The 287082-nt window shown below is 48.8% G+C and overlaps 4 protein-coding genes and 2 long non-coding RNA genes across 21 annotated transcripts; 1 reads left to right on the forward strand and 5 right to left on the reverse strand.

Annotated features, from left to right (window-relative positions):
• Positions 1-14507: 14507 nt before the first annotated feature.
• LOC131817418 (uncharacterized) lies at positions 14508-24862 on the reverse strand. The gene is made up of 3 exons (XR_009348506.1): positions 24554-24862; positions 16458-16566; positions 14508-15100 (listed from the first exon to the last, which is right to left on the reverse strand). It is a non-coding gene; the product is annotated as an uncharacterized LOC131817418 (long non-coding RNA).
• Positions 24863-28966: 4104 nt separating this feature from the next.
• On the reverse strand, positions 28967-98729 carry CYLD (CYLD lysine 63 deubiquitinase). 8 transcript variants are annotated; one of them, XM_059150698.1, is made up of 18 exons: positions 98628-98729; positions 97928-98008; positions 91614-92265; positions 90094-90396; positions 87513-87618; positions 60539-60637; positions 58871-58987; positions 51670-52049; positions 50241-50406; positions 48413-48554; positions 47046-47168; positions 44840-44931; positions 43878-43944; positions 38368-38500; positions 37358-37466; positions 36153-36271; positions 35649-35865; positions 28967-34287 (listed from the first exon to the last, which is right to left on the reverse strand). In XM_059150698.1, the coding sequence occupies exons 3-18, from the start codon at positions 92115-92117 to the stop codon at positions 34103-34105; spliced, it is 2862 nt and encodes a 953-aa protein (XP_059006681.1). In that variant the 5' UTR covers positions 92118-92265; positions 97928-98008; positions 98628-98729; the 3' UTR covers positions 28967-34102. The 8 variants fall into 8 exon arrangements, with proteins under 8 accessions (XP_059006681.1, XP_059006683.1, XP_059006680.1 ...); XM_059150700.1 differs by having other exon boundaries at positions 91614-92238; positions 98536-98682; XM_059150697.1 differs by having other exon boundaries at positions 98536-98682.
• A 7106-nt stretch (positions 98730-105835) lies between these two features.
• Positions 105836-142088, reverse strand: NOD2 (nucleotide binding oligomerization domain containing 2). Of its 5 annotated transcripts, none has more exons than XM_059152553.1 (12): positions 142003-142088; positions 136262-136728; positions 129262-129367; positions 124525-126340; positions 120574-120657; positions 120261-120344; positions 117917-118000; positions 115853-115936; positions 115044-115127; positions 113218-113301; positions 109537-109620; positions 105836-108077 (listed from the first exon to the last, which is right to left on the reverse strand). In XM_059152553.1, exons 2-12 carry the CDS (start codon positions 136718-136720, stop codon positions 108005-108007), a joined length of 3042 nt encoding a protein of 1013 aa, XP_059008536.1. In that variant the 5' UTR covers positions 136721-136728; positions 142003-142088; the 3' UTR covers positions 105836-108004. The 5 variants fall into 5 exon arrangements, 4 of the variants coding, with proteins under 4 accessions (XP_059008536.1, XP_059008537.1, XP_059008539.1 ...); XR_009348752.1 differs by having other exon boundaries at positions 108022-108077; positions 113173-113301; XM_059152554.1 differs by lacking the exon at positions 136262-136728 and having other exon boundaries at positions 142003-142081.
• Positions 142089-149579: 7491 nt separating this feature from the next.
• SNX20 (sorting nexin 20) lies at positions 149580-158891 on the forward strand. 5 transcript variants are annotated; one of them, XM_059152768.1, is made up of 5 exons: positions 149586-149712; positions 150545-151090; positions 153070-153208; positions 154626-154854; positions 156831-158891. In XM_059152768.1, exons 3-5 carry the CDS (start codon positions 153111-153113, stop codon positions 157497-157499), a joined length of 996 nt encoding a protein of 331 aa, XP_059008751.1. In that variant the 5' UTR covers positions 149586-149712; positions 150545-151090; positions 153070-153110; the 3' UTR covers positions 157500-158891. The 5 variants fall into 5 exon arrangements, with proteins under 5 accessions (XP_059008750.1, XP_059008751.1, XP_059008749.1 ...); XM_059152766.1 differs by having other exon boundaries at positions 154703-154854; XM_059152767.1 differs by lacking the exon at positions 150545-151090 and having other exon boundaries at positions 149580-149712.
• A 6505-nt stretch (positions 158892-165396) lies between these two features.
• LOC131818497 (uncharacterized) lies at positions 165397-167020 on the reverse strand. The gene is made up of 3 exons (XR_009348846.1): positions 166496-167020; positions 166028-166323; positions 165397-165780 (listed from the first exon to the last, which is right to left on the reverse strand). It is a non-coding gene; the product is annotated as an uncharacterized LOC131818497 (long non-coding RNA).
• A 20086-nt stretch (positions 167021-187106) lies between these two features.
• Positions 187107-270440, reverse strand: NKD1 (NKD inhibitor of WNT signaling pathway 1). Its single transcript, XM_059151164.1, has 10 exons — positions 270207-270440; positions 270043-270075; positions 269193-269326; positions 215385-215451; positions 201895-202001; positions 198800-198895; positions 193326-193473; positions 192782-192866; positions 191267-191394; positions 187107-190527 (listed from the first exon to the last, which is right to left on the reverse strand). Exons 1-10 carry the CDS (start codon positions 270229-270231, stop codon positions 189938-189940), a joined length of 1413 nt encoding a protein of 470 aa, XP_059007147.1. The 5' UTR covers positions 270232-270440; the 3' UTR covers positions 187107-189937.
• Between the last annotated feature and the right edge of the window lie 16642 nt (positions 270441-287082).

Below are 287082 nucleotides of genomic sequence, written 5' to 3' on the forward strand. Positions count from 1 at the left end.
ATGCTAACAATTAAAATAGTTGACATACAAATTCAGAATTCCAGTTTCTCTTTAAAAATCCCAATGTCTGTGCCTGCTAGGCTGGCTCTCACCCACAGCAGCGTTTGGTGACAGGTGAGCGGTGGTGGCTTCCATAGTCCCCATCCAGCCCACTTGCTCCTCTCTCTTGCCACCATGCCCCGGTGAGGATCTGAGCACGAAATCTTTGACCTCCTGCTGGTTCCCCTCAGCAAGCTGATGGGAAGACTGAAGCCCAGGGAGGGATAGATACTGCCATTCCTGGGCCCCAACAGCCAGTGCCCCCCATCCCCTGGTCCAGAACCCTTTCCAGCCTCCCCGATTGAACTCTCTGGGTCCATGAGACCAGAGAGAGGCTGAAGGCTCCGCTCCAATGTTTCCAAGCTCTAGGAGATGGATTCCTCTTCCTTACCCAGTATAATGGGATTTCTAAAGACGGATGGGGACACTAGCATAGCATGGGCCTGGGATTGTCACAGGAGTGTGTGGCTTGCCTGAAGCTTAATGTTTTAGTCTCTCTTCCACGTTCTTTTACATTTAACATATTACCAATATTAAGGTAAACTAGATGTATTAGACAATTGCACAAGGGAGCTCAGCTGCGGCCATAAAGCCAATGAAGTTATGACAGCAGGGCCAGGGAGGAATCAGAGCTGAGTAAAACCTGTCCGGGCTGCTGACAAATGATGATAAAGTGATCGCTCGTGCCAGCGCTCGATGGAAATTGACAAGGTGAACCTCCCCACCTAATGAACAGATGCAACCCTTGCTCCCAACGAAATGCACGGCAAGTTTAATCTCAATAAGCACCAAGATAAATTTGCTCCCGCATTCCGAAAGGGCACAGACATGTGGGCAGGAGTTGTGTCTTTCACTGAAGGGACCCCAGTGTGAGGTGGCAGGGGTGGTAGCAAAAGGTACTGGGGACTTCCCCGTATATGGTATCCCCGGTGCACCTGTCCAAAAAAATACCTCCATTGTCCACCCATCCAGTGCTTCGCACAGAAAGTAAGGTTTAGATGGCACCGACGTCACGGGGACCCGAGCTGCTCTGGGAGCAATTGTCTCCATGACTCCTATTAAATGTACGCAGCTCTGGGTTCTTCTAAAGTAACGTCAGTTGGAGAACAATGCCAGCCTACCAGACAAGACACATTATAAGAACAAGGCGGGTGGCGTGGGGGTGGGGGAAGACACCCCCCCCACCAAGCCTCGGAATACAATGCACCAGCTGCACATTAATAAATATGTAATGTTTGATTAGAAATATGTATAGTATTTTTCCCTCCCCAAATGCCGGCTCGCCCTCAGGCGGAAGACGGGATCTGGCCCACACTGACGGGTTTCTTTCTTGCTTGCTTTGAAAATACAAACTCGAATGTTTTCCTGTCCCAGCTGTTTCCCATTGTTGCTGTTTATCAGCTTGAAGGATGAACAGTGGAATAAAAAAACACGCTTGCATTTCAAATGTGCCAGTCAGTCAGTCCATTGTTCAAAGAAGAAAGCTTAATTGCCTGTGCTGGCAAACTTCTTTTTGGTGAATGTCCAGGTTTTAAGAAAAGCTATTCAGCTGTGCAATTTGTTTAATACATGCAGAGAAAAGCATATAAAATCACACGTTTTCTGAAAAAAAAAAATTAAATAAGGGGGGGGGAAGGAATTTTGGAAAAGAACGAGTCACACATTAAAGTTCTCCAACTTGTCTGAGCTGGTACAGGTTTCTTCTCCCTTCAGTGCCGAAGCCTTGGCTTCCGTGGGACACTTCCGGGAGTCCTGCCTTGTGGTCCAGCTCAGTGTGGATGATTCGCACCAGCTCGGGGCCAGTGAGAGAAGATGCGGCTTGTGCCCTCCAAAAGCCTGGTTCCCTCACCGGTTCGAACAGCTCCTGCTTCTCTGGCAGTGAGGTACACAGGTAAGTAGCCAGAGCCTGCCTAGTGAGCACCCCGGGGCACACCTTGGCTCCCCGCACAGTCCCCCACCCAGCTGGGGACAGGTGGGATCTGTGGTTGTCCCATCAGCCTGTGCAGAGAACCCTCCTGCCTCGACCAGAAATGCGTGATAACCTTGCATCTATCCTACCTCCTTGAGAACTACCAAAGGAACAAACGGGGACATAGTTCACGTTCTACCATGAACACACCTACACCTGTGCCTGCCCTGGATCTAGGCTACCTTGGAACCCAGCCCCTCCTGCTCCTCCGGAAGGGACCGCGCTGCCATCACTTAACACCTCTTCCCTGCATCTTTGACTTGCCCTACCCCTCCCCACAAAAACAAATCCGACTTAAGAAAAATGGACACCCAGAACACCTCTCCCTGTCCTTCCTTCCCCCTGGAAGGAAAAGCCATATTTAGAAGAGACAGAGGGAGTCTATGACCATGCTGGAGAAGTTGTCCACGATTCCTGCAGGATGGGGAGCAGCCGGGAGGGGGTTGGCAGGAGCGGAGGAAATCACAGAGAAAACCACCCAAGCAAGAGCTACTGAGAAAGGAAGCAGAGACCCAAAGTCCCCTCGTGCTCAGAGCGGCTGCGGAGGGACTGGTTACAATAACCGTGTTCAGCATCGGGCATCACGGGCACCAAGGGAGCCCAGCTGCCCCCCGCACGCCAGACAGGAGGCTGCAACCGCATTCGAGCCCGGATCAGAAGCCGAGGACTGCTTGCTCGCCGAAGAAAGCGAACTCAGGTCTGCAGTCAGTTTTGCCTTCTGACTTGTCAAGAGGAGGTACAGCCTCTTTGCTCAGGAGTTGGAAACATTTCTTTCCATTCAAGCCTCGAGAATCCCGCCGTGATGTAAGTACAATCCCAGAAACCCTCCAGGCTCATTCACAGTGAAAACCAAAAACTAGAAATATCTATCTATCTATCTATATTATATATACTATATATATGTACATATATACATACATATACATATATATATTCTATATATATGTATAGAATATATATAGAATACCTGGGAATAAACCTACCAAGAAAAGCTCAGGATCTATGAGAAGAAAACTATAAAAATTTACAGTGGGACATAAAAGAAGACCTGAATGAATGGGAAGGCACAACCATAGACCTGGATGGAAACACTCCATATTGTAAAGATGTCAAATCTCCTCAAATTAAACTATAAATCCACCACCACCCCAATCACTGTCCCTGCGGGATTTTTTATGGAACCAGACAAGACAATGCCAAATGTCACCTGAAAGAGAAAAAAATGCAAGAGAAGAGCCAAGAATAACATGTGAAAAGAAAAACAATTGTTTGGGCATCTGTTCTACCGAATACTAAAACAGACCACAAAGTATTTAAAATCATGTGAGGTGGATAGGATTAGGAAGAGAAAGTCCAGAAAGAGACACGGACGGGTATGTAGGGAAAATCAGGGAAATGATGGAGTTTTCCATACATGAGATTGTGACATCAGGCCCTCCATTTGGGGAAAAAAAAAAAAAAGTCAATCCCTACCTCACATCAGGTGTAGAAATAACTCCTACCTGATCAAGAAGCTAGATATAAAAGACAAATCTAGAAAGCATTGGAAGCTACCGAGTGTTGTACTTGATATGACGTTGAATGAAGTGATTCTGAAATCGTGTAACATGAGAACAATAGTATCTTCAGGTGACACGTGAAATTTGAAATTCCCTCCCCGCAGAGTAAAACAACTCCTTAGGAATCATGTCATTTCCAAGCTAGCAGACCACGTGAACTGAGACGGCATTTCTGTTCACTGCAGCACGGCGATGGCTCTCCAGCCGGCCGGAAAGAAGGACCCGCCGTCCTTCGTCATGACCCGGTGTCCCATGCAGCCGCCCCCCTCATCTCAGATTCTGACAATCAGCTTGGCCGCTAACGTGCATTATTATTACCTGACTGTGCAGTTCAAAATATATTTTAATCTCTTAACAACATTATGCCAGCATGTATTAAAGGGTGGTGGTCAAGCTAGAATTTGTGTGAAAACACACACACACACACACACACACACGTAAACATCAGTAACTCCAGGGAACAGAGGGAGTAAAGTGATTTTGAAAAAGAGCGAACCACCTCCATGGTGTGCAACAGAAGCCCATGTGTTAACCGAGAAGGTTCTCTCTTCCGGCAAAGGCTGTCAAGGCAGCGAATCAAGCAGGATAAGAGAGACAAAAGAACAGGGCATGACCTTCACCTCAGGAGAGCCCAGTCCTGCCTGAGCCACAGCAAAGGGAGAGAGCGCCGAAGCGGAAATCACGCTGCAGCTGTCTACCTTGAGGCCAGGGTCTGCGGGACCCCCTGATCAGCCAGTCACGGGCTGCGGGCAGCCCTCACTGTGCACTGGGGTTTAGCTTCCAGGGTCAAGTGCCCCCTCCCATCTGCTGAGGGCAGTGCACCGGTGCAGGGGCAGCTGGGGGTCATGACCAGCCAACTCTGCACAGCAGAGATCCAGGAAGGAGCGCTGGGAGGGGACAGCAGCACCATAGAGACCCCACAAAACTCCAAGCGAGCAGAATTCGAGACTAATTATTCTACGAGGTGGTGCGTCTTATAGTCTTGGAATGCACAGCTCCATGGTGAGGGCGAATTTTTGTCAGCAGTGTATTTTCTAGAACATTCCCTCTTCCGCCTCTCTGGGACCTGAGCTAATACGGTTGGTACCAGGAATGGTCCCAGGAAACAGAATCAGGGGATGGGATTCCGAAATCACTAGCTGTCTGGAAACCACAGCCGGTCAGTGCGGGGAGCGGAGGAATGTCTGTCGCATGCAGTAGGAAGCATCGAGGACGCTAAGGCAGCCACTTGTGGTCCACCTGTGGCCTGGGCTACAGGTGGAAGGGGGGCACTGCCTGGTGACAGAGCTCTGATGTTTGAGCTGACCACCAGGAAGATAGCTGCAGAGGAATCTAAACCCTTGGCATGGACGAGGTTTCTACACCCAAGAGGGGCTCCTGATAAGGAAGGTGTAGGACTCTGAACTTGGAGTCAACGGAGTCCATGCATTTGGGAACTCCGATTTCTCTGGGTCTGCAGATGCAGCTCCCTCACCCTTGCAAGGAGATGATCCAAAAAGCCTCAGCTGGGGTTCTGGGACAGTATGGGCCCTTCCTCAGATCTGCTGCCACCGCTCCTCCTGGCCACCGGGCAAAGTTCCGATCTCCATAGGAGTCACCTGTGCTAAGCCCGCTAAGGGACGGGAGGGTTTATAAGCCATGGGAGTCACAGGACCTGGTGCGCACATCCCAGCTGGATAGGACAGTCTGTCCAGGGATGGATCCTGAGGGTGCTGAAGGGGCACAGAATGAGATGCTGCCTAAGGCCACATTGGTTGACACGGAATTCAACTCCCGGAAATGGATCTAATAATACACATCTGGGGGGGTGCTCCTGGCAGCTTGGAAAAAAAGCTCACATTCAATGAAGTAGAGATGCCAGAGCTCCAGCTGCAGATGGTGGAGGAAAGGTTCAACCCAGCAGTAGCCGGACCAGGGTTCCTGTGCCATATGGGGTACATTTACTACAGCAGATCGACCCAGCCTCAGGTGTGTGGTTTGCAACTTCTGATCTGGCAAAGGTGTCCTTGCCCATGCCGTTTTAGGTTCCTGAGGCTGCCGTGATGCCTGACCACAAACTGGATGGCTCACAACAACAGAAACGTATTCTCTCAGTTCTGGAGACCAGAAGTCCAAAATCAAGGTGCCAGCATGACCACCTGCCTCTGAAGACTCTAGGGGAGAAGGTTTCCCTGTCACTTCAGCTTCTGGTGGCTGCTGGCAATCCTGGGCTTGTGGACACCTCCCTCCAGCCTCTGCCTCCCTTTTCACATGCCTTCTTCCCTGTGTGTCAGCTTTCCCTTCTTTTCTAAGGACACCGATCTTTGCCGTTAAGACCCATCCTCATCCAAATGATCTTACCTTGAAATCTTTAACTTAATGACATCTGCAAAGACCCTTATTCCAAAGAAGGCCACACTTACATGTTCCAAATGGATTATCTTTGGAGATGGGGAGACCCCATCATTCAACCCACTAAACATGCTGAATACAAATAAGGAGGCCAAGCTGTTTGCATTTACATCCAATGGAAAACAGCATTCATCTACAACAGTCCTGGAATGTAGTAATACTGATTCATAGCATAATATGATCTGAAGTGACCTGGGCCATATGGACACTTTACAAAACCTTAGTTCCTTGTCTTAATGGCATCATGTTAATCCAACCAGATGAGCAAGAAGAGGTAAGTCTTCTGGATGCCTTGGTAAGATCCATATTTTCCAAAGGATGGGCAGTAAATGATTCAGAGGTATGTACCAGAAAAGCCTTTAAGGATCCAGTTATCTGGGGCAGTGGAACACCCCCTCCAACACAAAGCACAAAGGATTGTCCTGTGTATCTCCTACCACTAGGAAAGAAGCTCAATGTTTGCTAGACCCATTTAGATGATGGAGGAAGAGTGCTCCTGCCCATTCATTGAGTTATGTGGAAGGCTGCTGGTCTTCAATGAGACCAAAGGAAGAAAGGCTTCACTGCCAAGTCCAGGCTGTGCTGTGAGCCCTGCCTTGGGAGCCATATGACTTGGTAGACCACATGGTGCTAACATTAGGAAAGGAGCAGGGTCTAAAGTTAATGACCTTAGCTCTATCTTAGAGAACTAGAAGGAGAGAAAGTTAATCCAAAGCAGAAGAAAGGAAATAATAAAGATTAAGGCAGACATCCATACAATAAAATAGAGAAAAACAATAGGAAAAAATCAAGACAACAAAATATGATTCTTTGAAAAGATCCATAAAACCATAAAAACCATCAAACTGGGCAGGATGATTAAGAAAAAAGGGAAAAGCTACAAATGGACAGGATGAGGAATGAAAGCAGGGATATAACTACAGCTACTATGGAAATTAAAATGATAAATTAATATTAGGAGTGACTTGATGCCAATAAATTTGATAACTTAGATGAAATGGGCAAATGCCTTTTTAAAAAAAAACTACTGAAACTTATTTGAATAGAAACAGAAAATTTTCCATAAAGAAATTTGATTCATAGTTTAAAATCCTCCCATAAACAAACTCCAGGCCTAGACGGCTTCACTAGTGAAGTCTACTGAACATTTAAGGAAGAAATAATACTGCTCCAGTATTAAAAAGATAATACTTTCCAACTAATTTTATGAGGCCTAATATCAAAACCAGACAAAAGAAAAGAAAACTAGAGATCAATGTCCCTCATGAACATAGATTCAAAAATACTTTTTAAAAACAAGCAAGTAAAATTTAGCAATATGTAGACTAAGTGGACTTTATCCCAATGAAAAAAATGGATTAGCACTCAAAAATGTAGAAATTTCCCACATCAACAGACTGAGAAAAGAAAAATAAAATGATCATATCAATAGATCTAACAATGGAGATCCACACCACTTCTCTTCAACATTGTACTAGGGAGCCTGGCCAGTGCAATGAGGAAAACAAAAGAAATAAAAGGCATCTTTTCATATTCAATATGATCACCTATATTTAAAAAAAAAATTCTACCATCACTTTTTTTTTCATGCCATAAAACCAATGAAAAAAATATTGGAACTGTTATGTGAGTTTAGCACAGTCACAGGATAAAAGATCAATATACAAAAAAATCATTTATATCTCTGTGTACTAGAAATGGAAATTAAAAATTTTAAATACCATTTATAATAGCTTCAAAAAATATGAAATAGTGATAGATCAATCTAGCTATTTTGTGTGCTAAAAACCATAAAACATTGTTGAGAGGGAAAAAAATTAGGGATAAAATAAATGCAGGGGCATACCACGTTCATGGATCAGAAGACTCAATATTATTAAAATGTCTGTTCTTCTCCTAATATTTCTAGACATCCCATTCAATCCCAATCAAAATTCCAGCAGGTTTTTTTGTGGAAATCTTGAAGCAGATTCTACATTTACATGGAAAATAATCACATGGAAAATAAAGATCCTAGAATAGCCAAAACAATTTTGAAAAAAAAAATTTTTGATCTTTGGAGGAATCATACTAATTTCAGACTTACTATAAGTCTATTTACTATAACCAAGATGGTATCATACTTACATAATGATAGATCAGTGGAACAGAATTAAGAGTCCAGAAATAGACCCATACATAATGACCCATTTATTTTTGCCAGAGGGAATGGGGAAATTATAGTATTTTTAATAAATGGTGCTTTCAAAATAATAATAATAATAATAAACCCTCGACCATTATATTGTCGCACCTACAAAAAGTGACTTGAAATGGATCGGAAACTTAGATGAAGGGCTAAAAATATGAAACTTCTAGAAGAAAACATAGGAGAAATGTTGGGGATCTGGGTTTAGACAAATCACTGTTAGAAAACAAAAAACTCAAATCAGGAAAAGAAATCATCAAAGTTCTTCAAAATTAAAATGTAAACATTCTGCTTTTCAAAAGATAGTGTCAAAAAAATAAAAAGACAAGCTAGAGGTTGAGAGCAAATATATGCAAAAACACATATCTGATTAAAGCATGGGAGGAAAAACTGGTTCTTTGGAAACTAAATTTTTTTTTCATTTTTTAAAAAGATTTTATTTATTATTTAAGAGAGAGAGAGTGCAGGAGCCAGGGGAGGAGCAGACAAGTAGACTCTGCGCCGAGCCGGGAGCCCGACGTAGGACTCGGTCCCAGGACTCTGGCATTGTGACCTGGGCTGAAAGCAGACGCTTCACCAACCGAGCCACCCAGGCTCCCTAAAAATGTCACAGTGGTGTATGACCTTCTAAATAGCGATAATGCATAAACAAATATACAATATATTCACGGTAGTAAATTTCATGACGGAGTCAGGAAAAAAAAATGTCTAAGAAGGTTCCTGATAGGTAAAGAGGGGGTTGACATTAAAATGCACTGAGAAACACCGGATAAAATGTTTGAGTCTAGAATACATAGAGAACTCTCTTCCAACTCAATACTAAGACCAAAAAAAAAAAAAAAAAAAAAAAATCCAAGAAAAAAATGGGCAAAAATGAGAACAGATACTACATCAAGAAAGAGATATGGATGGCAAGTAAGCTCATGAAAAGATATTCAACGTTATTACTCATTAAAGAAACACAAATTAACACCACAGTAAGATACTACTAAGCACTACTAGAGTGGCTAAATGAAGACTGGTAATCCATACGGTGGTAAGAATATGAAGCAATCAGTACGTTCTTGGAAAACCTCTTGCAGGGCTTTGAAAAAGTCGTAATATGTACTCTGACCTTGTGATCCAGCCCCTCCACGCCAGGCAGAAATGAAAACAAGTCCACACATGTTTGGGGCAGAATCATTTATATTGGCCAAAACCAGAAACACCCCCCACAACTCTTTAACCAAGGAATGGCTGTGATGGAATCCTGCTCAGAATAAAAAAGAATGAATCGCTGATCTTTGCAATAATATGAAAGAATCTCCAGAGCATTACGGTAGGTACTCAATTTGTAGGATTTTATTTATATGATTTTCAAGAAAAGACAAAAGTGTAGGAACACTAATGAAATCAGAGGTTGCCAGGAGCTGGGATGGGGAGGAAATTGACGAGGAAAGTTTTTGGCTGTAGTAAATGTTCCATATCCGGGCGGCGGCTGATACACGAGTGGAACGCGTGGAACTGTTCACTTCTTGAAATGGTTTCTACCACATGTTCTACCTCAACAAACCTGACAAAAGATTAAGGAGCTCCAAGTACATGCTAAGTCCTGAGCTGACGCTGTTACCGTGAAGCTCACAGTTGCTTAGCAATTTACTCTGCATGGTTGCCAGACCGGGAGTGGACTCAGCATATGCGGAAAGTATGGGATTGCAGAAACCAGCTCCGTGCTGCAGTCCTGGGCACCTCTATTCGCCAGCCAGTCTGGTTAACCAAGGCTCTCCCTCTGCATCTCTGCACCGTGGAACCCGTGACTGTTGGCCAAGGCTGAGATGTTGCTCTTTCTGCCTTCACCTCCACGCGTGGTCCCCAGGCCCCCGGGCTGGCAGGACCAGCATGTCTGTGGAAGGCAGGACAGAAATGCAGAGTCCCCTACCCCAGCTCATGCGCTTTGAGTCAGATCTGCATTTTCACCAGATCCCCGATGACTCCTTTGCACGTGGAAGTTTGAAAAGGTCCCAGTGGGTCACAATCTCACTTCTGCCCCCCAGTTTGGGTTGTGTGATGACTGACAATCACTTGTGTATGCTCTCAAACCCATTACGCCAGTGTTCCCGTAATAGGACCTAAATAATATTCAACTCATGAAATACGAGTGGGGAAAAAATTCGAACAGAAATCAATTGCACCTAATGAAAACTCTATAGCAGCAATTTGGTTGAAACATTGTCAAGGGAATGGGTGCAGGCAAGGCACCTATGAAACATGAAGAGAGAAATCTCATAGAAATCTAGGTTTGTGTACTCAAGAGGGAGCTACAAGCAACTCCATTCTCACTGTGCCCCTAAAACCAAAGTCGGATGTCACCAACCATCCATTATGGATGCGATTTATGAAAGGAAGACAGGACCTGGGGAGAAAATAACTCTTCCCAGGATTCAGTAGTGGGATTTTAGGGTCTGTGACTGACCCAGAGCATTTGCCATCCAACCTTCTCTGGGCCCCACACCCCACCCAACAAGAATGGCAGCCTCTCCTTGGGGGACCCCAGGCTTTAGAGCTCCAGCCCCCTTTTCTCTTCCCAACGACCACTCCACCACTTCCCGCCAACTCCCCATACTGCCTCTCCCCCCACAGTTTCCCACCAAAAGCGTGTTTTCTTGGGTTTCCTCCCAGAGGCGCTCAGACGGAGGCCACACCAGGGTCTGACATGCTGGGAACACAAAGGACAATGCACCCCCCCTTCAGAGATGTCTGCTAGGAACCTCTTATTCTACCTCACATTCTGCCTCACTGAAAGCCACAGAAATGTGTTCCCTTGCTGTTCTGGAGGCTAGGGTCCTCAGGGAGGTATCAGCTGGGTCACGCTCCTTCGGGGCCTGAAGGAGAAGGCTTTCCTGCATCTCCCAGCGTCCTCGGGGAGCCAGCGCTCCTTAGCTTCTGGAAGCCTTCCTCTCATCCTGGCCTCTGCCTCCACGTGGGCTTCTCCCTGTGTGACTCTGCATGTCTTCCTCTTTTCTGTCCCCTTTCAGGACATTCCTCACGGGATTAAGGCCCCTCTCAAATCCAAGATGGTCTCATCTCAAAAGCCCTACCTTGACTACACCCACAAAGACCCTTTTTCCAAATAAGGTCACATTCTGAGGTTCAGGGTGGAAAAACTCTTTGGGGAGCCACTACTGAGCTCCTTACGCCGGGGCTCTACTTTGGACGAGTGAGTGTGGAGTGATCTGTCCTGTTCTCCATCCTTCCTCTGCAGAGCCATTCAGGAAGGCTCCCCATCTGAGACTGAAACCTCAAGCCCAAGCCATTAGCAGGACGAGGCTAATATCCCCAACTTTTTCAGAGTAGGGAGGAAGTGGGTCTTAATAAATACCCCCGTAGGGTCTGCAATCCCAGAGAGAAGGGAATGCCTCCCTTCCACCCTGGGCCAGGCCATCCCCGCCTCAGACCACCTCAGGAACAGGCCGCAGGCTTCCTTCAAAGGCAAAACAGGTTGACTTGTCATTTTCCATCCGACGGAGGTTCTCAGCCACCGCACAGGCAAACAGAACAATGTTGAGACACAGCAAACAAGGTAAATGAAGGGAGGACTAGGGACACAAGCCCAGAGGTGACAAAGGAATGAGGGCTGCGGACCCTACCTGCAGGGCCCTACCTACCTCCCCGTCAGCCCCTCTCCCGTACTTGGAGGGAAACCATGGAGGGTCTCTGATTCGTGAGCAAAGTTAGCACAAATCCATCCCCAGGTCTCTTCCTTCTAACTAGAGCCTTTCCTACAGGGAAAATTCCAGAACCGGTGCCGCTAGGGCACAGGGATGATCAGGGAAAGCTTCCCAGAGGGAGAAAGCAGACACCTGCCTGGGGCCTTGAGGGCGTCCAAGCACAGGACACAGAACTGACCAAGCAGAAAGAAGGCCAAGGGTCGGACTTGAGGAACAGAGCAGAAGCAGCCATCGGAAGAACCGTGTCTAGGTTTGTGAGACCACAGCCAGGCTCAATAAGAAGTTCTCTGACCAACAGAGCGGGGAAGGGGGGACGGTGACAAACAACTTATCCCCGGCCTATGCTGTCAACCGAACGCCGTGGCACTGAGGAGAGAGCCAGGTAACGGGAACTCGTCTCGCCAAATGAAGCTGAGTCTTCAAGCCACCTGTTGGGAGTGGACTTGTGCCTTCCAAAATACAGTCTGTGACAGTCCTCACCCCCGGTACCTTAGAATGTGGCCTTATTTGGAGACGGCAAGCTTACAGAAGGCCTGCCTAAGGCTAGACCTTGCCCCACGTGCCAGGGATAGGTACAGTCTTAGCCTCTCTGAGCCTTTGTTTTCCCATCTGTAAAATGGAACTAAGAACCCACCAACAGGGCATTGGGAGAATCAGTTATGTGTCTGTGACATGCCTTGAATGGGCCTCGCATAATGTCAGTGCCCAGGAAAGGTCACATCCCGGTACCCTTCTCTTCCTTCTGCTTAAAATAAGACCAGCCTTGACCTTCCCTGGAGATGGGATCTGTGGACCCCGGGGGCCCCTGTCTTTATGCCACGGGTGGCACACTCAGTTATCGCTGGTGTCCAGGCCTCAGACATAGTGGCCATGTGGGGACGTGGAGAACTGCAGCGCAAAGCACTTGTCCCTGGAGCCCTCTGCTGTCAGCTCCAAGCCCTGGTCGCCCTTCTAGAAAACAGGCACCAACAGGCCTACTCTTCCAGTTTTCCAAGAAAAAGCTGGATATCCCGATTTTACATGACAGCTTCCACTTTTTTCTTTTAAACGGTGGCAGCCTTCCCCAGTTGTTTGCAGACAACTGCAGACTGCGAGTTCGCAACCTCCACGACGCGGACAGCAGGATGCTGTTCACAGTGCCTCCCCCGCCTGCGAGAACCAAGCCGTCCTGCCCCGCATTGTCCTGGGCCCACCATGCACAGGGAGCGCCCTCAGGTCTCAGGTGTCCGCTAGCTCTCACACCTGCCACCGCTCCGCGCCCTCCCTCCTACGGAATGAAATGTCAGACTCGAACTTTTTCTGCTTCTGGAGTCTGCTGCTCCAAGTGCCCTTCCTTCGCTGGAGACACAGATCGATACGGGGCTAGCAGGCGCCTGACACACGCAAGAGCCGCAGACAATAAATGGGATTCCCGCTCCCTGCGGCCCCCCAGTGCCTTGCTGGCCACCCACCTGCCCAGAGCCCTGCTCCCAGCCACCACAGCCACCTCCTCTCGAAGCGACACACGGCTCCGTCTGATGACAGAGGCGTGGTGGCATGGGAGACGCGGAGCCCATAACGGAAAGCTCTCTCCCCTCCAGGACTCCTTGGCTTCTGGCCAGGCCCTCAAGACAGCCTGGAGAGAGCTTATTACATGATAAAAGCACACAGAAAGTGTCTCTCTTATCATATACCGATCCTTATTTTTTAAAAAGGAAGAGGAAGGACAAAAACCATACAGTTTGGAAGCAACCTCAAAGCTGAAACGAACGCTAGACAACCAAACCACAGAACGCAACCCAGCTGCGTGCAGAGGCTAAGGTTATGGGGTTCAGGGAAGAGAGCACATACGGGACCAAGGGCAGACTGTGTCCCGTTTGTGCCCCGAAAAGGCAGGTGGATATTTATTTGCCTGTGTCTCTTCACGAAAAGATTTCTGGAAGGAAATAAGAAACTGGTAAAAATGTCTAACCCTGGGGAAGGGAACTGGGAACTGAGGAGCACCAGTGGCCGGGAGACCCACTCTCCACTTTCATACTATTGGACATCTTTTTTTTTTTTTTTAAAGATTTTATTTATTTATTTGACAGACAGAGATCACAAGTAGGCAGAGAGACAGGCAGAGAGAGAGAGAGAGGGAAGCAGGCTCCCTGCTGAGCAGAGAGCCCGATGCGGGACTCGATCCCAGGACCCTGAGATCATGACCTGAGCCGAAGGCAGCGGCTTAACCCACTGAGCCACCCAGGCGCCCCTATTGGACATCTTTTTAAACTATATGGTTATATCAGTAATTTCTTATTTTTTAAGGTTTTTTTTTTTTTTTTTTTTTTTTTTTTGAGAGAGAGAGCACAGAAGCAGGGGGAGGGACAGAGGGAAAGGGAGAAGCAGACTCCCCACTGAGCAGGGAGCCAGACGTGGGGCTCTATCCCAGGACCTTGGGGTCATGACCTGAGCCGAAGGCAGACACTTAACGAAGCCACCCTGGGGCCCTATATCAGTCATTTCTTAATGAACTTTTCTTGTTTGGGATATTTTTAGATTTACAAAAGATTGGCCAAGACCATCCAGTTCCCATATACCCTTCGTCCCATCTCCATCCATGTTAGAGAAACTAGGGTATATTTGTCTCATCAAAACATTAACCCTGGCACAATCCTCTTAACTCAAAAGGAGACTTTTTTTTTTAAGATTTTATTTATTTATTTGACAGACAGAGATCACAAATATGCAGAGAAGCAGGCAGAGAGAGGAGGAAGCAGGCTCCCTGCCGAGCAGAGAGCTCGATGCGGGGCTCCATCCCAGGACCCTGGGATCATGACCTGAGCTGAAGGCAGAGGCTTTAACCCACTGAGCCACCCAGGCGCCCCTCAAAAGGAGACTTTATCCGGTGGTCACCAGGTGTCACAGAAATGTCCTCTTTCTGCTTCAGGTCCCCACCCAGGATCCCCCAGTGTGCTGAATCAGCACATCTCCAAGTGTATGACAGTTTCTCAGACTTTCCCTGGTTTTCATGACTTGACCACTTTTGAGGAGGAGCGGTCAGGTGTCTGTGTTTCTAATGTCTTCTTGTGATCAGACGAGGCTATAGGTTTGAGGGAAGAACAACAGAGAGGTGACATGCCTTCCCATCACCATGTCAGGTACAGGAGGGTCCCGGGGCTTCACACGCGTGATGTCACCTGGTCACGTGATCAGCGGGGTCTACCAGCTTTCCCCCGGGAATGTGCTGTTCTTTCCCATCTACGCTCTGTTCTTCAGAAGCCAATCCCTAATACGAATCAAAACCTCAATGAGATACCACCTCACTCCAGTCAGAATGGCTAAAATTAACCAGTCAGGAAACAACAGATGCTGGCGAGGATGCGGAGAAAGGGGAACCCTCCCACACTGTTGGTGGGAATGCAAGCTGGTGCAGCCACTCTGGAAAACAGCATGGAGGTTCCTCAACAAGTTGAAAATAGAGCTACCTTACAACCCAGCAATTGCACTACCGGGTATTTACCCCAAAGATACAAATGTAGTATCTACAAATCTAGATCCGATGTAGATCCAAAGGGGAACATGCACCCGACTGTTTATAGCAGCAATGTCCACAATAGCCAGACTATGGGAAGAGCCTAGATGTCCATTAACAGATGAATGGGTAAAGAAGATGTGGTATATATACAATGGAATACTATGCAGCCATCAAAAGAAATGAAATCTTGCCATCGGCAATGATGTGGATGGAACCAGAGGGTATTATGCTGAATGAAATAAGTCAATCAGAGAAAGACAATTATCATATCATCTCCCTGATATGAGGAATTTGAGAAGCAAGACAGAGGATCATATAGGAAGGGAGGGAAAAATGAAACAAGATGAAACCAGAGAGGGAGACAAACCATAAAAGACTCTTAATCTCAGGAAACAAACTGAGGGTTGACGGAGGGCAGGGGGTGGAAGGGGTGGGGTGGCTGGGCGATGGACACTGGGGAGGGCATGTGCTATGGTGAGTGCTGCGAATTGTGGAAGACTGATGAAACAAATAATACATTATATGTTAATAATGAAAAAAAAAAGGAGCAGCAGCCAATCCCTGAGGCCAGTCCTGACTCGAAGAAAGGGAGGCCCACCTCCCAGCTCCGTGTTACTCGTCATTTTCCGGAAGCAGGAATTTATAAATCATTTATGTGTATCAGTGTGGACTCCTGGGTATTGACTTTATCCTTTGGGTTATAATCCAGCCCAGCAGCTAGTTATTTTGTTGCCCAAAGTACTCCAGCTCGGGGTATATTTGCTTTTTAGAAATGGTTCTTAATGAGAAAAACCTACAGCCATTTAAGGAAGCTCTGACTGAAGACGGGGTTGTTGGAGCTCATCAGAAATCATCTTCCTGACCAGAGGACAAACAGGGCTGACGTGCGTGGGCCCCGGAACAAGACCACGGTTTAAATCCCAGCTCTGCCCCTTTATGAGTTTTGCAGCTTCAAGCAGGGTATTAACCTGTCGGTGCCTCAGTGGAAACATCCCCAAAGTGGGATGATTAAGCTAAAAACACTTGTTAATTTTTGTGAGAATTAATTATGACAATATCTGGAAAGCATTTACAAAACACTGCTGAGCCCCAGGAGAGCACGCGGTACCCGTCAGCTGTGGTTGTCACGGACACACGTGGCTTGCTGGGGGCCTTGCTCACTCGTCTCCCCCAGTAGTCTGGTCATCAGCACGAGTGGGCAGAGGGTTGGCCACACCCTAGAGGAAAGGAGAACCCGACAGCGTTAGAAAGATCGGAGGCAGGAGGCTGACTTCTGGCACAGCCCACCCTTGGCCCTGTGGTAGGCAGCAAGCTGTGTAGCCCTTCTTGGCCCAAGTTTTCTCGTTTGGGAGGAGGGACTCGTGAAGTTGATGCTTTGCCTTTCTCGGTGATGGGGACCTAAGAGCTTTGGGAATTGCCAGGTTCAGGGGATACGACAAAGTCCCATCCAGCTGATTTCTCCCCAGGCAGGGAGCCTGGGCCCCCTTGTGTGTTCAAGGGTCTCTGGTCAGGCTTTAGTAGGCTCCAAAGTGCCCAGCCTGCCTGCCTCCTCCACTCCACCCCAGGGTCCCAAGCAGAAGCAGAATGAAGCGGGAGATCCCCACCCTTGCAACCAGTCAGCTGGGCCTGTACGCGGTGTTGGCCCGGCCCGGGTGGCAGAAGCAGGGCTGAGCTCCAGGCCCCTCCTCTGAGCTGTGAGTGGCCAGGAGCCCATTTTACAGCCTGAGAAACTGAAGCCAGAGTGAACCACCGAAGTCAACCGTTGAATAAGTTTCTGATTGGGGACCCACACGACCTCTAGATGTCCCCCCGGAAATTCTAGCCTGCCCACCGCCCCACCACAGGTACCACCCCTCTGGGCTGGGCAAGTAAGCAGGCGGCCACTGGAGTGAGCCATCTCTTTCCTTTCCTCCACCTCTGCTCTTCCCACCTCAATCCTGTCCCCACGGGAGTGAGCCTAGAGCATCCCCCCTATCCCCTGGGGAACTCCAAACCTTCCCTCAAGTCTCCCCACACCACCTCCTGCAGGAAGCCCTCCTGATTGGACAGAGGCCCCAGAAAGGGCTCTGGCGATCTCTCGGACCTGAGATGGAGTTCTGACCGAGACAACATGGGTGACTCAGCTGCTTTGCACAATGTGGGTATCCGTGCCCACCTAGCAAAACCTAGCAGCCAACATGTAAAGCGCTTGGCCTGGGTAAATGTTCAGGGAGTGCCTGATGGCACCCTTGTCCTCAGCCAGGACACACAGAGCAACAGGCCAGCGTCCTGGGTCGCCCATTCCTTCATGCATTCAGCACATGTTCACGGAGCACCTGTTCGCCATCCACATATGGGAGCGCGCGCTGGGAAAGGCCACCTGGTGGCTCCTGCAGGGCTTGCCATGGCCATCAGATATTCACCTAGTCTGACAGCGGGGGTGGGGGCCCATGCTGCCCTGAGAGCCCATACTCGGGGGACCTGATGGAGTCTTTGGGATCAGGTGAGGCTTTTCTGTGTGATGATGCTTATGTGAATCCTGAGGGAGGAGGGGGGGTGAGAGGTGTGGTCCAGGCCAAGGGCAGCCTCCCAGCTCCTGGAGGAAGACCAGAGTATCCAGAGAGAGGCAGGTGAAGGGGATGGAGCGGCCTCTGGGGCCAGGCGACCTGCTGGGAAAAAGGGCCAGTGAGGCCGCCTTGGATCCCTGCTCTGAGGTTGGGGGACAGGGAGGCCATCAGGAGGGGATCAGCCGCTTGTGTCCAGAACATTCTACACCCTCCACCCCAGCTGCCAGAGGGGAGTCCCCATGCTCCCTATTCATTACCTGACATAACTAATTGCCTGGTGACATTTCCCATATTATAGACAAATGTGAATTATGGGCCCAGCTGTTCCCCTTCTCGTCACCGGGAATCGGTTGATAAATATGTTTATTCGAGGTCAGCCTGGCCTCATCCATTAGAAATATTGTTTTTCTAAACATTACATTGATTTAATTTAACTCTAATCAATTTAAAATGGTTCTGACAATTAACAAAAGCTTCAAATATGACCTTAAAGTAATAGGATTCATTAGCTATGTTTAGGATTAAACTTACCCTAATAGGGCAATTTTTCTTCCGAGGGTATTTGGTAACTGACTAGTGGTCAGTCAAAATGAAATCAATTATTATAAATTATACAGTTAAAGTTGATTATGTATCCCCTGCTAATTTGTATAAATAAGGGTCTCTGACAATGGGAGTAATTTATTAATAACTATCTCTACCCCAGCCCGGTATCACCCTTCATGTAACAGCTGCCAGCGCATCTGTAACCCATGAAGTATGATTTTCCAGGGCCGTTCCCGCTGTATGCTAATTAGACCCGTAATTAATTGGAACAGTTATAGTTAGGACACAATGCTGGCGCCCTTTGCCCCATTATTCACGACGGTCAACTCCTTCAAAAGGCAATCTGATCAAAATTTCATATGCCAGCTCCGGCTCCCAGAGAGGAAGGTGATGCCTCGACGGGGACGCTGCGATGTGACAGCCGGCATGCTGGAGGGGGGAGGGGAGGGGCGAGGAGAGGCAGTCGGAATTCAAGCCCCCAGCCTCGGGGGTTCTGCAGCCTGCTGCTGGCCAGCCAGTGCCCCGGGGCAGAAGGAACATGCATTCAGAGGGGCTGGGACCCAGGGGCTGGGACCCAGGGTCCGGGCCAGCGCTCACAAACGGTGGGCAGGGGTCGGGGGAGACATATAGTGTTTAAAAACAAACCCAAACACTCCATTTCTTGCCACCTTTTTACAAACTGGGAGAGCTGGCTGCTTTTGGAAATTCCTGATGTTGAAAAAATCAGACTACCCTGGACTGCTTCTCTGCCTCTCCCGTTGCCTGCACAGCACCAACCCGCTTCCCTTCCTTCTTGTTATCTGCCTGGTGTCCGAGGAGCCCTGGCCCAGGACCCCCTCCCCCTTGTATAGGTGGTGAACATTCTTCCCTACTCCGCATCAGCCCTCAGAGGCCTGTGGACACCAGGGCATTCTGACACCCAAAACAGCAGGAGCACAGAAGAATCCTCGGCTGGGAGATGCTCAGAAAGAAGGACCTTTCTGTGGATCATTCAGGCTCTCAGGGAACAGAGACCAGCCCCCCCCCCCCACTTAGGGGTGTCCTGTGAGGGGTGCAGAGGGGATGGGGACAACGTAGCTTTCACTGGTGGCCCCATTACCAGAGCTGATGGAGAAGCATAAAGCACTGGGGCCGTTCTAGGAGTCTGGGGCTGTCTGGGGGGTGTCTGGGGGGTGTGATCTACCTAGGGGATATGAGCAGGCCGCAGGGCCTTTCTCTGCGCTCAGGAAAGTGAGAACAGCATCTCTGCAGGAGAAGTCTGGAATCCTTCCCGCCTGTGTTAACCTGAGGCAGGAAGCAGGCAGGTGGGTACGGGGGGCGGGGGGGAGCTGGTCTGCAGCTGGAAGGCCTTGTTGCTGAGGGCACGAGAGTGGGTGACAGACGATGTGATCAAACCAGGAGCTAGAGACAGACGGCCTGGCTGCAGAGGGAGCAGCTGAGGCCCCTTGCCAGGCTGGGGAATCCTGACAGCCCCAGAATCCCGGGGAAGGTCAGCACTAGGGCCATCCCAGCCCCTCCACTTAGGGAAGCCCAGCTTGCATCCAGGACCAGATCTGCCCAGCCCAAAGCCTTCAGGCTCTTCTGGGTTCCAATCCAGCTCTATCTCTAACTCACTGCATGAACTAGGTGCCCCGGGAGCACTGGGAGGCCCCATGGTGTAGACCATAGGCTCCCCAACTTTAAAAAACAAAGGGCTGGACCCAATCTCAACCTCTCCAAAGAGCCAGGCCCTGAGGCTAATGGTATTGAAGACGAGGCCAGCTTGCCAGTTTGAACTTCTAGAGAGTTTTCTCCTTCTGCGCTGGGCCTAGGTTTAGAAAAAAGGGGGAAACACACACACACACACACACACACACACACACACTGAGCTGGAGGTAACTGAACAAAGTAACTAAAATTTAACCCAAAGAGAAAGTTTGTCAAAACTCATCTGTTTCCTTAAAATACTGTATATAAACAACAGCTCCGCAAAATTGGTGGTCGGGGTATACTGAGGCACGTAAAAAAAAAAAAAAAAAAATTTTTTTTTTTGAAGGGTCTATTGGAGGGCCCAGCCATTCGGATCAGGCAGCGCCAGAATGAAGGTGGTCAGGGGTGCTCCAGTCCAGGAGGGAGGTTTCTGCAGAGACAGTGCAGAGGCAAAGCGAGGGGACCCACTAGGATTGGCCAGGGCTTTGCTTGGACAGTTGCCTGGTTTGGGGGAGCCTCGCTGGTTGTTTGTGATTGGCGGGGTTTTGGGTCTCGTGTCCTCTAAGCCCAGCACACGGTCTCCGGCTTGGGCTTTGGCTGGCTCAGTGAGGCTGCCAGGGCTTGGAGCCGTCCCCTGGTCTGATGGCCTCCTTGTTCCATCACCGTAACGTAGACTGTGAAAAATAAGGAAAGGGTGGAGGGGCGCACACTGGAAAGCCAACTTGAGAAACAGTGTGGCACAATCTGTTAGTTCAACACGCACCTGTCTCCAGTGACCCCACATCTACTACGAGGCATTCACAGCTGGGCTGGCCCGAGCAGCCTCAAAGAACATGCTCGGGAAGGTTCCTGGCCACAGAGGCATAATGGCCCCAGCCTGGAAACAGCCCGAATGTCCATCCTCAGGAGAGCTGGTAAACCAATTATGGTGTATTTCTCTAACAGGGCCCTCCGCAGCCGAGAAGTAGAGCAGGTGGAAATCACAGACATACATGAAGTGTCCCGGAGCCGCGTCTCCCTTTGCATGATGTCCAAAACCTGGTAAAATGCCAGGGCGACTGAAGTCAAAATAGTGGTTGCCACCAGGGTCAGGGGAGGAACTGAGGGGAGCTGGAAGGGTCTCTGAAATTGATATAAAGGAAGCAGATCATGGGGCCCACGCAGACGAGTGCCCAGAGGGCGTGTGTGTAGGGGGGGGGGGCAGCAGAGTGTTCCCCAGGCCTGGCACACGTCTGGGGACCCGGGCTTCTGCTCTCAGCTGCCACACAGAGCCCTGCCTGCAGCAGGTGGCCTGGGGATCCCCAAATACCACCCCAGGCCAGCCCTGCCATGCAGGGGCGCCGGTCCCAGAGGATGGTTCCAAGCAGCAGGACACACCCACAGAGCATCCAATCGGGCCCTCACCTGGCAGGCACGGCTCCCATCAGAGGGACAGCTGGCTGGAGTAGAGACCGGCAGGCATGAAGCAGGAGCAGGTGGGAGCTGATGGACTGGTCTTGGGACTACCCCCCCCACCCGCCCCCGCCCAACACTACCCCCATTTTAGAGCCAATGCCAGGCCTCCGGAGCCAGGCAGCCCTGAGTTCAGGTCCCATTGGCTCTGCCTGGTCCTCATCTGGGAACTGGGAGGAGGCTCTGGCAAGCATGAGAGTACACATAGGAATGCAGGGTCCGAGGCTCGCCAAGCAGGGACACCAAGGCACAGGGCACAGACACGCCTCACTCAGGGCAGAACCCAGCCTTTTCCCCATCAGGACCCGGGGCCACACAGTCCAGTGCGGCTCCTCCTGCTCCCCAGCCCCCACCCCAATGCCCCGCCATGCCTTCATCCCCACCCCTGGCCCCAAGGCCACCCACAGGAATGCAGTTGACCCCAAACTTCCTTCCTGCTCCCCTGCTCAGGGCATCCAAGACACACCGTCCTGCCCACCACTGTCCTTCACGCTGCCTCTCCCGCCTCGCCACCTCGGTCAGGAGGGCCCCCGTCCCAAGCCCTGAGCACACGAGACTGGGAAGGGGCAGCATCACTGGAAATGGGGGCCTCCTTCTGCCCTCGCCATTCTCCTCCACAAGGCAGGCAGCAGCCTCTGTGCTCTGGGTTCCCGTGGAGAGCCCCGGGAGAGGCTGGCTCAGGCTCCCAGAGCCCATGCAGCACCCCCCCCTGGAGCATTCCAGCAGAGCCGGTTGGCCTCAGTTTCTCCGCCTATAAAATGAAGCTCTCTCTGTGTTCCGGCCACTAGGAAGGGGAGGGGGGAGGCAGTGAGGGTGTTTTCCAGGTGGCCAGAGAGAGAGGATGGAATACCCAGGAGAGAGGGGAGCAGAGGAAGCCCGAGGGCCATCGCCCTGAGTCTGCGTCACACCAAAATGCACAGAGCGCGGTGAGTTCTCTTTGCTCACCACTGTACATCAGACAGTCACTCAGTTGCCTCAGTCTCCCCAGGCGGATCCTGGAGGGTTACACTGCTCCACCCAGGCCCCCTCACTCAGCCTCGCAGGTCTGGGACAAACAGCTTCTGTTTGGGTCCAGCCATGGGCAGTACCCCCAGTGTGCCCTCCTGCCACACCTCTAACGTGGTGAGGTCTTGGCGGCTTCACCCTCGGGTGCCAGCTGCCATCCACTCCCTCCCTGGGGTCGGAAAAGCCCTCTGGTCTTCCCATTCCCCGTGCACTCCCAGTGGTCTTCCTCCCAGGGCTGCCAGGAGCGGGGCGGGGCGGGGAGTCATCTGCTTGCAAAACAGGTGGCAGTGCACTGGGGTCTTCCTCACGCTAAATGACCTCCCAAATGCCTACCCCGAAGTCCCAAACATCCTTACAGTATCTGACTCACAGTTCCCAAACTTTCCCTGAGCCAATACGTCCGTCTGATGAATGGCCCCTGTCCAGCCACCCTCCCTACACGCCCTGTCACTCAGTCAGCCATGGGTCTCCACGGGGGTCCTTCTGACACGGGGGAAGCTTGAAAACATAAGTGGGGTCCCTCCTCGCAAACTTTTCAGGACATTCACAGAAATCTTTCTATAAGGCAAGTCAGATGTGTTAGGCAAGTTTTTATGGCCTAGTGTTTTTTTTTGCAACTAATACATCGTAGACCTTTGCTTATGTCATTAAAAAAAGATGGTGTTCCAGAAGAATCATGGATGGCCACAGAGTACCACATACATAATTCAGCCACATCATGAATTCATCAAGGTCCTGCACCTCTTAAGTTTGTCAATCACAAGCCATGTTGCCCAGACTCTTAGAGCTAATCTCAGCCGCTCCTGTGAGCCTCACATCCTTAGAAAAAATGTCCTAGCACTAGAATTGCTCTCTAGGGCGCCTGGGTGGCTCAGTTGGTTGAGCGACTGCCTTGGGCTCAGGTCATGGTCCTGGACTTCCAGGATCGAGTCCCGACGCGGAGTCTGCTTCTCCCTCTGACCTTCTCTCTCACTCATTCTCTCTCAAATAAATAAATAAAATCTTAAAAAAAAAAAAAAAAGAATTGCTCTCTATAGGGCATATGAAACGTTAACACTTTAAAATAAAATAAGCTTGCTTGTCTCGAACGCCTGTGTCATTCACGATCTGTGTATAACTGTTTAGGATTGGGGGCTGAGGAAGAACGAAACAAGAGATTAGTCAGGAGTCCGAGGAGGCGTCCGTACGGAAGCCAGAGCCAAACACCACTGTGAGTGCAACACGGAGGGGGTGCTTATAAAGCAGGAGAACCCCCAAATGTCGGAGCTACAAAGGACAGTAGAGACTAGAGCCCAATCCCCCCATAGTACTGGAAAAACTGAGGTTCAGAGAGAAGTCACCCAGAAAGATGGTGACCACCAGTTCCAGAATCTTTCCAACACAGCCTCGTGTTAAACCTGCACACAGGTGTGTGGCCAGGCCTCACCCACCTGCAGAGCAGGAATGAGAGAGGATGGGGGGCATGGGGGAGGGGGCATGGCTGGCAGGGGCAGCAGTGTTAGGAGGGGCACCTGTGATGTGCCAGGCACCGGCCCAGGGGCTTTGGGTGTTAACAATGCACCACACAGAACGAGTGAAGGTGGGAGCCATGGCTTTGCTTAGAGATGTGTGTTCTCACAAGCACACAAAGCAGGTCACTAAAGCCTAAATCCAAGTGCAAATTCTTTCCAGATTTTGCTGAAAGAAAACAGTCTTTTCTACAAAGGTAAAAAAGACTTTTCTTATAGGACAAGGGAAGGCGGGGGCGGGGGTGGTGGTGGTACTCATAATGCAGATCCCAGAGCTCTGCTCTGAGAGTATGATTCTGCACAATTTAGGGGCGGGGGGGGGGTGGACTCTGAGCTTGACTTCTTAAGGCCTTGGTTGACCTGGATGCAAGGCGGTCCACAGACCACCCTTCTGGAAACACTGTTGAGAGTGTGACCGGTTTTCACACAGAGACCCTAACAACTATAGGCGTACTAACCTCAGTATAGTAGTCACTAGGCTCACAGTCCTTCCCCGGGCCTCCTTCCTCATAGAAGAGTGTTTCTAGTGGAGAGAGAAATGTGTGACAATTAAGGAGCCTGACATAAGGATTCGTTGGTTTTTCTTTTTTTTTTTTGAGCATATTAATTTTATTATTTTTTTTAATTTTTTATTTTTTATAAACATATATTTTTATCCCCAGGGGTACAGGTCTGTGAATCACCAGGTTTACACACTTCACAGCACTCACCCAAGCACATACCCTCCCCAATGTCCATAATCCCACCCCGTTCTCCCAAAACCCCTCCCCCCAGCAACCCTCAGTTTGTTTTGTGAGATTAAGAGTCACTTATGGTTTGTCTCCCTCCCAATCCCATCCTGAAACAAGATGGCATAAGGATCCTTTTATCTGCCTATGTTCTTCCCATAAAACCATGGGTTTGTAAATTCATTCTTCTGCAGGTCCCTGAGAGATCTCACAACCGACCTTACGGCCTTCGTCCAGTAGATGGCACTAGCTCATCTGAAATAAGCAGAAATCCACCTGAAAGCTCAAGGTAGACTCAGAGACAGAGGACAGACTGAGAGAGGGGGAGAGGACAGGCCCAAGCAGAAATGCCCCCAATGAGCCAGCTATCCCCAAATGACACAGACGAAGCCTAAACCCTCCTGGATGTAATTAGTAACCTGGTATGTAACCCCTGACTCATTGCCACATTTGCTATCAACGATCACCTGCTGCTTCCCAAACCTGGGACCTGGCTGCTGGCAGAGTGGGGAGTGAAGACCCGGGACATTGCCATAACCCACTATGACCACAAGATGGCAGTGCTGCGCCAAGAGGCTTGCATAAGAAAATCTAAATCTGGAAAAGCAATCTGAAGACTTGAGAATATGACCTGAAAACCAGATCGTGGAGGGAGAAGGGAGGTGGAAAGAGACGTGTTGATTAGACTGGCAGCTTGTCTCTCAAGTTCATGATTATACTACCATGACTGCTTTCGGCGGCTTGTCGGCGACCATTTACTGAGGGGTTGCTGAGTACGAGGCTAGGCTGTGCTAAGCGCTGCATAGGCATGGGTTCATCTCAAGTCCATAAACACTTAGGAGGGAAATCATAAGATCACGCTACATCTCAGAGGAAGCATTATGTGGGAAACCAGAGGCAGGGACCTCTTGTATGATCTCTAAAGACGTAGGGATGGTGATCTAATTCAGGCCACATCAACACAGTGAATGGGCTGGCTTCCACGCATTCAAGGCTAAAATTTCCTTCTTTCACTCTGGAAATGTTTGAGCACCTACTGTGTGCAGCGCTGTTTTCAAGGTGCTAAGAAAAGGGAACTGAGGGACCTAGAAAAAGTCCCTGCTTCTGGTGCAGAGAGACCACAATAAACCATTAGGTCCAGTGCCCTAATGGCCACAGTAAACCAGAGGTGCCGTGGAGAGAATGCACAGTGTTGGGGCCACACAGTGAGCACATTCGCACCTTCGATGACCACTGGTAACCCAGAGCTGGCTCACAGAAGCTGATTGCTACATTTTCAGAAATTTTGAGAGCCAGTTCTTAAACATATCTATACTCCAAGTTTAATTACATAAGCTAATAAGTTATATTTAAAAGTTATCATTAAATTTCATAAAATAAGTTCCATTTAAAACTCACCACTTCCGAATTATCTTACATGTTATAATTATCTATGCTAGGGGTGAGCAAACTTTTTCTGTAAAGGACAGGACGGTAAATATTTTAGGCTGAGCAGGGCACACAGTTTCCGTGGTAACCACTGGGAAAAAGCAGCCGTAGATGTGTAATTGGAATGGACAGGGCTCTGTTCCAATAAAACATTTCCAGAAGTAGGCGGTGAGCAGGGTTTGGTCTAAGGGCTGTGGCTGCTGCCCCTGATCTGTGCTCAGGTACTTAGCTCTCTATCCGGTCAGTGGAAACGCTAGATACGTTATGTGCAATCCTACTTGCATCTCTTTCCAAATCCACCTGCAGACCTGGGAGCTCGCCACCGGCCACAGTGAGAGGATTTGCACCGCAAAATCAGCAAAGGCTACAGATCAGGGCTTTTTCTCTCCCTGGAGAGCTGGTTGTTAAACATTTACCAATACACCACCGGCTGACGTGGGCTGTGAAGAAGGCCTCTGGGAGGACTCGACCTCGGAGCAGAAACCCTGGACCGCACTTCAGCTTTCCCTCTGCAGTTGGTCCACCTGCAGTAGGTCGCAGGGGCGACCTGTAGGTCCCTGCGAGGCCCCTGCGACCTACAGGGCACGGTTTGGAAATACAGCTAAACAAAATAGTCTGAAGTTTGCAGAGATGGCCAGAAAGAGGAAAACACACTTGTTTAGAATACGTGGAATGTAGATGGCATGATGGTAACCCCAGCTTGCCCCACTCCAAGAAGCAGCTTTGTCTCCCTTTAGCTATTCAGAACGGGCGGCAAGGAAGCCACGGATCATGGTCTAGGACCTGACCTCATTTACCGCACAGGCTGGTGAGACCATGCCTGCCACTGATTGGCACCCACAAGCTTAGACCTCCACGGTCCCATTCAGCACCTCACAAAGTGGTGAGGAGAGGAGAGGGGCTCAAGAAGGCCACCCAGGCCAAGTTGGTGACCACAAGCTACTTTGGAAAAAGCAGTATTTAAAACAGACACAGGGTCATCAGGGAACGGTTTGATGCATGAAGTTCAAGAGTCCGCACAGCAGGTAATATTTGCGTCTGGGATGAAGGTCCCTGCTGGCTGGGTTCCTCTCTGTTCGTGCTGCCCAGATCAGTCTTCACTCACCTAACTCCTAGCTTACCCGTCAGGGACTACTTGGCCCTCCAGTGACAAGTCCTCCAAAGCTGGCAACGTGCCCAGACGTGACTGTCTGCAGTGCAGCATACCAGCTGACCCCCCAAACCCAAGACTTTTCCTGAGAACTCCTCTACTTCTTACCTAATCAGCCAGGGGGGAGGGGTTGGTTCTTGTTTATGACATCTAAGTTTCCATACCATCTGGAATATTCCCTGAATGGAGAGAAGAGCATCATCATCATGCCTCTGGAGGGTACCTCTGTTCAAGCCCTCTTCAGAAGGAGGGAAATTCATCCTGCTTCCAAGGGCTTTCTTCTGCCTCCAAAAAACTGTATGTCCAACATACAGTTCCAAGGCTCTTTCTCTAGAGTCAAGGCCAAGAGCCCCAGAAGGGATTTTCTACGTCCCCTTGGGAGCTTGGCCAAGTTCACAATCCTCTTTTTTCGGAGCTGAGAGTTCTACCAGGGAATGACGAGTAGATTCTATCTCTCAAAAAACCCCAGCCCTCCCGACAAGTGGCTCCCAATTTTGCTGCAAGAGGGACAGATGTAAAGAGCTTTGAAAAATACCCAGTGTCTGACGGGCCCTGCCTGCAGATCCCAATAACTTGGGCAGGGACCAGCATTCTAGGTCTGAAGTCACCATGCTCGAGTTCGGCGTACAGGTGGGATTGAGAGCTGTAGGCTCTCATGGGGGACGACCTGCCTCCCCAGAAAAGTCAGAAGAGCACCCAGCCTGGCCCCAGGAAGGGAGGCTTAGAATAGGCTAGTGCTTTCTCTGCCATGCCACTCAGCTCTCCTCTGACTGCGACTCATTTTCACTGGGTGGTCCCTCCCCACAGGTGGGCACACGAGCCTACACCCTCACCACCACACTAACCTACCCAGACCCCCTAAGAATGGCACCTAGGACACAGCACACAAACCCTGGAGTCTGACCGAAGGATGCTAAAATGGCACTGTTTCTGGATCACTGTGTGTTTGTCCTGCTAGGGGCTTTTGAAACAAGAAGGTTCTTGAATGTACTATTATTATCAGTATCACTTAGACCATTCTGGCTTCCCTACCTTGGCAGCAAAGGACCTGAATGAACTCGAAGGAATTCTTGAGGAAGCCTTGTTCTAGAAGACGAGAGTGTCAGCCCGTGTCACAACCTGTGATCACTTCTCTGGGTCAGAGAGGACAGCAGAGTGTTGAATGGTCTCCTTGGCAGCCGTGGGGGACTGGGATGCACTATTCTATTCGACAGCTTTGTGCCCATGCTTAGAGACGACGAGGCTCACGAGGGCAACTGCTAGTTGGAGTGCTTTAGAGACTGGTGGAACTCAGCCCTCATCAGGGCCAGAGCTCAGAAATGCCGAGTTACTTCAAGAGGCTACTGGGAACCGTGATGCCAGGAGGCAACCCACTGGCACATGGCCCAGAGCAGGAAAAGTCTGTGAGGTTTTCTAGAACGGCCATAATGAGGGCAGAGGCTGCACTTCCAGGTACAGCTTCTCCCCCCAAAGGGGGCATCCGCCTGGCACCAGCAACAACATAAGAGGCTGTACACAATCCCGGCTTCCCGTAACCCACTTCCCCAAAGAAATCGAGGAAAAGGAACCATAAAAATTTAATTTTAATGATACAGAAATAATATATAGTACATTTCTTTCCACAGCAGCACTTCATTCATCTCTAAAAAATTTAACAAAATTAAGGCTAAATCAGAGCAATCTGATAGTAAAGGGATATTTTATGGGGTGTTATTTTTTAAAGAATATCTTCATAAATACAGCATGTTCCTTAGACAAAAAAAAAAAAAAAAAAAATGCTGAACAAGACACCAGATATGCAAAATGCAGTACAAAATGTGCTCCTTTACACCAAATTCATGAATAACCACAACTTCCCTGGGAAGTTTCAAATGGGATAAAAAAAAAAAAAAAAAAAAAAAAGTGAATGTTTGTGACAGAACATTGGACTCTCTGGAGTTAAAATTCGACAGTACTATAGGCCATTTCACAAAACAAAACCAAGAACGATGGAGTCTCCAACATTCTCTCTCCAGAAAAAAGCACAAAACAGGAGCGGACAGTGTTTAGGACTGCTAGAGAGAGGGGAGGTGTGTGGTCCCTGGGAGGAGCACCCCCGTCACTGGCCTCTGCCCTCCCCAGCCCTCCCCCACCGGCGTCTGTGAGCCAATGAGAGGCTCTGACAGGTGAGCAAATGAACATGGTCCAGCCTGAGGGTCAGGAAATCAAGCCGGGCTCTCAAGTGACCACCCGCAACGCCGGTGTTGACCAGCATCGGGGAGAAGGAATGGCTCCTTCCCCTGCATTTCCTTCCCCTGCCTTCGGCCACGTTTGCTGGCCGCTGCTCAGCAGTGCTCCCTGACTCAAGAGAGACCCTGCCGCTGGCCCAGGATGTACAGTAAGATGAAGCATCCTTTCTTCTCTTTTCTCTCCAGTGAGACTTTTGGAAGGAGCACAGACAAGTGCAAGGGAAATCCCCTGCAGGGAGCCTCGCCCTAGACAAGCCTAGTCTCTGACAAGTGACAAGGACCCCAGGAGGCACACAGAGACCAGGCCTTGCCTTCTCGTGGTGCCCCATGCACCACATTGGCTTGGAACAGGTGACCTTCCATTGTCCTGCAGCCTCCACCCTCCCGTGGGCACGCTGGTTTCCATTTGAATACGCTCTCCTCCTCCACGCCCCCAGCATGCCTTGGGGGACTCAAGTATTATTTTCATTGACGGGGAACCGTGGGTGTGCTGTTAGCATCACTAACTCCCAGGGAAGGAGATCTTATTTTTAATTTGAAACATTATACTCCACCTACTTTAACACGGACATTTTGCTTCATGATAAGAGGACTTTTACCCCAGAGAAAAAAATCTTCTCATATAACTTTCAAATTTTCATCAAGTTGCAGATAGTACGAAATAATGTTTTAATTTTGCACAGGAGTTTTGTTTTTCCATTTCTTTGGTACCCACAGAGAGCCTCAGTTTCCCCTAAAGAAATAAAATGGAAGACAAACATCCACGTAAATAATATCAAATATCCCCTTAAGATGTGTGTGTGTTCCAAAGACTGCTAAACCTTCTAGGAAACAGTAGGTTGAGGTATATATATATACTCAAATGTATCTCTTATATAAATTCATACGTAAACACAGATAAACAATGTGATAAACATCTAATTACCCACATTTATGTAAAATAATGAATACAACATTACACAACCACACAGCCACATAAAAGCTATTTTTGAGATCTTTTAGCTCAGTAGTTTTCAAATCTGGCTGGTCATCGGGCTCACCTGGTGGAGCCTTTACTCACAACCCCCCTAGACACCACTCCTGAAGAGTCCGATCCAGCGGGTAGGGCCTGGGACCCAGAAGTTTGTAATTTTTTCCATAAAATGTGATAGTCCAACCTCCTTGTTATACAGAGGACACGAAGATCCAAAGTAAGGAAGCAGTCGTCTAAGGCTAACAGAGCAAGAGCCAGAGAAAGGGGTGGCCCCGGATCACTTCTTTTTCTGTTACTGAGTCCCAGACATGGCATCCTTACACTGAAGCAACCAGGAGTAGGAACCTTGTAGTCAGAAGTAGGTGCTAAGCTGTTCGAAGGCAGGGATGCTGTCTCCTATCCCTTCTGGCACAGTTCTCAGTAATAAATGTCCACTAAATACTCACTGGCGGGCAGCTGCTTCGCTAAGGCCTAATGCTGCATTCTCGGCTCACCTCTCTGTCTCCGACTGGCCGAGCAGGTGCAGCTTAATCTAGCTGGCTCGGGGGAGTAAAGCCTGAACTTAAGAAGACACCAAGTTCAAACAACAGGACTCAGCATGATGATACAAGTTGCATAAATTAATTACTATGTCTTTCTCTTGTTACTGAATTATGGGTTAGGTGAAAAAATAAATGAATCCAAGGGACAGAAAGAAGCCATTCATCTATGATGCTTTGGCAAATACGAATTACAAAAATCCTCAACTATTCTAAGGAGGTCATCCTTAGCAATTCTAACAACTATATGTCACTGACTTCGGTTACTGTTTCTCTTGGCTTTCCATGTGTTTTCTCAGTCTTACAAAACATTCTTTCAGGGATGGAGTCAAACTGTAACTCCTTTATAAAGCTGCTTCTGAGGGACAAACACACTTAGCCTCTACCTCACGCCAGCGTTCCTCTCCCTCCCCCCTCCCTCCATCTCCCTCTCTTCCCCCTTAAGCCTGCACGTGCATGCGTGCCCACACGCACGCACGCGCGCGCGCACACACACACACACATACACATACACTTATAAGTGTGAATTTAGTTGGGAGGTGGGCGAACAGGACTTGTTACATTTTCTATTTGTAGCTATGAAGCATAAACCATGTTATAAATAATTCTACTCTATTGCCATCTAGATTTTAGATAGGATTTGGAAAAAGGGATAACCAAAACATTTTAGAAGCCAACAGGAAAATATTAAAGGAAATTTAAGGCTAAAAATTAAATAAATCACCAGGTACATGAGCGACCAGTGCCATACAGGTGCCAGTCCTGAGGGTGCCCACTTGCCACATGGGCTCTGCTGAGACAGGGACGAACGAGGAGGGGACCACCCAGAAGGACCATCCAGGGCCAGGGGAAGAGCCTCACCCCTGCACAGAGAACACCACGCCTGGCCCCAGCTTCCCCTTACTGAGTGCTCCCTCCCCCAGGTAACAGTGAAAGGACAGAAGATTCCACTTGAAGGAGATCTTAGAAATCATTAATGGATGCGGCCCCTCCCCCAGGAAAGAGCCACCACATCCTGGGGGAAACCCCGTGCGCACATCCAGATGAGTCTTCTTCAAGCCTTCTGCCACAAGAGGCTGGGCAGGACAGACCTTCTTGAACGTTTCAAAGAAAAGGAACTTTCTCTTTTTTAACTGTTAAATCCATTCTTACCTAGACAGAGATTCCTGGTCATTCCTCCAGATAATTTTTTTTAAATCACATTGATAAGCTCATTCATCCATTTATTCACTCAACACCACCTTACTGAGGGGTGATCCGTCTTACAGAAGGTCAGAGCCGGAAGAGACCTCAGATATCGTGCTCCCCAGGCCCCTCCCTTGTTTCCCAAGGAGGACAGGAGAGGCGCCGGCCACATTGGCCTGGGTTCCGCACCCCCGACTCCTGACCCAGTACCCCCCTCCCAGCCCCACTCCAGCATTCAGCAAAACCTCCTGCAAAATTTATGTGCTTTTTCATTTCAAAAATGAAAAAATTACAAGATGAAAGAAAGGGTTTTTGTACCTTACTACAATTTATAAAGCTAATAAATATTAGCAAAATGGAATGACAGGACCAAAGGTAAACGTGACTTAAAAGAAACTAACTGTGGGGTTTGTAAAGACTCTTTCTACTTTCATTTGACACTAAATGATTTAGGAAGTCATATGCTATATACACATGACAACTCTTCTGTCTTTCTGCGTGGTTAGGAAGTCTTTCCAGAAGGACAACAATACCACAAAAGGACACTCAGAGAAAACACAGACCACAGCACGTTCCATGGCACGGACGTTTACAATCTGCAGTTCTAGTCTACAACATCCACTTGTGCTCTAGACACATGCCGTGGACATGAGCTAAGAACACATCCATGTTCTACGTATTTCACCAGGAGGACAACGAAGCTGCGGCCAACATTTCAGTAACTTATCGGACCCATAACTGCCATGACCTCCCGCAAAAATCAAGCCGGATTCAGAGAGCAGACTGGCCGACCTCGCTTACATTCTAGACAGTCCTCCTCTCAACAGGAGAGGTTTAGAAAGCCAATACATCTCTTCAGGGAGATTTTCATGAGTTTTCCGGATTCAAATTTATTTTCTGATGAGCAATATATTTGTGTAGAAATCTATTTATCACCCCGACCCTTTCATTAAATTCATTGTGCCCTGTTCCATAAAATAGTTAGAGAGCCTTAACAACAACAACCAAACAACAACGACAACAACAACAACCAAACTTCTCAGCTGACCGTTACTGGTGTGAATGAAGAGCTTCAATTGCTGTATATTCAAATCCCCCAGGAAAATTACATCAAAAATAGACGTTTTATGACAAAAATCACTGAGATGCCTCAAAACCAGAACAAATAGAAAACACCACCATTAAAGGGATGGAAGTACTCTTCTGGCCACTATTTGGCAGAGACACAGGAGCTCAATGGGGTATGTGCATGCGGGACTCAGCACTATATAAGAGAGAATTAACAAATCAAACTCGGCACAATTATCTTAACTGGTATGAAAGCAGACTCTTAATAAAGCCAACATATTTCTTCCTCAAGGCAACCAATAGCTAAAAGGGAAAATGATTTCATATTCTTGGTCCATAAAGAAGACACATTTATTTACATCCTCAATGGACTAAAAGAGGTTTTAAACTGTCACAATTAAAATTTTATGCTTCCAAAAATATTGTAGGATCGATGCACTTAACTTAAAGCTTCAGGTGTTAATAACTTCATTTAGACTTCTTAAAAAACCAACACAAACATACTTTCTAGAGTGCAAAATGCTTCTTATTAAATACTTCGGTAACACAAAAGCAATGGGTTTTTTTAAACACAGGACTCCTTTTTGACAAGATCACCACCACAAAGACATCCATTGCCGGCAATGGACGCGGAACAAAACCGCCAGCTTGGGGCAAATGAGAGCGGACCACCGCGCCTCTGGCCGCCGCCCCTGCCCAGCTGCCCCATTACTTGTACAGACTCATGGTCGGGCTCTGGTACATGCACATGTACGCATCACAGAGAAGTCTTCGTGCGCAGCCTTGGATCCTTCTGGAGTCCAGGGAGTGCAGGTCCTCGGGAGACATTTTCAGGTACTCCCCCACTTCTGGGCACGGGGTGACTTGAGGAATGTTGAAGCCGTTCTGGCCGCCTGAGGAAAAGAGGAAGAACCCTATTTAGGGCAGGCGAGTTCTAAGCCCCTTGGCCGCCCTGACCTACCAAAGTGATTTTACAACTCTAAATTTAGCGGAGGCTGCCTTCCAAGATCTGAAGGACCGTGTTTTACTTCTGATTCCTAGAAGTTCAAGGGTCCTTTTAAGTCTTAGTGTTCTCACTTCTTGGTTTCTGAAAGGATCCTGGGGCCAATGGAATAAAATTAATAAAAGGAAGCATATCCTGAGTGAAGTCCAAAACCTACTTTATCGGCTTCTCTGCATTTAGTGAGGGAATAGCGTTCCATATAGGTAATCACACAACAACCAACTCCTCACGGCCCGTGTCCCTTCCCAGACAGAAGGACCCGGCCGCTCCACCATGAGATCATCAGGTTTAGGGCACATGTAGCGAAATGAATGATATGTCACGTCCCTAAATTTTAAATACGTATTTGTGCCAGGCTCGCAAGGCTTTGTTTCTCACACATCATCAGACTGAAGGAGGATGCTGGGGTGGTTTTAGGGGCTCCCAGAAAGGCTCTCCCAGACTGGCCTCTCAAAGGCTTTTCCAAATGTCTGACCCCTGGATGCTTTCCAGCTATGTGAGAGCCCCTGTTCCTGCACACGCGCTTATTAGGTGCTTGTTAAATTATGCCGAAGCATGCTCGAACACGGCCGAGAAGATGCAGCACACTCCCCATTTCGGGAAGAAACATTACATGCGTAACAGGCTTATTTTTCCAAAGAAGAAATTAATTTCTATTCTTTGCTTCATCGTTTAGAAGACAACACAGCAGCTATGGTGGGTATGGACAAGGAGAGGAGCCCGAGAGTAAAAGGAGACGAAGCTGAAAGGAAAACCTCTCAGCACTAAAATAAGTAGTTTAGGATTCTTACTTTAATAAAAACCACGTGTGTCAAAATATCACAATGCGATTATTCTTCAATTCAGTGACAGGGCCACATATGCATTTCAAGATAGAAAGACTCCCGCACCAGCATACTCCTGAGAGGCTTTCCACAGACACTATTCTATCACTCAGAAGAGACTATGCTCTATGAGCTCTATCCCACTACAAACTAAAACGGTGCCACACGTAGAAGAGAAGTTCTTACAGTACCATCCTGGGGGCACCTGGGTGGCTCAGTCGGTTAAGCATCTGCCTGCAGCTCAGGTCATGGTCGCAGGTCCTTGGATTGAGCCCTGGGTCAGGTTCCCTGCTCAGCGGGCAGTCTGCATTCCCCTGTCCCCCTGCCGCTCCCCTCACTGGTGCTCTCCCTTTCTCTCTCTTCTTTTATCTCCCAAATAAGTAAGTAAAATCTTAAAAAGGAAATAAATAAAAATAAAATAAAATACCATCCCGATCAGCCATGCTGTCAAAGAAGAGCCAGGCCGAGTCGTCCTTCCCGTACTTCACAAAGGCGACATAGTGGCTCGTCTCTATGCAGAGAACGGCAAACAATTCCATCTTCTGGCAGGGGATGCAGCCGTGCCTCCAGTCCCAGTCAGGTAAATCTTTGGGAAGTGACACCGGGTTATATTTGTGGTTTAGTCTCTTGGGGTGAAGGTGGACCTGAGATGGACCATGAAGAGAATGTCACTGGTGAGCCAGACTCAGTGTCTCCAGCAGATGGGCTCCACCTCCTCTAACTGAAATCAACCCTATAAACGGCAACCAAGTACTTCTCAACAGCCCCCCGGGGAATCAGAAGACACATGAGCCACACCTCTTGATTATGAAGCCACACCTGGTTTTGAATTAATCATGGTTTTGAAAACTCTCCAAAACCTGAAATGTTTCCAACTACCAGTAACTTCCTGTTTAAGGAGAGAACTTCCATTCAGGGACGTCAAACTTACTTGAGTGTTGCAGGTTTTACAGAACTGCTTGATGTTTCCGGCGGAGATGTCAGGGTCGTCGTAACACTCTCTACACTCATACATGGCGAGCCCCCCGCATATCCGGCACTGCCTGGGGGCTGAAATGGCAGGGGTGGGAGAGAGGTTACGGGGCCTCTAAACATGCATTCTTCCATTAAAAAAATTAAAAGGAAAAGGTAAGTTTCATTGAGGACTTAGACTCAACAAGTCCACCGCTGTCTGTCCCCATAAATGTTATGCTGTATTTCCATGGACTCAGGATATCTTTAAAAGACATCTTCTATGATCAAGTGACAGTTGGTTTTTTGTTTTGTTTTGTTTTGTTTTGTGTTTTAAGACTTATTTGAGAGAGAGAGAGAGTGTGCAACTGAGAGGGAGCAAGGACAGAGGCAGGGAGAAGGAGAAGCAGGCTTCCCACTGAGCAGGGAGCCTGATTCGAGGTGTAGGGCTCAGTCCCAGGACCCTGGGATCATGACCTGCACTGAAGGCAGCCACTTAACCAAATGAGCCACCCAGGTACTCAATTGTTTAAAAACAGTGATAAGTGACAGTTTTTTAAAAACACTGTATTCTAGAATGTTTTCACACAATTATGAACTGTGTGAAAACATCTGATAAAAATTCAAAGAATCAAAAAAACATAAAGAAGAAAACTGTAAGCATCTACAATTTCAGTTAGCAAGAGATAACCACTGTCACAACATTGTGAATTTTCTCCAGTAATTTTATATCTGCAGATTTATGTAACCCTGTGTGTGTGTGTGTGCATGTGCGTTGGGGGGGGGTGGTCCTCTTATAGAAAGCACCGACCTCCCTTTTCACTTAATATTATGTCATAACTACCTCCATGCTGTCTGGTCTTCACAAACATGAAGTTTAACAGCAGTGCTTTCATTGCATAGATACACCATAATTCATTTAACTACTCTTCTCTCAAATAACTTGTTCCTAATTTCTTCATCATGTGACAATAATTACATTTGCATATAGAATATTGACTTGCATCTCTGATTACTTTCTTGGAACACCTAGAACTGGAAGTACTAGCTTAGTGTTTCTAGGCTCTTCAGATACTGAATTGCCTCTAAGAAGAACCACATCCTGTTAGACTCTGACTCAATAATTAATGAGACTGGCCTATTTGCGAAAAATAAACAAAACAAACTGAAAAATCTTATACTTACTGTCCTCAAGTAAATCTGTTATATTTAACTCCAGAGAAGGGAAAATTTTTTTAAACAGTTTAAAATCTTTTCCAAATCGAGGCATCTGAATAATCAGACATGATGGTGCCTAAAAACAAAATAAACGTATTTTTAGAATCGAAGTGCTGAAAAAAAATTTCCCTATGAAACCAAAGCAGTCCTGGTCATCATGCCAAGTAGTGGTTCTGCCGTAATATGGATGGCCTGTACATGGGATCCAAACATGAATGAGATGGCCAGAGCACCACTGAGCCACAAGTTCTCAAGTGGTCCAGGATCCGTTACATGGACACCCAGAGGTTGGGCAGGTCAGCAACCCTGGGGCTCTAACAATATGATGACATTCTAGAGTAATACTCCACTGTGGGTTTATATTTAAAATAAACATTTTAGAAAAATTGTTTTGGCAAGTATAATAAAGAAACTGTGGTCACCCAAGGACACAATTCCTTCTATTTCAACAAATAACTGTAGCCGTTAAAAGCTTTACCAGACATTCTTTCAGAAATAAATTCAATGAAAATAAACCATAAGCATGTACCACTAAGATCATGAAGACACAGAAAACACTAAAAGAAAAATAATTTCTATCACTTGTTCACTAACAAACCAATATAAGTGAATTTATTTGGTCTCTTGTTGAAGGAAAAATATTTTTGAGGTTTGGCTAATATGCTTAGGTGAAACATTAAACTGGGTAAAATGACATTTAAAAAAAAAACACAATTCTTCTTTTCCCTCAAAAACTACTTAAAAGTTTTCAAGTTACAAATTAACTTTATATTTTCTTTGGCACCAAAAATCCAGAAAGTCCAATCTTAATTCTAAGGCATTTTCTACAAGAACACAACTGAAACACTGAACTTTTTCTTTTTAATTTGTGTTTTGTTAACAGCTACTGTGTTCTCAGTAGGGTAAAATTAACAGTTATTAAATCTAGTAGTAGTTTCAAGATTACTAAGCACTGTCCCACAAAATATATCACTAACCTCTGCAAATTTCAGGTTACTGTTGATAAAAGACCATTCTAATAACTGCTGAATTGTAGGAACTCCAACTTTCTCATTTTTTTCCATAAAAATCTGATAGAAGTAACAATCTTGTACTTTTTGACCTGCTGATCTAAAAACATGCAGAAAGAAACATATGATTTCTCTACAAAATGCTTCAGTCAGAACATGAAGCTGTCCCAGCAGTATTTGAGGACAGAAAATCCTATGACATTGATGGTGTCCCCAGGTCATTGCGAACAACAGGTGAAAGACAATAATGCAGATTAATTAATTACATGTAAATTGCATAAAACCATAAAAATGAGTTCTTATCTTAGTTTTCATATCCAAAAGTCCCCTTAGTGGTCAGCAGAAAAATAAAGGAATAACATTTGTAGTGAGAAGCACTGTCCGAACAATAACCAGAAGCTAAAATTGTTTGGTTCAACTTAACTGTCCAAATTTAAAAAGTATTTTTAATCAACAACCCATTAAACTATTGATGAACTGTTCAAAATCTAAAAAGCATTTAGTGCTTGAAACAGGAAAATAAATTCTTATGTCTCTGAATGGGACAGACCCAGTGTTTCACTTCTAAAATGAAGGCCCTGAGTTCTATTAAAGAATGGTCATTGCTTCCCAGCAACTTAAAGCAGAGCTAGGTGTAGAAACCCGGTTTCATATCAACCACTGACTATTCTTTCCATGAAAGCACGCTGTCTCTTTAGACCGTCATTCATTTATTCAACAAATACCAAGTAAGCTCCTACTACACGCCCGTCACAGTGTTAGCAATTTACTCACACTGACCTTTTAAATATTTTATAACAGGGGCACGTGGGGTGGCTTGGTCTGTTGGGAGTTCAACTCTTGATTTCGACTCCAGGTCATAGTCTCAGGGTTGAGGGATCAAGCCCCACGTCAGGATCAGCACTCAGTGTGGAGTCTGCTTGAGCTCCCTCTCCCTGGCCCTTCCCCTGCTCACACATGTGCTCTCTCTCCTCTTTAAATATAAAGAACTTAGCAAACTCAACACCCAAAGAACAAATAATCCAATCAAGAAATGGGCAGAGGACATGAATAGACATTTCTGCAAAGAAGACATCCAGGTGGCGAACAGACACATGAAAAAGTGCTCCATATCACTCGGCATCAGGGAAATACAAATCAAAACCACAATGCGATATCACCTCACACCAGTCAGAATGGCTAAAATCAACAAGTCAGGAAATGACAGATGCTGGCGAGGATGCGGAGAAAGGGGAACCCTCCTACACTGTTGGTGGGAATGCAAGCTGGTGCAGCCACTCTGGAAAACAGCATGGAGGTTCCTCAAAATGTTGAAAATAGAACTGCCCTATGACCCAGCAATTGCACTATTGGGTATTTACCCTAAAGATACAAATGTAGTGATCCAAAGGGGCACGTGCACCCGAATGTTTATAGCAGCAATGTCCACAATAGCCAAACTATGGAAAGAATAAATGAAATCTTAAATTAACTAACTAATTACTTTACTACAGATTGTCATTAATCTTTAAAAAATTAACTCTAACAAAAGGACTGATAATCTTTACTATTTACCTTTTCAGCAGAGTTTCTGGGTATACAATCAACCTATTTACAGCTAGATTTCAAGATTTTTATAGAAATTTATTAACATAGTGTTCATAATGGAACAGCTGTTCAGAGACCAACCTTCAGAAGCCCTCAGCTTTCCAAAGCAACTTATCTCCTGAAATAAACAAAACTTACTTGTTAACAAAGCCAGGAGATTCACAAAAACCCACAACAAATAAAAACAAATGATAATCAAAAAACCTGAAGATTATGCTAGATCAATATTTTACTTGGTTGTTGATGACTGTAAAAGACCAGCATTTTTCTGTGAAAGCCAGAAGCATTAAAAAAAAAAAAAATGCAATAGGTAAAAGGGAAAAAAAATAGGACAGGAAACTAAGAAAGCATAAAGTGGTAGAGGTCAGAAGCTGCAACAATTTGAAATAATAATGGTGGGGGGAAGAGGAATCGTGGCTGACGGGAACCCGGGAGGCAGACATCAAGAGAGGGAGCCAGAAATGAGGAGATGACCAACAGCTTTGTGATACTGAGGCAGACAGATTAGGAGCCTGGTTGGGATGTGGGGGAGAAAAAAAAACAAGCACGCAAATCTCATTACCACCGTTTTTAGAAGGCTAAAACGCTGGAGTAATTAGCAAGCCATACGCAAGAATTACAACAAAGCTGTAATGGTACAAAACTGTACCAAAGCTGGATGGTACAAAACTGTACAATTTGGATTGCCGTTTTCCACTAGGAAAATCTAAAAGCAAAAGGGTACAAATGCTGCATTGACCCTAAAAGAAAATATATTATCTATGGAGGAGATAAAACCATTCATGGAACTGTATGATAATTGGTCTGTCCACTTTCCTAACACAGACCTTCATGGGTAGCCGCTAAAATTCTTTACCGATTCTGCACCATCTAGCACGGTGGGATAGAACATGCAGGCCATGTTCTACAATGAGAGGCATTCAGTAACACTGCCTGTACCTTTGCTTCTTGTTGCCGATTTTATTTCCTTCTTTTGCTTGGAATTTTTCTTTCTTTGCCTCCGTGCACTATCCACTTACCAGTGGCTAAGACTTCAGTTTCACCTTCTCTTTAACACCCCACAGGAACCATCATTGCCAGTACTACTGTTATTGGTTTTTGAATATGGAGGCTTAATTAACCTACATTTCTGACCTTAAATCTTCTTTGTTTCTAGAGACTACTCCTTTGTTCTAAATGCAGCTTTGTCTTTCTAAAGTACTGTCTGTAGTAAGTGTCTGAGTTAGGTGATTTAGTCCTGGTTCTTCCTGCTCAGGATTCCTGTGCACCTTTCTTCTTAGAACTTAAGTCTGCCAAAAACTCTGGAAATTTTTCAGCTATCATCTATCAAAATATTGCTTCTTCCCCATTCTCTCTAATGTCTCCTAGAACTGCATTTAGAATCTGTCTTCCACATCTCTTACCCTCTCTTGTTTTCCATCTTCTTTCCCTTGGGGCTACATTCCAAGTACTTTCCTCAGATCTACCTTCCAAACGAGCAATTCTCTCTTCAGCTGTACATACTGCATCCAGTGACACACCCCCTCCCAGCCAGAAAGCATTTATACAGACATAGACACTTTTAAACTCTATTGCTGGGAATTCTATTTTCGTTTATTTGATTTTGTTTGTTATCAAATCCGCATTTATCCTCCCAGGTGGCTACATCCTTCGTCTCGTCAGTCCTATAAGACTTCTGCGCAGTCTCTCAGACTGTTCCACTATTTCAGAGTTCACCGTACTCCTCTCCCTAGTTGTTACATCAGCAGACTCTCCCTCAGAAAGAAAGCTCGTGCAGGTAAAGAATGACACTTGGGAAAGAAAAGCTAATGTCCAAAGTATCTTTTTATATCTTCTTATAATCTTTAAAGGAGTGCCTCCCCTTACAAAGAGGCCACTGAAAGGGGAGGAGAGCGGTGACTCCTCCAAGGGGTGGCAGAACTTCCCATAACCCTCTCCAAACCCGTCAAGACCTTCAAGCACCGAGACGCACTCCTACATGTATCCAGCCCTCCTCACCCCCTGAGATTCACAGCTGTTTTCATCCTTGTTATTACTGAGAGTCTATGACATTCTCAAAGGGTGTTGGGCTACAGGGGGCGAAATAAAGACAATTGTTTTCATCATCTGAAATTTAACTCTTCCAGAGGAAAACAAAAATGACTTTTTTCTCCCAAACAGCCTGTGACATTTCCCACATCATATATTAAACACAGCTTTCTTTCCTCATTTGTGTCTAAAAGCTGACTTATACTGAGATTCTATTTTTGAGCTCCCTATTCAGGTCTATTGGTCTACTTTTATATAGTATCACACTGTTTAATGTCTATTGCTTTGCCTTATAGCTTATAATAGAATTCTTTTTTTAAAAAAAACTTTCAAACTTCAGTGTTTTCACCCATTTCATCCTGTAAAGAACCCTAAAATCACTTCACTGAGTTCAAAAATAAAAAAGTTAAGATTCTGTTTAGGTACAAATGACTCTGTAAAAAATTAACGCCTCAAAGTAATTTACTATTCCTACCTGGAACACAATCTTTCTCACTAATTAATCAAATCACCTTTGAGCTCTGGGCAAGTCTTTTAAAAAACCCATCTCAATAAAATTGATTTCTTGGCATTTTAAACTTCCATGAAGTATGAAAGCATCTCTTTTTCATATTTGCTAGAAGGTATACAGAAATGCTATTGATTTCTCCATGATTATTGTCTACACAGTCAAATTACAAATTCTTATGTTAATTCCAGTAGTTTCTGAACAATTCTCTAGGATTTTCTAAATGTACATATATCTATTCTCTATCCAAAGATGGTAATAGCTACGTATTCTTGATGTTTATGCATTACGTCTTCTTTCATTAATTAAAACTTCCAAACAATACCAAACTGTAACTGTGGCACTATCCTCCTTTCCCCCCTCCTATCCACTGGCATCAAACAATATCACCTACAACACAAAGACGTGTAAGAGTATTTGTCTGTGACCAGCTCTTAGGACGTAAAGAGTAAATCAGCAAGATTTTCAACAGAGGAACCCAAGCTGAAGTATAAAACGGTCCAGCATTTAGACTGCGAACGTTAAACCATCTGGAAAATTCATCCATTTAGACTATCTCGCTAACAACTTCAGTACATTAGATTAGAGACTTTCATTCAAAATGGAGGAGGAAAAAAAGGCTAAGTCACAAAACTGGGAACAAGAGAGCTAATATGAGGCTAAGCTAATTCTCTAAGGGACAGATCATCAAAAACAGCATTCTCATGGTAGTTGACTGGGCTAGAATAAGATTCTCTCTCTCTCCCTCTTTTTTTTTTTTTTTTTTTTAAGATTAATCTATCCACTTTAGAGAGAGAGAGAGAGAGTAAGCTGAGCAGGGGAGGTGTGGGGGTGCAGATGGCGATAATCTCAGGCAGACTCACCACTTCCCCACTGAGTGCAGAGCCAGACACCCGGGCTCCATCCCAGAACCCTGAGATCATCCCCTGAGCTGAAATCAAGAATTGGACGTTCAACAGACTGAGCCACACATGCACTCCTAGAATAAGATTCTCTTAGAATCTTAATTTCCTTTAGAATCTTTCATTAATTAAATTATAAAAATATTTAGGTACAGTTTTGTAAGAAAATGATTTGTAATAATATTGATTACCAGGGTTAAAATTAAAAGCACAAATTTACACTGGATTTACTCTTCCAGTTAAGTATGATACTATGGGGAGGACAATAATTAAATTAATTAATTACATAATTAAATAGTTAAATTAATTTGCATCGTAGGAACCTAGCATATTAAGATTCCTAAACAAATACAATATTACATAATCACTAAAGAAATCATTTCTATAGAATGATGGCAGAGAAAATGAAGATCGCCTATTTTCCAATGCTTCTGTAACAATTTAAAAGTTACCTTATTTTTAGCAATGGCTCTACCCTTAAAATATGATGAAACAGGATATTCAAGAATTCTTCAGGATCTAGGAGAAAATAAAAAAATAAGTCACAGACAAAATGTTTAAATCATTCCATTTTTATTTTTAACACTTATATTCTGATTCTAAATTCACTTTCATAATTGATACTTTTTCAATTAAAAGCATATCTCAAGTTTCCCTCCCTAATGAAAACTATAAAGGATATTTAATAGTTATGACAAAGTAGGACAGTCCAATTTTGTTATTAAAAACTTTACTGTGTATGAAAAGGTATAATAATTTGTGTATAATGAAATAATTCTAATTTCTTCTGGCGGTTAAGTAGAATAAAACTGGAAATATAATCTTGTTTCTTCCTGTTATTTGAATGAGTACCAAGTCTCTACACATCATAGCTGGTTACAATAGGCAGCTAACATGTTCACAGTCAGGAGCTGAATCTCTGAGAAAATCCATTAGTGAAGAATAGATTAAAACATGGTCTCTGACCATAAACCTAATTTTAGTTTGCTGTGTTAATGCCCTTTATAACAAGGAAAGCTAACTGGAAAAATGGGGATGAACCCTACACAACCCAAGTGAATACCACTGCTGGAAGGAAAGACAAAAACTATTTTTGAATTCAATGTACTACAACTAGACAGCTTCTCAAAGGGGGTCATTTTCCCATACATCGCTCACTTTTAGAAGAGATAAAGCATTTACAAAAAGGGGGCAAAACTATCCATTACACAGAAACTAATATTACACTGCATGTTAACTAACTGGAATTTAAGTAAAAACTTTAAAAAAGAACTTAAAAAATTGTACATCACACAGAAAGGAATTTTTAGTTTAAAATAAAATCCCCAAAACAACATAGATACACACTTCCGCCAATAATTTAGTATATGCTTTCAAGTTACTTTTATTGCACATCCTATAAATTAAGAGCCACCTTTTTCTTCAGAGGTAAATCCTGATGCAGCCTCAACTTTTTCAAGTATTTTCCTCAGTTTCATAATCTTTGTTGCACACACATATCCGTATCTAAGTTAGTAAAAAACAATTAATTAATACTGGCATATATATTAAATTAGTATAACCCATTTTGATAACCACACAGTTCTTATATAATTTCAATATGTCATAGATAAACTCTTAGGCTAGACAATTATTCTCAAAATCACAGTTAAAGGCTGCTTCTTGAGGTTTGTAAATTAAAAATCTAGCACCAGAATAACCCCAGACATTACCACGCCTGACTAGCAGCTATCATACACTAATGTAAGAAAAAGCATTTTTAAATTACGATGACTGATCTTCTGTTTCTATTTGCTTAAAGAAATTAAAGCATTTACTTAAAAAAAAACAAACTTTGAGAGACAGTCCTTTTAATACCAGACACTGAAAAAGCTGCCAAAGGGAATGGTAAAGGGCCTTGATAAGAAACCAAAAATTGAAAATGTGCAGTCAAGGAGGTCACCATGTGCATGACAGTCTCCCATCTTTATCTGAATACAGGACACGTTCGGTACACTCCACGGGGATCCGACAAAATTCTAATGCTAAAAAAGCCTTTGGAAGAAAGCTGAGAGGCCAGCACAAGTTTAACAAGAGCAAGCCAAAGCTAGCTGATCGAATATCCATTTTGTATATTGACAATTCATTCACTCGCTAACTCTCTGTAACCAACGTAACCTGAGCATCCACCACTTCACACAGTAATCTAACCTGTGAGCCACTGGGAATACAAAAATGAATAAGGTGAGAAAACAGGGTCTCTGCCTTTGAGGAGCTTGAAAAGAGAAAGCAGAGTCTTCAGTACCAAGTGAAACCAGTCAGCTATACTAGAGAGAGGAATGCTGCAGACACAGGGAATCTTGATCACAACAAGGCACCTGCCAAGGTCCTTGCTATGGACAGGGTGACAGAGTCTGGTTAAGCATGATTCTTAACTGGCTGGACGACAGCATCCAAATAATGTCTGGACTTAAGATGTTTGGGAAGGAAAGAAGGAAATGGTGTAGAGTTTTGGATTTGATCTGTCCTGGGAGACGAAATGGACAGTAAACTTAAAAATTTGCCTCATAAAATAACTGTTGCCGAAATCAAGACTCATAATCATCTTAAAGGGTGAAATCAAGAGCCATTTTCACCATTGCAGAATGTAAAGAGAAGATATAAGGAGGGAGATTTATTCGATAATAATTTACTTTCTTAGCCATGTTATACAACACACCACTCTGGATGCCCTTTATTATTCAATCTTCTGCATTCTTGTCTCAAACTCTTGGATCAAACTACTTTTAAATTTTAATTGTTAAATAAGAAAAGGGTCCCAAGATTTAAATTAATATGGACTTTAACTTAGATAGTTTGTTCCCTACATTACCAAGTGAACAGATTTCCTTTATAGTCTAGGGCCCTAACACTTCATAGTTTAAATTTTATAATGTGACATTATCACACGTCACTACTACCATTTACGAAGTGTCTTTACTAGATGTCTCATCACTTGGGCTTGTACCATCACAAATTGTTTCCTGTGACTAAAGAAAGACATATTTATAATTCATAAACTAAGAAATAACCAAACACAATTTTACAGGATGTGCAGGGAGGCCTAAATATATTCCTGTAACTAAGAAATGTGTTAGTAAAATACATCGCATCTTTTGCTAATACAAGAATACTAAATACCAGCTACTCTGCAAATTAAAATTTTTCTTTGCTCCTTTTTTTTTTTCCCAGATAAAATTAAGAAGCCAGACTAGGCCAGCTGGACCAGAGAGCACAATCACTGTTAAGGTAACTGCTAGAATCAGCTATAACAGAAGAGTACCCCGTACTTTGTATCAGCTTTTCTAAACCTACTACAATTACTAAAATGACTATTCTCTACCAAAATGGTTTTACCACTTTATGGCACACACTATGTGCTACCCTTAACCAGATATAAGACATTAAATAAGTAAAGGCAGTAAATGTTAAAAAGTAAAGGCAGCAAAGGGTCAATCATTATACTTCATCAAGAGAACAAATCTGTACCCATTTTAACAATTCTTGTTAAAAATGCAAGCGGGTATAAATTAATTACTACACCAAAAAACAGCAAATGGGACACCATCTAAAGGCAAAATAACTATAGATCTTCTACTTACATTCTCAGAGGATTAACAATTTCTGTCCTCAGTAGCTCCTGAGTTTCACTATAATATTCTACATCATTCTTTTCTTTAGGTCGAAGTAATACAGTGTCCAGAACAGAACTAAAAGCAAACAAGCTGTAAAATAAAAGGAATATTTTTCCTCATGCCATACACGTATTACAGATACTAAACAGAATACTAAAAAGATACTAAATAGATACTAAAACCATATTTTCTGGGAAACAGAGACTAAAAAGAATGTGGAGAGAAAGCACGCAAAGTCTGGAGAGCAAGGAACGCACAAATTAGTGCTTTCCATTAATACAGGTACCAGAGACACCATTAAGGTTCCCATCATTTAATCATCAGGGTCTAGAGATCCTTCTAAGTTAAAAATACCAATATTAAGAAAACAAACTATAGATTGACAGTGTTAAAGGGCAAAAACATGCCTCAAGCATATTAAGAGAACTTTTTTGTAAAAGGTTTTGAAAAGGGTCCTACGCATCTGAGTCCAAGATAACAGAGGAGGAAGTTTGAAACTACTTCCCAAGGCATACACACACGCAATATATAACTCACTCCAGATATTATACTCCTCTCCCCACACAGCCCTCTGCAGAGATAGAAGTTTCTTTTAAATGCCAAAATCACTTGTGCCAAAAATCACTTGAGTGACTAACAGCAGTGACTTGCTGAGATCAAAGAAAAAGGAAATTTGGCTAATACAAATTTTTCCTCAGGAAATCTAAAAAGTCTTGTATCAATTCTGTTGGGCTTGTTTTTGTCCACACACCTCAGAGATGTAAAGTATTCTGCCAAAAAGAATGGCCAACCACATTAATTCTTCTCCCCACTTTTAAAATGTTAACACTCCATTGACTTTCTAACTCTTACAACGCAGCTGTATGGAGCTGCTCAGTTACACTCAACTTAACTGGCCGCATACTTGGTTCGATCTCAGTGTAAAACTTTCTGCCACATTAAGTCGTTCAACTTTAGAATAAACTACATATATGAGGGCAACTGTGCTTCTACTGAAAATAGTTCTTAAAAATAAATTCTCTTAATCCTCTTCAGTCACATGATTTCCCAGACACCGCCGGGATATCTGTCCCCTGCCCCCCGACCTCCTCACTCAGGGCATTACTTTCATAGTAGTTTTTTGGATACGAGCACAAGAGCATGTTCCATAGTTTCTAAAGGGTATTAAGAAGTGTCAACCTCCCTTTCTTTCCTGTTCCCTAGCCACCTGGTTTCCTTACTCAAAGGCACTGTAGCAGTTTCTTTCTTTCACGCACAAGCAACAAGCACGCAGCTTACACACGCATCTCTGCACCCATGGAATGATACCCCTATTGCATTCATTTGAAACTTACCAGAATAAGGTTGAGTCTAAGTAACAAGAATTGTAATGACCCTGGATACCCTTCTTCTTTCCAATCATTATCTCTAAACCTTCTTTTTCCATTTTGGGTGGGGTATTTTCTTCCACTACTTCACTCAAGTAGCCTCCAAATGCTGCAAACATAAAAATGAAAATGGAAAGTACCCTTTTAACTCTTCCAATAGGTACTCCCATATAGCTCTTCATTGTAAAATACATTTTTGTATTCAGAGGCAAAATTTGTTTCATGACTTAAAACTAAGTAAAAGGTAGGTTTGGGTTCATTGTTCTTCAGCTTGGCTTGCAAAAATGCTATTGTCCACTTCAACCTCACTTCCTCCAGCATTTAAAAAACACTTTAAAATATTAAAGTGGAAGGAAGGCTGCTTCCACAAGGAAGAAAGGCTGCTAAGATGTGTTCTGGATCAGCCTTTCTCAGAGGCTTCACAACTATTATCCAAAACTGGAGAGGGACAGCATCACCTGTATAAAAAATATCCGCCAAGTAAAATATTTTGTTCCCCAAATATTTTATAATTTGTCTGAGATATTACATCCTCAAGTCAAAAAAGATAACAAAAAAATTTCACAGTACTGGGGCACCCGGGTAGTTCAGTGGGTTAATGCCTCTGCCTTTGGCTCAGGTCATGGTCTCAGGGTCCTGGGATCGAGCCCCACGTCGGGCTCTCTGCTCAGCAGGGAGCCTGCTTCCCCCCCCCCCTCTCTCTGCCTACCTCTCTGCCTACTTGTGATTGCTTTCTGTCAAATAAATAAATAAAATCTTTAAAAAATATATTTAAAAAATTTCACAGTACTACTTCAAATGTAATGAAAAATGTTTTTCATAAACATGACTTTATGATAGTCTCTTAACTGTCAAGATGCTTCACAACTGGGGCACATGAGTGGCTCAGTGGGTTAAAGCCTCTGCCTTCAGTTCGGGTCATGATCCCAGGGTCCTGGGATCAAGCCCCATATCAGGCTTTCTGCTCAGCAGGGAGCCTGCTTCCCCCTCTCTCTCTGCCTCTCTGCCTACTTGTGATCTCTCTCTCTCTCTCTGACAAAAACAAGAAAAAGCAAAAACAAAACAAACAAACAAAAAAAGATGCTTCACTACTATTATCCAAAACTGGAGAGGGACAGCATCACCTGTCCCTCTGTCATCTGTTAAGAATGATGAGGGGATCTGTCCTCTATCAATCAATCTAAAACTACTTCATATAATAATGCTGACTCCTTGGTAAGCGATACTTATTGGTCTACTTAATACTTCAAGAGAGGTCACATTTCAATTTCTACCTCTGTGTATTTAAAAATTAAATGCTGGCAACCAGGGTGCCTGGGTGGCTCAGTCAGTTGAGCACCTGCCTTCGGCTCAGATCATGATCCCAGGCTCCTGGGATTAAGTCCGGCATTAGGGTCCCTGCTCAGCTGGAAGCCTGCTTCTCCCTCTCCCTCTGCCTGCCGCTGCCCCTGCTTGTGCTCTCTCCCTCTCTCTGTCAAATAAATACATAAATAATAAAATGTTTTAAAAACATTTTTTAAAATGCTGGCGACAAACAGGAAGAAGAAAATAAAGTCCCACTATTTTTCACCTTCCAAATCTCATTTTATTCCTGATACTTTCTTTTCAAAATTCCCCTCTTGGGACAACTGTAACCTTCTTATACACCAAGTAGCAATTTTTACTGATTTACATGCCTGATGAACACAGGCAAGAAATATATTTAAACGCTGTCACTACTCCCTACGGCCAAATGGCCTGAGATCAGTAGCAGGGTCACCCCAGACTGGTAGGTAAAGGAAAGGCACTGGAATACCTAGAGAGTTACAGCGCTCGATCTGATTGGAGACTGGCTGCAGAGACGCAAACCTAGAGTCGGGCCTGCAGCTCTTTAATTTAACAAACAGCGCTTTCTTCAGGGCACAGGTGAAGTACCGAGTGCCCCTGAAGGTTCCATCCGTACAGCCCGCACATTCATCTTCCTGAAAAAGAAATGTTTCAGTAGGTGTTATTCTGCACCTTACAACAGAGCACACAAGGAAGAAAGGCTGCTAAGATGTGTTTCTGACTCAGCCTTTCTCAGAATCCCCCCATCACGCCTGTCCTTAGAACTCCATCAGGAAAAAGGGATCGACTAACCAGTGCTTCGGCCCACAGCTCATCATTTTAGAAACTAATTCCTTAATCCAGTGTGAAGTCCTCAATGTATTTCCTTCCAAATTGTGTGCTTAAACCTCCCCTCGTTAACTGACTAACCATTTCCACAAGTACTGAAACTAACGAGCAGAGGTGATTTATTTTAACAACTTTCCCCTCCCCAAAAGTGGCATTCACTAGCATGCAAACAAATTTTTTAAGAAATATATTTTATAAATCAAAGTTAAATATATTTTATAAAACAAATTTTTTAAGAAATATATTTTATAGGGACGCCTGGGTGGCTCAGTTGGTTAAGCAGCTGCCTTCAGCTCAGGTCATGATCCCAGCGTCCTGGGATCGAGTCCCACATCGGGCTCCTTGCTCAGCAGGGAGCCTGCTTCTCCCTCAGCCTCTGCCTGCCATTCTGTCTGCCTGTGCTCGCTCTCTCTCCCTCTCTCTCTGAAGAATAAATAAAAATTAAAAAAAAAAAAAAAAAAAAAACCTTTAAAGAAATATATTTTATAAATCAAAGTTAAATATATTTTATAAATCATGAGTTCCCAGAAGTCATGGCCAAGGGTGGACTCTCCTGGACAGGTGCATTGTTTAACTCTCCCATCATGGACTGAACTGACATGACAGTGAGAGTGGACTGTGGCCCTTCCAGATCATGAAAGGCCAAACGCTTTCCTAATCTCCAAAGGGAAGATCTTTCCCTCTATAAAGATCTCAAAAAAATCTCTAAAAATGGCAATTAATCTTAAAACCAATGATATATAAGAACTGACTGGGGGAGGGAGACTGAGGAAGAAAAGGAAAGCTGATAGCAGACTTGCTTTCCTTACTGTATTCTGTTTAATGTAATGAGCCTAAACACATTAGTCTAAAAATCTGTTTTCATTACTTGAACGTAGATCAACTAACATCAGTAACAAGTGGGTCGGGTGCTTCATGGGTGGCAAAGAAGTCGGGCGACACGGTAATAAAATTTTTCTCTCGTGACGTCTTTTTGGACAAAACATTTTGACAAAAAAGCATAATAGGGAGAAAACTACACAAAACGCCAGACAGAGAAGAACTGCAATTTTTAAGTCAAATGAAATTACCAGTTCCAGTCCAGCTAGCACTTCGTTGAGTCCTGGTGGCTGACCAATCCAACGGATTACCCCATAGAAAGGAGGATTCTCTTTAACTTCAGCCAGAGAGCCCACTTCCAGACCATGGGAGTTCCCAGAAGTCATGGCCAAGGGTGGACTCTCCTGGACAGGTGCATTGTTTAACTCTCCCATCACGGACTGAACTGACAGTGAGAGTGGACTGTGGCCAATACTTCCATTGGTATTGGGCATCTTTGTCAGACTGAATGGTAAAGAGTGAAATCTGTTCTCAGTGGATAATGAGTTCATAGAAGGAGGCTGCAGTGGTGGTGAAGCATGTCCAAAGTCTGGAGATACCTCTGTAAGCGATTTTGCAGGGTCCTCAGCAACTATAAAAAATTATTGTTATTTAGAGAAATGCATTGAAGGATATTAAATATGCCCATATCTCTGAAAATTAATACACACGTCCATTTTGACTCTAAAAGGATTCTTGTAAGCATTACACACTTTATCTCTCCAAACAGTGTTCTAGATTTTCCTCCCACCTCCAGATTTTTCTCCCTCAGTAAATGGCACCCAATTGCTCAAACCAAAAAAATCCATTATTGACTGGCATTAAATAGGTTTTACTCTTCATCCATAATATAATTAAGTTAGAAAACAGTACCAAAAAATAACAAAAAATGAGAAAGATACTTCTAAATAATTAAAGAACCAAAACCAGAAATGATTATGTAAATTTTTAAAATAAAGAAAGAAGCAACAAATGCTTGTGGAACACAGCTAAATTAGTACTTACAAAGGAAATTTATAGACTTCATAGTTTATTTTAGAAAAAAAAAGGATATTAATGAACTCAGAATTTAGGAAGTTAGAGGAACAGATTAACCTCCAAAAAAACAGTCAAGAGGAAAGAATAAACACAAAACAGAAATTAATGAAAGAGAAGACAAACATACAGTAAAAAGAATCAAAACCAGATAAATTTACAAAAGCAGGAAATAATTTAAGAGAAAACAAACATACAAAAAGAGAACCAAAGCTAAAAGCTATTTCCTTAAGATAACTAATACAGATACTAATTGGCCACTACAGATCAGAGGTGGACCTCAGGGAATGAATTTATCAATAAGCCATACTGAGATCATCAGTTATCAGAACTTTAAAAAAAAAATTAAATTGGACCTGTACTACCTGATATACACAAAAATACTTCTGGGTAGTTTAAAGACAAATGCGAAAGGCAAGACTCTAAGCTTCTGGAAGACCATTTAGAAAAACGTTCTTTATGATTTAGGGCAGAGAAAAATTTCTTGAACATAAATATACAAGCCATAAAGGAAGAGACTGACAAATATGACATTCAAATTGAGCTTATTCATTAAAAGGCAACATAACAAGAGTGAGAATATGAGCTGAACAAGGAGAAAACGCTTATAATACATATTTCTGACACGGGATTAAAATTGGACAAAAGATTATCAATCAATACAAAAAAAAAAAAAAACCCTAAGAAAAAATGGACAAAGGGCTTGAAAGGCAAATCAGAAGAAGATACCCAATTAACAACACATCAGTGAAAAGATTCTTGGTCTGAACAGTAAGTAGATAAGAAAAAAAAAGTCAAAAGCAATGTGAGATATCATTTCAAAAGTTCAAGGTCTTAGAACATTAACTATTGATCAGGATGAAGAGCAAATGATACATTCACACAATGCTGATGGGAGCGTAAACTGGTACAACTACCCTGGGAACAGTGTGGCACGATCTAGTAAAGGAAAGACATGTCCCAGTGAATCCATTTCTAGGTATACAGTCTTGACACGTGTAAGAATGTTAACAGCAGAGCTGTTAACAATAGTGGAGCTGTCAATAATAGCAAGAAAATAAAGACAATTCAAATGTCCATCGGTGGTTGACTACAGACGTATACTGTGCTATATTTAGACATTTCACAGCAATGAATGAAATGGAATGAAACGCTACACAGTGATGAAAACAAATAAACTATAATCATACAACACTCCTGCGGTGACTCTTTGGAATGTAATATTGAGGGGAAACTACAGCATACGTAGTCTGATTCCTTTATCGGAAGCTCAGAAACATGCACAACTAACAGTGTGCTGTTTAGATATACAAACTTATAAGGCTATCATGAAAACCAAGAGAATGATGAACACGAAATTAGACATGACAGAAGCTCAGAGGAGAGTAGGAAGGGAAGGTTCTAGGAAAAGCACCAAGGGAATTTCAAAGGTGATAAGAATGGTTTTTTTCTTTAAGTAGGAGCAACTACATGGGTGTTCACTGTACTTCGTACTTTAGTATTCTATATGCCTTACCCATTTAAGATTCTTCAGTAATGATATTCAACACAGGGATGTTTTTTAAGTTTTATTTATTTATTTGAGAGAGAGAGGGCGAACAAGCAGGGTGAGCAGGAGGCAGAAGGAGATGGACATGCAGGCTCCCCCACGGAACAGGGAGCCCAACATGGGGCTCGGTCCTAGAACCCCAGGATCAGGACCTGAGCCAAAGGCTCACTTAATTGACTGAGCCCCCCAGGTGCCCCTTAACATAGGAATTTTAAAAGTTATTCTTTTCTTTCTCAAACCCTCAAGCCCCAAACCCAAATCCATAAAGCATTTGGTTCTATCTCTAAAATATATTTCAAATTCATCCTCTTCTCTTCCCCCTATTGTCTCCCTAATTTAAGCCACCATCATCTTTCACCCTGTAACCAGTGTCTTCCCCGGTCTGACCCTCTTCTTGTCCCTCTCCAAACTATTCACCATACAACTCTAAGAGAGACCTTTTAAGATCTAAAGATCTTCCATGATCTTCTGGCATTCCTCTATTTAAAAGCTTCCAATGGCTTTCCAGTGTTCTTAAAATAAATACTAAATTTCTCACAGAGATCTCTAACTGGATGATCTAGCTCCTACCTACTTGTCCAAATCCCTTTTATACCCCTGTTTTCCTTGCTTATCATGCTGTAGCCACCCCGGCCTCAAGGGCTGTTTCTCACCTCCGGCCTTTCCTATCTCCTATGCCTGGAACATTCTTCCCAAGCTCTTTCTCTGGCAGGTTGATTCACATCATCCAGATCTCAACCCAAATATCCTTTCCTCAAAGAGACCTCCCCACAGCACTCTGTGGGAGCTGGCTTCCCACCAGATGTGCTGTCCCACCGTGTTCACTTCCTTCACTGCACATACCACCACCAATTCTTACCTTGTCTGTCCACATATTTACTATCTGCCATACCAACCAGACCATAAGCTCCATAAGAAGAGCAATTCTGTTAGTCTTTTTCATGTTTTTTTATGAGGCTTCATGGCTGAACCCACAGCACTTGGTACAGCCACTAACACAAGAAAATACTCAACGTTCAAGAAAAAAGTGAATAGGGGCGCCGGGTAGCTCAGTGGGTTAAAGCCTCTGCCTTCAGCTCAGGTCATGATCCCAGGGTCCTGGGATCGAGCCCCCGCATCAAGTTCTCTGCTTAGCGGGGAGCCTGCTTCCTCCTCTCTCTCTGCCTGCTTCTCTGCCTACTTGTGATCTCTCTCTCTCTGTCAAATAAATAAATAAAATCTTCTTTTTAAAAAAATGAACACATGAATCAAATGCCGTAGGGGTAAAAAAAAGCTTTTTAGATATATAAGTGAAATTAATTATAGACAAGAAATGTTCTTTTATACTGAAATTACTTCTATTTTCTAATTTAAGGATGAAGGCCTACTCCACATAGATTTCCTGACTTTATATATCCTGTTTGGGATCCACGTTCTTATATACACTTAGTATACAACATTAGACTATAGTCAAGAAGTTAAAAATATTCTATCACACTACAGAAACTGAGTAAGAATAAAATCATAGCATAAACTTAAAGAATTAATGTCACCCAGGTTATGACAAGCCCACGGTCTTAACCAGTTTCCTTTCCTTAGAAAGAAAGCAACTCATAGGAAAAACATTCCCAAAGCTACCAGGAATGACAGAGGGAGAGAGCAGGGCTGCACCCTAACCACCATGGATAGTCCCCGTGAGTCCCCGTGGTCGTGCAGAGGCCAGCAGGACTGTGACTCACCACAGCCCCCTGCCCAGGCCCTTGCCGTCTCAGCACTCCCAAGATCTTTGAAAGAATGGCCAACTTCTAACATATGGACCAAAACGTAAAAAAAGTGGTCCATCGGGAGACAGAACCTTCCTGGAGAGGCACCACTGAAGGAAGCTTCCTGTTCTATGGCTAAGAAGGATTCTTGGGGATGAGGCCCTGTGCCTGCCTATCTCTGCAACAACCTACCCCAAGTAGAAACGAAGGCACAGAGAAGGTGAAATCAGAGAGCTCACTCAAATCATTTGCTATGAGTATCTAAGTGAATATGTTAAGTATCTAAGCCCAAGTGAGTATCATAGCCCAAGTGAGGTAGCAGCAGACTTGGACTGTTTCATTTGTTTACGTATAATATAGATGATCCATATCATAGCTAAAAAGCCATTACAGAGTTCTTATTTTCATTTAATTTGCAAACAATTACTAAATGTACTCTATGCCAAGCCCTGTGAGAGGCACTTGGAATTCCAGTCTGGCAGAAGAGACAGGCGGCAAACAATTATGATGGCACCTCACCTAACCCAGGAGAGACAGGAAAGGCTTCCAGGAGAAAATAATACCCAAGCTGAGATTGAACAGATGGATAGAAGTAAGCCTGAGCACGGAGTGGGAGGAAAAGGAAGAAGGATTTCCAGGCAAGAGGAACAACAGGCGCCAAGAAAAGAGAAAAGGATGGCACGTTCCAAAATGGCCCCCCTCCAAGCATGGCGAGAGCAGGAATGCAGGACACATGAGAGAGACAAGGAAGAAGCCGTGCCGTAAGAGAGTCCAACAGGCCAAAGGAAGGAATCTAGATTGCTATCATCAAGGACTAGGAGAAAATTAATAGATGTACAATAAAGGAGAGACATGAGAAGATATATCTTCAGAAAAACCAACCAGAAAGTAATGTGAAGAAAGCACAGTGTAGTCATCAGAAGCGGCAGTTCTGGTGTTAAGCAGACTTGGGTTGGAATCCTGGCACCACTCATACTAGCTGTGTGGCCTTGGGCAAGGCATTTAACCACTGCAACAAAAGAGAAAGTAAAAATACCTATCTCATGAAGTTGGTATGAGGGCAAAGTAGTGCGTATAAAGCGTGTAACATAGCGCCTGGTGCAGTACACCATCAAGAAACGTCAGCCACCGTGAGGATGGCAGCGATGATAAGGATGATGGTGAGGGCGGTTATTAGTGCTGAGAATGAATTCAGAAGGACCAAGGCTGAGGCAGATGAACCAGTCAGAAGGCTGTTATGTTAACTGGACAGCAACAAAGGATCTGGACTAAGGCAGTGGGTGCAGAAATGAGGAAGACGGGAAAGACTCTAGTGATACTGAAAAGAGGAACTCCAGACGACTCAGTGACAACTGGATGTGACTAATGAGAGAGAGAGAAGTCCAGGATGAAGCCCAAATTCCATTTCAAGCAACTGGACTCATGTCTCTTATCTCCACACATCTCCACAAAAGCATAGCCAACTGAGGTTATCGATGGCTTCCGGTGGCTAAATTCAGTGGCTAAATACTTGCCCTCCCAGGAGCATTCAACACTGCTCTCCACGAGCTCCTCAGCTTCTTGACTCAAAAACCTCCTGGTTTCCCTCACCTCCCTCCTGTCGCTTTTTCTCAGTCTCCTCTGTCTCTGCCACTGAGGTCCTTAGGGCTCAGTCTTATCCTGCGCCCTCCACCGCACCCCCTGGCCCACTCTCAACTCAGTTGATATGATTCACAGGACTTTAATCACCAAATACGCGGGGGCGACTTGCAAATTTACTTCTCTAGCTCTTAACTCTCTTCTATGCTCCAGACCTGTATATCCAGCTATCTCCTGGACACAAATCACCTCTGGGAAGTTGAAAAGGCCCCTGGAGCTCAATGTATTCAAAAATCAAATTCATCACCTTCCTCTACAATCACGGCGTATATAAGCCAGAAAACCCGGACTATCACTGACACCTCTTTCTTCCTCAGTTTCCACTTTCAGTCTATCTGTGAGCCTTATCAATTCACTTCCTAAATGTCTCCTATGCCATCCACTTGCCCCCCTCCATCCCTTTCCCCAAAAAGGCTCACCCCAGCTGCTATAATCTATTTCTGGGCCCTGCAACCACCTTCTATGGTGCCCTCATATCTGCATGGTCCCTGCTTCAATCCACTGTCCACCGTGCAGTCAGAATGATTTTCAAAAGGCAAACTTGGTCATGTCACCCCTTGCTGAAAATCCTTCAGCAGCTTCCCATTTCCTTTAACTAGGGCACACCAGGCTCCACATGGCCTGGCCCTGTACGCCTTTCTCATAAAATGTTATGCCTCTCTCTTTGTTCTAGCTACTCGGGCTCTTTTTAGTACTTGGCAAACACCAGCTCCATTTTTCCATGAGGCCTTAAGTATGCCGCCTAAAAGGGCCTCTGTCCCTTTCCCTGTGTTATCTCGCATGCCTCTGGTAAATTTAAGCTCACGCTGCTTCCTCAGAGAAACAGCTCTAATCCCCTGTAAGTAAAACCCATCTTTATATGTTCTCACGGCACCATGTGCCTTCCCTGAACGCACCATGACTGCAATTTCAGGTCTGTTTCTGTTACGGTCTGAGCAATGTCCGTTTTGGTGACTTGATCATAAAGTCAGAATGGGCAAGGACCCTGTCTGTTCGCTCAACATTGTAACCTCTGGGCCTAGAAGAGTTCCTGGCACATAGTAAGCACTCAGTGAGTATTTACTGAAGGGATGAACAAAAGAAAATAACAAACCAGAAGAAAATGATGCCCCTGAACCAAAGAAAGGTAAAAAAAGGGAGAGTTTGAAAGGGGCAAACAAAGACCCAGACCTGGAAAACTTTAAATGATTCAACTGCTTCTAGACATCTTACCCTAAAGATCAGCGAAGGGAAGAAAACAAGGTACTAACACATTTTTCTGAATGTTGTATTAATCTAACAGCAGTGCAGTTCAAACTGTATACAGTATTTTAGTTCAGTCACAGTACTGAAGAATGGCCTACTCATTCTGTTTCCAAAAACGAGATATACCGGTGAAAAACCCTTTTTGTTTCCCTGATGAGCTAAAAGGAGAGGATCTTAATGAAAGACACTAAAATTATGGATTACCTTCATCAATGTACCATGTGTTTTTTGATTTGGATTGTGGTTGTGAGTCAACAGAAGATCCATTTAAAGTATAAAAGAATTCAGATCTGTTTCTATTTCCAGGGTCTGAGGTAGATCCTATGGATCAAGAAAAGTTCCTTTTAAAAATAAAGTCAATATGGTGTGAAAGCTTTTCCCTAAGAGAAATTAACATGCATTCAGTGTTAACAATTGCTTAAGAAAGCAACAGATGTATACAAACACAATGTATTTTATTAGCAATTTCAACCATTTTGTCAATGTCAAAAAAACTCTTCCATCCAAGAATCAATATAGGAGGGAAACAGGAGGGAGTTAAAAGAAGAGCCTACTTTTTTTTTTTTTTTTAAAGACAAACTGCTTTAAAAAATTATTTTCGTCTTCTCTGACTTATTTCCAAGTGTCAGTATCACCATTCCCCAATTTCATGTGATCAATCTCTTGGATCCCAAATTTAACCTATTATTTTAAAACTGTTCCTTTCAGAAGATTATCTTCAAATCTTGTATACACAAATCAGCATACCAATTAAGTTTTAAAATTTTAAACAGTTTGGAATCTTTGTCATCAAATTCCTTGCTTCATTTCTTCATGCCTTTGAAATGTTCAAGCAGTATTATTTTTTCCATATTAAATTAATTAAAGTAAGAAAGAGTTAGTGTGGCCCTATCACAGACATTTCAAGACCCTATCCTGCCTTAGTACTAAGAGGACACACTGTAGGTTAGAGCAGGGGGTTTCTAGAACCCATACAAAATCTGATTTTTTTTTTCCAATTTAAAGCAGATAACGCTATATTTTATGCTTATAGCTAAGATCAGCTACAAAACAAGTAATGCACATGTCTGCAGAAAATCTGTAGGCTATTTATATTTAAGTGAGAATAACAAGTGTGAGCTATCTTATCTAGATCCATAAGTTAACACAAAAAATAACTATTACTTGTGTATCCTATTTAATCCTAAGTCTCCCAGGGTCCAAAGTCATATAAAATATGTCTTAAAATACAATTTCCTTTAAAATGAGCTGAAGTAGTTTTGTCCACCAGATAACTGAGGAAAAAATATTCTGCTCCTAATCCACATCTAAGTTAACAAACATTCTTACAGCTTTTTAAATGAGCTGTTTAGCTTGTGTAACCACCGTCCTTTAAAACTATGAAATATGTGGAAGCTAAAGAAAAAAGAGCTAAGAACTCCACATGCATTGTGAGGGAGTTTTTGGAAGAGAGACAAAAATGTTTGCTTAGCAGTTTGGAATTTATCTTGTGCCACATTTTGTTAGCAAAATCCACATAATTACTCTCTATATACTTTCCCCTCTATAACATTATTCAAATAAGGTGTTTTTGTACAGTTGCAACTCTAAACTTTACATACAAATGTTGCAGGTAGGGGGGTTCCAAAAAACAGCGATATAAACCAACAAAAGACACAGGTCCTCTTGGAAAGCTTTCCATCAACTTAAAAAAGGTTGGGAACTCTTGGCTTAACCAAGAGCATCTATAAAAAATTTTTAGTGAAATACTAAAAACATTTGGAAGAAGAGAACCTACATGTGCTTCGAATAAAACCTTTCAACCTTCGTTCAGTGCCATGGCAAATCAGACACCATGTTAATATCTATGAACTGTAGTCTCCTGACCCGTACCTGTGGCCTTTGGTTTATTATGACTGGATGAAACTTTGTCCCCAACACCTCTTGACATAAAGGCAAGTTTGGGAGGCCTCCTTTCCTGTGTCACGCTATCTGAAACAGTAAACATATGTTTTAAGGATAAAAGCAAATTCTGACAGAAGAGAAACAAACAAACAATGACAACAGCAACCAAAAAAGTCTCTTTCCTACAAGACAGCAACATTTTCACAATAGTTTTACAAATGTTTAAAGGTCGACACAAGTACTGAGAGTTACTGGGAAAAAAAAAATCAATGCTGTATTTCAGAATGTAATTACCATAAGAAAATAAAACCCAAATAGAATTCAGCTAAGTGTTGTAACTTTTTGAAAATTTAGTCACTTTTTATCAGTATTATCTGATGTGTTGAAACACTACAGAGAAAACTCCATTGTCTTTTGTAAGAGTCCCCCAATAGGTATCCCAATGACACCCAGTGTGTTATGAAGTGTTCTACACTCAAATATTTCTAGAAGATGCTGAGATCAACAAAGGTAAACAAATTTCCTTAATGCATAACACCAAATCCTTTAACATGCCAATGTGAACTGTGAATGTCTCAAAGAGGAATACAGTAATCATTTTATAATACTTTTTGTCCCATTCTCTTTAGCATGTCAGATTAATGTATTTCATAGAACACAATTTGGAAAAAATCTGGTCAGAAATATGGAGCAGTTTGAAAAATCATGTATGTTAAGAAACACTGATAAGTATACTAACATGTACACATATAAACAGGACAAAGGCAGAGAACTATACACAGATTAATGGTGAAGAAAACCAGAGAAAAATACCAATATTTTTGAAGAAAACACTTCACAACTTCTTTTTGGAATATAGGTGTAATAAATTAGGCAAAGTTGTTTTTTTACAGACCACTCTATACCTTAAAGGCCAACAACTTTCATAAGATATTCACAAATACTGATCAAGCAAATGTAGAAAGCCAATCTGGAAAGTTTTTCTCCTGGAAATTTCAACAACATATCTGTAAAGTCCAACATGACACTTAGGAATCATACCTGATAAAGCTGTGTCAGCAAAAACGATAACACCCACAGTGGATTTTTGAGAAAAGAAAGAAAAAAATGGGAAAATTTTTACACTTTAAACATAAGAAAAAGCCACTTTTTTAGAAAAAGAAAATAATACTGAATTAATTATATATAAATCATGCTTGGTAAGGTTTATAAATCATGATTGGAGGGGGGAAAGATTTCAGTGTCAAACTAGATCTTACATGGGTCAGAATACGATCAAATGAAAAATTATTTTAATTCAAAAATTATACTAAGTAGCCATGACTTCAACCAAGTGATATAGTAAAAGCTGTTTACTGATACTCTGATGATGCCATTCGAGTGTCTCCAAGTACACAGGAGAGCTACTGTGAAAGGTAAAATCCCTCAGTCACTGGCAAAAGTTCCCAAATGACAGCACATACATGGACTAAAGAAAGCGAATTCCCACTGTGAATTGTAACTAGCAACATGTACGTCCATGTTCCAAAGATAAGCACATGCACAGGAGACCCTACAGACATGACGCAGTGAATGATGATGGCCACAAAGCCAGCAAATGGTCTTAACTGAGGCAGCCCAGTGGAACCAGAGGGCCACATGGACGAGCCATTGGTGGCTGTTCTGCTGGGGGTATAGGGGACACAGCACTGGAGTTGTAAACAATGGTTATCTTCTGCCAAAGACTTTGCCTGAGAGAATGTCAAATACTGATTTTGAGGAACAGATCTATTCAGGTGAAGGGTCACATGTCACATCTAATTTTCCCTCCAGCAATGACATGCCAAATACTGTTTCTCTGTCATTACTATGTTCATGATCCAAAACCAAAGCCTTCTACCTTAAATGAATTTTAGGAGATTACCATCTCAGGAAAGTATTTAATGCTGCCAAAGCGAGCACGGTATGAGAAAGTAACAAGGAATTGATCCAGCAGGCAATTCTGTGAAATTAAAACAATTCTGCTTAAGAGATTTTAAAGGAGATAGTGTGGTCTGTCCACCAAATGGCATGTACAAAAGTGTGCACAGCAGCCTCAGAATAACCAAAAGCTGAAATAATCCCTTCTAAGCAAATCTGTTCCTACAGCAGAGTACTACAGAGTAATAAAAACTGAATAAACTACTGATGTGTACAACAGAGAGACTGGGTTGAGTGAAAGAAACCAGACAAAGAATATCCATTATATATACACACAGCAGGATGACATTCAAAATGATGAACGTGGTATGTGTCCCTACAATAGCCAAAGTAATTTGGATCAAATACCATGAACAGATGAATGGACAAAGATCTGTTACACACACACACATACACACACACACACACACACACGGGAATATTACTCAGCCATAAAAAAAAAAGAATGAAATCCCCATGTGCAATGAAATGAACAGATCTAGACGGTATTACGCTAAGTTAAGTTAGAAAGGGAAAGAAGAATACTATATGATTTCATTTATGTGTAGAATCTAAAAAAGCCAAATAAAACGAACAAGAAACAGTCTTAGATACAGAGAACAAACTGGCAGTAGCCAGGGGCAAGGGGAAGTGGGCAGACTAAATAGGTAAAGGGAATTAAGAGGTACAAACTTCCAGTTATTTAAAAAAAAAATCACAGAGATGTAATATACAGCATAGAGAACAGCACATATACTAAAATAATACTGTAATAAATTTGTAGGGTGACAGATGGTAACTAGACCTATCATGGCAATCATTTTTTTTATAATGTATAAAAACACTGAATCATTATCTTGTACAACTCAAACTAATGTAATATTCTATATCAGTTATATTTCAATAAAAAGTTATAAAGTAGGAGCTCGTCCATCACTCCTGTTAATTTAATCAGAAAAACAAAAATCTCTTGGAGAATCTTGAGTTGAAAATCATGACAATAAACTAGTGAACAATAACAATCAAATCACAAGAAATGTCTGTGAATTCGAATGACCCATTAAATAGAGAAAAATGACTTAATCAGCCACGAGAGCATAATTCAGACCCAAATGAGAGTTTAGTATCCACAGAGAAAGCTACTAGAGAAAATATAAGTTTACTTGGGTAAAATGAGGTATTATAAAACCCGATACCAACGGACTATACTTAACAACTACACAAAGATATCTATGAGGCATGATTGCTGATCAAAATAAATGCCTTTCTTATATTTTAGATTATTTTATATGAAAATTTTTTGGGAAAAAAGCTAGAAGGTCCCATCAGATGACAATGGGGTTACATACTCAGATCTAGTCCTTCAAATTAACCTTCTGGGCTCTGTCTCTTATGAGCAGGAGTCCTGTCTATACAGAAAACATGCAAGGTGATTCAGACTGACAATCAATCTCTGTGGAAGGCCATCTAGCATTCTCTATCAGAATGTAAATACACATAGCCTTTGACCTCACAGCTCTACTTCCAGGAAGTTACCTTTTTAAAAAATATCTTGTGAATATTTGATATGAATATGAGCAAAATACATCCGACTTAAGTAGTCAGATGAGTACAGATGGCATGGTGTTGAGAGAGAGAAACAATACATGCAAAGACAGAATTAGTATCCAAAATGATCTGAAAATGTTGGAAGACTGGATAGCTCTGATGACATAAAATTTCACAGAGACAAAGGCAAAGTCCAGCTGAGACCCTCCAAATCAACTGTACAAGCACAGCTCAGAAGCAGACGTATGCAAGAACAAAACTGGGGATTTAAGTCAAGAATAAGTACAGTATCTATTAATTTACTGAGAATAAATGCAAACATTTATCCATAATGCAAGCACGGCATTACCATGGTCTCTGGGAATACAATTCAGACTGTGACAGGGGGCTGTCCCCCAAATTTTTGGGTCAATTATTTTTTGTCATTACCAACCATTGGCCCACATGTCAATTACAGTATTCCACTTCCCTCTAGATGCGCAACTGTTAAAGAACATCTCCAACAAACCAGGTCTAATTCAGAGTATCTGGAAATCATGCCACAGGAAAATGGCTAAAAGGACTCAAACTTCTTAGAATGATGAAGATGAAGATTCCAAAGACACTCAGCTTTTAATATCTAAGGGTTGTTGTAAGGAAGAAGAACTGGATTTGTCCCGTCTTAATCACCAGCTCCAAACTAGAATCAATGCATGAAGTTGTAGGAAAGTAGATCTAAGCGCACATCATACAAGGAGTGCCTTTTTCACAATCAGATCCATCTAAAAAGAAATATTCTGATTTCCTTTAGGTGACAGTGACTCTTCTATCAAATGAATACACAGTTCTCTAAGAAGATATGGATAGTAAGACAGGAAGCTATCTTTTAGCTGCACTGGAACACATGTAAACCAATACATACACATGAAGGTATTTACTGAAGCCCTGTTTGTACGAGTAGAAGATTGAAAACAATCTAAATGCCCATCCATACGGAGCTGGTTAAAAAAACATGGTATATTCATAAAATGAAACACAATGCATAATTTAAACAAAAGATTAAGTATGCAACTCATAAACTGAATGAAATGAGGCCTAAGATCTATTATTGTTAACTTACAACAACAGGTACAACTTCCACTTCTGGAAAGATGACTAGATATACCTTTTCCTATTCCTCCTCGTAAGTACAACTAAAAATTCTGGACATAACTTGCAAAACAAAAATTAGAAGACCCTGGAAAGTGGAGAGGAGAAGGCAGATGAGGTAGGAAGCTCCAGACCTATGGAAGAACACGGTGGAAAATTCCCTGGATTTTCTTCTTGCCTCATGTATCCCTCTTAGAGCTGAAGAAGCCAGTAAACTGGAAATGCCAATGAGTACAGAGAGATGAAAGCCCCAACAAGTCACCTCTCTCTAGCCAAAGGATGAGAAAAGAGGAAACCCAGTAAGACAGAAAAATATTAGATAATAATCATTTAACATCAGCCAAACACCACAGAAAAAAAAACGGTGGCCCCACCCACTTCAACAATGGCCAAATGGGGAGCCTAGACTTCCTCTCAGGTAAGGATGCTGGAGAAAGCCAAGTCTGGAGCCACCACCTGATAACCAAGTATTCCCACCTCCTTGGTGTCAGAAGGGAACACATGGAGAGCCTAGACTTCCATCTCTGTCCACCTGCTGGGGTGGGACCAGAGGAGGTCTAGAGGAGAGTCAGAACTTTGACCATAGCCCAGCAGCAATGAGGCCATACTCATCACAGTGTCCCTGGAGACCAACACACACCAAGCAGGAATAAGGAATTTCCGTCTCCTGAGACGGAAGAGGCCAAGGGAGGCAAAGCTTCTGCTTCCATCTGGCACTAACAAGTTGGCATGTACCCCCCTCTTCCCTGGCCAGAGCAGTGTCAAAGAAAGATGACTAAAAGTTGGCTCTAGATCTAGTAGGATCTAGAGTCTCAAAACGTAATACCCAACTGTCCAGGTTTCAAACAAAAATCACGCATTATACTGAGAACCAGGAAGATCCCAAGAAAATTTTTTTTAAGATTTTATTTATTTATTTGACAGAGAGATAGAGCCAGAGAGCACAAGCAGGGGAAATGGCAGAGGTAGAAGGAGAAGCAGGATCCCTGCTGAGCAAGGAGCTGATATAGCACTTGATCCCAGGACACCGGGATCATGACCTGAGCCAAAGGCAGACGCTCAACCAACTGAGCCACCCAGGCATCCTTCAAGAAGAATTTGAAAAGACAGCTAATAAACGCCAATACTGAGATGACAGAAAGTTACAGTTATCTGACAAGGATTTTAAAGAGCCATAATAAAAACGCTTCAATAAGCAATTACAAACACCCTCAGGAAAAAAAATGATAGAACAGAAACCTCAACAAAGAAACAGAAAGTCTCAGCAAAGAAACGGAAGATATAAAGAAGAGTGAAATGGAAATCTTAGAACCGAAAAAAACAACAACCCAGATACAAAGTTTGGTGGATGAGCTCAATAGCAAAATGGAGGAAGCACAGGAAATCGTGAGTGAACCTGAAGATAGAACGGTACGAATTACCCAGTATGAACAACACAGAGAAAATAAACTTTAAAAAGAAAGAAAGAAGACTCAGGTCCCTGTGGGACTTCACAAAAGATCTAACATTTATTTCATCAGAATCTTAAAAGGAGAAGAGAAAGAGGGGGCAGGCCTGAAAAAGTACTCAAAGAAAGGCAGATTGAAACTGACCAAATGTGGCAAGAGACATACACTTACCAATCCAGGAAGCTGAGTAAGCACCAAACAGGATAAACCCGAAGAAATTCTATGCCAAGACACATCATAATAAAACTTAAGAAAGCTAAAGGCAAGGAGAAGCTTCTGAAAGTAGCCAGAGAAAAACAAAACGTATTGGAGGGATAAAAAAAAAAAAAAAAAAAAAAAAAAAGGCAATTCAAATGAGAGCAAATTCTCACCAGAAACCAGAGAGGCCCAAAGGAAGTAGCACAATATTTTTCAGATGCTGACAGAAAAGAATTCTTGATGCAGAATCATATAATCCGTGAAAATATCCTTCAATAACGAAGGAGAAGGCAAGGCATTCTCAGATGAGGGGCAACTAAAATAATTTGTCACCAGCAGATCTAAAGGAAGTTCTTAAAAGAAAAAAATGATCAAAAACAGGCCTATACAAATATACCCAACTGATTTTTGACAAAGGTACAAAAGCAATTCAGTGGAAGAAAAGTCTTTTTCAACAACAGGTGGTAGGACAATTAGACATTAAAAAGAAAAAGAAAAATACCTGTACATAAAAAATTAACTCAAAATGAACCACGGGGTTAAATGTAAAATCAAAAACTATACAGTTTATCTTTAAAAAAATAGAAATATGGAGCGCCTGGGTGGCTCAGCAGGTTAAGCCTCTGCCTTTGGCTCAGGTCATGATCTCAGGGTCCTGGGATCGAGCCCAGCATAGGGCTCTCTGCTCTGCCTACTGCTCTGCCTACTTCTGATCTCTCTCTGTCAAATAAATAATAAAATCTTTTTAAAAAAATAGAAAGAACTAGAATGTGAAGAAATCAGAATTCTCATATATTGCTGGTGGGAACATAAAATGTGCAGTCTCTTTGGAAAACAGCCTGGCAGTTCTACTAACAATTAAATATACAGCTACCATATGACCTAGCAATTCCATTCCTAGGCATAGACCCAAGAGAACTGAAAAGTATGTCTGCACAAAAACTTACAACACGAACATTCATAGCAACATTTTTCACAAATAGCCAAAAACCAGAAATACAAATGCCACCAACTGACGAATGGGTAAATAAAATACAGTGGACCCTTGAACACCAGGAGGGTTTGGGGCACTGATTCCCATGCAGCTGGAAATCTGCATATAACTTTTGACTCCCCCAAGACTTTACTAATAGCCTACTGTTGGGAAGCCTTACTGATAACATAAATAGTCAATGTTAACAATGTAACCCATTTTGTATGTTTTATGTATCATATGCTAAATTGTTACCAGGAAATTAAGTTAGAGAAAGGAAAATATTATTAAGAAAATAAGGAAGAGAAAAAATAAATACATTTACACTACTGTACTATAAAAAAATCCATGGACCCACACAGTTCAAACCCATGTTGTTCAGGAGTCAACTGTGCACTATATAATGGAATATTGTGCACCCATCTGAAGGGCTCAAGTACTCATTCTACAGCATGGATGAACCTTGAAAAGATTATGCTTAAGTGAAAGGGACCAGACAAAAAAGGCCATAATTTTAATTCTGTTTACGTGAAATGTCCATATAGCAGCATACGGTCCATATGTCCATAGGCAAATCACAGTGACAGAGAACAATACATCGGTGTTTGCCAGACACAGAGTAGGAGTACAGAGTTTCCATTTGGGCTGATGAAGTTCTGGAACTAGACAGCGGTGACAGCTGCACAATACTCTGAATGTTCTTAATGTCACAGAATTATACATTTTAAAGGGATGACTATCCTGTTGTGTGAATTTTATTTTGATTTTTAATAAAACTCGGGATAAAATCAGGGGCAAATCCCATAAGTTAAGGGCTCAATCCGAAAGACTGTTCTCATTGTAACACCAGTCACCAGTTTGTCAGAGGTACTACTAACTGACTAGCTCTAACTCGGTGTTCCCAGGAACCCTTCACTGGGTTCCATAATTTGCCAGAATGGTTCACGGAACTAAGGGCAACACTTACATTTACCATTTTATTATAAAGGATGTAATAAATCATACAGATTAACAACCAGATAAAAAGAGACTTAGGGCAAGGTGTAGGGAAGGGGCACAGAGCTTCTATGTCCTCTCCAGAAGCAAAACCCTCCCGGCATCTCCAGGGTTTGAGCACCCTGAAAGCTCTCCAAACCTTTTACTTTAGGGATTTTTATGGAGACTCTCTCAGGTGGGCATGATCAATTACTGACTCCATTTCCAGCCCCTCCAGGATAGGGACTGGAGCTCAAAATTCAAATTTCTAATCATGGCTTGGTCTTTCCAGGGACCAGCACCCCCGCCCCCCTTGCAGGAGCCCTCCAAGAGTCATCTCCAGTAGAACAGAAGACACTCCTGTCACCCACGAAAATCCAAGGGATTTAAGAGCTCTGTGTCAGGAATCCAGGTCAAAGACTAAATATTAGCAAGAATTGAGCATATATATAAAATATATTTAATATACAGTTATATTAACATGCATTAAATACTACATACAAACTTATATATTAAATAATATACTTATAAAACATATACATGAAACTACATACTACCACAGAATGAAATAGTCCTCAGTAATAAAAAAGACACATGAATGTGTCACAATGAACTATACTGAGTAAAATAAGTCAGACAAAAAAAGAGTACCTCCTAAGTTACTGCACATATGTACAATTCCAAAAAATGTGAACATATGTATATTGATACAAAGAGGATTGATGAGTGAATTTGGAGGGGGGGAATGGGGCAGGCAGAAGTGGGAGGAAATAATCCCAAAGGGCATCCTTATGGGTGACAGATAAGCCATCTTGACTGTGAATTTAAGAAACAAAACAAATGAGCAAAGGGAGAAGAAAGAGAGAAAGAGAAAAGAGAAAAAGAAAGAAACAGGAGGAGGAAGGGAGGGAGGAAGGGAGGCAGGAAGGAAGGAAGCAAGAAGCAAACCAGGAAACAGACTCTTAGCTGGAGATGCAGAGAACAAACTGATGGTTACCACAGCAGAGCCAGTGGGGGGTGTGGGGGGGGGAGGTGAAATAGGTGAAGGGGATTAAGGCCTGCACTTGTGATGAGCACCAGCTGATGTATGGAAATGTTGAATCACTAAGTTGTACACCTGAAACTAGATACTACACAGTACATTAACTGGAATTTAAATAAAAACTTACACACACACACACACACACACACACACACACAAAGAAGACCAACATAGAAAGAAAGTAGGTAGTTGGGGGTCAATGTTGGGAGGGAAAGATCTCACATCCCCCTTTTAAAATTCTGTGCGAATGTGCACGCACTGCATAATGTAAAAAGCCAAATTAGCATTACATTCCCAATCTCCAACACTAAAAAAAGAAGACACAGGCTGGACTAGAAAAAGCAGAAATGTGTAATTTAGGGGTAGCACTAAATGATCTGCTTCAGCACAACAGCTTTAAGAATGTGAACACGTCAAACTAACTATGTTAGAGTTTTTAATATTTGAAGCAGAAATGAAGAAAGAAAAAAATTTTAAGAGAGATTAAAGATTCCTGCATCTTGGAGTCAAAGGTATTCCTCAGAAGCCCACTGTAAGAAGCAACTGATGGAGATGAATTCTCTCCTAATCTTATACCAGCTGCTGAACTGCTTCAAAACAGCTTTAAATGCTGGGAATATTAATTTTGTCCTACAAATGAAGGTAATTGGGCAAGAAAAAGAAACTAAGGAACTAAAGGAGACATTACGACTCTTTTTCTCTCCAAAAAAGGGTGTTAATGATGACATGAAATACAGACGAAGACCCATTCAAAGCAACTAATTTTCATTTAGACAACTTTACTTTTTAAGTCTATTTGCGAGCTTTATTTTGTTGGCAAAAAGTATAATTTGTGTATTACATTCTAAAAGCTGGTATCATTCTTAATTATCTTCTATTCAAGGTTTATGAAATCAAGCTTTAAAAGGAGAAGAAAAAGCATTATTTTCCTTTCTTATCACTGCTCTGAGAGCCAATAATAATGACAATGAGAGCCACAGATCTAGAAGATCAAGTGCCTGACAGGTGATTCCCAAGAGATTCATGTAACTAATTTTTATTATTTCAATCCTACATCACTATTTAAATAAAACAGAATTGTAAATGTTTTTGAAGATCAATAGTATTAAAGAATTCCTTTGTCAGGTCATATATAATTTCATCACAGGAGAAATAGAAATGGTAGCTCTTCCTTTCATTTTCTTGTTAAGTGCTAGTGTAGAACCCAAGATCATTTACATTTCAAACCAAACCAAGACATGGAAAAAATATACAGAAAGTAATACATCTCTAGAGTTTGGGGGGAGGGGGAGGAGGCGTTTCAAATCTTTATTCTACTGCAGACTAAGAAAAACATAACCAATTACACAGAAGCCAACTTCATATTTCAGGTATCTTTTTCTTTCTTAAATTATTATACTAAACTAGTGTTCTCCCTAATCTCCCAATTTATTCAATGTAAGGAATTATATTCACTTATAAAATGCAAAATTCGAAGAAGGTGGTTACAATAATAAGATTTTGAGTTTTCAAAAGCACCCTTTGGAAACTTTTTGTGTAGTTGCAAGTTTTTATTTCAATTCCAGTTAGTTAACATACCGTGTAATATTGGTTTCAGGTCTAGAATTTAGTAATTTGCCACTTACAACAAGCAGTGCTCATCACAAGTGCCCTCCTTAATCCCCACCACCCATCTATCCCATCCTCTTGCCCACCTCCCCTCCAGTAATCTCTCAGTTTGCTCTCTACAGTTAAGAGTCTGTTTTATGAAACCCACAAACATATCTGATTTGGTAAAACAACTTAAATTTATCCATGTGATTTTGGAGAAACAACATTAGCATAGAACTGGTTACCCCTGTAAGAATACTTTAGTAATGAAAGAAACTTTAGTTTACAAGAGATTCTCCCTAGCCATCCAGCGAGTCAACATTATAGAAGTACCATAATTCACAGAATTTACTTAGGACAGGATTTCACAGCCTCAGCAATACTGCCACTTTGGACCAGATCATGGTCTGCTGTGGGGGCTGCTCTACTGCCTTGTAGCAGCATCTCTGTCTCCAACCACCAGATTTAAGTAGTACTCGCACCCCACATGTGATGGTCAAAAATGTCTCCAGACATTGTAAAACATTCCCTGGGGTCAAAGTCACCCAAGGTTGAGAACTGCTAGGCTTAGAAATGGAATGACCTTCTTATAAACATTTTGTACCAAAGCTTAAAAACAATTACAAAAAAAAAAAAAAAAAAAAAAAAAAAAAAAAAAAAAAAAACAAACCTGGGTATTTACCCCAAAGATACAGAGGTAATGAAAAGAAGGGCCATCTGTACCCCAATGTTTATAGCAGCAATGGCCACGGTCAACAAACTGTGGAAAGAACCAAGATGCCCTTCAACGGACGAATAGATAAGGAAGATATGGTCCATATACACTATGGAGTATTATGCCTCTATCAGAAAGGACGAATACCCAACTTTTGTAGCAACATGGACGGGACTGGAAGAGATGATGCTGAGTGAAATAAGTCAAGCAGAGAGAGTCAATTATCATATGGTTTCACTTATTTGTGGAGCATAACAAATAGCATGGAGGACATAGGGAGTTAGAGAGGAGAAGGGAGTTGGGGGAAATTGAAAGGGGAGGCGAACCATGAGAGACTATGAACTCTGAAAAACAATCTAAGGGTTTCGAAGGGGCGGGGGGGTGGGAGGTCAGGGTACCAGGTGGTGGGTATTATAGAGGGCACGGATTGCATGGAGCACTGGGTGTGGTGCAAAAATAATGAATACTGTTATGCTGAAAATAAAAAATAAATTTAAAAAAAAAAACCTTTAAAAATTCAATATAGTGTGAAACAATACTGTATTTCAAATAATCAGAACCTTAAATGGCTGGTAGGTGTTATGAAGGAGAGCACTTGTGATGAGCACAGGGTGTTGTATGGACGCAATGAATCACTCAATTCTACACCTGAAACTAACAGTACACTGCATGTTAACTACCTGGCATCTAAATAAAAACTTGAAAATAAGGGGGGAAAACTGCAAAATAAAATCCATCATACATACCCAGAGAAATCCCCATTTTTCTTGAATATATGTTCTCCACATTCCAAAATATATATTTTAAAATAAAGCTATAATAATGGAGTAAGCTTACACCAGACTTCTTCCCCTGAAATAATAAATTTAAACTTCGACAGATTACATAAAAACAACTATCTGCAGACAATGGAGACTGAAAAAGAAAAAAGAAAAGAAAACCCAACGGGCAGATTATGAAGAAGACCCAAGGTTTTTAAAAAGGGCACAACACAAGGATATAATCCAAAATTGCTCAGTATACTTCAAAAAAAAAATAAAATAAAAAGGAAAAGAAAAGAAAATTGTGACCTATTCTCAAAAGAAAAAACTACAATGGATACCAATCCATAGACTATTTTGATTTTGGAATTGGCAGAGAAGAAGAATTTTAAAGGAACTATTATAACTACGTTTAATGAGGAAAAAGAAAATATGCTCACAGTGAAGAAGACAGCAATATCTCACCAGAGAAAAGAACTATTTAAAGAAACAAATGAGAAAGAACAAGATGGATGTCTTAAAAATACTTCTAAAAACTTAAAAGGCAATATCTGAAAAACAATTCATTGGATGAATGAATTTTACCCCTAAAAACACAATGTGGACAAGAGAAGGTGAAGTCAGTAAAACTCAAGATAGAACAGTAGAAATTATGTGAAGACCATATACATAAAAGTATGAAAAAACTAGCAGAGCTTCAAGGACTGCAGGCTCTATACCAAAAATTGGATACATTCTAAGATGTATCCAGCTGAAGCCACAGAAAGAGGGAAGACTGAAAAGGACAAAGAAAGCACTTGAAAAAAATGATGGTCAGAATGTTTCCTACTTTGTTAAAAGATATAAATTCACAAATCCAAGAAGTTTAGTAAACTCCAAACAGGATAAATATGAAGAAAACTATGCAATGGACATCCTGGTTAAGCTGCTGTAAGCCAAATATAAGGAGAAATCATCAAAGTTCTAAGATAAAAACAACATACTGCATGACATACAGAGGGATAATAGTTTAAATGACAGCTGATGTTCACCAGAAACTATGGAGGTTAGAAAATGCTAGAAAACTACTGGAAAACAGAACAAAAAAAAAATATTAAACCAGAATTCTATATACACTCAAAATATCCTTCAAATATGAAGGCACAATAGATACATTTTCAGATACAGGAAAATTAGGAGAAATTCATTTCTAGAAGAACTGTATCTCAGTACATAACAAAAGAAGTCCTTCAGGATGAAGGAAAATGTTAATGTGGATAATGTGGATCTTTCAATTTCTTTAAAATATATATGATTTCAGCAAAAAATACATTTTCTTGTGGGTTTTTAATGTATATAGATGTGACATACATGACAATAGCATAAAGGATGGGGAACAAATAAAGTTACATGGTAGTAAGGCATCTACATTTTACATAAAGTTGTATAATATTAACCCTAACTACACTAAAATATTAAGAATATATATTGTAATCCTTAGAGAATGCACTAAAAGCAACAGGACAATGATATGCAGTTGAAAAGCCAATAGATTAACAAAGAATTCTTAAAATTTTTCAAACAATCTGCAAAAAAGGCAAAAAAAAAGTATAAGAGGAAAGAAAAAGAGACAAATAAAAAATAGATAATAAAATTATAGTTCTAGGGGCGCCTGGGTGACACAGTGGGTTAAAGCCTCTGCCTTCGACTCAGGTCATAATCCCAGGTAGGGTCCTGGCATCGAGCCCCGCATCAGGCTCTCTGCTCATCAGGGAGCCTGCTTCCTCCTCTCTCCCTGCCTGCCTGTCTGCCACTTGTAAATAAATAAATACATACATAAATAAATCTTTTAAAGAAAAATAATAATAAAATCAAATAATAGTTCTAAACTCAATAATACCAATAATTACACTAAGTGTTAATAGATTACACAACAATGAGAAAACAGGGTCGGGCCTGGTTAGTACTTGGATGGGAGAAAACAAAGATCATCAGAATAGATGTTTTAAACTAAATGCTGTCTAAAAAAAATGGGAAATGAATGTGAAAATGAAATGAGGAAAGGGAGAGAAAACATCTCAATCTAACAAAACAGTGGAGGTAAAGCAGAAAATTAGAACAAATGGAAAACAATTAGGCAGTAAAAATAAATCCCATTATCAATAATGATATTAATAGATTAAATCTTCAGTTAAAGTACAAAAATTGGCAAATTGGATTAAGAAAAACAGATATCCCATTACATGCTGTTATAAGGGACATACCTAAAACATAAGTAATTAAAAAGAGAAATACCTGGAAAATACTAACCAAAAGAAAAATCTATCCAAACCATACAAAATAGAATTTAAGGCAAAAAGAATTACTAGCAATGAAGATACTGCCTCTCTCTTCTTCTCCCTCTCATTCTCTCTCTATAGAGACAGACTATATTAACAATAAATAGTTCAAATTACCTGGAAGATAAAACAATTCCAAACTCGAGGTACTTAAAAATTCTAAACTTGTATGCAGCAAATAACTATTTCAAAATTAAACACTTATAAAATTAAGAAGAAATTAACAAATCCATCATTGTGTTAGGAAGTTTTGACACACCTTGTTCAGTAACTGATAGATCTAGCAATTTAAAACTCAATAATGATACATAAAATTTGAATAGCATAATAAATTAGTTTGATCTAAGGGACATATAAAATATGCATGCAATGCATGCAAGCTACAGTTGGAGCAAACATGTTCTTTTCAAGTCCACACAGAACATCTCTGTAAACTGATCATGTACTAGGCCATAAAGTTAGCCCAACAAATGTCAAAGGACTGGTATCATATTCTTTTACCATAGAACAATTGAATTTTAAAAATTAATAATTTCCCAAAAAAAGTCACCTAAAAAATTAAAATCATATTTTAAAATAGCTAATGGGTTACATTAAAAAAAAAAACCTTCAAATTTAATAACAAGATAACTAAATAATAAATTTTTTGGAATGTAGGTAGATGAATACCTAAAATCAATAGCCTTAGATGCTTTACACTAGAAAAACTAAAAATTAATAAACTGTTAAAGTAGTCAGAAAGAAAAATGAAAAAACCAAAGGAAAAAATAATAAAAAAACAAATTACTAAAATAGAAAACAAATGTCTAGAAAGGATTAAGAAAGCCAAAAGATAAGATATTTTGTTTTGTTTTGTTTTGTTTTTTAATAAATGAAAGCAAGAAACCTCTAGTAAAACTCCTGGAAGAAAAGAGAGAGACATAAACAACTGTTCAAATGAAAACAAGGATACAACCACAGATGCTGCTGAGATTTAACAGAAAATAAGATATTTTAAGAATGTTGTGCCAAAAACTTTAAAAACAAAGATTAAATGGAAAAATTCATTAAAAAATAACATTTTCACAAAAGACTTTGAATAGCCAAAGCAACCGTAAGAAAGAAGAGCAAAGGCAGAAGCATTTTATTTCCTGACTGCAAACTATACTGCAAAATCTGGTATTGGCATAAAATCAACACATAGAGCAATAGAACAAATAATGAGAGCCCAGAAATAAATTCATGTATATACAGTCAATTAATATTTGCCAAGGAGCCAAGAATACCCAGTGAGGGAAAGGGTAATCTCTTCAATAAGTGGTAATGGGGAAACTGGAAAACCACACACTTAAGAATGAAAGTGCATCCCTATCTCACAGCCCTTACAAAAGTGAACTTGAAATAAATTAAAGACTTAAGTGTAAGACCTAAAACTGTAAGACCTAAAACTGTAAAACTCCTAGAAGAAAACAAAGGGAAAAGCTCCTTGACATTTATCTTGGCAGTAATTTCCTGGACAGGATAAAGGAAACACAAACTACAAAAGCAAAAATAAATAAATGAGACTAAACCAAACTATAAAGCTTCTGCACAGAAAAAAGGAAACAACTGATAAAAATAAAAAGGCAACCTACAGAATGGGAGAAAATATTTGCAAATACTATAATTAGTAAGGGGTTAATACCCAAAATATGTAAGATTTTGTACAACTCAACAGCAAAAAAACTCATGATTTTAAAGTGGGTAGAGGAATTGAACAGTTTTCAAAAGAATACATACAGATGGCCAAGAGGTGATATGAAACGGTGTTCAACATAAAAAATTATCAGGGAAATGCAAATTAAGAACCTAAGGAACCTGTGGAACACCATTAAGCATAGCAATATGCACATTGTAGGAATCCCAAAAAAGAGAAAGACAGAAACAGAGAGTATCTGAAGAAACATTGAGCGAAAACCCCAAATTTGATGAGAGGAATAAATACAAACATCCAAGATGCTCCACAAACACCAAGTAAGATCACTTAAAGAGACTCCCACACCAACAAATTAAAATCAAACTTTCAAAAAACAGAATCTTAAAAGCAGCAAGAGAGAATTGACGTGGAATATACAAGGGATCCTCAATAAAGACATATACAAATCTCTCATCAAAAACTTTGGAGGCCATGGGGCACCTGGGTGACTCAGTGGGTTAAGTCTCTGCCTTCAGCTCGGGTCATGATCTCAGGGTCCTGGGGTCAAGCCCCGCATCGGGCTCTCTGCTCAGTGAGGAGTCTGCTTCCCCACCCTCTCTCTGCCTGCCTCTCTGCCTGATTGTGATCTCTCTCTCTGCCAAATAAATAAAATCTTTTTAAAAAACAACAACAACTTTGGAGGCCAGTAGACAGTGGGCCAATGTATTCAAAGGGCTAAAAGAAAAATACTGTGAACCAAGAATCCTGTATCTGGCAAAACAGTCGTTCAGAAGTGAGGGAGAAATTAAGATATTCCCAGATATACAAAAACAGAGTGGAACCTTGTTTCCACTAGACCTGTCCTACAAGAAATACTCAACGGAGTCATGCAGGGTGAAATCAAAGGACATTAGACAGTAATCTTAAGACATATGAAGAAATAAAGATCTCAATAAAGGTAAATACACTGGCAATTATAAAAGCCAGTATTTCTGTAACAAGGGTTTGTAACACTACTTTTTGTTTTTTACATGTTTCAAGAGTCATCATTTTTTAAAAAACAATTAGCCTAAAAGCTAGTATTATTGTAACTTTGGCTGGTAACTCTACATTTGTTTTCTACATAATTTAAGAAACCAATGCATTTATAAAACTTAACCAGTTTATGCTCTACAGTGTACAATGTATAAAGATATAATTTCATAACATCAATAACTGAAAGCAGTGGGGTAGAGCTGTAAAGAAGAAGAGGGTTTTTTATGTTGTTGAAATTAAACTAGTACAAATTTAAATTAGAGCATTAAAAATTTATGATGTCAAATATAATCTTGTGGTGAACACAAAGAAAATCACTATAATACATACAAAAAGAAATGAAAAAGGAACATTTCACTACAAAAATCAACTAAACACAAAAGACAACAGTAATCCAGGAAATAAGGGTGAAAAAAACAGGAAGGCCTATAGAAAACAAATAGCAAAATGATGGAAGTATGTTCCTCTTTATCAGTTATTACTTTAATTATAAATTGGTTAAACTCTCCAATCAAAAGACAGAAATTTTAATGGATAAAAACACATGATCCAACCATATGTTATCTGTAACAGACTCACTTTAGATCCAAAGACACAGTGAGATTAAAAGTGAAAGGACAGATACAAATATCCAAAGCAAATAGTAAGCAAAAGAGAGCAGTGATAGCTCTACTGATATCAGACAAAACATACTTTAGGTGAAAAAAGATTTACAAGGGGCACCTGGGTGGCTCAGTGGGTTAACACTCTGCCTTCAGCTCAGGTCATGATCTCAGGGTCCTGAGATCGAGCCCCGCATGGGGCTCTCTGCTCAGCAGGGAGCCTGCTTCCCCCCTCTCTCTCTGCCTGCCTCTCTGCCTACTTGTGATCTCTCTCTCTCTCTCTGTCATATAAATAAATAAAATATTTTTTTAAAAAAAGATTTACAAGACACAAAGAAGAACACCTACATGTTAATGAAAGGTTCAATGCAGCAAGAAGACACAATTATAAACATTTACATACCTAATATCAAATGAGCAAAATCTATGAAGTAAAAGATGAGTGAACTGAAGGAAAAAACAGTTCTACAATAATAGTTGGAAACTTCAATCCCCCACTCTCAATAATGGATAGAACCAGTCAGAAGTAAGCAAACAACACAACAAACCCACTAGATAGAATAGACATACAATAAACATTCTACCCAACATCAATATAAACATTCTTCTCAAATTTACCTGGAACATTTTTCAGGATATACCATATGTTAGGCCACAAATTCTCAACAGACTTAAAAAGAAAGATACCCTATGAAGTATCTTCTCAAGAGGATGAAATCATCAACAGAAGTAAAATTAGAAAACCCATAATTTATGGGAATTAAACAACACACTTTTAAACGACCAATGAATCAAAGAAATCACAGGGAAACTAGAAAATTCGTAGAAATTTAAAAAAAAATCATGCTAGAACTTAGGGGATGCAGTGAAAGCAGTATTAAGAGGGAAATTCATAGCTATAAATGCTTACATTGAAAAACAAGAGAGATCTCAAATCAACAACTCAACTCTACAATTGGCTTTGTCAAGTTAGTTTACAAGATGTCTACAAAGCTAGCAGAAGGAAGGAAATAAAGATTAGATCAGAGATTAACAAAATATAAAATAAAAGAGAAATCAATGAAGTCAAAAGTTGGATTTTTTTAAATCATCAACAAAATCGAGATAACTTTAGCTAGATGGACTAAGAAAAAGAGAGAAGACTCGAGTTACTAAAATGAGAAATAAAAGTAGGAATATTAGTACTGATTCTTTTTTTTATTAGTACTGATTCTACCAAAATTAAAAGGATTATAAAGAGAGTACTATGAACAAAAAGTAAACCCAAAAATGGGAGAAAATACTTGAAAATTACATATCTGGTAATGGATTAATATACAGAATATATAAGAATGCCTAATTTTTAAAAAATGGTTAAAACGACATCAAAAATAAAAGTAAAAAATGGGCAAAGGATTTGAACAGACATTATCTGCAAAGAAGATATACAAATGGCCAATAAATACATGAAAAGATGCTCAACATAACTAATCATTAAGAAAATGCAAATCAAGATGAATGGATAAGGAAGATGTGGTCCATATATACTATGGAGTATTATGCCTCCATCAGAAAGGAGGAATACCCAACTTTTGTAGCAACATGGACGGGACTGGAAGAGATGATGCTGAGTGAAATAAGTCAAGCAGAGAGAGTCAATTATCATATGGTTTCACTTATTTGTGGAGCATAACAAATAGCATGGAGGACATGGGGAGTTAGAGAGGAGAAGGGAGTTGGGGGAAATTGAAAGGGGAGGCGAACCATGAGAGACTATGAACTCTGAAAAGCAATCTAAGGGTTTTGAAGGGGCGGGGGGGTGGGAGGTCAGGGTACCAGGTGGTGGGTATTATAGAGGGCACGGATTGCATGGAGCACTGGGTGTGGTGCAAGTATAATGAATACTGTTATGCTGAAAATAAATAAATTAATTAATTAATTAAAATGCAGATCAAAATTACAATGAGATACCACCTGCATACCAATTAAAATGGCCACTATCAGGAAAACAAAATAAATGTTGGCAAAGATGGGGAGAAACTCAAGAACTTGTGCATTTTTGGTGGGAATGCAAAATGGTTCAGGCACTATGGAAAACCTTGTGGTACTTCCTTGAAAAACCAAAGATCTATTTACCATATAATCTAGCAATTCCACTTCTGGGTATATCCCCAAAAGAATTGAAGACAGGATCTCAAAGAGATATCTTTATACCCATGTTCAGAGCAGCACTACCATCAATAGCTAAAACATGGGAGAAACTCAAGTATCCATCAAAAGGTAAACAGATTAATCAATGTGGCATTTACATATATACATATATACATTTACATATATACATATATAATGGACTATTATGTGGCATGAAAACGAAGGAAATTCTGACTCCTATAACAGGGATGAACCTTGAGGACATCTACTAAGTGAAAAAAGCCAATCATAAAAAAGCAAATACTGCATGATTCCACTTATATGAGGTCCTCAGAATAGTCGAAATCGTTGAGATAGAAAGTAGATTAAGTAGCTGCCAGACACTGAGGGTGGGGACGGGGAAGTTACTGTGGAATGGCTGTAGAGTTTCAGTCTTACAAGATGAAAACTGTTGCAGAGATGAATGGTAGCAAGGGCTGCAAGACAAGATGAATGTGCTTAATGTCACTGAACCATTTTTGAAAATGGTTAAAATAGTAAATGTTATGTGCATTAAAGAAAAAATGCTATGTGCATTTTATCATGAGGAAAAAAATTTTTTAATTAAATACAGATTATTTTTACAATTTGTTTTTTGAAAATTTTTAAAAGGTGCAGATTAGCAAGCTGGACCAAGCACTGTATGAATACAATGAAGTTGGACTTACATCAGAAATGTAAGGCTGATTTAATATTGGGAAATAAGATTAAAAAGAAAAGAAATACAAGATTATGTCGACAGATGAAGTCTGATAAACTTCAACATCCATTCATGATAAAATTCTTAGAAAACAGGGAACAGTAGGTAATCTCTCAAACCTGATAAATTATGGCTACGACAATAAAATCCTAGGGCAAAGATCACACTTAAAAGTGAAATGCTGAAAGCACTCCCTTTGAGTGCAGGAGCAAGACCAAGATGGCTGATATGATCCCTTCTACCAGCATGTATTAGAAGGTTCTTAGAGCTATGACAGTAAGATAAGAAACCTTATTTTAAAAACAAAAGATACAAGGATTAGGAGGAGGAGTTAAACTATTGGTATTTGCAGATGATAATGACTGGTTACTAAAAAAGTAATGAGGATAAATTGAGTATTTAGTAAGATTTTAATAAGATTGTCTGCAACAAAACTCAGCAGACAAAAGTTAATGGAGATAACACATTCACTAGGATGGGTAGAACCAAAAACTCAGATAATGATAAATGTTGGCAAGGATGTGAAGAAGTCAGAACTCTTCTACAGGGCTGGTAAGAATGGAAAGTGGTGCAGTCCCTACGGAAAACAGTCTGACAGTTCCGCAAATGAGTAAACACAGAGTTATCAAACGACTCAGCAATTCCACTCCCAGATATATGCCCAGAAAAACAAAAGCATATATCCATACAAAAACTTGTACATGAATGTGGTAGCAGCACCGTATATAGCGAAAGATGGAAGGAATTCAAGTGTCCAGCAACAAATGGATACACAAAATGTGTTACATCCATATAATGGGAGCATAGAAAGGAATGAAGTACGAATATATGTTACAACATAGATGAAGCTTGAGAACATTAGGCCAAGTGCAGGAGGTCAGTCACAAAAAACCACATGTTATATGATTCTATTTCTCTGAAATGTCCACAACAGATTAAACATACAGAGCAGAAAGTGGCTTAGTGGTTGGTTAGGACTAAAGAGGAGGAAGAGATAGTGGAGGGAGAGCTAAAAGGTACAAGGTTTCTTTGTGAGGTGATGAGAATATTCTAGAACTAACTATACTGATAGATCTGTAAATACACTAAAATAAACTGAATGGCACACCTTCAATGAAGGAATTATATGGTATGTGAACGACTTTTTTAAAAAAGTTGACTGTATTTCCATATACACAAAAAATTATTTATTAGAAAATATGGCTGGCTGGGTGATGGACACTGGGGAGGGTATGTGCTATGGTGAGGGCTGTGAATTGTGTAAGACTGATGGATCCTAGACCTGTACCCCTGAAACAAATAATACATTGTATATTAATTTTAAAAAGTGTTTTACTTTATAACATATCAGAATGCAAGAAATGGAGAAACATATACAATTTTACTAAGAAGAGATTAAGTAAATGAAAGGTAATGCAATTTTCATGTATTAGAAACTTCAATATGATAAAGATTTCAGTTCTCCTCAAACGACTCTACAGGCTAACTCCAGTTTCAAACAACATCCCAATGGAACTCTCCTATAATATTTGAGAAGCCGATTGTTAAACTGACAATGAAGAGGCCAAAACACTATGAAAAAGAACAAGAGGAGAAATGTACTTTTATAGCTAAATGGCTTCTTGTCAAGCTAGGATAATGAAGGCCTAGAGGTCTTAATGTAGGGAAAGAGGAGAGCCCCGAAAGAGATCCATGTGTAGTACGTTAAAACTGGGTCTATACGCAGCAAGCGTGCTAGATCGAACTGGGTATGTGTACCTCACATCCTACACAAAATCAAATCTAGGTGGACTCGTAGACTTAAATGTGTCTATTAACCTTTTGGAAGACAATGTGGAATAGCAGGAATATTCAGAAGAGCAATGAGGCAAGACTAGTGCTCACACAAGAACATGTTATAAAGAATCATTAAAAACAATGTGGTACTGAATGACACACAAGCAGACAGAATAGAAAGTCCAGAAATACATTACGGTATAGTAGGAATTGAGTATGGTAAAAGTGGCATCTCAAAGGAGTAGGAAACGATGAAATTTCTTTTAATTTTATTTACTTATTTGAGAGAGAGAAGGAGAGATAAAGCATGAGCAGGGAGAGGGAGAAGCAGACTCCCCACCAAGCAGGGAGCCCAATGCGGGCTTGAACCCAGGACTCTGGGATCATGACCTGACCTAAAGACAGACACTTACCCAACTAAGATATCCAGGAGCCCCAGAAATAAACTTTTTAATCAAAAATGTTGGGACAACTAGGTAACTATCTGGGGGAGAAGGGACTAAATTGGCCCATAAAATCACACTACATAGCACATGAAATAAAAATGCATCAGAAAGAGAGAATAAAACCACAAGAGTACTGGAAGAAACATGGGGAAATTAATTTATAACCTTGGGGTAACTCAAAATATACAGGCCATTAAATCTGATAATACAACTATGTAAAAATTTTAAAATTCTGCATGGTAAAAACACCTAAAGCCAAGTCAAAATACATTACACTAAGTAAAATGAGATGTTTACAAAGGGCACTTATATGAAGTATCCAAATAAACAAATTCATAAAGGCAGAACTAGAGAATACAAGTTACCAGAGGCTGAGAGAAGGAGGAATGCGGAGTGATTTCTTAATGGGTATAGAGTTTCTGGTTGAGATGATGAAAAAGGTCTTGAAATAGATAGTGGTGATGGTTTCACATCACAGTAAATGTATTTAATGTCACTGAACTGTACACCTATAAATGCTTAAAATGGTAAATACTGTTACGTTAATCTTACCACAATTTTTAAAAATGAGGGCAACCAGGCAAAAAGGACTAAGGACAAATGAGAGTTCCAAGAAGAGAACATTTGCATCTCATATCACAAAAGTGTTTACTTCCTTAACACATAAAAAGGAAACTGGAAAAAAAACAATAATCCAATTTTTAACAAGACAAAGGTATACAGTTCAGAGAAAATTACAAATCGCCCTTAATCATATGAAAGATGCTTCACCTCATTCATAAGAGAAATGGAAATTTAAACCATACTGAAACATACTTTTCACCTCTCAGACTAGAAGAAAAATTTAACAACATAGTCTCATGTCAAGTATATTAAAAAAGTCACTCTCCTACTCTACCTGATAAGAATATAAATTGTTGGGGCGCCTGGGTGGCTCAATGGGTTAAAGCCTCTGCCTTCGGCTCAAGTCATGATCCCAGAGTTCTGGGATCGAGTCCCACATCAGGCTCTCTGCTCAGCGGGGAACCTGCTTCCCCCTCCTCTCTCTCTGCCTGCCTCTTTGCCTACTTGTGATCTCTGTCAAATAAATAATTCAAATCTTAAAAAAAAAGAATATAATTATTATATACACTACTTAAGACAATTTAATAATATTTAGAAAAATACAAATGCATGGACCTTTTCACCAAGCAACCCCACTTCTGGGAATCTGTCCTATCGATTTGCTAGCACATGTGGGAAACATACATGGACAAGGTTATCACAGCATTATCTGTAATAGTAAAAAGTTAGACACAATCCAAACATATATCAGTAGGAATCTGGTTAAATAAATATAATGGAAAATTATGCACTGTAAAAAAAAAAAAAAAAAAAAAAAAAAAAAAAAAAAAAAAACAGAAAAAGCACTTCTCTACTCAGATAAACAAAGAACTCCAAGACATAAATTTAATAGAATAAAACAAGGTACAGAATAGTGTAAATAGGGCACCTGGGTGGCTCAGTGGGTTAAGCCACTGCCTTCGGCTCAGGTCATGATCTCAGAGTCCTGGGATCCAGCCCGGCATCAGGCTCTCTGCTTAGCAGGGAGCCCACTTCCTCCTCTCTCTCTCTCTCTCTCTCTCTCTCTCTCTGCCTGCCTCTCTGTCTACTTGTGATCTCTGTCAAATAAATAAATAAAATCTTAAAAAAAAAAGAATAGTGTAAATAGTATTTTTTATATAAAAATGGAAGGGAAATATGTATGTTGTATAAAGAAATTCTGGAAAGATACACAAGAAAATAATACAAATAGCAGTGGGAGGCAGGGGATGGAGTAAGGAGGCAACAGAAGTGGAGGGATAGAATGGAAATGAGATATTTTACTGTACTTTTTATTATTCTGCTTTGAGATATAGAAATGTTTTTCTTATTATAAGTTATTTTAATGACTTCATAAGGGTTTCTAAGTCAAAGATATATGCATTAGTCAACTCAAATGACACAACATGCATTTCATTACATTTATGCCTTTTATCTCAAAGGAAAAAACCCTAAACTTTTCTCTAGTTAATTATAAGTGTGAAGTTTTTAAAGAGGAAGTATACTGATGTCTGTAACTTACTCTGAAATGCTTACAAAAATAAGACAGATCAGTGCATGGATAGAGGGATGGATACATGAGAAAGCAAGTACAATAAAACGTTCACTGTAGAATCTTGGTGGCAGGTATAGGAATGTTCCGTCTAAAATTCAAGAAAAGCCAAGTATGGCAGACTTTTACAAACCAAAATCAAAATAAAGCTATTATTTGGATCCTATACATCCAAATATATTAATGTACTCTGGCTGTAAAACTAAAAGCTGTAGTAGAAAGCATTTCCCAACTCAACAAAAGCAAGCATTTATTATTTGCCAAGCCAATGGGGAACAGGAAGGGCAAACAGGACAGACTTGAAGGAATCCTAAGGATCATCTAGCATTAGCCCCTTCGTTTTTACAAAAAAGATACTGAGGACCTGAAATGACCTGTGGGGAACTCAAAAGTGTTCTGTGTCAAATTTAGGAAGGGAAAAACAATGGCAGCAGAAAAATCATTTTTTTTCAGCTATAATCCCTGCTATAGTAAAATTCAGCTTTTATAGAATTAGAGACAAAATATATTTCCATGGAAACAATATTCCCAAGTATCCATGTGGGGCTGAGAAGTATGCTTTTCTATGCAAGACTTCACATCCGAAGTGTACACACAGGATGTGGGGTGAGAGGGTACTAAAAAGCAGAGCTTTACAATCAGACGGGCCTGGATTTGAATTCTGGCTCTACCACTTACTGGATCCTAGCCAGTCTTAGCCCTAGCTAAGCCCTAGTTTTTGATCAGCAAAATGGGAATGATTAAGACCCTATAAATTTGTCAGGAATGTAAAGAAGTACAAGTCATCTAATTCATGGATTCATATATTGGTGGCTACTAAACGTAGGCTTTCTAACATTTACTCATAATTGCATAATGCCCAATAAAAGGCACCACCTCTGAAAGCCTGTCAGTTTCATGAGTAACTTACTAGCAGCTGACTAGGCTGTAAATGGGATCCTACCAAGAGCAGAGGGAAGATGCTATTGATTTCACCATTAACAGGAATTTATTAATTGGTTGACAGCAGCTATTAGGTGCCCTATGTTTGAAGTAAAATAAAAGGTTGCTTGATGGTTTGGGTATTTTTTTTTTTTTAAAGATTTACTTATTTATCTGAGAGTGAAAGAGAGAGTATGAGCAGGAGGGGCAGAGGGAGAGAGAGAGAAAATCTCAAGCAGACTCATGCCAAGAACAGAGCCCAAGGCAGGGCTGCATCTCACCACCCTGAGATCATGGCCTGAGCCAAAACCAAGAGTCAGACACAATTGACTGCACCACCTAGGCTCTCCTTAACTTTTGTTTTTTTAAGGTGTAAAGATGAGTGATCTATTTCTGACTATACAGCCATCAAGCCTGATCAATTACACCATCTCAAAACTGAAGAAATCTCATAGGACCTCCAGCAAGAATCCTCTCCCCAGTAGATCAGATCACATTACATGACTAACTTCTGCCTAAAGCTCTTCTAGTTTAAACCAGCTTCTCACTCGCTATATTATCTGACCCTTCTAATGATCAGAAAGGGCCTTTTTCTCCCACTTAGAATAACCAGGTGATGAAAAGTTAATGATAATGTATAAATGCCAACCCACACCCACCTACTTTTGGAAATAAAAATCTGTAAGTGCCGTTTTCACTTGGGGTTAAGAAAGGATATTCTCTTCAGTAACAATTCCATAATATATAAAAAGTCCAGTTCCAAAAATGCATCTTGAAGCTTGTATTTATATTCTCATAACAATAAACAGCTTAGAAACCTTGCCTTGTATTAATATATATATATATATATATATATATATATATAATATATAAAACACAAAGAAAACATACCTGGGATAATATCATTGATGTGCAAGAGAATTGTACTTTCAACACTTGCAAAACTACAAAGCTGCACTCCATCAAATCTGCCATCCCAATTGCCAATAGGATTATCCTGAAATCAAGTAATAGAATAAAGTTTTAAACTCTTCTCAATAAAACGTGAGTATGAACATCTACATTCTCTAGAAAAGGATCTCCCAAAATATTTTACCCTGGCCAATTTTAACTATCTTTTCTAAAAGAAAAAAGAATATATCAGAAAGAATTGCCACAGTAATAAAGTTTTTGGTTTGTTTTTGTTTATTTGGTTTTTGTTTTCATTTTAGTAAAAATGAGATCCAAGAATAATCAAGTTATAGTAAGCTCATAGATGAGCAAGAAATGGAAAGTATTCATCATACTTTACAACACATGCTAGACTACATAACACCCATCTGCACGGGAAGACTGATTAATAATACATTGTTTCACTCAGAAATCTGCCTCCAATTAACCCTAGCTTGTTCTCATCACTCTTACACTCCCTGAGCACTTAAATATTCCATTTGAACCCCTGTATGCCCTTCTGTACACAGAAAATCTATTTTTTAATGTTCTTTTGACATTGTAGGGATACGCAAGAGTTCCCTCCAAAACAGATTTTTACATTTAATTCTTTTATATTCCAATTAGCACGAAGTAGTACAGTGCTGTTCACAGAGCTAGACTAAGAGATGGGCCAGTCAGACAAGTGCCCTGAGCACCAATGTATATATAACAACATGCTGTCACCAGAAATAGATGAAGAATACTGCGTTTGCCAGAACTTTCCTTTCAAGGATCATACTAGAGAGGGGGAATGTACAGTTGCACAGACCAAATGAAAGGCAGACAAAGGCAGTGGAGAAGCTGGTGGGGCAAAACTCTAGGCAGCCTGCTCCAAGGAAATAAGGTGATCCTCAGGACTGCCAGCTAAGGAAGGGGAAGGCCTACAGGGTTTTTGCCAAGTATGAGGTCCAAACGACCTGAAGCAAGGGAAACTAACCCCAATGACCAGTGGTTTCTTTCTCTAACCCTCCCCCTACCCAGCTCACAATCTCTTCTCCAAGTAAATATGAAAGGTGTGCTTTATCATTAGCTATCCTGAGGGACCCACACATTTTCCTCTGTCTCTAACTTTTCACATGGCAAACGTTCAGTAAATGTTTGTCTAAACAACATAGTAATGTTTGTCTAATGGATATCAAATGGCATTTCCTAGAATTTCCAAGCACCAGATAAACTGATGCTAAATATTCATACCTTACCAAACAATATGCCTGAGTAGATAAAAATAATCACAAAAACATCGTGAGTACAAGAGTCTATTAGTCACGATCTCTCCTAACTCATTCTAGTGTTTAAAAATTCTGTTTGAGTTTGTTCTTTCTACCTAACAAACTCTTGTCCGTAGTTCCAATCTATGATAAAAATGTTCTCAGATTCTTTCCTCTCCTTCTCTTCATGCCCACAGGTAACATTCAACTTGTCCTATTGGAATGTTTCCATTATGAACAAATAGGACTGTAAGGTAACATTAAAAATGACACAAAACAATGAACAAAAGGGCAAACACTGTAGGATTCCACTTATATGAGGTACCTAGAAAAGGCAAATTCAGAGACATAAAGTGGAATCCTGGCTACCAGCAGATTACTAGCTGAGATGGGTAATGGGAGGTAGCATTTAATGTGGACAGAGTTCCAGTGTGGGATGATGAAAAGCTCTGAAGATGGGGGTGATGGCTGCACAGCACTGTGAATGTAATTAAATGCCATGCAACTATGAACTTAGAAATGGTGAAAATGAGGGACGCCTGGGTGGCTCAGTTGGTTAAGCAGCTGCCTTCGGCTCAGGTCATGATCCCAGCGTCCTGGGATCGAGTCCCACATCGGGCTCCTTGCTCAGCAGGGAGCCTGCTTCTCCCTCTGCCTGCCACTCTGTCTGCCTGTGCTCACTCTCTCCCCTTCTCTCTCTCTGATAAATAAATAAAATCTTTAAAAAAAAAAAAAAAAAGAAAAAGAAATGGTGAAAATGGTAAATTGTATGTTACATATATTTTACCACCATGAAAAGAGATAACGAGATACTCTAATCATCTTTTCCTCTAAAGCAATGTGCTCTTCCTCTACGCAGGTTATTTTCCATAACTGATGTTTACACCACTCATTAAAATCAGATCAGCCAATAAGATTTTGCAAAAATACTATAAAAAGAGAACCAAAGATTAGCAGGGAGAGAAAACAACCTTTGCAAAAATAAAAGGCATCGGATAACACATTTGCGTGGGTTGGTTTGTTTTTTTTCTGTTTACTGGTCAGCTATCATAGAACAAATTTAAGGATTGAAACATGATTCCAGTTTATTCAAGTTGGAAAAAAGAGTAAGTGTAACTCTATATCTAGACTCCTGTCCCATCTCAATGTTCCTTTACCGAAGATAAATTAGAAGATGTTTTTTAAGTTACTCCATTAGTCCATTTTAAATATTCAGAGTGCTTAATTTGTACCTAAAATTGGTCATAAAACTGACAGACCCACAAAGAGAATACACTCCAAAAGTTTCTTACCATGTCCACACCAACAAAATATCCTAAGCTTTCTTTTCCTGGCAAGACATCACAGAATATAACTGTGCCAGACTCTATAGTTTCTCCAAGCTTCAAAGAAACTCTGGAGTTTATTTCCAGAGGGGGAAGTTCCATCTGCATTGTGTCCCCTGGACCTGCAAAATCACTTTCCAATCCATTGTCATCATCTTCTAGGATTTCTAGCTTGTCCAACGCAACAAATACGCCACAGTCTTCATCACACTGAAAAAGCTGTTTCCCTTGATATATCCCATCAGTGAAACCTTGGCCACGACCTTCTTCCTAGTTTTCAAATGAGAGGGAAAAAAAATGATTGATAGATAAAGAGATGGAGGAAGATGACCCATAAGAAAAAAGATCCACTCTGGGGATTTTAGGGAAATCACTGGGAAAATTCTAAATGACACATACAAGAAATATAATTATTAGCAGCTGCTGTTGAACTGAGTGTCTAAAAAAGAATAAAGAGGAAGCTGTATCTGATGCTGAAATATAATTAATTAACTAATTAATTAAATTTAAAATCATAATTCCACTGTGAGAGAGCCTGGCTAGATTCTGCACTGTGATTAGAACAATAATTTTGTCATAAAAAGAAAATTTTACTTTAAAAGAACAATAATATTAGCTCCATTTACTGAGTACTTACTATATATGCCCGACACCAGGCTGACTCTTGAATCAGCATATCACAAAAGCACCTCCGCTATCCAAAAACCAGGTACATACTGGTTTCGCTATTTTACAGATGAGGAAGCAGATTTAGAGAAGTAGGTTGGATAAGTAACCTGGCAGCCCAGCTATTAAATAGCATAACTGGGATTCAAACCTCTGATTGTTTTACAATCACTGTTTTAAAAATTTAATCACTAAATAAGACATGAGATTCTATATGCAAGAATGTAAAAATGTAACTAACATTTAAGTTCTTGAGAATTAATATTAATTATGGAAATGTATCACAGAGTCCTTAGTTCTCTCTTTAGTAGAAATAAATTCCAAGATGATTTTCACATAATTATGAGGGACGACCAAACCACATTTAAGTAGTTGCACCTTACTTTTCTAAAATCTTATAGCTACTTTTCATTACTTAATAACACACACACTAAGAAAAACTGAGAAACCTACAGATGCTAATGTCACAAGATAATTAACAATTTGTGAGGTGAGTAATTCAATTATAACTGGTAGAGTTCATTTTAAACACAGACAATGTTAAAATTTCTAATATGTGAAAGCCTTGAATAGTTACATGACCGGTGTATTTCCTACTATAGTAGGTCATTTTATAAAAAGTTCTCAATGTATCTATCATCTTTGCATCATCTCAATTTATCATTAGGAAGTAAGTCCTAAGAATTATGAATATTAAAAATTACAGAAGATTTCTGGAAAACGTTTTTGTTGTATTTAAAGGGGAAAAAACAATACATGTGGGCATACAAATATACACAGAAACACACACACAGCCCACTAAAACGGTTTATCAAACTTACCAGTAATTCTACTCCAAAGAATATTCCCGACACTGTCCTCTCTGCTAATAAGGGTCCTCTGAAGCGCACAACTCCAGGAAATTTTTCTTCCCCAGATCTCAGCTGTACTTTCACAGGGCAGCCCACATCTATCTGGAGGCCTTTACTTAGTCTGTTTCTGTTCTTAAACAGGCTGAACCTCTCTTCACAATTGGTAATTGCCAAAAGCAACTCTGTGAACTTTTCATTTATTTCTACGACATCCTTTTCATCAACAAAGAGAACTGCATGTGGTTGCTCTAAAATTTTTAATCCAATCTGATTTTTCTTGCCTTTTGCCGAAGGAATCCTCGAGTGCCCCACAGAACGATCCTGGATATACTGTCCTATACTCCCCTTTGGTACCTTAAGGAGCTTTTGTGTTTGTTTGTCTGTGACACTGCATTCTTGAAGAAGCAAATAAAAAATCCGCTCTTCCCAGTAGGGTGAAGTTACTTTTTCTTGGCTCCATAAGCCTGAACTCATTGTGACATTAACTCCAAAATATTAACTCAAAAAAAATGGAACTACTAAGTTTGTAGTAAAACCGCAAAAGATAAATTCACTGGCAGTCCCAAAGCACGTTTTTAGCAATTTGGTGTCCATGCTGTAAAAAGACAGCAAAGCAAAATGCCTGGAGGACAAGCAAAGAGAAACTTTACACTTTATTCTACATGAGCTAAAATTAAGATTAAAGACTTCTTAAGATCTCATTCTATTAGTAAAAACACACACATAAATGAAATACTTTCAAATGTACCTAAAAAGGTTAAAAGACATACAGTACTTGTATCTACCATAATTTTGCATCTTTAATTAAGGAAAGCCAATTATAAAGTATCTTCAAAGATAATACAACAGTGTTCGTTTCCAAGGCAATGAAATTTATGAAATCAAATTTGAATAACAAATAACATACACATATTTAAATAGATTTTTTTAACTTTAAAAAATAGCATTTTTAATAGATCCTGCCTAACTTAAATGAATAAGCTTGTATTTTGGCAGAACACACATAAATCAAAAAGGCTGTTATTTCTCTACACAGTTTAAGTAAAAAGTTACCCACCCTAATTATTATGATAAACTTCTTTTATCAAAAAAATGATGAATCATATTCTGAAAGCTTAACCATGATTCGTTTATCTATGTTCCATATTTCAATAATGGATCATTTATTTGCTCTCCAATTTCATTTCCTTCATCATGCACATTTTGCCCTTAGATAAGCAGATGTTAATCACATTAATCAGAGCCATCATTTAATTTCTCAAAATCTCAAATAGTTTAAATCTGATTATAGTAAAGATGTCTTTAAAAATCAATTCTGTAGCCACTAAAACTTGGACTACATAACAAGGAATAAAACTGTAATACAGTAACAAATATCGAACTTTTTATACCACAATTTTTAACTATGTCATCCTTGAAACAAATACAAAAAGATCATTACTTTTTCAGTTTCAAATTTTCATCTAAAACTTTTACAATACTAATCTTTCACAATTAAAATAACCTTCTCAACCTTACTTTAACTGATGGTTAAAAATGATACAATTTCATCAAATCAAATTAAGATTAAATTAATTATCTTACTGAAAAATTTTTTTATGTATTCTGGGTCACATGAGTGTGGCCATTTGGTTTCTAAATACAGTTACTCATTCCATCCTTCTTTTTGGGGAGGGGAGCAAGGAGGGGTAGAAGGAGAGGGAGAGAGAGAGAATCTAAAGCAGGCTCCATGCCTAGCAGAGCCCGATGCAGGGCTCAATCTCATAACCCTGAGATCATGACCTGAGCTGAAATTAGGAGTCAGATGCTTTACCAACTAAGCCACCCAGGTGCCCCTCCATCCTTCTTTGAGGTAGAAGTATCCATTTCATTCCATTTCACACCAGCAGTTGAGAGCACTACCATATTTATCTATTTTATTCTTGGAATTTAGAAATAAATACTCCTAAAACTAAAGAACCACATTTTGAGTTTAATATTTGAACTTAATGATAAATAATCTGGCAAATCTATACGTGGACTGTGTCCTTAGATAATGATGTACTCTAGAATTGGTCAAGTGCTTTTAAAAGTCTGTCCCCCCACAACCCAGAATGAGACATGCAAGTTACCTGAGACAGGATGAAAAGTTTGGCATCTCTTTAAAACAACATTATTGAAATATCGTGTAACACTTAGTAAAGGCAGGGGAAGAGCTGGTGTAAAGTGGTTCTCGCTCTCTCGCTCTTTTCCCCCCCTTCTTTATAATGTGTTTGTCTTAATTCCACTTGAGGGCACTGTTACTTCAGCAGGAACAGAATCAATTTATATTTGTCACTTACATAAAACACCTGTGGAAATCCCTATCTTGGCACCATCATAAACCCCGAAATCCCTCACTGAAAGCTACCCAGAGACCTAAACCCTCAATTTGGCTGTATTCCTTTAAAGCGCCAAAATGATTGATTTGTTATTTCTGACTTAAAATTCTTCTCAAATGCCAACAAGTGTTCTTTTCTTGAATCCTCAAATTATCAATATGAATATAAGCTCTCATGTACTCTCAAGACGCAAAGATGTTTGTGACTTTGTTAAAAGGCTTGACGTTATGCTTTCTGAGTTTCTGGGTCTGCTTTCTACAGATTTATAGTCTCTGATTTTCCCTTGCAATCAGCCATTTTCTGTGGTTTCCTACAGGGTACATTTGACTCATTCTGTGGCCTTGTTGCTTTCTACCTTACTCCTTCTAACCAGTTCTGAGAAGCCAGAGGATGAATAAACAAAATAACTGAAAGAGGTATACATAAATTCTGAACAGCCTTCCAGGAGTGAAGCACAGAGGCCTGGCTCCATGGACAGGGTCTGGGTTACTCCCAGAAGGCTGAGATGGTCACAAAGAAATTTCTGAAAAAGGGAGTTGTTTTGTTCTCTTTATAAATGTATTTAAATATTTTTGGCCAAAATATTGCTTTTCAAGTATGGTAATTCTCTTTAGAAAAGAAATTACTTTTTAAAATTCCTAAAAATTTTATCTTCAAATAATAGGAACATCCCTGAATCTTAATATTGTATGCCCATGATTTCTACTCCATTGGCTCCCCAGCTTAACAAGTCATGTCATGATGGAAAACAAAACCAGTGGGTAAAGAAATATGACCAAGATGAAATTAAATTACTGTATGTAATGCATTAGGACGCTATGGTTTATATGAATTTGGTTACAGAAGTGTTTTTTGCTAATCGTTTAAGAAACAGTCCACAGTAAAATTTAATATAACTCCTTTGGATTATAAAAAAAGGTGGAAGGCAATTTACCAATCATTATTAAGAACCATCTTTTACAGCGAACACTCGGGAGCAGCTTTGCTCTAATCTGCATTAGCGGAAGGGGGAGAGGCCTTCACCTTAATAAGCGCAGGGGTCATGTCAGACCACTGGAGCAGCAAGAGCAAAAGTTTATAAAACATGTAAAAAGCATTATCCAAAAATAAAAAGGCTGTGGTCTTTCCTCTTTTAGAAAGCACACATTAAGAGAGAATAACTTCGGAATTACCATGTTAAACAGTGATTCTCTTCATTGCAACTGATAGTTTGAGAAAGGTGAATGGAGAATTTTACGACCCCAGAGCTATACAAGATAATAAATTTAATGGTAGTGAATATCTCAATATACTGCCATTACAGCAGAAATAGGTTAATAAAGGGACTTTCTTCCACTGCAGAAATGAGTAGAATGACAACGTTCTTTCACTGGATATGCACGACAGTTAGACTGAGTCTTAAGAACCCCAAGCAGTAAAATCTAAAGACGACATGGGAAAAATTCAAAAGCCATTGTCAACGAGTTCTTTATCGATCAAGGTTTCTCAGTTTGTTTAGTATTTTTGTGCACTCAGCACAGTGTTAGATGCTGAGAAGTATGGCATTTTTAAAGTATGATAAGTGCCCTACTTTATGTTCTCTTACTACCTTTCAGGTCTAATTGGTTTAAAATTGCCTCTAATTGCACTTTGAATGTAAATATACCACAAGTGATTCATCTAAATGCCTTCACTTTTTTCAGGCTGGAAAATTGAGTGATTATGAATATCCTGATCATTACTCTAAGTACTGAATGAAAATTACCAAAGAGGTGGAATGCAATGATATATTTAACCCTAAACCATATTGAACAGAAGAAGGCCTTTCCTTTGACAACATTTGAGATGAGGGACTGGTTCAGGGTCACAAAGACTTGAAAGTGTATCTGGTTATCTGAGCTTGTTGAGGGTCTAGATTCTGAACAAAGGAGAGTTTAACTGTATTAAAATAAAGCCATTAAACCAAGACACAAATACTTATCAGTTTCCTATCAATGCAATGAAAAGATGGTCAAGAAATGTGTTTTATACAAAAATATTAAAGGTCAGAATTACCTCTTTCTAAAAGATAATATACAGTACACACAAACAGCATTAACTACATACAACTGACAATCGTTATCTAGAAAGTACAATGTCTTTTTAATTCCCAAGCTATCAGGTTATACTGCTCAAAGAACCTCACTAGAGAAAACAAAGAAAGATCTAATTCAAGAACATTTTTGCATCTTCTCAAATATCCCAACTAAAAACCACAGAAGACTATCTAAATCAGAATAAAACTTACAGTACGAAAATACTGCCCCCAATTATAAGTGGCAAAGAGACAGAAGGTCAGCGTGAATGCCAAAGAAAGAAGACACACAGGTCTTTTTCCAAAAGTTTCTAGATAGCTAGAATAATCACCATTTTAAGGAAGAATCTCTCTCACTAAAAGAATAACTTGTTCTACCACTAAACAGCTAAAAACAGAAAAACAGAGATTCCATGACCAGAAAAGAGTCAGCTTTATCTTTCCACACCTACTATGTCCCAAGTGCACAAGTATTCCATTCCTAAAACAAGCGGGATTTATAACGTTAAAAAAAGAGTCTGGCTCCCGTATCTGCATGTATATTCACGGCAGAACAGGGAACCCCGCAGTCTCCCTAGAGTTAAGCCCCGCCACTACACTTCCAAACTGGGAACTCCCACAAGTCCTTCATCTTCGTATTCCTAGTGCCAAACCACTGCCTAACATGTAAGGGGCATTCAGTACGTGTAAAATGAACGAATGATCTGGTTAACTCAGGTGATAAAAGTGAAAGCCAAAAATCCATTTCCTCATCCTAATTGTTTAAGTGATTAAAAGCTTATCTTCCAGCTTAAAAAGGAAATATATACATATATACATAAAACTTCGAATTAATGAAGTCACAGTTAATGTTTACCCCCACTGCATTGCTACACACATGAGAAAAACAAGAGAAATTTCACAATTACAAAAACAAGTTGTTGTGAGGTTCCTCTAAAGCTGGTTTCCTAGGTCTTCACACCATGTGTGATGCCTATAAATTCTGTGTAACCCGGGAAAATACCTTGACAAATTTAAGAAGAAACTGTGGAAATCAGGAACAAAATACTCATCATTCGATGAATAGGATAATTACTCCTTTCTCTCTTCTTATGATAAGGACTTTGCCAAGTCAAGCGAAATCACAGTTCAGGCATGTCGGACCATAATAAAATCACTGCTGCTGAATGTGTGCTTTATATAATAGTGCCCTGGTCTTAATCAGCTTTCCACAAAAGTTGCCATCCACAGGAAGGCTTCTTCAGGGGAATACTATAACATTTCGCAGCAGACCCTCGCAGAACGTTCTGGGTGATATCAACATTCAACAGCACACCAACGTCCACAAGTATTCCCAGCCATCGTTTTCTCCTAATACTGTTCTAGTTCCAATCCACCCACCACGCAGTGGGGAATTGGCAGCCTAATCCTCAGGGCCATTCAGTCTACTTGGGGCGTGAGGGGGTGTGCAGAAAACCAACACTTGAATGAACACCCTCCCTCAAGGCCCGGATTCTTCTCGGGGAGCCAACGACTGCCAAAGGAACAATCTTATTAAGATCTCTATTAGCCCGAATTCAAAAGCAAGAGAAGGAATGCTTCTTCGCTGAGCTAAGGATACAACTTTCCAGGGAGAACTGGGGAAAGAGGATGGCGGCGGGGGTGGTGGGCGCCGAGAGACTGAAAGGCTCGGTGGCTGAAAGATGACAACCATCCTAAAACATGCAGATGCCACAGGGTGGAATAGAAAAGATGCCAAGTACATGAATAACCGGGCAGCTGACCCAGCTGAGAAACCAATCCAGGAACACTCTCTTCTGTCAAGACTTCCTGATCTCCCCACGGATCGTTAACACGATGAACAAGGAAAACCGGAGGACGGAAAAGAATACCTTGTTTCGACAGAGCACACCTTTCAACTCAACAACTCCAGGTTGTGGTGGAGCACCATCCTCACCCTGGAAAGGGGGAAACTGAAAGAAAAAGCAGAACACGCCATTAACGAGGCCAGAACCCTGACAGCTCCTCCTGGACAGGAGCCACAAACACCCCGCAAAGCGACCGATCGATACGCCCCTGGGCTACGAGAGAGAAGATATTACAGCCCAGGCCAACAGGGGAGGCCCGTGCCTCAGTTTCCCCATCTGTACATGGGGGCCGGCGGAGAAGACGGGTCTCCTGCGCGGCTCCCACCCCGAGTCCTCCGTCTTCCGGAGGTCCCGGCGGCGGCCACCACGCTCCCACCGCTCCGGAGCCCTCTCAGGAAGCCCGGGGTGGGGGGTTGGGGGGGATGCCCCGGGGGTGGGGAAGCTCGGGCTGACGTCAGCGGGCTAAGCACCCCGCTGGCCTGGCCGGCTCCCGGCCAGGGCAACTAACGGGCCGGCGCCGAGGGCCCGACGGCCGCGGCGGCGGCCGAAGGCGCCCGGAGGCCGGGAACGGACGCCCGAGAGGACCCAGCCGCCCGCTACTTGCCGCTTCAGTCGCCCGCTCACTCACTCACCTCCGGCAGCCGGGCGTCGCCCCTTCCCCAGTCTCGCTAGCCCTCGTCCCAGTCCGGCCCCGGCGCCCCACACCCACCGCCTTAATATTTACCTCCGACGCGCGGCCCGGGCGCAGCCGAACCTGCTACCTGGGCCCGCCCCCACCTGCCCCGCCTCCGAGCCTCCCGGGGCGGGAGGTGGAGAGAGAGAGAGAGAGAGTGGGAGCGGGGGCGAGGGGCAACCGCCGAACTGACCAATCGCAGCCCGAGATGCGTTCCTGTGCACGCTCTGATTGGGCATCCCTGTGACAGACCTTCCTCCAATGGCTGCCGGCCCGGAGCCGGCTGAAGGGACTTTCCGCTCGGTCAAGCTCGGTCGAGCAAAAGGGAAAGCGGAGGGAAGGGAAGGAGGAGCGGAGGAGGTGGGCGGGGAGCTCTGGCTGATTGGGCAAGAGGCTGCGGATGCCGCGTCACCATTGGTAGACACCGGAGCCGGGGCGGGGCGCCGTGCTACTCCCGGCTCCACCTCCCAGGCCCGGGTCCTGGCGCTTGACTTAGCTGTCAAAACTCCTGCTGGGAGTTTGGGTCTGGGGTGACTCGAGCTGGGAATAGGATTTCAGGATTCCATGAAAAAGCAAAGCTTTAGAATCAGACTTAAATGTGAATGCTTTGCGCTTTTAATTAGTAACCTCTTGACGTGAGAATCTCACGACCACGCTAAGGCTCAGTATCCCCAACTGTAAAATGGAGAGAACAGTCATCACCTGTCCTACAGAACCGCTGTGAAACCCTGTAGGTAAAGTTTTCCGATACACAGCAGGAGCTCAGTCGTTTTGAATCTCTTCTCCTCCCTCAGATTCTGCCCGGGACCTCTGCTGCTTCGAAACCTCTGTCGCCACCTATCCCAGTTTGAAGGGAGGTCTCCCTAGGGTGGCGAAGAAGGGATTTCCACCCGCTGCCTCACTCAGCTCTGCACCCCTGGCCAGCAGCCAGGACTTGGGGTGTAGTTAAGGATCCTTCAATTAGAAGGGAGGTTTCTGATTCCCAAAAGTGCTCAAAATATTTAAGGAAGTGCTTTTTATAATCAGTCCCAGAGCCTTGCTTCAGAGCATGCCTTGCTGCACTGGATACTCCTGTTAATTAATTCCTTCTCCTTTGACATTTTAAGTACCAATTATAGGAGAAGGTGATTAATACTGAGGAAAGAAGAGGGGTTTGTGTATTTAATCATGAGAGGGAAAATTTCCCCAGTGGAAAGTGACATTTCTGAAGATCTGGGCAGTTTAAACCAGCAAGTACATAAAAGAAGTCACATGAGTGATTACTAACAGTACTAGTCCACAGGCCACCCACCTCCCTGGCCCTAAGCACCGAGGATGAAACGGACATCTTTTGAAAACCTAAGCCTCAATACACTCTTGTCTTTCCCTTGTTCATCCTTATCCTGTGTCCTGAGTTTCATGACCTCAGTGATGTAAAAAGCAATAAAATGGAAATCAACAGGCCTGGCTCACAGCGTGGCCTTAGGCAACACTGTTCCCTCCTGGCTCTAGATTCTCCAATAAAGTCAGGAGGACTCAGAGGTCACCATCTGGCTGTCTGGGCTAACAATTCAGCCTGAAGACGATTTTTGCTTGACCTGTACAGTGAGGAGGAGGAAGGAGAAGAGGGAGTGGAGTGGGAGAGAAAGAGTTTGAATCCTTTAAGACAGGGCAGTCTCCCTTTCCCCTGTTTGCCACACTGCTCTCTACTGGCCCCCAAAGGTCAGTTTGCCACCCCTGGACAAAGACGTCTTCAAGCTCTTTCTGATGATCCTGCTTGGTGCTGCTGAGCCTGCTGCTTTCTGCCCTACCCGCCAGCTGTGAGAGCCCTTGCTCAGTCCTCCTGCGACCCATTCCTTGAATCAGACAGTGTCAAAGCCTGACTTCATCCAAGAGATATTCTTCCAAGCCAGACCCGATAAACAAGGCTTATCTCAATTACCGTCTCCCATAATGACTGCCTAGAACATTGTGTTGAAAACAATTCTAAAACTGTATTCAGGCTCTCTGGGGAAAAGAGATGTCTGCCAGGGGATAAGATGGGGGAATAGTGTCATGGTGCTATTATTTGCAATCCTTGCTAAGCCAGCCTCTCCTTTTACAGAGAGGAGATTAAGGTCCAGAGAGGGAAAATAACTTGTCCCAGGTCACCCAGGAGATGAGCTGAGACACTGATTCTCCTGATTTCAAGTCAGGATCTTTCCAGCTCCGTTGGAACAAATTCTCCAACTGCAATGCCTCTCCTTTCTGCTTTCCAATCCTCCCCTTGTTTCAGGCATAACCAAAGTCCACCCTCTTCCAAGGGTCTTTGCAGATGGCCCCAGGCCCTGTCGTTGATGCCCTCCACCTCCACACAGCCTGTTCCACTGCTGGCTGAACTACTACCGAGCATGGACCAAGAAGCACAGGGGCGTCTGAGAGAGAGTCCACCCATACCCTCTGGCAAGGAAGGGCAGACCTTAAAGGACTAGCTCCGAGATCACATCCTGAGCTACCGAGGTTGGAGTGAACCCCAGAACAAGAACTGTTCTGAGCACACGTAAGAGGTGGTGGGGCACTGAGGGCAGGCCTGTTCGAGGAAGTCACCTATAAGATGAAATAAGGAAGATGACTAGCAGCCCGGGGGGGAAGGGGAGCACATGGGGCAAAGGGAACAAGGCTGTGCATGACAACATTGAAGGAACCGAAGAGGCAGAGCACGGTAAATGGGGACACAAAAGAGCCGGGCAGGTAGGACCCTGGGAGTCGCATTTTGATCTTTAGCTTATGAACAGGATCCCATTGAAGGATTTTAATAGGGTAATTCGCTCTGATTCTAAACCGTCTTGCATAGCACTCATTGAACAAAGCAGGAACCCAACCAAAAGCCACTGGATTAAATGGAGCTCTTTCTCCCAAGAGCTGGAAACCTGGTGGCCTGGGAGGGACCTAGGACTTGGAGTAACACCCATGCAGGTCCCCAGCAAACCTTCTCAGGAACACGATTAACCGTCATTTCTGAGACGCTGCCCCGTGCTCCCCAAATGGCTACCACAGGCTACCTCTTACTTCCAGCCTCACAAAATTCAGTGTTGCAGATGGTACTGCCCGCTTAGTTAGCATCTCCGCCCCACAGAGCCGGAAGGGAAGGTCCTGATACTCCTCCACTCCCCCTGAAGTCCTTCTGTTTTCCCCATCCCAGGAAATGGCAACTCCTGGCTATTCATGCAGCTTCCCGTGCTTCCAGGCATTTCCCTCCCATTCCTGGGATGGGGCGTTCGGCATAAGCTCCAAACCAGGGGGCTAATGAATGAGCTCTGAATCACGGGGCTAACTGAACCAAGCATCCCCACAGGCAAGGAGACCGCATGGGCCTTTTCTCCATATGGCCCGGCCTGGTGTTTCAGTCCATGGATGGGTAGAGAGTCTGCCATTCCAAGGATGAGCTTGTCTCTTAGCTGTGGGGGTGGTTGGGGAGTGGGTCTCCAGGTGCAACTGAACATGCTGTCTGGGGGCTTTTACTCAGGATACCCAAAAGCTCTTTTTGATAAGATAAAAGTGATTACTTTAATCATCTTTCCCCTAATCCTGCTTAACTAAAAATACATGCTCCTCTGTTGGAGCTATTTGCTGTTATCAATGATAAATGATCTCTGTGTGATTTGAAAAACATACCCATAGAGAAAAGGGGTCTAAGGCTCTTCATTGAGACTTCTGTGCTATCTCTGGGATCCCATTTGGGACAGTAAAACACATTAAAAATGATCTCACATGGCAAGAAAACTTCCTCCCTTAGGAAGGAGACACTGATTGTGTCAGGAGAAAGGCGATTCATTTTTATAATCTTTTTTTTTAAGATTTTATTTATTTATTTGACAGAGAGAGATCACAAGTAGGCAGAGAGGCTGGCAGAGAGAGAGAGGAAGAGAAGCAGGCTCCCTGCTGAGCAGAGAGCCCCATGACGGGATCAATCCCAGGACCCTGGGATCATGACCTGAGCAGAAAGCAGAAGCTTTAACCCACTGAGCCACCCCGGCGCTCCTTGTTTTTATAATCTTGCCCAACTTCTATGTTCTGCTTCCTTTAAGCAGGCTGATTCTCCATTAGGTTTACAAATATTTGAGCTTCAGTTATGCACTAGGCACTATTCTAGCCCCAGAGGACTCTGCGGCAAGCATGACTCTTGTTCTTCTCATGGAGCTGACATTCTAGGGGAAGGAAGAAACACACGGATGTCAGTTGGCCTGTGCTGGGAGGACACTAGTAAGCTGGGCTGGGGAGCAGAGAGTGGTTGGGGACTACTGTTGGAGGTAGACAGCTCAGGGAAGGGGTCTCTTGATGAGCTGACATTTGAACAAAGACCTGCAGTAAATGAGGAAGCCAGCCAGGCCACTGTCTAGGGAAGAGTGTTCCTGTAAGAGGAAATAGGCAGGTGCAAAAGTATGGACGCACTCTGCATCGTCAAGGAGCAGCAAAGAAGCCGTGTGCTGGAGCACAGGGAACGGGTGTCTGAGTGGCAAAGGGGAAGTCCATGAAAACCCCAGGGGTGGGCCAGGGGATCTTAACTTTCACCTTGAGCTAGATTGGGAAGTTCTGGTGAATTTCAACCAGAGCAGTGGCTCATCTGACTTACCTGTGAACAAGCTCATGTGTGGGCGTCAGGCCAGCCAGTTAAGACACTAATGTAGTAATCCAGGCAAGGCAAGGGTGCACCCCTTAGGAGGCCCTTCTTTCCTGGGGGTGGCGGGGAGACAGTGAGAAGGACGGGTATGTGGAACTGAAGACGTCAAGAAGGATGTTGTTCCAAGTAAAAACGGGAGAGGAGGGATTTTCACAGTGATTGATAATGGAGGGGTGGTGATGCCTAGAGGATTGAATTTGTGGATTATTCCAGAAATGATGATAGGTGGGATTAAATCTGGAGCCAAAAAAAAAAAAAAAAAAGGAATCTTGGAGAATCCAGTGATCTGGGATTGCCAGTCTGCACAGCTGAAGGCTCTCCCCATGTAATTCTCCAAGGGGCATCCTGGGCAGGTCATTCATGACCTTGCCGCTCACCTGGGGAAACCTGCCACCCAGGGCCCGGGCCTCTGTGCTCCCTGGCGTGCCGGCACTACCAGGGTGTGCCATCGCTGTGTGCTTCGCCCGCTGGGCTGCGCCCATCTCCTGAGTGGGGATGGAGGCGTGAAGATGTGTTGGTGCAATAATGAAATGATGCTGTATGTAGTCTCAACTCAGCCTGCTCGGAATGTGATTCCACCTCCTACACTTTCTGCGGGGTATATTCGTTCCAGTATCTGGTTTTGGCACTATGTGGGGGGGGAGGGGGGCGGGGGGTAACACTCAGATTGACATTTTTTTTTCTTCTAGGATGATGGTGAATATAATTGAAATTCTGAAGCTCTTTTTTAAAAAAATTCTCCTACTCTGGTACCTTTTTTTTTTCCCCCTGCACAGAAGAATTATGTATTTTCAGCCACAAATCTGGAATGTATCTGTTCCTGTTCTGCAAAGGGATTTCTGGAAGTCGAACTAACTTGTTCGCAAGTTACCTGCCTGGGCCCAGAATGCTTTTGGTGGATCTGCTGGACTTTGGGAATTTAAGAATCTTCCACTCTGAGCTCTGACGGCAAGGACATATCCAGGTCCCAGTGGCACCCTTTGCTGGGCCCTCTTGAACTCTTCTCCATAATCTCTCCCTGGGTTATAACATCCGGGCCCAATGAGCCCATCCCCCTTTAGAGGCTGAGGACACCCACGCTATTAAACCTGGCAATGACCTCTCCCATGGGCTTCAGACTCAGGGCATAACTTGGTGTCTCCATTTGATGTCGCTCAGGTATCCCAAACTTGACTATCCAAAACAAAGTCCCTCCCACTTCCAAGGTTTCTTCCCATCTGTCTTCCCAGCTGACCTCCAAGATGGTGTGTCCCAGTGACTCAAGTCAAAAATCAAGGGGACTTGAATCTCCCCTCCCCCTCCTAGGATGTTTCTGGAATCCATCCTCTTCTCTTCACCTTTGCTGACACATTAAAACAACTGCCTCTCTCACCTGCAATAGCTTCTAGGTGGTTCTGTCTACTTTTTCTGCTCATCCCTCCCCTATGCCTTCCAGTCCCTTCTCCAACCAGGAGCAAAAGAGGTCTTCTTTGAATGTCATTGGGTCACATTTGACCCTGCTTAGAACTCTGCAATGGCTGGTCACTATTCTAAGATCAAGCCCAAGCCGTTGACCATGGTCAACTAGGCGCTTCATGAACTGATCCTACCTACCTCCCCGAACCCATGTAGACACTCGCCCCTTAGTTTGCCTTAAATGTATTTGTCTCCTGTGGCTGCTGTGACAAATTATCCCAGACTTGGTGGCTTAAAATGACACCAATTACTTCTCTTACAGTCCTGGAGGCCAGAATCAAAGTGACAGCAGGGCTATGTTCCTTCCACAGGTTCTAGGGGAAATGCCATGTCCTTGACTTTTCCAGCTTCCAGAGCTGCACTCCTTGCCCCCATGGGGCCCCATCTCCCACCTTCAAAGCCAGCAGTCTAGCAACTTCCCTCAGTGATCACACCACCTTCTTCTGTGTCAAATTGCCCTCTGCCTCTCTCCTATAGAAACACTTGTGGTTACAAATACAGCCTATCTAGATAATCTAGGAAAATCTCCCCATCCCAAAAACCTCATCTTTTTTTTAAAGATTCTATTTATTTATTCATGAGAGAGAGGCAGGGGAAGAAGCAGGGAGCCCAATGTGCGACTTGATCCCTGGACCCCAGGATCATGACCTGAGCCAAAGGCAGAAGCTTAACCAACTGAGTCACTCAGCGCCCCAGCCAAGATCCTCATCTTAATCACATCTTTATTTTTATTTTTTATTTTTTGAGAGAGAGAGAGAGCTTAGTGGGGGATAGGCAGAGGGAGAGGGAGAGAATCTCAAGCAGACTCTCCACTGAGCAGGGAGCCTGATGTGGGGCTCAATCTCCCAACCCCGAGATCATCACCTGAGCCAAAATCAAGAGTTGGACGCTTAACCAACAGAGCTACCCAAGCGCCCCTAAACCATAACTTTAAATTACCTGTTGCCACATAAGGCAACATTCTCAGGCTCAAGGAAGGAGTTAAATATTTGGGGCCGTTATTCAGGCTACTACATGTACTGGGCTGTTCTCCATGACAGGTCTTCCTGAAGCTTGTCCTTGGTGAACAAGCCCCCTGACTCCTGGCAAGGCCAGCCCCTCCTCATAAGGTCCCAACCCTTACGTGTCTCTGCTCAATCCCCAATCGATTCCCCTCTATTGATAGAACCTTCACTTCCTTTTTTTTTTTTTTTTTTTTGAGAGAGAGAGAGTGCACCCACGTGAGTAGAGGGGACAGGCAGAGGGAGAAGCAGGTGCTCCACTGAGGGGGAAGCCTCACATGGGGCTCAATCCCAGGACCCTGGGACAAGCCAAAGGTAGACACTTCACCAACTGAGTCACCCCGGCGCCTCTGTTTATTTCCTTCCTAGCTGTTATCACAGTGGACCTTATTTTCTGTATCTTCCAGTTCACTAGTTTTCTAACCACCTCTCCCCTCCTCACCAACCTACGTGCCTTGAGGACCGGGATCATGTCTCTGTTGTTCTTCCACCGATGCTCCTACCATATCTGGCCCATAAATCATTGCTGAAGGAATTTCAGGAAAATGAAATTTACAATCCAAAGATGCTGCCACACACAAGGACTGCTGTGTTGACTCCTCAGGGAAAGCTGGCCTAGTCGATCCCCACCTCTCTCCCAATCTTCTGTATCAGAACAGTGGACTGGACAAAAATGAACACCACGAGCAGAGAGCCCACAGGCAAGCCCGTATGCGGGAGCCCATGGACATGCCGCCGCATTTCGCAAGCCAGGCCCCCAAAACCTGGCCAGGGAGCGGATCTCACTTTGGTGAGGAGCCCCCTGAGCTCATTAAATGCAGCTGAGAATGATTTCAGCGAGACCGTCTCAGGAGGCTGCTTGCTGAGAAGAGCTGTTCCAGAACCTTCTCCATCCTTCTTCTGCTAAAGACTCCTGGAGCCCACATTGGCCTTGCCACCCCGCAGGGCACCATGAGACTTCCACACGGCCTCAGACTTCACGCAGGGGTAGGCCTTTCTAAGCCGAAGCTCAGAGCGTTTTGTTTGCAGGCCTAGTTCTAAGAATTGCCTTTGCCCTAAACAATAAATGTTCTGGTGCAAACATCATTCTTCCCTCTCCAAGTAAAAAACTGTTGCTTTAATATCTGACAACATTCAAGAATTTTTTTTTAAATATTTGGTCACAATGAAGACAGCTTGGGTGGGAGGAGGGCTCGCCACCGTTTTCTTCACTGTGACTATTTACAGTGTAAAATCCGTGGTTGCATTTTTTATAAAAAACAAACTGGGGAGAATAAAACAAAGTGGTTTGTAAATATTAACCAGTGTTCACGAATAATAATGTTTAAGTAGTAACACTTGCACAGCACCTGACAGTTTATAGAGGCTTCAACATACATCATTTGGGGGGGAAAAAAATCCGGGAAAACATCTGTCTTATAAGGAAAAGTCTTTGATCTTGCCCCTATAAACTTCTGATCCATAACTTTCTATCATGTAACACCGAACCACCTCTTCGGAATCTATTTTGGAAGTCTGCTGTCAGAGTCCCTCTCCCAAGGGACCAGGCAGAGCCCTGGGGGATTCGCTCCAAATCCTGGCCAGGACTGATTCTACAACACTGCGTTTGGGTGGAGAGCGGCTTCCAAAAGCTTAACTGAAGTCTAACTGATTTCCCTGGAAATAAAAGTGTGTGTGCGATATCAGCTGTAGTGTGGTCTTATTTTCCTTGAAAATCCAGAATGTCTGGGGGAACTAAGTGGCTGTCATGTGTCCCCTTTCAATAATGTCTTAAGTATCGGGAAGGACAGCAGGTAAATTATAGCCCTTCCCACCCTGCATTTGTGGCTCTAAATATCAAAGCTGAAAACACCCAGTATTCTGAATCCTTCCCATGTGCAGGGGTATCCAGAATGAGGGGAGGGACCAGATGTGGGGAACAGCCTGGAGAGATGACCACCCAGGAGTTGAAACCTGGCAGAAAGTTGCATCCTGAGTCCCCCTCCTCATTGTGAGTCAGGCGGGAAGGGGCCTCTCCTGCGGATCCAGGTCTCAAACCCACAATGATACGATAACATCCATGGGCCCTGCTGTCCTGTGTCAGATTAGCAGGAGGCAGGGAGGAGCTACCCTTCTGCGACACTCCGTGGACTGAATCTTGGGCAGAACCGGATGCAAAATCGGCTGCAGAAAGTATGCTGTGAAGGACCCTGTTGCTCCTTCCTCTGCTGGAACAGAGATGACCTGTTGCACCAGCCCTGACCTGGGCAGGACACGGCTCTGTATCCAACTTCAGGGGTCCAAACCCACAGCCTGTTCGCAAACACGCTGAGATCAACACTGGCCCCCAGGCTTCAGAGCAAGAGTCTGGTGTCTCTCTGGCCGAGCCTCTCCACTTCCTCGGCAGAGAACGTGTTGCCTCGGAGCCTAAAGGGGACAAAGTAAAGAGAGGTTCGGATGAGTGCTGAGCCTGGATGGTGCCTTTAATGGGAGGCTGCTACTTTCTAAACCTGGGCCTTGATGGCCTGGCCCTTGGGTCCTGCTGCAGCCCTGCCCTGCTGGCGTTAGCCTTGGTCCACCCAGGGCAGCTCACAAAATCATTGTGTGTGATGAAGCAAGACTTTGTGACTCTGCAGAGAAAATCTGCACCGGACCCGGCCGGCCCCAACTCCCCAAGGCTGGCGATTCTTTTTAAGGCAACAGCAGAATCTACCAAGAATGCAATGAGCAAACCCTCGTGCCCTCCCAAGTCCTGTCAACAGGTGGCAAATAACATCAGAACCCTTAAAATATCAACCCGATGCTGGCTTCTTCCCCCTGGACGCAGAATGTGACATTTCCTATGACCATGTGATGGTTTAAAACAAACACAGAAACAAAAACCCACGCTCTGCCCAGGACCCGAGGACCTCACGGTCTACAAGGCTTATGCAATCATACGGAAAGGAAAAATCTCTTCCCGACAAGTTTTTATTTTTAACTTCATCATCCAATATGTATTGTCGCTGTTGCCTTGTTTTGATTTTTGAGGGAGGGACCGGTCCATCAGCAAATGCAAAGCAGGGGTTACAAGTTTAAAGGGACAAGACAGGCCACATAGAGCGGTCAAAGGAGCCTGGTGCAGGACGCCAGACTTTCTGGGTATCCGATCGGCATGAGCTGCTCTGCCCATCTCAGTGGGGCAGCCCTACTCTACTCTGCTTACTTGCTGGCATTTCCCATGGGGACCCAGAGTTGGAAGCCTTGGGAAGAAAACTCAGAAATATGATTTCCATGGGGGAATCTCCTAGTTTTGAAAGGTTGGCTTGTAGCTCAGTGCCTGAAACACGTACAGTGGGACATTCACTCGTTACACACCAAACCGGGGGAAACCTTTCTACTTACTCTGGGAGTGAAATACATCCGTGGAAGGAAGGAGCATACATCTCTGAAGGTGAGACTCAGTGTTTTTTTCAAACACATGAAGGAATGTGGCTTTTAATTATAAAGATCTGGAAACACTGGGCAGCAGCACCTTCCTCCCCCCATCTATCCCCGCCCCCCAATGTCACCTCCATCCAGAGACAACAGCCCTGACCTGAGAAGGCAGGTGCAATGCCCCCAAGTTCATGTGTCCATGTCCATCTTCCACCACACCTCTTCCTACACTGTCACTGGGAACAGAAACCTTCCTGAATACTCAGGGTTTAAAAATGAACCACATGGTCCATGCTGGGATATGGGAAAACATCTTCCCCGGACAGAAATTAGATCCACTGCAAGCAGCATGGCATGGAATGTCAGGCCCAGGGGGAAAATGCTCAGGTTTCCTCTTTCTCCTGGCCCCATTTTACAGATTGGAAAAAGGAGGCTCAAAGAGGTAAAGGGGATGGCCCAGGGGCCTTACCAGACTTCTAGGATGGTGTCATTCCTTTCTAGGGCCCGCAGGAGGGCTTCTGCCCCAAAGTAGGTGATGGAGTTGTCAGACAGCCTGGAGAAGAAGATGGAAGAGTGAGCTTCAAGGATGCTTGGTTCTCCTCTTGGGCCTGTCCGATTAAAGGCGTCTTTGGGAGGGGGCTAGCCTACAGTACAGAAGCCCACCTGCCCCCTTGACATGTCCCTCTTCTGTCTGAGATTCCCAAAGAACTCATCCACAAAGGCTCAAGGCCCCCAAGGAAATGCACCCCTCTCTCCCCCATTCCCCGAATTTGTGTATCTAGTCAAGTAGCTACTCCCTCTGGAAGGCGATCTGGCATGAGGGGTTAAGTATGTGTGTTTTACTCCCTGGGTTCCAATCCAGCTTATACTGCTCCTTTTTGGATTTCCAGCAAATTAATGCCAACTTCCTTTAGGTCTTCCTCTGCAAGACCTAAAAGAGCACCTACCTTGTGGAGTTTAAGAGTTAAAACAAAGGAATGGGGGCGCCTGGGTAGCTCAGTGGGTTAAAGCCTCTGCCTTTGGCTCAGGTCATGATTCCAGGGTCCTGGGATCGAGCCCCACATCGGCTCTCTGCTCATCAGGAAGCCTGCTTCCCCCTCTCTCTCTGCCTGCCTCTCTGCCTACTTGTGATCTCTGTCTGTCAAATAAATAAATAAAATCTTAAAAAAAAAAAAAATGGCCAAATGCATTTGGCCCCATACTCAACTGATGGGAAATAACCAATAGATGGCAATATTTCCATTTGGGGAGTAGATGGGGGACACAGGGACACGGATTTCAGCAAATACAAGGTTGGCAGTTGAGAGGGGAGAAGGCACCCTGTTAGGGACAATGGGGGAAGAGTCACTACCCTTTGCCGTTCTTTTAGCTCACAGCTTGGCCTTCGAGACATCTCCAGGATTTCAGGACCATCCAGGAAGCGGCCCCAAAGCCAACACTGATAATAACGAAGGGCCAGGATCTGCTGAACTCTTACAACGCACCAGCCCAATACCTCCGTCAGCTCAGTAACGCTCACGACCCTAAGAGCAGGGTCCCATTATTAATTACCCTCCTTTACACTCAGTGCCACTGAAACACAAATCCAAAGAGAAACAGTGGGTAATGTTGGAGCCGGGGTCCAAACCCAACCCACCAGGTACTGGAGCCCTTACACTGAACCAACGTTTGGTAGTCACTTTGCCTGGAAAAAGAAGGAAGCAGGCTTTTTTTTTTTTTTTCCTTTTTTCTTTCTTCCTTTTTTTTCCCCCTAAGATACATAAGAAGCTTGCTTTTTTTTTTTTTTTTTTTTTTTTAAGATTTTACTTAACTTATTTGAGGGAGAATACAAGCAGAGGGAAGGGGCAGAGCAGATTCCTCTCTGAGCAGGGAGCCTGATGGGGGGCTCGATCCAAGGACTCCAAAATCATGATCTGAGGCAAACTCAGATGTTTAACTGACTGAGCCACTCAGGTGCCCCAGGGTGCTCGCTTTAATGGGGAAACCATGAGGGATGATGGAATGCAGGGGTGCTTCATTCTACCAGGCAGCGGGGAACAAGGCCGGCTGCTATCCCTGGCAGCCCTTGGGGTTGCCTGAGCTAAGTCTGTGTCGGTGATGGAGGACAAACATGCCAGGTCCACACCTGGTTGGTACTAAAGTAACCAAGGTACTACTGCCAGACCCCCTCCCCCATGTGCAAAGCCTGGCGTCCCCCCCTTAGACCCTCCAGGCATCCCCCAGTCCTCCCAGCTCCATTTCACCCAAGTGACGAGTGGAAGTGTTTTCCCCCAAACATTTGGCAACTTCCTCGCCCCTGCAAAGCAACACAAACAAGTGTTGCCAGAGTGGCTGGCGGGCTGGCAGCAAAGCAGACACTCTCCCAGAGGCAGCTGTCTGCCCGCCTCGGAAGCCGAGCGTGTTCCATGGGCCACATTTGCCAGGGTGGATGCCACCCTTCCTGTCACACAAGGAGCTGTCTGAGGCTGTCCCTCTCCAGAAAGACCATTGGTGCCTAGCAGGCACGGCTCCATCCTCGAGAAGCCCATGCACCAGCCGGTGATGACCCCTAGCTGGGCTCCTCCTCCCATCCTTTGTCCCTTTCCTGGGGGTGGGGGGTGGGGGGAGGCCCCGCCGAGCCCACCGCTAGGGGTGGCCACCGCTTCTGGCCAACGCTGCCGCCCTCCAGCTGGTGGTTCCTGGACCCTCCGCAGGACCTTCAACCAGAGCCTACCCACCTTCACCAGCCTTCCCCACCACCACCAGCCTGATCCAAGTTTCCTGCATCTGCCGCCTGGAAGACAGCAGGAGCTCCTGCCTTGTCTCCCCACTTCCATCTTACCCCTCTCCCATCTGTTCTACACAAAGCAGCAAGTATGATCTCGTTGTGATGTAAATCAGATCATGTCACTGCCCAGATTAAAATCCTCCCAAGGCTTCTCAATGCCCCTAGAATAAAGCCCCAGATCCTTCCCATGGCTCTGAGGCCTATGTGCCCCACCCACCCTGCCCCTTCTCCCTCCACCCTCCCCTCCAACCATGTAGGTCCTGCCTGCCCTTCCCAAAACCACAAAGCTTTTTTCTGCCTCAGGGCCTTTGCACTTGCTGTTTGGGCCACCTGGGGTGCACATTCCTGAGACCTCAGCATTACAAGAACAATAATGTTTCTAGGTTATTCAGGTTTCAACTCCAATGCCACCTTCCCAGAGAGGCCTTGCCCAGGCAGCTGCAACCCTGGCCCTCCAGATACTCCCAGACACATCTTTCCCTTGAATTCTCTTTAGAGCCCTTATACATCTTCTTGTGTATCTGCTTACTTGTTCATTATCTGCCTCTCCCACTAGAACCGAAGAGCTAAGGGGGCTGAAGCCTGCTCTTTTCTTTCCACCACTCTATCCTCGGGGCCTCCAACAGTGCCTGGCACAGTTAGTGTTCCGGAAATATTTCTTGCAAGAGTACATAAATGGATGAATGTAGGCATGGATGCACAACAAAGAAATAAATGAACGCACCCATGAATAAAGGCAAGCATGCCTGCTTGCACAGCACAAGAGAAACCACTGGCAATGATGGAAGAAGACATCAGCCTGAGCTAGAGATGACCCCTGCCCCCAGAGAGGGGGCAGGCAAGTCCTGTAAACCCCATAGCGGATGCCATCGGCAACCCATCCATATGCCCTCAGCTTTCCCCTCTAACTCCAAGGGCTGCTTGCTGGGAAAACCTCCACACTCTGCCAGAGGACTTTCTAACAGACCCCCAGCGTGTACTCGGCCATGTGCAGGGCAAACCAGAAGCCCTAGAAAATTCATATTCCCACAAGCACACGGACGCAGGACAGGCAGTTGATGGATAAATATCCCGGCTGCCTCACTCCTCAGTTGGGGAGGGGTTTCTGGAGCTCCCCAGCAGGTCTGAGCTCCCGCTGCCCTCGGTGATAAGCAGGGTCATAACTGCCTGATGACACCCTTGTTCCTCAGTCCATGTCCTCCCCTATGTCAGGTCACTGACCTCTCGGCATCGTGAGCTGGGACCACCTCCCCAGTCAACAACTCTGTGTCTGGGGGATCCCTGAGTTAGCCGGGTGGGAAACTGCCCAGATTACTCACCCACCCCCAGCCCCCCTACCAGGTCAGTCATTGTCATTCCAGCTCTTGCTCACAGGGTCCTTACTTCAGAACTTTCAAACTTGAATTCTTCTCAAGTCCTTCAGCAAGAGAACACACACCTTCATCCTGGAGACGGTTCTCCTCCAGGCTGGCAAGAGCAAGAGAGAAAACCTGGTTGATACGGTAACGTTTATTAGGGAAGAGGATGTCATTAAGGATTAATCTGCTTCCCCCTCCCCCAGTTAGAAAAGCCGACTTCTAAAAAATCTACACTTACAGAAAAAGTGAGAACAGGGAGAGCTGGGGGGTGAAGGTTTTCATTCTGGGGGTGCCTCTGGGAGAGAATTCACCCCAGGCTTCCTCATGTCCCAGTGACCTAACAGCCATTTTCCGTTTCTTATTCATGGAAGCCTTATTCTATTTGGGCAGCCCTGTGCTTGATTCAAAAACAGACAAACAAACAAAAAAAGCTGCATTTCCCACTCTCCACGATGGCTGTGTTGGCCAGTGATGTCCACATGGCCAAGTGCTGGTGATGGGGCTTCTGGAAGTCATCTTTCCAGGACAGAAACCTCGGTTGCCTGTGCCTCCTGCCCTTCCTGGATATACAGACTGAATCTGGGGACACAGAAATAGTGCTGCAGGTATCAGAAGTCGTCTGGTGACCATGAGGCACTCAACCTTGAAGCCATAGGTTGAGGATGTGAAGGGACAGAGAGACAGCATTTTCAGGCCCCTGCTGGCCTGCTGGAGCCATTACACCAGCTCCACGCCCCCTGCCTCCAGACTGGTCCAACGTGAAGATGATAAATCCTTTACTGGTTTGAGCCCCTGGACATGGAGTTTTTCCTGCCCTGCAGCCCAGCCATGTCATCATAACTGATACACCCAAGGGTGAGACCTGCCTCTAATGAGAATTTCCAAAGGGTACAGTCAATCAGGATATAACCAATGGGACGTCAGCAGAGCTATGGAGCCCTGCTGATAGCCAAGGCCACTAAAATATCCATTTTGTGACAATGATCAGAGGTTTCAATGCCCTTCCACTTCCTGGAGAAAGCAGCATTTATTTGATCTCCCTGATATAATCAGGGACTGCCCAGAACACGTCCTAGGAAGACCAGACTAGTGGCATCTAAAGGACAGGAAACCTAGAATCAGTTTCGGGTCAGCAATGTACAGTTCACCTTTTAACTTGCTCCAAACCCCACTCCACCTTCCAAGGTGACCCTCACTCTACTTTCCAGTGTTCTTAGATACTCGCCTTAGAAAAACAGGGTGCCTGGGTGGCTCAGTGGGTTAAAGCCTCTACTTTCAGCCCAGGTCATGATCCCAGCATCCTGGGATCAAGTCCCGCATAGGGCTCTCTGCTCAGCAGACAGCCTGCTTCCCCCTCTCTCTGCCTACTTGTAATCTCTGTCTATCAAATAAATCTTTAGCTTGCTTCTCCTTCTCCCTCCGCTTGTGTATCCTCTCTCTCCATCAAATAAATAAATAAAATCTTTAAAAATGAAAAAAAGAAATAAAAACATCTTGCATACAATAACATGTGCTTTACCATTCAAAGCAGTCATCCCCTCATTTTACTGTGTCCCCAGATCCATTTGGTAAGAAACCTGGGATGCAGGGATTGTTCGATGACTTGTGGGAGATCACAGCGGGCCTGGAAGCTCAGCCGGCTGGATTCCAGAGTCTCTGCTCCCCACCATTATGCCACATGGAGGAAGGACACAAACCCATATGCTTCATGCCACCCGGGACAGAGAGAAAGACAAGCCCAAAACCCCAACTGCTCCATTATCCTGTTTTTTCCATTTCCATGGAGGAGACCCAGGAATAAAGTAAGGCTGTTAACTGCCTCCCCAAAGCAGGGGATCCCCCCCAACTCACCAGAGTTCTTCCAGCGCCACGTTCTTTTCCAACATTAACGCCAAGGCTTGAGCCCCCGTGCTGCCAATGTTGTTGCCCACTAGGCTGAACGAAATCAAGGATCGAAAACATGTCAAGGCAGGGAGGGACCGCAGAGATAAGCTTAGCCAAGAAGGGCAAAATGCACAACATGTATGGCCCTACTCCCTAGTCCGTTTCACCTCGGACGTGACTGATTGATTACCATGCTCTCCTTCGTGAAGCCCAGGAAGCAGCCTTAGACTCCTTCCCGACAGGATGTCCTGGGCAGCCACTAAGAATGGACGGGAGTTTGTTCTTGAGATAAAATACATCTGAGGCAGCCCCAAATCTTCAACTTATAGATAAGGAATCAAGACCCATTCTATAATTTTTTTAAAATTTTTTAGCGAGAGACATAGAGAGAAGGAGAGAGAGAATGGGGAGGGGGAGAGGGAGAGGGAAAGAGAGAGATTCTTAAGCAGGCTCCATGCTCAGTGGAGAGCTGGACATGGGCCTCCATCTCCCAACCCTGAGACCACGACCTGAGCCAAAATCAAGGGCCAGATGCTTCACTGACTGAGCCACCTAGTTGCCCTTGAGAATCAAGACCCTTGAGAGGAGATGGGACACTCCAAAGTCACCCAGAAAGACTCAACTGTCCTGATTCCAAATCTAAGGGTCTTTTCTTCTTAGGGTGGGGGGAGGGGTGAAAATAAAGTTGAAGCAAATGAAGGATTTTTAAATCTGGCCCAGGTTCCTCCTCCCTCCTCATGCTGGCTCCCCACAGCCATGCAGATCCCGAAGCTTACCTGAGCCACCTCAAGCTCTGGTGATCCCCCAAGGCTTCAGCCAAGGCCTGGGCCCCCTCGTCACCCACCTTGTTGCCCCACAACCTAAAAAGGGCAACAGATTCTGTCAGTCAGTCCGTGAGTAACTGCTATGTGTTCTAGACCCGTATGAGGGGAGCCCTTCCCCTCTACATTCCCGGCCGGGGGCGCTAGGACCACCCAATTCCAGAAGAATCTCAGTGGGGCTTCTAGGTCCCAGCACAGTGGACCCACATCCACATTTTTGGAAGGAGGGCCAAACTACATTTAAACGTTTTTCAGCCAGATTTACAAGCCGTCAGATTTATACAACTGTAGCACATGCCCTCAGGGACAGGGAACTCCCTCTCAGTGACAACTTAAGGGTTGTGATATTTTTCCTGAGCTTTAGGCCAAAGCAGCTTCCCAGTGACTGCTACTCCCAGGCCCTGAACTACCTTCCGGGACCACCCAAAACAAGCCTCTCTTTTCCCACACACCAGCTCTCTCTCTGCTCCTCCCTAGCGTTCCCCATTCCTAAATGGTGCCAAACTCCTTCACTTCCACGGTCGTCCCCCCTCAGACCCCCTGGGTTGGGATGGATGTGTCCCTTTTCAAAAGGTGGTGCCCAGCTCAGACCTTGCGACCTGGCTGTTTTACACACGGAAAGTGAGCCCAGACCTGGCTGGGCACATGGGAGCAAAGCTGGCCAAACTAAGAGGTTCATTGCAATTTCATTCATCGGGTAGATATTTCCTGAGCCCTGGCTATGGACCAACACGGCTCTGTGCCCCAGGGAGATTGCAGAAAACCCTGTAACAGCAAAAAAAAAAAAAAAAAAAAAAAAAAAAAAAAAAAAAAAAAACCCTGGAACAACCTCAGTGTGTCTCAACAGGAGCCCCAGTTAAATAGATTATAGCCATCCAGCCCGGGGAATACTAAGCAGCTTGTCTTTCAAAAATGAGGTCATTAGGGTATGAAAGATTATCGTTAAGCAAGAAGAAAAAAACCAATATTGAGAACAGTTCGCATCAGAGGACAGCATCCGGAGGTTTGAGCACAGTGCCCGGTCCAGACCAGATGCCTTAAGAAACACCTGTTGAAAGAGAATGTACCCCTCCCTCCAATCCACTAGTTGTGACCCCAAGCCCAGAGAGCTTCGTAGGGCTGGGGCTGCCTTTGTGCTGGACTCCGTGTGGCTCAGCATGCAGCTTGGAAAGGAGCTGATCTCTCGAGCTTGTGGGCAGCTCGCCTGCCTATGAAATGGGTTGGGCCCTAAGGGTTTCGTCTCTCAGAGCCTTGGGTCCTCAAACTCCCATTTCTTATCCAACAAACCCCTAGCTCATGCCAGAGGAGGCGGGACAGGAGGGGGGTGTTGCGTGGATGCCATCCTAGGGGGAGGTGGTCACTCTGCCTGGCAACCAAAGGAAACCACCTCCCCGCCGACCACCGCCACCCCAGCAACACTCTCTTGGGGACCCGTGTTCTGTGGGACAGCCCTCCCAGCCCGCATCTGACTAGTCTGCCCTCCCTGGGCAGCCCTGACCCGGCCCCATGGCAATGCCTGCTCTGAAGGACCTGGCGAAGCCCCCCTCCCACGCTGGGGCCAGTCTCCAGCCCCGTCCACCTCCATCACTTTCCCTGCTTCTCGTCTCTGACTGCATAGCCTCTGTGGAGCTTTTTTATAAATGACCGATTCTTAAGCCCCACACCTCGGCATTTCATTTAATCAGTCTAGGGAGGGACCCAGGCAATGGCATTCTTCGGAGGCTCCCAAGGGGTTCTGGTGGACACATGAAAATGAGAACCACGGCCCTGGCCCCAGCGAGGCCCACCGGCTCATGGGCACTGCTCACCACCACCACCAACCCCCACCACCGCCACCACCTGACATCCTGAACTTCCTGTTTATTGAGTGAAAGACAAACACCAAAGCAGCCAAGGGCCACCCACTCTCTCCCACCGCCTCTGGGGCCTTCTGGCTGAAACGTGTCACCTACCTCTAAGTCCCCCAACCCCTCCACCCCAACCCCAACGCAGGTCCCTCTGACCCAGAATCCGACCTACCCCAAGAACTGCAAGGAGGCATTGGCTCTGAGCCCCTCGGCCAGCACCTGGGCTCCCGTGGCAGTGATGTGGTTATTCCCCAGCCTGGAAGAAAAGGCAGGGAGGCTAAGAGAGTGTGGGACAGGGGGATGTGAGTGCCCAGAAAGCCAGGAGCTGGTGGGGCAAGTGTGTCCCAGACATAGAACATGGAGAAAAGCTTTGAGGACCTCCCTATAGGACGTAGGATCCTGTCCTCTCGCTCCTGCCTGCCCAACAGGGAGTGTCTGTGCTTTCCTATTCCCGTTTGGGGGAACTTAGTAATGGTTCCTGCTACTTCAGTTCCCAGCTGCAAAGGGAAAGAAATGGGGGAAACCCGTTTTGCAAAGCAGTGTGACAGGTACAGGCAGGAGGCACAATAGGCAGGTGTCCTCAGAGGTGGTTTCCCCAGGGGAGGGAGGGTGACTCACTGTCACACCTTTTCTTCCCGTGTCAGCCACAGGCTGGGGCTAGACTCTGTGTTCCCTCAGCTTTCCTGGGTTCACTGTAGCTGGTGGGAGAATTCACCTGTTCTGGAAAGAGGGTAGGCCCAGGCCGCTGGGAGAGGGAAGGGGAACCCACTGAGCAGGGGCTGGAGGGGGGAGGCTTCAGCCACATCTAGATGACTCTGAGAGTTTCAGCGAGGGCCCCAGAACTCTTGCTCACAAGCCCAGGCTTCCTGGAATTAATAAGACACTTTCCTCTTTCAAGAGAACTTTCAGACCTATGAAGCCACTGTAGCTCACAGTGCCGTAGGGAAGGCAGCATCACCCCCTTCGAGAAGGAGCGTGGTAGCCTCTCACACCTCTGACCACAGGCCCTGTAACTAAGGGCCCTGCTGCTGGGCTGGGAAACCCAAGGTCGCCTCTGTACCAAGGCCCGCTTCCCACAGGTGGCTCCCAGCCAGTGACCGGGAGACCTGAGACCCATTGGGCAAACTCGGCGGGAGGACTGGCCGCCGCCATCTTTGCTCTTAGAACTGCACGGAAAGCCAGGACACTTCCTCCCAGCCCTCTTTCCCTCCCTCTCCCCCTCACTCAGGGCCAGACCTGCCCTGTGGTCTGCTGACTCTCCCAGCCTCCCCCAGCACCCTCCCCTGCTGCTCCTCATTGGCATTTTCCCAGACAAATTTCTGGCACATCTAATCCCTCCTCAGAGGCCTGAACTCCCGATGGACATACATACGGAGAACTTTCGTGATGATACTCCATCTTTAAACCACTGAGCTCACTACTTGAAGTATTGACTCTATTCTGTCAGCTTTCTACATATGTTAACTTATTTCATCATCGTAACAACCTATGAGGAGGCTGTCATTATTATCCACATTTTACAGAAGGGGAAACAGTCACAGAGACACTGGGCAGACCCAAGGTCATACAGCAAATGAGGATTCGAATCTCAGGGACCCTGGACCCAGACCTCGGTTGGTCTCATTCCAGAGCCCCATGCTCTCCACTTTCCTGCTATTCCAGCCCAGAACCCAGACATCAAGTTTGCATGTAACACCTTCCCGCTACCCCACAGCCCTCCCTGGCCTCTGGCCACAGCAGGTCTCTGGATTCTAAGTCTCCGGGAGCAGGTAGTGGTGGCAGAAGAGAATCCTTTATACAGAAAGGCCCCTCTGGGCTTGGCCTCTGTAGCCCGGCCTGAGCATGAACTCCACAGTTAGCAATTTTATAATGGCAGTTCCCATTCCCCACACCCAGCCCAGGCCGTAGAAAGAACGGATAAAAGCAATTCTTGGCTTTGCCTGCCTTCACGGCCGCATAAGTCCAGGAGGCAAGGCATTCCCAGAGAAAGAGAGAGAAAGCAAAGCCAGGTCAAGCCAGCGGCCAGCAGGAGAGGAGATTTCATGGTCTCGGGAGAGAGACTCCAGTTAGCCAGCCAGGAGGACCAAGAGCAGCAGAAATGCAGACGTCAGGGACTGGAGTACAAAGCCGGCACCCACCAAGCGCTGACAGGACCTTCTGAGAGCTTTTCGATGACTGGCTGCCACCACCATGATGACAGAGGACTTGCGCACGCCTCTGCCCACAGCTCTGTAACCCCAGAGAGCTCATCACACTCTTGGACACAGGGAAGGAACCCTCTTCAACCCCGGGGGGCTAAAGGTCAAAGGTCAGGAAGCCCTCAGCAGAGCCAGTCTGGAATTTGCTGGGGAGGTCAGAGCATTGGCAAAACTCTGCTCCGAGGGCACACTGGCCCTGTCTGCAGCCGGGAGATCGCCAGCCCAGCAGAGGCCAAGTCAGGGCCAAGACCAGAACAAGTGGGCTCAGCTGGGCAGAAGAAAGGCAGTTTCCAGGGACTAGGAAAGGCCCAGGCTCACCTTAATGCCAGGAAGTTCCGCTTGCACGAGAGGAGCCTGGCCATGGAGGGTGCACAGCCATCGGTCAGTTTGTTGTTAAAGAGTCTGGAAGGTTCCGAAAAAGAGGAGCCGTGGTGACAAAGCACAGTGGTCAGTGACCACCCAAGCCCAGGGTGGCCGTTTCCCTCTGCACAGGAGCCGCCCGCACCCTCTGACCAGGCGGACACCCCCGGCCACAGCTCATAGCTCACAGCCACTGTCGCTGTGGCATAACCTAGAGCGTGGCTGCGGGCACAAGGCCCCGACCGATGTCCCCAGCCCAAGCCCGACTTACGCTAACTTCTGCAGCTGCTCGCAGTGCAGGGCTCGCTCCACGAGCTTGCAGACGCCTCGGTCTGAGATGTTGTTATCCCGCAAGCTGAAGAAAAGACAAAATAAATAAATCTGAAAAGGGAGCGGATGAGGAAAAATCAAAGAAGCAAGAACCCCTCCCCCCCAGAGATTTTCACTCAGGCCCAAAAATGCTGGTGTCTGGCCAGTTTCTGGGAAACACTGCAAGCCCTGAGCACCCCAGAACTGGGAAAAGCCCCATCCCTGATCAGGGTGCCGACGTCAGGCCCTGACGGCGCAGCAAGCTGGGCACCCATAGCTCCTGTTAAAGAACACTGGGACCCTGGAGGAAGTGGTCACTGGCCTTGCCTGAGGCACTGTTTTCAGCTCTGTAACACAGAAATGATCTCCATAGTGGCCTCATGAAAGGAAGGTTCCAGAAGTTTCCAAGGTGGGTGGGGTGTGGTGGGAGCTAGCCAGCGCCTACCCCGAGAAGGGTACTGGAGGACAGTACCCACCCCCAAACTCGCTTGATCACCAGATCTTCAGAAAGCATCTCTAGAATGCAGACTTTCAGACCCCTCCCCTGGGTGGGGGTGACGGTGGGGCCCCAGGACCTGTGTATGGTAACAGCTGTGCCCATGATCCCCATCTTCAGGCAGATCCCGGAGACCCTAACGTAAAGGTTAAGGACCTGGGCTCTGGGATCTCTCAGTGGAAATTCAGATCCTTAGCAGCCATTTCCGGGCTATTTGCTGTTCCCTTCCTCTGTAAAAGGGAGAGGATGGCACCTGGGTGGCTCAGTGGGTTAAAGCCTCTGCCTTCAGCTCAGGTCATGATCCCGGGGTCCTGGGATCGAGCCCCGCATCGGGCTCTCTGCTCAGCAGGGAGCCTGCTTACTCCTCTCTCTCTCTCTGCCTACTTGTGATCTCTGTCTGTCGAATAAATAAATAAAATCTTTAAAAAAAAAAAATTAAAAGGGAGGATGGCATTCCCAGCCCCACCTGGATGTGGAGGTCAGATTTAAAGAGACAGTGCATGTAAAGTCCTGGGAGCACCCATAACGGGTAGAAGCTTCCCTATAACCAGGACAACTCATGTGCATACAGCACCCGATGCGTGGGCGCTCACCTAAGCACTTCCCAAAAGTAAAGGTATTTAATCCTCAGGAAAGCTCGCTGTGTAGGTACTATTATGATGTCTATTCAGGGGAAGGAAACTGAGGCACAGACAAGGGGAGTGACCCACGCAAAGGTCACTCAGCGCCTAAAGCATCAGGGCTCCGTAAGTCTTGTCCCAAAGCCCACCCCGGAGCACAACATCACGTGTTTCTCTCCCCCTCATGCCTTCTATATGGGCTTCTAGAGTCCCGATTTTCAGGCTGCAGGTCATGACCCATTGGTGGGTCATAAAATCAACTCTGAAGGTCTAGCAGCATTTTTATTAAAAGGGAAAAAGAACAGAAGAGGGCAGAAATGTATCCGGGTTTACACAGGAAAGCCATTTTGTGAAGTTTTTGTTTCACTTTTAGATGGCTGTGTGCCTGCTTGTACCTTCTCCTTCACGGTGGGTCACAGCCAAAAAAACCGTGAAAGCCCGCAGCCGGGAGTCAGAGCCAGGGTCGAAAGAAACCTAGATGGGGACACTTTGTAGACACGTTTCCTGGAGGCTGAGCGTTTCTGTTGGCATGGAAACATTTCCAGTGGGAGAGAGACAGTGTGGCTATGGGGGAGAGGAACCTACCCACCCCCGTCCACTAGCCTCTGTCTCTGTCTGTCTCTCTCTGCACACACGCGTGCACACACACACACACACACACACACACAGGAAAGGCCCAAGCAGCAACCTTCTCATCCTTTCTCCTCCCACGCACGCTGGCAGTTTCAGTACAGAGAGTAAAGAGCAGTAGAACTTGGTCAAGGTCTTTTATGGTTCATGGAAAATCAAGCTGGTTCCTACAGACCACCCTAGACCCACAGAATGAGAATCACTGGGGACAGGTCCTAGAATCTGCATTTCCAGAAGCTCCTCTGCACCTATAGGCTGAGCACTGGAACCAGACCTTCCTCACCTTCCTCTGAAAATAGATAGACCTTGAGCTTCCCCTCAGCCCTTTGACACATCCCAGGAGGGACATGGGCTTTCCTTAACTGAGAAAAGAGGGGATCCACTCATTCTATGGGTGGACTGGTCTATAAGGATCAACCAGGCCAGTGGTTCCTGACCTCTTGGGGTTTGAGGACCCCTTTGAGAACGACAGTTCCACCATCCCAAAAAATGTTCATATTTTGTCAGGAAAATGACTCCCACAGACAGGCCTCAGACTTCTTGAGTGAAAATATGGGGATTCCTCCTTTCTGGGGAAACAGAATCATCTTCATTTGCCTGGCCAGGTCCACTTTCCCTCTCTACCTGGCTCTCGGTCCTGAGGAGCTGATGATGCCCACGGATGACAGCAGCAGTCACCCAACTCCAGGTTGGGTGGTCAAGGCATGAGCAGAAAGAGGAAGAAGGGACAGGGCCCCATTCTCCCAGCTTTCTATAGCCTCTACTCCTATCAGAGAGCCTTCTCCACACTGCTTCTCCTTCTCCACACCTCCTTCTCCAGGCCTACAGAGGGTGACAGTTCCATCCCTACCCCCACCCCACAGTCACTGGCCCCAGGACCTTGCTGTATCCCTTTAGGCTCTTCCTAATTGCTGCCCAAGCCTCTGAAAACAGTCCCTTTATTAAACTTTCTGTAAATCACTCAATTTAAATGTGTCGACTTTCTTCCTGATATATTTTTAACATATACCATCTATAATATACATGTTCACTTACAAAATATGCTACATATTGTGTTATTATTACCTTATATTTATAAACTTAAGAGCATGGACCCTATGTTAGGGATAACACAGACCACCATAGTTTCTAACTGATATGCCTATGTTTGCTCCAGAGAAAAAGAAAACCTGGCTGCTTTGGCTCAGGGAAGGTACGCCATCCTAATATATTCAAGGGGAGGTATGTCCCTCCCTTGCTTAGGGTCAAATTAACGTCATGTGGGATAGACCGAAAACCCCAGAAGGCTGTGAGTCGATTTTAACGTTAAGCTACCACTTCTGCTTTCTCGGAGGTTTTAAATAGGGAGCAGGACATGCCCTTTCAAGGCAGGGAGGAAAGTGGGGGAGCCTGCTGCCTCCTGGCTGCCAGACCTGGGCATGCCCTCTGTGTGCACCTGCCCCAAGATGTGGAGAGAGGCCCTGTGGGGGCTGAAATAGACTGATGTTCTGAAGGGGGAACCTCCCACTTCCAGACGGGGGTCCAGAAGCAGTACAGATGATGGCATCATCTCACGGGGGTGCCACACCACATGAGGGATAAAAAGGCAGGTGCCATTCTGCAGCCCCTTCCAGCTCTTGGATCCCGACATTCACATCTCATTGTGATCTCAAAATCTCTCATGGGGTCTCAGTCACCTCTAAATTGTGGGTGGCTCCTAATAACTCACACATAATACGCAAAACTGGACGTGTCACTTCAAGGTTCTCGTGGAGCCCCCAAAATCTATCCCTGGGGCAGGCTGCTTATGGGGAGTAAGGACTTGTCACGGGAAAGATGTGATCTGTTGAAACCAGCTCTGCCATCTCCGGTGTCATGGTAGACCAAGGACTTTGCTTCTCTGGGCCTCATACAGAGGATAATGGGTAGACGGCCCAGGGTGTTCATCGAGATGAAAGGAATTAATTGTAGGAAGTGAGTAACACAGCGCCTGACAGGCAGGACACTCCATAAGCATGGGGTCATCATCACTGCGAAACTAAGGCCCAGACTGGGGAAGGGGCTGGGCTGGAGTTGCTTAGAAGGGGTGGTGGGGCCCAGACCCCCAGGGCTCAGTGCGGAGCTCCCACAATGCACCTCAGCGCCGGCACTCCCCCACACCTAGCCAGCGCCGCCGAGCAACACTCACTATAGAGCCTTGCAGACGTTGAGGCAAGGCAGCAGCTGCTCCACACCAACATCCCCTACAGAGTTGTGGTCCAGCTGCAGGGCCACGGGATGCCGGAGGTGCCGCAGCACAAACGCCAGGGCAGCACACTCTGCGGGGCCCACGCCGCAAAACGTCAGCTTCAGGTGCCCGACCTTGAGCCCCCGCACGGCCTCCCGGGCCAGCCGTTCCTCCTGCATCTCGTACAGGCTCCGGATAAGCCAGATGAACCCAGGCATGGCGTGCATGCTCTTGGCCTCCCCCGGCACGGCCGGAGGGATGGAGTGGAAGTGCTTGTGGAGGCTGCGGGACAGACAGCTGCGGGCACAGGCCTGGCGCTGGAGCAGGGCCTTCTCGGACACCTGGCTCCCAGCCAGCAGGCCCTGGTGCTCCCGGGACAGCAGCCCTGCCAGGAAGGCTGCTGTGATCTGGAGGTTGTGGGGCTCAGCCTCTTGCAGCAAAGCGGCCGTGCTGCCCTCCTGGTGCTCTGAGTGTGGCACGCACATGGGGGGCAGCAGCCGGGCCAGCAGCGAGCTGTGTGGCCCGTGACAACTGAAGAGTTGTCTGAGCAAGGACGGCGACAGGTCAGCACTAAGCACAAGGTACAAGGCTGCAAAAAAACACTGGAAGGTGATGTGCAGGAATTCCAGGGGGGCTGTGCCCCCCTGCACAACACTCTTGGCATGCACCAGGAAGCCAAGAGAAATGTCCTCGCTGTCGATGTGTGCTGCCTGGAGCTGCTTGTCTGAGAATACATAGCAGCATGTACCCAGGCCCCAGACAGCCAGCCGGCCCAGGTGCAGGAGGGAGGGGAGCCTGCCTTGAAGCAGGCCGGGTGCCAGACCGCAGGGCACCGAGTCTGGTGGGGAGGCATGCAGCAGAAAATGCTGCAGGATCAGCAGGTACAGATCCGTGGTGGTCTTTGGGGACCCGCCACCATGCAACAACAGTTCCTGGTGGCATTTGGACACCATCCACGAGACAACAGGAAGGTGGCACAACCCATGCAGGGGTGAGGTCGCTTTGAGCAGGCGGACAAGGCGGTCGGCCACCCCCGGCTCACGGTGGCACTTCCTCAGGTACAGCTCGATGCCCTCTTCCGAGAAGCCCTTGAGGTGGAGTTCCAAACGCAGGTACCTCCTGAGCAGTGCGGACACTGCATCCGGACGGCTGGTCAGCACCTTGCGTGCGTTCTTGAGCAAGTTACCCTGCAGAAGGTTGAACAGCAGATTCTCGACAGAGGTGGGGTCGGTCGGAGAGCAGTGGCGCTCACGATCCGAGAACCTGAACTTGAACTCATCAAAGCCATCGAAAGTTAAGAGGACACGGTTGGGGTGGTCAAGGAGGAACTGGAAGACCTCCTGTTGGCCAAGGTCAGGCCAACAGCAGTGTTCAAAGAGCAGCGTCTGCACAGACAGCGGCTTGGCCACACACTGCAGCTGTCGGCAGCTGAATGGGAAGACGAAGAGAAATTCCTGGAAGTCGCGCCCTGAGGCCCACAACAGGTGCATCTGCTGTAGCAGCGTGCTCTTGCCGCTGCCCGCCTCGCCCACGACCAGCACAGTGTCTGCCTCTTCATTGAGATGGCCACGGGTGCCGAAGAGCTCCTCCAGGCCCAGCGTCACAGGGCTCTTCTGTGGGAGTCCGGCCGGGCCCCGCTCTGTCCGGATTTCTAGAACATTCTCTGTGTATATTTCCTCCAGGCAAAGATTCTCTGCCCCATCGTAGGTGCTCAGAAAGCGAGACTGAGCAGATATCGTGGTCCTCAGCTTGGACATGTACTTCTTACAGGCGGCATCTGGAAGACCAAAGAAGAGGCTGATGAGGTAGGACAGTGGGGAGGATGGCTCTGGCAGAGAGAGGGCTGCACGAGGGCATGTGATGTTATACATGGAGAGAAGAGCCGGCGTGTGCCAGCCCCGGCTTCTGCAATCACAAGCTATGGGCTTTGATGACAGTTGCATAACCTTCCTAAGCCTGGGAATCCCCTCACCCACCCCCAGGCTTGAAGTGGGAAAATGGGGGTCCCTACCTTATAGGGTTTACATGGAGCAATGAAGATAATTCATGTCAAGTGCTTCATTTAGCATCCAACCCAGTACTCCAAAGATATTTGCTAGTGGTATTATTATTACTACTGACATCAGGAAGAGCTGTAGATTAGGGGCGCCTGGGTGGCTCAGTGGATTAAGCCTCTGCCTTTGGCTCAGGTCACAATCTCAGGGTCCTGGGATTGAGCCCCACATCGGGGCTGGGTGGGTGGGGGGGGTGTCCCTGATCAGCAGGGGGCCTGCTTTCCCCTCACTGCCTCTCTGCCTACTTGTGATCTTTCTCTCTCTTTATTTTTAAATAAAATCTTTTAAAAATCTTTTAAAATCTTTTAAAAGGCTGTAGATTAGAATGAGCATCAGGCTGGGGTCAGAGGACCTGCCTGCTGATGCCTGTCCAGCCGAATTGGTTAGGATGGCCTTCGAGAAGCCTCTTCACCATTCAACCTCAGCTGCATCTTTCTAAAGAAAAGCACAAGGTATAAGAGCCCGGCAGCCCAGTTTCTGAAGTCAGATATGCCTGGGTTTGAAAGCTGGCTCCCTCATTACCTTGTGCAAGCCACTTAACCTTCCCCTTCTCAATATACTTATCTCCAAAATTAGGGACAATCCACAGCTTGAAGGATTGTTACAGGAGGACACAAGATACAGTAGAATTGAGCAAAGTCTGACATATGGTAAACTCTTGAAAGTAGTGTTTGTTATCATGATACTGATGGGTTTGGTAGGTACAACAGGAATACCATGTCCCAATCCTCGGGATCTGTGAGTATGTTACCTTACTTACAAAGGAGGGACTTTGTGATTAAACTAAAGAGACAAGGATTTTATCCTCGACAATCCAGGTGGACCTAGCACTGTTTGGTGTCAGGGTCAGTGGGGTGCCGGGGTCAAGCACTTGGACAAGAGTCCTTGATCAAGATTCACTTCCCCATCCTCTTCGCTTAACCCTCGGCAACCTGCTTGCACATGGGGTGTGTCCACAAGGCTGCTGCTTTTCCTTTACCATCCTAATAACCAACGTGAGCAAACTACTTTCTGTATCAGGAGTCGGTTCCCCTTTCAGGGAATGGGGAAGTGGTAGGCCAGGGCCCCCAGGGTGGGGGGACCTTGGGGCATCACGGCTTCACTGCTCCCGAACAAAGATTGGCGCCCTTGTTCTCAACTCAAAAACTAACAAGTAGGGCGCCTGGGTGGCTCAGTGGGTTAAGCCGCTGCCTTCGGCTCAGGTCATGATCTCAAGGTCCTGGGATCGAGTCCCGCATCGGGCTCTCTGCTCAGCAGGGAGCCTGCTTCCCTCTCTCTCTCTGCCTGCCTCTCCATCTACTTGTGATTTCTCTCTGTCAAATAAATAAATAAAATCTTTAAAAAAAAAAAAAAAAAACTAACAAGTAATTCTCCCAGAGCACACTTAGCATACTGACGCTCTATTCATGGTCCTCCAAAGCAGTTGTCTCCTGTTTCGGTTTCATCTTCTGTGCCCAGAGCTGATGAACATCATTGCTCTTAAAGCCCTCTGGATATACCAAGAGAACAGAACATAGATAACATAAAATATACACCTTCTTTTCTAATACCCTGAGCTCTAACGCAGGTTCTCCAGATACCACCAATATAAAATTCTCCAGAAAAACAAGGATCTTTCATTTTAAACACGGGTCAATTGTCAACCTCGGATTGGTCACCCTCGGGAATCTTACACCATGTCACAGAGTTACGACGTGTGATATCAACAGCGGACATTAACCAAGGCCCAACCCGGGGAACCGTGCTCTGTGCCATGCAGCCTTGGCTGGAAACTGACGTCTGTGCCCTGTTCTCAGGGAAACGGTGCACATCGAGGTGCCAAGCACTGGCTTCTAGCCATCCTTCCTTCAGGCAATGCTTGCCACCCAGAGGGTAGAGCTCAGAGTAGTAAATCTCTCTGCTAGCACCACCCACAGCTCAGGGGCCCTCACTGCCAAGGACCAATCCCTATGGTGACAGGGGAACAAGACATACAAGGCTCATGCCTGCTCTTTACAACGGACGATCTCTCTTCGCCCAAGGAAAAGGGAAGCAGCGGTGAAGACGGTTTAAAAACAGAGCCATCCTCCCCACCTCAACCCCCCCCCCCTTGCCCCAGTTTTCACATCCGTAAATTGGAAAAAATGACACTGATTTCTCAAGGTTGCCGTCAAGGACAGATACCATAAATAAAGCACCTTGCAAGGATGTCTGCCAGGTTCCAGCTGTGGGATCCGAGCCCCTCCCGTCCCTGGGTTGGGTTGGTGGCTGTGTGCAAGGAGAGATACCACATTATCTAAATCGGCTGGGTCCTGCAGTTTCTGATAGTGAGTAGCTAAATTGCAGAAATCAAGAGATAACAGCCCTATCTCAAAATGTACACTTTGCAGCACAGATCATAAGAGTTTGGCTAGTGAAGCTCAGTTATCACTGTCCCGCTCGGGAAGTAATAAAAGCTAACGCTAATATTACACATGGTAATCCTTTCAATCCTAGTGGCGGGTGTTACCCTTGAAATCAGGAAACTGAGTCCTAAGGAGGCCCACACGGCCAGGAAGTGAAATTCTAAAGGCACGTCTCACTCCAGAGCTCTGCTCTTAATCAGGACTCTGTACAGCCTTTTTTTCCCCCTCTGATGAACGGAGAAGAACATATAAGTATATACCTTCAAAAGGCAGGGCCAACGAGACTGGCAATTTCTGAACATGACGTAGAAGGAAGGCAGCCAACCCATTCGCCTTCACTGTGGCAAGATCGAGGAGCCTCCTTGCCTATGGGGAAAGCAAAATAACATAAAAAAAAGTATCTTTCTAGAAAGACGGGTGGAGATGGTGTGGGAAGGTTTCTACTGATCAGTAGAGTTTCATAGGTGTCTCCTTTCCACCACAGTTAGAGGCCAGAAAAACCCCCAATCAGCAAGACAAGTTTAAAGAAGTCACTAGATGCTGCGTGATGAAGCGAACACTAGAGCACACATATACCCGATCTGGCTCCCACTAAAAAGGAAAAACTTAAAGAAAAAAAAAGCCATAAATCTATAAACCTGCAAGGTTAGGAAAAACAATTCTGGAAGCGAGAACTCATCTGGAAGACAGGTGATTGCATGGAGACACGAGGCTTGGCATCCCATCCCTAAGCACGACACCCACATTTCCATCTCCAACCTCACCTGCTCCCTGAACCTTGGACACGCAACCCGAAATTGCCTGCCCACCATCTCCACTTAGATGTCCCCAAAACACCTCCGACTTAACATATCCGCAATTACACTCCTCGTCTACACCCACCTGCAAACCTACAGCCTTCCTCCTTCCCAAGCTAAAGTCAATGCCACCCTTCCAGCTACTCTGCCCCAGACTTCCAGAATCGCCCTGGAAGCCTCTCCCCTACAATTCACGCAACAAATCCTGTTGGCTTGAGCACAAACACGTATCCAGAACAGCACAACAAGTAGAACGCTCACTGCCCAGAGGGTAAACACAAATGTGAGATGTATTTGTAATGTTGGATCTTCTAGTATCCATATTATTTTAAAGTAAAAACCAATGTAATCCATTTCAATCATATATTTTATTTAGCCAAATAAGGCCAGAATATTACCATTTCAACATGTAATCAATATAAAAAAATTACTGAGATATTTTATATTCTTTCTTTCATATTAGGTCTTCGGAGCAGAATCCCCATCACGGACCACAACTCCCAATCCCGTGGCCACATTTCAAGTGCTCAATAGCCACATGTGGCCAGTGTCTACCCCAGTGGATATGCAGCTAGAGAGCCCAGCCTTTCCTGTCCCCTCCTCTATGCTACTGTCCAAGCCACCATCAGTGCCCACCTAGAAAATAGCAAATGCTGCCCAACTGGTGTCCCTGCTTCTGTCCCTGTCCCCAGAATCTATTCTCAACACCACAGGCTGAGTGTCATTCTTTAAAAGTCTGATCATACCTCTCCTGTTACAAATGTCCCAGCATGTCCCTCATTTTCTCAGAGTAAAAGCCCAAGGTCAACAATAACCTATAAGGCTCCAAACAGACTAAAGTGCTGTCTGTGGCCCTCGGGATCCTGCTTAACTTCTCTGACCTTCCCCTGCTTATTCCACTCAGAATACCAGCCTCAGGGTTTCTGGAAACATTAAGCATGCTCCCACATCTAGGCCTTTGCTGGGGCTGTCCCCTCTGCCTGGAATGCCCTTTCTCCAGCTGTCCACATGACCCCTTCCTTCACTTCCTTCAAGCCTTTGCTCAAATATCACCTTCTTTAGAACTCCCCGACCACTCTATCTAAAATTGCCATCACTACCTCCACTCCCTCTAACTTCCAAGCCCCAGACCGACTCTACTTATTTTCTATAGCACATCCATCACTTTCCAATGTACCCTGTCATTTGCTTCCTTTTGCTTATTGTCCATCGCCCTGCACTGGGACATGAGCATCTCCAGGACGAGGATTGTTGTCTGTTTTGCTCACTGCTGTTTCCTCAACACCTAGAAGAGTGCCTGGCACAGAGAATGCATTCAAGGACTTGCCAAAGGAATGACTAGTAATGGACTTAGAAGAACCCAGAAAGCCAGATCCTAAGTCACCAGTGGGCAAGTTGAAAACCACACAACATGTATCTCAGACTTTATAAAGATCTCTGGAATTAAGAGCATCGGGTACCTCCAGAACCAAAGGAAATGATTCAAGTAGGGAGGGTTGAGTCAACATGGTTTATAAAACAGATCTCTTGGGTGCCTGTGTGGCTCATTGGGTTAAGCCTCTGCCTTCAGCTCGGGTCATGATCTCAGGGTCCTGGGATCGAGCCCCAAATAGGGATCCCCTGCTTCCCCCTCTCCCTCTGACTACCTCTCTGCCTACTTGTGATCTCTCTCTGTCAAATAAACAAATAAAATCTTTTAAAAACACAAAAACAAAAACAGATCTCTTGTTCCCCTGACCCACTCCAAGCCAACAGCAACTGTCCCTGCCCTGCTGTGGCAGAATATGGAGATTTATATCTGGAAAGGCTAAAACAGGGCCCCCAGACTGGGAGGCAGCAAGCACAATAAAGGAGGTGGGCAGCAATGCCCTCAAAAGAAGGTTTAAATGACCATGTGCACAGTGAGTGCTGAACACAGAGACCTCTCTCCACCACAATCACTGGACAGCCCTCTTACTTACTGGGCTCCCACAACTCTGGCAGTCAGACCAGCCTAGGAGGAATGGTTTAAAGATACAAATACCATCACTTCCTAAACGTCTACAGTGAAATGCAAGGTAGACAGGTTTCACCTATAGGCTCTGAGTTTCTGGTAAGTTTTAGGGAGTCTATTTCAGTCATGAGCGGCCAACTAAGGAGCGTCATATGCCCAAAGAAAGCATCTCATGTGGGAGATCAAGGCCAAATAAGTGGGGAAAGGAAAGCAACTTGTAGGATAAAAAGGTTATTATGCGGGGTGGGAAAGAATCTGTCCCCCGCCAAATAAAACAAAACAAAACAAAGCAAAAACAAACAAACAAAAAACCCACTGTATCTTTATGGTCCTTGGGTAAGCTAAGAAACTGCATCCATAATACAAGAACATGATGCTATAATAAGAAATATTTTATAATAGCTCTTGCAAATTAAACATGGTAGCAACAATGAAAAACACAAGGGTGTAAAAGTTTAAAGATTAAGTGGAAGATACAATAGAAGAACTAATGCAAAGGGACACAGAGATACAAAATGGACAAGAAAGAGAAGAAACTTAGGAAATCAGTCTAGGAGTCCTAAAATTCAAGTAGTAGTTCCATAAAGAGAGAAGAGAAAAAAGAGAAAGAAATCACAGTAATCAAGAAAATCTTCCAGAACATAGAAGAATATTGAGTTTTCAGGTCCAAAGCTCCCTTGAGTGCCCAGTACAATGGAAAAACACCAAGGCACATCACTGTGACATTTCAGAATGACAAAGGGCCAAAAGAAAATGTCACATGCTTCCCGAAAGAGTTATAAATGTTATAACTCTGTTATAAATGAGTTCTGGGATTCTAGCAATTCTTCTTTGAAAGAGAGCAGATAAGAGAGTAATAGTCTCAAAATTCTGAAGGAAAATAATGACCAACCCAGAATTTTATACCCAACCAAAATGTTGATCAAATGCAAGGAAACTTGTAGCTATGTGCAAGCTTAAAATTTGAATTCCCAGATACTCATTTTACAGATTCTGGAAGATACCATCTCCCACAATAGAATAAACCAAGACAAAGGAAGACTAAGGATAGAGGAAAACCAACACAAGAGGATTAGGAAGGGAAATCTCAGGATAATGGCTCTAACCATAAGTAGAAGGAGATTGGAGCAACGTGACTTAAGAGTCACATATGTTCAGGGGAATTATTTCCTAGATGTCCAGGCACACCTGGCTCTAATCCTTATCTGTATTTGGCTAGTCTGCACCACAGGCTAATATCATTCTTTCTCTCAACCCTTGTGGCCTGGGTCAACTGAGGACACCCATTTCACCCTTCAGAAGTGTCTGGCTTGGCCCTATTCCTGGGAGCTGGAAGAGCCTTGGAGAAGCTTACAACTGAACATACAGAGCAGCCCACTTCCTCTGACTATTCCTGAACATCCGGCCTCTGACTCATCACTGCCCTACCAGACCCTCCAGCTCTCAGGACTCACTCAATGACCTTGCCCACTGACTTCCCAGTGGGAACCCTTAGAAAGCATCCAAACGGTAAAGCCAAGACCAAGTCTCTGAGGCCCTGTTCAGTTTCCCTGCCCCTGGGAGCCTGCATCCAAGTAGGAGAGGCAGGACACCTCTTTCCTTGACACTGTTATGCTTGTGCTTGCTAGAACTTTTTCAAAACAAAACACATTGTTTGGAGAATTATTACATAAGGTGTCAAAACTATGAAGAAAAGCAAAGAAATGATTTTACACGAAAGTCAGGCTACAGGTAGCAGTGGAGGAAAGTACTAGTAACATTCTATGTCTTTTTGTGGGTGATGGGTCCATTTCCCAAGTTAAAGGTGTTGCAGTTAACATCACAAAAGAGTCAAGCTATTCAGTCTGACCCTGGCCTAGCAGCTTGAGCAGGTGCATGAGTCAGATGGACTGCTGATTTGATAGCCTCAAGTCTGCTAACAACTCTTACACCCAACTGCGCAAGGTCATCGCACGAAACCCCACATTTCATGTCAGAAAGAGAAGAGCATTTCCTCTGGGGACAATCAGGCCTGGATTGGAACTCTAGCTGAGCCACTTCCCAGATGGGTGGTTTGGGCAGTTCCTTTATTGTTAGGAAACAGTAGAACCAACACAACACACTGAGAAGGTTGTAGTGTGGCATAGAGATCACAACCTTCAAGGGCTATGGACCGTGCCTGGCACGTGGTAGGCACTCACTCAGCAAACAGTAGCATTTGGGTCTTTTAGGGATCTGGTTCTACAACTTAGATCTAGTTCTTGCAACACTGCATCTAGTTCTTCCACTGAAGAATTTTCTCAGTCCTCAACCTGCAATCTATGACAACCGCCTCCTTCTAGAAAATTACAAATTCAGTTTAGAAGAATAAACAAAGCAGTCCTGGGTTGGGGGGATATGTCAGTTGGACATACCACAAATGCCAGCCACAATGAATCAGATATTCAGCCGCAGAAGGCAACCCATCAAGTTGGAGAATCAGAGAGCTCAGAAAAAGCTTAGAGAGAATCGGCATTCCAGAAACTTAAACCTTCAGGCCACCCAGTCCCTTGGGAAACGCCTATAACCCTCAGAGGTCTTGTCTGCCACATGCTCTGCACAGTCCCAGTGACAGGTGCTTTTGCTGTCCACCCAACCCTTTCTTAACATGGAGTCTTAGCTCATTAAAATGCAGCCTTGCTTCTTTCCTAACATTAGCATTTAAGGTTATAAATTTCCCTCTACGTTCCACTCTAGCTGTACCCCATACATTTTTATAAATCAAATTCTCATTACTGTTTGGTTCTAAATTATTTTCTGATTTCCCTTATGATTTCTTCTTTGGCGCATGATTACCCTATTTTCTTTTCTCGTCAATCCGAATATCTCCTCGATGCATGTGCTGTCCCCCTCTAGGCTCGAGGCTACCTTCTCTAAACCCATCAGAGCATCCACACCAGACCACACTGTTGAACACTTGATCAAAGATGACAAGAAACAATCCTTGAACTTCCGAAAGGGGCTGATTCACTTTCCACAATGGATCACAAAAGACACCAGGGCAGGTGCAATGACAAACATGCTTTCTGGAATCCCCACAGGGCCAGGCTTGAGCTGGGGCCCAGGGTAGAACTGTATGTTTCACGTGCACTGATGAGTAACAAGAGGGGCCCATAGCACGTGCGCTCTGCAAACATGCAGCCTCCTTGAGCCAGCTGTCAAACAGCCTTGAGGACATGCTGGCTTATCCCATCGGTCCCAACCTAGACTCACCTAATCACCAAAGACATTTTTTTAACTGACAAATAAAAACTAGAAAATTCCCCAATTCGGTTCATCCTCACACTGCCATTTAATTCCAATTCTTTCTTTCATTCATTCATTCATTCATTCATTCAATAACTGAGGTGTTCCACCAACGAGTATTTATTTAGTGTCTATTTCAAGAAGCTTTTAAGAGCCCGGCACATACTAAGCATCTAAACAGATTCTGGCCAACAGAGTGCCTGGGTGGGTCCATCAGCTAAGCGTCTACCTTGGGCTCAGATCATGATCTCAGAGTCCAGGGATCGAGTCTCCCATCAGGTTCCCTGCTCAGCTGGGGAGCCTGTTTCTCCCTCTGCTTCTGTGCCATCCCCCACTTGTGTTCACTCTCTCTCAAATAAATAAATAAATAATCTTTAAAAAAAAAATAGATCTGGCTGAATAAATGAATGCATACATTAACAATGAACACGGGAGTCAAGGTACCAGGTCCAACACAGGACTCCCGTGCCATCAAACCACTGTTCTGGGCATCAGTTCTCCAGTACATAAAGGGGATGTCAGTGACAGTTCCATCTGTATCTCAAGAGCTCTAAGGATCGCTCTTTAGGGTAAAATGAATAAAGAGTTTCAAAACCACCCAACAGATACTTTTCCGGTCTCATGGAATGGCGTTTTCAGAGGGAGTTGTACCCCAGCTCTGAATGTCTATCAACCAAAAGCAAGGGCGTATCGGAAATCCAACATAGACAAGTGAAGAGCACTGGTCCACAGTGTGCTCATTATGATCGAGTAGCAATTAAACGTTAAATTATCTATTAAATATAATGTAATAATTAATTATGAAATACAAATACAACTTAATGAATTCTGATGTTGAGCTGTTAATTTAAGACCATCAAAAAGCATACAGAATATCGTCGTAACACAACTAATGGCGGCCAGTGGGAATGATCGCGAGTGGCTCCTATGCACTAGACACTGCCGAAAGGGTTACATGAATCAAGTCACTGACTTCTCCTGAGAACCTTACTGAAGTTTCACAGATGAGAAGAGACGGAAGATTAAGGAGGGAGAGTTTCCGCAGAGAAGCTCCAAAGACACAGAGAACAGGCCCCAAACAACTTTTACCTGCCTGGTGACCTTTTTGGGGGGGAAGGCCAGCCCCCCGACCCAAGATAAATCCGTCCTGGTGACTAAGCACCCTTCTCCCGTGAATTCTGATTACCCAAGACCCAAGTGCCTTACCCGCTGGGAGGACGTGAAGATGGGCAACCGGATTTCATCACATTCGTACTGGCTGATGAAACCGTGCTCCCAGGCTAGATCCAGCACGCCCTCCACGTGGCCGTGGAGTCTCCTGACGATGGCTGGCCGGTGACTCTGCAGGTCCCGGGCTGGGTGGGGCGAGTGGGGGTCCCAGCAGCTGGACAGCTCCCGAGCCTGGTAGTCGGTCTGGGCCTCCTGGATGGCTGCGATGAGCTGTTCACAGCCCCAAGTGCCCTTGTTCCAGACAGTGTCCAGGAGGCGCCTGGCCAAGTGTGAGAGTGGCTGGCCCAGGAGGCTGAGGCCCTCATAGTCTTCCCAGGAGAGGACTTCCCAGGAAAGCAGCCAGTCCAGGATGCTCTCGAAGCCCTCCAAGGACCCCGAGACGAGCAGCCCCACCAGCTGGCCCCTCTGAGCCTGGAAAGCCTCCTGGGTACACATTTCATAACCTGGGGAGGAGAGTGAGGTCAGTGCAGGACTCCTCTGAAGGCAGGCAGGGGGCAGTGGGGGCAGGGGTGGGGAGTGATGAGTCAGCCCCACTCCAACTCTGAGGAGGATATGGCTCTGCTGGGACATGACCCAGTCCAGGATTCCAAGCTTCCCCTTGTGCAGAAGTACAGAATGAGGCCCAGAAAAGGCAAAAAATGGGCTCGGGGTCCGACAGAGAGTTTGAAGCAAGGCTCCTAGTTTCCAAATCTACACTTCATCCCTGGCTCAAGAAGGCTTGGTAAGGCTTGAGCTGATAGTCAGAGCAAGGATTCCCAAGGGATCTGGAAATTAACTCTCTTCGGGTCCCTAGGAGCAGGCTCTGCCCTACTGGCTGGATTCAGGCTGAGGGCTGTGCTCTTGCCAGTAACAGCTGATATTTACTAAGCACATGCAAAGGGATGCCAATTGGTCTAAGCGCCCCCACATGTGAATTCATTCAACCCGCCCAACCAATCTGAAGCAGGTGCTGCAATCGACCCATTTTACAGATGAAGAAACCGAGGCACCGACAGGCCAAGGGACTTGTACAAGGATTCCCAGGCAGATGAGGTAGAGCTGGGGTTTGAACCCAAGCAGTGTGATTCCAGAATCCATGCCCTTAATTCCCCCACATTTGGGATACCCCACAGGGCCCCTAAGCCCATGCCTGCTAGGGTCACCCACCTAGACCCCAGGGGACAGACCAGAACATTGCTATAAAGATCTCAGCCCAGGTGAAGCAAAAATCCGAGTGCACACTACATCAGTTCAAAGCTCGGGGGAGCACAGACCCCAGTTAAAACCGCCTCCTTCCCAACTATCCCCTGGCCCAGGCCCTCAATTCCCTCCCACTCCCTCACCACCACACAACTTATGCTGTCGTCTCTGGCTTACTCTGGGCTCAGCCTTCAGGCTCTGGCCTCTGGGAGTTTGAGGGGAAGTTTTTGATTTCTCCGAGCTCCAGGCCCCAGGAGGGTCCCCAAGCAGCAGAGAAAGTCTCTCAGGTGGGTCCATGCCACGACTGTCACAGGGACCAGGGATATGGACAGGTGCAGTGCCCAGAGAAAGTGAAAGCAAAAGGGAAACAGAAGAGAAACACCTCCTTCTTTTTCCAAAACAGGGACATTCGGAGTTACTCGAGGGAGGAGAGAGACACCAAGGCCCTTGGAGATTTTTGTCTCTCTCCTATTTGCTGTTTATGGGTCTCTCTCCCCCTTCTCGCCCGAGTAGAAGCCTGGGTCTTATTTATTCTGGCATCCCTAAGCTTGGCACAGGGCAGAGCCTTGGGGAGGCATGGTGGGAATGCTCATGAGTCAAAATCTACCCAGGAAGGGGAGGGCTTGGAACATTCTGTGCCTGACCTCCTATGCCAGCCAAGGGAAGGGAAAGGAGACATCTCCAACTCAGACTGTTGCCAGCACTCAGGTTGGAAGCCTTGGACTGGCCAGAGAGGAGACAAGGCAAGGCAAAGTTGCCTGCATGTCTGGAAGCTCAGGAGGGCATTCCCCATCTAGAAGCTTCTATAGGGCCATTCTCTCTGGCCAGGCAGGCCTCCACCCTGGGCCCACAGCCAGGCAGAGAAGTCAGGAGGGTAGATATGGAGAGATGGGAGAGGGGAGAACAGGACAGGTAGGAAGACCCCTGGGCTTGGCTCTGACATGACTCTTGGCTGTGGAAACCCCAACACCACTGCCACTCCTGCCCAGGACCTGGGGCAAAGAACCACCACCCTCTGGGAAGAGCCCAGACATGGAGTGGGCACTCTCCCTCTGACCCATGCCTGGAGGGCAGGCGTGCAGCCAGGAATTAAAGATGTTGCAAAGTTCACAAGAGACCGGACAACACCTGCTCCTCTTACCTAGCTGATGCCCGAGGATGGACAGCTCCTCCCTCCTCTGTATCCAGAGAACCTAGACCACACTCCCCCTGCAAAGGTCATTAGGCATGGTGGAGCAGGCACGGCCTTGAGCAGGAAGGCCAAGGCTGAGTGGCACAGGGCTGGCAGGTCTGGATTCACCCAGACCCCACTTCCCAGGGAAATCCCAGAACGACCGCCTAGAAGCCAGGGTTGACCAAGCTTCTGTGCAGTAACTAGGTCCTTATCATCAGTTCTGCTATAAAGTCTTGTGCATCCACCATGACCTGCACTGAGACACTCCCTGGACCTGAGACACACCCCCTAGTTGTGCTCACCCCCGGGGGACAACCTGGGAGTAAGCAGGAGTCCTTCCCAAACACCCCAAGTCTGGAGCAACTGACAAAGACTTGAGCCACACACATCCAACCAGTGACATCAAGTATCTGCAGACACCAGGAAAGAGCGGCAGGCCCGAGCTCTAAGGAATGATGCCCTGTCCCCACCCCCCCAGCAACTGGAAAGTCCCCACTCTTCCTTGGCCTCCTTCCAGAAACCTCAAAGCAGAAAGAATCCCCAAGGATGCATTTGGTCAAAACCCTGTCTCTGAGCAGGCATTGTCCTTTCTTGCTGTAAACGTCCCTGGGGGAGAACCTGGCCTTGCTGTGGTCCTCAAACAACCAGCTCAGGAAGTTCACCATCATGTCCAATTGAAGTTTCTCCTGCTTTGGCTTCAATTGGGAATGAGAGAAAACAGATGACCAATCATCCCCTATTTCATAAAAGTTGTCCCTAAAGTCCTGTTTCTTGCCCCTATATCATCCGTTCAGACCATTTCCCACCAACACCCAGAGCTTTCTCTTCCTCTGGCAGCTCCAACTCCAAATTCTCCAACCTCCCTTCACAGCAGGAATCCCATCGGTCATCTGTACTGCTGTGCTCCGTTCTTTCCTACGTGTCCCCTCCAGGCACGGCCCTCCAGACTGTCCTGGTCTCAGCTGGGTCCTCAGCCCTCAACCAGCTGGCTAGGCCAAAGGCATCTATCAGAACGGCGTTCTCCCCTTGCAGCACGCTCTTCCCTGCCATAGGGGACACCCCATCGCTGACTTCTCCCATCCCACTGGCCGCTCCGTCTGTCTGTCTCCTTGGCTGGCTCCGGCTGCTGCGAGCCCCAGAGCTCCTGGGTCGGGTCTCTCTCCTCTGTACCACTCTCTCCCTAAGTGAGTTCACCTGCTCTTACGGCTCTAAATGCCAGCCTCAAATTTTATTTCCAGCTCCAAGCCCCCCTACTAAACTTTCCCAGTTGCCCCTGGGCACCTTCCCGTGGACCCCTAACGGGCATCTCAGACATAGTAGGCACAAACCAGCACTCCAGCTCCTCCCCCTAAACAGTCCCCATTTCAGGAGATGGCAGCTCTAAGCTTCCAGACTCTGGGGCCAAAAACCTTCGAGTCATCCCCGACTCCACCTTTCTCTCACATCCAAATCCTCCTGACCCTACCTTCAAACTTGACCCCAAATCGGAAAACCTGATATTTTCCCATGGCCTCTATGCTGTGCGTACAAGCCCTCAGGGTCTCTCCCCAGAATGGCAATGGCGGTCAGGTCACTACCCTCCCCCCCAACCTCCTGCCCTGACTCAGAGCAGGTGACTCCTCTCTTCAAAGTCCTCCAGTGGCTCTCACTGCACTTGGAGTAAAAACCCAAGTCCTCACAGTGGCCTTCAAGGCCCCAGGCAATGGACCCCCACTTCCCGACCCCTTACCTCTCCGCATTCATCTCCTACTAGCCCCCCCCCACCCCGTGCTCCTCACCCATCCTGTTCCAGCCACACAGACCTCCTCCTTGTTCCTGGAACAAGCTGGACCTGCTCCCACCGGGCATGCCTCTGCCTTAGGGCCTTTGCACAGACTCTGTGCTCTTCCCTCCACAGGTGCTCTGTCTTTCCCTTCAGATGTTCACATAGCTCACCCTTCACCTCCTTCAAGGCTCTGTTCCATTGTCACCACCTCCGAGAGGCCCTCCCTCACTATGCTTTATAAACCTGCGATACCCAAGCCCAGCCCTCACCCCCGTTGTCTGCTTTGTTTCTCTCCACAGCACCTCTCACTGCCTGATAGATCATGTATGTACTTATTTGATTGCTGTCCTACTCCTTTCTAGAATATGAAATCCATTAAGGCAGGGAGTTTCATTCGGACTTTTTTTGTTTTTTATTGCTACAGCCCAGTGTCTCACCCAGTGTATCGATAAAGATCATATGAATGAGTAAAAAAGTGAATTGACTCTGCATGGCTCCAGGAGACAGAAGTGGTACTGAGCGGTGGAAATCTGCAAGCCATCGATTTTAGTTCAGTGTAAGGAGAGCTGCAGGACAATGAACAGGCACCCCCATAAGTCATCATCACTGACCATATGCAGCCAGAGGGGTCCTGCACCAGGTGGGAGGTGGGTGGGCTAAATAGGGGTCCTCTCCAGCCTCAGCCTCAGCTCCCCAACTGGCAAAGGGGATCTGAGTAACCAACAAACTTAAGGGCATAGTGATGGGGACAGGAGAGCAGAGGCAACAGGAGTGTCACTCTGATCTTCACCAAGGGGACAGGTGACATGGCAGACAAGAACAGTCCATGCGGAGACCAAGGCCACACGAAGGAGAAGCCTACAGGGTCAGAAAGAGGGAGACAACCAAGAGCAGACACACAGCCAGGGATCCAGCTGTGGGAGGAGATTTGGGGAGGCTTTTTAGTTTCCTGGAAAGCAAACAGTAGGACCAGATGGCTGCTCCCCGACTTGCGGACCAAAGGACAGGGCAGAAGACACAGAGGATGGGAGGCTGGGCAGGCCCTGGTGTGGGCCCCTGTGGAACCAGAGGTCTGCATACCCGGCAAGGGAAGGAAGGAGGCAGGAGGCTCCCCTAAGAGTTACAAGGCCATGTGGGCGGGGTTAAAGACCACCCAGACAGTGCTACCCGTACCCACCCATCCACAGGCATGATGGAGATGGGGAAACTGCGGCCCAAAAAGAGGAGTCTCAACGGAGCGTTGAGGAGGCTTCCTCTAAGAACTGAAATATCATTCCCAGGCCAGCCCTGTGCCCCGGGACTTCTCCTTCTGCAGGCTCCTCCTCCAAACCGGTCAGGATCGCAGCACACAGCCTCTCTCCAGACGTCAAAGTTTCAGGGGGCCCGGAAGTCCTGCTCACGCCCCCAAGCCTCCTCATCCTCTGTAGCCGCTGTCCGCCAGGGGGCTCCGCCACCTTGAGACTCCCCCTTTTCCTTCGACCTTTCATTTAGACCCCAGGACTCCCAAAGGGAAAACCAGGGTATCCCCTCCCCCAAGCCCGACGCCTGGGACAGCTCAAAAGCTCCCTGCGCTCCCGTGCAGGGTAGAGGGGCACTCACCGCACAATCACCTGCACCCCAATTCCGCCTTGCGGTCTGGGCACAACCCTCACGGCTCGGACTTCCACTCCGGCTCCTCTCAGGCCCCGCCCCTTCTGTCCCGGCGCCCCGCCCCCGCGCTCTGCCCACCCACCCCGCCCGGCGGGCCACACCGCTCCGGTCCCGACAACCCCGCCCCGCACGCCCTATCCCCCGGGTTCAGGCGCCCCTCCCCCGCGCTATACCCACCCACCCCACCCATCGCGCACAACCCCCGCCCCGCAATGGGCCCACCCATCCTGCCGGGTGGGCCACAGCCCCGCTTAGCCCCCGGCCGGGGAGCCCAGCCCCGCGCCCAACCCCGGGCTGCCCAGAGGTTTCCCGAGACTAGGCAGGAGGGCGAACAGGCCTGGGCAGCTCGTCAATGGGACCCCGGGCCAACTGTGTCCCACTTAGTGAGCCACCTTTGTATTAGAGGGAACCAGAGACCCGCTCCGGAAACACGCCCCAGACATCCTGTGGAAGGAAAACCCAGGAAAGCTGTGGGAACCAGAGTTAACCGCCACACCCTTTGACAATCAGTAAGCCCATAGACATCTAAAGCCTTAAATATTGAGAAGTCCCAGAGCAGTGTTTTCAAAAGTGGGATGGGTTTACATGTCAGGTGAGAGTAGAGAGAGCATTTAAAGCTCTGCAAGCCTTGTGTTTCAGCTGGAGCAAGCCCTCCATGTTTGGAACTAATGGGGCTTGAGCCTCAGTCTACCACTGCCCGGTCCACTTGACTCTGTTAGGATGTCTAACTAGAATTTAACAGTGCTGTTTTGTTTCCATTAAATTACATTTATTTCATTTTATGGTTTCCAGTTCTTCCGAGCAAGTGACACTGGTTTTCTGTTGAAGGTATTAAAACGTTCCTTTTAAAACACTCATATTTGGAAATTTTCTCATGTAAACCAAAATACCTGACATTTTTACATGATGCTTATTATGCGCCAGGCTTTACCTATATTAACCCAATCAATCTCAGCTACGGGATACTGGCTATCATTATTTAAAATTTATAGATGAAGAAACTGAGGCACAGAAACGTTAATTAACCCATGGGTGGTGACTGCAGAGCTAAGGTTTGCTCCCAGGCGTCCGGCACCAAGGTTCTGGCTCTGATCACCACCCCGCATTGCCTCTAGGTATAAACCTGCACAGGCAGCGTGCAGTGGCCTGGGGGGAGTAGGTGGCTGCTGAGTTAGAAGGACTGCCTCTACCCAAGGGAAATCATTCCGATGGTCTACAGATCTATCTACAGGATGTTGACCACTCTCTTATCTGTAATTGTGAAATTACTGAAGAACGCCGACAGAGCCACTGAACTGATTCATCTTCTCTCCTGTCCCATAGCCAACCTGGGAACACATTTTTCAGCTTGACCTTCAGAACAGACTCAGAATGCAGCCACTTCTTAACCGTATCCACCACGACCACCTGGGTTCAAATATCCGTCGTCTCTCCCCTGGGTTATGGCAAGAGCTCCCAGCCATGGTCCATGATTCCACCTACAGTCTTCAACACAGCAGCCGCAGGGAGTCGGTCTAATAAAAAACAGAGAGAGTGTGTGTGTGTGAGAATGAAATTATATCACTCCTCTGCTGAAACCCTTCCGATGAGTCCCATCTCAGAGGAAAAGCCAGTGGAGGTCCTTGAAATTGCTGTTTGCCCCCAGTTCCCTCCCTGAACCACCTCCTCATTCATTCTGCTCCAGCCACACTGGTCTCGCTGTTCCCAGAACATGCCAGGCCTGCTGCCACCGCCAGGACTTTGCTTTGCTTTTGCTATTCCTTCTGCCTGGGATGTTTTTCCTCGAGAAATCTACATGGCTCCCTCCTTCATCTCTTTTTTTTTTTTTTTTTTTTTTTTTTTTTTTTAATTTGACCAGTCAAGTGCAGTAGTGAGAAGGGGGGACCTCCTTCATCTCTTTCAGGCCTTTACTTAAAAGTGTGACTTTCTCAGGGAGGCCTTCCCTGACCATTCTAAGTACAACGGCAATCCTTCCCCCCGCATACCTTTCCTTGCTTTATTTTGTATTTTTCTCCAGCGCACCTCTCTGTATACAACACCTTGTGTATATTTCCTGTTTTACTCTCTTTGCTGTTAGTCTGTAACAGAAACCTTTCTGTCTTGGTCCCTGTCTTATCTCAAGGCCTAGAACAAGGCATGCGAGAAATATTTAAGTGAATGTCCCAACAAGGATGCTCTAGACTAATAACCAAGGAAAGTGGATGAAACTGGAGCCCACAAGAGTCACAGCGTCATAAACATCACGTTGGGTGATGCAAAAGCATCATACTCTCTGATAACATTTATATAAAGTTCAAAGGCGGGAAAAACTAAGGTAGGGTCATGGGATCCAGGATGAAGGTTATAACAGGGGAAGAAGTTGGAGGTAGTGACGAGCAGTGGGACAAAGGGGATTTCTGGGGTGCCAGTAATATTCTTTTTTTTTTTTTTTTTTTTTATCTGAGTGGCGGTTACATGGGTGTGAATTCCTTGTGAAAACTGATCAAGCTAGACGTTTACAATATTTGCATTTTCCTTTACGCTTGTTGTATTTCAATAGAAATTTATTTTTAAAAGACGCTACAGAGGTATGCTTTTTAGCTGTGCGAGACACCGTGGTATATGGCTAAATTTAAAAAGTTAGCTGCTTTTCAACAGGAACACCAAGACGAGAGAAGGAGGGAAAGTAGTCTTTTCATCCAATGGTGCTGGGAAAATTGCATCATTTGCCACAAGCACATGCACAAGAATGAATTTGGTCCCCTACCTCATATCCACAAAAATGAATTCAAAATGGGTCAAAGACCTAAATGTAAGAGCTAAAATAAAAAACTCTTAGAAGTAAATATAGGTGTGAATCTTCGTGACCTGTTATGTCTCAGAAAACCCATAGCAAGCCCCGCCACCCAGTCTGTGGCCCGAGATTTAAAATCCCACAGTACTGGGGCACCTGCCTGGCTCAGTCAGAGGAGCACTGACTCTTGATCTCCTGGTCACAAGTTCAAGCCCCACATTCAGTGCACAGATTACTAATAAATAAATAAATAAATAAATAAATAAATAAAGTATTAAGCCCCTTTGAAGGGTTTTTTTTTTCTGAAAAATAATTTTTATAATAATATTGGGTTCAGGCATGCAACATGATGACTCAGTGTTTGTATATTTTATGAAATGATCACCCCAGTAAGTCTAGTCATAGAACATAGCCAAAGAATTGTTTCTTGTGATGAGTTACTCTCTTAACAACATCCTAATAAATGATACAGTATACAGTGTATCTAGTATTAACTGTACTTTATAGCTTCATGATTTCTTTATTTTGTAACTGGAAGTTTGACTTTTTGACCCCCTTCACTGATTTCACCCCCCCACACACACATCAATCCATTCTCTGTATCTATGAGCTTTTGTCTCCTTGCTCATTTCCACATGTAAGACATTGCCAAGTGTTTGCCTGATCTATTCCACGTAGTATGTGAAAGGTCGACCCATGCTGTTGCAGATAGCAAGAATTCATTCTTTATTGTGGCTGAATAATATTGCATTATATCTTGGTACTACATATTTTTTTACCCATTCATCCATCCACGGACACTTGGGTTGTTTCCTATTATAAATAATGCTGCAGTGAACATGGAGATGCAGGTCTTTTTTTTAATTAGCGCTTTGTCTTTGATTAAATACCCAGAAGTGGAATTGCTGGGTCATACGGTAGCAGAAATTCTGAGAAGTTTTATTTTTTGTTTTGGTTTTGTTTTTTGTTTTTTAAATTTATTTGGAGAAAGAGCACGTGTGAACAGGGGAGGGGCAGAGGAGAAGGAGAGAGACAATTTCAAGCAGATTCCAAGCTAAGTACAGAGCCCGACCCGGGGCTCAATCTCAGGACCCTGAGATCACCACCTGAGTTGGAACCAAGAGTCGGACACTCAACCAAATGAGCTACCCAGGTGTCCCGGAACCTTTGAGAGTTTTGAAAGGTTTCTGTGTATCCGCCCAGCTACAGGAAAACAAGATAGACATGACCCAATTTTGCATCACCTATAAACACCTCATGAACACCTCACCAGTTCGGGTTTTCTTTGCCACACTTGTGGGGACACACCTTTATCAAAGGGGGTATGTCAGTGTTGGAGTGTCAAGTTCATCAGACACCTGGAGCCGTGGTGAGGGGTAGTGCCCACCCTTCAGTTACTTGCCCAGTGGTGCTAGGAGTGGTGCAGGTTGCAATTAGGGAAAGCAGATTCAGAGAGGGGTGGTGGCCTGCCGAGCTCACACATGAGTCATGGGTCCAATCGCCCCTTCTCTGCAGGCACCCAATCGCCCGTGTCTCACACTACTGCTGAACGCCCACTATGTAGCAGGCACTGGGGAAGGCACTTTGGACACAATGCTGACACAGGCAAAGTCCCCATCATCATGGCATTTGAGACTGGCAAAGAAGCAAAGTAATGGTAGATCTTAACAGAGGGGTCAGGGAGGGTCACGCCAAGGAGGGACAACCGAGCCATAGAATGAGAAAGAACCAGTTGTGGAAAGAACCAAGAAAGGGCTGCTGCTGGCTGAAGGGACCTCGAGGACAGGACACCAGGCAGGCTGAGGCCGAGAGAGCAGCCCGGGCAGGCTGGCGTGTGGCAATGCTGGGTGTGGCACAGGGCGAGGTCAGGAAGTGAGCAAGTGGCAGGTCAGGAGGCCTCCGGAGGGAGTCTGGACTTAACTCTGCCTGTGGGAGGAAGTCACTGAAAAGGTCCAAGTTGTCTGAATACTGGAAGAGACACCCAGACTCTGAGATGCTAGCATTTACTTGTGGTGCCCTTTCCTCAGGCTTTGGTGTCAGCCCGACAGTGGGGTGGGGGGGACACCCCGTCTTTGCCCCCATGTTAACAGGGCCTCGCCTGCCCTTCTCTACCACACACAGCTCTGTGTGGCCCAGGGGAGCCAACAGCCAGCCGGGGGCCAACCGTGGCCACCCTGGGCCAGCTCAATCCTTCCCACAGCAGCCAGACACCCCTGCGTGTTCGGGGGTTTCCGGAGAACACCTCCTGCACCCAGAAGAGGAAGCAGCAGCTTCCACACACCCCTCCCCCACATCGGCTGGCTGCTGGGTGAGAGGCCCGAAGACTCCAGGCCCAGGCAGATGGAAGAAGGATACAGAGCCCGCATCCCCCCAGCCATGCCTGGCCCTCTTGGGGGTGGCGAGGGGCAGAGGTGAGTGAGGTCCGGCCCTTCACCGGCCTGCCAGCCAGAGGCACACAGTTCAGGCTACGCCCCTCGAGCGTCCCCACACCCTGACATACATGGATACCCTTTCCATAGTGACAGCACTGCCCAGCCGCGGGACCTGGTGGCCATTTCAATAAACAAGACCGGTAGACATGCAGGGAAAGCACAGGGCCTCCTACCTCACGCCATACATGAACAACTACTCTACGGGCATTAGAGAACCCCAAATAAGAAAGGCACACTGGAAAGGTGATGAGAACATCAGAAGGGGCCAACACCTTCTCCCGTGGTTGCTAAGGACCAGAAGTGTTTGAAGTGCCTTCTGCGTCCCAACTCTGCTTAAACCTCCCAGTGGCTTGCCAAGGTGTTGCAGAATCAACGAGAAAGAACAAGGGAAGAGAAATCTCTCCACGGTTTTAAGGTACCTGTGAAAGCCAAGACTGATAAGATTGAATACTTTCAAGTTGGCAACTTGCGTTCATCCAAAGACCATATTTAGAAAGTACAGTGCAGGGGCACCTGGGTGGCTCAGTGGGTTAAAGCCTCTGCCTTCGGCTCAGGTCATGATCCCAGTTCCTGGGATCGAGCCCCACATCGGGCTCTCTGCTTAGTGGGGAGACTGCTTCCTCCTCTCTCTCTGCCCTGCCTGCCTCTCTGCCTACTTGTGATCTGTCAAATAAATAAATAAAAATCTTTAAAAAAAAAAAAAAAAAGTACAGTGCAAGCCACAGGATGAGACAGAACACTGAAAACCACGTAGATCCAAACGAATGCATGAAAAACACCTACAAACCATGAAGAAAAGAAGCCGTGAGCAACGTGGGAGGGCTCAGTCTGGGAAGCATCCCTCTCTACATTTCAGCTCAGGTCATGGTCTCAGGGTCGTGAGATCGAGTCTCAGTTCCGGCTCTGCACTGAGCATGGAGTCAGCTGCTGGTGATTCTCTCTCTCTCTCTCCCTCTTCCCCGCCCCCCTAAATTAATTCATTAATTCGCTCTTCTTTTAAAATGAGCACTGGAACAGAGGATAGAAGGATAGAAACTAAGCCCACGAAAAGATGCTACATGTCACTCCTCATTAGAGAAAGGCAACTCAAAAATCATAATGAGACACCACGACACGCCCACTGGAAGGACTACAATAAAAAAAAATACTGACCGCATCCAGTGTAGGGGGGCGTTGCAGAGCACCTAAAAGTCACAGGCGCTGCGGTGGTGCCTGGGAACACCAAGACCACAGCCAAGGGGAGCGGAGGGGTGGGCGGGGAGCGTTTGCTGTGATCCAGCAGAGTCCAAAGCTATTCAGCGGTTCATAATCTAAGACCCAGGGATTTCACCTTCAGAAGCATGGGTGCTTGGATAAACATGGAAGCATTGATCACAGTGGCCAAAACAGAAACAACCCAAATGAGTATTCACAGACCAAAAAAAAAAAAAAAAAAGTGAAATAATGATGTATTCAAATAATGTAGCAACACAACAACAAAAATGAAAAAACTCCAGCCATGCACACACACAAACAGATGCATCTTATGCACAGAAATGTTGAAAGAAGGAAACAAGTCACCAAAGCTACCAACTCTATGTGTGGCTCAATGTATATACAATTCCAAGGTAGGTACAATTAAACTCTGTTGTTTCGGGGTCTGTTCATAGGTTGCCATTTACAAAGAAAAGCAAAGAAGGGACCCCGGTTAGAATTCTGAGTGGGACTGCCTCTAACGGGGAAGGAGAGGATCCTAGCTCAGAAGAGATACATGGTGGCCTTCTTGGCAAGTGTCGGTTTTTTTTTGTTTTGTTTTGTTTTGTTCCAGTCTCCTACCCTCAAGGTCACAAATACTCGTGGCTGTGAATCATATCACAGCCCAGAGCTCTGACTTCCCCGGTACTTTCTGTTGGGAGAGGTGAATGCAGTTTTGCCCAGAGAAAGGCACCAAATGGAACTGTGAGTTTACCCCAATTCCCTTCCATACCAGGCACTGGCTCTGATCCCTGCAGCTCTGTGCTCCAAACCTCTGTTTCTGCACTTGTCAGTGGAGCATGAAGACCCCCCTCAGGCCTAGCTCGCAGGGGAGGATAATGAATGTTAAAGCGGGATAGGGGATGCTGCTGGAATGCCAGAGACCATCTGCGACTCTGAGGGACAGCCAAGCTCGTTGCAAGGCTATGTGAGGCCCATCTAGATCCCTCAGAAGTGGATCACTCAGGCCTGGCGCTTCCTTGCCCCGTCCTGCCCCACCCCTGCCCTGTGAGGCCACCTGTCAGTGGGGATCATATATACTGTCTGTCATCAGCCAATGGGCTGGGGCACCAAGAGCGGGTCACATAGCCTATTTCCTGTTTTCAAACGGGGAACTTAAAAGCAGCAGCTCGCTGGAGCCTGGAACCGAGGGGGGCTGAAGGCGGCCATGTGACACTCCCCCCAGACCCCTGGACCCACACAGGACCAGAGAGGCTTCAGGTCAGTGTTTGATCCCAACCTCAGTGGGGCTCTGCCCTCCCTGTGATCTGAGCCCCCTCCCCCTGCGGCCCTCCTTCAGTACCTGTTGGGGGCAGGGCGGGGTAGGGAAGGGTTGGTGACAGCCGCTCTGTGTGGGGCTCTCCTTAGCTCATTGGGTTAGAGCAGGAAGCAGCTCCCCGAACTTCCATCACCTCGATTCTTTTGAGCTACTTCTATGACCCCTCTTGAGGCAGGGGAATAAGTCACCACACCTGTGTTTCTCAAAAAGTGGTGCCAGGGAACCCCTGTGTCAGCATAGCCTCTGGGCACTTGTGCAAAATGCAGAATCCGGGGCCCATTCCCAGACCTGCCAGGTGGGACTTTCCTATGTCAAGAGCCAGGAAACCTGCTTGTTACAAGCTCCCAGCACCTGGGAGAGTCCCAAATGGGAGTGTGCCCCCCAGGGTCCGGGATCCCTCACTCTGATGGAAAGTCCTCTGCAGCCCCCTCAGGAAGGTAGCATGGGCTCTCAAGGTGGCCCGGTATAGCCATCAGAAGAAGGCCTGGCCATGGCAGGCAGCCCTCAGAGGGAGGAGAGGCCTGGGAGGGAAGGAGCAGAATGTCTGCACACACAGCAGGATGGGGAGGGGGCTGGGAAGCCTCTCTGTCTCCTGGGCCAAGCACAGGACCCCTACCCAACTCCAACATTTGTAGGATTGTCTAGTCAAATCTAGAAATCTAGAAATCTTTGCTGTACAGGGTATGGACAGAGGAGAGAAGTACCCACAAAACCCCATGTGTGGTTGTCCCCAAACAGCTTTTGGAGTGACAGGCTGTTTTCCCCATTTCACAGATGAGGAGACTGAGGCCTAGAGAGGAAGGGGAAGATGACCAAGACTCTGTCCATGCACCAATGAATGAATACCTTTCTCCTTTTCACTCCCCTCATGGTGACTCCCGGAAAACCCTATAAGAGAACACATAAGGGAAGTGGCTTTGACTGCTGAATTTGACTTTTATTCAAAGCCCCCTGGGGTCGTGCTCAGCTTTCCCAGGTCTTGACTGGTGCGTTCGGCCAAGGCCATGATTCCTGGGGTCTCTGGGAAAACTGTGCCCTTCTTGTGACCTGGCACCAGCTCCCTGAACAGGACAGCAGAGCTGGAAGGGCCGGGACAACTGAGGCTCACCATCACCCATTCTACAGATGAGCCAACTGAGGAGTTAGGAGTGCCCATGGGAAGCATTGGGCTTCCAAGAACCTAGGCCACCCAGAGCCCATTAGGTAATAGAGCATGAAGACCACTCACTACTCCACCTGGGCACCCACCAGGCTCTAGAGAACGCGTCCCCACCCTCCATGCCTAGTCAGCAAGACGGAGCCTGCAGCCACACTTCTCAGGTGGGGACACTGAGGCCTGGAGATACTGAGTAACTTGCATACAGACCCACAGCTGGTCAGGATGGAAGTCCTGACCCCTCAAGGGGAGAAGCAGCAAATGAGGCATGCAGGCCCTAGTGGCTCAAGTGTGTGCAGCCCTGGGCCAGCCACGCCCTTGCTCTGTGCCTCAGTTTCCCATCCATATAAAGTAAATTGGAGGAAGGGTCCTGGAGAGACACGCACTGGGCAACAGCACAGGACCACCTGGAGAGTGGCCCAGGGTTCCTTTCACCTGAGCAAGCAAGAGCTGCCCCCCGAAGGAGGAACCCTGGCCCCAGCTGACCTCAGCTCTCCCCAGGCAGTAGCCAGGCCTGTTCAAGGGGGGCCTGCAGTTGTGGAGCTGGGATGGGCTCGGTCATGCCCAGGGACAGAGCTGGGACTCCGTTACAGCAGCAGGAGTCCCACCCCTCAAGGCTATAGTCAGCAGAAGGGTTGAGACACGGGACGGGTTCAGACACGGAGCCAGGAATAGGGCAGAGCAGGCCAATAGAGTTTGTGTCCCAGCTCTGCCCCATGTGCCCCTTAGAGCTCCCTCAAATCTCACCCTTCTGATTTTGGATTTTTTTTTTTAAGACTTTATTTATTTGACACAGAGGGAGAGTGAGCACAAGCAGAGGTAGTGGCAGGCAGAAGGAAAGGGAGAAGCAGGCTCTCCACCGAGCAGGGAACCCAATGTGGGACTCGATCCGAGGACCCTGGGATCATGACCTGAGCTGAAGGCAGACACTTAACTGGATGAGCCACCCAGGTGCCCTGATTTTGGATTTTTGTGCCAAAGGGCTGCCCCAGCTCCTGGCTCCATCCAAGCTAATCTTTTCATCATCCTATTTTTAATTTGTCTCAGACGTGTTAAATTCTATTCCAATTTATACCTTAGTGGAGAATCACTGATCTTCAAATATTTCTGCAAGGACTATTATGTGTCCCATAGCAATAGCAGGGACTACTTATTATACAGCGTCTGGTTTTGTGCAGACTCCGAGCATGGTCTCCCCAGCTTAACCCTCACGCCAGCCTCATGAAGGCAGGCTCCATTCTTAGACCCATTTTATGGGAAACTGAGGCACAGAGAATTGGTGACACCCGGTCCTCTCCGTTCACAGGTCTGGGTTGCAGACAGAGTTACAGCATAATCTAGCTCCCTCCCCCTACTCCAGCTGGCTGCCCTCCCCCTGGCCCCGAGGAGGGTACCACATACATCCTGAGCATCACCTACAAGCCTTCGGATCGTAAGCAGCTCCAAGTCCTGGTTCCTTTATCATGAGATGGAGGTAAAACTCCTCCTGCTCACAGACTTGGTTAATTGAGCGAGTGGGTGTTGAGGGCAGAGCGTGCGCACTGACACGTCACAGACTTTCAGCTTTGCTCGTGGGTCGGGCTCACCAGCCGCATCACCTTGGGCTAAACCTCAGTTTCCTCTTCTGTGATTGGGATTCACAGAAGATTTTTGTGGGTGTGAACTAAGGGGGTGTGAAGCCCTTAGGTGCCTATGAAGTGTGTTCCACAAACTGTCAGTAAGTGTTTTCTTAAAGAGGGAGAGACAGACGGGAAGGCTACGTATGTCCCCGGACTCTCACTTGGGGCACTGAGATTTTATTTACACATGGGACATAAATGGGATATTGGGATGTTCTTCAGGACAGGCTGGCATCTATCTCCCAAGTAATCCCTAAAGCCACTACCTTGGCTTGAAATCACTGCACTTAAGATTCAGAGAACTTGATCTTAGAAGCAGGATAACAATAACAGAAGGCCTTGGACCAATCAGTCCAGCAAAGGGGCAGTAGACGCAAGCCACACATGTGGCAGCTGGGCGGACAGCTAGGTGGGCAGGGGAGGGCTCAGCCATGGGGACTATAACACAGATCCTAGCACCCCAGGACCCTCCAGGAACCCCAACGTCAGCAGGAACTCACTGTTGTCTTTTGTCCCCCTGGCAGCCTTGGAGCATGGCCCGTCCCGAGCACCCCGGGAGCCCTGGATGGACAGGACCCACGGCCAAGGGCACAGCAGGGCCCAGGCAGGAAGCATCAGCCACTGGCCGAGACCTCCCGTGTCCAGGACCCGAAGGGCACTTAGGTGGGCTTGGAGTGGGGTCAGAGATAGAGATTGGAAGACATTCAAAATATAAACATTGGGTCCTTCAATGGGTGCCACGGGAGAGGGAGCAGCTTTCTCAACTTGGCACAAGTATTTGATGTCCGTTGTTCTTCTGGGAGATGGTCCCAGGAATCATAGCAGGGGAGGGGTACACTGAAGAAAGGAGCGAAGAAAGAAAGGGCAAGAAGCCAGTATCAAGGGTGATGACGCTTTGGGCAACTGGGCTTGGTCCCAGCAAGAGTCCTCGGCAAACCCTATAGAACATATCTCAGACTTGTCCCATTCAGGAGGCAAGGAGGCCAGGCTACTACTCACCAGCCCTCCAGTCCCATCCTTCCTCCGCCAAGAGCAGCTCCAGAACAGAATGATTTATCTCAAGAAAGACCCAGCATGAGAGCCGTAAGTGCGTTCAGTAGGAAGTCAAGTGGGGACATTTCTGAACAGTGAGTGCCAAGCAGCACTGCCCAGCGCTGACAGTGTCCACCAGAGCGCCATCTCCTGGAGCAAATGTATTTACTCATTCAGGCAGTTGTTCAATACTTCCCTATGAAACCTCTGCTCTCTGCTCTGTCCTTGGGGGGTGTGTAGGAATCAGCCCAACACTGCTGGCCCTCAAGTTTGGTGGGGAAACAGATCTGTGAAAAATAATTCAAGATGTCAACCCAAAAGGTTGTAGGGACAAGGTGGGAGGCTCTAACTCTAATGCCAGGGGACCATTGAAGTGACCTATGGCCTGGATCTGGAAGGACATCAGTGGAGAAGCCTCACCACCCCCCACCACCCACCACCACCCCCCACCCAAGGCTCCATATCTCCTGAAATCACATGCACAATGATCAGTGCAATTCGGTGGGGAAGGATTTTCATCTTTCCCGAGATGATCACAATGGCTTAGGGTGCACATAAGCTCTAAGAGACACTGAGTTTTCCAGGTAGGGAGATAGGAGGTGGCATTTAAGGCAGAAGGAGTAGCACGTGCAAGCAAAAGCAGGAAATGTGGAAAAGGAGATGAGAGATCGGGGAGGGGCCCACCGCGCGGAGCCAGGAGCCCCGCATTCTCAGTAGCTCCCTCCACTGGTAGCTGATGCGTGTGCTCAGTCCCCAACCCCCACCACTGTGTCAGTGCCCTAGGGAGTACAGAAAGGAACAAGCCACCATCCCTGCTTTTCAGGAGCATGGGTCTCACAGTGGCCAATCTGCAGGCCGGAAGTGGATGGTGCAACACACGCGTCTGCGTGTCGCAATGGAGAAACCAGCTGGGGAACGCGGGGCTATTTCAGGTTGCCGGCGGTGGGATGGCTGCAGCCGGGTTTGCCGGAACCGGAGTCTGGGTGGGCGGGGCCGGGGAGGAGGCGAGGCACAGCGCTTCCAGATTCGGACTTCCCATCCCCGACAGACCCAGTCATGTCCCCAGACCCTTGTCCCCAAAGCGCCCTGACCTGGTGCAAGGGCTGACGCGTGCCGTCCCTCCAGACGCTCCCGGCAGCCCCAGCCCCAACTCCAGCATGACCACCCGGGAGCTGCAGGAGTACTGGCGGAAGGAGAAACGCTGTTGGAGGCGCATCAAGCTGCTCTTCGAGGTCGCGTCCGCCCGCATCGAGGAGAGAAAAGTCTCCAAGTTTGTGGTAAGCTGAGATAGGGCAGGGAGGGCGAGTCTTTCACCACTTCCTTCCAGGCCCTGGGCCTCAACTTGCCCCATTGTGAAATGGGCCGATGCAGTCTGACCAACAGAATTCTAAGGAAGACAACAGTCAAAAAGCAAGATTGTGCGCGCGCTGGGTATGGTGCTAAGCACTGTGAGAACTGGAGAGCAGTGAATCACGATCCCCGATCCCGAGAAAGAACTAGCCCAGATTTATTCCATGTCAGCCAGAACCAGCCATCTGCGTCCTTTCAACAGTTTTTGATATCCCCAATCATTAATTATATATTGCATAAAATGATAGGTAATAACAATTAACCTCGTTTTCTATAAATCAGATCGCTTTCTAAAAACACCAAGTCAGTATCTTCCAAAGGGAAATCAGTATCACGTAGCACAAAGAAAATGTAATCCTGAAAGTAAATACAAGGAAAGCTAAGTGCTGTTGGTTAGATTCTAGCTGGTTGTGCCAGGTCCCGCTGCAACCTCTGGGCTTGGGGGCGCCACTCTCTGCTAAAATGGGATTTGAGCCTGCGGTGGGGGCGGTGTTCAGGTCCAAGTAGGAGCCAGGCTCAACCTTCGTTCCCTACCTGGCCCCTTAACTGGGACCAGAATGCCAACAGTGGGTGCTAAAGTGCTGACTGCAGGTTGAACCCAGTCCCTCATGGGTGCCCAGTGTTAACCCATTCCATCCTCACCCAGCGAGGGAAGTGCCATGACTACCCTCTCATTTCATGGATGGGCACACTGAGGTCCCCAATGGTGCAATTACCCGCCTAAGATCGCACAGCTAGATCACAGCAGGGCCGGAATTATAACCCAAGGAACCGAAACACTTCATCAGGATTCTCTAACTGAAAGAGACCTGAAAACCAATCATTTCCTTACCATAGAACTTCACCACCCGCCTACGGCCCCAAACCATCTCTCACCGGTCGTTTGCTGGGGAAACACAGCTCAACCCCCAGCTCCCTGAGTCAGGGACCCGAGGCCCCATTTTGACAATGGAAAGCCCGGAGCACCCCCGGGGCCCCCCGTGCCACCTGCTTCGGTGCTCCTGGTCCCACAAGATGCCTCCGAGCCACTGGGTTTGTTATTCTCAGGTGGCCTCTTGTCACCGATTGCTTTTATAGCTCCGCAAATGCTGATGGCAATTTATAACAGAATTACATAGAACAATAACCCATTTTCGAGGTCTGCTTTTTTTTTTTTTTTTTTAAAGATTTTATTTATTTATCAGAGATAAAGCACAGGCAGACAGAATGGCAGGCAAAGGCAGAGGGAGAAGCAGGCTCCCTGCCGAGCAAGGAGCCGGATGTGGGACTCGATCCCAGGAGGCTGGGATCATGACCTGAGCCGAAGGCAGCTGCTTAACCAACTGAGCCACCCAGGCGTCCCATGCTTTTTTTTTTTTTTTTTTAAGATTTTAATTATTTATTTGACAGAGAGAGATCACAAGTAGACAGAGAGGCAGGCAGAGAGAGAGAAGGAAGCAGGCTCCCTGCTGAGCAGAGAGCCCAATGGGGGACTCGATCCCAGGACTCTGAGATCGTGACCTTAGCAGAAGGCAGCGGCTTAACCCACTGAGCCACCCAGGTGCCCCTGAGGTCTGCTTTAAATGATGTTCATCATCGGGGCGCCTGGGTGGCTCAGTGGGTTAAGCCGCTGCCTTCAGCTCAGGTCATGATCTCAGAGTCCTGGGATTGAGTCCCGCATCGGACTCTCTGCTCAGCAGAGAGCCTGCTTCCCTCTCTCTCTCTCTCTGCCTGCCTCTCCATCTACTTGTGATTTCTCTCTGTCAAATAAATAAATAAAATCTTTTTTTAAAAAAATAAATAAATGATGTTCATCATCATTTTTATTTGCCAGGGCTCACTCTGCCAGTGAAAAACTTCCCATTAGGATGTAGTCAAATGCGCTCTCTCTCTCTCTCTCTCTCTCTCTCTCCCCGCAACGCAGATGTACCAAATCGTCGTTATCCAGACAGGGAGTTTTGACAGCAACAAAGCCGTGCTGGAAAGGCGCTATTCAGACTTCGAGATGCTCCAGAAAAACCTCCTCAAGACGTTCAGGGAAGAGATCGAAGACATCGCCTTCCCCAAGAAGCATCTGGTAGGCAACTTCACCGAGGAGATGATCTCCGAGCGCAAGCTGGCCTTCAAGGAATACCTGACCCTGCTCTATGCCATCCGCTGCGTGCGGCGCTCCCGCGAATTCATCGACTTCCTCACGCGGCCCGAGCTCCGGGAGGCGTTCGGCTGCCTGCGCGGGGGACAGTACGGCCGGGCCCTGGATATCCTGGTGCGCGTGGTGCCCCTGCAGGAGAAGCTGACGGCCCACTGCCCGGTGATGGTGGTGCCGGCTCTGTGCGCCATGCTCGTGTGCCACCGGGACCTGGAGCGCCCCGCTGAGGCCTTCGCAGCCGGGGAGAGGGCGCTGCAGTGCCTGCAGGCCCGGGAGGGCCACCGCTACTACGCCCCCCTGCTGGACGCCATGATCCGCCTGGCCTACGAGCTGGGCAAGGACTTCGTGTCACTGCAGGAGAAGCTGCAGGAGAGCCAGCTCCGCCAGCCCAGCCCCTGGGGCTTCACGCTGAAGGAGCTCACGGTCCGGGAGTATCTGTACTGAGTCCCACTGACGGGTAGGCTGGAGACTGGGGATCGTGGCCATGGCGGGGTGGTGGGGAGGGGACACGGACTGTTGGAGGGGAGTGTTTAGTGGGAGGAGCCACTTGAGGCTTGAACTTGCTAGGTGACACTTTGGACAAGCCTCTCCTCTGGTCCTCCATGACTGCATCTGTGTGGATCCCAGGAGTGCTCCCCCCACCCCACCCCTCCTGGGGTCCTCAGAAGCCTCTGCCTGTGTCCTGGGTGCCTTTGATGTCAGACTCACCTCATCTGGAAACCACAAACCCAGCTGCCAAAGTGCCAGAGAGTGAGATCCAACTTTCTGATGCTTTCGGGGGTCGCTGGAGGGGGTGGTTTACATTGCACACTGTGGACAAAGTTTAAGCCCCTTCCTCCAAACAGTCTCACCAGCTGCCCTGTCTTCCCTCTCTGCTCCTCCTCCCTCGAGATTGCCTGCCCAGATCCCCACCATGGTCCTAACCATTTCAGCTCTTCCTTCTCGGTGTGTAGACCCAACTCAGATAAACAAAAGTTCACCCACGGCTCTTCGAGGCCAGCTTTGTCCCCTGTAGGTCACCCTTTCAAGGGTGGGAGGACCCTGGGCTAGAACGTCATCCTGTCACAAGAGTCTGTGAAACAAGGCGTTGGTAGGAAGGGAATTGGCCAACAATTCTCTGGTCAGGATGCTGTAACTTGGAGTCCAAGTGCGTTTTCATTTATAAGGCACATGGCCCTTGACGAGGCTCCATGAGTTACACAGATGTGGCCCCGAGGGAGGGGAGTGATACCCAGCAGGGTGAGACTGAATGCTTAACACCTCCCCCATTTGAAGGACAATGTTCTTGGAACCTCTCCGATGGGCTGGAATGCCCTTGACTGAGGTCCGCTGTCAGGAAAGGACACCAGGAGCCCAGAGTGGAGGGGAGACCAGACCGATAACCTAGGTTCAACATTGGGCTTGAAGCCGATGGTCCAGCCTGGTTTGGGGCAATGTGTGTTTGAGACTAAAGGTCCTGAAGACCTAAACCATCTGGCTGAGCTTATGAGAGTGAAATAAAGAGGCTGTTGCTCTGCATCTTCATGTGGGGCACCAGCTTGACCTATGTAGGGATCCAGCTGGAAAAAGAGACCACTCTAGAGGTGAACAGGCATTGACCAAACTGCACCAGAATGTGTTCAACAGCGACACCATGTGGCAGCATCTGGAATGGCCCTACCAGGCTCCACTCTGGAAGCGAGAAACCAACCTGACACTTAGGGACAAAGAAAGCTTCGGGTCTCTCAATTTATTCTGGGAGAAGGACACTTTGCATGGGAGATGTTGGACCTCTTGAGAGAGAAAGTTAAAGTGTTCTGTGGAAAAATAAAAGGCCGTGACTCTCTTTATAATGAAGACGACGTTCCTGTGTAAGTCATTTCATCAGATGTAAAACACCATCGATCTCAGGATCTCAGGTGTCCCAAACAGTCGCTCAGAAGGAAAAAGTGCCCAACACGGGCAGTTTAATAGGCATGTGATATGCGTGCGTAATATATAGAGAGAAGTTTTTTAAAAGCCTATAATATGGGGTAGAAGGAACCTACAAGGTCATAAGCTCTACCTGTCTTCTCCCCACCCAGGCTTCTTCCCGTCCACGTGTCCCCTCCCCAGGGAGCTCCAGGTGGGAGCACCATACCAGCCTCACCCAATCCAGGAACCCCACTCTGGGGACTCATGCCCTAAGCCTGAGGGGGCTTGTACCCGTGAAGGCCTCCTGTAAGCTGGGATCAGATGACCCGTTGAGCCCCTGTGCCCGGGATCTGGGTCTCTTGCCTGACCCCAAGCCAGAACGGGAGGAGGGGCACTGCCACAGGCCACCTGTGCATGAAAACCCTGAGCCTCCCAGCACCTTCAGAGCCCAGCTGTGTGTCCCGGGCTTTCCTCATCACTGCTGGCCCCGCTCTTCTCAGGAGATACCCTTATCCCTTCTTACTGATGAAGACACAGACACCCCTGACAGGTGAAGTAACATGCCCAAGGGCCCACAGTTCACCATGGGTGGAATAGGAAATTAAACTCGGATCAGTGTGACACTGCCCCCCGTGCCTTTCCCACTGAGCCCGACTTTGGAGGGGAGAGGAGGTACTAAGGGTATGTTCCTGGTCCTCTCATCCTTAAGGGCCCTTCAAGATCATTTCACTTATCTCTGTTCCTAGGTGGAAACAGGCCTGGAGAAGGAACTCCCTCAAGGTCACACAGGAGACAGGGAGAGCTTCAGCCCCAGGCCTGGGATGTCCACCTCCAAGTGACATGGTCTGGCAGGCAGGACAGACAGAATAAGGGCTGGAATTCCAAGAGGCCATTGGGGGTCACCCAGCCAGACCCGGGGGTGCTCCCAGAGTCTGGAGACTTGGGCCAGGGCTGGCTGGCCTGGAGGCTCAGTTCAGGGTGGGCTCTGGAAGTTCCTTTGGCTGTAACTCCGCCCCCATGCAGCAAACCCAGTTGCAATCCCACCTGCTAGTGGGGGAGGGGTACTTGCTCAGAGGCTCTCCAGATGCTTCCTGTCCCTCCTGCAGCAACTCAGCCAAGCGCTGCCTTCCCAGCATCCTCCGGCTCAGCCACACGCCCCCTCCCCTTGGGGCCCTACAATGCCGCCACCTATTCCATCATCCACTTGCCGTTTTTCCTTCCAGCAGTCCCCCTTACGCTTATGGAAATTTCTTTGAAAAAGAAACTTCCGATTACCACTCTAAATGGAAAATCAGAATCACTTGCTATAATTAGAAAGGTAGCTCTAAAAATCAACACAATGAAACCTATTGCCCTTAGTACATCTCACAGGCCTTTGTCTGCCACGGGCCTTGAACGTGAGGCTGCCAGAGGTTCTTTGTTAAAAGAAACAGAGAGACAGGTGTTAGGGACCCGTCATCACCAAGCTGAGACTTGTCTTTGATTTACTCAGGACTGGAAAATACCACAAGAGGAAACAAGTTTCTGACCATGTGGACTGGATTGTTCACTGTGGTCTGTGCATTCTCCCCTCCTATCTGGATCTTGCTCCCTGCTGCTGGGCGTGGGGCCCTGGTTCCCCCAACCCCCAGCCCTGTATTCAGCCCTTCTGGCTTTCCAGCTCCTCAGTCATGGGCCTGGTTTTGACTTTGACTGATATCCTTGGCTGGCTTGCTTTCTGTCTGTCTGTCTTTCTTTTTTAAGATTTTATTTATTTATTTGACAGAGAGAGAGAGAACAAGCAGGGGGAGCAGCAGAGGGAGAGGGAGAAGCAGACTCCTCGCTGAGCAAGGAGCCCAATTCCGGACTCCATCTCAGGACCCTGAGATCATGACCTGAGCCTAAGTAAGTGACTGAGCCACCCAGGTGCCCTGACATCCTCGACTTTCAACACCTCACTTGGGAGGCAAAACCTACACTCCAGCTCCTGGCTTCATAACCGATTTCAGGTCAGAGCCCCCCACTCCAACTGGAAGGAAAATTCTAGTGAACTTATAGTATGTTCTCTGGTTGGTGTCACTGTATGCCTTGTATGAGCAAGAAAACCCTGCTCCCCCACAGAGGTATTATTGCACAGAGCCCTACCATCATGGTCTGCACCCAGAATAGTCTCTTGGCCCGTATCCATCTCTCCATGCATATTCTCATTTTCTCAGTAAATGGTGACTGACAACACTCCTATTATTTTGCTAGATTCTGCCAAGAACTGGGGACACAGTGGTGAATGGCACAGCCCCAGGGCTGACCCCATCGAGGTTAGAAAGGAGTCATTCACCGAGCAAACAGAAGCTGAGACAGAATCTCCCTCAGCAGCCAGGTAGTCAGGGAAGCCTTCTCAGAGGAGGAGGTGTTTAAGGGAGCCACAGGGAAGGCTAAGGGGGCGGCCACTGCAGCACGGAGAGGGGAGAATTTTAGGTAGAGGGAAAACAGAAGCACCCCCAAGGCAGGAGACTCCTCTATCCCTGGGGACCCTTAGTGGAGGTCTGAGCCCAGAGAGGGGGCAGGCCCAGGATGCCTCTTCCCTGATGTGCGCAGGCAATACCCACTGCAAGGAAGGGTTCCAAGTGTTGCCAGATATGCCTGGCAAGCTACATTGTGCCATCATCCATCTCCAGTGACTGACTCGTTGCAAAGTGAGCAAGCTGGGAGCTTGTGTTTAGGGAGCACAGACCCTTTTGGTTACAAGCAACAGAAACCCAGGGGAGGAATTTATTATGGGAAAAGTCTAGGAATAGACGAGCTTCAAGCCAAGTTGGATCCGAAGAATCAAACCCTGTCATCTGGTCTCTAACTTTCACTTTTTGGCTTTCTCTGTTCTGCTTCCCTGCTTTGCCTCTTTCTCTCAACAAGCTCTCCTCCTGGTGACAAGATGGCTCTAGCAACACCAGGCTCCTAGGCTCCCTCCTGGGCAACCCCAGTCGCTCCCCCTCAAGGGAATTGTGAAGCCCCTGGTCTGCAGGATATATACCGAACGCCCCCATGTCCTTTCCTGAGGGGCCAGGCCGGGCAGATCCTGCCCCCAAAGTGCGGCCACCACTGTTAACTTGACCAGCCTTCAACAGAAAGAAGTCTCAACATAACGTTTTGTAAGCCGCTTTTCAAATTTTAAAATAGACTTTGTGGTTGTTGTTTTTTTTTAGATCAGTTTTCAGTTCACAGAGAAAATTGAGTGGAGGGTATAGAGCTTTCCCTCATAGCTCCTGTCCCCACACAAGCATAGCCTCCCCCATGATCACATCCTTCACCAGCATGAAACATTTGTCACAACTGATGAACCTGCATGGACACGCCATTAGCGCCCAGTGTCCATAGTTTACATGAGGGCTCACTCTTGGTGTTTCTCTTACCCCCACTGACATGTATCCACCATGATAGTATCATACCGTGGACAATAAAATTAAAGTATGATTTGAGTTTGATTAAATTGTATCTATCATGAGCACTTTCCTATAATATATAACAATTTCCATATTATCTTTATTTTAATCATATTATAATGTAATTTTCCTGATTACAGGCAACACTGCAGCAAATGCCTAGAGATCCAGTGTAGATTTTTGCTCACTGTTGTTGTACTGAAGGTTATTGAAAGCTTCTTTCTCCCCCTTTGCGTCTGGGCATTTCTGGAAGGAGGCGGGACGGAGGCCGGATCTCACCCCGCAATTTAAGAAGCGGCCGGCAGATGGCGCCGCCACACAGGCGGCTCCTAGAGCTTCCGCGCAATGCTGGAGAAGGGGGGGGGGGGGGCGCAGGGAAATTGAGCTTTTCTCCAAAAAGGGGAAAAAAAAAAAAAAAGACTTTGAAAAACCGTTCGAAGGGGTTTGAAATAATACGAAGAAGAAAGTTTTGCTGGGAAGGCGCTGACGTTTCGCTGCGTCCTTTTCTGCCACCCGTCTCCCTCGCTTCCCCACCAGTGTTGGTTGGGGGTCCCCAGGCGACCCTCACTTGGGGTTCAGGACCTCACTTCCTTTTTCTGCTCCGGGGTGCTCTTCCCGCAGCACACAGACCCCAAGGGGCGGAAGGAGGCCCCCTTGTGGTCGCTCCCCGCACCTCCAGGGGCTCTCAGAAGGAAGTGAATGAAACCGCAACTGCTAACAAAATAAGGTCCCTAAAAATATAGGGTGGCCTGCCCTTGCGGTGGGACATTTAACCTGCTGGTTCCTGGGGGCGGGGCTGGAGTAAGCTTCCGTCTGTACAGCCGCAGGGCCCTTTCTCAGGTATGGGGGAAGGGCGTAGGCACCCTCAGAAGCCCTACCACAAGGCTTCCCAAGAGGGGGGGGTTAGGGTGCAACCTCCGACCTTCTTCAGCCCGGGCTGGTGCTGAGGGGTTCTCATGCATCTGCCTACTGAATCGGGGGAGAATAACCACACACTTTGACTTCTTTTCACCATGAATTAACCTACCCAGGGCCACCTCTAGAGGCTGTTGGTAACCAGTGGCTTGGATGGATAGGGGAATGGAAGGAGGGAAGTGAGAGAGAGAGTGGGAGGAGAAAGAAAAAAATCCACCTTGTTTGTTTGAGTGGCAGTGGGTACAAGCACTAGGAAAACCATCTGCTGAAGCTGAGCATAAACTCTTACAGGAGGACCCATCCCATGCCCTCTTAGGAGCATGTCCTACAGATAGAGAGGCACGCATGTTCACCAGAAGACACGAACCGGAATTTCTGAGCAGGACAACTCCCCAGGGTATCCCCCAGCTAGAAACAACCCAAATGTCCATCAACAGTGAGACCGTTCGGTAGATAGGGGGTATTGACATTCATATTTGTAAGTTGGAATATTATATAGCCATGAAAACAAACTGCCACAATACACCATCTACACATCTACAGTCGAAGCTCACAAGCAAGGCCAAGTGTGAGCAGTCAGACACGAGAGAATAAAGCCTCTGGGATTCCACTGAATGAAGTTCAAGAAGAGGAGACAGGAAATGATGGTTGTTTAAGGATGCTTCCTTAGATTGCAAAACCCCTAAAGGAAAGAAAAAAGCAGAAGGGGTTAATATGAAAGTTGAGATAGCGGTTATTACTTCCAGAGAAGGGGCGATATGGGGGGAACACTGCAGATCTCAGCCTGTTCTTAGTCTTGTGCAGTGGTTACAAGGATATTTGTTTTGTAATAATGGTTCAGCTGTGCACTTGTATTTAGGGGCTGTCTGTTTGCATTATATCTCACGATAAAAATATTTCAGTAAAGGAAGGATGGATGCAGCACGTATGAATTCAGTGTTTCTTGTGCTAACTGTGACACTGTCTATAGATAGCTGTAGGGTCTGGGGCGCTTGTTGGAAGAGGGTCCTGAAAGGAGATGCCTGGGCTAGGAAGTGATCAAGGCCAGTCTTCCCACTACCCCCGCCTTTGCTGGATTCTCATCCAGGCTCCAAGCAGCCTCAACGTCACCATCGCCACTGAGGCTCCTGATGCCTGGTACGCAGAGAGCACCCCTGCCAGGCACCTGGTTTAGCCCCTTCCACTCTTACCCCACTCAACCCTTACAATAGCCCTATGGAGTAGGCGCTCTTACCACACCCCTGCTTTACAGGCAAGAAGGCTGAGGTGAAGAGGTCAGCTGGCCAGCCCAGGGTCAACTGGCTTGTAAGAGGGAGCTGAGATCTGATGTCAGACGGAGCCCACACTTTTCTCTCCTGTGCCATCCTCCTGCCCATCCCCACCCGCTCCCCTAGGAGTGCTTCCCCAACTGCAGGACGCAGTGCCTCTGGGCTCTCAGGAAGACCACCCGCCTCCCTCTGCTTGCCTTCTCCCGATCCTTAAGGCCGCCCAGTTCCCCAGCAGGAAGATTGTGTTCAGCAGCAATCCTGTCCCAGAAGAACATAGCTCCTGTGGATAAATAAGATGCCAGCTTACAGGAAACAGCAGAGAGGACGCTTTGCAATACCTTCTAAACAGGATGGAGTGTACAGGAACAGAGTTTGTCATTCTGACAGAGAATCTGGGAGTATTTGGGTTGGAGGGGACTCCTGAGCTAATCCGGTTCAGGTTTCAAAGTCTTTTTTTGTTTTTTTGTTTTTTTTTTTTCTTTTAAATCCACAGAGGCTTTTTCAAATGAAATTTGATACAGAAACCCAATACATGAGAAAGACCAAAGCCAAGCTCTTCAGGCTGGGAGGCCAGGGGGCTGTACCTCAGACCCTGGGGTACCCGTGGGGCTCGAAGGAGCACTGTTTGAGAACCACTCTGGTAAACCAGTCAGGTCACTTTGCTGACTGGAAAGAATCTCAAGGTCACAAAGCAGTAGCCTAAAAGAGCCAAGACTTGAACTGATTTCCTGCCTCGCATCCCTGGACTTGCTCTTCTGTTCCAAGAATTCAAGAATTAAAAAAAAAAAAAAAAAAGCATTCATTCCAAAAAGAAAGGCATAAATCTTGATGTTTTTTAACATCCTTTTTTTCAAAATGGTACACTTGGCTTCTCACCTAATCACTAGGATAGAATTGTTCATCCATCAAATCTCAAGACCTGTTTATCACTTGGTCGTGTTTAGCTGGGGGTCCACTAGGACCCTGGGCCCTTTTCCTTGGGATCATCTCCCTTGACTCTTATCATCTCACTTTACTGAGCAGCCCTTGTGCAGCCAGCTCCTTGCAGAGCGAGTACCCACTAGAGCAGCTTCTCCCTGGTGTCTTTGCAACCACAAGACAGGCTGCAGGGGTCTGCAGATGTGAGAAGATGCTCCAGAATGTTCTGCAGGGTCCAGAGGGAGCCAGAGAGGCCAGGGAAGGAGCTGAGAGTCCAGCATTGGGTGTCTCTGGGTTTTGCCCGTCTGGCTGCTTCTGGAAAACAGAAGTTGGTTATTCTCCTCTGCGGAGGTTCTCCTCCCAGATTGCAGTCCCTGTAGTTTGGGGGAGCTCGAGCGCCAGCTGTCCTCGAGCCCCGGCTGTCCTTGAGCCAGCCCTCCCCTCCACCCCATTTATTCGGCTGCAGTTTTTCTGCTTGTAAGTTGTATCCGTTTCCTTGCGCCGCACCTCACCACACACCCACACACCGGATGGCTAAAACCACAGAAATGAATTCTCTCACAGCTCTGGAGGCTGGAAGTGTGAACTTGACGTGTCCGTGTCAGCAGGACCACGTTCCCTCCGATGTTCCAGGGGGAACCAGCTCCATGCCCAGCTCCTGGCTTCAGGCGGCACCCCTCCGGCTTCCTCTGTTTCTAGATACATCACTGCCGTCTCTGCCTCCATCTTCACGTAGAAGTGTCCCTTCTGCGTATGTCTGTGTCCCAGTTTGCTTCTTCTCAGAAGGACGCCCGTCATTGGATTCGGACGCCTCCCAATCATAGGACCTCATCTTGACTTGATCACGGTTGCAAAGACCTGATTTCCAAACAAGGGCATGCCCCTGGGTACCACGGGTTAGGACGTGAACTTATCTTTACAGGGGACGCAATTCAGCTCCTGACATAAGAGGGTCAGGGGCATACTGGGTAGTGGCATCCCAGGATTTTGTGAAATACATGTGCAAGGACTGAGCCAAATGACAGCTTACCAGCATCATCCCATCTCGGGCCATCACAGGATCCCACTGCACCCTGCGCGGGCCCCCCAAAAGCAGGTGTCTAGTCCTTTGCGCTACTCTTTGCAGTGGTGGGGATGGGTCTATCTCCTCCTTGTCCTGCCCTGGGCACCTGGGGCCACTCCTGGGGGCTGAGTGAGCAGACGACAGGCCTTGAATCCATCTGGGACTCCTTGCTGTTTGCCCTCCCCATAGGCCCTGGGCCCCACCCCTTCTCTGCCCCCCCGGTTCCTGCCTGACCCCAGCTCCCCTTGACAGCTCCGGCACCTGCTGGCTTCTCACGGCCTCCTCCCTTGCTCGCTCCACACTGCACTCAGAGAGAACTTTCCGCGCAGAGGTGGATCATCTCACTGCCCATCTCAAAGCCCACCTCTCTGTTTGAGAGGCTCCTGATCTTCCACGTATTTCTTTAAGAGCCCGGGGCCCCATGGGACATCATCTTGGGGACGCTTGCTCTGGCTGTGAGGGAGTCCCTCTGGGGCACAGCTCATCAGGCACTTGCCCTGGGCACCTCGAGGAGGGTGGGGCAGGGCTGGTGTCATAGAGGGTCGACCTCAGCAATCCCACATGACCCCTCCCCAGAAGGGCCTCGGGCTGGGTGTAAGTCTCCGTTGTCACTGTTGTCACTGTCAGATTTCTCAGTACTTTGTGAACAAGGGTCCCCTATTTTCATTTTGCACCAGGCCTTCTAACTCACATGGCCTAGCCCGGTGTCTGGTAGATAAAAGGTGCTTGAGGAATAATTACTGAATGGTGTCGCAGGCACCCCTTGTTGGAGGGGAAGCAGATCTTGTGCCCTGCCTCCCGCCCCTTCCCTGCCCACCTCCAATCTCCTTCTGAAAAACCCAGCCTAGACCCTACCCAACCTTAAACGTAGAAGCCCTTGCAGGGGAGGGGAGGGGAGAGGATGGAGCAGGGTAGGACACAAAGTGACCCTGAATCCCTGGCCTCTTTCCCTGGCTCCCTGAAGACACCTCAGAAACAGCAGTAGCAGAGCCCTGCAACCAGGAGGGGCTGTTGGTGGGGATGGGGGGTAGGAGACAAGCTGCAGGAACCTTCCAGATGTCCCCGAGACCCCTCAGGAACCTACAGGATGAACTCACTCCTTCTGCAGGGAGGACCATTCTGCGCATGTGCATACAGCAGTAGGCGGGGCCTCCGGCTCCTGGGTCAAGTTCATCCCAGACTGGGGTGCAGCCCACCCCGTGAGCTCATTCTTTAAACCGCCTGAACCAGGCGGTGATGTCAGTCCCTTTCTCTCCTTCCTGTCATGGCCAGGAGAAAGCCTCCACCCGAAACCTACCTCCCTCTTGCCCATCCCGGATTTTTACGAAGGGAGCAGCTGTCTGTCTGTCCTCTCGGGGCTTTCCAGTGGGCAACATGACCTAGCTAGGGTTTGATGACATGAGGACATGCTCTTTTCTTGGTTATTTTTCTTTGTATGGACCAGCTATTGTTTCATCCCCCCCCCCCCATTTATGTGGGTGACAGAAATGTTCCTTATTCAATTAAAAGCATTACAGCAAAAGGAATCTTTGTAAATCATAGTAAGGTGGGGTGGATATGGGGGGGCACTTGGGGGGATCCTGAGGGAAAGGGGGCATTTCTGAACTCTGGTCCAGCACTCATACACAGTGGACACTGAGGCTCAGAGCAGGGAGGGGACATGTCTGAAGTCCCATACAGGGTCTCTGGTGATGCCAGTGCTCTCCTCCAGCTGACAATTCAGCCTTAACATCTGTGGTTCATGACGAATCAAAGCCTGGGCTGCCATTTTGCTTCCAGAAACCCCCTTCCACCAAGTCCGACCCCCCTCCCCTGACTTCAGGGCTCCTTGGCCCATTTAAAAACCCAGGCGGCAGGCAAATCCTCCTTAGCAATCTTCAGACAAGCAAGTCTAGAGGCTGGAAATCATGTTTCTGCTTTGAAAACTGCCACTGACTGCCTTTCCCACCTTCTGCTCAGCAAATCTTCACAGGCCGTGTTTTAAATACTCTTTCTCCTTTTGCTGTGATCAAAGGACTTGCTTGTTCCCCTGATAGGTGACAAAAGATGTCAGAAAGACTAATGAGAGAATGTGGTTGCTACCACCACCCCCCCTTCCTTTCTCCTAGAAGAAGGAGGATCAGAGGGCAGGGTTTCTTGGGCTGGGTGGCATTTAAGATTTAAGCAGGGGAGAGATAAGGCTAGAGGTTGGAGCAGGGATGGAGGAGGGGGCCTCAGGCAAGCTGATAATTTGGTGCCAGTGGCTGACATCAGTTGGTGGGCCTCCCAGCATGCATTTCCTTCTCTGGGCAGCGGATCCCAATTTTGCTTCGGAATAAACCACCATGCCTCCAGCATCATTTAATTCGGGAGGCATGGCCCCAGCCCCAGCTGTGGGCTGTGTGTGTGACTGAGACTTGCTCCAAGGTAGGTATATGACCCAATCAGAACCATGGAGAAGGAATCTTGGGGCTCTAATTGGACCCAGAGCTAGGAGAGAGGGCAGCATTTCCAATTGGTCTTGGTGGGATGGGGATGTAAGCCTGGAGCTGTTGGAGAGCTTGCCCAAGAGGGACTAAGGAAATAGAGCCAAAGAAAATGGAGGGAGAAATGGTCCACTGAGTCCTGATGATCTTGAGCACCTAGATCAAACCACACCTGTGTACGGATGCAGAAAACACCCTTTTTTTTTTTTTTGCTTCAACTCATGAGGTTTTTCTTTCGTTCTAACAAAAGATGGCCACTTTTTTTTGTTTTATTTATTTATTTATTTATTTGAGAGAGAGAGCGAGCACAAGCTGTGGGAGATGCAGAGGGAGAGAGAACCAGGCTCCCACTGAGCAGGGAGCCCAATGTGGGGCTCGATCCCAGAACCCTGAGATTATGACTTGAGCTGAAGGCAGACGCTTAACCAACTGAGCCACCAAGATGCCCCACTATCATCCTTTTGACACCTGAACATGTGACTTTAGGTGCCTCGCTCCCTACTATGATCCCTCCTTAACCCCAAGGATTTGACAAATACAATTTCTTCCATCACATTTCAGGCACAATTTCAGTTCCTTCCAGGCTCATCACACACCAATACTGCAAGAGTCTCTGTTGGATGGCACAAGTTCAGATGGGGAAACTGAGGCTCACTCAAGTGCATACCACATAGAGAGTTCCTAAGGTAAGTCACACCTCTGGAGTTCTCTCTGCCTGGATATCTTCCCATCCAAGAGACAGTCTAGAGGAATGGATCAAAAGTCCTCACAGCCCTATGACTCCCACAACCTCTATCACTTTCCCTAACTTAACTGTCCCATTTTATAGGTTCAGGGACTGAGGCAGCAGCAACAAGGAATATGTTCCTCCAACTCTCATCTCCTTATCCTGACACACACTCAGTACTTAATCTTGAAGCTAGGGGAGAGGGAGACTGAGCACTGACAACACTGATTGTGCTCCTGGATCCAGCCATGCCTGAAGGCCCTAGAACTATCTCTTGGATCTTTCAAGAGCCGATAATTCCTCCTTTAAGATTTATTTCAGGATTTTGTTACTTACAACCAAAAGAGTCCTGATTATATAGCTGCATTCAAATCTCTGGGGGGCCATATGTCTAGAACAAAGGGAACAACTCTAGTCAGCCAGCCCCAGAGTTCAGGAAGACCTGTGTTAGAAAGTTCAGGCATTCCATGGACTTCCCCAGTTATCTAGGTGGGTTAGAGCCCCCTAGAAGCAGTGGGAGGGGAGTCTGGCAATGTGGAGACTTGGTGGGAACAAGAGTTCATGGGATGGACACAAATGCCAGGGCAAGGTGACCCCGGGAGAGGGCCTGGTCTTCGAGAAACAGGGCCATAGAAGCCCAGACCAGCAGTTCTCAAAGCATGGTCTCTGGACCAGCATCAGGGTCACCTCGGAACTTGTTAGAAATGCAACCTCTCAGGTTCTGCCTCAGACCTACTGAACCAAAAACTGGGTGTTGGGCCAGCACGTTGTGATTTTCACAAGCCTTATGGGTGATTCTGATGCTGGCTTAGACATTTAGATAAATTAACTCTATGCAGTGAGGAGAGGAAAGTAGTGCCTCTCTTCACTGCATAGAGTTAATATATCTAAATGTCTAAGTGTCTAAGTGAAAGTAATTAAGAAGAGATGTGGGGACCCCAGAGCCCAGTGATTGATCTTTCTGGTTCACAAGTGTGTCAGGGACCTTCAGCAGCTCCAGAAGTTGGTACAGTGACCTCCATGCCTCCCCCATGGGCCCGCACCAAGCCAGCTAGCAAGGCCAGGGACAGCCACCACCTCCACGTCCCTCCCGGCTCATCTGTCTCAGCCCCCTTCTGGGCACGCCACTCAATAGCCTGCCAGGACTGACCCAGAGAAGAGGGAGGGCCCACAGGGTGTGAGTGAGGGCAGAGGTTGACCAGATGAAATTTAACCTGGCACTCTAGGGTCATACAGCTCTCTGACTGCACCCCTGCCCTAACTCAAGTTCAGTAACTGTCTCGAGGTAGTAAGGATAAGGCTGCATTTTGCGGCAGTAACAAACTCATCTGACATCTCAGTGGCTTAACACATGACATGTTACCTTCCTGTTCTCACAAAGCCCAGAGAAAGTCAGGAGACTTTCCAGGACAATGCAATGTCTCCGCAGACCAGGCTGCTTGGCTCTCACGGCTCTGCTATCTCCGGGCAGAGAGAACTGCAAAGATATGCACAGACTCAGCATTTCCACCCATGTCACTCCCACTGGTAGTCCCCTGGCCAAAACTAGCCTTGTGGCTCCAGCTAGCTTCAAGGGGGCTGGGACACACCAGAAACATGTGAAGAGTTGGCGATTGATAGAAATTTCCACTACCTACCTTTTGGACACCCCAGCAGCTGCCCATTCTGCCACTGCCCATGGGATCCCTCATCTCTTCAAAAACACCTACTAAGGATCAACAGAACCGGACACTATAAGCAGCATGGATGTGGATGAACATACACAGGACAGATACGGTTTCAGTCCTTCAGGAGCTGGTGGGTAGAGGGTGGGGTGCTGGAAAATCAGGCAGATCCTCCCAAATGTTCCCCAGACCCATATTTCTATGCCGCCATCCTTCCTGACTCATCAACCAAGTCTAGTCAGGTTTCAACCCTTGACGGAGGCTCAGTTTTGCCATCTGTACAATGGGCATCATCAATGAACAGAAGTCATTCGATAATGATGAGAAGAGTGAGTCTCAGACTGATGATACCTCACAACCCTGGGCAGTGGGGCCGAGAGTCAAATGCCATCTGTCTGATTCCCATCTTCAGGTCCCCTGTGGGGTCTTTCCTCTTCCTCCCTGGGTGAGTGGCCCCTGCAGAGTGTCCCTTAAACTTTTTTTCTTCTTTTTAAGTAGGCTCCAGGCCCAGTGTGGGGTTCCATCCTGGGGCCCAAACTCATAATTCTGAGATCAAGACCTGAACTAAAATCAAGAGGCAGGCGCTTAACTGGCTGAGTCACCCAGGCGCCTCTAAACCTTTTAAGCTTTCTATAAGAATGAGGGGATCCGACAGCCCAGCCTCCCTGCCACAGCCAACATTAACCAGGCCTGATCCCCTGAACATAGCTTGAGCCAGACCAGCCTGATCTCTGAGGCATCCTTGGAACTGGTTCCTGGCTCAGGTCATCCCAGGAGGACCAGAGTGACCCACCTGACACCCAGGATTCGGACAGGGTCCGCTCCAAGCCCCTCATCCCCTCCATCTCCCCCCTCCAGACTTAGATGTCGTTCAAAAGCTTACCACGGGACCCAGCGAGGCCACCACTGCCACCATTAGAAACCTGATCCTGAGTTGCTGATTAAAACCAGGAGGGGGTTTTAATCAGCTGGGGCCATATGCTATTTAACTGAAGATGAAAGTACCAATGATAAGCATCATCTCGGAAAGGATGTCGTTAAAGGAAGAGCAGAACAGCGAGTGGTATCTTTTATCATTACAGCAGCCCCGCGCCAAGCTCTCGTTAGGGGCTTTGAGGACCATCTGGGTCCTGTCTTTATTATGCAGCGTACAGAGTCATTGTGTTTGAGACAGCTCCCGAGCCCACGCCACGCTCAACTTCTAAATATACAATTAATGCCTATTAATTATAGTTTTCAAACCAGCAAAATGATCCTTCATTAACTTAATCGCCTCTTCTATTTTATCAGGAAATTGTATTCTCGCTTTCCATCATCCTTGCATCTGAAGCCCCCCGGGGGCGGGCGGTACGTGATGCTTGTCTGACTGGCGAGGGGAAGACCTGCCCGTCCTCTGGCGGGCTTGACACCCCTCCCTGCCCCATGCCACCATCCGCCATGAGATGGGAAGCCGTGGAGCCTGGTCAAGCTGGATCCCAGGTCATCAGGAATCAGATCGCAATTAACGTGTGTACATGTGTGTGTGGCAGGGCGGGGTGAGGGGGGCGGGATAGAGAGGCTTACCTTCCTCATCTGTAAAATGGGCATGATGGAAAGCCTGTTGCACAAAGTTGGCAGGAGGATCCTATGTGCAGGGCTTTGCCTACAAGGGGATTTTCACACCACGGTTTTGCAGAGTGCCCCGAACAAGGAACGGGCTGCTTCCGCACCCCAGCTCTGTGGGTCCCCAAGCCTGTCTAGACTCTCCTAAAACCCAGTTCCAGCTTTCTATACATTTAAAGCAGCTCCACGCTTCTCTTGCTCTGTTGTGACTTCATATCCACAGCTTTATTTTAAGTTCTGTCACCTCATCTCATTTGTGCCTTAAAGTGGTTTAGAGCTAAGCAGAAAAGACAAGTAGTTGCACTCCGAGGGATGTGTGGGGAAGCCTGAGAGGGACATCTGCCCCAGGCTTGGGGGTAAGGGAGGACTTCCTGGAGAATCTGGTCTTGAAGGAGGCAGCATAGACCCACAGACCCCTGCTGTTTTGGCCTGCGGTCAGGGATAGCCCCTCAAGCACAGACTCGCCTCGCCCCCCAGCAGAATCGCTTCCCATGCTGTGCCCAGTCTTCCTGCAAGGACTTCGGGCCTTCTCCAGGCCTGTAGAGGCCTGCTTGCAAGCACACAGCCTGCCAGTCGGTGGGGTTGGGAAGCATCAGCACCCATCTGGTGGCTTCTTTGGGAGAAGCCCCCCGAGACCCAGATCAGGAGGCTAGATCGTCCCACAGGTAGACACTCTGGGAGTGCTGGGCTCTGTACACATCTGTAGAGTTCTGTGCCTCCTCGTGTCAGCTTGTCACCTTGCAGCTCACTCTCCTGTCCCCTCACTGCTCCTGCTGGCATCCCTCTGCCAAAACGTCATCTGCGCTCAAGCTCTTGTCTCAGGCTCCGAGGTAGGGAAGCCAGGCTAAGAGCAGGGGCAAAAGGCTCAGCAGGGAAAGGACAGCTCCCAGGACAGAAGGGGAGCAGAGGACTTGGTTGTTCGAGGACAAGGAGGTACAGTGGGGCAGGGTGGGGAGGGAAGTGAGGGTGTGAGGGAAGGTGAGGCCGGAAGCAGGCAGGAGTGCCTCACAGAGGCCTGGTCGGCTGGGGTGGGAGATAGCTGGCCCCTTGACCTTTACTAAGCGTGAAACAAGTTTTGGGGTAGGATGGCAAGTTTGTTTGGGGGCACGCAGTTGGGATTCCTTGTTAACAGCCTAGAGATGGTCATCAAGGCTATGGCTGTGGATGAGATCCTAGGAAGTCAGGCCATGGAGAAGAAAGGGAGCCAGGATCAAGACTGCAACAATGCTGCCATTTTATAAACTTTTTATTTTGCCATACTTACAGATTCTGCAGAGACAGTACAGAGAGGTCTCACGTACCCAGTTTCAATGCAGCCATTTTTAAAGGAGGATTCAGCAAAGTGGTCCAAGGTGGTCCTGCTAAATGTGGTCCAGAGGGGCTAGAGAATGTCCAACAGGGCTTGATGTCCAGAAAGTCATTTCACTGAGAACTCAGTTTGGTTGCAAGAGAAAGTGGCTTAAACAAGTGAAAAGTTGGATTTCTTCCTCATTGAATAGTCTAAAGGCAGGCATCCAGGTCTGCCGGAGAAGTCCTGTTCCTCAGAAACACAGGCTTCTTCCAGCCACTCCACCCTCTCTAAGGCATTGTCCTTGTCCTCATGGTCCAAAGCGTTGGGTTTCCAGGCAGCAGAATGGAAGAGGGGATGGAGAAGAGGCACAATGGGAATAAACAAGCTAGCTCTTCAAAAAGATCCCCAGGGCTAGTCCTCCTTCGGACTAGAGTTTCATGGAAAAAATTGAGTTGTATTAGAGTCTGAGAACTATAGCGTTTATTCTTAGAACTCAAAACCAGAGGTTCTACTACCAAGAAGAAAGGGAGAATGTACAGGGGAGCAACAAGCAGCTGGTGCACAGAGTCCATGAGTGGAGGGAGAATATCAAAGGGAGAGAACGTGGTCACCGTCATGAAACACAGCCAAGAAGTCAAGAAAGGTGGCTCCTGAAATAGCCACTGGGTTTAGGAATAGAAAAGTCCATGGCAACCTGGTGAGGATAATGACAATTGTCCCTCTGACTCCAGAGCCCTTGATCCTGAGTTCTCTACTTCTCCCAGAGTTGGCTCTTGTCAGGTGGGTGGGGCCGAAAGACAGGGGTGATGGCATTGAAGGGGTTGTAGAGAGAATGGTAGCAATCCAGACCAGGGGCTACTCTAGAGCAAGCAGGAAGTGGAGACAAAGTCCAGAAAAGACACTGGTGAATTGGGAAGAACCAAGAGGGACTGTGAGAAGGACAGGAGGAGGACAGAGGGAGGTGGCAGTTTTTGTGGCTTCTGAGGTGGGGCACTTCTGGGCCCACAAGGAGGCTGGGGAGGGGGGTGGCTAAAGAAGGGGGGGTGGAGGAGGTCTTTGGGGAGAGGGATGGAGGATACAAAATGGAGGACGTTGGGTGTCCACTTGAGTGCTGAAATCCCCCAACGAGGCTGCAAGATGTCAGATGAAGGCAGACACTGAGTTTCCTTGGCGTAAACCCAGGCGCCTCCAAAGCCACCCCAACACTTTCACATTCTTAAGGCCCCCGCGGACACCTGCCCCGAACCTTATGTTTGCCCGTGGGTCTCCAGGAGAAGGTCCCAACCCCACTCTTCTTCCTCAAAGACCCTCCGTGATCACCCGGCACGGGCCAGACAACCCTAAGGAACAGAGGATGCTGGTGCCCTCAGCCCCCCCCCCCCGCCCCCATGCAAAGCATTTCTGTGTCCGCCAGTCCACTTCCCACCTGCGGCACCTCCCAGGCTTTGCGGAAGGTCAGTCTGCACCAGAGCCTGCTCTGCCCGCCGGCGGGAGCGACCCACGAACGGCGGCGGACAGCAGTGGGTGGATAAACGCCCCAGCGCCCTTGTTGTGCGCGTGTGGAACTCTGAGGGGTGTTCTACGTGGGCTCCCGGGGTTCCCAGCAGGATTAAGCCCCCACCGTCCACACGGCCCGGCGTCCCTGCCTCAACTCACTTCCCCCCTGCCGTACCGGCATTTTCCAGGATCACTTCGGAAGAAACGACTTGATCTCAAATCTTCAAATCAAGGAGTTTCTCCTGAGAAAAGCCAAGCAGCTGGAGTGTCCATGTTGAGCAGCTGCCAGGTACTGTAGGAGTGATACTCAGCGACGTCCTCCGGGACCGGGGCGCTCTGTCTCTGCTCTGCGGTCTTCGATCACACCGCAAGATGGCTGCCACCATGATCTCTTGCAAGCCCGCCCACAGACTTCCCTTCAGATTCCATTGGCCAGAGTAGGGTCACATGATATATCATGAGCCAATCACTGGTAAAGAGGATGGCTTTGCCAAGGCGGCTGGGAGAAATAGTAAAATTAATACAGAAGGTCTCCTGCTTCTCTGGAAGTGCTGAAGGAGGAGGAAAAGGAGGAAGAGAGGAGGAGAGGGAGAAGAAAAAAGAGCAAAAAAGAACCAAATTTCGTAATGCCCAAAGAACAACTTTAGAAGCTCAGATACTCATATTTGGCTATGTTATAAATATTAAAACGTGAAATAGGGAAAAGACATCCTTGATCCTTCGAGCCCTCCCTCCCTCCCTTCTTTCCTTCCTTCCTTCTTTCCTTCCAGCATATATTGAGTGTTTACTATGCCCTTGGCCTCAAGGAGCTCACAGCCTACCTGCTGGGGGTCGGGGTGAGCAGACAAGAAAAGCACAAAGTGTGCAAATGACAGGGTGGCAGAGGCATAACCTACGGATCCCCGGATTCAGCTGTTTTGTCACCTGGTACGCACCTGGCACCCTCGCAGCCATCCAGGATCATGCCTGCTCTGCATAGCCACTCTCCTCCAGGAAGCCTCCCCTGACTTCTCCGGGGTGTCCAGGATCTACCCTGTCCCTGTGCCCCCTCAGAACTTGGATGGACCAGGCGCTGGGCTGACACTGCGTTGGCTGCCTGTGAAGTGTCCTTATGTCCATTTGTCCTGTCTTCCTCACTAAGGGTGAGGGCTCCAAGACAGGGGGCTGTCTCCCCAGAGCTGACCCACAGCCTAGGCTGATATGCCCTGCCTAGACCCCACCCTCACACCTGCCTCTGGCCTCCTCCTCTCCCTGTCTCTCCCATCAATTTCTTATTTCATAAAAATCAATTTCTGTCCCGTTTTTGCCATGTACATAAAAGACTGTGGCATCAATTAGCCTTAGTTCTCTCTCTCTCCTCCTCTCTTTTTCCTCCTCGTCTTTTTTGGAAACCTCTTTGTAGGAAAAATCTCATATTTCAGCAATTTGCATTATCCACACACTCAGCTTTGAAGTTCTAAGTTATGGTAAGAAAAGGACCCACTTATCTGCCCATAAAAAATGTTCAAAGCTTATAAATTCCCTGAAACAGATGTACATTATCATTGGATTTGCCTTTCCTTTTGCTAGAGCATGCCTAATAGAGTTTCGGCCGCCCCCTGGCCCCCTTCCCCCGCCCCTGTTAGCATCTTGTCTCCACAGAAGCCCGCTCCCCACTGGGCCAGACTGACTTCAAAGGTCCCAGGCTGTCTGTTAGAAGCAAGGCACAAAGTGGGAACATAGGAGCCTTTTAAATCCCCCGCGTTTAAGTCAATATCATGCCTCCCTTCCTTTCCCCTCTTCTGGTGGAGTGACATAAGTCAGCCATTCCTTTTCTGCCTTCTTGAGCACCAATTCAGCAATTACCCCAGAGAGAGGAAAATTGAGGCCTCTTTCTCTCTTAGCCTCCGTCTTTACCGTCTTGTTTTTCCCAACTTTACTTTCTGTTCTTTCACCCACTTAAGAAGATATTGTTCAAAAGCAAGGAAGGTATCGCTGATCCCTGGTATAGACCAACAAGGGGATCCTTAGTACTTTTGCGGGTAAGCGTGTCACAAGCAGCTTCTGTCTGACAGATTACCACTGTGTCCTATGATGAGAGCCCACTCTTCAGGCAACTGTTTACAATCTCCACTAAGTGACCAGACAGTCACATCCTAATTGCCTGCCCTGCCCTTGATCTCCCAACTTTTTGATGTGTCCTCACAGTAATGAGCAAACTCTCCATGGTGTCCCCCCCAAGGCCCTGCCCTCCCTGGGCCTCCATCTTGCTGTCTGTGTACAGCCTCACTGGCTTCCATCCGTTCATCTGATGGCCCACACTTTCTCCCACCTCAGGGCCTTGGCACAAGCTGTTTCCTCTAGCTTTTCACCTGGCTATTTCTTCCTTATCCTTGAGGGTCTCCATTTGAACTTGGCTTCCTGGAGAGTCCCTCTCCAACCCTGGTCTCAATCGCGTCTCCTCTGTTATTCCCTCATAGGTCTCCCCCAGAAATTGATAACCATGTAATTTCTGTGTGATGGTTGCTCCCCCACTAGATTGAAAGCTCTGTGAAGGGACTGAGGGAGGATGTCTATCCTATTTGGAGCTGAGCATGGCTTCTGGCACATAAGAGTTGATCAGTAAATATTTGAGAGTACAGATGGAAAGAGGAATCTGGAGATGCATTTGGGACAGGTGTGGTCCAGGAAAAGGCCAGCCTCGTCTGAGAGGAGCCTCTCTGAACAGGGAGTACCATGTCTGGGTCCCTCTTTGCTCTGACCAGGCTCAATTTTGGAGTGGTCAACTCCTAGAGACAGACCTGCAGTAATTAAGTCACACGGCAAGGCAAAGTGAGATACTTGAATGCCACATTCTCCACAATGAAGGAGGGAAGGAAGGAAAGAAGAAATAAGGGAGAGAGGGAGGAAATAAGGTCACGTGGACCGCACTAGACTATTCTGGTTAGGAATTTCTGAACAAATTACAATCAGACATTGCTTTTTGAGGATAGAGTCAGAGGAAATGAAATCAGGTGACCATGGCCATCTGGGGAGGATCTGGCCAAGGGACAGAGCCACCCTAAGTCACCCAGGTCCCATGTGCCTGGACTATCCTGGGAGCCCACAGGCCAAGGCCAGAGAGAGGAGTTACCCCTCTCTCCCATGTTAGCCAAGCATTCCCAGTACATTCCTGGTTTTGAGTCTATCCAAATGCCACTACCCATCCCCCAGGGCAGAATCAACATGGTTTTTTGTTTCTAAAGATTTTATTTATTTGACAGAGAGAAAGAGAGATCACAGAGGCAGAGAGGCAGGCAGAGAGTGGGGGGCGGGAAGAAAGCTCCCTGCTGAGCAGAGAACCCCATGCAGGGCTCGATCCCAGGACCCTGAGATCATGACCTGAGCTGAAGTCAGAGGCTTAACCCACTGAGCCACCCAAGCGCCCCAGCGTCAACATGTTAATGAACCTGAGCACAATGCTATGAGCGGAGAGAGAGAGGCTCCCTGCCCACTTGTCCTTTTGAATACCATCAGCAGAGAATCCTGGAGCACTAGAGAGGACCCTATGCCAGCCCAAGCCTAGGCCATGGGCCACGTAGGGAGGCCAAGAGGAACTGTCCTTCAGTGGCTCCAACAAGTGTCTATCTCTGCAGGGCCTTTGGGATTACAAAATAATCTTTGGTGAGTAAGAGCGTGCTTTGGTGGCCATGGACGTTAACTAAATAATCAGAGGCACAAACAAGTATCTAGAGCCAATTCTGATTATTCACAGAGTCTTTATTTATGAGTTTGCCTACTGTCTAAAATGCAGAGATTCGTAACCCCCAAATTGATACTCACGGCGCTTTCACAGTCAATCGTACTTATGTGTGGAACAGGAAGAAATTTAAGCCACTTAGATGTGCGGGTTTCCAGCTGAAGTCAAACAAGGCAATGTTCTGCCTTCTTGTTTCAGCTCTTGTGCTGTGAACAAGTGTCCTTGCTGTAGTCTGTTTCACGCCCCACTTGTTGGATTTGCGTGCCCTGTGTTGGTGATTTCACCGTTTAAAATGCGCCCGAATGTGGTGCCGACATGCTGTCTAGCGTTCCGAGGCACCAGAAAGCTGTGATGTGTCTTACAGAGAAAACGCGTGTTCGATCAGCCTCATTCGGGCAGCACCTTCAGAATCACGTTGCTGTTGGCCGTGAGCTCAATGTTAACGAATCAGCAATAGATCGTTAATCAGGTGTCTTCAAACAGAAACACACACACAACAAGGCGAGGTACTGACTGGTGGACGAAAATGTTACAACCAGAGGCTCACAGGAACCTTTACATCCCCTAGGAGCGATGGTTCAGTATGTGCTAACTCACTGTTAGCAATGACTTTACAGAACGTAACAGGACTGGACTGTAATTGTGAACGTGATCAGTGCCACGAGGAGGGGGACCAGCAGGGCACCGTCTTGCTGCAGCTGGGGCCTCAGGCTCGGCCAGTGGGCCCACCTCCCAGAGCTTCCCCTTCAGTCACATTTGCCTGAACTTGGCTGGGGTGACGGTAGAGGAGAGGGTAGGACTGGTCTTTGCTCATCTTTGCCCATGTCCGAAGGCTCCTGGAAAGGGAGAGTCAGGTGGCTAACAGCTAGCCCTCTCCTCAGGTGTCACTCTGTGTGTAACCCTACCACACATTAACTGTGACCTCGGTATAAGTCACTTAGCAGAAGAATCACATGGTTGCTTCACAAGGGTGTCCTAAGGATGTTGCAAATGCAGGCCGAGCATACAGGAGGGGCTTCACAAATGATAGGTGTGATGATTTAGACTCCTCAGTGATACCGGGGCTCAAGGCCTGAGGACAAGGAGAGTCCCAGATGCAAAGCAGCTAAGAACTGTCCCAGAGACTCCCTGTGTCCCCCACTGGTGGGGGGGAAGGAACAGCTGGGCATGGCTCTTAGGGTACCAGTCCTACCACTGCCACATCTGGTTAGGGTCTGGAGCTGCCATTCCGAGGCCCAGCTTGTCTGAACCACAGGCAGCCTCATTATGCAAATGAGATTTAAGGCCTGGTCGCTGGACAGGGGGCGGGGGTCTTGCCCAAGTTCACACTGCAGGTCAGGTCTGGAAGGAATGGAGTAACCCCACCAAATGTAGAAAAGAAAAGTAATAGGGCAGGTGGGACAGCCCTCAAGCATGCAGCTGACCTGTGGGGACTCTGCAGCGGACCTGGGGGCAGGGCAGCCCTCGAGACTGCACCTCCTTCCCCGGGAGTCCCGGGGGGGCCAGATTCTTATAACAGCGGCTGCCATTTCTTGAGGGCCTACTGTGTGCCAGGCTCTGAGCCTAGCACTTTGTAGCCCCTGGATCATTTACTCTGATCCTTACAATACCCCAGGAAAGTGGGTTCTCTGATTAGCCCCATGTTATAGAGAAGGCAACTGAGGGACAGAGCTGTTGGGCCGCTGGGCCCATTGTGGTCCCACTGGTCACACAGTGGGGAAGTGGCAGACCCAGGTCTCAGTTAGGGCCTGCCTGACACCAAAGCCCATACCCTCAACCACCGGAGTAGAGCCCCTGAGCCTGCATTCAGGGGCCTGGCTGCTGGGTCCCGTCACCTCCTCAAATTTCATCCACCAAACCAGAGGTGCAGGCTCCGGGATGTCCCGTCGAGAGGCTCTGGAGCCACAGCCTCCTGGGACTGCAGATGGGGAAGGGGTGAATGCCTAACCTGAACGGTAAGATGTAGCCCAGAGAAGCAGGAGTCATGGCCGGTGCCAGGCCTAGACAGGGCAGTGCTGGGCTTCCCCAGGGGCCCAACCTGAGAACCCATCCCTGGTCAATAGCCTTTCTGCCGCCCCCTCCAAGAGAGCTGAGCCATGCGGGGATTTGCTCAGGGAATGTCATGTGTAAGAATCTCCCCTTGTATTTCTCCCCTTGCTTACACTTCCGAAGACCCTGGAGCTGCAGCAAAGCAGATCCCATTGGGCCCATTCTACAGAAAAGCAAACCGAGTCTCTGAGCAGTGAAATCACAGGTCTGTGGCCAACAGCTCAAAGTAACCCCGCCTGATGGAATCCAGCCAGAGTCTTTTGAGTTGGGGTTCTTCCCACCCACTCTGCCTCTTTTCACAGTGACGGGCAGGGTCTCGCGAAGGCTGGCCCGCTCTGCGGGGGCCCCACAGCCAACCCCACCCCAGCTAAAGGGGGAACGGGCCATGTGCTCAGAGTGGATTTCTAGAACTGGCCCCAAAGATCTTCCCCATGAACATCCTCTCGTGCCGGAAACACCCCCATTAGCATCTAAAACTCTGCCTTGAACAGGCCCAGGTTTTCATGGGCATCGCTGGTCCCCAAAGGTGCTTGAGCATCTTCGGGGACATGAGCTGAGATGCTGCAGGGGCGAGCCAAGGAAGTAGCATGGCCCCCCAGCTGCCGGGGCTCTGGGACAGGGACGGGCATGCGCACCACAGAAGGGGCATCACAGTAGCTCCCGGGGATCGCTGCCATGTTGGGGAGGTAGGCCTGGTGGAATGGCTTTTTTTTTTTTTTTTTTTTTTTTTAATCCTTATGAGAAGAGCTCAAAATCTAGATATTTAGATGACATCTTCAGATTTCAGAAATTAATTTAAAATTTTTGAAACCCAAGATGGGTCAATCATGCCATGTTGAGGGGCGTGTGTCGGGTACAGCTGGAGGGATCAGAGGGTAGAGGAGGAAGCCCAGGCAGGCTCAGACTAGGCAGGGGATGGGAAGGATGGGAGAGTGACAAGCTCTGGGGGGGGGGGGGGGTGGCTCCGAGTCCCGCACCATGTCCCCTGAGGCACCACAGATGGCTGACCACCGGACCTGCAGTGACAGGCCTCTGTCAGTCTGGCTACAGCCAAGCCTTGTCTATGCAAGCAGGGTCACCAAAATGGCCCCTGCAGAGTCCCTAGCCCGTGACTGAGGCCGTGGAAGCCTTCTCCCCAGACATCACAGAAGCCAGCCCCATCCCCACGTCCCTCAGCAGGCAGCTGAGACCACAGACTGGAAAGGGGGCCCCAAGAGCTGGCCTGGGACTCAGTTGCAGGAAGGAGTGTCCATATGGACTGCACCTGCCTCCTCCAGACTCAGTTCTCCCATCTTTAAAATGGGGACACTAACTCCTGCCCAACCACTGTGCTGTTAAACGGCTTTTCCCAAACACAATGAACATTCTGCCAAATGTTCACTGGTTTGCTGCGGTGGGGGAGGGGTGGGACACCAACACAGTGAGGGGGGAGGGGTTGTTCTTTTCCAATAAAGCTCAATTTTTTTCTTTAAACAGTAAAAGACTGCAGTTTTCTTTTCTTTTCTTTTCCATTCTTACTTAACAAAATTAGAAGTCACTGATGCTGTGTTGCTTTCCCAGACTTTTATTTGAACTGTGACTGCTTTGCCCAACTCCACAGTCAAGAATTCCAGGGCAGAACCCCTGTAAACCCTCCAGTTGCTAAAGGATGCGCAATCCCCTCCTTCCTGCCTTTCTTTCTCTGACATTCCTCCTTTTCCTTTTAGTCACCACCTACTGTGTGAATGCTCTGGGGAAGGGCAGTTACAGAAGTCCTTTCTCTGGGCACTGGCTAACTTGGTTCCAAGAACTGAGGTCTCGTTCAAGAAAAGCTAGAGCCAGCTTTGATGAACTTACCCAGAATTTTGTGATGATGAAGCGTTATTTTAGTGGAGCTGGTTCGGGGAGGGTGTCGTCAAAGCTTGGGGTGAAGTAGACAGGTGGGGGTGATAATCCTATTGTAGTGCTCACAGTCCCTTAAGACCTTCGTCCTGCTCTGCCCCCTGAGATCTTAGCGTTGGCCCGGGGAGGGGGGTCTGGGATTGCTCACCTCCTCCAGGACCTCCTCAGACCCCAGCAGTTACTACGTGGCTGGATTCTCATACCCAGATCCTTCTAAATCTCTAATGCCTCTCTCTGCATACTTCTTCCCCCAGACATGGGGGATCAGGAAGGGCTCTCCAAAGGGTCAGCCCAGACATGGTCCCCAGAGCAGACCCTTGGAGGAGCTGGGCAGGGCACTGTAACCTTGACCATAACCAAGCCTGGGGCTACAGCGATGCAAAGAGGATCTGCTGGTGGTTGCACCAAGTCCCCACTCCCGAAGGCTGGCCTTGACGGAGGACAGGGAGCAAGGAAACCAAAACGAAGTGGGAAGACGGAGAAGAGCCCCCTTGCATCTCCCTGAAGAGCCAAGGGAGGAAGGTATGTGGTCCACACACCAGGGGTCACTGTGGACTCATCCCTGCTAGAAGACACTCCTGGGACTCTCACTAGAGCTGGCTGTCCTTGGGGGCCTATGGTTTTACCAGGGGAGGGGCGGGGCGTTATTGAGGTCTAGGTGGCAGGGCAATGAGGAAAAGAACTCGGCCTGCACCAGGAGATTTGTTACTGGATTATCCGGTTTTGCCCTCTGGTGTGGCCATGGCCACTTGCTCCAACATCAGGAGGCTTTTTAGAGGCTCACGGCTCAGTGCACTTACTCCTGAAGGGGAGGGGAGGGTTCCACCCTGCTTGCTCCAAAGCATAGGCTGCTGGGTTTCTGACACTGTGGTCCCTGGGTGCAAGTGCAACAGCACTCCCTGGGTGAGAGGCAGCCAAGGGTACTCATGCCTGCTGCCATCACGTTCCAGACCCATATGATCTCATTCTCATGGTGGGTGGGTGGGGGGGGCGGCTAGGTATCTGCATCTAACATGTTCCCTGGGAGAGGCTTATAGTGCATTGAGGTTAGGGATTTCCCTCGAATGAGGTCATCTGGAGTAAATGCAAGGCTCAGGGTTCTCAGTCTGGCTCACCGGAAGGACACTGGGAGCAGAGACCTAGTCGCCCCCCCCCCAGACCAGCATCATGGGAGGCAGGCGGGCCCTGGAACTGGCATTTTTAAAACTTTTAACACTCTCCCCGGGTGACTGTGAAACACTCGGGATGAGAGTTAGAGGCTGTGAACCTGCCATTCTGCCCTCCCCACGGTTCCACTCCCCACCACGTGGTCTAAGCCCGAGTCATATCTGGAGGGTCTCCTGTTGAGGTAGAGGCCCTTTTGTCCCCACCAGGCTCACAGGCCGAAAGCACCAGGATTCTTCCCCTTTGGGGAGAGAAAGTGGAGGGGAAGAAAGCCCAGAGGAGGGTCAGCGGGAGTTGGGGGAATCAAGGCCAGGCTCAGGGTCATTTCCTCCTTGAGGTCAGCTTCTGCTACTAGAAATGGGTCTCACACTCATTCCCCGCCTCACTTTAAAGGAAGATGTCGAGGTCAGAAAGTCTTTTGCGGAGACAAAAGATCTGTCTTGATCTGTAAAGTCATTCAAGGGCACAATCTCCTGAGAAGAGGGTGAGGTTCAGCGGCCTTCGGGGTTGGGAGAAGGTGACAAGTCAAAAACCAGATCGGAGCCCCCAACAAGGCAGTGATGAAACTTTAATGAATGGGGAAGGGTGCCCTCCGCACGGCTTTTAGGAGTCACTAAAGCGATTAGCTCTGCAAAACACAGCAGGTGCGTATGGGAAGCCCGGCCATGCCCATGGGACGGGGGGGGGGGGGGGGGGGGGTGAAGTCAAGGCAGGGCTGGGAGGGCGGAGGCTGGGCCTGGATTGGACAAGGGCAAGGCTGCTGTGGGGTCTTTTGGGGCATGCCACCCCAGCATGTCTGCTGGGTGCAGCCCTGCTTCAATGAGCAGGTGAAGGCGTTGGAGGGTGTCATGGTCCGCTGACACTGAGCACCTCTCAGGAGTCCCCTTTCATTCCCTCGAGGGCTGACCGGCCTCCCAGAAGCTGGGGTCATTAATGGCTGCGACGGACAGAAACGGTATTTGATATTCAGGCAGCCTTCCCCTCCTCCCGCCACCTCCAAGGGTGCCTTCCCTCCGGCCCTATAATGATTTGACATCTAAACGCTGAGCACAAGGAAGGGGAAGCAAAAGAAACTGCTCCTGGCTGTTTCCTTTGCCAGAAAGTGTAATTGGCACGGCTGTGTGGGAAGCGCACGAGACCATCTCCAACTCAGGCTCCCCGACCCCCTACTGCTCCCCAGGAGATGAGAGCAGGGCCTGGCAGCTGCAAGCCTCACGCCTCAGCCCGGCTGGCTGCCTGACACCCCAGACATCCTTGGGACCCAGTGACAGATGAGCAGAAATGAGGCATCCTAGCCCCCAGCTAGTGCCTCTGCTCCTGCGAGCACACGAAGCTGGCCAAGTTGAGTCCTGTCCCCGCTACACCTTCTCCAGGCCCCAGAGGAGCTCAGAGCTCAGGGTTCTGGAGAAGCAGCCGCGGTTTCTCTGGAAAGGATGTCAGGAGATTTGCAAACAAGACAAAACCCACCCCTAGCAGCCTGCGGGAAAGTGTGCTCAAAGCCTCACCAAGAAGTGTGGTTGACCCCTTTTAGTTTTCTTTTCCCTCCCTGCTTCTCTCCTTCCTCCTTCCCTCCCTCGCTCCTCTTTCTTTTTCTCTACTTCCTTCAACGTCTAACTATTTGGTACAGCTTTTAGAGGTCATTTATAATCTACCAACATTGAAATCACACATGGCCTTGAACTCAGCAGCAGTTCCGTGCTGGCACTGTCCCTCTTGCTCCTGCTGGCGGGGACAATTGTACGCAAGGATCCTACATGCCACTGGGATGAGAGACCCACAGGACTGGTAGGAGGGGATGGGGCAAGTCCATGACAGCGCCTCCGAGCAAGAGAAGGCTGAACAGCTGTTGGAGAAGGGGGCCAAGCTCTCTAGCCACGGGGTAAGCTCTCCAAACACATGAGGTCACAGAGGAAAGGCCTGAGTATGAATGCTATGCTACTCCTCGGGTAAAAATAAAAAAGTGGGGGTGGGAAAGGGATTAAGCAGCATGGCAGTGTTTTCTTTCTTAAAAATAGATCTGAAATAAATATTGTAAACTGTCAGCATGTGTCAAATCTGGGTGGTGAGTTCAGTTACTGTTACCATTTTCTGTTTCAAACCTTGTTTGAAATATTTACTAAAATAACAAAACGGGGGGGGGGTGTGTGGAGAGAGGGATGGGTAGGACACAGAGGATTTTTAGGGCAGTGAAAATACTCTATATGATATTATAACGACAGATACATCATGGTCTATTTGTGCAAACCCACAGAATGTCCAATACCAAGAGTGAACCCTGAGCCAAACTATGGACGCTGGGTCATTACTGAGGGTCTACATAGGTTCATCCTTGGTTTAAAAAAAAAAAAAAAAAAAAAGGTACCATTCTGGTGAGATATGTTGATGATGCGGGAGGCTGTGCCCGCATAGGGTAGAGTATGTGGGAAATCTGTATCTTTCCCTCGATTTTCTCCGAAACCCAAAGCTCCTCTGAAACAAATAAAGGTTTTTCAAAGAATTAACAAAATTTAAACATAAAGGTGTCTTACAGAAATGCATTTATTCTTGTAAGTAACGGCAGCTAACATTTTCGTGGTGCTCCTCCCGGCCAGGTCTATGTTAACTCAGTGAATTTTCCGCGACAACCCCGTGGGGTAGGTCTCTTAAGATACTCCTCGACAGAGGGGAAACAGAGGCTTGAGGAGTACCGTGTACCGCTTGAAGCACAGAGCACTGAGGACTCAGAATTTGAAGCCAGGCAGCCCGGCCCCAGCGTCTGGGCTCACAACCTCCAAGCCTCACTGAATGGCCCAGGAGGGGCCCGGGAAGGTTGGAGTCAGGGATTCTGAACACAGGCACAGGTCATGATTTTTCAAAAACGGTATTTTGAATAAATCCCTAAGGAATTAATTCAGGTGCCTTAAGGAATAACTGAATCCTGGCGGGCGAGAGGCTGCGAGAGATGGCGTCCAACCCCCTTTCAGAGGCTGAGGGAACGCTCTAAAGCCACCACCGCTGGGAGACTCCCCGTACGGACCCAATCCCTGGTTCCCTTCCACCTTATAGCAATTCTAGCCTCGCACTCTTCCTTCCCTTCCCGCAGACTCCGCCCCCTGGCCCTGGGTTGGACACGTGACTTCAGGTGGGCCCCAGTGATTGGCCCAGGAGTGGGTACCAGAATCCTGCCCTGGACTACCCCTCGCAGAAGATCCTTTTCCATCTGGTTGCGGGGCTCAGAGAGTCCGCAGCCCCCACAGCGTGACAAAGCACTTCGAGGTGAGGTAGACATATAAACCCAGAGAGGGAGGGACAGGGCCCAGCGCCTCTCCGCTTCATCCCACCCCGGCTCCTGGCCTCTGGAGGCCGGCTCCCTCCTTCCCCTGTTTGAGCTGGATGCTACGGATAGAAGCCCACAGAGAAGCCCACAACTCAAAACATGGGAAGACCTGACCCAGTGGTTAAGCCCTCCAGTGGTTAGGGGGTGCTGGGGAAGACTAGAAACCCAGCTCTGCCACCTGCTGTGTGATCACTAGCGAATGAGTTAACCTCTTCTAGCCCGATGCGCATCCGCATCCAGAGCTCACTACCAAAAATAACTCCTTTCCAGCCACATCAAATCCAAATCGGAGGCTCTGGGAGAGATGCCATCTGGCAGCCAACCAGCAAGGAGGCCAGCAGCTGGCCACTCCTTGTGTCCCTCCGCTCGCTCCCTGCCTGGGAAGAGCATCCATATGGCCCTCAACCGGCACCCTGGCCCTATGGCTTCCTCTGGCTCCCAGGGGCTTCGACAGGAAGGAGTGGCACCAAGAAATGGATTTCCCTGTAAGGTCCCCGCAGGCTGGCTGCGTCCCTGAGGGGTGATGGTCCCTCATGGCTCCTTAGGGTAGCATCCCCCCAACCCCATAGCTCTGCCTGAAGATGACTGGCACATCTCTGCTCCCCTGCAGGGGCAGAAGTGGCCCCACACATCACTGGCCCTGGATTCTGCACTCTTTCTGGAGGCTTTGCCTATGCTTTGTAAACATCCCCTCAGATTTCCCAGTTGGAGCACGTGTCAAGTTTTCCATGGGACCCCGACTAGTTGACAGTGGTCCTTCTCCTAGTCTCCCCAGGCTCTCATCAGACCAAGTCATGCTCTGTGGAGGACACTGCTCTGGGGCCCCAACTCTTGCCACTGTCTCCACTGCCCTCCCAACTTCTGGACTCCAGCAGGCCTCTCCAAATCTGTCAGACCCTGAGCCCAGAAAAAGGACCTGCCAAGGAGAGGCAAGCAACCATTTGCATCTGACGACAGTGGCCCCACCAAGAGGCACACAGGGTGACATTTGGGCTCAGGACATGTCTAGAGAAGCAAGCCACTGATTTCTGCACACCGGAAAATTTACCTGAGAGCGTATATTTATAGAAAGATACATGGAAATGGACAGATAGTGCCCAGCTATAGATACAGGAAGCTCGGTTAGAGAAGCATGTAGGTAGATATGTATGTATTTGCCAATGGTAGAGAACATGAGTTTTCCACATCTTCCGCCATGACCGACAACACACAAACGCCCGATCTGGGAAAACCACGCTTGTTTTTGTGGTTGGGTTCCCTCTCCAGAGGTTTCCAAAATGAGAAGGCTGGTTGCAGGGGCAGTATTTAAATATGTGTGTGTGTATCTTTCTAAAAAAGAGAGAACAAGGGAAGGGAGGGGGAGACGTGTGTTTCCACGTGGTACGCGGCAGAAAAGATGGGACAGGTTTTGGGCAAGGACGTGATCCCACTGGAGAGGCATGAAAGGGAACTCCAGAAAGGACAGCTAGGGTTTCTAGGTTGGGACATAAAAACACAAAAGCCAGGAAGGTCACGCGTCTGCGGTCCGCTGAAATCCCTTGTAGCACATTACAATCAGTTAAGGGCCAAAGAAAATCAGAATAATACTAAGAGGTAGCAGCTGTTTATCTTCTCGGAGATTTCGAGGGTCTCTGGAAGCGGGCCAGGTAAGGGTGTTCTCCTGGAAGAGACTGGGGTAGGGCACAGTTCTGGCTGAGGGCTCCCCTAGAGCCGGGAAGGGTATGAGCCAGCCCTGCGTGGAAGCGCCGCTCGGGAGCCCCAGAGAGCCTCCACCCCCAACAGGCCACTTGCAAACCCAGAGTCATTTTCTTGGATAAGTTATGCAGTCCTCACAACATATAAATAAAAGTTTAGTTCTGTGTTTCCATATATCTTCTACATGGAGGCTAGCTGAATATTAGTGGAGTAACAATAATTATTAATAACAATAATCATCATAATAACAATAATTAATAGAATAATAATGCCTTGGGGAGAGCCTGGGGAAGGGGGGGGGTCCTTCATATGGCCGGGGTGGGGGCTTCCGGGGAGGGGTCTATGTCTGGTAAAAGTGGTGGTAATGGTGGTGGTGTTCGTGGTGGTGGTGATGTTCGTGTCTCTGGACCGCCTGGCCAGCCGGGCTCTCATACACCACCACGGCGGGCAGGTCCCTCGCGCGGTCCCGCCCCAAGACACTGCCGCCCACGGCCAGGGGCGCCTGCAGACCCCGGCAGGCCGGCTGGCTCTCCTTGGCTCGGTGCTTGTGCTTCTTGTGCCCGAGGGGTGCCAGCGTGGGAAGGAGGGATGGGCTGGCGGCCAGGTGGGCGGCTGGGGACACCGCAGGGATGGTGGGGCCCAGAGGGGGTTTGCTTCGCACCCCTCTGGCCACATGGCCCACACTCACGCTCTTGCCCTGGGCCTTGGGGGACCTCACAAAGTGCTTGCTCCCGTCCTGGGCGCCCCGAAGCCGCTGCTGGACCTCCGAGGCCTTGGCGAATGGGGTGTCAAGGAAGTGGAAGGAGCCCGGGTCCGCGCCTTGGGGCTTTCGGTGTGGGACGTGGATGGCTTCTGGCTCATGGGAGCGAGACCGTGTGGGGTTGGAGGTGTGGGGGGGCAGCTCTGACTTCTGGGCCACTGATGGGGAGCCTAGGAACCAATTTAACAGATATTTCATGAGCAACTATTGTGTGCTGGGGCTGCTCTGTGCCCCCAGAAACCCCCTATGCCCCCCATGCTCCAGGACTGGTAACTGTTCTGAGAGCTCCCCTCCCTACCCTGACCACTCCTTGCTTTCTCTGGAATGGAACTTGGCTGTCAGTGAAGGGGGAAGCTCTGTTTCTTTGTTGGGTCCTTAAAAATCAGTAACTGCCCTTCCAAGAGAGAAAGGAGAAGTTGCTGTCTGAGGTCATGGGAACAGAAATCTACAGGCATATTCCTTAACTTACGATGGTAACTAACCCAGGAATTACATGTAGAAGGAGGAAGGGGAGTAGGGAGTTCAGGGGTATGAAATTAATGAGCTACCTCTTCATTTATCTCAGCAGGGGGCGAACAGATATCAACATCTGAGGAAGACAGAGTGGCATTTTGCTGATGGAACAGGGAAGCAGGGTCCGGGGCGGGGGGAGGGGGATGACTGGGGTGGGGCACAGAGCAATGGTTTTCATCGCATGAGAGGCCCTGAGGTACCATTTGATTTTGTTCAACTTGGGGCATGTGCTCATTTTTAAAACGGTTTTAATGTCATCTCCTCCAAGAAGAGTCTTTAACCCATCCTGTAAAACCTGCATTTTCCCCCACCCCAGAGGGGTATAATGAACACCACCCCGCATGGACAGCCCAGCCCTGCCCTTGCCCCGCCTCCCGGGTGCACAAGCTCCCTTACCAGGCCCAAACTGAGACGTGTAGTTCTCTATCCCGGCGAGATCTAAGTAGTGGTTTCTCCTCTCAATGTTCTCATCCACGCAGTGGTGGTAGCAGCCAGACTGCTCCAGACGGCTGTCACCCTGGAACCTAGGGTAAGAAAGCCAGTGAGGGGGTGGGCACCAGCCCTAGCTGGGGGATAGCTCCACAGTCTCCTGGGAAGCCACCAGGACAATTCCTTCTGGACCCTTCGTTCATCTTCCGGGTCTTGGGAAGGGGCAGGGAGGGGAGGGAGTGGTCATCTCAGCCATCAGTGCCTCTAGTTCCTCTCTGATAGCAGAGATGCAGACCTCTGCTGGCTGCCCTGGGCCTTCTGGGAGGACAGGAGAGGTCCTTGAACAGGTCCAAAGAAACCATCAGAGGTACCTGGTCAAAACTTACAGAAGCCCCAAAGTCAGGCTTCAAACCATGTGCGCCCGTCGCAAACGGGAAACCTCAGCCCTGGGCTCGTTCCCAGCAAATGTGGGCAGCAGAAGTTGCCCACTGGAGCTGAGGGTGGCAGGCTCTGTAAGCCAAGAATGGAGCGTGCATCAGGATGGGGTGGGGAAAGTGGTGCCCCCAGAGGCCACCTTTTTCCCTCTGTGGGAGTCCGAACTCCCTGCCTCTCCCCTGCAAGGCTCTCTGAGCTGCCAACCCCACCCCTCTCATCCGCCCCATTCCCCAACACAGCTAGCCTATGCATCCCTCCCCACACCAAGCTGGGGCCCCTGCAGAGACTGCCTTCTGTCCTTTCCCTATGGGCGGGCGCCTGTCACAATCCGGTCCCTTCTGGTCCCTTCCTTCCCATTCCCCTGGCAGGTTGTGCCATCCAGCCCCTGACTTCCGGCCAAGGATGCTTCCTACATCCTCATGCCTCCTACTTTATATTCCTGTTTACTCAAAGCCTTTCTTTAAACACACTCTCTTCTTTGTTCCCTCCCTCCAGTTAAAGAAATAACAGGTGGGAGAGAATCACAGCCTACGATCCTTTAGCCACCATTCGGAAACCCAAAAAGCCTGAAGGCAAAGATTTTTCATAACCTTTTAGGCAGCCAGGCCTGCCCGAAATGGGTGTGACAGTAGCGGTAGCCTTGGTACCACCTCGAGTGGACATTCCCACGTGTCGTGTGGACATTCCCACGTGTCCGTCAGACGTTTCAGTGTGCGAAATCGCGGGTACTGCCCAGATGCCATGCAGAATAGAGGAGAGATGCACTGGGAATCTCCCTTCTAAAACGCAGCCAATGCTGAATTCCAAAACCTGTCTGGCCCAAAGCGTTCTGGACGAGGGAATGTGGAACTACATTTAGTCCTTTTTTACAAACGGAGCTTGCTTTGTGAGCTTGTCTTTGGAAATCACCGCCCCCTGAAGCAAACACAGACTAGAGCCGCCTGCTCAAAATCCCCTGGGTAAGGGGGTACACAGCCGGTGCTCAATATGTGTTCAAGGGTCCCGGGCTGTCGTCCATCCCCGCCTCCGCACACACAGCCACTGTACCTGAGTGGGGCTCGCTGCTTCTTCTCCCAGCTGCGCAGCTCCTCGGCAGGCTTGGTCTCCGCTCTGGGCCTCGTGCTCTGCAGGTCTGAGTCCCGCCCGAGAAACAGCCGGGTGAGCGGTGGACGCCTGGGCCCACCAGATTCCTGGCTCCGTGGAGGTTTTCCAAGCTCCCCCATCGCCATGCAGCCTTTGACAACTGGCCCACAGCTGCTCACCATGGCTCTGTGAGAAGCGTTCTCCAAGCCAAGACCACACAGAGGGGTCTCACAGCTACCTGGCCACTTACCTTCTCCCCTACAGACTCCTCATGTGCCATGTCCAAGCCTGGGCTCTGCCTACATAGGGCCTCCCACCTGTAATTCCTTTCTTATGCAAATCCTGCTCTTTCAGGGAGCCGTTCAAATTCTACCTGTCCACAAAGTCGCTCCCAGGGAAAGCCCCCCGGGACTCCCTTCCACTCCTCCCAGGTCAGTGGGGTGTGATCCTTTCTGGGAGCTGGGAGTGGACTGGCCCCTGTGGTCTGGGTGGCCCCCCAGCCCCTCACCGGGGTGATTGAGAAGGATGCCCTTCTTGGCCTGGCTTCCGTCGGGGGCCACCGTGAGCTTCACCCGCAGTGTCTTGCTTGATGTCGGCGAATGGTTGACGGAGGAGTCGACCACCTCGTAGATCGTGTGCAGTAGGCTGGTGATGTCCTGCAGGGAGGGAAGCAGAAAGCCCCCCCCGGGGTTCAGCCACATACGCCCACAGCCCTGGGACTCAGAGGGCCTGGTAACACCTGAGGAAGAGAAAGCCGTTGGCTCCCCCAAAGTCAAGTCTAAGGCAGAATTATGCACATGAGGGGTTCACTTGGGAAGGGATCCTAGGATGCAGGGAGCAGGAGATGACATGAATGAGCAGATCTGGCCACAGGCAACTGGTTCAGTCACACTTGGGTCCTTAGAGGGACGGTGAGGACCCCACCTCAGAAAAGTCTCATCCCTCCTTGGTGGAGTTACCCTGGGGGGCTGACGCTCCATGGCCAAGTACTTCTGGTATGTCCTGCAAAGGCTGAGCCCGCTCCCACCGGGAAGGGCTCTTGTGGTGGGCACTGCCCACCCCAGCAGTCAGTGTGGACTGAAGTAGGTCGGGGAGGCTGCTGGGGTCTGATGAGCTCCTTCTGAATGAAAAATGGGAAAGGAGGTATGTTGCTGAAGATAAACTATTCTGTGAGAACTTGACCCAATCTCGTCCTCTCTCTGGGCCTTAGTTAGCCCCTCAGTCGGATGGAAACGTCCAAACACACGCTCCGTGAAGCGTTTCAGACACTTCTGACTGAGGAACGCAGGAATCATATAGCATCTCCCTTTGTTCTGGGCATCTGCTAAGATCGTTTTTCAGAAGGGGAGGCGTCCAGCTTTAAAGGATGTAGAAGCCTCTGGAAAGGTATTTGCTCTCTGTAAGTCGGGCCCACAGATGGCCAATTATCTGGCCTGTGGCTCTTCATAAGCAGACAGACTCAGCCTTCCCTCACCTGATTTCCCCACCCAGAAGCTGCCCAGACAGAGGTGGCAGAGGGGACTCCAAGCACGGCCGTGGCCAGGCAGGTAGAAGGATGAGGGACCTGGAGTGGGGAACCCACAGAGGTGGCCCCCACTTGGCACCGTGGCAATGCAGGCTAAGGGAGGGTCATCCCAGAAATCCAGAATCTTCCGCTAAGTCTTCAGAATCTCCGATATGGGACACCCATTTAATTTTTGACAACTCCCCATCTCCCCAGCCCTGGTGACCACCATGCCACTTTCTGACTCTAGGAATCTACTATTCCCAGTACCTCATAGAGGTGGAATCACACGGGATTGGTTTTTCCGTGGCTGGCTTGTTGCCCTTAGCGTGTGGTCCGGGAGGGTCTTCCCTATTGTGGCTCCTAGTAGGATTTCCTCTTTTTTTATGGCTAAATTATAGTGCATTGTATGTATATGTTAATCCTCTCAAACATATGTATGTATATTACATATATATGTAATCCTCTCAAACAACTCCCTGAGACCCTGCTTTGGGCTGTAGAGACTCAGAAGTGGGACTGCTGTGTCATGTGGCAATTCTGGGCTTAGCTTTCTGAAGACCCTCTGTGCTGTCTCTTACGGCAGCCGTAGCTTGGGACATTCCCGCCCACAGCGCACAGGGCTTCTGAGGTCGCCGCTGCCTCAAGGACACTCGTCATTGTCGGTCTATGTGTGTTTTTTTTCTTTTTTTTTTTTTTTTAAAGATTTTATTTATTTATTTGACAGAGAGAAATTACAAGTACACTGAGAGGCAGGCAGAGAGAGAGAGAGAGAGAGAGAAGGAAGCAGGCTCCCTGCTGAGCAGAGAGCCGGATGCGGGACTCGATCCCAGGACCCTGAGATCATGACCTGAGCCGAAGGCAGCGGCTTGACCCACTGAACCACCCAGGCGCCCTGTTTTTTTTTCTTTTATAACAGCCATCTTAACGCATATAAGATGGGATCTCCTGCAGTTTTGATTTGCATCTCCTGATGATGAGTGCCGTTGAGCCCATTTTCATGGGCTTCTTGGCCATTAGCTGGTGTATCTTCTTTGGCGAAATAATCCGGTTCTTTGCCCATTTTTTTTTACTTGGGTTGTTGGTTTTCCCGTTGCAGACGTGCAATTCCTTTTATATTCTGTATATTCATCTTTTTTTTTTAAAGATTTTATTTATTTATTTGACAGACAGAGATCACAAGTAGGCAGAGAGGCAGGCAGAGAGAGAGGAAGGGAAGCAGGCTCCCTGCTGAGCAGAGAGCCCGATATGGGGCTCCATCCCAGGACCCTGGGATCATGACCTGAGCCGAAGGCAGAGGCTTAGCCCACTGAGCCACCCAGGCGCCCCCATATATTCATCTTTGACCAGCTATGTGATTTGCAAATATTCTCTCCCATGCCGCAGGCTGCCTTCCACTCTGCTGTTGTCCTTTGAGGCACGTTGGTTTTGAATTTTGATAGAGTCACTTCATCTATTTTTACTTTGGTTGCCTGCGATAACTTAATTTTTAACAAAACATTCTGGGGTGGGGAGGGCCGGGCCGGAACATCTCAGGGTTTACGTTGGGGTCATGAAGGATGCCCGTGTGAGACCCAGTTTGCAACCCCGATCGGTCACTCAGCGATCTCAGCTCCTGCGGCCAGGCCCGCAGAGGACAGCTCTCCTCGCTTCTTCCCATGAGCCGCTCTGCACACCCGCATCGGCTCCCTCCTCTTCCCGTCTTAGGAAGCTCACGCCCGAGGCGCCAGTATCTCCATTTCACAGATGAGAAAAGTGAGGTTCATCAGCATCATCCCCTCCAGCGTCCTATCCCAAACCAGGGCTGGGGGGGGGGGGGGCATGACTCAGGGTCTAGGAACAGGCACGCTCTGGCAATCCCAGCTGAGAAATCAGCTCTTGCCTGCATGGGGCGCAGCACACAGAAGTAGGTGCCTGCGAGTATTTATTGCACAAATGAACAGGTACTTTCTTCTGAGTTGGGAAGTGAGCCCAGGCGCCCACTCTGGACTGTAGCTGCGTTGAGGTGGGAGCCGATCTGCCCCAGGCCACAGAAATATGCCCACAGACAGCCAGGGAGCATGCAGGGGACTGGTATTTATAGCCAGCTTTGTGGCGTGGCCTCGGGGCTAAAAATAAACCAAGGGGAAGCAGGAGGCTGGGTTCTCCCTGGACTGGAAGCCAGCCCCCTCGCTCCTGGGGGCAGGAAGACACGATCCAGGGATGGTCTTCTTGAGGCCGGGCTGGGCCACCCACCTCAGGAACCCTCACTTCCCTGCTCTTCCTCTCATTACCAAGGGTAAAGAAAGGCCCAGAGCAGAACCAGACAGCAGGGTGTGCCCTCGGGTTTCTGCAAGGCCTCCTCCGAGGTAGGGGGCCAGCCCTCTTACGGTCAGCAATTTTCAAAGCAGCAAGGAACGAAGGCAGTGGCTCACAGGGGCAGTGGGGTCTTGGCCACCATGCAAGTCAGAAGAGAGGGCAATGCCACCCTCTGCACCCCAGCCCGGTTGCCCGTGTGGCCTTGACAGACGGCCGGGCCACCACCGTTCAGCTCAGCTAACCAAGCTCCCAGACTGCAGAGTGTTTCCCTGGGAAGATAATTACACCACAGCTGCCATTCCCAAACAGGGTGGCGAGGAAGGGCAGCGCTCACTCCAGAAAAACCATAACCTCTCACACAAAGCATCACAGCTGGAGGGGGATAGGGGTTCCTCTAAACCACCCCCTTCCCCGGCTTCCCCAAGGTCTCCAACCAAGAGGCATTTCCACTGCTTCCCAAATACCCAAGCCCCTCTCCGGGCTTTGCCTGCCCAGAACCCATTCCCCTGCCCCCTAAAAACAGTACCTTGATTTTATTTTGTGAGCTGATTACACACCCCCTCTCATTTTCACTCTTTGTGTCTCATGTATCTGGTAACATCTCCCTGCTCCTACAACCCAGAATAGGGCCATCCCAAGCATTGCAAACCCACGGCAAAAATGACAGGTGAGGCGGTCAGAGCTGGTGAGATTCCATTCTGGAACTTCTGAATTGGGAGGGTTGCTGAGCGTCCCGGACAGCAGGAAAATGTCAGCCGTCACCTCACTACTGGCCAGGGGAAGGGCTGCCGGACAATGGAGGAACACAGAGGGAACAGAGCCTTGAAGATAGCTAGGCTTGAGGGCACCAAGCCTCTGGATCCAGCCATGCCTGAAGTCAGTGCCCTGGATCACAATACATTCCTTTTTTTTTTTTTTTTTTGGTAAACCGAGAGCATTTTTCTGGGATTCTGTCACTTCTATCCGCAAGAGTCTTGAATGATTAAAAGTCACTCACAGCTTCCCCCACCCTGTTCAAACATTCCTTAAGTCCCAGCCTGAGGAAGAGTTGCCCTTTCCTCACCCAGGCATCCCTCCCAGCAGTTTCTCCTGCACCAAGCCCCGGAAAAAAAAAAAAAAAAAAAAATCCATAGCTCTGAACCAGGCAGAGAGAGAAGACAGCAAAGCTTCTCTGGGGACACCCCTGACGCCCTTACGAGCGGGACATGAGGCGGGTGTGCAGGCAGCCATGCTGCTCTCAGACCCCTACACCTATCTAAAAATCAGGGCCTCCTGGGGAGGGAGAGGATGTCCCGGGGGGACGGTGGGAAAAGCAGCAAGAAGGCAGAAGGGGTGCCTGGCCCAGGGAAAATGGGAGGCAGAGCTCAGTAGCTCAGACCAGGTCCTACCCCTGCTTCCACCAACCCACCGGTGGCTTCCCTGAGCCCCAGGAACTGAAGCCAGGGCCTGCCCTACCAGCTCTGGCCCTAGCCAGGTCTCCTGGGGAGCAGCCACCACGCGAGTCTCCTCCAGCGCCTTAAACACCCTGAGCGCTCCTGCCCTGCGCCTGCTGGGCCTCTCCCCATCTCAGCTCTGCATGCCATGTTCACTCGGCTCAGCTCCGCAGGGGACAGAGGTATGGCAGGAGGGCTGAGGGGAGAGATGCCAGCATTCTGAGGGAGAAGGGTGGTGACAAACAGGCCTGTGACTGGGCGCAGTGCTCTCGGGAGGCGGGGGGTGCTCTTTCCTGCCTCAACAGAGGGCGGCCTAGCCTCTGGATGCCCACCTGGCCCCAGCTCCTGGGCACACTGGCTGAGATGGGAAGCTGCCTGGGGTGGTCACAGCCCTTGCCCCAGCCAGAGCTCTCCAACTCCAAAGAGGAGGCAGCAGGGCAGGACTTTGGTGGGACCTGGGTCCTCCTCCAGGTGGGAGGGGAGCCCTCAGGGCTAATCCCCTGACCTCCCACCTCAGCTGAATGCAAGGGATCCTGGTCACCCCTTCCTCTGTCCCTGCTGCCCACTCACTGGGCAGCTATAGGACACCCCTCCAGGTCTCCCTAAAGCTCCAGCAGCCTGGCTCCCCTCCCTACCTCACCCCTCCTGGCCTCCACCTGGTAGGCTGCCCTGGAGAAGAGGGAGGGGGAAGGGCAGGAGGGCCCAAGGGTGTGGCCAGAGGCAGCGGGCCCTGGCAGGTGCACTCACCTCACGGGTGACCTTGCCATTGTTGTCAAAGTCGTAGAGGGTGAAGGTCCACTCCTGCCGGCTGTCCTCTTCCACGGACACGTCACATTGTAGCTCCTGGACACAGACAACCCACGGGTGTGGCTGGAGTACCCAGAGGCCAGGTCACTGGGCAGCCGCCTCCTCACTGCCCTCCCCAGGCCTTGTGTGAAGGACGATCATAATGAACAAGAGCTGAGGGGCCAGGCAGGGAGGCCAGGCCCGGCAGGGCAGGGCAGGGCAGGTCTGGCCCAGGGAGAGATGCCTGTGGGCGAGCCAGACAGCCTCTGGGTCTTTGAAGGCAAAGGAAACACCAGGGGGCTGTGAGCTGGGGGTCTGAGAGGAAGCTTCATGGCCTCAGGGAGATGGAAACTGGACCAAGGGACAAAAATTACTGGAAGACACGGGGACCAGTAATGGGAAGCTATGGCCGGACGCCCAGGATGGCCACCATATATGGAAGGCAGAAGAGGGTGAACAAGCATTATAGGGTAAAACTCCAGCTCAGGCCCAGGAGATGCCTGTAGTGGCCCTCCATGGCTGTGTGACCCTGGGCGTGGCTTCTCTGGAAGTTTCCCCTCATGTAAATTACAGGAAAGGCCAGTACTGATCTCACGAGCCCGTTGGGAGCATGGAGAGCCCCACGTCACGAATTCTCGGGCCAGTTCCCGACCTCCCACCTCCAGCAGCCAGCTTCTGTGCCGGAGGAAGCCCTGAAAACCAGGGACTGAATGCCTGGGGCAGCATCAGGCATTCTGCATGGTTCTCAGGGAGTGGAGTGGGGGGGGGTCCCAGCAAGACTGAGCCCCAGCTGCCTTGGCGCTGGTCCGCCCATTCACCCACTGGTCTTGGCTGCCCTCCTTTGCTGCTCCCTGGGATCACCTGCCAAGTCCTTGCCTTGGGCTCTGCAAAGGGGGACCTGGAAAAAGCGTGGAACTGTTTGGCACCTAGAGAAGTGCAATTAATGATAATAGCTGCCATTGTCTTCGCTGTAACGGTAACAGGATGCATGTAATGTTCACAACTACTTCATGATCATCACTCATGGGACCCGGCTGGGCACCCAAGCTGGGAAGTGATGAGCTCGGTCCTTGGCAGTGTGTACGTAGAAGCCCTTGAACACCAGATAGAAAGTTCAAGAAATGCTGGCCGTTTGGGGAAAGAGGTTTACAAGATTCTATAAAAACCAGCCAAGATGCTCCCAGGCCATTCTGTTCCACATCTTGCCCCAGTTGCCCCCTCCTTTTGCAGGAAGGCAGGCTCAGCACCCCAGAGGGGAGTGACACCCGGCCTCTGCATGCTGGCAGGGATGAGCCTGAGTGCGGTATCCCTGCCCCCAGCCTCTACAGCTCGAAGCCAGTTCCCTCCAGCAGTCCTCGGGCGGCCCACGCGGAGTTCAAAGTCAGCCTTCCCTCAGTTGTGACATGCCCGTCTGATACCTGCCAAGTGCCCGCTCTGCTCTGCGAGGCACCGTTTCATGTAGCACAGCGCTCGCCCCGCACACTTGCCCACACACACATTCATACACATGCACACAGAGTGTTTCTCTGATTCCTTCTCCCCGGCCCTTCTGCGCAGCTCCAAAGACAGCTCGGGGTTCGGTAACTATGCCCTCCCCCGCCCCAAATTCTGTCATCTGCGTCTTTAATCCCTCCACTACCACCTAGGTGTCTCAGGTGAGTCGTCCTCAGGGGCCGTGGATGAGTCCCAGACAGTCAGCCCGGCCCTTCCAAAAATCGGCCCCCTTGGGCCTCCAGGGAAGTGAGAGCTCTGAGTCCGAGCCCTCCCTCTGCCGCAGCACTCGGCCCTCAGCTCTGCCCAACCACCCCTAGAAGACACTCTGGTGGTCTCGGAGAAGCAGCTAGCAACCCCAGCTCCCCAGTGGGATGTTGCCCGCCCCCCTCACCTCCTGCATTCAAGGCCCGTTGGGACCCTGTCACACCCTGTCCCGAGTCATCTCCCCGCCACCACCTGCCATCACTATGCCCTATGATGCTGCTTGTTCCCAGACAGCTCGCAACCCTGGCTGACCTCAGGGCCTTTGCTCCTGCTGTTCACTCAGTCGGAAGTGCTCTCCTTATCCCAGAGGCTTCCTGTCCTCACCTCTCCCAACTCCTACTCCGGCACTCAGAGGCTCAATGCAGACTGGTATCCGCCCCATTCTCTGCTTTCAGCCACCACAGTACACAGCATCAAGAACTACCTCCATCACCCAGCTGGCCTCCAGCCTGGCTGTGGCACCCACCTTACTGCGTGCTCCCAGACCCCCCATTACATCCTCAGCTGTGCAGTCACTAGGACTGGGTCTCTCTCCCGCCTCCCCCACCACACTGTGCTCCGGGAGGGCAGGGCCATGCAAACCCCAGCCTGCTAGAGCTCTGCCCCAGTGGTCTCAGGGAGGGAGGCAGAGAACGAAGAAGGGAGGAGAAGGGGGGGCAGAGAGAAGCCAGTAAGCTCTGTGCCGAGAGGCCCAGGTTCTGCTCTCCTGCACCCGGCCCTGCCTGATACACAGAAGGAGCTTAACGTACTGTTTGGGATGGGGCAGGATGGACAGACTGCAAGCTCGAGGACGACATGTTCCTTTGGTTGTTGACCACACAGGGAATCTGAGTCCCAGATAGGGCCGGGGACCTGCCTAAGGCCTTCTGCCTTGGCATCCAGTCTACCCAAGAACTGTGCCATGTTCCCTAGAACAGCCCCAGGAGTCAAAATCAGAGGCTTCTTCCAGTTACGAGGAAACCGAGGCCCAGAAGAGAAGGCAATGACCTCAGATGGTAATGGCAGCGCCAGGGCCAGCCAATCCCCAGGTCCCCACTCAGGGCCTCCCCAGACTGCCAGGACACAGCCCAGTGGGATGGCGGTGCTGAGTCCCCGGGGCCCGTGCAGAGCTGGAGCAGCCCCAGACGGGGAGGGACAAACCTCCCACAGAGGGCAGTGGGTCCCACAGGAGGTGAAAGGCCTTTGCATCTGCACAGGCCTCAGCTTCCCTCCTTGAAAAGAAGGAAAGTTCTGTTCCCTCCCGCCAAGGGGACAGAAACACTTTTCTCCAGAGCCCAGCGCAGGGAAAGGGTACTTACTTCAAATTTCAGCTGCTTCTTGGAGCCTGGGCAAGATTCGCTCACCTTCTCCCTCCTCTTCTCGTCTACACTGGCCAGCCCGTCTGTCTTCTCAGGAGGCAGGGCCACTGCGGGGAGGGCAAGTGAGACAGCGTGAGGACGGTCCCCAGCTGGGCCTTGGGGCCTCCGCCCCCATTGGGGCTTCATTCTGGGGACTGGACCCCTTCCTGGCCTTCCCATGCACTAAGATCAAAGTCACTTTGCTTTCTGGCCTCGGGGAATGTCCAGGGCTGCCGGAGGGATGCCCCAGAGCCCGCCCAGGTGCACCCAGGCCAGCCACTCAGATGACCCCAGGGCGCCTCCAGGCTGCCATTTCCTGCCCCAACTACACAGCCCAGACAAGTAGCCTGCGGTCGGCCAGGGCACTCAGACCAGAGGCAGGTGGACGGGAAGCTTGCAGACCACGGCCACGTTCCACACAGTCTCAGTGCCTTCCCTGCTGACATGTTGGCCTCCTCAAAGGGGCCATGTGCCAGGGCCCAGCGAACGGCATGCCGGGAGTTGGTCAGGAGGCCTGAGGGAAAGCTGGGGCCTCCCTCAGGCGGCCTGAGAAGCACCCATGGTCTCTGCTTGGATCCTCCTAACAAGCTGTGTGACCCAGGGCAAGTCGTGTAACTTCTCTAGGCATCTCAACTAGTTCGCCCAGCTGTATAACCCAAACCAGAGCAGTCCTCTCCCCAGAGGGGAGAGTGGATTCAGTGAGCGAGGGCCCAAGAGCCCAGGACCAGCACACAGGGTCCCAGCGGCTGCAAGTGGGCGCAGTCAGGGGAATGAGGTCCCCTTCCCACAAAGTCTCTCGGGAATCAGCACAGTTGGTAGCCAAGTTTCCTCAAAACGGAGGCTTTGGGAATGCAAAAGGCCAGAAACACATCATATCAAACACAGGCAGCGTGGGCTGGGGAACAGGACAGGGAGGGAGATGCCAGATGGTTCACCAGGCCAGATGGGCAGGGACAGGAAGGCCATGGCCGTAACAGACTGACCTGACTCCAGCCTCAGCCCCCCTCCCAGTGGGACCTGAGTGCCCCCTTCTTTCTCTTCACTCCAGGTACACCCAGAGGGATGCAAGACGACCACCCCCCCACCATCCCATGATGCCCCCACAGCAAGGTGACAACTCCCTTGAGCCGTCAGATATCCAGCTGGAGACCCTGTCTCAGCCATGGACCCCAGCTCTGTCCCAGAGCTTTCACAGAATGAGGCTAATAAGGACAAACCTAAAAGAAGATCCAACTCCTCAGAGGCCCCCAGGGTGGGGAAAGGGGACTGACGCTGACCACTTCTGATCGAGGGGATAAAACCAGGTCCTGTCCTCCCTGCTCCTCCAAAGCAAACACTGCCAGAGCCAGGAGGCACGCCAGTCCAGTGCAACACTGAGTCCTGGGGCGGTCAGGTAGTCAGTGAGCCAGTGGCCCAAGGACAGCCAAGCACGCAGCCTGGGCCACCCTGATTCCCCCACCCCAGATCTGCCAGAGTCCCACTGAGCCAGAGCAGCCACCATCATGGAACCTGACGGGGTACCAGGCCCCAAAGCAGTAGGTACTACTGCCACTCCCATTTAGAAGGCCAAAAGGTCTAGAAGCTCATGAGAGCAAGTCAGGGAGCAGGGTCTCTCCTCATGCCCGGCCCTCAGCTCTAGGGGTCCCGAACGTCTCCGGTGGGTGCAGCTGAGCTCGGCGTGAGCATCTGGTTGAGAGGACTGATACTCTGGACCCATATCGTGACCCTGCTCCTGCTGATGGGCTGGACAATGTTGGGCAAGGCACTGGGCTTCTCTGGATCTCCGTCTCCTCGTGGGGAAAGTGGGGATGAGATGGTTTCTTCCTCACAGGGTTACTGGGGTGGGGGAAGGCGAGGAGGAGAGTGCCTCCTTAGCACAGTCGCCTGCGTGCAACAGGTGCTCAGTAAAAGCCCGGTTTGCCAAAGATGGAGAGGAGCCATGGTCCCAGCTGATAGCGCAGACCCAGATGGTCGCCCTCACCCCAACACCGCTCCATTGGAGAAACCGTGGTGCTTTCCTGGCCGGCACAGACCCCCTGCAGGGGTCGGCGTGGGGGGGGGGGTGGAGAAGAAAGGAAAACAAAGCCCAGTTCCATCTTCAAAGCTGCAGCCTCCCTCCACAGAGGTCCTGGCTGGAGATGTAAGCCAGCCAGGCTTATCGAAACCAAACTTCAAGTTCAAAGAGAAGTTATCAGAAAACCACCTTCAGGTTCAACACTGCCTTTCAAGTTCCACTTGATAAAACCCAAAGAAAAGAAAGCTCTGTCCCTGCTCCCTCCTTCTCTGGAGCACCCCTCCCTACACGCAGGCCCTCCCCGCCTCCCCTCCTTCCTCCTCACCCAACAGGGTAGAAAACGCACCCCCTACCCCGGACCAATCACCATCTTTCTGTGTCTTCTCTAAAGACCACCATAGTCTGGATTGCCTTCTCTTCACCAAGGGGGTCCCTCATGCTATCCCAGCTCAGAACACCCACCCCCCCAGACACCCATGGGGTCAGCCACAGATGGGTGGTAGGACCAGGACCCATCCTTCCCCAGGGCCCCGGAGGCCAGGAACAAGGACAGTCAGTGCCCTCCACCCCCACCAAAGAAGGCCCTTCACCCTGTTGCTATTCCCCGCCCAATGGCCAGAGGAGGTATCAGAGATGTTGGGAAAGCCTAGCAGAGCCCAGGGCCACAGGCAGGGGCTGGGACTCAGCCCTGTTTGCAAACCCACATGTGAAGCCTCTCAAACAAACATCAACCAGCACCTAGTCCTGCCATCCCTGCACAGCACAACCCCCCCCCCCCCCGCCCCATCCATCCATCCTTGGGCTCATGGGCAGGCACAGGAAGGGTAAACAGTACCTACTTCGGGCTGCCAAGGTCCCACCCACCAGCAAAGAGAACGGCATTTCTGTCGAGATGAGCTTTGGCACCACATTCTGAGCCCATTCGCACCCTCCTACTCCGGCTCAGCCCAGAGATGATCTTCTGGGGGGCAAAATTCCAGAGGGACTCAGCATTCTTTAATCACTCACAGTAACAACAGGAGATGCTGGTAATTTGAAAGAGAAAGGAAAGCTGGAGGAACAGCAGAAAAAGGAAGGGGAGGAATGGAGTGAGGAGGCAAGAAAAGCCTTCAAGTTCAAAGACTCATATTCTTGATTTTATATCCTACATTCACATCACTGCCTGGAACGTACCCTTAGATGACTTAGAACAGAAGCTGGCAAGCTATGCCCTGTGAGCCAAACCCAGCCCACCGCACGGCTTGTTTCTGTAAATGAAGTTTTATTGGGACACAGTCACGTTCACATGCACTGTGTATAGCTGCTTCACTCTACAATGACAAAGTTTGGTAATCACAACAGAGACTATATGGCCCACAAAGCCTAAAAGTTGTACTCTGCTGGCCCTTTTAGAAAAGTTTATAAACTGTGCTTAGGTACCCTTCCCACCAGGGTACCCTAATAAACAGGGTGCAGACTGGATTTCACCAGCTGCTCACCTGCATAACTGGAAACTCTTGTGCAGTACACAACCTGCCCAACCATACACAGTAGGCATAGAAGAAAGAAAATGTCAACTCTGATTTCTTCAAACCAGTTCTCAGCTCAGATGAGTCTGGGGGCGGTATGTAGAGCTCCTTCTCTTTGGAAACTGCTCACTGTCCCTTCTCACACCACGGCTGTGAGGAGCCTGCTGGCTGTGTTTACCAGATGATGGCTCTCTCCCACATTAGCTCCCAACCTGGCATCTCTCCACCCCCAGCAACTGCCAGATTAAATGCATTACTTGACCATCTTCACCCGGCTCCCTTTGATGTTCCCTTCTCAAGCTTCAAAATACCTTTTGGAGGGAGATCAGACAGCATTAAACAGAATTACTAATTAATTAAGCAAAGTTAAATTTTAAACACTGTTTGTTGTGTTAGCCAAAAGCCTGAACAGAACAGACTTTTTTCCTCCACTGAGATCAAAGACAGTCTCTTCCCTGTCCCTCCCCCAGTTTAAAAAGAAGAGGGGGCTGGGGAGGAAGAGAGGGAAAGAAGAGAGTACAGAGGAGCCCCGAGGAGCAAGGAAAGACCTGAGTGAGGATGGTCGGGTTGGTCATTGCGGGTGATCACAAGATCTGACTCCCAGCCCTCACCCCGCACCCACAGTCCCAATGGGAGGCATCAACAGCTCATTTGGGACCACAGGCTGGGAGAGCCCCAGTCACTTCCTCCAGCCTGTTTAGCCTGGCAAATAGCAGTGACCCAGGGAGCAGGATGGCACAACCCACCCAGCCCGAGCTGCCAACAGCCGAGAGGATGGCTATAAAGTAAAACAGATCTGCCTTTCCGCAGCCCCACCCTCCCTGGCACCCAGGCAGGACCAGCCCCTCAGGGCTCTTCCCAGGGGGGTGAGGGGGTAGGCTTAGGGTCATCTGAGAGGCAGGGTGTGCACTGTACAACCCTAGGGGGCACCATTCACAGGCTGGACCTCATATGCTTGTATATTGCCAGTGACATTTTGGGGGACAGATGGCAGAAAGGTGTCTTGAGGTGGGGGTTGGGGGATGGGGGGGAGCTCCTTTCTCTACTTTGCATGAATCCATTTGTTGCAAGCCGGGTGCAGTCTCTTCCCATCAAGCCCAGCATTTCATTCTCCACAATCTCATCTGGGATCTTCCATTCTTTCCCAGGAGCCTGCCACATCCTTGGCGGCTAGACTGCAAGTCTCCTGGGATCCGGGGTCCCACCAGCTAGCGCCCCTGGGATGCCCACAGCAGAAGCACAGGGCAGCCAATCCACGCCAGCTGCATAACAAACACACCATAAATTCTGCCTTGATTGACATTGGGACCCTGCACGAGAAAGGGGGTGGCTGGATGCGGCAGGTCTGTTCCTGAATCCCATACTTAGGCTAAAATTCAAACTCTGGATGAGAGGAGCAAACACTGGCATATTTTAACATGATCCAGAAAGGCCTGGTTGATCACAAACTTAGGAAGTAGGGACAAATCTGAAATCCCGTTAGGACTATTATCAGTACCGCCTCCCACCCCTTGAGACCAGAAATGACTAACACACGGATGGGCAGTTCTCTCCGCCCAGTTACCTGCCACATTATTCTCAGTCCATACGACGTAAGATCTAACACAAGCCAGAGCTTCCTTGCTGGAGTCTGGACACCTGCCCTAATGTCTTCACAGGCTCTTCTCAATTGTCCACATGCAGATTATCTGCTGCAAATATTTTAGTCTCGGGGTGGCTCGCCAGGATGTTTCTGACTCCCCAGCCCTCCATCAGCAGCTGTTAGAGGGAATGCAGATGAATTTTAATATTAGCCTCTGCCAAATATAATTAGGCGGGTAAATGGACTGCCAGCAAAAAGAGAAAGATATCATATGTGCATTCCAGGCCAAATGATTTCTCGCATCATTTGTGCAAGGCTCTCCTGCGGGAGTGAGGGTCCAAGAGACGCGCAAATCTGTTCATTCACGGGCACAGCAGTGGGCTGGTGAGGTTAGTGGGTATGTGCTTTATTCCCTTAGGGCCTGTTACGGAGACCAGGCCAGGTAAGTTCCTGTTTGTATCTTCCTAAAGAGGAAACTCACCTTAAGAAACAAAACGGATCGAGCCATGTATTTGCTGCTAAAACTGATCTGCCTGCTGCCGTCTCCAGGCCCCCTCTCTCCACTGATCCGCTTTTTAGTTTCTGACCCAGCCGTGCTCTTGTGCTGTTATCCCTGCCAAGAACACTCGTCCCGGCTCGCCGGCTCCTGCCTACTCTTCGGGTCCTCAGCTTAGGCCCTCCAACTTCCGAGAAGCTGCCTACAAGCCCCCAGGGGCTAGGTTAGGGTTCCCTACTCAGTGAGTCCATTTTACTCCACATTATCATTTTTCTGTTAATTTGATCTTCCTCAAGTAGCCCCCAAGAGATGGCATAGTGCCTGTCACACCATATCTAGGCACATCAACACTGCCCACATCCTCCTCTTCACCATCATCATCAAAATGAGACAACAGTCAGTAGCACAAGTGGGATTTGAACCCGGAAAGTGTAGAAACAGAAGAATGAAAATTCCCGTTTCCTGACTCCCCAGCCCCTGGTCTCTCCACTCCATCACTCAATATTAGACCTGCTCCCACATGTCCTGCCACCCTGGTCCCCCTTCTGAGAAGAGCATTTTGGGTTTCCTCTGGTGGGCCACCCCTCTCCCATCTCAATCCACATAGTTTACGGAGGGCTGACCCCACCCCGGCTTTGGGGATGCACCCAGCCCCTAGCTCTGACACCATGAATTTCATCCTGATGGCCATTTGGGGGGCTCCTAGGTCAGTACCAGAGGGTGCATCCTGAAGCCAGAGATGCAGAGCCCATGGGGCCTTCACTTGCATGGGCCCCGGCCCCCTGTTCCCATAGTCATTGGGTTCTCCGATACTTTCAAAAATTAGGTATTTGAACCTCAACTGGTTACAACCACCATCTTTTTCCATTCTGATGCAAATGTCCTAATGCATCACGCAGTGTCGGGGCGAAGAGGTGTTTCTGTAATTGAGCTAAGGGAAGGTTGAGTTGGAGATATATTTATTTAAGTTTACCGGATGGAGCTGTCAACTGGTTCAGAGTTATCAAAGAACTGTGTAGACCAGTCAATAAATAAAAGACCCCTGTATTCTTTTCTTAAAGACAGCCCCCAAACGGGTCAGGGGCCATACAACCCAGATCCACCTGGCAAGAAGCAAACTTTTGCAACAAGTACTGAGACTTGGGGGCTGTCCTCCACCTGAGCAGCTGGGCTCAGATGACGGGAGTGCCCAGAGTTGGGTAGCTGCCCTTGGCCACCTTAGTGGGAGAGACAAACACAGGGGCAGAGGGAGAGTTGAGAGAGGGACGGGGAGAGGGAGGGAGGGAGTGGATATGAGTGTGGATGACATGGTTTGAGCTCCAGGATCCAGCTGGCCCTTTTTAGGCAAGATCTATGCTAGGATTTTTCAAGATCACCAGCCAAAGCTTTGGCACATTTGAGTTGAATGTCTAAAGAACCCCAAGAATCCCAACTTAACTCTAAGCCCCTGCTTATCAAGACAAAAACCACCACCGCCCAAAGAGGAGTTGACCTAATGAGGCAGGATTCCCCAAGGTAGTTTCTGGCACTTTCTACTAGTGGGTGTCTACCCCTTCCTGATTCCAGACATGCCAGCTTGGGTTTTCCTCCTCCACGGTCTTCCCTCCCAGGCTGCATTTTACTGTAGGGAGATCTTATTTAAGGACCAGCTATGACTGAGGGGAGAAAAGAAAGGAAAAAAGAGAAAGAAAGAAAGAAAAAAAAACCCCTTCCCAACAAATAGCTTTCTGGCCTTTTCCCTCATCAGAGCCTAAGGTTGATGGCCACTGTGCTTTGAGGTTTGAATCGGGTTGAAACGGAACATCTGTTCAGGGAGGGAGGGGGGAGGGCCGGCAGAGAGGGAGCAGGAAAGAGAAAAAAGCTTTTTTGGGCTAAAAATACCATGTCCCTTCTACTCCCCGCCCAAGTTAAAACATGTGATGAAATTCAACTTTTAAAATCTAACCCCGAGCTACTTGAAACTACTAAAGCCTCCTCGGTATCTGACACGAGTCAGAATTTCCACTGTTCCAGCTGAGCTTTTATGAAAAACAGACTCGAGAGAAGCCGCTGTCACCGGGGCCGCTGGGGGGACTGCCGCCGCCCAGTGGAGTCCGGCTCACTGAAACTCACAGGAGGACAGGCTCTGAACTGAAAGCGCACAGCCAGCAGGGTGTGGGCTGCCTGCCCTCCATGGGCAGTGGCGGGGTGGAGGGGGGGTCCTGCTGCTCCTTGGTCACCTCCTCCTCCTCTCCGACTTCCAGGGAACCACCGGCCAGTCCCAGTGATTGACAGGACTTTGCAGGGGAGATGTCCTTAGAAGTCCTCCCTCTCCCATGCTCTCGCTGTCTCCCCCCTCCCAGCTGCTCCCCGACCTCCAGACTCAGTGTCCAACCGTCTGTCTACTTGGCATCTCTCCTGGGATGTCCCACAGCCCCCCGACGGTCAGCCTTCACGGTCGCGGGACCAAAACGCCACCTCCCAAGGGGCCCCCGCCTTGCTGTTGGTCCTTAAGCCAGGAGTTCACGGTGGGGGGAGGGGGAGCCCAGGATCCCTTTCTTTCCTTCATCTACCCCTCCCCCTCCTCCCGTCTCCCACGCCAACCCCGAGGCCCACCCACTTCTCTCCAGCCCTATGTCCGATGCCATCACCCTGGCCCACACGGCTGGAATCCGGTCATTGCCATGGCCTCCTTCCTCCTCCCACCGCAGGGCCCATCGTTCCAAGAAGCCACAAGTTCTCTGTTAAGCACGGCTTACAAGTATCCAATGCTTTCTCTTCAAAAGCAGCCTACAAGCAGGCACGTGGTCCCGCCCTTGCTGACTCGCCCACCCTGGTCCTCGGTGTCCCCTTCTGCTGCATAGGCCCCCCTTCTGTGCTTCCCCAAACCCCAGGTTCTTTCCCCCTTGGGGTACTGCTCGCTTGCTCCTCCTGGCTGCTCTCCCTTCCCGCCCTCCGTGGCTGGCGTCCTTGTGGTGCCTGCATCTCGGCTGACACATCACCTCCTCAGAGGGGGACATGCCACCCTCTACCCTTCACCAGGTTTTACCTCTTGGCCGGGCGCCACTACCAGAAACTTGCACGGCCCCTCCCGCATCCCTCGTATGACACCCTGCCAGAGGCCCGAGTTCTGTTCTCAGTCTGTTGTGTGACCTCGGGCAGGTCACATCCCCTCTCTGGGCCTCGGTTTTCCAACTACAAATGAGGAGGACCCATGGCCTCCTGAGGGCTCCTCGGGTCTATGAGTGGTGGATACATCACACCTGGGGGCCGGGACAAAGGGACAGAGGCCAAGGGAGAGTATGTGGAACCTGCCCGGAGGGCCCAAAGGAGGGGACTGCATGACTTCAGAGACTTGGTGCTGTTGACTTCATTCTTCCAGGAGTATGTACTGAGCACGTAAAGCACGCCAGACTCTGTGTCACGCACCGGGAGGGGAAGGAGAGGTTCTAATAGGATTAGAGAAGCTTTGAAAATAGGTCTTCTTTGATCTGGACTAGTAAATAATTATAAACACCAGTTGGCTCCTCTTCAAGAAGGGACCCGTGGAACAACAAGACTCCTGCCAGCTCCCGTACGCTGGGCACTTACTCCGTACCGCGATCCTCTCCGTGCTCACGTAAGCCACCTCACCGTCCTCACAGGCACCCTGCACGAGGGCTCTGATGACCCCCAACAAGGAAAATGAAAACCAGAGGCGTGAAGCGATTCACCCAAAGTCACCCAGACAGTGCCGGTTAAAGCCAGGCCGCATCCGGGTTCGGACTTGCAAATCCCCCAAAAGCCTGAATAAAGGTAGCAAGGTGCCTCTCGCAGATTCAGAGGCGGTGGTAGGGAGACAAATTTTGGGTGCCATGGGGAGTCAGATGGGTCCTGAGCTCAGAGTGGGGGCTACGCAGACCCCCAGGGCCTTAGCCCCCCCCCCCCCCAGCACCACCACCCTGCTTGGCAGGACCCTCTATTCTAATGAATCCATCCAGGGGGCAGGGAAGGGAGGACCCCCAGGGGCCCAGTCAGGCCAAACCCAGGCTGGCGGAAGGGCCTGGGCTCCTAGGGGGAAGTGTCACCTGACTTCAAGCCCTCTGGAGTCAGCTTTCTAGAGATGCCAGACAGACAGCAATGCACCTGCTTCCAGCCCCAAGCGGGGAGGTTGGAGGGTAGGAAACAGACACGGTGTTGGGAGTCTGTGGCCAGAAACCAGAATCAAGCCTCTGGGAGGGATGGGAACATCCCTGAGTGGAAGTGAGAGAGGGGACCCAGAGAGGAGGGACTTGTGGCCATGTATAGGTCTTTCCCTTCTCAAGGGCACAGAGCAAAAGCTGCCCTGAGTGTGGGGAGGACACCCTGAGACACAGCGCTTCTGGGGTGGGGGGCATTCGGGTAAGGAGGTCCTGCCCAACAATTTGCACCTCAGGCCACAAGCCATGGGCTGCCACCACCTGTCCCAAACGACCAGGAGATAGGGAAGCCAGGTGGGGACCCAGTGAAGTGTGGGGTGTCCCTCCCCTTTGCTCAGACCCCTGCTGGGTCAGCAGAGGGAGGGTCCCCTCTCCCCTCCTCCCCTGCAGAGCCTACCGCGGGTCCCGCCCCTGCCACGCCCAGCCAGCTCTCGGGAGCTTGGGACTTTTGATGTTTACTTTGTTCTCTCTACAGTTCAAAAGGAGCTGCGCAGCCCTCGCACCAAGCCCAGACTTAATCTGCCATCCCGCAAGCTCCCAGCTGGCCAGTTAAGGCGGTTAAGATGCTGGATTAGGGCCGGCTTTACATAACAACGCAGGAGCTAAAGCCGTCCTCTCCGGGGATGGCTAAAAGACTTCTTTTTATCTTCACGCCTCAGATGGCCTTTTTTCTCCCTTCAACAGCCCTCCAGCCCGCCAAGAGGCAATGAACTTGGCCAACAGGAAGACAAAGAAGAGATTCAGGATTCGGAGTGCTCTAGCTAGGCCCGGACCACAGAGGGACATGCCCCGGGGCCAGGTGGATGCGTCTCTGTGGCCCGGCCGTGGCCATGGGTGACCACGGAACCACAGACAGTCATGGGCCCAGCATCCCTCCCAGGAGTGTCGGAGCCGGGCAGGCCGGTCCCGGTGCAAACCTGAGCCGCCTCTCTCTTCCCACCTCATCTACTCATCGTTTTCACTTTTTAAAATCTGCCGTGAGTCTTTCAATTCATTCTTCTTGGGAAAGTTAAAACATTCATCCCCATTAACAATGCAGTCCTCTTGGAGAGCTCTTTCTGGTTTTAATATCCTTCTGCCGGGTCTGAGAGGAGCCCCTATCTTTGCCTATGGAGCCCTCCAGCCACACAGTAACACTCACGCGCTCTCCACTCACACACGTAGGAAACACAGAGCATCGTCTCGTGCCCCTTTTTACGTAAAACATACCGGCCAGGGCACACTGCATTTCTCTGCAGCCTGATGTTTTATTTCTCTGCTTCTATGTAAACTGTTGTTTGAAGAAAGAAGCCAAAAACCTACACCACCAACAACTTAGTCCGACCCCCTAGTGGGGAAAGTGAGGCAGGAAAGTGGCTCCCAATCCCCTCCTTCCTGAGTGGTGGCACCTGGACATCACCAGGGACTAGCAAGGTGCCTGGGCCACCCTCTGAGCCTGGCATGCAGCTGGTGGGCCATGGGATCAGACCCAGTGCGGTCAAGCTGACACCGTTTCTCCAGCAGGAGCTGGGGCACCTTGGGTACCCCACCTTCATCCCAGATCCATTGGCCAATGTTTGTAAGCGCTGCCCTCTCCCCACCGCAGGGCTTCCCTCTCCCTACGAGGAGCTCACATCCTCTGCGCACCCACAAAGCCCAGCTCCACATCCCCACTCATCAGGTGACAGAGGGTGAGGAGGCCCAGAGCTGGGGGGACCTGGCCACGATCCACAGCGGGCTGTGACCAGAGCTGAGGGGAGCCCGGTCTAGACGCTCCTCAGGCCAGCATTCCTTCTACCCTCCCCTCCAGAGGGAAGTAGATTCCACGGGTAGGCCATTCCGCGTCTGTTTGCAGGGAAAGACCTCTCATTTGAAGTCAATGACACGGTTGTAAACGGAGCCGTGATGGACAGAGAAGGGCCTCATTTGGGGCAGTAATGAGGGGCTCAGTACAAGAGGGACAGACAGACAACAAGTGGAGGATGGATCAGTGGATGAATGGATGAAGCGATAAAGGACGGGGGACGAACACTCGGGCAGAGGAGGGAGTATGGATGACTCAGAACGGCCGGGCTGGGGGGCGGGGGACAGGAGAGTAGGGAGACCCATGGATGGATGGATGGGTGAAGCATGGCCAGCGGGTGGGTGGGTGGTGAGTAGGTGAGGGGTGAGGGGTGAGGGATAGGTGAATGAAGGGACAGACGGACGGGTGGCTGGTTGGATGGGTAGCAAGTGGGGGATGGACAGAGCAGGTGGAGGGATGCATGAACAAGAGAATGAACTTGGTAATGAGTCACTATGCGAAGGAGCAGGGAATGAATATATAACTGGAATGAGAAACGAAGCCCATGGAATCCATGTCTGGAGTCGCTTGAACCGCCAGGGCTTATATCCTGCCCAACTTTACCTGACCCCCCAGATCTCAAAGCACCAACTCCTGGCATCTCTCTATGGAGCCAAAGAGGAGAGGGAAGGCTTGGCGGAGCCAAGGGGAATGACAGAAGCAAAGCAGATGCTCTGAGTGCCACCCCCAGCGCTGCAGGTGAACAGCCTGCAGCCCGCACAAAGTCTTCCGTCCACAGGACTCCCCTCAACCCTTGATTCAAGACCTGCTTGTATCTGAGCGAAGTGCAACAGATCCCTGAGTCCCAGCCTGCCTCCAACTCCTGGGCCACCGAGTGAATCTCTCGAAACAGTCTTCTTCTTCTGCTTCTCAAAGTCTAATGTGCACACGAGCTGGGGGACTTCTTTGAGGGCAGATGGCCGGGGGCGGGCAGATGGCCGGGAGCTGACAGCTCACAGGCGCACACGGCCACGGTCCTCAGGCCTGGCCCAGGCTCCCCTCGAGAAGCTCTTAGCACTGTCTGCTCTCCTCTCAAGGCCCTAGAGGGCCCCAAGGCCTAGATCCCCCTCCCCGCCAAGACTCTTGCCCCCCCCACCCCCACCGCCGCTCTCCTGCGAGCTGCTCATCCTCCCCTCCACCTCCACCGCAAGGCTCCTACCAACCTAAGGCTTCCCCAGGTCAGTGATGCGCTTCCCGGAGTGCAAAATGGAAATAAGTGCCATCCCACTTAGCAAATGCTGCCGTCTGTCCTGTCCTTCGTACCAGCGCAGGGAGTCAAGCAGGGAGGAGGCTCTCGTTCCCACTCTCTGAACGTGGAAACCAAGGCTCTTCTAGGAAGGTGGCGCACCCTGCCTGAAGTCAAGTGAGGGCGCCTGTGGCCGGCCAGCCCTCTGCTCCAGGATCCTCGTCCTTCTACAACAGGGGCCTCCCCTCGAACAAAGGCAAGAGCAAGAGCTACAGACGTGAGAGGGGAGGGGGCGGTGGGGGGCTGTTGGTAGGCAAGCTTGTGCTCCAAGTGAGTGATGCGAACTGAGAATCGGGGAAATAGGACGGCTACTTTTCATAGTGCTTACCTTATGGTCACTCCCCACAGTGGGAAAGCTGAGCTAAAACAACGTATCCAAGGTTCCCTGGCCAATACGGAGCGGGGCCAGGACGTGAGCCTCAGGAGCCCGGCTCCACTCTGGGCTCGGACCCATGAAGAGTCACACTCCCTTCTTGCTTGTCACTCTACTATCCGCACTGACAGTTGGGGTCCCGTCCTCCACCTGGTCTGCAGATTTTCCGGAGGGTGCCCAGGGCGCACGGTAGACCAGATGCCCCCTTCCCCATCTCACGGTACCCTGGGAAGAGAGTGATGGACTTCAGTACCTTCTAGCCGAAAGTCTTCCTCCTCCTCCTCACTGAGCGTTTCTCTGAAAACGTCACCCACGAGCTCCTAGAGGAAGACAAAGCAGTGACATTAAGTAAGTATCTGACAGAGTCAAGGAGGAACCCAGTATTGGGATGGTGTCCCGAACGTGTGCCTGGCTGGTCACAAGGAAGCAGGGGTCCTGCCCTGATTCTTCTGATGGGAATCTAGGTCAACTCTGGTGGATACTCTTGCTTGAATAGTGGATTGTCACCATGCTTTTTAAGAAGTAGGTTTTCTCAGCCTATAGCTCACTATGGTACTGCACAATTCTCTCAGAAAGGAAGTTCCACCAAAAAGACAGAGACAAGATGAGAAAACGTCCTTGCTCTATCCCTCAGAGTCAATTTTGGTGGACTCAGGACCAACAAGCCTCCCCTGTGGGCCCCAGGAAGGGATCTCAGTGGGACTCCTTCCCCCAGCAGAGGGTCCCAGGCAGGCTGTCTCCATGCGTTTGCCAAGCAGGACTGGTGTGGGGGCGCCTGGGTGGCTAAGTCAGTTGGGTGTTTGCCTTCGGCTCAGGTCACAACCTTGGGATCCTGGGTTCGAGTCCCGCCTTGGGCTCTCTGATCAGTGGGCAGTCTGATTCTCCTTCTCCCTCTGTTCCCAACTTGTGCTCACTTACACACACACACTCTCTCTCAAATAAGTAAATAAAATCTTAAAAAAAAAAAAAAAAAAAAGAGGGCCTGGTGTGCACGGGAGTGGGTCTCTACTGCCCCTAACATGGCTCCCCTGACTCTCCAGCATCACATTCAGCAAACTGCATGCTCAGCCTCCTGAGTGATCTTTGGACATGCCTGCCACCTCTCCCCAGTGCACACACCTTCTAGAACCTACCCTGGTCTTTCATAGCCTTGCCCTGTGCTCCACGTGTGAGTTCAGGATGCCCAGTGGCTGAGTCACTCCCAACCAGCCTGGTCAGGCTGTCACTCAGGCACTGTCAGGTTGACACAGGGAGTCTGGTTAGCCCATGGGCTGTGAGGTTTCTGGAATGTCCACAAAGAGGCTACCTATCTTGCCCGACCCCTGCAGGAGGACCCTAGATATATAGAAGAAGCAAGATCAGCACTTGTCAGACCGTCTTTTGCATTATTGGGATTCTGCCATTAATAGTTCTGTGATCAAAAAAAAAAAAAAGATTGTTTTCATGTCAGACTGATCCCTTACTGAAGCGTTTACTATAGTAACATACACTGAATATCCGCGCGGTTAACTTCTACTGCATTCCTCAAATCTACTGAGACCATGGAGTTTTGTGTCTCAAAAAGCATCACGTGGAATTCGTATTCTGAGGAACCCACTTTGGGAAAGGCTCCTCTTCCGGCAGAGAGACAAAGTTTGGGAAGATTACTCTGCCTTATCTCTTTTGATGCCACAACAACGCTATTGGCAGTGCTTCTCGGAAAAACAAGATGACAAGCAATGAAAAAAAAAGAAAAAAAACTCAGCAGCTGTCACCAACTTCTCTTTTTGGAAAAACAAAAACAAAAACAAAAAGTGCAAAGAGAAAGAAAAAGAGAATGCACCCTCTCTTTGAAAAATCCAAGCACCTCAGATACTTAACAGAAACACCAGTGCTTATCTTGATGAAAGAAACCAGAATCATGCTTGGTAGAGCTGATCTTATCAGCTGGACACAGCTGGAGCAAAGTCTCTTGTTTTGTTTTGTTTTGTTTTGTTTTAAAAAGGATCAACAGCTAACATTTTATGGATTAGGGCTGGTGTTCTCCATTCTACCTCTTCTTCCAAAGCACCTCCCCCCTCTGGCAGGTTGTGAAAATGTGGTCATTCAGACCCCTGACGTCTCACTGACTTCAAAACCAGGCTCCTTGATTCCTGGAGCCCAGGCGGTTTCTCCCCCCTCCTCTGCCAATTACCATAATCACCGAACACTTCCTGGGCTTGTAAACTGGCTGTTTTTGTTAACAGCACCGGAGTTGACAGGGAAGCTGGGAGCGGGTGACAGGGAAGGCACACGCGCTTGGGCGGCATCATTAGATGGCTGGGACACTCCGGCAGCCAATTAGAGCCCATCTTTCATGCCAGAGGAAGACGGATGCCGCCTCCCCCAGACAGGCTGGCAGGCAGCACTCCCTCCCAGGTGACTGGCTTTAAGGGGATCACGCTGAGGTCTTCTGGAAAGTGGGGGCTCGGCGCTGACCTTGGCCCGCCACCCTGATCGCTCCCAGTGAGTTAGGCAGGACCTGTCAGGCACCCCTTCTCGAGCGTGCATCTTCCTACCGGCACACTTGGAGGCGTTTAGAGACTCCAACGCCATCCCCAAGAAAGCAGCCGTCTGGAACCCTGATAACGATGCCTCGTGGTGTGTATCATACGTTCTGAGGACTGTCTGCGGGGAGGACCGACCTCCCTGACACAGTAAAGGCATGTCTCTGCATAGGAAAGCAGAGCTCTGGCAATTTCAGGGGTCGGTCTCTTCGGGCTAAACCCTATCCTGCTCTGTAGAACCGTAAAAGCTCCCCAGCACCAGGGTCCACTGACAAAAATCCATCTCCTCCAGGATGCCTGGGTGGGGCAGTCGGTTGAACGTCCAACTCTTGGTTTCCGCTCAGGTTGTGATCTCCTGGGTGGCGAGATCGAGTCCCGACACGGGGCTCTTGTGCTCAGTGGGGAGTCTGCTTGAGATGCTCCCCCTGCCCCTCCCACCACTTGCTTGAGCATATGCATGTGCTCTCTCACTCTCTCTCTCTAAAATAAATCTTACGGGGGCCTGGATGGCTCAGTCGTTAAGCATCTGTCTTCGACTCAGGTCATGATCCCAGAGTCCTGAGATCAAGTCCTGCATTGGGCTCATCAGGCTCCCTGCTCAGCAAGAAACCTGCTTCTCCCACCCACCCCCTGCCTGTGTTCCCCTTGTTATGTCTCTCTCTGTCAAATAAATAAAATCTTTTAAAAATAAATAAATAAAATAAATCTTTAAAAAAAAATTTTCATTTCATCTGCTAAACCAGACGGTCCCGGGAGTGCTATGTCTGCGGTCCTCAAGCTTTGAATCACTAAGCCAGAGGCAGCGCAGTGTTGAGCTAGACACAGGAGCACATCCTGGTTCCATGGTCTCCCTCACCCTTGGACATGGGGCCAGCCACTGCTTTCTAGGAACCTCAGTCTATCTCTCTGTAAAATGGGTACAATGATAAACCACAGTAATGACAGGGCAGTGGACCTTATCGGGCATCTCCTCAGTGCCAGGCACCATGTGGGGTGCCTTGTAAGTAAATTTATTATCTCCCTCAGTTCTCACCATTGCCCTGCACTTTCCATCTCTCCAGGAATAAACGCTCATAAAAATGATCTGCGGTTTGTAAAGTGAGAGTTATAATTGTTACCCTTTATTTTTTTCTACAAAGAAAGAGTCGTCAGTCCTAAAGGGACAGAGGACACAGGAGATAAAGGGACTGAGAGCCACTCGCCTCATTTACCAAGCACTCTCGGTGCATAAGGCACTGACCAAGGGAATTCTTCCAAGAACCTCCAGGGAACAAGGTTCCCAAAAGCCCTGTATTTAAGCGAGGAGGAGGCTCCACAAGGCCAGGTGACCTGCTCTGGATCCTCAGCAGAGCCAAGATTTCAGCCAGTTTTCTCAGATGCCCGGCCCGAGCTTGGACAGTGGAATCAGGGCTCCTGTGGGCCTGGGGATAGAGACAGCCAAGAGTCCTGGCACTTGTCAGGGACCAGGGACCACACTTACAGATATGCAAGGAGAACAGCCTGGGCTGCACCTCCTTGGGCGAGGGCCCAGCCTCCTGCTGCTGCTGCAGGTCTCAAAGGCCCCCAGCTCCTCCCCACGAGACTGGGGACTCAGCAGAACCCTGGCCGGGGACGGGGGGCCCACAAACAAGGTGTGGGGCCAGGCCCTCAGGACCATCCTATAGGAAGGCACTCAGACCCCTTGACTGCCACGAGCCCCACGTGGAGCCCCACTGCAGAAGGAGGCAGACCCCAGTTCAAGTCCCAGCTAGGCTTCACGCAAACTAAAGCATGGCGGTAAAGGAATGTTCTCAGCCTCCCATTTGTACACAAGGGACCACAGCACTCGTGACGTCTCGGGGCGGCTGTGAGGGTTAAGTAAGTCATTGCACAGAAAAGCGCTTAAAGTGACACCTAATACCATGACTGGGGCTTCGTAGACCGGTAATTATGTTTATTACTTCTTCTACTCCAATTGTCAAATAGCTACCAGAACATTGCTCAGAGAATCTCAAGGACTCACTAGCCCCAAGACACCCTCAAAGACACTGAGAAACACTCTCCCGCCCAGCACACTCTTTTTAATGCTTTGTGTCTAATCCTCATGGCAATCTTTTGAGGTCATACCATTATTATCCCCACTTTGCAGATGAGCAAACTGAGGCACAGAGAGGTTAAATGACTCGCGTAAGGTCACACAGCTAGTAAGTATCAGAGCAGGGCCGGGAGGCAGATGCCTGGTTCCCCCGCTGCCTTGTAGGAAACCCAAGTATGGGGCATGGGGTGAGTGACTTCCCTTCACTCTTCCTTTACTTAGCCATCACTCCGGCCCCTGGTCCCCAGCCCCCCTCCTCTAGCCTTGAGGACAGTTGGCCTCAGACTAGGCTCTAAGTTGTTATCAAAGGCCTTCCTAGATCTCCAGACTTCCTGCTGCACCCAGCCTGATGCCAGGCTGCCCCTGCCCAGTGGCCAGGTTCCATGGCCTCTCAGGCCACAGGGCCCAGGCCTCCTTCCTCCCCTGCTCCCCGCCATGTCCCGGCACTGCAGCTCCCCTGCCCCATGCTGGGCCCCAGGAAGAGAGGCCAGCTCCTCCGGGTGCTGAGTGTGCAGCCAGCACCAACCCAGAGCCCCGAACTGCAGGCATAAGGCCTTATAAGGCCTCCGGGGACGGGAAACCACATCAAAGCAGGGCTTGGGGGCCGGCTGGAGTTCGGTTGAGGTTTTTCCTCTTTGTCTTTGAGACTCCTACTCCTGAGCTTAATATCTTCCCCCCACCGCCTGCCCAGCAGCTCTTTGTCAATGTTTCTGTTCTCTAAGAGCTAACAGATGTCGGTGCCACGGGGTTTAAAAGCGAACTCCTTGTGCCCATAGAACACGGCACAACTTCTAGATCCCAAGAAGGTGCGGGACTGGGCCATACTGGGGAAGAGAAGGTGGGGGCTCGACCCAGCCACCCTGTAACCCTTCCACCCAAGCAGTCTGGCCTGGAGCTGCCCCAGGAAATTCCTGGCGAGCTCCGTCCGCCCGGCGCACGGTGCAGAGGCAGGCCAGCCGGGCGTGCCTGGGGGTCCGGCGCCGCTGTGGGCAGGCCTCGCCGGGAGCAGGCTCTGGCCGTCCGGGGCAGGGATGCTCCATTCCCAGAACCCGGCCAGACCTGGGAGTCAGGGAGCCCAGCTGGCCTCAGCAGCGAGCGACAGCAGATGCCTCGGTGAACCACTCTGGGCCCCCCATTCTGCTCTTCTGAAACCAGGCGATTTAGATGTCAAGGGTCAGTGAGAAAATGCAAACGAAACACACGTAGTGGGAAACACTAAGTGTGGGCTTCTCTGCACCTTTCAGAGTGCCCTACTTCTGCCACACACTCGGAATGTTCTCTCATTTTACTCCCACAAAATCCTTAGTGTCCCCACCCACCCACCCAGGACAATGTTCTCACAGGAGCAGCAGGGAGGCAACAGTTCAGGTGAATTGCTCAAGTTCACCAAGAATCTAAGACATGCTGGAAACCATGCCAGAGCCACACCACGAATGCCACACGGTGGTTCAGAAGACACGGGCAGATCCGTAAATCCCAGCATTCGGAGAGACACACCACATGGGGGGCACGCGAAGTAGAATGTGACTCATACTTCTAAGAAAACACCAGACACACACATACCATGAGGGCACCCAAACTGCAGGCCTCCCTGTGGTTACCACCAGGGAGAGAAGGCACGAGAGAGGGGTATGGGCGTGAGAAATGTCAACATCCTCAGAAGCATTCTAGTACATTCCTGGGTCACTTGGGCCACTGACTCTAGTTTCATAAAACGCCACACAGTAACCCCCTTGACAGGAGGGACCTGAGGCTCAGCCAGAGTAAGAGACTGGCCCCAGGTCACTTAAGGAGAGAAAGTGGCAGAGCGGAGTTAGAACCACCCAGGCCCTGGGCTCCTTGTCTCTAGCGTGGGGGCAGTGGGCCAGGATGATGCTTATGGTCCCCTTGAGAAGACGCTTTCGGGGGCTCCAGCCTCCTGACCCAGCAGGAATTAAAGACCGAGAAAAAAGCTGGGGCCCGTCCACTTTCTGGGCCCCAATGTCCCCATCACCACTGTGCACCTTAATCCGTGGACCTCTGTTACTTCCGTCCCAGTGAGCCCCTCTGCCCATGGGCATGGCAGGTCATAAAGGCAAGGAATTAACCCTTCTTTCCCCATCCGTGCAACGTGCAAAGCCAAGGCTGAAAGAAAACCACTGACAAAGGGCTGGGGGTGGGGAGGCTCCTGGGGGCCCTGAGCTCCAGTGACAGTCCAAGAGGGGCTGGGGGTTCCCTCCTCTCTGGGGACTCCCAGATGTCAGCAGAACCTAGACCTCGAGGCTGCTGCCAGGAAAAAATGGCACCTCTTGGGGCGCCTGGGTGGCTCAGTGGGTTAAAGCCTCTGCTTTCAGCTCAGGTCATGATCCCAGGGTCCTGGGATCGAGCCCCGCATCAGGCTCTCTGCTCTGCAGGGAGCCTGCTTCCTCCTCTCTCTGCCTGCCTCTCTGCCTACTTGTGATCTTTGTCTGTTGAATAAATAAATAAAATCTTTAAAAAAAAATAAAGAAGAAAGAAAGAAATGGCACCTCTTCTCAAGCAAGTGACACCCCTCTGAGGACACCACAGCCCCCCAGGGCCTTGTAGCCCCTAGTGAGGGCCACAGGTTCTCCCTGTCCAGCACCTGTCCCCCAGTTCAGCAAATTGGAGTCCTCCCCCCAAGATCCTTTTCATGGGAACTAGAGGGAAAGAAGTCTTCTCTGGTGCCAAGGCTGTGTCCAATGTCACCTCCAGCTGCTTGAGACGGTGCACCCCAGGTGAGAGTTCACGAAGGGACAGACACAGGCCGGTGCCCGGGACAGCACCATCATTCAAGACCTTAGGTCAGCTCATTTCTAGAAGCCAGCTCCCCAGGGTAAGGGAACTGGGTCCATGCTGCTCTAGAATGGGCCTGATCTATAGTCAACTCTCAATAGATAGATCTCTGTCGGATGAGCCCTGGGGCCAGACCCGCTCTTACCTGCCTTAATCACAATGCAGGTTTGATCCACAATGCAATGAGGGTTGGCCTTCCACACTTACAACCAAAAGCTGTGACCTGCCCCCCACCCTGGCCCGCAGAACCTGCAGAACCAAGTCACAGTCCCCTGAAACTGCAGCCCAAGAGCCCAGGCAAGCTTGGAAGCCAGAGGGAGGAGGCTGCCACCACTAGCTGAGCGGTGGGCCCCTGCACACATGGAGAAGTGGGGGGTGGGCTGAGCAGAAGAGGGGAAGGCGGCTCTGAGGGTTTCAAGGTGCAGAGCTGGCCTGCGTGTCTGGCCTACAAGGACCGGGCCTTCGAACTCCAAAGATGTGCGGCAGTAATTAAAATTCCTTGGATTTCTCCCTGTTTTTATCTGCTCAAGATGTAATCCCTCTACTCCCATGGGCACATCCCAGCATCTGCCCCCCACATCTCGGGGCTCTACGCTGAGCTGGCTTCCTGGACTTGAGGGAATGCTTCTCAGGAAGGTGGAGAGCGGGCAGAGAGTGGAATGGCATTGCCTAGCAGAGGAAGGACTTCCAACCCTGGGGTCTAACTCCGGGGCCGCCACACTCCCTTCCTCTGACCCTCAGGCCCTATACCTTATAGAGTGCAAATGACCCCCAAAGACGGCTCTGTCCAGTCCTGGAGACACAGCCAGCCAGAGGCAGCAATGGGCCAGCAGAGTCCACTTCCTGGTCTGTTGTCCCCCCAACAAGCTGCGGGCATCCACATGCCAAGCTGCGGGCATCCACATGCCATCGTCCCAGCTACCAGCACCCCCCCCCCCCGAACTAGGTCTCACCTGGGCTCCCATGAGTAATTCCCATTTCTCTTTAGATTGGATCTCTTTCTCTTTTTCTTTCTTTTTGAAACCTAGTCTCACCGATAAGATCAGTGAAATCGTGGGTGTGATGTCCTAGTTACTGCTGGGGTTCTGAAAAATATATTTCATATTAAACAAATGCAGAACCATTAAAGTACAAGCTGTCTACCGCTTACCTCGAGCCCCATCCCCTCAGCAGAATGCAGATCATGCTATGGGAATGACAAGGTTTAAAGGGCGGGGAGCTGAAGTCCTCTGCCCCCTCCCCGACCCTGAACAATGGGACAGGTGGGAAGGGGTGGGGGGAGGAAGGAGGGAGACCCCAGGTAGGGGGCCAGCCCCAGCGGATCTTCCCCCCATCCCTCCCCAATCTGGTCACAGGCCCCTCCTCCGGGGCTTGTTCTTTGGGAACAGGAATCCTGGGCATGGAGGAAAAACCAGCTGATGCCAAGAGGAAACAGCAAAGTTTGGCATCACCCGGAACCTGCCTTAATCTTCAGGCTTCAGGACTTGAGCGCTCTCAGGAGATGAACCAGTGCAAGGCAGGCTGTCCAGGGCTGGGCGGGACGTGGGGCCTTAGGGCTTCTCTGCTGGCGTGATGGGAATTTTCCTACTAGATGGCAGTTCAAAGGAGTTTCTACAGTGGAAACCAGGATCCGACGGGCTTGTCGGGGCGTGGGAGGAACTGAGGTCACAAACATAAAGGACTCAGTGATAATAATTACCAGCATTTCTTTTGCAAGCGGCTGGCACGGGCCAAGTGCTCTGTTCAGCACGTTGTTGGTGCCTAGCTCAGCGCTCTGAGCGGCCTGTGAGCTGGGGTGTCGTTGTCGCCCCCTGTAGGGGGAACCGAGGCTTAGCGGAGTGAGGCGACTCCCTTGAGCGTTCAAACCCGAGCCCTGGATCCTCTGCTTGATACTGTGTGACCTAGTACCAGTGATTTCCCGGTCTGTGCCTCAGTTTCTTCACCTGAGTGCACGAGTGACAACAGCCGCCTAGAAAGACCACTTTGAAGGAGAAGGGTGATTGTGTGGGGAAAGCGCTCAGCACACCCACCAAGCAGTCAGCGAGCCATAAGACAGCCGTTCCCTCTCTGTTCTCAGGGGAGATGGAGAGGGGGTCCCTCTCCTTCCTTCTCCGCCCTCCTCTCTTCTCACCTACCCCCACTGCCTTCAGGGAGGCCTCACAGCCGATCAAAGACAAACCCAGGAGCACCCCAGCAGGCTGCCAGCCCTCCGCGTCTCCCCCACTGCCCTCTCGCCTGCCCCCTACCCCACCCCCGGCCAGCCACACCACCAATCCCACTACATCACGGACACGCCACACCACTGACCTGCCACGCCGCCGGCCTGGGGGGCCACACAGCCGAGTGCTGAGAACAGGAGCGGCCAAAGGGGCCTCTGATCCCCGGGCAGCTGGGGTAGCCTCTGCCAGCAGCTCCTGGCCCGGGGACAGGCCGTGGGTCTGCTGCCAGGGTCCCGCGGGTGTGCCCTGCCGAGCGGGGTGGCCGGGAGCCAGGCTGCTCATGCCTCACACCGCTGTCATCTGTCTACCAGAGAATGGTTTAGAGAGCCGGGGCCACCTTATCCCAGGGAGAGCCTGAGCACCCTGCCCCAGTTGGGGGCCAGGCGTGATCTGGGGACCTGGGGAAGCATGAAGTCTCCCTCAGCCTTGGGAGTAAGGGACTTGGGCTTCCGGCATGTCCTCACTTAAATAAATGGAGGGAACGAGGTTGTCTCATTTTGCACATCTAAGGACACTTCATTTTCATCAGAGAACAAGAGAACAGTGGTTTGAGCCACACCCTGGCACCCTCCTGCTAGACACACACACACACACATGCACGTGTACACACACGAACACACACACACACGCGTACATACTCAGTCCACCCCATCTGGCCCTAAAGTACTTGCAAAAGTCATCTTCCTGGCCCTCTGATGCCTCTCCGTGCCAGCCCTCCCTCTGTCCTGGCCTCCTCCCCCTCTGCCCCACAGCCCAGCTCCTACAGCCTCTCCCCAGCCCTCACCACCCCCACTGCTGACTGCCTGCTGGTGAAGTCTGGTCCCCCACTCCCTAGCAATGTGACCGCTGACTCCCAACGTCCCCACCTCACTGCATTTGGGCAGCATCAAGAGTGGGACATCCGAACTCCCAGAGGCTTCCATGCATTCGGAATCTTAGCTGTTTCTGTGCCACCAGATCTACGGCTGTAAGGCTCAGTGTCCACACCCATGAAATGGGCCTGTGACACAGGCGTGCCTGGAGGGTCCCATAAGAAGGCGGCCATGAAAGAACAGAAGGGTTAGCAGCACTGCTCGGGAACGGAGGCTCCCGCATTCCCAGGTGCTGGCAGTGGGGAGAGCAGGTGAGGACAGCCTGGAGCCCAATCCCACTGGGCTCATAAACAAAAGAACGTTTCTGGAAGGACATGCTACCCATCGATAATAGAGGCTCCCTTGGGGGAGCAGGAATGGGCAGTGGGGAGCTGCCCCCTGCAGCTGCCGGCTTTTCCAGACAATCTGGATTTGTGCTATCTCTCCTCCCCTCCTTCCCTCTCTTTCTCTCAGTCTTTTTTAACCAAGAACATGCGATGCTTTTGTACTCAAAAGACACTAGGCTTTCTAAAGCACTGTTCCATTAAAGAGACGGCTGTGGCTTCCCACCCACCGGCCATGTGCACGGAGCTGCTCAACAGGCCCCTGTGACTTCACATGCCAAACATGACTCCCAACTGCCCTAAACCCTTCCTCCCAGATTGTCTCCCTGCACCCGACACCCTGCTCCCCTCATCCTGCTACTCAGGCCAGCAACCCAGGAGTTGGTCTGCTGCTGCCCTTCCAACCCTTCCAACCAATCCCCACTATATCCTGTTGGCTCTATCTCCAAAATGTACCTGGAACCCAGCATGTCCTCACCTCCCCCACACCCATGGTGCACTCTGGGCCATGCAGAGTGGTCATCCTCTTCATTGGGTGACGGCCACCAATGGACCCCCCTCAGCCATTCTCCAAAGTCCTACAAGTGCCCTACTAAGCCCCACCTGGCCTGTCTGCCCCTTCGTCTACCTGCCCACTGTTACTCTCCTGCATGCACTCTGCCTTGGCCGCCCTCGCCTCCTACTCCCCTCCCAGCTGCAAACACATTCCTACCTCAGGGCCTTTGTACATGCCATTCCCGCTGCCTGAAACTCTTTCTCCACATAGTTCAGCTCCCCGACCATGTTTCAGGCTTTGGCTAACCTCGTCCCCTGGGTGAGGTCTTCCAAACTCCTCTATTTAAACTGCAGTGCTCTCCCCTTCACCCCTTCTCTGCCTCAGTTGCCTCTGGGGCATTCATCACCATCTGACATACCACATACTGCCTGACAGAGGAGGCGATCAACGAATGTGTGTTCCACAACTAAATGCGGCTCTGACTAAATTTACCGACTCAGAAAAACATTCCCCGCATTTTCCTCCAAGAGAAAAGCAGTCACCAAAGTGCAGAGAGGAGTGATGGCATCTACTAAAATTATCGACACGTGTTTCCATGTGCCTTGGTCAGAGAGGCCGATCTGGACTCCCAGAGGTGGTGCCTGGGTGCTGGAGTTGAGGCTGTCAGATGGTTTGCCAGGAACCTGCACACTTGCTTTGACCACCAGAAATCACAGTGAAGCATTTGGAAGAAAACACGTTAAAACACATGGCAACAGGCCACATTGTTTGAGAAGCACTCACCCACAGAAGTCAGCTAGAAGGGTCCTGGGTCAAGCAGGGGGTGTGGTCTGCCCTTCCAAGTGAAATGGGGTGGTTTGGGATCCCACCTAGGAGGGACAGGGGGGCAAGGGGCCTCTCTGTACCCCAGACCCCACTTTTCCCTCCCCACACAGCCCACGAAGAGAACCCACCAGGAACCCACCTGCTCCCCATTGAGCTTGGCTGTGGGTGCAGAGGAAGCCGGGCGGGTCAGGCTGCTGGGGGGTGGGGGCGGCACTGGCAAGACCTTCTTTGTGGTCATGTAATGCAGACAGGCTTTGATTCCAGAAATGGCATGAGGCCAGCTGAGCACGTGAACCGGGGCTCTCACTGGGAGCGGGGGAGGGTGGCAGCTTTCTCTCCAGACCTCCCAAATTCTACTCTTTTCATTCTCAGGCAAGCCAAAACCTTTGGGGGTTTTTGTTCGTTTGTTTGTTTGTTTAGAGAGGGGGGTGTAGGAATATGAAAGGCAGCTGCTCACCCCCACAGGTCACCACAGTGGTCCACTGTTGCCACAGAGGTCCCCCAGGAAGCCTACGGTGGCCAAGGAGATGCTATGTGGCCAGCGTCCAAGTCGGAGGATGCCCTTGGGTCCCGGGGCAAGAAGGCACTCTCAACATGGCCTGCACCTGTGACACCTTGTCCCACGGCAGCCCCTAGGTTGTCAGACTCACCCACAACCCTAAGAGGTCAAGGAGCCCTCACCCCCTCTTATATAAGGAGACAGAGGTTCTGGATGGGGAAGCAGAAGCACACAGTGCAGGTGGGAAGGACCGATACCCCTCGAGAAGAAAGCCGGAGGCTCCTGAGCCACGAACCCGTGTGTTTCTGGATGTCAAGGAAGAAACACACAGACGCGCATGTGCAGTCTCTCAGACCACAGGCATCAGAGCCAGACCAGCAGAGCTTCTGACCTGAGGAAAGGTCCAGACTCCCCTGAGAAGGTCCCCCTGGAATAACGCCACACAAATAAAACCACACATCAAACCTTTCTGCGAACTCCAGGGTAAGACCCTCTCAGAGAACAGATGGGGAAACTGAGGCCCCAAAAGGAGACTGCCCTTTGCCCAAAGTCACAAAGCCGAAGAGTGGGACAGCCACAGTCAGAACCCAGAACGGTCAAAGCCGGCAGCCAGAGTTGGTCAAAATCAGTCCCCACAGAGGCTAGCAATAAAGACGAGAGCCCCTCAACTCCACCAGAATCCAGGGGGCAGGGACACCAAGTCAGCAAGCTCTGGCTCTCAGACCTGTGTCCCTACGAGTGGGGTGCTGTGGGCTGTTTGGTTTGGAGGTGATCCTGGGTTCTTCACTGTGGAGTTTCTCAGATGTTATAGACGATCTGCCCAAGGAGCCACTCATGCTCACAAACATGCAGGTTTTCCCGACTTCTCTAGGCCCTTTGCTGATGGCCCCCACTTGGATCCCCTGCCATTTCTACGTGGCCTCACCCCCACCTTCAGTGAGCTCTCCCCACCAGCAGCCCATACTTGTGAAGCGCCCCTGGCCCTCCGCCAGCTGGCCCTGAGCCCAGCTTCCTTACCTCCAGTGGGGACCAATTCTGAAGCAGAAGTCACGCTCCAGAGCTTCCTGCAGCAGGTCCCTCCCTTCCTTCCCAGTCTGCCCTGGAGCTCGTTCTTCATGATAACTTGCGCATGACCCTTGTCTCAGGCTCTGCTTCTATGATATACCTGATGGCTTGCCACCTGATTCATTGTTGGAGGAATCTGACACATTTGGTAAATTCCCATGGAGCAGATAGGTGACCAGCAAACTGGTTAGTCTCAGACAAAGGTACGAGTCACCCCAAGGCCAGTCCCGAAAGGTAATGGGCTGGGAACCCTGTACCAGGGCTCAGGCCAATTGGCAGAGAGAAATGGGCATTTTCTCCCACCCACCACTTACCCCACCTCCATTTCAATATATGCCCCTCCCCATTGCTGGGGCCTAGTTCAAGTACAGAGAACCCTTCCTGAGCCACCTCCTCTTCCAGGGACTTCCTTCCTTGAATATCCATAGCTCTCAGGGCTGACTTCAGGAGGAATCCAAGGCTGAAAGAAAGCTTTTTATCCCTCTCTTTGCCTCTGTAGTGGGCATCTCCTGTGATTTGGACAAACGACTTCCCACCTCCCAGCATTCATTCCTCCTTCTTCTTATCAACACTTTGATTTTCCCTGGAGAGCCATCCCTCACAGGCTGGCCAGACTTCACAAAGAAAAACACAGGCCACTCAATTAAACGTGAATCTCAGATTTAGTCATTGTTTAATATAAGTATGTCTCATGAGGTATTTGGGATATACTTATATAAAAAATGTTATTTACATAAATAAAACTGGATGTCCTGTATAATATCTGGAAACCCTAGCCCTCCACCACTTTCATCCATAAGGCATAGACAGGGCTGATCTCTCCCCCTCATCACAAGGGTGGGTACATGATCCAGGCCTGACCAATGAGAACTTTGTACATCCCTGGCCATAGGAATTGGTCAAGGTTGGGCACATGATCCAAGCTTGGGTCAAAGAGATGCAATCCCAGGGTATCTGCTCTTTTTCTGCTGATATTAATGAAATGTGACACTGAAGAAAAACATTGTACCTCTTTACAGGGAGATTCTTTCAAAGAAAAAAGGCAACATGAAGGAAAACAGATGCAGGAGTTGAAACAATAGAAAATGGGTCCCAATAACACTGAGTGTCTGGATCAAACTACGCCTGAAGCTAGCGCTTCCCCTAGACTTTTCAACAACATGAACCAATAAATCGCCCCTTTTTACTTAGACCAATTTGAGCTTGTTTTCTGTCACGGGCCACTGAACCAGTGCTGCGCAATCCAGCCTCCCCTGACCCTATGCAGCCCTGGTACAAAGCTGTGCAGAGTCATGCTCAGGAAATATTCAAGTTCCATATGTCTCTGACTTTACACTTTACTAGGAAAGGTGGTGCAGGTTTATGGGAAAGCCTGAGCTTTCACGTCAGAGAGGCCTGGTTCCCATCGCAGGTCCATCCCCATCCTCTTTGCAGAGCCTGGCCCAACTGACTCGAGTCTCTGTGACCCTCAGTTTCCTCATCGGTAAAATGAAAACACTAGTATCTAGATTCTGGGGTGCCTGTATCATTTTACTGCCCAAACCAGGTCACTTTTGAGAATGGAAGGGGCAGCCATTAGGAGCTGGGCCAGGCCAACAGGAGTTGAGTGGCACAGTCATGGGTCAATGGGCCCCTGGTAGACCCACCTGCAACCAGACTTGCCCACCACACCACGTCCCCACGGTAGGTGCCTTCCACACTGTCCATCACCTTCTCTCTCCAACTCTGCCCTCTGCCGAGGCCATTCTCACCTTGCTGCCACCTGATTCCTTTGCCCAGCGCAGCTGTCATGTTCCTTCCTGGAGAAGCCAGCCCAGGACCCCACAGACTCAGCATGGCCACTACTCTGTGCTCCCCCCAGCTCCGACGGCCTCCCTGTGGTCCTTCGTGCCCTGTAGGACTACTCCTTGTTGATAGCAGTCTCCCCTCTAGGCTCCATAAACTCATGGAGGACAGGGACCATACATTTCTTGCTCATTACCAAAGGCCCTGCAGACCTGGCACAGAGCCTAGAGCGCATAAAACAGCAGCCAAAAAAGTAAACAGCTAACCCTCCTCTGCCTCCTCTCCACAGGTCTTGTGTTTGCTCCGTGTGTTGACAGATCCATCCTAGGGGAGATGTCAGGCGGGAACGAATGGGGCAATGAATCACGGAGTAGTGGGGCGGGGGTGGAACCCACCCTTGGCGGGCGGGGACGCGCTGATTGATGTTCTCTGAGCCAGGGACCCTGGGGACCCCCAGCCCGGGGAGGCCCCGCCCATCTCAGCGGCCCACAGGCGGCGGCAATGCGCTGGCCCTATGACAGTTTTCATTGATCAGGGGCCAACGGGGACTGGACCTGGGCCCGCTGTCTGTTCCAGAATCCAGCCCTGGCTCCTGCTCAAAACACAGGCCTGGCGTCTCCCCGCAGCCTCCGCCAGCTCTCTCCTCGGCGGCAGCCAAGTCACTGCCCAGAATGCAAACTGGGCAGGTGCAAGGGGCCTCTCTAACCCGAAACCAAGGCCATGACATCCCACACACAGCCCGGGATATTCCACCCGTGAGCAGACAGACTCCCCTTGGGTTGCCTGGCACCCCTCCCACACGGCTCCTCTGGCCCACCCTGGGGCAGCCTCACCCACCTGATTTCTTAGTTCATCCAGGCTCCTAGGCTGAGGTCAGCTACCTGGAAAATGCTTTGCCGACCAGATCCTTGGCTCACACCCCAATCCAGATGACACACTACTCCTTTATTTCCACAGGCTCCCTCCCCTGCTCTGCAGCCCTCAATGGCTCCCTATTTCCAACCAACTCCGATCCCTCTGGAGGCTTGTCCTACCTTCCCAGTCCTGCTCACCAGGAGACAAATGGTTATGGCTGGGGGGGGGGGGGGACACTGGCCTGGAAACCTCACATTCTGCCTCAGTTTCCCCATTTGTATAAAGGGAGGAGGCAAGAGGCCTTGCTGTCCCGACAGGCCATGATTCCATGGGCTCGCAGGAGGGTTGATTTAGCCAGGCCCTGACTTCCACCCTTCCTCTGCTGTCTTCAGGCCACCTCATGGGGCCATCACCCATTCACAAAGCCACCCATGTTAAATACCCCAGGAAGGAGCCTAGCAACCTCAGTCTGACAACACGCACCTCCGAAGATAACAATTATCAGGTTAACTTTACCATAGGTTGAGTCCTAACAGCTGTGAGCTCATGAGAGCACCACCAGGAGTTTGCAGCGTCGCCAAGTGGGGTGGGACCCAGATTCTGCCCCAGACCACCTGGGGTTTGGGTCTCGGCTCTGTCGCCTTCCAGCTTCGAGATATTAACTTCCCTGTGCCTCAGTTTCCCCCTTCATATCACAGGGAAATGATAGTATCTACTTCACAGAGTTGTCGTGGTGATTAAACTGATATTTGCAAAGCTAGCAATGCCAGGCTTATTGGAAGCTCTACCTAAATGTTTGTTTTGTAAATAAAAATGAAGGTTCCTATGAAGTACATAAAGACATACTTAGAAAGGCAGGAGGAGAGGTCGTCCTACAAAAAGGGTACTGTTCATGAAAGCCTTCTCGGGACCATCTGCTGAATCTGACACTTGGGAGTGGATGGAGGCATGTGGGTGTTTCTGCTTCTCAGTCTTCAATAGGAATTGATGTGTTCCCGGATTCTCTGTGCAAGGACGGGAGGACTGATAAGGGCAGACGGAGTTGAGCCCAGCAGTGCTGGAAAGGATAGGGCCTCTTTCGAGGCTAGACTGGCAAGAGAGGTCAGTATAATGCCAAGGTCAAAAGAGCACCTGATAGAGGGTTCCCACGTGATCTGTTTGCCTGACACCATCATAGGAGAGCAGGAACCCCTCAGTCGTGAGCCACATCCTCTTCCAAGAAGGAACCACACTCCAGGGGCATCCCTCTACTCATAGGATAGTGAAGCGAGGCACAGCCCTGTCTTAAAGCGCCCCCAACCGGGCTGATTTTTCATGAGAGGCCAGGGGAGCGAGCTGGAAGCGCGGGCCACACGGGGCTTCCACGTGGAGCACGCTGGACCACAGAAACCCAAACCGAAATGAAACCTCCAAGTTTCTGGTACACAGCACATCAATGGGTTGTGGTTGTTGTTGTTGTTTTAAATCCATTTAGTCACTCTGTCTTTTGATGGGGGAGTTTCTTTACATTGAAAGGAATTATCGACAGGGAAGGATTCACGATGACCATATTTTTCATTCTTCTGTCAGTCTTTTTTTTTTTTTTTAAGATTTTTATTTATTTATTTGAGAGAGAGGCAGAGAGGCAGACAGAGAGAGAGAGGAGGAAGCAGGCTCCCTGCTGAGCAGAGAGCCCGATGCAGGACTCGATCCCAGGACCCTGAGATCATGACCTGAGCCGAAGGCAGCGGCTTAACCCACTGAGCCACCCAGGTGTCCCCTTCTGTCAGTCTTTGAAGAGTTTTTTGGTCCACCTTTCCCTCTCTTGCTGTCTTCCTCCACGTTGTTGATTCTTTGTAGGACTGATGCACTTTGATTCTTTTCTCTTTCTCTTTTGCATAATTTTACAGTTTTCTCTGTGGTAGCCATGGGGCTTCCATAAAACATCTCACAGTTCTGGGGCACCCAGGTGGTTCCATCGGTCAGGCCTCCAATGCTTGATTTCAGCTCAGCTCATGATCTCAGGGTTTGGAGATGGAGCCCCCTGTTGGGCTCCATGCTGGGCATGGAGCCTGCTTGAGATTCTCTCTCTCCCTCTGCCCCTGCCCCTCCCCTGCTCTGTCAATGGATAGATAGATAGATAGATAGATAAAAATATCTTAGTTCTAACATCATCCAGCATTTGAGCTGCATACAGAAACTCAACTTCTCCCCCTCCAGACACAGATTATGTGATTGCTGTTGCAATTTACATTTGTATTGTGTATCTATTAACACATTTTTCTAGTTGTTTTTCGTATTTTTGTCTTGTAATTTTTATAGCAGAATTAAAGGGATTTTCCCACTGCCATTGCAGTATTCTGTATTTGTATATTTGGAGCTTTATGCTTTCTTATGCTATTGCATTGCTACTGAATGCAACTTGAAGAAGTCCCCTCTGTGTTCTTGTAAGGTGGGTCTGATGTTCCCCACCTTAGCTGTTGTTTGTCTGGAAAAGTCTGCATCTCTCCTTTGTTTCTGAAGGATAGTCTTGCTCGGTATAGTAATCTTGGTTGGCAGTTTTCTTCTTCAAGCACTCTGAATGTATCAGGATCTTGGAGATATATTCCATGTTCTTCCATGTTCACTACAACACTGTGCCAATAGCCAAATATGGAAACAACCTAAATTCCCATCAATAAATGAATGGATAAGGGCACCGGGGTGGCTCAGTTGGTTGGGCATCTGCCTTCAGACCAGGTCATGATCTCAGGGTCCTGGGATCGAGTCCCACATTGGGCTCCCTGCTCAGCAGGAAGCCTGCTTCTCCCTCTGCCTGCTGCTCCCTCTGTGTGTCCTCTCTCTCTCTCTCTGACAAATAAATAAATAAATTCTTTTAAAAAAAGAAAAGAGAAGAAAATGTGGTGTAGACATACAAGAGAATATTATTCAGCCTTAAAAAGGAGGGATATTCTGTAGTATCCAGCAACAGGCATGACCTTTGAGGACATGATGCTATGTCAGATAAGCCAGTCACAGAAGGACAAACATTGCATGGTTCCCCTTATATGAGGTAGTGAAAACAGGCAAATTCATGGAATCAAAGAGCAAAATAGTGGTTGCCAGGGACTGGGGAAAGAAGTTATAGGAAGTTGGTACTCAACCAGCATCAAGTGTTAGTCAAACCAGATGAATGGACTTAAAGATCTGCTGTATAACACGGACCAATAATCAACGATACTGCATTGTACACAAGAAAATTTGTTAAGAGGCCATCATCTCATATTCAGTGTTCTTACCACAATAAAATGAAAAGAAAAAGATTTTTCTAAGTCCAAGTAAATAAGTAAGAAAACCTGTAAGGATGACATAGTCTTTAAAAAAAAAAAAAAAAAAGCTCTATTATCCCAGAAATAAAGTTTAATACTTTAAAAAAAAAAAAAAAAGTAAAAAAAAAAATAAGTAGAAATCAAGAAAGCAGACTGGTTGTTGTGTCTGGGTGATTGCTTGAAGGGGATTCATTTCCATATTCTCTCTAGTTTTGGGTAGAACTGAAATTTTCTACAGTAAATATTTTTAAAGTGGTGGGGATAGGGAGATGTGCAGCAGGGGGAGGGCAGCTTAGCCAGAAGAAAAAGAGCTTGACTTTCAATCATCTCGGCAAAAGCAGCCAGGTCCAAGACTCACCCAGGATAAGCTGGTCAACAGCCAGGATCTTGTAAGGCCAGGTCATGGGAAGAGGCTTGATTTCTTTCAGCCACGGTGAGATCACAACGTACCAAGAAAGGGCCAAATCTCATGTGGCACAGTGGGCCGGACACCCTCTCTGGCACCTAGCGTTCATGATGACGATGACCATGGGGTAGACATTGTTATTGCTCCCATTCTACAGATGAGTAACCTGAGGCACAAGGCAGTTAAGAAATTTGACCAAGTGGCTCTGGGATTTAAGACAAGCTCCCTGGGGGCGCCTGGGTGGCTCAGTGCGTTAAGGCCTCTGCCTTCAGCTCAGGTCATGATCCCAGCGTCCTGGGATCAAGGCTCTCTGCTCAGCGGGGAGCCTGCTTCCTCCTCTCTCTCTGCCTGCCTTTCTGCCTACTTGTGATCTCTGCCTGTCAAATAAATAAATAAAATCTTAAAAAAAAAAAAAAAAAAAAAAAAAACAAGCTCCCTGGTCCCAGGGATGGGAGGGGTGTCCTGTTCTGGACCATGATGCTGAGCGGCCACTCCCTTTCGGCCCAGCCCAGCAGAATCAGATAAGGAACAGAAACACTGGTTAAGGCTACAGCATCATGGCAGCTTTGGAATGGGTTGCATCTGAAGTGCACTGATAAGTCCATAACGATTGCGCTCTTGTCAGCGGGTTTCCTCTGTCATTCTTAAGTTGTCCACTCTGTCCCACTGTTTTCCAGGAATGCAACTGGAACTGGCATTTAGATCTTTAAGAAAAATCAGTTTTTCTATTATGTAAGTTGAACGAACCAAGCCCTGAATGGCAAACAGGTGTCGGTGGTCTTCTCCATGTGCAGCAGTCCCTGGGACACGAGGGGGTCCCACTAGCAGCAGGGCACCAGCCCACCACCCACAGCAGGGTGCTTCACTTACTAGCTGCCCGTGGCGGCCACACCTGTCATGAGGAACTCCGCTCCACAGGACCCAGGGGGACTCCCCTCACTGACTTAGCTTTGGGGAGTCACAGGAAACACCCCAGACTCAGGAGCAGAGGGAATCCCAGAGGCAAGGCATGTCCCTCAGAGATCCGCACGTTCTTTCGGACCCATGAAGGCTATACGCAACCTACAAGACAATTTCTCCATCAATCCCTGGTTCAGACTCATAAGCCAGAGGACAGAAGTTACCCTGACACCCAAGATAATACTTCTCTCCCCTTCAAGTAATGCAATTTTAGCCTGTGTTATTATAAGTATTGTATTTCCTATCAGGGGATGCGATGATTCTACCATCACTAGAACAGAAGAGCCTGTCCCTGGCAAATGAAGTTTCCTTTGTAAAGAAAGACATGGCTACGCTAGCCTCACTATTCAAAATGTGAGCTGAGCACCCCCAGTCTCCACACAGCCTGGGAAGTCATTAGACCTGCAGAGTCTTGGGCCTCACCCAATCTACTAAACCAGAGTAGGCATATTTACATGAAATCCATGTAATTCATACACACATTTAAATCTGAAAAGCCAGGGCGCCTGGGTGGCTCAGTGGGTTAAAGCCTCTGCCTTCGGCTCAGGTCACGATCTCAGGGTCCTGGGATCAAGCCCTACTTCGGGCTCTCTGCTCAGCGGGGAGCCTGCTTCCTCCTCTCTTTGCCTGACTCTTTGCCTACTTGTGATCTCTGTCAAGTAAATAAATAAAATCTTTTTAAAAAAAATCTGAAAAGCCTTGGTCTGGGGATGACCAGAAAGATGACAACAGAGTTAGAGCTGATACATATTTACTTAGCAAGCCCCGTTTGAAGGACTTTATTGGCATTAATTCATCTAACCCTCCCTCATAAGAAGTCTGAGCTAAGGACCGTGGCTATCTCCATTTTATAGTATAATGAAATAACTCAAACTGAGACATAGACTCAGATTCAGAGAGGCTAAGTAACTTACTCCAGGGCACAGTGTACAGCCTGATGTGGTAAAACTGATAGAGTGGTAGAACTGATAACACAATGGGAAAGGATGGGAACTTGGAGGGTGGAAGAGACTGGCTTCTTGCCTTCACATGCTTCAGGAGACGAAGAAGGCCAATTCGGGGTGTCTCTTGAAGGCACAGCAGGACTCATGGCACGAAGGGCCAATATTCTCTATCCTCTGGGAGCTGAAGCCATCCAACAAAGGAAGAGGCCACTTAGAAGAGTGAGCTCCTTGTCACAGGAGGTATTCAAGCAGGGGCTGGGTGGCTTTCCGTAGTGGATGTACTGGAGAGGATTCCCACTTGAAGGAGTCAGCCTTGATAGGTGGGACTCAGGGTTCTGGGGAGACCAGGGAGTGACAATGCCCCCCTTTCCTACCAAGGGCTGGCTGAGGATAGCAATGCCCCACGGGATCCTAGGAAGTCTCTCTGGCCTTAAGAGTCTGAACAGAGAATGGGGCCTCTTTTTAAGCCTCCAGCCGAAACATCTTCATTCTGGATTGCTGGTGGTCCAGCGCCAGCCAGCAGAGCTAACTGACTCCTGGCTGGGGATGGGTGGGGAGGTGGCCAGACACCCTTTCTCACTCCTTCTGAAGCAAGGAGATACCTCTGCGCCTCTGTGACCCAAGCTTTTGCAAGCAGGAGAAACCCCTTGAAGAAGATCCTCATTCATTCACCCAACAGCCCACACCTTGACCAAACCCTACATGCTGTCGTCTTTAAGTAACTATAATTTCCACCCGGCTCACAGAACAGGGTGCAGATGGAAAACTCTGATGGGGACCTGCCTTCTAAAATGTCAGACCATGGGGGCGCCTGGGTGGCTCAGTCCATTATGCGTCTGACTTTTGATTTCAGTTCAGGTCATGATCTCGGGGTCCTGGGATCAAGCCCCACATCAGTCTGAACACTGGGCAGTGGAGAATCTCACTGCTTGAGATTCTCCCTCTCCCTCTGCCCCTCCCTACGAGCCCCCTGCCCACCCCTCCTTCCCACTCACATGCTCTCTCTCTAAAATAGACAAACAAATCTTTAAAAGAGAAAAGTCAGGCCACAAACATCTTTCAGAGTGACCTAGCACATCTGAGGGGCAGAGCCTGCCCTTGACGGTTGAAAGCAGAGGTCCACAAGGAACGGTGCCCGGTGTACCTAGTAACAGTGAACCCAGGCACACGGTGAGCACATTTGAGGAGCACACACAGTCCAAAGAAGGGCGGGCCTTACTGGTGAGATTCACTAAGTGGCACAAAGATGCCACGAAATAATAAGCGTGGCATGCTCGGCCTGTCTGTGGCTCACAGACTCTCAGTAAACAGTCATGGATATCCCTGCCGATCCTGCCATCATCGCTCTGGTTACTACGATCAGGTTCGAACTGGAGAGGAGAGGAAAATCAGCCCCCGCCACACCGTGCAGCCCGGGGCGGGGGGCTGCTGAGGCGCAGAAGGAGGCTGGGGAAGGCTGAGAGGGCGGGGTGGGGAGGAGGGGAAGGCCCTGCCTGGGTAAACGCTTGGCGGCTGGATCTTGGAGGCAGCGAGGCCTCTGGGGAGCCAACTCCACAAGCCTCAGAAGTCAGGCCAGCTTTCAGTTCCCGGCATTCCGGCCCCAAGTCCCCCATCGGGCCCGCTGCCCAGGGCACTCAGATTCTTCCAGGGCCTGGGATGTGCTTCCAAAGCGGCCCCATCTCCGACTCAGCCCCAGAATTCCTTGGCCAGCAGGGACCTTGTCTCCGCGAGGCTGACAGAGCCCAGCTGCCGGGGCGCTTTCTCCTCCACTCCCACCAAGGTCCCATCCAGCAACTGAGGGGACAAAATGGGAACTGCCAGTGTCCCCAGGCCCTGCGCCAGCCACAGCTTTGCTACACACGCCGGGGAGGGGCTGCGGCCACCCCTCTTGGACCCTTGGTGCCTGAGCGGTGGCAGGTACCATGTGGTCAAACCATGAATCTAATGGCAAGTTTCCCCTGGAACGAAATGCCAACACGGGCCAAATTTTAAGGAGAATGAAACAAAGAGGACCCTCTCCTCTCTCCTGGGCAGCACATCCTGAATCTACCAGTGTCCCTGATGTTCCAGGGAGCCAGCAGGGGGTGGGAGGGGTGGTATTGCCACTGCCTGAGCCCCCTGGTTCCTGGAATCCAGGACTTGCCACCATCTGCAGGCAACAGGCTGGAGCCTTGGGGCCACAGGTGATACAGGAGAGGTGCTGGGGTGTCACCAGGCCCTGCCGCCCCCAGTCAGGGGAAGAAGGGCTCAGCAGGGGCCATCTAGATGGAACAGACCCCTTGTTTATCCATGGAGGCCAAAGAAGAGAAACCAACCAGCCCCAGAAGCTCCCAGTCACCATGTGCCTGTGACGTAGGGTCGCTCATACATTGGCTGGTAATTCTAGTTGCTGATATTCACCAAGTGCTTACTCTGTGCCAGGCACGGTACCGCCCGCTTTACACTTCTCTTCCTTCAAAACCTTTCCACCAGTCCTTCTATTCATATCCCCACTGTATGGATGGGAAAACCAAGGCACAGGCTGAATAAGGACTAAATCACTCATGTGGAAAGTCACAACCCTGGGACCAAAGGGCAGGAAATGGACCCCTCAGCCCAGTTGTAACAAGCCGACTGTATCAGTGGCCCTGATTTGTCCCCACTTCCCTGTGCCCACAACGCTTTGCTGGTATCCTCCTACATGGATTGTGGGCTTAGCCATGAGACTTGTTTCAGCCAATGGGACTGTAGCTAATGGGAGGCAAGTGGAGACTTGATTCGGCACCTGGGATTTCCACTTCCTCTCTTGGACATCCACCTCTAGGATGAGAGGCGCCCAGGCTCACTCGCCAGAGGGAAGTGAAATGCATGTGGAGGAGACTCACCTTGTCCCAGCCAATTCTTCTCCAGACCAGGCAGTTGCCACCAGTCGAACGGCCCACAGTCCTCGGAAGCACAGGTAGGGGAACCCAACCCAAATCAGCCCAGCCTGGCTCGGGTCAGTAAAACTGCTTCCACCAAACCGTACGTGTGTGACAAATAACTAATGGTTAAGCCACTAAGTCCCAGGATGGTTTGTTACACAGCACAAGCTAACTGTAGACACGTGGTTATACGTACATACACAGTTACAGTCCTACACAGGAGATAGGTAGTTATGGGTACACATATAGTTTTATATTAAAATTGTATGTATGTATAGATACACTTTTGACATAGCAAATAAACCTCCTGAAATTGACAGGGTGAAGAGTGATACTATTTTGAATGAGAAGCCCATTAAATCAAGGGCTTTGCTTTAAAAGAGGGATTCTTGAAGTGTTTCTGTATTTAGAGGAGGCTTTGAATCCCAGAATTCTTCACGACTCCGGGAAGGGATAGAGCCATACCTGTGGTCCTGACCTTGGTCCCTCCGCCATACCTGTGCCCTGTGTCCCTCCAGGGAGACCGTTGTTTGCACTGCCCTTCTCTCTTTGATCCTTCGGAGGCAATGCTCCGCCACGTGCGGGGGGACACGTCTTCTTTCTTCCATGCAAGCTGACATCAAGCCATCCCTCTGTTTTGATTTTCTGCTGTTGTGTAGCAAACCACCTCCGAACTTAGCGGCTTCAAACTACCACCTTCTAAGCTCTCGTGATGCTGCAGATTGACTGGGCTCAGCCGGAGAGCTCTGCTGCCTGCCCCCAGGTCACTCATGCAGCTGCTGGAGGCTGGGGCTGCAGTCATAGAGAGCGGGTCCGGGCCAGAACGCCCAAAACAGTTCAGCCCAGATATGATTCTGAGACAAACACCAAGGTCAAAGCAGCAGCCTGGGGACCCCAGGATCCCTGCTGGGTCACCCGAAGACCCTGAGGCCCCTTCCAGAGTGAATGCATGAAACAACTAGTGAGTGGCTCTGCTGCTATTTCTGCACCTACATGGGGATGTCTGGAAGGTGGGAGGCCATCATGCTCCTTGCAAAGAGCCCAGTGTGGAGATGATCACCTGTGAGATCTAGCCTCCCTTGGGTCCTGGGAGGGAGGTTCTCTCCTGGGACAAAAAAAAATAGATCTCATTTTGGCAAGAGCTCTAAGCAGATACCTGTGGGACTGCTAAAGGGAGGGCAGCCCTGGGAGAGCCCTTAATCGTTTAACTAAAATCACATTCAAGGCATAATTAGCAGACAGCTCCAAATTCATGATCTGAGGCCCATCGGCTCTAATGGACTAATTAGTTGAGACATCCTTGGGCAGGCAGCACACTCTCTGGCCTTCTCAGAAGCATCCCAGGGAGCTCAGCAGATCAAGTCTGGCATCTGGTCCAGGAGCTGCCTTACTATGCCCAGGCAAAGAAACAAAGGTGTTACTGGGCAAGAAGTTACACCTTAAGGCACACGTAGTTCAGGGAGATGGAACAGGCAATCTCCCTCCACATGATTCCACCATCCTCAGAGCCCACTCATCAAGCCCTTGTAGACTCACAGCGACTGGGAGCTGTTGCCAAAGAGCCCAGCATCATCCTGGATCAGAAAACAAGTCACCAGCTCTGTGGAAGCCCACAAAGTACCCAGAGCCACAAGCTGACCACAGAGAGCGGGCACTGGCTGTTCAGCCAGCTGTCTCAATCCAAGTCACTTGTAAGCAAGTGGCAGGGGCCCCACACAGCAAGGAACGCTGGAAATCTCCTCGGGGATTTGGCAGAAGACAGCTTCGCAGAAGCAAGGTTTTGCATCTTTGGGAGGCCCTCGGGCATCTAGCATAAGAGCAGGTACTTGCAGGGGATGCCGTATGCAGGCCGGGTGAGTGGGAGAGACGGCACTTAACAGTATGAGAGCACTCAGACCCTACAGATCTGCTTCCCAAAGGGCTCCTTGAGGCAGAGAACATTGGCAAAAACTGGCCACCAAATTGAAAGAACACCGAGTTATACTAAAACCCCATTTTGAGATTCATAGTGTACCTTGGCACAATAAAGGCACTGAGAATTCCTGCAGTAAGGAAACTTATTAATCTGATCATTAAATCTACTGTTTCCCAAACCTATTTTAGCATAGAATCTTTACCCCCCCCAACTCCTAGTGGGATCCTATATTTCGGAAATACTTTCCTATGGGAAGGAATACATCAGTGTAGGGCAGAGGTGACATGTTCCAAACCTATTGGAGCAAGGTTATATTTTTTTAATATTTTAATAATTTATTTGACAGCCAGAGATCACAAGCGGGCAGAGAGGCAGGCAGAGAGAGAGATGAGGAAGCAGGCTCCCCGCTGAGCAGAGAGACCGATGCGGGGCTTGATCCCAGGACACTGGGATCATGACTTGAGCCGAAGGCAGAGGCTTTAACCCACTGAGCCACCTAGGCGCCCCTAAGCGAGGTTATTTAAATGAAGGAAGTGGGCCATGTTTAATATTCACATAAGAAACATACAGAACATTTCTACACCATGAAGAAATACGCTCTCGTTTTTCTTAAAACGAAGAACCATCTTGGTTCATCTCTCCCTGTCCACCTTTAATAGTAATTTTTTTTTCTTCACAAGAACTAGAAAAACTTACTAAAAAGAAACATATCTCAGAGTGCCTGCATGGCTCAGTCATCTGGGCCTCTGACTCTAGGTTTCAGCTCAGGTCATGATCTCATGGGTGGAGGGATGGAGCCCCACTTCGGTCTGCAAGGAGTCTGCTTAAAGATTCTCTCATTCTGCCCCTCCCCCCATGCTCTCACCCTCAAAAATAAATAAATAGATTTTTTTTTTTAATTTGACAGACAAAAATCATAAGCAGGCAGAGAGGCAGGCAGAGAGAGGAGGAAGCAGGCTCCCCGAGGAGCAGAGAGCCCGATGCAAGGCTCGATCCCAGGACCCTGGGATCATGACCTGAGCCGAAGGCAGAGGCTTTAACCCACTGAGCCACCCAGGCACCCCAATAAATAGATTTTTTAAAAAGAGAGAGAGTAAGGAGACGCACATGTCTATAGGAAAACGTGCAAGAATAATGATGAAGCGAGAGAGAAACAGAGAAACCGGACTGGTGGGCGCCACGGGCCTATGGGAGGCGTACATCGTGTCCAAAGGCCCAGCCGCACTCAGCCCCCACCGAATGTTGTTGGCCTACGAAATTCATGCCAGAATTACCAGATTTTCCAATTTTCTTTTTTTTTTTTTTTTTTTTTTTTAAGATTTTATTTATTTATTTGACAGAGAGAAATCACAAGTAGTCGGAGAGGCAGGCAGAGATAGAGAGAGAAGCAGGCTCCCTGCTGAGCAGAGAGCCCGATGTGGGACTCGATCCCAGGACCCTGAGATCATGACCTGAGCCGAAGGCAGAGGCTTAACCCTCTGAGCCACCCAGGCGCCCCAGATTTTCCAATTTTCAAAAAGGAGTCAGAAATCTGGAATTCTAAGTGAAATCCTCCATTTTTAAGCACTGATTTTTTTTTTTTTGGCAATTAAATGTGTCAAATAAAACATGCGAACGGCTAGATTCCGTCCACCCATCTGCAATCTCTGGCAAAAGGAAGGGAGTAAAACACACTAACAAAACTGATGCTGTCAGCTTTTCCGAATCTTCTCTGGCCACGGACCCCTCGGGAAGCGGAGCTGCAGGGGGGTGAGCCCTCTGGCTATGTCGGGTGCTCCACCCACCCAAGCCCACACACCACCTTCCCTGCATGTACCAGTGCCCAGGCCCGATGCAGTGAGGGCCTCCCAAAGACTCAGGCTTTGCCTTGGCAAAGGCACCCCCTCAAGCTCTAGGCTCCATCCTCCCCTTGGACTCGCCCTGGCACACGCGGGAAGGGGTGAGCTACGAGCCCACACACGAAGAGAGGTCAAGGCCATCAAGAGAACCTGTCATAGGGTTGTAACACTCAAGTTACTTTAAAAAAAAAAAAAAAAAAAAAACGAGATCTGTTCTCAAACTGAAAATAAAAGCAGAAAACCAACCTGAAGTGTCCTACAAAGGCAGGTGCAGCCCATAGGACAGACGAATGTGTGTGTGTCAGGTTAGACTGCACAGTGAGGGACGCTGGGGACTCTCAGGATAGCCATGGCTTTACCGGAGCACATGTTTGACTTTTGCAGATGGGGCTGATGGACAGAAAGTCACTTTTCCAGGATGACACAGTGACACTGGCATTCCCAGAGACGAAAACCATCCCTAATAGGATGAGGCATCATGAAAGCAACGAGCCAGTCCCAGCCCAGCCCTGCAGCCCAACCAGCTCCCAGGCTACCCAGGGGGACCACAGCCCTGCTAGATAGAGGCCTGCTGGAGGGCTCCTGGGCCTTTTCAGAACCCTGATGGATGGCTGTCAGAATCTGACAGCCAGCCACAGCAGTGGGAGAAGTCCATGCAATATGGGCATCCAGTCAGAACCTGGGTGTGAATCTCCCCACAAAGCACCAGCAGCCCCCCAGGGGCTATGCCACTCCATATGGGAACAGAAGCATAAGCTTCTGGAATGTGGAGCTAGACATGGCTAGCTGAGAAGACCAGCAGGAAAGGAGGCCTGGGCTACCAAGAGACCCTGCAAAGGACACAAGGATGCAAGCAGGGGCTGTGACAGAGATAGACACCTGCCCCCAAAGAGTTTTGCTTCCCCTCCCCTGGTATGGGGTTGCCACTGGGAGGCGTCTACCCAGACAGAACTACATTTCCCAGGACCCCTTGCATTGAGGTGGGGGTCATGTGATCTCACAGCCAGAGATCTTAAGGAGTAAGTCATTTTCTTGTTCTTTCATTCCCCTTTTGCCAGCTGGAAGCTGAAGGTTTGGAGGACCTGAGCTACAAGATGGAAGGAGCCTGGGCTGCTGAATCACTGCCTGGGCAAGTCATCTTCCAAGCCAGATACCTGTTTTATACTGGCATATGAGTGATAAATAAAATTCTAGCATCATGAGCCACTCCAACATCAAGGTTTATGTGTTCCAACAACTAAGGTCACCCCGTCTAAAACAGGAGAAGAAAGAAAGCAAAATGCCATGGGTCAGGAAAACAGGTCCTCACCAGAGCAAGCAGCTCAAGGCAAAACCAAAACAGGAAAAACTCACCTTGCTAAGTCAGAGCACCTGCTACCTCCTACATGCAGCCCACCTAAATGGCCCCAGATAGAGGAGAACTTTAAGACCCCTAGACACTCAGTTATGCCTACTACCGTGACCAAGAAGGACTTAGGAAAACTTATTTTGCAAAAAAAAAAAGTTTTCTGCCCACTCAACAACCTGCTAGAAAGTTAGTCCCACTATGTCCATTGACAAGTGAGGGGAACACGGGATCAAGAAATTTAGTGACTTGTCCAAGATCATGCAGGTGGGAGGGGCAGACTAGGTTTTGATTTAAGCTCCTGTCCAGCTCTGGAATATTTTACATCTTTTCCCACGAATCACTTTCCATACCTCCCGCTACACTGGGTTCTTCCTGAAGAGGGTACAGAACCAGCCCCTCTGCAGCCCACAGAGCCCAGCTGCAGACCCTTAACTCAAACTGTAGGGAGTTGTCAATATTTAGCCAAGAATGTCTACCACTGAGGGGTCTGCCTCTTCTTTGCTTCCTAGGGAAAGGATGGACGGGGAGGGGAAGGTAGGGAAGGGGAGGGGAGGGAGAAGAGGCGGGGCCAAATGCCCTCCTATAATATGGTGGGAGGGGAAGCTACTCCTATAAGGTCTGTTGTGGGGCACATCTAGCGGTCAGTGCACACAGTCCCAGCTTTGAACAAAAGGCGGGAATAAGCCCAGCAGCTAGCAGCCAATCTTGGGAACTCAGAACCTCCACCATAGCAGGATCTGTCCACCTTGGTGCTGCTGGGGCCAGATAATTCTTTGTGGTGAGGCTGTCTGGTCCACGCAGGGTATCCAGCAGCATCCTGGTCTCTACCCACCAGAAGGCCCCGGCACCGGCCCCCCGGCCAAAAGTCTCTGCTTCCGTGAGAAGCCCTTGCTCTAAAGGGGACAACCAATGGTGACCACACCAATATTTAGGCCTGCTGTTTTGAGGGTACAACCCCCCTTCCCATCGCTGCAGCCCCCTGAGCTCCCTAAGAGCCAAACTCGGGCCCCACAGCCCTGGGCAGGTGCCCCTCAGATAAGAGATTTGGACCACTGAGGCAGAGCTGATCAGGAACCCGCCTTATTCCTTAGGGAATATTATCATGACATTGCTGTCTTTCCAAATGCCCCCTCCCAGACATAGAGGTTGGCAAACCCGTTCCCAGAAGTCCAGACCAGACTCCCTCTGCAGGAACACTGATCAACCCCAGCAACATCCCGCCCCGTACACTTCACCCCCTTCTCCCTCAAACACAGTTACCCTCCTGCGATGCTCCTAATGCCCGGGCCCTGAGCGGTTCGAGTCTGTGAAGCGCCAGTCTGTGAACCCAGCCAGCCTCTGGGCACGGGAGGACTATTTCAGTGCCCAAGTCCCCCCCCAGAGGACTGGTCTCTGCGTCTTCCAGTCCCTAGTTAGAGAACTTGTTCTGAGCAAGTTTCCTTCACTTCTAGCAAAAATCTGGGTTACTAGGGGGAGGGCAGTGGAGAATCTAATAAATCTTAGAATATACTTCTTGGCTAGAGGCGGAAAAAAAAAAAAGCCCATGACTGGTGTCATGAAACACCTTTCCTGCTCTCTGAAGAGAGCCCTGTTCAGAAGTTACTATTGTATTCAAGCTGTATTAAATCAAGCTGTGAGCGGCATCAAGGTTATGCTTTTAAAGAATGCCCTGAGCCAATTCTGATGTTTAAAGGGAAAAGGAAAAGTTTCCAAGGCTTCCATAAATTCCAGCGAGAGGAAGTTTCAAACTTGGGTGTTCACCGTCCGTGCCCCCACGTGGAAACAGCTTGGTTTCATGTATTTGGTTTTACTGTTCAAACTTGAGGGTCTTTTAACTTTTTATTTTTACAGGGCTCAGAAGAAAAGGGAGAGGGAGCCATTTGCTCAATGTGCCAAAGAAAACCCCAGAGCCTCCCTCCAGAGGGCCTCTGCCTGGGGCGGCAGCGAGCAGGGGCGCGGGGCGGGGGCCCCCTGGCTCCTGGCACCACCACCCCCCCCGCCCCCCAGCACCGCTCCTCCTGCCCGCTGGAGGCCAGGCCTGCAGGACCGGCTGCTAATTAACTCCGACAAGATCAATTCAGGCCAGAGCGTGAGTGGAGAGCAAGCGGGCAGGACAGTCGTTTGGCTGGGGCCGGGCTCCGGCCGCCCGCAGGCAGCAGGAGGAACAAAATGGAGACTTTCCAAAAACAAGAGGAGGCCCAGCCAAGAGCCGAGGAATCCTAAATTTAGTCCCTGGGGGGAGACGGCTGTGTCTGCTCAGCCAGGGCACCAGTGAGGCCCAGCATCTCTCGGAAATGTCAACCAAACCAAACAGGCCCTCCCAGGCCACCTCAGCCCCAAGCCCTGATTCCAAGGAGCTCACCCCTCAGTCGGGTGGGGTGACTCACACTCTCTCTCTCTCTCTCACACACACACACACACAGGGCTCCCAACCCTCAATCCCGCTCTCCAAGTGCTATCTACCCAGGAGTTGGTCACGGAAAGTGGAGTGTGCCCATTCCACAGGCAGGAACACTGAGTCCTAAGAGAAGCTGTGGTGAGGCAGGATGAGCACAACAGTCTTGAGTTTGGATATCAGGCTCCATTGCTCAATACTGACTGGAAGAAGGGACCCTGTCACTTGGAACCTCAGCTTTACCATCTGGAAAATGGGAATGAGAATGCCTACTTCAAACAAAAATCTAGAAAGGTACGTGTATCAAGATGCATGTATTATACCCACACACATATGTGTGTGTGTTTTAAAAAAAGGACTCCTGGGCTGCCCCCCAGACATACAGTCAACAGCTGTCACTCATGGAGCCGGACACCTCTCCCCCATCTGTGGTGACAGCACCCTGATACTCCTTGGGTCACCGCCCCTCCCGTCTCTCAGCCCCTGTGGCTGCTATAGGTCTGTTTCCACAAGGGTTCTCGTACCTACTGAGTCAGACTCGCTGGGGGTTGAACCCAGTTACTTACTCGCTTCATTTTTCCAGGGCTCAGAGGTGATGCTCGGAGAGGGTGTTAATCCCCCCAGGAAGTGGCACATCTACAGGGGGTCTTAGATTCCAAGGGGCTGTGAGGACGGGACCCTCTCCCAGACCGGAGCCAAGATGAGCTTCCAAGATGGCCGGTCCCATGGGGCAGAGAGCAGGCAGCATGCTGATCTGACCCCAGAGATTACTGGCTGTTCCCACCAACTGCCTTCGCGCTACAAGGCAGATCAAGGGGAGGATGGAGGCCCAGAGTCTCCAAACCTTACCGCCCCTTGTCCTCTTGACCATCACCCTCAGGCCCTGGTCAGGGTTCACAGGGCTGTCCATCCAGGCATGGGGCAATTTCAGCATAAGGGGGTCTCCATAGCAGCCCTCCAGCTGGAGTCATTAATGAGTCACCTGGTGACCAGACAGGGTACAGGGGGACAATGGAGGGACGGGGACAGGGTGAGGGTTTTCCAACAAGGAAGGAAATAACAAAGACATTTCCATGGGGTAAAGAAAGTTCCAGAAAGACTTTTCCTTCTTGTTTCCTTCTCCCTGACAAGAAGCGATTTTTAAAGGGCGTAAGTATTAGTCATAAGAAAAGCAGGTTTACTGAGCACCTGGCCTACACCAGGCCACAGAAGTTCAAGTGCAAGATCTTATGAACTCATACACCAACTCCAAGGGGGAGGTTCAGCCAGTAGTTCCATTTTACAGATGAGGAGACTGAGGCCTCAGAAAAATCAGGAACGATGCATGAGGCCACCTAACTAGTAGCAAACAGGCTCAGGATTCCAGTGCCTCAGATCCCAGAGCCCAGTCTCCTACCGTCTTCCGAACAGGCCATCAGCAACCCTTTTAACCTCCTCACGCTCTGGGCTGGGCAGAGACTGGCTTTGGGTGCAGTTCTGCCTTGACTCAGAGGTTTGCTCAAGCCCAAGGTCACGCTGCCTCCAGGCTGATTAAAAACCCCAGTGGTAGTGGGGAGCACCCATTTTTACCAATGAGCTAGCTGACACACAGAAGAGTACCCTTTTTCCCAGGGTCCCACAGTAGACCCCATGAGCCCTGGCCTGGCTAGAGCACAAAGGAAGAAGGCGGGGCACATGACCACACCCAGCCTTCCAGCCAGCCCCAACTACCATATGGGGTGGAAGAAAGACCCCTGGTTAATTCTAAAAACTATCCAAGATAGAAGTGACTTAGAAGTGGGCTGAGTCTGGCTACCCCCACCCATTATTTACAGATGTGGCAGCTGAAGCCCAGAGGGGAAGGAATGTGTCCAAAACACACAGCAAAGCAATTCCATTCTGCAAGGTTGTTTTTTGGTTTTTTTGATTGGTTTTGTTTTTTAAGGTGGACTCCACCCCGACCACGGAGCTTGAACTAAGGACCCTGAGCTCCAGACCTGAGCTGAGATCAAGAGTCAGATGCTAACGGACTGAGCCACCCAGGCGCCCCCCATTCTTCACTGGGGCAGACCTGGAGGTGCAGGGGTAAATAACAGCGTCTGCCCCAGACACCACGCAGCTGGCGTTCCCTGGGAGGCGAGCAGTAACTCAGTCACCACGTGAATAAATTGCTAATCCCCAATGGTGACAAGCACCCCCAAGAAATTGAAGGAGCTGGGTGTTAGGAGAAGAAACAGCAGCAAGGAAGGAAACTCACGGTGAGTGGGGCTTCGGGGAAGGCTGTTTTGAGGCACTGATGTGGAAGTTGAGTTCTGAAGGGTGAGTAAAGAAGAACCAGGCAAAGAGTATCAGGAAGAAAATCACAAGCAGGGGGGAGAGCATGTGCAAAGGCCCTGAGGTTGGAGCCAGATGCGTATGTTCAAAAGGGACAAGAGTGGCTGGGAATGAGGGAGTGAGGGGAAGGCTGAGGGAGACAAGAGGTGGGAAAGGGGCCAATCGTACTCAGTCTTGCAGACTACAGGAAGGATTCGACTTTCTTCTAAAGGTGGCAGAAAGGCACAGTAAGGATTTAAAGAGGGGCATGATTCTGTAAAATCCCAGTGTGTCCTGTAAGGTCAGCCTTGCTGAACTACAGAAGGTAACATCAGAGGCTTTGGAATCCTCCAGGAGGGATGTGATGGTGGCCTTGACCAGACAGGGACAGCGAGGAGTGGCAGACAAATCCGAGAGGCGTTTAGTCACAGAATTAACAAAAGTTGTCCATCTGCCAGCTACGCAGTTGAGGGTTGAGAGGAAGAGTCGGGAATGCCCTCCAACTTCCAAATGGAGCCACAGCTGAGTGGAAGGCCGGTCATGGGTTTCCCAGGAAGACAGAGGGAGAGAGTCGTTTGGGAGAGGTTATGTTTGGGTGTGTTTTGGCTTCAAGAGCAAAGGTGAAGCACTCGGCCCCCAAGGTCTCCAGGTTCCCTGAAACTCCCAAAGCCCCTACTCGTGCCCCCCACCCCAAAGCCATCATGTGTGTGGAGACTCTGGGGTGGGAGGGAGGGTGGTCCAGGGGGCTGAGTCTAGCTGTGCGGCCGAGCAGCCTCACTCACCCCCTCACACAGAAGGCACAGCCCCAGCATCTGTGCCTCTCAACCTGATCTCAGAAGAGGGAATTTGTTTTTATTAGTAAAAGGCAGCAGTCCCCTGTCCCCAGGCCAGGGTCCCTGTCGCTAACAATTTCCAAGGCCTTGAAAGAGACCTTTAATCCAATTGTCTGTGTCAGGCAGTCAGTGGGGCAGCCCCTCCTTCCCCCTCCACCTTCCTGCCGGCTCTCCCTTTGAAGGCAGCCCCAGGGAGGAGATACCCAGCACAGCCTCAGCCCGGCCCTGACAGCTGGACTCCCGCCTGGCCAGGAGGGGCTACCCTGAGCCTCTGCCACGAGCCTGGCCAAGACCACCGAGGGCCAGCCCTCAGTGTGGAAGTGCCCACCCCAGTGCCCAGCATGCTGCTGGTATGACTGGGATGAGACATCCAGTGCTCATATACCCTCCAGCCACCTCCTGTGATCAGTAGAAAGTGCCTTGCAGACGTTAAGGTCTTCTTGGCAACACCTTTCCAGATGGAAAATCAGGTGAACAGACATTCTGGTCACTGTGTAAGTTCTGGAAGTGGAAGGTCCCCCTCTCGCGCCTCCAGAGGCCTCTCGCTGATCATATACAGAATAAGAACTGTCGATATCAACCGCCCTATTCATCTGAGCAAAGTGTTTCGCCTTTAAACTACACAACAGATCTGTAGGATCAGGACCATTTCCCCTCCCATTTTACAGATGAGGAAATAGGCACAGAGTGGTTAAGGAACTCACCCGAGGTCACACAGCTAATATGAGGCAGAGCCAGCATGTGACTCAGGTCTGGCTGTCCCTGGAGCACAGGGCTTTCTTAAACTTTTTTTTCCTAATCACTTGAAATTTTAATACCACAAATATACTGTGTAACTATTTATGTACATCAATACGTATATTTGTGCTTTGTATCTAAAATGAATAAGAACTTTTTGCCCGTGCCTCCCCACCCCCGACAGCCTCAAGAACCAACTTTTGCCAACTTGGGGACAATATCATCATCGTGAATGGTCTAGAATCTAGACCAAACCTGCTCAGTAGGAACCAAATGGAACCCATATACGTAGTTTTCAATTTTCTAGCAGCCACACTAAAGAGAAAGACACGGATGAAACTCATTTTAATCATGTAATTTAGCCAATGCATCTAAAATATTGCCCTTTCAAAGTATTATCATTACACGCCATCAATGGAAAAAATAATTCATGAGAAATTCTACATCCCGTGTTATCATACGAAGCCTTTGAAATGTGCGCAGTAGTCACAACCCAGCCCAGCCATATTTCCAATGCTCAACAGCTGTGTGAAGCTTGTGGCGACCACAGTGGGCAGCGTTCTAACCACCCTGCTGAAGCAGTATTGTTTCTCTTCCCAGAACCTTGAAAATCAAGCTCTGAGAGATTTTCTCCATCCAAGGAACCCTTGGGAGAGCCCCTACCCCTCCTAGCCAGTGGGTTCCACTTACTATGTTCTCAGGAGCTACTGTGGATGACACACAGGCCAAGACACTTTCAAGGAGCCACAGAGGGATAAGAACTGGCTTCTACTCAAGCAGCTTATAGTCTAACTTGGGGAGCGGAGGGGAGTGAAAAATGTGCCAGACCCTTCGGCACACCAGGCCTTGAGGCTTCCCAGAGAGGGGAGGGTGGGTCTTGTGATTTCCAGCCCATTTTACAGATGAAGAAACTGAGACTAGAAGGCATATGGATCTTGCCCAGGGCCCACCCATGTGACTAGGCTAACCCGGGTTTGGATACAGGAGATGTCGGCAAAGCGACAGGAAGGCTTTTAGGGAGGAAGAGGGGCACACTTGGAGAATAGCTTTTGGGGGTGAATGAATGATGGGAGGTACACGGAAAAGAAGAAGGACACGAGGGTGCCAAGGATAAAGAAGGACCGGCTGTGTTTGCAGGCAGTCAAGAAGCAACCGGAGGATTCCCGGCAGAAGGCACAGCACCTGGGACCTCTAAGAGGCAGGGATTCTGGGCGCCGAGATGCCTCAGCACGGAGCCAGTGTGCATGGCACCGTATGAGAAGGGTCCAAGCCCGATCATCGAGCTATGCAAAAGCACCCAATGCCCCAAGCCCCAGCCCATAATGCCAGTGGAATCCAACTTCCCAAAATATTTACCAGAAGGCTCTGGGCACCAGACTCCATGCTGTAAACTTGGATGCCATTCCAACGCTGAACCGATAGATCTCCTGGAGAACAAGATAAACTCTCCCTCGCATTCTAAATAATGCACAGGAGGCGAGGAAGAGAACAGCATCGATCAACCCTCTCCAACCGGCCAACTTAAAAGGGATGATGGTCAGCAGCAAGGAAGGAGCAAGGATGCCGAGTCCTTATCGGACACATGGCTGCTCCAGACCCAAACAAAGCTCTTGGCAGGCATTCTTCTTCCACCAAGGGCGGGGGAAGGGGAGGACAAGGTCTCGATCCACAAAGGTCAAACCCATCCTCCTTGAGGATGATCAAGCCAGTATCGTTTGCCCTGATTTCCAGGCAGGAACAGTCCCTTCCATGAACTGAAATGCAGACTGGCCCAAGAAACGAGGCCCATAGATCTCCAACAGGCTGGGGTGGCCCAGATCTCAAATCCCTCACGATGGCACTATCCGACCAGAAGTCTCCCTTCGGGACTCGGGGAAAAGGCCCGCTGCCCTCGAGAGCACCAGCAAAGGAAGCGGCACAGTGAGTGGCTTCTGGACGGTGGACTGAAGGCAGGCAGGTCTCCCTGTCTCCTGTCCTCACCGCGGACTCTATGGATCGGGTACACAAGGAAATGCTGGGCATTTACTCCCAAGCCCGAGTTACCAACCGCCCCAACGGCTTCGGGCCCTGAGTCACACACCTGGCCAGTGGCACAGTCGGCTCTACTGGGCCGGCTGTCTCTCCAACCAGGGGCCTCACACACCAGCAGGCCACCCCAATGTCTCCTCCTCTCTGCCCCGTGCCCCCAGGCCCCAAACCCAGCTCAGACCACCGCCCTTCCTGGCTCGGTGACCTTAAGCGTCCTTCTGCCTGTGTAACAAGCCCAGAATCCTCGGGGGAAGGTGGGTCCCTGCCCGGGAGCCCCCGGGGCCCCCGCACCATCTCTGTCGCCCACTCCCAATTCCAGAAATGCGGCCCAGCCTCTCACACGGTCTGTCCGAGAAGCGGGCTTCCTAGCATAATATTTTCCTCCCACAGAACGTGAGAATAAAGGGCCCTTTGCTTGTCTCCTCAAATAACTGGCTCTCAACATAAAGCAATCTTCTGCCCAGTAAAAATATTTCTGTAAACCTGGGTAACTCTATCTGTGGTTCCTTTTCTGAAAGTCAAAAATCTTGGAGAGTGAAACATGGCAGAGGCAGACCGTAGGACAAGCTCATGAAGTCATGTCTACCCAGACAACTCCTCCTTAATACTGTGATTAATTTGCTGTTAACCACAGGGGCTTTGTGTCTTAATACTCTCAAAGCAGAGCACCAGTTCCCCCTTCTACAGGACAATATCCACCCCTCCCAAACCTGGGGTCCAGACAGGCAGGCAGGGGAGCCCCTGGCTGGGGCTTTGCTGAGATCGGGAAACTCCTTCAACCCCCGAAACACACAGGTGAGCGGTCACCTGGGGCTGGTCCTCGGCCAGGCAGGAGACAAGTGAGGGGTGTCCTAAGATCAGAATGTAAAGGTACCCACAATCACCCCCACACTAACCCTGAGACACCTGGATAAGTCACGGAAGCCTCCCTGGCTTTAGTTTTCCCAAAAGAAAATACAGATGAATGGAAATAGAATGGAAATAGACCTGAATCACCCCAACAACTTCTCAGCAAATGAAGATGGTCTCTCTGAACCCCTTCATCCACCAGACAGCAACCAAGCCCCTTCTGGGTGCTGTGTTGCGCCCCCAGAGAGATGGAGTGGGTTTCCCAGGAATCCTCCAGAACCTACCAGCAGCTCTGGACGCCTTGCTGAGCTATGAAGCATGTTTACTGAGTGCTTACTGCATGCTAAGCTGTAAGTTGCTCCATGCATTATTTCCTTTAATTCTCAAAACAACTCCAAGAGATGGGAACTTTTGTCTTCTCAATTTACAAGGGAGGAAATTAAGACCCAGTATCTATACAATCAACATAGTTCCCTATAAACCCAGATCCAAAGGCCAGGTCCAAAGATCTGTGGCCCATGGAATTAGAAGATCTACATGAGAAATAATAATAATGATAATAGTAATCATAAAGCTAAAAACAAAAAAGCCATAGAAAATAAGGCCAAGGTTCTTAACTAGGAGGCTATGGGTGCCCTAAAGTTGTAGTTAAAGGTGTGAGAGCCTTTATTTGAAGAGAATGACATCATCAGATTTAGCAGATTCCCAAAGGGGTCTTATTGTCTCCTTGAAGGTTAAGATCATCATCACTAGAATCGAGGAGCTTTAAAGAGGGCTGTGACCCACGTGGGCTCCCTGGAGGAGGTGACAAACTACCAGAGCTCTTCTGAGATCCAATGGCAGAGAATCAGCTAATTGCTCTGGCCACACCCCCACCCTCCAGCTGCTGACAGAAGCAGCAGTTCAGAAAGCTGTACTCTAGGGGCCAGACAAGACACAGAAGCTGGCCCCCTCCCTCCAGGGTGCCTTCTGCAGCTTTCTCCTCCCAGGTGTTTTTTCTCTGGGGAACCACCTACCCATCTCGCCTTTGGCCCTTGAGGTTTGGGACTGATCCCAGCAGCACTCCAGGATGACCATGTTGACCCAGGACTCTTGGAGACGGAGGGATTGGCTCTGTGATGGGCATGCCAGCCAAGTCAAAAACAATGGCAGCCCAGCCTGGGATCTGGCTAACCCACTCTCTTCCGGCCTGGAACAGCAGCCTGGACTGGGTGCCAAGCAGCCACCACCTGGGGAGAGTCTGTACCTGAAAATGAAGCTAACCGCTAACAGCAGAGCTGAAGGTACAGACCACCGGCCTGGGGCAGAGTTGGAGCTGTGGGATCCAGGGTCCCCGAATTCGATTCACCCTCTGAACTTCCCAGGCACACAGGCCAATAACATGCCTTTCATCAAACAGCAGAGATGTCTGAACAAACCCAAGGGATCCTAACTGACCCATACCAAGGAAGGTTGCACTCACTTAACCTGCAGCCCTCCTGAATTCTAAAGACACAAGGCCAGGGGAGACACTCTGGCTTTGCCAGAAAAGCAGAAGAGCCAGCCCTGGAGATCACATCAGGGAGTGTGGTGTGGGTGTCAGAGCAGGGGTGTGTGCAGGAGTAGAGTTATAGGAATCCATGCCATCCATCCAGGTAGACTACAGACATGAGCCCCGAAGTCACCTAGCTGCCCGATAGGGAATCAGTGCAATTAATTACTGACCATCCTTAGAATGGAAGGCTTGAGAGCCACAAAGAGCAAGAAGATTCAATGTACTGATAAGGTCTGATTTCCAAGATGCACTATTAACAAAGCAAAGTGCAGAACCAGATTATGACTGGTCAATTGAAAGGAACACAAGGTCTCTATCAATTTTCATGATTCCCCACCTCAAATCCATTTTTCAATTAACCTAAAAATACTAGTCTTATTGGCCAAGAAGGCTTCCGCTGTCTGGGCAGGGATAAGGGTGCACACATGCACACAGTAAGGTGGGAAGCACGCCGAGGAACTGGAAGAGGAACCAGAAATGGCAGGTGCCTGGAGAGAGGGGTGCTGGGACGCCAGCGGCAGAGGTGGCAAGGAGGCTTCTTTTTCATTACATAAACTTTAGTGCTATTTGAGAGACAGGACCTGACTTCCTGCTCCTCTGGGGTCACGCTCCTACAGACCAAACTCCTGGCGCCTCCAAGCCTCAGCCACCCCGCAAGTGTTCCTTGAGCACCAGCCATGTGCAGAGCTGGGCAAAGGGCCCCGAGGATGCAGCGGTGAGCCCTGCAGAACCAGCTCCTTAGACTCTGCCTTCTGGCTTCTGACGCCCCATCCTATTAGTGCTGACCCTGGCCCCCTTTCGTGTAAGTATTAAATGCCTGACCAATGGCTGGGAGGAGGTCTTTGCAGACCATAAAGCTCTAGCTCTTCCTCCTGGAGAAAAGCTGGCCCCTCTCTGCCCTGCCCCAGGAGCAGGCTGTGCCACCCAGCTGCACAAACCAGGACCAAAGGGACAGGTCCTCACCCAAGAAGCCCAGAAGCAAGACAGTAAGCAGCCTCACTCCCCTCCGCCTGAGGTTAAGAAGGCAGGGAAGGCCTGATCTATGAACCAGAAGAAGGTGCTCCAAGCCATCCACCTGGAAGAACCCTATAATCCTTCCCCTCACTGACGTAGCAGTGGCCAATGGGGCTGCCACCTCCAAGCTGGAGGGAAGCCAGGCCTCAGAGGAGCAAGGTCTGGAAGGACCCCAAGAAGGGCTTTGCCAGGGCTGTCTGGGGGCAGAGCTCTCTGCCCACCAGCAACTGCCTCAGATAACTCCTTTGACCGCCCTCAGGATAGGGGTTAGCCTAATGCTCTGCAGCCCTGGATCCTTCTCGATGGTCCAGAGCTATGCACTCCAGGAGCCGCTAGCTGCATGAGGTTGTTGAAATGAATTCGAATACAATATATTGGAAATCCAGGTCCCCAGTCCCAGAAGCCACATCCCAAGTGCTCAGGAGCCACAAGCAGTTAACGATACCCCTACTGGACGTGTGGACACAGAGCTTTGTCATCATCACAGAAAGTTCTATCAGACAGCGCTCATCTCGAGGTCCTTTTAACTCTCCTGCCTTCCAGTTATAAACCGAGGGTCCTGACAGGTCTGGAAAGAAAGGCCAGGTATCCACAGCTGTCCCTAGAATCGAAACACTTGTAGAAGCTGCGGCCACAGGGAAATGCACAGAAGGAGACAGGACCGTTGACTGAGCTGGTCGTGACTCAGGGACGGTGCCCCCCAGGATCCCTAAAGCTCTACAGGTGGGCCGTGCCCTCCCGACTCAGCCCTCCTCCCCCTCCGGCCCCTCCCCAATGCCTTTCCTACAGGGTCCACGAAGGACAGGTGTCACCCAATACAGAGAGGCTCTGATTCAGAGAGCATCCGGGTGGAAGGGGGGTCCCCAAGGGCTCTGCATCCAAGACAGCATGCAGGAGGTCGCCGTAGGCATGGCCCTCGCTGCACCCTGCACCCCTCCCCACCCCACGTCTCTCTCCCGCCACTGTCTTCTCTCTCCACCCCCCTGCAAAGTCTCTCCATAAATCTCCTGCACACGTGATCCCCTTCTCACGTCTCATTCTCTTCTAAAATCTATGGGCTTTTTGAAAAACACAAAAGTATCCACACTCCTTGGATGGGGGTGGGGGGGGTAGTCAAACAATGTAGAAACATCTAATGTGAAAAGTGAAACTCCTTCTCTCCTCACTGCCTCCCACCATTCTAGTCCTCGGGGAAGCAGCCTTTGTCAGTGTATCCTTCCAGATCTTTCCCTGCACACCTGCAAATATATAGACACGGGCCTGAATAGACTTTTGTATCCTGCAAAAAAAAAAAAAAAAAAAAAACGGGACCACATCATGCTTCTGTTTTGCTCTCACTTTGCTCATTCAATGGCATTTCAGGGGCCTCCTTCCCGTCAACCCGCTGCCCAGCCCGCTGCCCACCCTCACTCGCCCTGGTTTCACAAGGCGCGGAAAGATCCGTGACACAGCCGCCCCGTGTTTGTTAGCTGTCTCCTAGTGACTGATATTAGAGTTGCTGCACATTTTTCATCCTTCCGAATAAGGAGCCATAGACGTTCTTGTGCTCTGCTCACGTGCAAGGTTCCCTCAGCCCCCTCCTGACCCAGGCCCAGCCTGCCTCCGCTGTCATCCCACCAAGACCACACTCCTGCCACCCCCAGCGGCACGCACCAGGATCCCAGATCCATCAGGGGACACCCGGCAGTCCCCTTCCCGACCCAGCCTCCGGACAGGTTCTCTCCCAGGAGACCATCCTCTCTGCTAGACTACGTTGACGACCCCCTGTAAATGCCATCTCCCAGTAATTACGCCCCCCGTGTAGTCCCTTCCCCTGAACCTGGCTTCGATCTGTGACCTGCTTTAACAAAGAGAATGCAGCGCTGCCAATTCCGGGCCTGCGCCTTCGGGAGGACTGGCAGTTTCCGCTTCGGCACCCCCAGGAAGGCAGCCACCAGGCAAGGGGTCAGTTTACCCCGAGACCACCATACCATGAGGAAGCCAGCTTCCCAGCCCCCAGCCTCTGCTGGGCCTCCACCCCCTGCTCGGTGGCAGCCTGAGTCCCGCTCTCCCTAGCTGGGCCTGACACTTCCATCCACTGTGCCCGTCTCTCATCTGCACAACATGGGGGAACAAGACACTGGAAAAACCGCACATAAAGCACGAGGTGGCTTTCACACTCAAGAGTCTGCACTATTACCACCAACACACTTGTCCCCCACCAAAACCTCATCTCCCAAGCCAGGGAACAACAGGCCAAATCCAGCTGCCTGGGTCCACCCAAAGAAACTATTTTCTAAAAACATTATTTGGTTGATGGTTTTTTTTTTTTTTTTTTTTTTTTTTAATTAGAATGACTTCACATGAAAATCCAGATGGCTAGATTCTCTTAATGACCCGATGTGGCAACACTAGGGCTGCATTTGCACATGGCAACCACTGGCAGGGGCTAAGCGATGCTGCACACTTGAGACAGGATGTGTGCCCCTGGGGGACCCCAGTCCCCACTCCTCCTACATGTCTCCCACCCAGCCCACGATGTCCTTGATATGACTTCTCTGGCCCTTTAAACTCTGACCATCCTTCAGAGCTTCTCACACGCCACCTCCTTCAGGAAGTCCTCCCCAAATCTCCATAGCCTGGTGTCTCTTGCGGCTTTATAACCCTAATAGCTCACATGGACTGGGCACACACTTCTGTGCCCGGCAGTTACAACCCTTCTACCGTCGGAGTCCCCACCACCAGCTTGTGAAGCGGATTCCATTACCATACCCACGTTACAGAGGAGGGAACCGAGGCCCAGACTTGATTCTTCTACTGGCCTCCCCACCCCTATCCATTCCCCACCCTTCTCTATGCTGCTCTGTGCCCCCGGGGAAGCTGACCTCCTTAGACCAATTTGCTGAAGCTTCCTGGTCTCTGGCTCCTGGCTTTGGACAATGGGAGGTCCTGGCAGGAAACCTGAGGACACAAGGAGAGGTTGGGGTATTTCTTCCCACCCCCCACTCCCTCTGTCCCACGTCTCTATGGTTCATCTTCCACATATAGAGCTCTTGCCTGGCTTTTCCACTTCCTCAGCAGTGTTTCCTGTAGGTATCCAAATCCAAAATATCCAACATTTCCTCCCCTGCCCTTTCTGCCCTGGGACAGTGATATCTCCCTGCCTTTTGCCAGGGGCCAAGTACTCTGGGTGCCTCAATACCCCGTGAAGTTTCTGTTAATCCTTCCCACATCTTTAGAAGTTAGTATCTGCTAGCACCCAGGATATCGGGCTCCAGAGTGCTCGCTCTTTAACCATCACCTACACAGCCTCAAGCCCTATTCTCCTTCTCCTGGTCCTTCCCCTGCTGGTGGTCTCAAGGGTCCCCTGGATGAGCCCTAAGAGCCAAAGGCTCTGCCCAGGTCAATGCAGACATTCCAGAATCTCTGCCTGAGCCAAGAAGATAGAGTCACTTGATTCCTCTTTATCCTCCAAATTATTTTTACAACGGAGAGCCTGTCCTCACATTCCTTCTTCCCAGCCACAAGAGCTCCCCCACTTCTGCCCTGCTGGATCCTCACACAGGGCCTGCCATTTGTCTTCTCTCTAGACAAAGACCAAGGTCCACAACTCGCCTGAGCAGGCTGCCTTGCCTAGACTGTGGTCCCTCCTCAGCCAAATGAACTTCAATCAGCATCTCAAACAAACTGGAGGCTTTCTCACACACTACTGGCCCATCTAGCAGGCACTCAGAGCGCTATTACATGACCCCCCACCTTGCTCCCCACCACCCCTTCCCTGATTCACCCTTGAGCTGAGATCAATGGCTCCTCCAAGACCACCTGACCCAAGGCCAGTTGGCACCCCCTGCTCTAGACCCTCAGAGCCCCCAGAGTGTCCTCCAACATTCCCCTAACACTATCTTCATTGTTCAGTATCCACTACCCAAACCATGAGCCAATCTAATGGCACTATTGATGCAAAAATCCCAAGTGAAAGATAAGCAGATCAAATACAGCATTTTAGAACAGCCATGTGTCGTGATGAAGAAGGATTACGTTTGGGAATACAAAGGAAGTTGAACACTAGGAAATCTAGTGAGGTAAATCTGTACATAGTCATTTGTTACAATTGCAAAGGTTGACAACACCCCAATAGCACTGGACAGAATTCAATAATAATTCCTGGTTTCAAAAATATTAGCAAGCCAGGGGTTAAAGAAAGCTTTCTTAACTAGATAAGCAACAAACTGTTATTAGATAGTATGGAAGATTCTAACCAATGCAATAAGATAAGAAAAACGGATGAGAGGCAAAGATGAACGTTCAGGTCCACTAAACTCTAAGCTCAGTGGGGTAGGAGCTATGCCGTATGCTTCATAGTTTCCATACCACCCTAAACACACCCAAATATCTGTGGAAGGCACAGCCACCCAGATGAGGGCTGAGCCCCATTCAATGTTCTCAAAGCACCCAGTACTCCTCCTCTGAGATACCCATCACAACTTAAATTGTGTCATTTGTTTTTAAAAATACTTCTCTTTGTTGGAGGGGATGTGGAGAAAGGGGAACCCTCTTACACTGTTGGTGGGAATGCAAGTTGGTGCAGCCACTTTGGAAAACAGTGTGGAAATGCCTCAAAAAATTAAAAACCGAGCTACCCTATGATCCTGCAATTGCACTACTGGGTATTTACCCCAAAGATATAGATGTAGTGAAAAGAAGGGTCATCTGTACCCCAATGTTCATAGCAGCAATGGCCACAGTTACAAAACTGTGGAAGAAGGCAAGATGCACTTCAAGAGACAAATAGATAAAGACGATGTGGTCCGTGTATACAATGGAATATTATGCAGCCATGAGAAAGGATGAATACCCAACTTTTGTATCAACATGAACAGGTCTGGAGGAGATTATGCAGAGTGAAATAAGCCAAGCAGAGAAAGTCAATTATCCCATGGCTTCACTTACTTATGGAGCATAAGGAATAACATGGAGAACATTGGGAGAAGGAGAGGAGAAGTGAGTTGGGGGAAATCAGAGGGGGAAACGAAACCTGAGAACTGGACTCTGAGAAACAAACTGAGGGTTTTGGAGGCCAGGGGGATGGGAGGTTAGGTGAGCCAGGTGGTGGGTACTAAGGAGGGCACGTGTTGCATGGAGCACTGGGTGTGGTGCATAAACAATGAATTTTGGAACACTGAAAAAAAATTAAATTACAAAAAAAAATACTTCTCTTTTCCTACTAGAGTATAAACTCCATGAACACAAGTGCCATGCTTCGCGGGCGCAGCGAATGTTTACCAGGCCCAAAGTAGGTACACTACATCCACTCCATGGAGAGGAAGGACTATCTGTGGATGACTAAAATGCATTCATGGTTGCTAAGTTATAATAAATGATTTTATCCTACTTCATAGCTGGAAAACCCCAGGCCCAGAGAAGGGAGGTGACGCCATGCCACCATGGCCTCCTCTGTGGGTCCTCTGAAAGGCACGAGCCCCCCACCAGGCCACGCACACAGGGCGCTGCCCATGTGGCTCAACGAGTTCAGAAAGTGAAGCCCAGACCCGTCCCTCCAAACGAATGCACAACCAGGGCACCCCCAGGTGGCCACAGCCACCTCTCTGGGGCCAGGGCTGACCCGTAGCGGGACCCGAACTTTCCTCGCAAAGCCTCGTGATAGTTGTCCCCACGGACAAACAGCCTCCCACTGCTTCCCCCCATGAAGTTATCAAAGAATTACTTATGTCTCTGCAAGTGCTTGTTTGGAAAAGCTTCTCCGCCCCACCTGGGCTTGGCAGGAGGGACAGCATCCTTGGGCCCGCCCTTCGGGGAGTGATCCGGCTTTTCCTCCAGCCCCTGAAGGCTCTCGGCCATTCTTCATGTGGAGAGTCTGAGGCCAGCCATAAAGAAGCAGGCAGCCTCCCAGGATAAACGGAGCACGGTGACATCAAAGACCGCCTTCCAGATTAAACAACTGAGGCCTTCAGCTCTCTCTGGCGTTTCTTCCAGGATATTCTGGGCTCCTGCCTCAGTTCTCCCTCAGATGGAATGGCAGACATTTTGTTTGTGAGAGTCTGAATTTTTTTCCTTCCTCAGGGGCGAGGGGGAGAGGGAGGAGGCACGGGGGAAGGCAGGGTGGGGAGGGAGAGAGCGAGAGGAAGAGAAAGAATGTCTGTGAGAGACAAGAGCCACAAAAAAGAACATGTGTGAGCGAAAAAGAAAGGGAAGTCAGGGAGGCAGCCGGAAGCGCCTGCTTTGGAATCCAACAAGCAACCTAAAAATTCCAAAAGTTTCTAAACCAAAGCACACTGCAAACCCACAGCCAGGGAGGGAGGCAATAATAAGAGCCCCCGAGCTGGGATCTGTGGCTGCCTGGCTCTCCAAGGCTAGCAGATCCCTTTGTGGGCCGGGGCACCGGCCCCTTCACCGGAGGGTCCCTTGGCACTCCTCTTTCTCAGACACATCAGGTAAACCAAGGCAAGGGACCCTCTTCCCTCAGGAACCATCCCTGTGGTTGGCTTGTTACTACTCCTCTCGCCCTTGGGGTGCCTCTCTCTGCCTTGAGTACAATCCAATCCCACACCGCAGGCCCCCCATATCCTACCACCGCTGGGCTTCTGGCCCTTCAGCCGACCCTCCTCTCCACGCAGGGTAGCAGGGCCCACCGATCCATCCCAACACCTGGAGTAATGCCCCCGAGTCCCCAAGTCCATGACGCTCTCCATTCAGCAGCTCCATAAGCATGCTGCTGGCTGGGGCAGCAGGCTGAACACCCACCCGGTCCCTCCACCTGTCTCGGGGACGGGTAGCTCACATGTGCCAGGGGCCAGTAACGCACAGGACTTTTCAGAAAGCCTGAGCACCAGGAGAGCTCTGTGGGCCCCACACGCTGTAAGCCACTTGAAGTCCGCTCTCCCAACACAAGCAGCACCGAGTTCCCAGGGACAATGTCGAATCCCGGGCCTCCCACAGGTACTCTGTGCACGATTACCAACTTTCTCCTCCCACACCCTCTTCCTCAGGGCCTCTCAGCTCTCTATTTAAATGCCACCTTCATTCAGCTTCCCCCACGTACTCCAGTCTGTTGATGTCCTGATTCCTTCGTCTCCTTTAAATCAGACTAGAAGCCATGGGAGGGCAGGGACCACAGCTCGTTTAGGTACCCTGTATCCTCGATGCCTGGCCCAGCTAGGGATTTCATAACGAATAACAATTCATTATATATCATGATTAATAGATGAGTGCCTGACAACAAAGGCCTGGTCCCACTCTTCCTTCTGCCTGAGGAAGAGGATCTGGGAGAGAATGAGGCAGGGATGGTGCCCTAATCGATCTTCATTCATTCATTCATCCAGCAAAGACATCATGAGTCCCCACCACGTGCCCTCGGGCTAACGCAAGGAAGATGTATTCCCGTGAAAGTAATTCTTTCCTTGCTGACTTTCCATAGACTTTTTTTTTTTAAGATTTTATTTTTTTAATGTATTTGAGAGACAGAGATCACAAGTAGGCAGAGAGGCAGACAGAGAGAGAGCAGAAAGCAGGCTCCCTGCTGAGCAGAGAGCCCGATGTGGGGCTCGATCCCAGGACCCTGAGATCATGACCTGTGCCGAAGGCAGAGACTTTAACCCACTGAGCCACCTAGGTTCCCCTTTGTAAACTGTTTTAAGCACTCATAGGGATGGTTGGGTCCCTGTGGGTCCCTACTGGAGCTTCTTGGCGCAAAGAGGAGTCCTCTCTGCCCATCCGGGGCCTACCCTCTCTCCTCACGTTGGCCAACCCCACTGGGTGAGGGGAAGCACCATTCCCCCGAGTTCTAGGACCTGGGAGACATGCCAAGCCTGCTTCCTGGTTCAGCCTCTCCCTGGGTTTATTACATACAGTTTGTACGAAATGTGAAAGTGCAGGGGCTGTTCCTGAATTCAAGGGACTAGAACATGCATGGGCCTGACTCAGGAGAACTTCTTTCCCAAAGAGAAGTTCCGAAGGCAGGATGAGATGCTCCTCGAAGTCTCCCAGAGACCACATCACAGAGATTTATTAAAGCCTTGCCCACCACCCGCCCTCCAGAGGAACCCGGCCTAATTGAAAGCCAGAAGCCCCAGCTGGCGCTTTGCCCAGCTCGGGCCTCCCCAGTCTCTCCCCGCACCCCCACCCCCGGAGTAAAGAAAGCTGCCAGGTGGGGCTACAGAGCTGATCCTGGGTGCCACGGGCAGAGGAGACCCTCCTGGAGAACCCAAAGATGCCTCCACCAACCTCAAAGCAAATCATCTTCTAATTCTGAAAACACCAAATATTTAATTTATGCTTTACCTCAAATGTCAAGTCTACCTCCCGGCACATAGCTTTGAAACCACGTAAGGAGGCCTAACGCTTTCCATATGGTGAAGACATGGGGCCTTTTAATTGTGCCAACTGGTATCATTCAAGGGTGATTCCCCTGGAATCTGGCAACTGGGGCAGCAGCTGGGCCAACAGCCAGCCTCCAACCCCATCACCCAGCCCTGCATGGCCTCGCGGGCTCCGACACAGCCTGCGCCCTCCCAATCTTCCCCAAACATCAAAATGCACTAGGTGCCCCGTAATTAAATTACCAGCCTGCAGGACAGCCACCTTCAACCCCGAAGCAGGTTTGCCAGGCCCGCAGCTCTCCGCCCCATTCCTAAGGCAGCTCTGCTAAAAGAGCAAAAGGGCCAAACCCGGGGTTGGGGGCAGGTGGGGGGATGGGGGGGTGGACAGGGCATGGCCTTAAACCTGGTCTTACACATTCACATCGGTGCCCACAGGTACAAAGCTCGGAGCACAGGGCCCCCAGGTTCTCCTTGTTCAGGCATGCTGCCATCAGCTTCTCCACGTCCCCTACACGACTCCATCCCTCTACCAACATTTTCCAATTCACCCATTATATTCTAGGACATTCTCCAGACCCGGTATTCCCGATTGGTGTTCTCTCATAACTGCCTGTTACAGCTTTGTGTTTACCACTCCTTCTTTATCTCTTTGAGATTATTAGGCTTATTGAAACTTCGAAGTGTCTATTGCATTGCTGTCCGGCATAGAAATCGTTCACTTCATTGTTCGTGGCTCAGAGTACTTGGACCTGTCCCCATCCCTCATTATTGTTCTCCTCTGAGCTCCCCGAGTGCTTGAAGCCCCGCCCTCAGTCCGTGTCCATCCAAGTGCATCTACAGTGGACGGTGGGGCAGGGGAGGGGGGAAGCCTCTGGATTCATCATCTGGGCTCCCATCTCTGCCCAACCTGTGCCTCAGCAAACCTCCTAGTATCTTTCTCCCTTTTGAACTCATTTTGAAGGGTCACTTGCCATAACCTCGCCAGGGCTGAAGATATTATTACACCCATTTAGCAGATGAGCTTAGATAAAATGGCTTATAGGAGATGGTGAGCTCTAGTGGCAGAGCCTGGCCTCATTTATTTTCATGCTCGGGATGGCAGGCTTAGGTTAGTGCCAGCAAAGTCACCCTCTCCCGCCCCAGGACCTTCCAAGCAACTGGGACCCACCCTAAACATTGACTAAGCTACTCAGACTGGGTCAGGAAGGAAGAGGGCCAGCAGGTGCCCCTCCTGCTCCTGCCGGCCCACCACCGGCCTCTTCCCAAAGTACTCAGCAGCTGGTCAGCATGCTGCTCTCTGGAAATGAGTAAGGGAAGAACCCTCTGGGCAGGTGTTCTAGCACAGACCTTTGCCACTCGTGGCCCGGTTCTCTAGAAAGTGCTTCCGAAGGAGAGAGAAAGACAGAGTCCCCATCAGCCGGCTCGCAACTTTATAGGGTTAGGAAGAGGAGTGAGACAATGTAAGCAAAGTGCCTGACATCCACAGGAACTTAATAAATAGTGATGTTCATTGCAGTAATAATAATGCACTTCACTTCAGTGAAAGGCAGGCAGAGTGGAGACAGAGACCGTCCATACGCCAGGCCTAGGGCTGCCGGAGGGACCTCTGCCAGCGCCCGGCATCCAGCAGACCTTGGAGCCCACACCCTACCTCCTGACAATCTAATGGAAGAGCCTATACAGCCACCCTTTTTGCCCCACTGGGAATCACAGAAATTAACCTCGGCGGGAGGCTGCCCACTGCTGTCTCATTCAGTGTTTCTCCTAAACTTCGGGCATTCCGTTTCCACAGTTACAGTTTTGACCACTTGTACTTAATAGTGTGCTTGGAATCAACTTTCAACGCCTTCTTTCAATTTAGCTTCATCCTAAGTGATAATATCATGGGTTTGATGTCCTAGTTATTATCTTTTCCAGCAACAGAAACGCTTGACTATTAAGATAACAAACATTCCTTCAGGCACCACCTGAAATCAGTGCACAGGCCCCCCCCACTGCGCAGCCTCCCACCTTGGGCTTCCCCTGACCTCTCCCAGGGTGGGCTCGTCATCCCCACCCCAGCAGATCTGGTGGCTGGGCCAGGGCTGGTAGGAACCCCGGTGTCCAGGTCCCAGTCCCCAAAGCAGAACTCCCCAGGAAGCAGAGTCTCCCTCCCCCTAGTATCTTGAATGAGGCCGGCCCTCCACCACCCAACATATGTCACACGGATGGCTCTGCCTCTCACATCTTCAAACATGTTTTGAACAAACATTAATGACCCCTGAGTGTTTCTCTGAGAGAGGGGGTGAGGAAGGGAGGGGGAGCAAGCACCACCCCATGCTGTCCTCAGCTGGGGGAAGAAAACAGGCAACAAAATTCCATGACTTCACCAAAGCCACAGACTTCAGCTGGGGCCCCCCTCCCCACCCTCCCTCATCTCCCCCAATGGCAACTTTTACTGGTTCGCATTCCTCTTGCTGGGAATACTACTATTTAATTAAAAACGACAGACTTTTGTTTTCTTCTCCTTCCTTCCTCCTCCCTCCCATCCTCTAGGACTGGATGCCAAGGAGACCCACCAAAAACATGCGGGTAACATTTGTTATGGCTTTGAAGATAAAAGTCAATTGAAGTAAGCCCTCGCTGTATTTCAAGTTTCCCCTAAAGCATGGAGCAAGCTGCCTGGCAGTTGAGGAAAGGAAAAAAAAAAAAAAAAAAAGAAAGAAAGAAAAGAAAAAGGGGGACTGCAAATAAATGTCATTCTGCAGGAATACTTTGTAAAAATAAACAGGCTGAAAAAACCCAAAACTTGATTAATGGAAATCCACTCAGTTGGCCTCTGTCTTGAGCTGCAAATGCATTTGTTCGTATAGCTAAATCGGATCATTTTCACCAGGCTTTAAATAAGTAAGTAGATCAAAAACTATAAACGGTGGGGGAAGAAAGGGAAGTTTGTAGTTCTGTTTCTAAAGGGCCCCAACTGCAGTGCCCCCCACCCAGCTAGTTTTGACCTTTCCTGGGGGACAGCAGCTCCAGTGCCAGCCCAGCCAGAAGAGGAAGAAAAAGGAAGAGAAAGCCCCCCAGCTAAGCGAGGCAATGGGAAGAGGTGCGATGGGGGCTTCTTCCAGATGCAGAAATTATTCCATACATGCACAGGCGTGGACTTTATCGCCAGGCTCACCTCCCAGCGACCAGCCCAGGAGCCACGGCCCCAGTACCAGAGAACGTACACACACACACACACACACACATCTGAATCTGAAACCTCCACAGGCCCCTCCCCAGCCCCATGGACAAGACCAAAGAACTAACCAGACCTGAGACTCAGTCTGTTCCCCTCTAAGTTTAAAAAAAAAAAATTAAATGTCACATCAAAAAGTTGATTCATCCTTTGATCCTTGGCTTGCTCGAGTTCCACGCAGACCATCTGAAAGCCCCGTGCAGAGTTCCCGAGCTCCGAGGACATCTGTGAGCACCAGTCCCAGGCCAAGAGCTGAGGCTGGACTCACTCACTCCCCTGTCTCATCCACCGCTCCCCCAGGAACAGCTCCAACCCCAGCAACCTACTGGGGGAAGGCTCAGGGTGGGCCCTGGCGACAGCAGCAGGAGAGCCGCTCTCTCCGTGTGGGCCAAGTGAAGAGGTACCAGGTCTCAGTGCCCCCCAGGCTCTGCTACCCAGATCACAGCCTCTTCTACTGGGCTTCCTGACTGAGCAGATGGAGTGATGAATGCCACAGACACTTGGAACACATTTGGAGGCCAGCACAGTCCCGTCCTCCACCCAGATGCCTTCCCTGTCTTCCTAGCAAGCACACCCCCTCTAAATCCACCTTTGAATACTGGCCACAGAAACAAGGTAGAGAGGTCAGTGCAGGCCCCCAAACCCCTCCAGCACACACAAGCTTCCCCACATACCAGACCTGCACCACCTCCTCACCTAGGACTTTTCCCTCCCCAGACAGCCCTCCACCGCCAGCTGGATGGGAGACCGACACCCGAGCCACCTCTAAGGTTCCCCAAGACATGTTGGTGGGGCAGAGGCAGCTGCAAAGGGACTTCTGGACTTAGAAGCTGTGCCGAGAGGGTGCCAGAAGTTGGGGTTGGTTGGGTAAGGAGACCCGTCTCGGGCTGAAAGGTAGGTGAGGATCGTACCCGGGTTCCTCTGCCAACCGTGTCAGCCGCGCGCAGCTGTCGGGGTCCAGAGCTACCGCCGGGGCAGCGCTGCCTCCCGATCCACTCCTCGATGCCTTTCCGAGCCCAGGCGGCGCTCACGGCGAAGCTGTCACCTGGGGCGGGGAAGACACGAAGCCCCTGAGTCTGGCCCCTGGAAGTTACCCGACACAGAGTGGGCGCGGCAGAGACAGCGGGGACAAGATGGGGGGTGAGCGCCGGGGCACCATCCGGGAGAGAGGGACGCAGGTAATCGGAAGAAAGGGGTTCAGCTAAGCCTCAGGGGGCAGAGACCCAGATGGGATCCTAAAGGGGGAGCAGCACCCTGGAGAAAGGGTGTGGGGATCAGAAGAGGCAGCGATAGAGGCAGGACTGCTGAGGAGCGGGGCGAGGGTCGGGTGCAGTGAGCACGGGACGGGTGCAGGGAGGACGAGTGCACGGAGCACGGGATGAGGGGAAGAGGGAAACTGGGGGTGAGAAGAGGAGCGCAGTGGGCGCAAGAGCCCAGCTTTCGGGAGGAGGGACTGAGGGCCCGAAGGAGAGGGGCAGGATCTTGGGGGAAGGGGCTTAGGAGTCTGAAGAGAGGGCTCAGAGAGCGCGGAGGGCGAGGACCGCAAAAGGAGGGGTTGGGGGTCAGAAGAGAGAGCACAGGACGGCGGTGGGGCAGAAAGGGGGGCGCGAGGACTGCTCCCGGAGCGGGTTTGTGGGAGCGGTGGCCAGAGCTGGGGGTGGGGGTGGCCCTGGTAATAAGATCCCGCGGGCTAGGCCATTCCGCCGCGGTTCGCGGTGCTTCCCCGTCCATCCCCCCGGTCCGTGCCCCGCGCGCCCCTACCTTCCGGACTCTCCCTGCGCTTGCACACGGCGGCTGCAGGCACATCGCGCGCGGCGGCGGCGGCGGCGGCGGGAGCCGGAAAGAAAGGAGAGGCAGAGAGTTAGCAATCGCGGGGGCGAGGGCGGCCAGGGCCAGGGGGCCGGCGCGCGGGCGGGGACACTGACCCGGCTTGGAGTGAAGTTTCCCCATGCTGGGGGCGCGGCGGGCGGGGGCGTCCCTAAGCCATGCGCTCGGCCCGCGGGGCCGGCGGCTCGCCGCGCCGCGCCGCGCCGCGCCTCGCCTCGCCTCGCTCTCCTCCTCCCGGAGCAACCCCGAGCCGAGCGGAGCCCGAGGCGGCGCCGGGACCCGCTCCTGCCGCCGTCGCTGCGGCCCGACTGACGCCCGGGCGCGCCGAGCCCCCAGCCCGCCGCCGCGGCCCGCGCCTCCCCGCGCGCCCATTGGCCGGGCGCGGCTCATCAAAGGCGAGGCGGGCCGCGGAGAGGGCGGGCTGGGGGCGGGCTGGGGGCGGGCCGGGGGGCGGGCCGGGAGGGGCGGGCCGGCGGGCCGGGGCGTGGCTAGTCGCCGCGGGGCCGACACAGCGCCCCCCTCCAGGCTGAGGTCTTCAGCTGGGCGCGGGGTCGGCGGGGCGGACAGGTCCAGGGACCTGCACCGGAGACCCAGGGACCCGGGTGGGGGAAGGGCCTCTGTCCAATAGGCGTAAGCGTATTGGGACAAACACCCTCCCGAGTCCTGTCTTCTCTGGAACAACCGCTGCCCCTCGCTAACAGTACCGTGCCTGCCCTCCGCTCTATTTTTCCTCGAAGAGGGCCAGGCAGGAATCGTGTAGGCTCCAATTTACAGGTGATGTAACTGAGGTCGGGAGAGGAGACGCGGCTGCTGCGCTGCCCCTTCCAGATCTTAGCACGACCTGATTTTTGCAGAAAGTGCTCGCGGATTACTCGCCCCATGCTCCCACTCCGCCCCTCTAAGTTTTGATCTGGGATCCAAGAGGAGCTCCCACCGCGCCTCGAGCGGGTTGTGGGCCCAGCCCACTCCTGGCAGCTGCAAGTGTCCGAAAGCCACGAGTTGCCAGCCAATCGCTCGGATGCCTCATGCCGGGGGCCCGTGGGTGCCCTCCCGGGGTCGAGGCTCGCTGCCAGCTGCGCGGCCCGGAAGGGGGTAACCGCTGGGTCTTTGATCCTCCTCGGTTTCCGCTCCCTGCCGCAGCTCGCCAGACCCAAGGGCTTGTTTGTTTTGTCTGGGGAAGTCTCTGCGGAGGGGAGAGCGACATCAAGGGGTTCCACCCCACCTTTGTGGTTCTCAGGGAGAATGACTGCCCGGCTGAGGACACCGCGGGCTTGTTAAGTTCTGCCTGGTACAGGGCGGCCTGGGCGTGGGAAAAGAAAACCCTGTGCTAAGTAGTGAGGATCCCGGCTCTGCCCCTGGGACTGACTTCACTGCGTGAGCCTCAGTTTTCTGATCTGTAAAATGGAGGCTCAAGTCTTCCCTTTTTGCCAGCTCCTTGGAGCGGCCGTTGCCCAAGAAAGATAATGTAAGCAACATGTGTAAAGTTGAATTTACTAGTAGCCACATTTTCTTTTTAAGTGAAAAGAAACAGGGATTAAAAGCAGCACTTACAACGATGAGCACTGAGTGAGGAACAGAATTGCTGAATCACCGTATTGCACACCTGAAACTAATAGAGCACTGAATGTTAATTACACTTCAATAAAGAATTTAAAAATAAAAGGAAAAAATTTTAGAAGCTTGTTGAGAACACCAAAAGAAAAACATACAGGCTATCTCGCTCATCAACATAGAAGAAAAGTAAAGAGAAACTTGAATGAGATTAACTTGAATAATACATTTTGTCTAACCCAATACCCCCCAAAATATTATATTTGCAACATATAATGAGATATTTTACATTCTTTGTTTGGCTATTTGAAATCTGATGTGTTTTACACTTAGAGCACATCCCCCACCCAGACTCACCACATCGCAAGAGATCAATAGCCACGTGTGGCTGGTGGCTGCTGTGTTGGGCATCACAGCTCTGGATGTCTCAAAAGGACATTGGGACCTGCGGGGGCCTCGGAGTCATAAATCTCTTAAAATGTCTCACCTCACAGTGTCTCATCAATGTCTTAACTTCCACCGTCCTAACTTCATGTTTCACACACCCTCGCTGGTGAAAATGAAAGCTAATCTTATAAGCAGGTATATTAATGCTGTTGCGGGCTGGTTTCATTGGAGGAGCACTTGGACTCCCGACAATAGTGTTTCCGGTCATTTTATAGCACGCTTCTTTACCCAGACCTGCTACATGCCCATCATCCAAAGTCATGGCTAGCCCTCCCAACGACTCTCTGCTCCGACACGGGCCTGGACTTGTTTTTACAAAGAAAGGAAATCACTAGGCACAGAGAGGTGAAGTCACTTGTCCAAGGTCACACAGTGAGCCAGCGACTGTGTTCACTCCACGAGGCTGGCCCAATATAGTCTCAACCTTGCATCCCATAGTTAGAGAGTCCTTCATCTGGAAACATACTGAGGAAGTGTCAGGTGGGTACAGACAATGTGAGGATACTTCAGGGAACATTCCGAGACATTCGACCATGCCTGAGGGCACCTAGCAACTAGACAGATGTCGCTAAATATCCCACAGGGCACAGAATAGCCCTCCAAAACAAAACACTATCCGGCCCCAAACGTCAATATTGCCAACATGAGACCCCTCTACCCCCCAAGCTGTAGGAAAACAAAAAAGCAGAGCAGGATAACGGGAGTCAAGAGTAGGAGGGAGGTGGGGGGTTCGAGCGTTTGATTCAGAGAGCGGGAGCTCTCCTGCAAACCCCTCCAGAGGAAACCGCATTCTGTTGGGGTTGCTGACAGACTCTCTCACCCCCCCACCCCCCATCCCCGTGCCAGGGTGCATCGAAATCAAAGCAGGAACCCTTGCGCGTTCTTTCTCACAGTGCTCAAAAAGTTGGTTACTTCCTTAAACCGGTCATGGCTTTCTTCTTTCATGAGAAAAAAGTATCCCCTCTCCCCTTTGGGAATTTCTTTTTACAGTTCAAAAAGAGATAAAAGCAAGAACTAACACTCCGCAGTTACCAGTTTGAGTCTTGAGGGAAGTAAATCCCAAATGTCCAGCCCAGACACAAAGGCCTCCCCTCCACCTTCAGCCTGGCCCTTCCCAGCCGGGCAGGCGCCGGGGACTTGCTGCTGCCGCTGGAATCGTGACACCAACCCCCCCCCCCAACCACCACCACCAAGCTGGCCCTGGGGCAAGAAACCAGAGAGGTGGGCCTCGTGGTGAAACCTTAGCCAGTCCAGGACTCCGGGGAGGGGCTCCCTGGACGCCACCAGACCACCGTCCACCTGGGGCAGCTTTTCGGCCTGCGCCGGCTCCCCGCCCCACAACTCACTGTCTTTTTATGTGTTTTAATAATTTATCTGGCCCACTTCTTGGGCTGAATACTTACAGTGACACATCTTTTTCTTTGAAGATTTCCTATCCTTTGGGGGAGGAGAATGAGAAAGGATGGGAAGGAAGAGATAAGAGGGAGAGATTATAACAGAAACGGGTTTCATGGGGCTTGAGATTTAGCAAGGCTGGTTTAGGTGAAATCTGTTAGACGTGGAGCCAGGAGGGTTGTTTTTTGTTTTTTTTTTTCCTTTTAAAAACCACATCACCCTGGTTGGCCACCCCCACGCCTGTCCCCAGGTTAAAGCCGTCGGTCTCTGGCTCCCTTCAAAGGCCACCTCCTAGAGAAGTCCTCCTGACCTTCCAACCTGAAGAGCTCTGACCACTCTGAATAGCCCAGCTCCTCTCCCCTGCCTCTGGGCTTGGCACTCCTTATTTTATGATGAGGGCCCCTGCTGCTCCTACTTAGGAGTCTGGGGTCCTTCAAAGACGGGGTCTTGCCTGACTTGACATCTCTGAATGCTGTACCCGATACTACCTATAGGAGGTGCTCTGGACAGAATGAGAGGAACCCATTCAGTCCCATCGGTGGGGGCGGAGTGGGGGGGGGCGGGTAGGCGTTGTCCTTGAGAGGATGGGGTGCTGCCAAGAATATGCTCTGAGATGTACTGAAGAAAAATTAATGTCCAACTCTGCTGATGCCCCCTTGGTCCCTGGGATGCTTCATTCCACAACCCCCACTGAGACGTGGCGTTGCTAAGGAGCCTGGAAACCGAGTTTGGGGTGAGGAAGGGTGAGTTGAACTAGTCTGCATGAGAAAGTCACAGGAATTTGGGAGATGGCAACCAGGAAAGGGAAGAAACATGTGTCCAGGGGACCAGAGAGTATGGGAGAAGGACACTAAATCTGAGCCTTAAGAAGGGGCAATCCAGGGGCACCTGGGTGGCTCAGTGGGTTAAAGCCTCTGCCTTCAGCTCAGGTCATGATCTCAGGGTCCTGGGATCGAGCTCTGCATCAGGCTCTCTGCTCAGCGGAAGCCTGCTTCCTCCTCTCTCTCTCTGCCTTTCTGCCTACTTGTGATCTCTGTCTGTCAAATAAATAAATAAAATCTTAAAAAAGAAGAAGAAGAAGAAGAAGGGGCATTCCAGGAAGATCAATTACTTTTCAGGACAGTGAGGTCTAATGTGCAATTGACAGTGGTCACCGGCCCAGCTCTAGGTTGGGATCGTCCTTTGTTACTCCAAACTGTGAAATCCTAACCACATGTGTGGCTTCGTGGCACAGGCCAGAAATGAAGGAATGAGCCCAGCATAGATCATTAGAGGGCAACAGGCTACAGGGCATGGAAATGTTCATCGGGAGGGAAAGATGGGAGACGGATGCAGCCAGGAGGAACACCAGCTCCAGCATCAGTTCCCGGAGACGAGGCAGAAGAGGCTGGCCTTCCCCCAGAACAAGGCGTGAGGTCCCCAAGCCATTCTATTCAAGTCTTACAGGAGGCACAGTCCCCAAAGACGGCTACGCTGCTTGAGCCTAAGTGTTGGTTGAACTGAATTGAATTCTTATGCCACCAGCTTCTCCCAGATCCGGGGTGTTTTATTTTTATTTGTTGGGGGGGGGGGCGATGGGAGAGAGAGAGCATGAGCAGGGTAAGGCACAGATGGAGAAGCAGATTCCCAGCTGAGCAGGGAGCCTGATGAGGTGCTCAACTCCAGGACTTCAGGATCATGACCTGAGCCAACAGCAGAGGACTGAGTCTCCCAGGCATCCTTGGGGTGTTTTAGCAAGTTCAGAGCACAGGCTTCCCCTGGAGGGAATGTGAGAGGGATAGAGCCAGCCTGGCCCCACCATGCTGCTCCTTGGGGAGACCCTGCTCTCTCTCCTGCGAATCCCTACCTCTCAGCCTTCCACTTTGGACTGCCCTGGCTTAGCTGAAAGGTGACAAGCTCCTTTTCTGCAGGACTTGCCAGAAACTTCAATGAGCATCTAAGCTTTCTGATTCTTCCAGAGGAAGACATCCTAAGCGGTGGTTCTCAAACTCACCGACCTGGGGAACCCATTTTAGGAAGTTGGAATGCAAACGCGTGTTCGTGGCATACCCTTTGGGAAATGTCAGACTAGACGGCTTCTAAGGTTCCTTCCAATCTGAGATTCCAAGTCCTGATCCAGGGAGCTTGCCTAAGATGGTGGCAGGAGGGGAAGTCAGTGAGGACAGAGCCTGTGTGGGATGATCTACGCACCCACATATGTCTATGGTGTGCACTTAGCATGTCCCAGGATGTATGCGTCCATGACTAGGCCCCTGAGCCATCAGACACCTATTCCACATGAGGCCCCACAGCCTCGGTTTGAGGCCAGAAGGAAGAGTGTCACTGTAGATAAGCTCGTGGTCAGTTTGCCTGGCTCACTGGCCTTCTCTTCTAGCTAGTTTCTTTCCCCCTCCTCCCCCTTGTCCCCCTCCTTCTCCCCACCCCCTCCCCCTCCATTGCCTTTGCCACCACTGCCACTTTCTTCTTCCATCCCACAGAGCACAGCTTCCACGGGACCCTGCTGCCCCAGAAGTACCACACGACCCCTTCGCTTCTCGGCCACAGCTGGCTGGCCACCCGACGCATAAGCCAGCTCAGTCAGGACTCTTTGTGGGATTTGAATAGAGAGGCCCAGGGTCTGGGGTCCTCTGGCTGGTGGTCTCCAAAATCCAAGAGCTCCATAGTTCCTGGGGCGGCAGCAGCTGCCTGAGGTCCACGTGGGCTAAGGAACAGGCAAAAAGAAGCCGAACTCAGAGCAGAGAGAAGCAGAGAAGAGAGGGATCCACGGACAGACTCTCTCAGTCCCTCAGACAGCCTGTTCCCAGCTCCTAACCTTGTTGCTTCGGCCTGTGTGGTCTGACCGTGGGTCCCTGACAGACCCTTGGTCCCCACCCCTTTCCTGCAGCGGAGTCAAACAGCCTAGAGGAGGGTTCCTTGGAATTTATCATGCTTATGATTTCCCTGAGATTGTGGGAAAACGCAGTGTGGGGTGGGACCTGAGAATCTGCATTTCTAACAAGCTCCCAGAGGAGGCTGCTGCCGCTGGTCTGTAGACCACATTCAAAGCTCAGGGAAGTTACGCATTCTCAGCAACTGCCAAGGTTTATGACTTGCTTCGTCACTAAGTAGCAGTACTTGGAAGGAAAGAGGGGCAGAAGTCAGGGAGAAGGAGCCCGAGAAATAAAGGTGTTTTTCTTTTATGAATAAAATCATTCAACAAAGATCTGTTGAAGGTCTAATTTATACCAGGCTCTTATGTTAACCAAACAGACGAAAACAAATCCATGAAATAATAGATGGTGTGTCTATGGGGAAAAAAATCAAGTGGGAAAGAGGGAGAGAAAGTACCAAGGGAGGGGTTGCAATTTTAGGTAGAGGGATTGGAGGGTAGTCTTTGCATAAAGACTTGGAAGCAAAGAAGGGAACCATAGAGATGCATAAGGAAGCCACAGGGTAAGCAGGTAGGTCCAGGTGGGAAAAGAGCAAGTGCCAAGGTCCTGAGGCAGGGACATGACATGAATGTTTCAGGAACAAGGTAGGCTGTGGCTCTGAAGCATGGGAGAATGGGAACGGGGTGTGCAAGGGGGAGGAGAAGATGAGTTTGGAAGGTGACAAGGATCATCATGAGAACCTTGTGGGCTTTGCCAAGGGCTTCAGCCTTACCTGAAGGAAATGGTAGTCATTAGAGACCTATGACCAGGAGGGCTCAGGCTGCTGCCTTGTGAGCAGAATGTGGATTAGGAAGCAGCAACAGGAGACCTGGCAAGAAGGAAGGAGACCAGTAACAAGGTGACTGCAGCCTCGTTGTTGTGACAAGATGGAGGCTTACACCTGAGTGATAGCAGCCAAGGAGGTGAGAAGTCAGCTGTGACCATATCTGGAAGTCAGAGACAAGGAGGTTAACTAACACAGTGGACATGGGTTGAGAGAGAAAGAGGAGTTATGGAAGATGCCAGAGTTTTTGACTTGATCCACAGGAAGGAGGCAACCTACAGGGGCAGCTGTGTGCGGAGCGGGTAAACTCTCAGGCTCAGTCTGAGCACGTTGCTCTGAGAGGCCTATTGCACAGCCAAGTGGCAAGGTCAAGTCGACAGGTGGATCCATGAGCCTGGGGGTCAGAAGCAAGCTGCAGACTGCAGAGATACACCTGGGCCTCATGAGCACATAGACAGAACGTAAAGCCTGACATTAGAAGGGATCCCCTGGGGAGTGAGTGTAGACGGAGAACAGAATTGAGTCCTGGGACCCTGCCAAGTTTAGGGGTCGGCAAGCGTCTCCTTAGAATCCAGCACCGCCTCGACCTCTTCACCTCCATTCAGTCCTTGCGGGCTCCCCTCCCTTCTCTCAGTGTAATCCTTCTCATACCTGCTCACCCCTGCCTGCATGGCCCCCCAAGCTGGCAGATTCCTGGCTCAGCCTCTGAACTCTCAAAGCACTTCTTTGTTCCAACCAGCCCCAGAGATAAATGAGACAATGTGTGTGAACCGCTTAAGGCATCCGGCAGGGACCCCACCCGGCGGATGCCAGCTCTCCCTGAGTGGCGGTCACCACACCGCACCACGCCCTCCACGCCGGGGTCTGGCCCTACGTCGGTCGTGTCTGGGCCAGCCTCACCACCACACCTGGCACACAGTAGGGGGCTTTAGAAATGTTTGCTGTAGGCAGGAATGACAGCACAGGGACCCATCTGACCAGAGGTGACACTGTCCTCCACGGCCTCTCCGGGCCCTTCTCCGAGCCCCTCCCACATCATTTTTATTTCTTCTGACTCTGTGCCCAAGAGGTCACTTCCCCTACCCCCACCACCCCCTCCCCCCCGCCACCTCCCATCGCTCCAAGCAGCTTCCACTCCCAGCCGGGGCAGGGGGACAGATGGAGTCTGCCACTGGGGCACGGGCCCCTATAGTCCCTCCCCTCTGAAACCACAGGGATGAAGGCTTTCTCCCCATTTGCATCTTCCCACAGCGGCTGGGGCTACATCCTCCACCTGGCGCCTCTTTTAACATCATGATCTGCGGACTTCTCTGGGTGACAGGGGTCTTTGTGCTGGGCGCCCCTCCCCAGCCCCTCCCTCTGTCCCTGGGTTCCGACTCTGGCCGGCTTCCGTCTGCACAAAGGGACCATTGAGAGGCAGGCGGTGGGACGCCGCCTTTGATCTGGGGTTCTAATAACGCGTGTATGTTTGAGTCCCTAAACAATGCAGCAACCTCGCAGGATGGACGGAGGCAGAGGAAGGACCAGAAGGTCCACAGGACGGTGACCCTGGAGGCTGGCTTGTGAGCCTTGGCCAGCACATTTGAGAACATCTCTGTAGATTGTCCCCAGTAAGGTACACCCATCACACAGAGGAAGGCCTTGGTACCTTTTCGTATGACAAGCCAAGCTCTGCGAGGTCACGGGCACAGCAACAGGGGTGGCATAGAACCAGGACTCACAGGGTCACCAGGAGAAGGTGGAAATCTAAGGGCAGGGCTTGGGCCAGGGAGGCGCAGTGCCATCAGGCCAGCCTAAAGGAATGGCTATAGCTCAACCCCAACTCCTTCCCAAGGTCCCAGGATTGCTCGATCTTTGGATTTTTCAAGAGTAGCTGGAAAGCCAAGTTTCTAAACAAAATCTTCCCCCTCTTTTTAAGTTGGCAATTAACTTTTTAAAAATTTTCAGTATGGCTGCAGGCGTTATGAAACAGGCCTGCCTGCTGGAACCCAGCACTGGAGACAGGGAAGGTGTCTGGTAGGAAGGCAAGCACTCAGACCAGGCCCCAGGCTCTCTCTAAAAGGGAAAAATTGTAGGGAGGCTAGTCTGGCGCCTGCTGCTGATCAGTGTCCCCCAGATACCCTCATGGTCCTTAATGTTAGTCCTCCAGTTCCCTGGCAAATGAGTAGCAAGTTCCTCCAATGTGCCTGGACTGGGCTTGGCAGGAAGGATGCAGAAATTCTTCAGAAAGGCCTCCTGCCTGCCCTCAAGTCCAGGCCAGGAGAAAAGTGTGAGAAGCAAAACTTTACTGAGGACCCACAGTTGCCAGGCCCTGTGTGAAGGGCTCTATGCATTTTGTTATCTCACATCTTCCTTACACACCCCCTGGAAATGAAGGGACTGTGATGATCATTTCCACTTTATGGATGAAGAAGTGGACTCAAGGAGACTAGCAGAGCTTCTCAACCAAGTTCAAGAGACTCGATCCCCCACTGCCTGCTAGCCAAGCCTTTACATGTGGCCACACTGTACCCTGTCTCATGGACTGCAAGATGGGTCCCCCAGGTTTATGCCACATACCACCTGGAGTTGTGCAGTGTATAAACTGGGCAACTGTACATGCCAACCAAGTAAGCATTCATCAAGGTATATGTAAAGCCCTGGGGCTCAGCCAAGGAAAGTTGAGTCTGGGGACAACCCCCGCCCTGCCTTTTGAGATCCTTCTTCCTGGCACAAATCTAGCTTCTGATAAAGAAACAAGTTCCTCCTTTGCCCAGATCTTCTGCTTTCTAGGGGTACCAGAGAAAAACAAAGACCATGCAGAACATTAGCGCTTCCTGTCTCCCATATCCACCCTCACTTCTCTCATCTGTAAATGGGGCATGCAGGTTGGAAATGAACACACCAGAAACAACTGGAGAGGGGCTCTAGGTTATCCGTGGTGGCTCTGCCTTCCTCAACTGCCATTTGGGTGACCTTGGCCAGTACTTGTCCTCACTTTCTCCCTCTGTAAAAGGGTATACAGTACCTGGCTCAGCGTGGGCTCTCCATGGGCACTGGCCATCACTAAAGCTTATCATCGTGACTATCATCTCTATGATCCCCTCTCTCCACCATGGAACGATGCTCGGGGGGAGGGGGCCAGTCTTCCCTCCTACATAGGGACTTGCATGACTCCCCTTTCACTTGGCATCAGGCCAACTTCCAAAAACCCACGAAGGTGCACATCACAGCGGATGTTTCATGTTTGCAACAGAGGGGCAAGGTGACCGAGCTCCCACACTGTGTGAAGAGAGATGGAGCTGTGACCGCTATCCTTAGACGCTGTGCCCCAAGAGCAAGGGGCCAGGGGCAAGGGCCAAGCCTCCTCCATCCATCGCCGCCGTGTTTCCAAGGAGGGCCCTAGCCATAACCTGTTACCCAAGGCTAGAAGTTCAGGCCCTGGGAGAATGGAGCGGACCCAGCAAGAAAAGTGGAGAAGAAGGAGGGGCTGAGAACAGGGCCGGGAGCCCCTGACCCCTCTTCTTCCTGCCCCTCCCCTAAACATGAACTGCCTTTGTAAGAGCCGGCTATCAGGCACCCAGATGGTCCAGGAGGACATACGGAGGACTAGCAAACTTGCAAAAAGTTCTTTGGCCTCACAGAAAACAATGGGAACAAAAGAGCAGTAAGTAAAGGTTTTACACAAAGGAAAGCTGTGGGCCCTCTCAAAACCAGCACAAAATAATAATAATAATAAATAAAAAAATAAAAACCAGAGCCCCTGCCATTCAAGTTAGTGTCCTAATGCACATATAACATTCTGGATATCCCTAACTCCAGGCAAAAATTATCCAAATTTAGGGACGCCTGGGTAGCTCAGTCAGTTAAGTGTGTGCCTTCAGCTTAAGTCATGATCCCAAGCTCCTGGGATCAAGTCCCGCAATGAGCTCCTTGCTCAGTGGGGAGTCTGCTTCTCCCTCTGCCTCTGCTGCTCCCCCTGCTTGTGCTCTTGCTCCCTCTCTCTGGCAAATAAATAAAATAAAATCTTTAAAAATAATAATAATTGGGACGCCTAGGTGGCTCAGTTGGTTAAGCAGCTGCCTTCGGCTCAGGTCATGATCCCAGCGTCCTGGGATCGAGTCCCACATCGGGCTCCTTGCTCAGCAGGGAGCCTGCTTCTCCCTCTGCCTCTGCCTGCCATTCTATCTGCCTGTGCTTGCTCTCTCCCCCTCTCTCTCTCTGATAAATAAATAAAAAATTAAAAAATAATAATAATAATAATTATTATTATTATTCTAATTTGAAAAAATTGTTAATGCCAATTAAAATGCCAGGTTTTCTGCTCTTAAGAATTAGCAACCTGGGCTTGCATCTGGAGGGCCAGTGTCGGGGTGTCTGCTCTCTCCCTGACCTCCCATCCAGACCCCCTTGAGCGCTACCATCGGGCCAGTTCCATGGGGAACTATAGGGTCTCAGGGGGCCTCGGGGGGCTGTGATCTCTCTCTACTATTCTGCTCCCTACTGTCTCCACTCCAGGCTCCTGCTAAGCCTTCGATGCTGGCCTAGGTGTCCCATCCTCCTCCGTAAGCCAGCTGCCAGCCTCCACATTAACCCCCAGCTGGAACCCTGGGGAGGCCTCACCTCTAGCCCCAGTGAAACAGATAGTTCTGAAGGAATTCTGGAACCAGCTGTCAACATACTAATAGGGAAAGAGGCAAGGAGACGGGTTTTTGCATGATGAGCTGGAGCTGGATCCTTCCCGCTTTCAGGCAGCCTCCTCCCACAGATCAGTCCCCAAGCAACTTCTGACCAGAGGACCAACCCCATGTGGCCAGCGGAATCTGTGTGGCAACAGACTATCTACACTGACCACCCCCTTCATCTCACGCTAAACGCTAAGTCCAAGGTGTCCCACTGTGGGGCTGGCATCAGACTGCCCTATGCCTCGCAGGGGCCAGGTACCACCAGACAGACCCAGTGTCAGGGAGATGAGGTACATGGGAAGTGTCACCGTGCACGCAAACAACCACAGACCAAGGTGAATCGTGAGCCAGCTTGTGGAAACACTTGGCCGAGAGCCTGGCAAAGAGACATGTGATAAAAGGGGCTCTCATTATTATTAATATTATGAAAGCACTAAAAAATAATGTTTTCTTTAGCACTTTTCAGTTGTAAATGGCAGTGACAAAGCCCACCTGAAACTAGCCCAAGCAGAAAGGAATTTTATGGGCTCCTGTAACCCAGGTACTGGGAGAATAGATCACAAGTACCTTCAGACTCGTGACCTAACAACCTTGTGTCAAGTGTGAAAACAGAATTGTTTTTCCCCAGCTCAGGAGAGAAAAATCCTGGGGAAGGACTCTGATTAGTCCAGCATCGGTCATGTGCACATTTCTGAACCAATCATTACAGGAGTTTGGTTGGTCCAACCCTGTGGCCCAATGGAGTTGACTGGCAGACCCAGCCCTGACCACACTGCAATATTGGATGGGAAGGAACAAGTCCCCCAAAGGAAACAGGGCAACAGGGAGTCATTATCTCACTTGAGGAAGGCAGAATGTCCTTATAACTCAACCCTCTGATGTGCAAAACTCAGCGCCTGTCAGAAAAGTATTGCCCCCACTTTATGGATGGGAAAAGTGAGTCTCAAAACTTGCCCTAGGTCATGTCATCTATAAGTGGTGGCCCTGGGACTCAGTCTAGGAGTGTCTGCCTCCATAGTGTTCCTTCTATCTATTCCCTATGCAACTGACATAAGGAGGAGAAAGACCTTGGTGGCACAGGTGACATGGAGACCAGAAGCCACAGGTCTGAAGGAAAGCTGGCTTGGAGAGGGAGTCAGAGGATGAAAAAAGAAAAGAAAAATCTATAACATTCTCTACCCAGATTCCCCTCCAAGGCTTGGCCTCAATGTTCAGGAAGAGGATTTTTGGATTTTTCTACTGGTGAGGAGAACCATAAGACATCCTTCTCCACATGGCCCTGGGCCTCCAAACACAGAGGGAAACTGTGATAGGGGCATTGCCATCAGGAGTGGCCCCCTGGAGCAGTGGCACCACTGGGAAGAGGCCAGTGCTGCCCTTGAGGGAAAATCATTCCATCTCCAACAACACCTGCAAGATCTTCAATCCTCAGGATAATGACAGGCCTTCCATCTCCTGGGCCTGCCCCTGCTACATCCTTGTCTGGCTTCTAAAGCTCTCCTCTTCCAGGAGCGTCCAGCATTTCTCTTTTCTCCTCTTCTCTGCTACCCACACTCACCTGTCCTGTGTCCTCTTCATTTGAGGGCTCTGTGAGAAGCCCAGCTCATCAGACTGACGGATGCCTGCCAGAGTGATTGGGGGTGTCCCAAGCAAAGACACCAATCCCCTTTGGCTCCCAGGGAATCCATTTAATGCATGATGGTGGGGCCACTCCATGTGATGACCCCAGAGCTGACTCCAGGGTTCATAGGGGCCACCCTGACAAGCCTTTAGGGCAAGGCTTTCTGGGCACCTCAGTTCTTCCTTCCATGACCAAAAAGGTGCCAAGTCCTGACAATTCTTCCTAAATGTCTCTTTCATCTGTGTCCCCTCCCTCCACACTGCCCCTGCCCAGGTGCAATTGATTGAAGATGGACAGACTTGTCACTCTCCCTGTGATGCAGACTACTTATTTTCCCGCTGAGTCTGGGGTGGCCTGTGACCATTGAACCAACAGAGTCTGGTAGAAAGATTCTGTACAAGTTTTTGTTTTCTCCCACTTAGAATGTCCCAGAACATCCCACTTCCAGAGCATTCCTTCTCAGAACCTAGCTGCAATGCTGGAAGCCCATGCCACCCAGAGTGGTCCTGTGTATGTGTCCATAGACAGCCCTTGCTGAGCTTCTGGGGAGAGCCAGGAACAACTGCCATTTTTGATGTCTAACATAAGAGAGTCCCCAGATGACTGAGATCCCTGTCTCCATCGCACAGAGCAGAACTACCCCGCTGAGCCCAGTCAACCCCCTAAATCACGAGAGACCATTTAAACGATGACTGTGTGGAGCTGCTGAGTTATATGGTGGCTTGTGACCCCACAGAGAGACCTGAACACCATCCTCAAGCTTTCCTGATCTCTTCTGGTTCAGTAGCAACCAGATGCTCCCTGACTGATCTCCTGGCCTCCATGTCCATCTGTCACTCAAAGCTGTTTTCCAAGTGCAGGACTGGTGATGTCCTGCTTCTGCTCAAAGCCTTCCATGGCCTCTCATTGTCCCAAGCAGGAGGACACTCCCCTGGGAGTGCACACGAGAAGGATCAGCGCAGCTTTTTCCAAATATTTCACAACAAAGGCTTGGAATCAGGGCTTCAGACTGTGGAAACACTCCTGGTGTGGTAGATGAAATGATTTGTCCCCAGTTCTCCCCTGTCCACTTTCACATGATTCATGGTGAACAAATGAGGCTCTCCCATACCCAGGAGTTTGGACTCGGCTGTGTCATTCATTTTGCCCAATTGAATATGGGCTGGGCTGACACGGGGCCTGTTCCAAGCCAAGGCCTTCAGAAGCATTTCATATTTCCACTCCTCCTCCTCACACTTCTACGATCCACCATGAAAGAGTTTGCCCCAGAGAGCCTTTCAGCCTGGGTCCCATAATGAGAGACATGCAGAACAGATACAAACCCCATCCCCAGCCTGGCTCAGCCCATCCTAGTCAAATCCATCAGTGTCGCACCAGCTGTAGGGAGAAAAATAAATCTTTGTTGTGTGATCTCGTGTAGCATACAGATAATGAACACATCAGGTGATTCAGAAGCTCATCCCTGATTAAGAACCATGGGCCTAAAGGATAAAGTCACAAATGCTTACTTAGCCTGGTGTTCAAGACCTTCCTCAATCAGTCTCCCACCTCTGCCCGACCTCATCGCCTCACTTTCTCTTCCGGACCAGTTGAGACTCTTGAGTGTTAAAACAGAGTCTAACCATGACTAATCCTAACAGAAAAGGGACTCACAGGTAGCTATAAAATCAGACTGAGAAAATAGGCAGAAAGCAAGTAATGTCAGGCAGCTGGGACCAGTGCCAGAAGATGCATCACTGGGGAACAGACGGCCACTGGCTCCCTGGACTCTGGGCACGGGATCCTCAGGCCACAGCTTTGCAGGGTGGGAACATTTGGCTCCCCCTGCTTCTTTGAAGAGGAAAGCATCCCATTGGATGCTATACACTAGCCATTAGATGAGAAAGAACAGATAAATGAAGCCTAAAGATGATAGAGTCAAATGCGAGGCAGCCCCAATCCCCCCCTTAAATCTTCATACTCTTTACAAATATGTAAACTCTTGAACTTGTTCTAGTACATAGGAAGTGCCATGTGAATGTTTCTCAAGAAATATTAAAATATTCTAGAAGATTCTAGAACATTCCAAAACCTTCTTCTAGGCCATGAACTAACTCAGGCCCTTTTGATTTCCCTTTCCTGATATGGTAAGTTCAGATCCTTTCTAGGTCGGCTCAAAACCTACCCCTTCCCTGAGGGGCCTTCCCTGATCTCCAGGTGGAAGTGGCATCTCATGCCTCAGCACTCCAACATGCATGGTCTGCCCATCTTTTCTGATGCTGAGCAGCACCTGGAGTCACCTGTGAATCTGTGAGGCCTGAGGTCTTCCCAGTGCTGAGGCCGGCGCCTGGTGCCTGGTAGGTGCTTAGGAGGCACTTGGAAGACACCTGGGCAAGAGGCCTTTTGCCACTTGTGTAACTCTACACCCTCAAAACGCGAGCAGTGGGAATACCGCTTGACCCTGGGCCAGTGCATCTGTGCAGCCTGGCCCAGCTCAGAGCCTCCTAGTGAACTGCAGCAGTGCAAAGGGCCTCTGGGTCAAAATCCCTCATTCCTCAGGATGGGATTTCAAATAACCACTCCCAGCTTCTGAGCTGAGCACACTGATTCTCCTATTCAGAGGTGCTTTGCAAACTGACAGTTCCAAGAGGAACATCCTAGCACCAGACTAGGTGAGCTCTGACCCAGAGAACAGAGGCTGCTGGGCCCACCCGGGTCCCTTCTCCAACTCATCCATTAAAATCATTTCCAGCTTCAAGTCTTCTGTGCAAGTATGAAAGAGCCTGCTGAGGACGGGGATCCACCTGCATCCCTTCAGACCCCATTACCTGACCCCTGGTGTGCTCTGACTCCCGATAGCCAGCACTTGTATCTCATGGCTGGCGAGCTACCTTCAAGGGACTAGAGAATTCGGCCAATACCCAGCAGAATGAGGAAGTCACTCTCCTGGCTCTTTTGCTCCTCTGTAATTCTGAGGCATGACTCACACATCTCCAGAGCACCCATGGGTTTGGGGTGGGGGGGGGGGTGGGGAGCCTGCATGAGCCTCTGGGGGTCTTTGCTTGGTAGCTCATCCTTGCTGGATATCACATCCCTGATATCACACCCTTTCTTGAGTATCTGTGCGCTGGCTGACGCTTTCTCTTCCCAGCCCACTGCCCCACTTCCCCACATCCCCCACATTCCCTCCTCTTCGGAGCTGCTTCTGGGAACCCAACCTGAGAGGGTAGAGTGGGAGGGAAGCTACAGTGATGAATATCGCCCCCATTGACTGAAGGCCACACTACCTCATCTCTGTCATCCTCTCCACAGCGAGGAATTTGTATCCCCTTTTTTTTTTTTTTTTTTTTTTTTTTTTTATTTGACAGAGAGCGATCACAAGTAGGCAGAGAGGCAGGCAGAGAGAGAGAGGAGGAAGCAGGCTCCCTGCTGAGCAGAGAGCCTGATGCGGGGCTCGATCCCAGAACCCTGGGATCATGACCTGAGCCGAAGGCAGAGGCTTAACCCACTGAGCCACCCAGGCGCCCCTGTATCCCCATTTTAAAGGGAAAGAAATGGAATCTCAGAGACGGTAAGTCACTTGCCCACGGGTACTCAGCGCTGGGCCGAGATTTTCTCACTACT

Source organism: Mustela lutreola, chromosome 16 (genome assembly GCF_030435805.1).
Source record: "Mustela lutreola isolate mMusLut2 chromosome 16, mMusLut2.pri, whole genome shotgun sequence".
In the NCBI taxonomy this organism is placed as follows: Eukaryota; Metazoa; Chordata; class Mammalia; order Carnivora; family Mustelidae; genus Mustela; species Mustela lutreola.

Bases quoted from the DNA above. Each gene is read 5' to 3' on its own strand.
- CYLD (XM_059150698.1), bottom strand. From the start codon at position 92,117: ATGAGTTCAGGCTTATGGAGCCAAGAAAAAGTAACTTCACCCTACTGG. The intron at 47,169-48,412 runs GTAAGTTTCAAA...TTTATTTTACAG, and splicing joins TTAGACTCAACCTTATTCTG to CTTGTTTGCTTTTAGTTCTG. The intron at 44,932-47,045 runs GTAAGTAGAAGA...TTACTAACTTAG, and splicing joins ATTGTTAATCCTCTGAGAAT to ATACGGATATGTGTGTGCAA.
- NOD2 (XM_059152553.1), bottom strand. From the start codon at position 136,720: ATGTGTACCCAGGAGGCTTTCCAGGCTCAGAGGGGCCAGCTGGTGGGG. The intron at 126,341-129,261 runs GTATATACTTAT...TTGGTCTTCCAG, and splicing joins GTTGGCCCTGCCTTTTGAAG to ATGCCGCCTGTAAGAAGTAC. The intron at 109,621-113,217 runs GTAAGGACCCTG...CTTCTTCTCCAG, and splicing joins TCAAGTTTGAAAGTTCTGAA to GCTGTCTGACAACTCCATCA.
- SNX20 (XM_059152766.1), top strand. From the start codon at position 151,049: ATGCCTAGTCAGCAAGACGGAGCCTGCAGCCACACTTCTCAG. The intron at 153,209-154,702 runs GTGGGCTTGGAG...CCGTCCCTCCAG, and splicing joins AGGACCCGAAGGGCACTTAG to ACGCTCCCGGCAGCCCCAGC. The intron at 154,855-156,830 runs GTAAGCTGAGAT...CCCGCAACGCAG, and splicing joins GAAAAGTCTCCAAGTTTGTG to ATGTACCAAATCGTCGTTAT.
- NKD1 (XM_059151164.1), bottom strand. From the start codon at position 270,231: ATGGGGAAACTTCACTCCAAGCCGG. The intron at 269,327-270,042 runs GTAGGGGCGCGC...TCCCCGCCCCAG, and splicing joins GCGCAGGGAGAGTCCGGAAG to GTGACAGCTTCGCCGTGAGC. The intron at 202,002-215,384 runs GTACTGAAGTCC...CCCTCCCCGCAG, and splicing joins GGAAGACTTTCGGCTAGAAG to TGGCCCTGCCTCCTGAGAAG.